This window comes from Microcaecilia unicolor, chromosome 7 (assembly GCF_901765095.1).
Source record: "Microcaecilia unicolor chromosome 7, aMicUni1.1, whole genome shotgun sequence".
NCBI lineage: Eukaryota > Metazoa > Chordata > Amphibia > Gymnophiona > Siphonopidae > Microcaecilia > Microcaecilia unicolor.
In genome coordinates this window covers 278,201,106-278,405,966 of record NC_044037.1, presented here as the reverse complement: position 1 = coordinate 278,405,966, position 204,861 = coordinate 278,201,106, and the positions used below count along the sequence as shown (strand labels likewise).

Sequence of the window (204,861 nt, the reverse complement as noted above, 5' to 3'; positions counted from 1 at the left end):
AGGTTTCGAAGCCTGCACCTGTTTATACTGCTGCTCATTGTTTTCTGATGTAAAAGTAAAGTCAGTAACGTGCCAACTCAGCTTAGGGGTTTTTTTTTTTTCGTTTCAATTTTTAAGGCTTAATAGGCCTTCAAAAAAAAAAAAAGATGACATGATTTACTTAATACTTTTATTATCCATTAATAATAATAAATAAAAACTCCAGGCTCCGCTCATTCTGCCTCGCCTCACCCTATGCTTGGAATAAACTTCCTGAGCCCTTACGCCAAGCCCCCTCCCTACCCATCTTCAAATCCTTGCTCAAAGCCCACCTCTTCAATGTTGCTTTCGGCACCTAACCTTTATACCTTTCAGGAAATCTAGACTGCCCCTATTTGACTGACTGTACATTTGTCCTTTAGATTGTAAGCTCCTTTGAGCAGGGACTGTCCTTCTATGTTAAATTGTACAGCGCTGCGTAACCCTAGTAGCGCTTTAGAAATGTCAAGTAGTAGTAGTAGTATTTAGAAGCCTGCTCTTGCAGATCAGCAACGCGGCCGCGCAGGCTTCTGTTTCTGCAAGTCTGACGTCCTGCACATACGTGCAGGACGTCAGACTCACAGAGACAGAAGCCTGCGCGGCCGCATTGGTGATCTGCAAGGGCAGGCTTCTACATGGAATGTTGCTAGTGGAGGAGTAGCCTAGTGGTTAGTGCAGCGGACTCTGATCCTGGGGAACTGAGTTCGATTCCCACTGCAGCTCCTTGTGACTCTGAGCAAGTCACTTAACCCTCCATTGTCCCTGGTACAAAATAAGTACCTGAATATATGTAAACCGCTTTGAATGTAGTTGCAAAAACCTCAGAAAGGCGGTATATCAAGTCCCATTTCCCTTTCCTTATTTGAGATTCTTACATGGAATGTTGCTACTATTGAGATTCCACATGGAATGTTGCTATTCCACTAGCCCCCTCCCTACCCATCTTCAAATCCTTGCTCAAAGCCCACCTCTTCAATGTTGCTTTCGGCACCTAACCTTTATACCTTTCAGGAAATCTAGACTGCCCCTATTTGACTGACTGTACATTTGTCCTTTAGATTGTAAGCTCCTTTGAGCAGGGACTGTCCTTCTATGTTAAATTGTACAGCGCTGCGTAACCCTAGTAGCGCTTTAGAAATGTCAAGTAGTAGTAGTAGTATTATAAATCCACAATTCACGTAGAAATTTAAAATACATAGATATAGATATAATCCCCCATTATATCGTGCAAGGTTCCGCGTTAGGAGTTACGGATCAAGAAAGGGATCTGGGTGTCGTCGTCGATGATACGCTGAAACCTTCTGCTCAGTGTGCTGCTGCGGCTAGGAAAGCGAATAGAATGTTGGGTGTTATGTTTAATTTGTTTATTGATTTTCAACTTTTCAAGTTTACAAACTTGTTTAGAAAAATTGGATATAATGAGGTTACAATATAAGAAAATGTATCATACATGAAAATTCCCTCAAACCAATACAAGTCCACTAGTGGGGAGTTCAAAATACAAACATCATTGAAGGTATATTAATAGGAAATAAACAATTTCAAAAAGAGTGGCAGAAGTGTACAGAGGACACTATATTCCAATTTCAAACAACATCATTAGTTGGAATTACTATTCCAACAGTCTTCCTAGATGTAATAAATGTCTCGAGTTGGGATGGATCATAGAACACAAACTTTTCAGAGTGGTATGTGACCAGACACTTGCACGGAAATTTTAAAAAGAAAGTCGCTCCCAGCTGAATCGTTTCCTGCTTTTTTTGAAGAAATCTTTTCCGGCGCACTTGTGTGTCCTTTGATATATCAGGATATACACTAATTTTTAACCCTTTGAAAATTTTTTCACGATTTTTGTAAAACAATTTTAATATCCATAGTTTGTCAGAAGACAAAACAACTGTAGCCAATAACGTGGCTGGTATTACTTGTTCAGAGTCTGAGGTTTCTAAGAAAGCTGTAACATCCAAAGGTTGATTTTGTAATATTTGTTGTTGTCTAGATGGAAGATAAAAAACTTGCGCTAGAGGAGGTATATTTTCTTCACTGATCTGTAAGATATCTTTAAAGTATATTTTCAACATCTCTCTAGGAGCCACATTTTCCAACAAAGGAAAATTTATAAATCGCAAGTTATTACTTTTTGAAAAATTTTCCATTGTCTCTGCCTTTCTTCTTAAATTAATTAAGTCTTTCACCATATTATTTTGAACTTCTTGCAGTCGTTGTACTTCTTTATCTTGTTTCTCAACTTTAACATTCAATTGCTTTACCTTCTCCTCTATACAGACAACTTCTTGTTTCACTTTTTGAATCTGAGGAATTAGTGCTTTGCCCAAATCTGCAATAAGTGTCCACAAACAGTCTAACGTAACTTCGGGAGGTTTAACTTGAAAAACTGCAAGTGAAAAGTCACCTACCCCCGTTTGTTGTAAGGAAATTCCTTCCATAGTCGAGGCATTTTGCTCCTCGATTGATGTTTCAGCCTGTGAGTTCAATTCAGCTCTTTGGTGATCTTCATGTGTCTCCCGTCGTCCGTCGTCTATCCCCCGTTCTAGGGTAAGACTCGGAGATGCCATATCCAGAGCTTCAATCTCACACGGCATTGGAGGGGGAGGGGGTGTTCGAGCGTCGGGGCTTAGAGAAACTTCCAGCTCTAAGGTCTCCTGCGCTCCTTCAACCAGCACAGGAGACAACAACGAGCCGCTCACCGGCGTTCTGGCGTCCAAAACTCGCTGCAAAAAAGAATCTATCGGACCGCTTCGAGTTGGGGTACTAAGCCGCTGGGAGGCTGTAGCAGCAGCTTTCCCCCTTCTCTTAGGCATTTTTAAGGTATGGCTAACACAAGAAGCCTTTAGAAAGGAAAAAAAAATCGCAGGAGCGTCTGTAACACGTCTGCTCTACTCGACGGCCATTTTGAACTTCCAGAATGTTGGGTGTTATTAGGAAGGGTATGGAGTCCAGGTGTGCGGATGTTATAATGCCGTTGTATCGCTCCATGGTGCGACCGCACCTGGAGTATTGTGTTCAGTACTGGTCTCCGTATCTCAAAAAAGATATAGTAGAATTGGAAAAGGTACAGCGAAGGGCGACGAAAATGATAGTGGGGATGGGACGACTTTCCTATGAAGAGAGGCTGAGAAGGCTAGGGCTTTTCAGCTTGGAGAAGAGACGGCTGAGGGGAGATATGATAGAAGTGTATAAAATAATGAGTGGAATGGATCGGGTGGATGTGAAGCGACTGTTCACGCTATCCAAAAATACTAGGACTAGAGGGCATGAGTTGAAGCTACAGTGTGGTAAATTTAAAACGAATCGGAGAAAATTTTTCTTCACCCAACGTGTAATTAGACTCTGGAATTCATTACCGGAGAACGTGGTACGGGCGGTTAGCTTGACGGAGTTTAAAAAGGGGTTAGATAGATTCCTAAAGGACAAGTCCATAGACCGCTATTAAATGGACTTGGAAAAATTCCGCATTTTTAGGTATAACTTGTCTGGAATGTTTTTACGTTTGGGGAGCGTGCCAGGTGCCCTTGACCTGGATTGGCCACTGTCGGTGACAGGATGCTGGGCTAGATGGACCTTTGGTCTTTCCCAGTATGGCACTACTTATGTACTTATGTACTTATGTACATTGATTGAAAAGGGAGAAGCCCAGCCCCAAGGGGAGTGTTTATGGGAAGTAGGTAGAGAAATGTTCCTGGGGGTTGAATTATTATTTGTTGCATTTGTATCCCACCTTCAGTGTTGCCAGGTGGGTGGTTTTACCGCCCAATTGGGCGGTTTTCCGCGACCCGCCGCAGGAAATTTTTGCCCGCGGCGGGTTGCGGTTTTTTGGGCTGCTTTTTGGACTTCAGGGCGGTTTTTTGGGCGGCTTTTTCGGCCGCGGGGGGTGGGGTTAGTGACGTTTTGGGCAGGGTTAGTGACGTTTTGGGCGGGGCCGATGACGGCGGGGGTGGGGTTGACGGCGGGGGTGGGCGTGTCAGGGGCGGGGTTTGAGTTTGGGCGGGTGTTGGGCGGTTTTTATGCTGGATTGGGTGGGAAAAAAATTTTCCACCTGGCAACACTGCCCACCTTATCCCACCTCTTTGCAGGCTCAAAGTGGCTTACAATACATCATGAGTAATGGAAGAATGTTAGTAGATAATGGTATTGCAGGATCTTGGTCAGCATGATGATAATAAAACAAACAAAATGACAATAGGGGAGGAGTTTGGAGTTCATAAATAATGTTCTTGGGGAGAGCACACATGGTGGTCTTTGTTTGCCTGTACTCCTGAAGAGGGGAGTGTTCTGGGTGTTCCAGACAATGAGGAGGTTTCTGCCAATACAGCATTAACAGTGAAGTGGAGGAGTGTAGAGGATGCCAGCCTGGGAGCAGAAACAGGAAAGAGCCTGTTCAGAGCCCAAGGGCACAGCCTTAGGTTGTTTCACCCAGAATGGATGAGTATATGGACAGGAGGAGCTGTAAATACAGTGGGGGAAATAAGTATTTGATCCCTTGCTGATTTTGTAAGTTTGCCCACTGACAAAGACATGAGCAGCCCATAATTGAAGGGTAGGTTATTGGTAACAGTGAGAGATAGCACATCACAAATTAAATCCGGAAAATCACATTGTGGAAAGTATATGAATTTATTTGCATTCTGCAGAGGGAAATAAGTATTTAATCCCTCTGGCAAACAAGACCTAATACTTGGTGGCAAAACCCTTGTTGGCAAGCACAGCGGTCAGACGTCTTCTGTAGTTGATGATGAGGTTTGCACACATGTCAGGAGGAATTTTGGTCCACTCCTCTTTGCAGATCATCTCTAAATCATTAAGAGTTCTGGGCTGTCGCTTGGCAACTCGCAGCTTCAGCTCCCTCCATAAGTTTTCAATGGGATTAAGGTCTGGTGACTGGCTAGGCCACTCCATGACCCTAATGTGCTTCTTCCTGAGCCACTCCTTTGTTGCCTTGGCTGTATGTTTTGGGTCATTGTCGTGCTGGAAGACCCAGCCACGACCCATTTTTAAGGCCCTGGCGGAGGGAAGGAGGTTGTCACTCAGAATTGTACGGTACATGGCCCCATCCATTCTCCCATTGATGCGGTGAAGTAGTCCTGTGCCCTTAGCAGAGAAACACCCCCAAAACATAACATTTCCACCTCCATGCTTGACAGTGGGGACGGTGTTCTTTGGGTCATAGGCAGCATTTCTCTTCCTCCAAACACGGCGAGTTGAGTTCATGCCAAAGAGCTCAATTTTTGTCTCATCTGACCACAGCACCTTCTCCCAATCACTCTCGGCATCATCCAGGTGTTCACTGGCAAACTTCAGACGGGCCGTCACATGTGCCTTCCGGAGCAGGGGGACCTTGCGGGCACTGCAGGATTGCAATCCGTTATGTCGTAATGTGTTACCAATGGTTTTCGTGGTGACAGTGGTCCCAGCTGCCTTGAGATCATTGACAAGTTCCCCCCTTGTAGTTGTAGGCTGATTTCTAACCTTCCTCATGATCAAGGATACCCCACGAGGTGAGATTTTGCGTGGAGCCCCAGATCTTTGTCGATTGACAGTCATTTTGTACTTCTTCCATTTTCTTACTATGGCACCAACAGTTGTCTCCTTCTCGCCCAGCGTCTTACTGATGGTTTTGTAGCCCATTCCAGCCTTGTGCAGGTGTATGATCTTGTCCCTGACATCCTTAGACAGCTCCTTGCTCTTGGCCATTTTGTAGAGGTTAGAGTCTGACTGATTCACTGAGTCTGTGGACAGGTGTCTTTCATACAGGTGACCATTGCCGACAGCTGTCTGTCATGCAGGTAACGAGTTGATTTGGAGCATCTACCTGGTCTGTAGGGGCCAGATCTCTTACTGGTTGGTGGGGGATCAAATACTTATTTCCCTCTGCAGAATGCAAATAAATTCATATACTTTCCACAATGTGATTTTCCGGATTTAATTTGTGATGTGCTATCTCTCACTGTTACCAATAACCTACCCTTCAATTATGGGCTGCTCATGTCTTTGTCAGTGGGCAAACTTACAAAATCAGCAAGGGATCAAATACTTATTTCCCCCACTGTATGTACATACTGTAGGATGTACAAATTTGGATTAGAGGATTTACATCAAATCACTAAGTTGACTTGTGACTGTACAAAGAAAGTTGAATTACAAATTAACTGGTTTGATTCCAAGAGGATTTGAACTGCCTGTTGCAGAAGTTCAGTAAAGTTCTTATTTGGTTCATAAAAACCTGGACTGGCATCCGTTCTTTGAATGAAGAGTGGAATTTACTCCCACACTGACAAAGAAAATAGAGAATAAAAGCCCCAGCTCATTTTCCTACAGCCTTCCAGATTTTTTTGTTCGGCCCCATCCTATGCCCAGCTCAGTGGGTTAAAAGAGACTAAGGGGGTCTTATACAAAGCTGCGCTAACATTTTTAGCTCGTGGTAAACGCTGAGATGCCCATTATATTCATATGGGCGTCTCAGCATTTACTGTGAGCTAAAAACGCTAGCCCAATTTTGCAAAAGGTCCCTTAAGAGAAACTTCCCCTGTGGTTTTTGGGGGGCCTTGATCTAGGGGTGCTGACCTGCAACGAGCTAGCTGGTGCCCTGACTGTTAGGGTTACATACGGTTAAAAATTTACAAGTTCCCCCCATTTAAATAAAAGATGTATTCTCAATATAAGATTTGGGTTGGACAACTGAAAGAGAGTATTACTTGGCAATGGTTAACAGAAAATATCCTGCTACTTCAATAATATTAGCTCAAATTTCAAGCTCCCCAGCAAAATTTCACAAAACAGTCCTAGAGCAAAGTTGGGTGTCATCATCCTATGATCTGGGAGCTGAATGATCCTCTCTAAAGGACTAGTCTAGGAATTAGGGAAACAGGAGCTCCCCTTCCCTCTTCTTGTGATTGATATAGCAGTAGCTTCTCCCCCCCACGTGGGCTGTTCTCATGTCCTCAAACAACCTCTCAGCCCAGCCCTTTATTTCATTTCACTTCCTCCCAAAGCCCGAGAAGGAGTTTGTGGGGCTAAGCAGAAGTTTCGATTTCCTCCCTACCCTGTCAGAGGGATCTCCACTTGCAGTCTCCTCACCCCCATGTTGGATGCAAAGCAGTGGTTAGTGAACATCAAGTGCAGCAGTCAGTAGCCCTGCTCAGGAGGGAGATTTAGGAACCTCGGGGTTGACTGTATGACTTCTGCTAAATCTTCTGTGACTATGGATTCACTCTGAGATGCTATTCAGCTCCTCAATACCTCCCTAATTTCTGTGGATATATTTGTGGGAGAGTTTTCTAAGCCCAAATAAACCATGGAAGGGCATTTCCAAGAGCAGTTTCTATGTGCTTCTAAGTTGGGGTCCCTGGAAGCAAAGGTAGAAAAATTCCAGGAAGTTATTGCTTCTTTCATAAAGCATCTAACTATATAAATGAGAGGTGATCAACTCACTCGCAAATGCGCAGTAGAGAGCAGCTGTCATCAACGTTCCGCGCATGCGTTGGACTCAAAGACCAGCTGTCAAGGTGCCGCGCATGCGCAGAACAGCACGACACGTCACAGGTCTCTCCCGACATCAGCTGATCATAACCGCAACACCTACTACTACTTATCATTTGTAAAGCGCTATACTAAACGTATGCAGCGCTGTACAGCGACCCTCCTCTCCTACCCCCCCTCAAGCCACCCATGTCCAGTCAAACCTCTTCTCCCCCTGACCCCCCTCCAGCCACCCATGTCCAGCAGCTCTCCTCTCTCCCCTGCCCCCCCTCTAGCCACCCATGTCCAGCGACTCTCCTCTCTCCCCTGCCCCCCTCCAGCCACACAGGTTGTCCAGCGAATTCTTCGGGGCAGGCAGGAAAGATCCCCAGTCTTGCCTGCCCACTGTCGGCGCTGACACTCCCCCGCTGCTGGATCGCTCTTCAAAATGGCCGCTGAGACTTCAGCTGGAAGTGAAGGCAAAATACTGAACTGGAAAGTTATCTCAAGAAGTCAGACTCGGCATGCAGCCATACTAGAGAAATTGAAATTTAAATGCAAAATATCATAGATGCACGTTTCCAAAAGCTGACATATTCCAATTAGTAAATTCTGAATAAAATACTTTTTTCTACCTTTGTTGTCTGATCATTTAGTTTTTCTATTCACTTTGGTCCCAGTGTCTTCTGTTTTATGCAGTGTCTTCTTTCCATTTGATATTTTTTCTCTCACCATGTCCACCATCCTCCTGTGTCCTTATGCGTCCTGTCTACCATCTGTAGCCCTGTCCCTATCCTTCCTCCAGTTTCAGTATCTGCCCTCAAAGTGTTCCGATCCAGCCCTTAAATTCAGCAGTTTCCCCTCCATATCCAGCATTTCTCGTCACTCCCCTCCCCTCCATCCATGTGCATCTACTTCCTGTCTTCCCTCCCCTCCATCCATGTCCAGCAATTCTCCTCTCTCCCCCAGTGGCGTAGCCAGACGGCCAATTTTGGATGGGCCTGAACCCAAAGTGGGTGGGCACAAAATTTTCTCTCTACCCCCCTCCCCCAGCAAAATTTAGTCACGCTAATCAGATGCATTTGTCACACAGGGTAAAGTGCTGCTTTTCAGTGCATCAGATTTCAGAAAATTTATTTAATAGCCTAACACCCTTTTCAGTGAGCTTTCAGAGGCCAAAACCTCCTGCCTCAGGTCAGTATAATGCTGTTACGGTATCCTTGCCTGACCTAAGGAAGGAAGTATTGGTCTCTGAAACTTCATTAACACAGGTACCATATTACTTTATCCTAAATTAAAAATAAAATTATTTTCTTTACCTTTCTTGTATGGCCATTTACTTTTTCTCATTGTGTCGCTCCCAGTCTCTAGATTCTGCTTTCCTTCGTATTCGCTTAACTCTTCTGCCAGGTTTTCCTGGCCATTTGTCATTTTTCTCTCCTTTTTCTTTGCTTTCTTCAATATTTTTCTGCCTCTCTCTCTCTCTGTCCTGATTTAATTCATTCTTACTATCCATTCTTTAATTTCCTTCATCTACTTATGGCTTTTCATCTTTTTCTCACCCTTGTTCTCCCCATGCCCCTTCCTCTTATTCTCCAGTCTTTCACTACTCCCCTTTTCCATCCAGCAGCTCTCCTCTTTCTCTCCCCATCCTTCCAGTCTCCCCTCTCTCTCCCCATCCTTCCAGTAGTCTCCCCTCTTTCTATCTGCATCCTTCCGTCCAGTGTCACCTCTTTCTCCCTACCCTTCCATCCAGCGTCTTCCCTCTTTCTCTCCCCATCCTTCCATCCATCTACCCTCTCTCCTGATCCTTCCATCTAATGTCTCTCTCTCCCTCTTTCTAACCAGTGTCTCTGTATCTCTGTACCCTTTTCTGTTCAGTGTCCCTTCTCTCTCCACATCCTTCTAGTCTCTCCCCTTTCTCTCTGTATCCTTTCATCCATATCCCCTCTTTCTCTCCCCATCCTTCCATCCAGAGTCTCTCTCCCCGTCAACCCGTTTTCCCTCTTTCTCTCCCCATCCTTCCATCTGTTTTCCCTCTTTCTCCCCATCCTTCCATGTTTTCCCTCATTCTCTGCCATCCTTCCATCTGTTTTCCCTCTTTTCTCCCCATCCTTCCATCTGTTTTCCCTCTTTCTCCCCATCCTTCCATCTGTTTTCCCTCTTTCTCCCTATCCTTCCATGTTTTCCCTCATTCTCTGCCATCCTTCCATCTGTTTTCCCTTTCTCTGCCATCCTTCCATCTGTTTTCCCTCTTTTCTCCCCATCCTTCCATGTTGTCCCTCTTTTCCTCGAGGCCCGCCCTGCATGCCAGCGCCAGCCCCAGCTCCCATTGCCAGCCACTGCTGCTTTTCCTGTTGAGCAGCAGGGCCGGCGCTACAAAAAGAAGAAGCGCTAACACTAAGGAGGAAAAATGTTTAAAAAAAAAAAAAAAAGCGCGGCACCGGCAGGCACTGTCTAGGCAGCCTTGAGGCATTGGCTGCTGGCTCGCAGGCTCCTCCCATCTCTTACGTTACTGCCCCTGCGTCGCTCCAGGAGGAGCCTGCGAGCCAGCAGCCAATGCCTCAAGGCTGCCTAGACAGTGCCTGCCGGTGCCGCGCTTTTTTTTTTTTTAAACATTTTTTGTCCTTAGCGTTAGCGCTTCTTCTTTTTGTAGCGCTAGCCCTGCTGCTCAACAGGAAAAGCAGCAGTGGCTGGCAATGGGAGCTGGGGCTGGGGCTGGGGCTGGGCGGGCCTAGGCTGAAATTGGGTGGGCCTGGGCTCAGCCAGGCCCACCCGTAGCTACGCCCCTGCTCTCCTCTGCCCTGCCCTGCACTCCCCTCCATCCATCCATGTCCAGCAACTCTCCATTCTCCCCTGCCCTCTCCTCCATCCATATCCAGCAAATTTCCTGTCTCCCCTTTCCCCTCCATCTATCCATGTCCAGCAATTCTCCTCTCTCCCCTGCCCTCCGCTCCATGTCCAGCAATTTCTATTCTCTCCCCTGCCCTCCCCTCTGTCCATCCATGTCCAGCAACTCTCCATTCTCCCCTGCCCTCTCCTCCATCTGCAGCAAATTTCCTGTTCCCTCCATCAATCCCTGTTGTCCAGCAATTCTCCTCTCTCCCCTGCCCATCCTGTTTCTTTCCACCCCTTCCCCCTTCTATCCAGCGTCTCCCCCTCTCTCTCCCCCTTCGCACCATCTCCCATCTCTCTTTCTCTCTCTCATTCCTTTCCATCGTGTTCTCTTCCCCCTTCCATTCATCATCTCCCCCTCTCTCTCTCCCCTTTGCAGGATCTTCCATCTCTCTCATTCCTTTCCATCCAACGTCTCCCCTTCATCCCTCCATCGAACATCTCTGCCTCACCCCTCCATCGATATCCTTGCCTCACCTGTAATCACTCCTTCTCTCTACCCCCCCCCCCCAACAAGGTTAGGGACATGGGCGCCATTGTGCCAAACTACTAGCTACTCCTCCCGGCTGCTGCTATGGCAGCCAGGAGGAACTGCGAACTTACATGCTCTTCCCTTTCCTTCCCTGTCTCTCTCTTGCTCACTCACTCACTCCCCCTCCGTGGCAAAGAATAATGCAAACATGCGTGGGGCCATGCTCCTGCTGCACATGCCGCTGCCGGCTTCCCTCCTTTCTCCGGAAACAGGAAGGAACTTATATTATGAAGCAAGTAAGGGAGAAGGAGGGAGGCCGGCAGCGGCGCGCACAGCAGGAGTATGGCCCCGTGCACGTTTGCATTATGCTTTGCCAGGAAGGGGGAGGGAGCGAGCGAGCGAGAGGCAGAGAAGGAAAGGGAAGAGCATGTAAGTTTGCGGTTCCTCCATGCTGCCAGGTAGGAGCAGCTTGGTAAACCCCGTTTATTAAGCCGGGCTAGCAGCTGGCAGTGCAGTAATGCCCACACAGCCCGTTCACTCTGAATGGGCTGTGTCGGCATTGCCGCATGGCAGCCGTTAGCACAGTTTAGTAAACGGGGTAAGTAAAAATAAACAAAACTGTTTACATATGGAGATTCATTCCACACAGATTTCAAGGGAGTATGGTGGGGGTGTGGTTTGGATAGGGCAAAAATGTACACATATATTCCTCATCTCACAAAAGGAATATACATCTACGTGAAAAAAAAACATCATCAAATTTTACAGCATCTCAGAGGCATGCAAAGATTTTATGTTATATTTGTTTATTAATATTTGCTTAACATTACAAGATTAACTTGCAAGTTGCAATACAGAGAAAATCGTACTATGCAAAATTATACATTATTAAATTATTATATGCTCTCATAGAACACAATAATGAGAGGAAAAAAGGGGGAGGGGTATATTAGATGTGGAGGTTGTAATTTAAAGAAAAAGAGAACAATAAAGAGTATGTGTAGCCTGAATTTTTCATCTTTTTCAATTACTTAATCAGTTAACATTCATACATAGAGTCTATTTGCAGTGCCGTAGCGAGGGCGGCTGACACCTGGGGCGGGTTGCCGCTGCGCACCCCCCCTCCCGGTGCAGCACGGCGCCCCCCCCTCAGCGTGCACCCTCCCCCCTCCGGAGCGCACCCCCCCCCCCGGAGCACATTCTTACTTCAATTAGGAAGCAAGGGGCAGGCGAGAGGGCCGATCCGCCCCCCGAGTGCACGTCGCTGAGAGCTGCGTCGGCTCCGCTGGTTCCTTGCTCTCTCTGCCCCGGAACAGGAAGTAACCTGTTCCGGGGCAGAGGGAGCAGGGAACCAGCGGAGCCGACACCCCCCCCCCCCCCAGCGGCGTGCACCCGGGGCGGACCGCCCCACCGCCCCCCCCCCCTTCCTACACCACTGTCTATTTGGTCACTTTTTTCATCTCCAAAAAAGTTTGAAAAATACATATTTATTACCCATGAATCTTATATGGCATTTACACGGATATCATGCAAAGATTTTAAAGATTGCTCATTTCTGCCAGGGTTTTACATGTGTGAAAATTAAGGGGGTCATTCTCCATAATCTCCAAATTAGAATTGCAGCCTGCCTGACTGTTCAGCGCCAGTGTTTGCACATGTAGGTTTGTAAAATGGAACAGTTACATGTGGAAGCTGCCAGGTTTGTGCCATTCATTTTCTCCACATGTATATTTTTAAAATGGGTGCCCTCACCGTTCATGCCAGCAAACACACATGTACTACTGCATGTATTTTAGAAAAGGATCTGCATCTCACAAACTAGATGTCTCAATTCCATTCTCTATGTTCTATGTAAAATGGGTCTTGGTGTGTGTATAATAATGTCCTGTGAGTTCCAACTGATTAAATAACAAAGATGAAGAAAGAAATCTGGATACAGGTGTTGGAACTAGGAGTGCATTTCCCGGTGATGATGCCTCCCTTAAACACTTTTCCAGTATTACAAACATTGCTCTAACGTCTCTACTTTCCACCCTAGGCAAAAAGCAGAAATGGAAGCATAGCGGCCTCAGAATGACGAGCAACAGAAAACAGTTTTCAAACCTGATCCACCTTGAAAGCAACACATCAAGATCAGCTGAGGCATATTTAATAATAATATTTTTATGACATCTGCAGACAAAACTGGCTTGAAGGGAGGCTATCAGTTGAAGGCCTCCAAGAACGATCCTGGGTCCACTTTCACATCAGACAAATCTTTCCTACTAGGCCCTAGATTTTTACAAGTGATACCGCAGGCTTATCATTTAGCAGATGATACTAAGATCTGCAACAAGAAGGGCACTTCAGATGGAGAATTGTAAGTGAGTGGTCTAAGAAGGCATAACTTTAATGCAAGAAAGTGCAGAGTTAAGCATTTGGGATGCAGAAATCCAAAAGATGAGATACAGATGAGCACCGAAAAAGAAGAAGGATCTCAGGGTGATCAGATCTGATCTCAGGTTTGCAAAACCTTTGTGCAAAGCAGTGGTGAGAGTCAGGTGAGACTTTACCTGAGTATTGTCAGCTTTGAAGGCTATTCGACACAATTACAACAATCTCTGGTACTTTTCTCTCCAAGTGCAAAAAATGTCCGCTTTTTAAAATATTTTAATTCTTTGTTTTCTTTTATTATTATTCCTTTTTGGAATACTCTACCTGCTTAAGTGCATCTTGAATCTTCGCAACTGTATTTAGGAAGACATTGAAAATGTTTTTTTTATTTGATGATTAAAGATGCCACTGTTATGATTGTTGTGTTTGTATATTGTATGATGTTTCTGAATTGACTTGTTGTAAACCGTAGTGAACTCTTATTGGGGATACAGCAGTATATAAGCAATAAATTGATATTGATATATGTTGCTTCTGATATCCCACACTTGAGACAATTGCTCTCTGTTGGGAACCCCATTTTCTTGGCTCGGGCAGGGTAAATATACATACACAACAGAAATTTATAGTGGAGTTCCTGATACTTGGTACAATCCACCAAAAGAGGGTATGGAGTAAGCCCCAAAATCCCCTGGAGAGGCATTGTGCCTACAACTATTTTAACTCCTTCATAATATTGGCAAGCCAGACCTTTCTGGACTGCTGGAAGAGGCCAATACCTTCTTTTTTTAATCTATTGCTGTTGCCGCTCCCCAGTACCTCTCCACTCTTGTCTTACCCTACGGCCCCCCCCCCCCAGGGCCGTGCCTAGGGTCTCTGGCGCCCCCCTGCAGACTATCAGTTGGCGCCCCCCCCCCCCGTGAAAATGATCACCCCCCCCCCCCCATGAAAATGATCGCTCACCACTTGCCACACTGAAAGGAATTGTCAGCAATATTCTTAGAAACAAATTGCTATACATTGCAAAATAAGATAGCAGATGTAAATTCTCAAAGTGGACATATTCCAAACGCTAAAATGAAAATAAAATAATTTTTTTCTACCTTTGTTGTCTGGTGACTTTCTTTTTTCAATCATGCTGGTCCAGTATCTGATTCTGCTGCTATCTGTCCTCTTAACTCCATTTCCAGGGCTTCCTTTCCATTTATTTCTTTACTTTTCTCCTTTCTTCTTCATTTCTTGCTCTATATCCATTTCCAGTAATTTCTCCTCTCTCCCTGGGTCCTGCCCTCCCATCCATGTCCATTCTTGTCCCTCTCTGCCCTTCCCTCCTCCATCCATAGCCAGCAATCCTCCTCTCTCCCCTCCCCTCCATTTCCAGCAATTTGTCCTCTCCCTGGGCCCCCATGTCCATCCTTGTCCCTCTCTGCCCTTCCCTGCTGCATCCATAGCCAGCAATCCTCTCTCCCCTCCCCTTCCAGCAATTTGTCCTCTCCCTGGGCCCTGCCCTCCCATCCATGCCTCTCTGCCCTCCCATCCATTCAGGGTCTGCCCTCCCTCTCACTCCCCATTCCATCCAGGATCTATCCCCCCTCTCTCACTGCCCCCTCTTTTCGGCTCCCAGTTCCCACCTGCAGCTGCCCCTAGTTCCAGATCCATTGATTCTCCCATCCACCCTTGCCCCAGGCATGACCCCATTCTCCCTCCTGCTCACTTTTCAGACCCCAGTTCCAGCTCCATGCCCCTTCTCCCATCTGTCTCCCACCCAGTCCCTTCTGCCCATCTGAGTCCCCCTCACCCCATCTGTCTCCCACCCAGTCCCTTCTGCTATCCAAGTGCCCCCCACCCTCACCCCATCTGTCTCCCACCCAGTCCCTTCTGCCCATCCGAGTCCCCCTCACCCCATCTGTCTCCCACCCAGTCCCTTCTGCTATCCAAGTGCCCCCCACACTCACCCCATCTGTCTCCCACCCAGTCCCTTCTGCCCATCCGAGTCCCCCTCACCCCATCTGTCTCCCACCCAGTCCCTTCTGCTATCCAAGTGCCCCCCCCCCTCACCCCATCTGTCTCCCACCCAGTCCCTTCTGCCCATCCGAGTCCCCCTCACCCCATCTGTCTCCCACCCAGTCCCTTCTGCCCATCTGAGTCCCCCTCACCCCATCTGTCTCCCACCCAGTCCCTTCTGCTATCCAAGTGCCCCCCACCCTCACCCCATCTGTCTCCCACCCAGTCCCTTCTGCCCATCCGAGTCCCCCTCACCCCATCTGTCTCCCACCCAGTCCCTTCTGCCCATCCGAGTCCCCCTCACCCCATCTGTCTCCCACCCAGTCCCTTCTGCTATCCAAGTGCCCCCCACCCTCACCCCATCTGTCTCCCACCCAGTCCCTTCTGCCCATCCGAGTCCCCCTCACCCCATATGTCTCCCACCCAGTCCCTTCTGCCCATCCGAGTCCCCCTCACCCCATCTGTCTCTCACCCAGTCCCTTCTGCTATCCAAGTGCCCCCCACCCTCACCCCATCTGTCTCCCACCCAGTCCCTTCTGCCCATCCGAGTCCCCCTCACCCCATCTGTCTCCCACCCAGTCCCTTCTGCTATCCAAGTGCCCCCCACCCTCACCCCATCTGTCTCCCACCCAGTCCCTTCTGCCCATCCGAGTCCCCCTCACCCCATCTGTCTCCCACCCAGTCCCTTCTGCTATCCGAGTCCTCCCCCACCTTCACGGTCACCCCATCTGTCCCCCACCCTCACCCTGCCTCGTCTTCTCCCTGCCACCCGTCTTTAAAAAGAAATTGCCGACGTGATAGAGAGCGCAGCACCTCGTGTGCAAGTAAAAGAAGCGAATCCGATCATCTCATTGGGCCTTCCTTCACTGTCCCGCCCTAGAGGAAATAGGAAGTTGCGTCAGAGGAGGGCGGGACAGTGAGGGAAGGCCCAATGAGATGATCGGATCCGCTTCTTTTACTTGCAAACGAGGTGCTGCGCTCGCTCGGCAAATAAATTTAAAGGGCTGGTGCGGGAGGGGGGGGTGCCAGGATGAAGAGCAGCGGGAGCGGCGGCACCCCCCTCTCTGGTGCCAAAAGATTTAAAGTCCTCGGCGGGGCGAGGGTAAGCACCGTGGCGGCGCCCTCCAGAGGTGGGCGCCCCCCTGCGGCGCTTACCTCGCTTACCGCATCGGCACGGCCCTGCCCCCCCCCTCGGATACTCTGCTCAGTAGACAAATCTCTCGTCTGTCCCCTTCTCCTCTACTGCTAATTCCAGACTCCGTTCCTTTTATCTCGCCGCACCTAACGCCTGGAATAGACTTCCCGAGCCTGTACGTCTAGCCCCGTCTTTGGCTGTTTTCAAGTCCAGGCTAAAAGCCCACCTCTTTGACACTGCTTTTGACTCCTAACCTCTAATCCCTTGCCCTGTATCCCACCTCTTTAATCCCCTACCTCTTAGTTGTTCTGTCTGTTTACCTGTCTTATTTAGATTGTAAGCTCTTTGAGCAGGGACTGTCTTTTTGTGTATGGTGTACAGCGCTGCGTATGCTTTGTAGCGCTATAGAAGTGATAAGTAGTAGTAGTAGTAGTACCTTCACTTGGAGTCCATTCCATTTATTCACAAACCTTTATCTGAAGAAAGGAATGTTACTCCTGAATCTCCCGCTTCCCCTCTTGACCTTCATTTTGTGATCTTTTGTTATATAGTTCCCTTTGAAAGAGGTTTTCTTCTTGTCCCTGATTTATACTTTTGAGGTTTTTGAAGGTTTCTATCATATTTCTCCTTGCCTTTTTCTTCTCTAGAGTATGCATATTTACCCTATCCATTCATATGTTATACCACATATGCCTAAATAAATGTGACATGGGTTTTTTTTTTTGTTCAGAGCTACTACTACTTATCATTTCTATAGCGCTACTAGACGTACGCAGCGCTGTACACTTGAACATGAAGAGACAGTCCCTGCTCGACAGAGCTTACAATCTAATTAGGACAGACAAATAGGACAAGTAAGGGATAAGGACAAAGAGTAGCAAGATTCCGGAATCCCAAAGTATGACAAGATTCCATGCAGAATCCCAAAGAGTAGCAAGATTCTGGAATCCCTGAGTAGCAAGATTCTAGAATCCCAAAGAATAGCAAGTTTCCGTGCAGAATCTCAAACTGTAGCAAAGATTCCGGAATCCTACAGACTACTACTACTAATCATTTCTATAGCGCTACTAGACGTACGCAGCGCTGTACACTTGAACATGAAGAGACGGTCCCTGCTCGACAGAGCTTACAATCTAATTAGGACAGACAAATAGGACAAGTAAGGGATAAGGACAAAGAGTAGCAAGATTCCGGAATCCCAAAGTATGACAAGATTCCATGCAGAATCCCAAAGAGTAGCAAGATTCTGGAATCCCTGAGTAGCAAGATTCTAGAATCCCAAAGAATAGCAAGTTTCCGTGCAGAATCTCAAACTGTAGCAAAGATTCCGGAATCCTACAGACTACTACTACTAATCATTTCTATAGCGCTACTAGACGTACGCAGCGCTGTACACTTGAACATGAAGAGACGGTCCCTGCTCGACAGAGCTTACAATCTAATTAATGAGCTGGCACCATTTCGAGGCAGTCTATACTCCTTTGGAGGTACAGCATCACAACTGAACACAAGATACTGGATGAGGTTTCACTAATGATCTCTACATCATTTATTCAAGCACAATATACACCCAATAGACAATCCCAATGCACCCTAGCATCTCTCTGGCTTTGGCCAGTGCCTTTTTACGGTTTAGCTGTCTTGAGGTCATCAGACACACTTATGCATATTTTCAAAGCACTTAGCCTTCCAAAGTTCCATAGAAACCTATGGAACTTTGGAAGGCTAAGTGCTTTGAAAATAAGCCTCACTGTCTCCCTGCAGGGTCGCCGAGAGGAGGGGACAGAGGGGACAAAATTCCCCGGGACTGGGCCTCCGGGGGGGGGGGCAGTGCTACCACCGCAGTCCGGCCCGCCCACCCTCCATCGCTCCCTGGCATTGAATTTAAGCGCCTCACCTTCGAAAGCGCAGCAAGCAGCGGCAGACCACTCCTTCCTTCCGTGTTCCATCCTCGCCTGATGTAACCTGCGAGGGCGGGACACGGAAGGAAGGAGTGGTCTGCCGAAGGTGAGGCGCTTAAGTCTGTACAGAGGGCCCGGGGGTGGAGAGAGGGCCCGGTGGTGGGTGGAGGGGGGGGGCCCGGCGACCTCGGGTGGGGGGGGGGGGCCAGGGGCGGCCTTGTCCCGGGCCTGGCCTAGTCTCTCGGCGGCCCTGTCTCCCTGACATCTCTCTCCAGGTTAGTGAACATCAATTTGTCCTCTCTCTCCCCCCCTTTTTTTCATGAACTATGTGTGCCCTTGGATTTCTGTACCCCAGATGCATAGCTCAGTACTTTTTTATTAAATAGGAGCTGACAGAACACGGTAAGTCAGGGAAATATGTCAGGAGAGCACCAGCATTTAGGGGGCGCCATGCTTGCCTGGCTTATCACAGTACCAGGCACATGCTTCAGCACTGCACATCCTGCCCCTTTCAACAGGAAGTTATCAAGGAGTGCGACATGGCAGGACTGGGGCGGGCCTGGAGAGAAAGGCTTTGCATTGGTAGTGTGTTGGCGGCGGCAGCAATGATAGTGAAACCAGGGGGTGCTGGCGCATAGATGCATGAAGGCACTGGAAACACTAGCTTCATCCCTGCTCAGGCTTTCTTGGATCACTTCTCATGCTGTTTACTGCCTCAGGAAGGCCCACTCTGTTACAGAGCTTAGAATCACTTGCAAAAAGGCAAGCTGTTCTTTCTATACCCTCTGCAATATTTTTATTTAATTTTTATTTATTTGTTACATTTGTATCCCACATTTTCCCACCTATTTGCAGGCTCAATGTGGCTTACATAGTACCGTAAAGGCGTTCTCACATTGGCTAATCCCTAACGCATTCCATTCATCACCTGGCCTTCCTATAAGTTAATCACTACTCTCTTTATCACTTACTCAACCAGTCTTATCCAGTTCACCAGCTTTGGGTCCAGCCCAGGCTGCTCAGTTTATTTATGAATTTCCTATGTAGGACAGTATCAAAAGCTTTGCTGAAATCTGAATAAACTGCATTTAGTACACATCCCTGATTTAATTCTCTATTCATCCAATCAAAGAAACCAGTTAGATCAGTTTGACACAGTTTTAACATAAGAACATAAGTATTGCCATACTGGGTCAGACTGAAGGTTCTTCAAACCCAGTATCCGGTTTCTAACAGTGTCCAAACCAGGTTGCAAGTACCCGGCAAGATCCCTAAAGAGTAAACATAGATTTTATGCTGCTTATCCCAGGGATAAGGAGTGAGAAATACCCCAGGAAGCTGAATCCGACTGTCCCTTGACAAAGTGATTAAGCGAAACAGGCCCTGTCAGGACTCTATAGGCTCCTGGATGCTCTATAATATATATACAGATAAGCGTTGAAGTTTTGGATCACAAAGTATATTTTTGAGATAAATAGAAATCTTCCACTAAATTCACGGGTGTTACCCAACTATTTACAAATTAAGTATTTTTATACCAGCAGAAAAAAATAGAGATAAAAATCGATTAGGATGGTAGGGGGTTGTCAATGATTAAAAGTCGTCACTGAAATTAGGCACAAAAAACATGCTCATATGAGCAGCCTAATGTGACTGTATGAAACTTCCCTGACATCCATAAAAATACATTTGGGTGCACTTTTCTCTACTTTAAGGATTTTTTGTTGTGTTTATTTAAACTTTGAAAGTAGAGAGCCTACTATTATTTTGACAGTATCCCAGGGATAAGCAGTGGATTTTCCTAAGTCCATCTTAATAATGGGATCTGTCCTTGGACCCCTTCTCTTCTCAATCTACACCTCTTCCCTGGGCTCCCTGATCTCATCTCATGGTTTCCAGTATCATCTCTATGCTGATGACACCCAGCTGTATCTCTCCACACCAGACATCACCGCGGAGACCCAGGCAAAGGTATCTGACATTGCTGCCTGGATGTCCAATCGCCACCTGAAACTGAACATGTCCAAGACCGAGCTCATCGTCTTTACACCAAAACCCACTTCTCCTCTTCCTCCACTTTCTAGCTCAGTTGATAACACCCTCATCCTCCCCGTCTCATCTGCCCGTAACCTCGGAGTCATCTTTGACTCCTCCTTCTCCTTCTCTGCGCATATCCAGCAGATAGCCAAGACCTGTCACTTCTTCCTCTTTAACATCAGCAAAATTCGCCCTTTCCTCTCTGAACACACCACCCGAACTCTTGTCCACGCTCTCATTACCTCTCGCCTTGACTACTGCAACTTACTCCTCACCGGCCTCCCACTTAGCCACCTATCCCCCCTTCAATCTGTTCAGAACTCTGCTGCACGTCTTATATTCCGCCAGAACCGATATACTCATATCACCCCTCTCCTCAGGTCACTTCACTGGCTTCCAATCAGATACCGCATTCAGTTCAAACTTCTCCTACTTACCTACAAATGCACTCAGTCTGCTGCCCCTCACTACCTCTCTACCCTCATCTCCCCTTACGTTCCCGCCCGAAACCTCCGTTCACAGGACAAATCCCTCCTCTCATTACCCTTCTCCACCACTGCCAACTCCAGGCTCCGCTCATTCTGCCTCGCTTCACCCTATGCTTGGAACAACCTTCCCGAGCCCTTACGCCAAGCCCCCTCCCTGCCCATCTTCAAGTCTTTGCTTAAAGCCCACCTCTTCAATGCTGCGTTCAGCACCTAACTCTGTCAGGAAATCCAGACTGCCCCAATTTGACCGCCCCTATCAGACTAACTGTTCACTTGTCCTTTAGATTGTAAGCTCTTTGAGCAGGGACTGTCCTTCTATGTTAAATTGTACAGCGCTGCGTAACCCTAGTAGCGCTTTAGAAATGTTAAGTAGTAGTAGTAGTAGCTATGGACTTTTCTGGTAGGAACTTATCCAAACCTTTTTTAAACTCTGATAAACTCTTTTTTTTTTAAAATTTATATTGAGCATCCAAATTTCACAAACAAAAGAGTCAGAAAGTTACATAGCAAAATAAAGTAGACAAGCATTGGGAATGTTATACAACTTAGAAGGTCTCAACGAACACGGCCCTCACCCCTACCCACTCTCCTGTTCTAAAGGGAAAGATTTTATGCAAATTTATAAGTAGAACCTACTGCCCCACCAGATAACAATAATTATTGTCACTCAGAGTCTAAGTAGATCCGTAGAGAACGCCAGCATTTCTCAAACTTTGCAACTGTATTGTACATTTTTCTATTAGAAGTACATATCGGAGTTTCCTGTGCCGCTTCTCCAACAGGTGGCTTCCAATCAGCGGCTATTGTACATCTCGTGCCTACCAAAGAATTTTCTGGTATATGGGGGTCTAACATTGTTAATCCAACACAAATTAAACAAAGTTCTGGTGTTAACAGTAGATTAAAACAAAAAAAAAATGTATTGAATGGCTGAACCAATCTGATCCCAAAAGCTCTTCACAATGGGGCATGACAACCACATGTGAAAATAGGATCCCCCTGGCTGACCTCCTCACTTTCTCCAAAAAGATGATGTTTTATTTGGAGCAAATTTATGTACCCAAACCAGTGTCATATACCAGCATAAGACACATGTAATTGCTACGTTTCTTAGCATATGGGCATGCAAAGGGGCACCTAAACGCAGGCACCTAGTTTTAGAATTGCCCTTTATATAAAACCATCTTATAATAAAAATAATATATACGTCATACATCAAAAACGCTTCATTTCTCCAGGAAGACACACACAGTATCTAAGGACTTCAAGATTAGTCATTGCCAAGTCCACCCTCAGGATCGTACACAGACTGGAAAGTATTCTCTTTCCTATAAAACGGTCCTTTCAGTTCAGGCAATCTGTTTTCCAGGCAAACAAGGTCAAGGCCTCTACGGGTAAATGATCTAAAGCAGCCATGTGGGAGTGCATACAGGTTTATTAAACTTTGTAAAATAGGTGCTTTGTTCAGTTAAGGAAGCCAATGCTTCCTTTCTCAGTCCTTTCCCCCCTGCTTACAAACTCTTAGTTCTATACAACTAAAAGTCTGTTAATAATTCACATTTTTTTAAACATAAGAATAACTTGTATGACTTGGATTTTCCAAAGCAGATGTCCTGTCCGTAGCTTTGAAATGACCACTGCAGGGTAAGGAAGGTGGTTGCCAAGATTCCTCTTAAGATGTATGAGATCTGCTCTATAGGTCAATAAGAGGGTCAGGAGCTCAGCTCCAACAGTCTCTTTACATCTAGGTCACCCCCACATAAGTGAGCTCATATTAGCCCTCTCCTCAAGTCACTTCACTGGCTTCCTATCCGTTTCCGCATACAGTTCAAACTCCTCTTATTGACCTATAAGTGCATTCACTCTGCAGCTCCTCAGTACTTCTCCACTCTCATCTCTCCCTACATTCTTCCCCGGGAACTCCGTTCACTGGGTAAATCTCTCTTTTCTGCACCCTTCTCCTCCACTGCTAACTCCAGACTCCGTTCCTTTTATCTTGCTGCACCATATGCCTGGAATAGACTTCCTGAGCCGGTACGTCAAGCTCCATCTCTGACCATCTTCGAATCTAAGCTAAAAGCCCACCTTTTTGATGCTGCTTTTAACTCCTAACCCTTATTCACTTTGTTCAGAACCCTTATTTTATCATCCTCACTTTAATATTCCCTTATCTCTTGTTTGTCCTGTTTATCTGTCCTAATTAGATTGTAAGCTCTGTCGAGCAGCAACTGTCTCTTCATGTTCAAGTGTACAGCGCTGCGTACGTCTAGTAGTGCTTTAGAAATGATAAGTAGTAGTAGTAGTAAATAAACAATTAACTTACCACAGAACCTTTCGTCTCTTTTTTTTCACGCCACTTTACCACTGTATTTACAAAGAAAATGCCCTCTACCAAGATGAATATGTATACAATCGTCCTTTCCCAATGCAGTTTCATAAAATGAAATGTATAGACCAGTCAATAGTATCACACACAAATGTCATGACTGATGCTCATTGGTGCTTGCTAAGTATTTATTCCAAATTTTGTATTAGCAATTCTTAACAGATGAATCTTGTAATGACAGAAACAAAACTAGTACTTTATTGAATGGGCATAGCGTTCCTTTAAGTTTATCCCAAACCTGAGTTCCTGCACCTACCCTTTCGAAGACAAGTCCTCCATGTGTTTTTGAAATTAAGAAAGCTGTAGCTTGTTGCATTGCGTGGTTTACTAGTTCTGACTTACTTCAGGTTATTTTTAAATATTGCAAATCCTTTAAATTGGATCTGAGCCCTGTAAGCTCTCTTTCAGTGAAACACTCCATCTTCATTACTGAAAAACCTTTTCGCAAAATACCTAACAAGTACAGCCAAGATTTTTAGAAGGCAAGCTTATCTTTGACTCATTCGTCCCATTTTAAAACACTGGCTGCTTCCTGTTCAATGTTCACATGGCTGCCGAATTACCCAGTTCCAGGAGGGAGATTTTAGGCTAGTCTGAGAAGAGTCAGGAACTACATAGTGAATTTGGGATGTAAGTTCAAACCAGGATTGGCCGAACAGTCGTCTTCATAGAACTGGGTAACTTAGCAGCTCTGTGTTCAAATGGGTAGTCAAGAGTCATTTATATCAGAATTGTGTTTTATTTTATTGCAGTTAGTGAAAAATGGAGTGGGCTGAAGTAAGTGGACAGCAAAACAAACAGAAACATCCAGTGCACAGCATAAAAGGGTGGAAGAAAGAGAAAGCAGACAAAAAGAAGTATTTGAAGGGAAAAAAACACGGTGAGAGCATTGGAGCCGACTCTGTGGGTGCTTGAGCACCCCCAATATTGAGAAAATTCCTTGTATGTGTTCAGGGAGGGGTTATTTCCATTGGGCTTAGCACCCCCAATAATTTTGAAAAGGTGGCTCCTATGGGTGAGAGGAAGACAACAAATGAGAGAAGTTTGAAAAGAGTGAAAGGAACGAGAAGCAGTGATAGAAATTAGATGGCGATAACCAAGAAAACAAGACAAGTCAGAGGATAAAACTGCATCACAGACACAAAGAAAGATTAGATATGCCTTATGTCATATTTGGTTATGTTACACTTTGTTTTGAATGCAGCTTACCAAAAAGGCAATGTATCTTTTGGCAGGGCTGACTCAAGTAGTTGGGATGCCCTGAGAACCTTTTGTAACCTCAGCCCCATCTTGGAGTCAGTCTTGCTGTGTAAATCATGCAGATATTAGAGCTCGTACCACAAGAATGGCCCCACACCAGAAGACACTTGTCTTATAATTGTATTCGTCCTGTTGGGTTGGTCCTGGTCTCTCTTTTACTGTTTCCTCTTGTTTGATTTTCTCCTTAGTCCTTATCCAGGAATCTTCCCTTTCGTCTGTCTGTGACATTTTATCTACCTATAGCTAGATTTGATTCCTCCTTGAACCCCCCCCCCCTTCAGTCTTCAGTCTCCCTCTTTTTACATTTCACATACTTACTAGCTTTCCATTTTCCATGATTTCCCTAATCTTCCTATTCCCCATCTCCGTCTCTCATCCCTTCCCTAGCTTCCTATCTCCCTCATCTTTCACCCATTTCTTGTTCCCCATTTCCATCCCCACCTCCAGCTCATTTTCCACTACTCAACCTCTCTCCACCTCCTTTCCCTTTCTTATGCCTTAATCCTCATCCAGGCTCCCATTCCCTCCCCCCTTTTCCTCCTTCAGTTTTGCTCTCTCACCTTATTCAAAGACCAGTTTAATTCCTTTGTCTATCCTTCTTTCCCTTGTAACTGTCTCACAACTCCTCCAGGTCCTTTAAATCATCTCTCCCCTGTCCATTTCTCTTTAGTCAATATCAAAGCCCTACTCACAGCCCTCACCTAATTACCTAGTCCCAATTTTTCTCCTAATTCTTGCTCAATTTCTTAGTCTCCACTATCCCTCCACCTAATCTCTAAATTCCGACTCTTCCATCCTATCCATTCCCTGAGTCTTCACTCACAATCCTGCCCAAGCCTAAGTCTCCACTTGCACTCCCAATACTTAGCTAATCTTAGAGACTGTCTTTTTATGGTCTTCTACCTAATCCTAGAGTCTCTATCTCAGTCTAGGTCCCTGCTTTCCTGCATCCCTATGTCCTCAGATCTTCTTTTATGACTCTTTCCCCTCTTTCCTAAGCATCCATTGCCAGTGTCTTTTCCCTCATACCTATTTATCTCTTTTCCTAGTATCTTCCTCTCCATATGCTCTTGCTTATCCTCCATGATAGAATCTACCCTCCTCAGCCTACACCCCCTTTTCCCTAACCCCAACTCCAGCATCACCTTCCTTCTCTTAAAGCCCAGCTTCCAATCCCAACATCCAGCTCCCTTCTTCCAATGCCCAGCCCCATCTTCAGCCTTCTGCTCCCTTCTCCCAATGCAAAGCCCCCACCCCCAGTTTCAGCCTCCAGCTCCCTTATTCTAATGTCCAGCCCCTAGCACCAGACCCATTCTCCCAATCCTCAGCACCAGGATCAGCCTCTAGTCCTGTTCCATCACTAGCATCAACCCTAACCCTTCACCCCTAGGTCTGGCTTCATCCTTGGTCTCTAGCCTCCAGCCCCCATCTCCAGTAGCAGCCTCCAACCTTCAGCTCAAGCTCCTACCTGCTCTAGCAATGCTGTTGTGGGCATAGCAGCAGAAGCATGTTCCTTGACCCCCACTGCTGTGCTTTTCCTCTTCCTTTGGCTGCCTCTTGAGAAACAGGAAGTGATTGTCTCATGTTTCAAACCTGTTAGGTGGAGCATGGCAACGTAACAAGAGAAGCAGCACAGTAGTAGGATGTAAATAATGTGCTCCCAGTGCTCTAGTAAGCCAACAAGGCAAGCTTTTGGCACCCTTCAGCTTCCGCATCCTGAGCCAGTATCTCATTGGCTTGCCTCTTAAGTTAACCTTGATCGTTGGTTAAAATTACAATTAGTGCTGGGCTGCCTGGTGTTTCCGTTCGTAAGTGCTATTGTAGTACCATGAGGAAGGTTCCTACTTAGATCCCAAAGTCAAGTCTTCTGTTCCCTAAATGAATTGGGCATACTTGAGAGGCAGCATTGCTAGCCCCCATTGGAGGGGATTGTGGCCCTTGAGGACCAGATCTTATACTTATGAAGACCAAAAGGCACCCAATTTAGGTCTATTTATAATGGCATCAAAGGAGCTTAAATGCCTATATAAAATAGCATAACGTGGTGTTTGTCGATAATTTTGTGACCGTGACCCCATGATAGCGGCCGAATAAAACTGCGTAACCCCTGGGAAATGCAAAATAATGATGCACCCAGGGAGAGCCCACCCAGGTTGTGTCCCCAAATGTGGGTTTTATGACCCCCGTTTGAGGTCCATTGTTCCCTCTAAGCTGAGGGGGAGTCCTCCAACTTCATGGCTGTCAGTAGGGGGTGGTGCTTCAATATTGTGTTTTTAACTGCTAGGGACAGACAAGTTCTCTAGAGTCCTGCAGAGCTTTCCTATCCCTCACTATTGAAAATGTGGTAGTAAAACAACACCCCCTACTAGTAAGATTCTAGGTGGAGGACTCCCGCTCAGCTTAGAGGGAACAGCGTTGGGGTCCCGACCCACTATTTTGGAAGCTCTGGTGTAACCAATGGTTAATTAAATTTTTTTCTTTTTATCTTTTCTTGCTCTCGAGGTTGTGAAAGCTCTTGGGGGAGGGCCCTGGGTGTAAGCCCCAAGGTATTGATACTCCTGGTGTTTAGCATGACTGAGGCCATTCTGGGCCACCCAGGAGTGAAGGAAGGCAGGCTGAGTGGTGACAGGAAAGGCCCTGGCTCAGGAGAGGCCTGGGGCCAGGCTGAAAATTTCATCATGCACATGAATGCTGATGTCACTAATGACATCATGCATGCATGTGGAGAAGACTGGAGGGCAGATTTTCAGCTCTGGAAGGTCCTGGAGTAAATAGGGAACCCCAGAGCCAGCAAAACCTATTTAAATAGCCAGAGCTACTTGCTGGACCTAGGAGGGCGGCTCCTAGTGGGCTGGAGGTGCTTTTCACAGAGTAACAGTGGTATGGACTGCGGTTCCCTGGGCCTTTTGCTTGATACAGAAAGCCTGAATTCTCATCCAGGCTGCGTCTATGGAGGTGTTTTATTTTTGTCTTCTTTGGCAGTACATTTGCAAATCTTTTTTTCTCTGCTCTCTTCCTCCTGGAGGCACTTCTGCGATATTTTGGGTATCGTTCGAGGCCCTGGACTATTGTTGCTACCTAAGGGGAAGAGTGTTTCTACATGGCAGAAAAGATGTTGAGAAGAATTGTGGAAGAGGTCTAAAAATGGCAGAGAAAAGTGCCCCTCCCTTGCCTACAGTGGGCTCCGGATGGACTTCTGAAATTGTTACAGAGGTCCGCCTGGCTGTGGAACAGGCCATGGACACACAGTTACAACAAATTATTGATAAACTGGACAACATGGAACAACAATTCACTACATTAACCAAAGATCTTCAGGAGGCTGCAATATGGATGGGAGTGAGAAGTTGGAACCACTCATCATTGGAAAGAGCAAACAGCCCCGTTGCTTCAGGAATGTTAAGTGACTTCCTGTGTCATACGAGGCTAACGCAAATTCATGGATGACTGGGGAAATTTGGAAGCAGTGGCTAAAGAAGTTAGACTCTAGAATGCAGGCACAAAAGCGTCAGATTTTGTTGCTTTGTGATAAATGTGCTGCACACAGTGATGATGTCAGGCTGTCTAACGTCAAGGTGGTCTTCCTGCCACCAAAAACACTACCTCTCTGATCCAACCTCTGGATCAGGGCATATTAGCCAATTTCAAACAACATTATCGGGCTCTTGTGCTACGTCATCAACAAAATTCAACAACCTCCTGTCACTTTTGCAAGAGCGCTGGAGAGTCTCAACACCGTGCGGACCTATCTGGAGGCCTCTGGATGTCAGTGCTATGACAGTTTTTACTGTCTGGCAGACGTAGTCTATGGAACTCACAGACACAAGAGTGTACAGAGGACTATGACTGATTACTTCAAGTAAGCCTAACATCAGTTAATGGAAACTGTATAGTGTACATATAATAAACAGTACTGTACATATGTTTATCAGATACCAAGATTCTTTTTTGGGTCACAATGGAGCTGCAGTGGGAACAAAAATAAGGGCCGCTTTTATCAAACCGTGCTAGCGGCTCCCGGTGTGCTAATGCCAAGGAAGCCCATTCGCTTTGTATGGGCTCTCTTGGCTTTGCAGTGTGGGAACCGCTAGTGTGGCTTGATAAAAGAGGCCCTAAATAAATTACCTGCCTTTAATTGCATGATTAATTGTGATTACAAATTTTAATCAAAATGCAGCCCTAAAAAAAATTAAAAAATAAAAAGTAATGAAAAGAAATAGAACTTAAACTGACAAATTAAGGGATCCTTTTACAAAGCTGCAGTAAAAGGTGGCCTGTGGAAGTGTGGGCATGTCTTTGCGGTGTGCACTGGGCCACAATTTACCAGGGCTGGCAAAAGGGCATTTTTTAGTGGGCCTGGAAGCAAACAAACTAGCGCATGCCTATTTATGGCCTGAGCCCTTACCGCTAGCCATTGGCAAAGCGGTAAGGGCTCACGCCCCACCCATGCAGTAATCATGCAGCACATGCCAGTGTGGCCGCACAGCTGATTACTGCCTACAATGCCCCCCCCCCACCCCCCGCGGTAGAAAATAGAAAAATATTTTCTACTGCGGGATTCGGCGCACGACAAGCTCAGAATTACTGCCGAGCATACATGCGTTAGCCCTCCTGCAGCTTTGTAAAGGGCCCCTTAAGGATCTAAAACAGTATACAGAATAGCTACAAACAGCCTTACAGTTTTCAGATCCTACTTAAGAAAAGCAATCCTTAACTTTTGAATTTTCTACAGAGGCTCTGCGTGAGTGACTGAGGGGCCCTTTTACAAAGGTGCGCCAAAATGTGGCCTGCGGTAGCAGGGGCGTAGCTGCTATGGGGTCATGGGGGCCTGGGCCCCTGTAGATTTGGCCTTGGACCCCCCGGCCAGTGACCCTCTCAACCCCCCCCTCCCGCCACCAACCCACCAGCCAAAGTCTTCTTCCTTCGTTTGGTTTCTGACTGAGTCTGACGTCCGACTCACAGAAACAGAATGAAGCCCTGCAGATCACAAGGCTTCGCTCTGTTTCTGTGAGACTGACGTCCTGCACGTTGTACGTGCAGGGCGTCAGACTCAGTCAGAAACCAAACGAAGAAGACTTCGGCTGGCAGTGAGTGGGGGATCGAGAGGGTCATCGGCGGGGGGGGGGGGGGGGGGGTCAAAGTTGTTGGAGGTGTCGGCAATGGCGGGTGGGCGGGGGTCGGTGTCGGCAATGAGGGGGGGGCTAAAATGTGCCCCCTCACCTCGGCTCTGGACCCCCTGCCGTTGAAGTCTGGCTACGCCCCTGTCGGTAGTGTGGGTGTGTGCTTTGAATGCGTGCTAGACCAGTTCTTCACCACATATGGAAAAAAGGGTTTTTTGGGGGGGGGGCCGGGAAATGGATGTGCAATCATTGACTTAGCGGTAAGGGCTCATGCATTGTCCACATGGTAACTATCCAGCACGCGCTAACTACCGATTACCTCCGGGAATGCCCTTCTGGTGGTGGAAAATAGAAAATTATTTTCTACCGTGGGTTTTTGGTGTGCGCCAAACTCAGACTTACTGTCAGGTGCACATGCTAGTCGGGCGGTCATGCCAATTTGATGCACACAACACGCATGTAGGATGTGGAGCTCATTGCCATGGCTCCTGCTCAGTTGCCATCTTGATTCTCACTATACAAAACAAAGCTTAATATTAAAAAGTGCAGTGTACAGTTTTGTGTTTTTAATTCATTTTTCTGGTAGGGACACTGTGAAGATCGCGATTGTGGGTTTAATGATCAAAATCCTCATAGATGGGCTTAGGGGCCTAAAAGGAGCGTATACAGCTGAATATTTAGCTAGGGCCCCTAACACTTTTTACACCAGCCTTGTAAGCTGGACACGAGTGTTTTTCATAGATTGGCCCCACAGTTGAAGTGAGGAGCAGTGGCTTTTCTACACCTTGGCAGGCTCTATCTACGTTAATATCCGATGGCACATAGATAGCCACAGTGGAAGACAGCAACAGAAAAATCTCTTTTTCACTCTTCTCAACTCCACGTAGATTGCAGTCAGCTGGAGCAGAGGCATAAGTGGTGCTCTTCTGACCTCCTGGCCACATTAGTGGGGGCAAGTTGGGGTTGCTGTGCCATGGCTGTCTGGGGAAAGGGTGAGCAAGGTGTGGCCTTCCCTCATCCCCCCCCCCCCTCAATAGGTATATAGTAGTGGCATAGCCAGACCCAGGGGCGTAGCCAGACAGCCAATTTTGGGTGGGCCTGAGTCCAAGGTGGGTGGGCACTGAATTCATGCTCCCCCATCCCTAGCCCCCCTCTGCTCTGATTTGCTCCGCTCTCTGCCCCTCCCTCCACCTGCAAGCCCCAAATATTAAATACCTGAGCAAGAAGGGATCTAAAAAACCCCGCCAGCTGAAGATTTCCTCCTGCTCAGGCAGTCAGCGCTTTTCCTAACAGCAGCCAGCAGCACTTTCCTTGAGCTGATGCCTCGGCCAGCAGGCTGTGCATGCATGAAAACTAAGCATGTACAGAAGGGCTGATGTTGGGTGTCAGCTCCAGGCAAGTTCTGCCAGTTGTGGTTTGAAAGAGCACGGGCTGCCTGAAGAGGAGGAAATCTTCAGCTGGTGGGGTTTGAGGATCTCTGCTAGCCATAGGAAGAGTGCCAAAATTTTGGGTGGGCCTGAGTCCAAGTAGGGTGGGCCCTGGCCCACCCATGGCTATGCCACTGGCCAGACCTTCAATTTTGGGAGGCCTAAGTGGGGGAGAGGCACGAAACTTTGTTCCACCCCCCACCCTACACCCCACCCTTCAACCCCCAACTCAACTATTAAATATTTGAGCTGGGGGGTGCTCTGCAAGTCCTGCCAGCAGAGGTCCTTCTTCATCAGCCAGAATTTTCTCAATGCTAGCAGTTGGCAGCTCTTTTCATGGGCTGCCATCACACCATCTGCTCCCCCACCCCACACATGCTCAATCTTTGCACAAGCATGAAAACGGAGCATGTGTGGGACAGGAGGCTGGTGTGGAGAAAGTGCTACCAACCACAAATGTTGGGGAGTTTTCCATCCACCAGAGGAGGACATCTTCTAGCAGGGCTTGGGAATCCACACCAGCCATAGCAATGCTGCTGCAAGTTGGGGTGTGTGTGTGTGTGTGGGGGGGGGGGGTCCAAGGGTTTCTCAGTTTAGGTTTTAACCAGTAAAATTCTCCAATGCAAAAAAAAAGAATAAAAGGGCATATCAATTAGTTGTAAGACAGTTACATCGCAGCACCTATTTAAAAAAATGATATTTTATTTACAAATATAGGGTCCCTTTTACTAAGATACCTGTAGGAATAATTGTAATCTTAACATTTAGTGTACGATAATTTTTAGTGCGCACTAAATCTGCTAGCGTGCCTTAGTAAAAGGGGCCCTTAGTTTCCCCAAAATTTTTAAAGAAAAATAATATATAAAATAGAAGTAAACTATGAACATGTGAGATTGAAAGATGGAGAACCAATGATCCATTTTGTAAGTATTTTGTTAGGTGCAGTAACCTGTGCCAATTCTGTCAAAGACTGTACAGTTATTGATGACTAGACCTCCAAGGAACAGCTGTTTCCTTTGTAGACTAAAGAAGGAATTAAGGTCACTAGTCTAAGATCAAAGGAATAAATTATTTTTTTTGGCCTAGCAGTTTTTACTGCACTACCACCACCATGCCCAGCCATAGCAGTGACAGTCCTTGACCAGATGTAATAGACTCTTTGCAAATCCCAGTATGCATGCATTCTGAATTTGGCCAGAAGATGTCACTGTTGTATAGCATCCCCAGTCAGTACATGAAGCAGAAGGCAGGCCCAGGAATCCAATTACTAAGCCACAGGCTGGCCCAGGGCACTTTACATTGTAAAAATATTTAAGCAATATTCCACAAACTAATGTTTAAAAAACATAGCTGGTGCCTGGAAAAGGCAACAACTTAGTGGTAGAGCAAATGCACATCTTACCACACCTGCTCTGCTTCAGTAAAACTAATTATTGCAGTCAATCTTTAAGATAACCAAATGAAAGGTGCAAGAATTACTTAACTTGGTTAAATATGAAAAAAAGCTTAAATTGAAGGAGGAAAAAGACCCGAGAGACCCAATAAATGCTACATTTAGCTTGCAATATACAAGATACTGTTTTATTAATTGAGTATCTTCTTCACAGGTCTTTAAAAAAAAACCTATTTATTAAAACGTATGGAGGATGTCTGTTGTTCTATTTAGCCAAAACAACCCTATGACCAGCTAAGTAGTTTCTTATCAGCCTAGTCATCTCTCCTCTGCATCGTAACAAGACAGATTTTGTTTTTATCTCTGGTAGCTCTAGATCCATATTGTTGGATAATGGGATGCAAATAAACATTTGAACTAAATATTTTCTAAGCCCATGTTGTCTATAACATAGGTCTCTTTGGTGAATCATTCACACAGAATTAGATATTTTAAGAGCTCAGTACTGCTATTCCACTGCATGTGCTGCAACAAATGCCTTTCATTACCTGGTCCTGTTCTGAGACATCCCTCAACTCTTTATCCAAGGAGGCAGGGCTGGTGGTTGGGAGGCGGGGATAGTGCTGGGCAGACTTATACGGTCTGTGCCGGGGCTGGTAGTTGGGAGGCGGGGATAGTGCTGGGCAGACTTATACGGTCTGTGCCGGGGCCGGTGGTTGGGAGGCGGGGATAGTGCTGGGCAGACTTATATGGTCTGTGCCCTGAAGAGCACAGGTACAAATCAAAGTAGGGTATACACAAAAAGCAGCAAATATGAGTTATCTTGTTGGGCAGACTGGATGGACCGTGCAGGTCTTTTTCTGCCATCATCTACTATGTTATATGTTATCTGTTATTTTTATTATTATATTTTTAAAACAGAGCGCTGCTGTTTTGCAAGGAATTTTTTTAAAGAGTGATATTCACTATGATGCCAGTTCATTTGCCAGCAAGTCCTTTCACATCATTCCAATTGCTGAACTGATTCAGGAAACGTTGCAGCTTGAAGTATGTGAACTGAAGGGTAAAAGGTTTAAAATTTTCACAGGATGTTTCCTAAGTTAATGAGGGTTTTTTTTTCATTTTTAGATTTAAAGAAATTGGTGATTTGTAGAAGACTGACTGAATACAGCACAAGTTCATGATGACATAAGCTAAGTGCTGTTTTACTGGGCGTTGTTTACATAGTAACATAGTAACATAGTAGATGACGGCAGAAAAAGACCTGCACGGTCCATCCAGTCTGCCCAAGATAAACTCATGTGTATACCTTACCTTGATTTGTACCTGTCTTTCTCAGGGCACAGACCGTATAAGTGTGCCCAGCAGTTTTTCCTGCCTCCCAACCACCTGTCCCGCCTTCCATCACCGGCTCTGGCACAGACCGTATAAGTCTGCCTTCCCCTATCCTCACCTCCCAACCACCAACCCCTCTTCCCCCACCTGCTCTGCCACCCAATTGTAGCTAAGCTTCTGAGGATCCATTCCTTCTGCACAGGATTCCTTTATGCACATCCCACGCATGTTTGAATTCCGTTACTGTTTTCATCGCCACCACCTCCCGCGGGAGGGCATTCCAAGCATCCACCACCCTCTCCGTGAAAAAATACTTCCTGACATCTTTCCTGAGTCTGCCCCCCTTCAATCTCATTTCATGTCCTCTCGTTCTACTGCCTTCCCATCTCCGGAAAAGATTCGTTTGCGGATTAATACCTTTCAAATATTTGAATGTCTGTATCATATCACCCCTGTTCCTCCTTTCCTCCAGGGTGTACATGTTCAGGTCAGCAAGTCTCTCTTCATACGTTTTGGAACGCAAATCCCATACCATCCTCGTAGCCTTTCTTTGCACTGCTTCCATTTTTTTGACATCCTTCGCAAGGTACGGCCTCCAAAACTGAATACAGTACTCCAGGTGGGGCCTCACCAACATCTTATACAGGGGCATTAAAACCTCCCTTCTTCTGCTGGTCACACCTCTCCCTATACAGCCTAGCAATCTTCTAGCTACGGCCACCGCCTTGTCACACTGTTTCGTCGCCTTCAGGTCCTCGGATACTATCACCCCAAGATCCCTCTCCCCGTCCGTACCAATCAGACTCTCCCCGCCTAACACATACGTCTCCCTTGGATTTCTACTCCCTAAGTGCATCACTTTGCATTTCTTCGCATTGAATTTTAATTGCCAAACGTTAGACCATTCTTCTAGCTTCTTCAGATCTTTTTTCATGTTTTCCACTCCTTCCGGGGTGTCCACTCTGTTGCAAATCTTGGTGTCATCCACAAAAAGGTAAACTTTACCTCGTAACCCTTCGGCAATGTCACTCACAAATATATTGAACAGAATCGGCCCCAGCACCGATCCCTGAGGCACTCCACTACTCACCTTTCCCTCCTCCGAGCAAACTCCATTCACCACCACCCTCTGGCGTCTGCCCGTCAACCAGTTCCTAATCCAGTTCATCACTTCGGGTCCTATCTTCAGCCCATCTAGTTTATTCAAGAGCCTCCTGTGCGGAACCGTGTCGAAAGCTTTGCTAAAATCTAAATAGATTACGTCCATAGCACGTCCTTGATTTAATTCTCCCGTCACCCAGTCAAAGAATTCAATGAGATTCGTTTGGCACGATTTCCCTTTGGTGAAACCATGTTGTCTCGGATCTTGCAACTTATTTGCTTCCAGGAAATTCACTATCCTTTCCTTCAGCATGGCTTCCATTACTTTTCCAATAACCGAAGTGAGGCTTACCGGCCTGTAGTTTCCAGCTTCTTCCCTATCACCACTTTTGTGAAGAGGGACAACCTCCGCCGTTCTCCGATCCCTCGGAACCTCTCCTGTCTCCAAGGATTTATTAAACAAGTCTTTAAGAGGACCCACCAGAACCCTCTCTGAGCTCCCTCAGTATTCTGGGGTGGATCCCGTCCGGCCCCATGGCTTTGTCCACCTTTAGCTTTCCAAGTTGTTGATACACACTCTCTTCCGTGAACGGCGCTCTATCCACCTCATTCTCAGGTGTACTTTTGCCAGTCCCTCTCGGTCCTTCTCCAAGGTTTTCTTCAGTGAAAACAGAACAAAAGTATCTATTTAGCAAATTGGCTTTTTCTTCATCATTTTCTACATAGCGTTTTGTTGTATCTTTTAGTCTCACAATTCCGTTTTTAGTCTTTCTCCTTTCACTAATATATCTGAAGAAGTTTTTGTCTCCCCTTCTTACATTTCTAGCGTACGCATAGTAGCGCTATAGAAATGATAAGTAGTAGTAGTACTATCACCATAAGATTGCCTTTTTGGAATAAGAAGGTTAAATGAAAAGTTGATGCACATTTAAGAATTGCACACGTTTAAATGAAAAAAAGGGGAGTTTTTTTTAGACCAATGAAAGAAATTGAGAACTAGCATAAAATAAGGCAAGTGGTTTCCTAGGGTTCTCCCTAAGGAACTCTGAGGTCTCATTTTCTCCCCCTAAAATGTATTTAAAAAATGTTTTTATTTATGCAATTAAATTTACAAAGACAAAATAATCTTTGAAAGAAATAACACCAAGATCTTAAGAAAAATAAACTCAAGGAAATAATTACAAAAACATAAAGAAAAACTTGGTTTAGTAGTCCACAATTAGGAGGGTCCGTGATGAAATTCCAAAGGAAGTTGGACTAAAAGAAAATCATGAAAAGAAAATTACAGGTAATCTTCCCTATTATATTTTGGTCAGCTAAACAATTGGATCTACACCCGTGCTACCCTGAGAATTAAAAAAACTGCGTAATTGGAGAGGTTCAAAGAACACATATTTCTTGTCTTTAAAAAGAAGAATATTTACAGGGAAAACGTAGTTGAAAGCGACAGTGGCGTTCCTAGGGGGGCTGGCACCCAGGGCGGATCGCCGATTCGCCCCACCCCCCAGGTGCAGTGCCCCCTCGATGCAGCGCGGCCCCCCCCCCCGGCAAAAGGACACCCCCGCGAAGGAACCCCCCCCACCCCGGGTGCACGCCACCGGGGGGGTGCCGCGCGCACCTGTCCTCCGTTGTTCCATGCTTCTTCTCTGCCCCGGAACAGGAAGTAACCTGTTCCGGGACAGAGAAGAAGCATGGAACAATGGAGGGCAGGCGTGCACAGCACCCCCCCCCCCCCCCGGCGGCGTGCATCCGGGGCGGACCACCCTCCCCACCCCACCCCTAGGAATGCCACTGGAAAGCGAGCATTTAATAACACCTCTTCTCTCATTCATATAAATTTCTTTCTCCTTTCCTGAGTCCATTTAGAAATATCGGGGAAAATCTGAATTTTTCCTCCTAGAAAGGTAGGTTGAGATTTTTGAAAATATAGTCTCAATAAAGCTCGTCTTGTAAGAACATGACGGAAACCAAGAGTTTAGCTTTAGTTTTAACTTCATCCACCTCCTGTTCTATCAATGTAGAAACATCCAAGTTATCCAGTGAGATTTCTTGTGGAGATTGTTCATCCTGTTTTTCTTGAACTTTCTCTAATTGCGATGGTATTATCTCTCTATATAAAAGGCACCACCAACGTTCTAAATGAAGCCTCCAGCCGGAAGTGTGAAGGGGGAGAGCTATCCGGTTTCCCCATGAGTGTCTGCCCCGCCCTCGCTCTCTCTGTAACACAAACAGTGAAGGAAAACACAGCAAAGCACGAAATCAAATCGCTCTCTCTGTAAAAAGTGAAGGACTCAGAGGGGGGAGGGGAGAGAGGGCAGAAGCCCTCACTATCTCTGTAACACAAACACAGCACAGCAGGAAACTTAACACTGAAGGACTCGACTCCGAGGGGGGAGGGGACAGAGAGCAGAGGGGACAGACAGCACAGGGGAAGGGAGAGAGGGCAGGGACACACACACTCCCACATGCACACAGAAGAAAACCTTGCTAGCCCCTGTTTCATTTGCATCAGAAACGGGGCTTTTTTTACTAGTCATATAATATAGTTTTTGAACAGGTGGGAGAGAATTCTCTGGATATTTAAAGCTCTCCTTTAAGAATTTTTGAAACATGTCTCTAGGTGAAACAAATCTCAAATATGGAACATTAAGTATTCATAAATTAAATTTCTCAATGAATTCTCCAGGTTTTCCACTTTGCGATGAAGTAAAAGTCTACTTCCTGCAAATTGAGCTTGATTTTCTTGAAACTTAGTCATCTCAGCATCCCAAAAAATGTCTTAAAAAAAATAAAAGTAGTTAAAGATTTAAACCTCATGACTACGGAGCATAAGTAATTGATTGGTGTTTGTGAATTTTCATAGTATAGATTTACTGAAGTTCAACACCATTTAATACTGCAGTTTCATTGAGTGTCCTGTATAGGTCACCCAGGGCAGATTTGCACACAAATTAGTAAACAAGGCATCAATCAATACTTGGTTAATTGGCATGCAAATCTCAGGATGCCCCCTGATCCACCCATGTACCTTCCATAGTTGCACGCTATGAAATGTAGGTGTAGATGTTATAGAATAGCAACTAGGGCAGATGCGTGTATAAATCCAAATTGTTGCCAATTAACCAAGTATTGATTGATGCCTTGTTTACTAATTTATGTGCAAATCTGCCCTGGGTGACTCAATGAAACTGCAGTATTAAATGGTTTTAGATGACCCTTTATATTTGGCTGAATTGTTGTACGAGTATGATCCTGATCGGACTTTGGGGCTTGTATTCGAAAGAGAAAAACATTTAAAAACTGACATAAGCACATAAATGTTGCCATACTAGAACAGACCAAAGGTACATCAAGCCCAGCATCCTGTTTCCAATGTTATGGTATAAGCCAATCATCAGAATTAAATGTGTAGCATGATATTTTGCTGGATTATATATACACCAATATATTTGTGCAGCTTTTATATATTTGACACTGCAGCAGAGAGAATAGTTTCATTTCAAGCCCCTCTCTCCCCATCCCTTTTTCTGGGAACTTCTGATAGCAGGGATAGTTAATTAAAAACACTTAACAAAGACAAAAGAGAGATATATAACTCTCTCTGCCCTCCCACCTAAAAAGACTGAACAAAAGCTTGACTAAGGTGGGTACCTGGACGCTCATCAGGACATCTCTGAAAACCTAAGACCCAAGAGACAGAAAGTCTGGAGAAGCCATTGAGGACAAAGAACTCAGAGAAAAGCATGAACAGGACATTTGCTTGTCAAAGGTATGCCTGCCCCTCCCATCAGCTTTCAGACATGTGCAGAAAGGAAGGACTTGTAATGTGTATCTGCTCCAGAGACTGAGCAGGAAGCCTTTTCACATCAAAAGACCATTTGTCAGCAAGATCCAGACAGCAAGTCTTGTGATGTCATAAGACATGAGACCAAGATACCACAATGCTTTGCAAATGCCCAAGGGTCATGTGGAAACCAGGAAACCAGGACAAAGATCCACATGGCATATCCTCCTGCAGCTTGCAAGATATAAAAGCAAAAGCTGTTTCCCAAGAGTCAGATTCTCTTCAACTGCAAGCAACTCAGATCCACTCACTGCAGAAGCTCTCCTGTCCTGCAAACATGTGCTTACCTAATGCTGTTCATACTGTGTAACAAGGACTTGTAAGTAATGTAACTTTTGATCTAGACCTGCTACTTTGCCTTACTTAAGCACAGATTATCTGTAAAAGATCTTTTAAAAACCTACCTCGTGTGCAATTGTATATTAAATCAACCTTTTTGAAGCTAAAAATACGGTCTCTTTGTGTTCTGAGTATATGGTATCTTTTATATATACTTAATTTATTTAATTTATTGCAATTATCACCTTTGGTGATTGGTGGAGAAATTAATATCCTAAACTTATAAATACAGCACCTGCTCTTAAATCATAAACAGTAGCGAGTGCTCTAGAGCTCTTTCCCCCAAGATAAATTACTACTACTACTACTACTATTTAGCATTTCTATAGCGCTACAAGGCATACGCAGCGCTGTACAAACATAGAAGAAAGACAGTCCCTGCTCAAAGAGCTTACAATCTAATAGACAAAAAATAAATAAAGTAAGCAAATCAAATCAATTAATGTGAACGGGAAGGAAGAGAGGAGGGTAGGTGGAGGCGAGTGGTTACAAGTGGTTACGAGTCAAAAGCAATGTTAAAGAGGTGGGTTTTCAGTCTAGATTTAAAGGTGGCCAAGGATGGGGCAAGACGTAGGGGCTCAGGAAGTTTATTCCAGGCGTAGGGTGCAGCGAGATAGAAGGCGCGAAGTCTGGAGTTGGCAGTAGTGGAGAAGGGAACAGATAAGAAGGATTTATCCATGGAGCGGAGTGCACGGGAAGGGGTGTAGGGAAGGACGAGTGTGGAGAGATACTGGGGAGCAGCAGAGTGAATACATTTATAGGTTAGTAGAAGAAGTTTGAACAGGATGCGAAAACGGATAGGGAGCCAGTGAAGGGTCTTGAGGAGAGGGGTAGTATGAGTAAAGCGACCCTGGCGGAAGATGAGACGGGCAGCAGAGTTTTGAACCGACTGGAGAGGGGAGAGGTGACTAAGTGGGAGGCCAGCAAGAAGCAGATTGCAGTAGTCTAAACGAGAGGTGACAAGGGTGTGGATGAGGGTTTTGGTAGAGTGCTCGGAAAGAAAGGGGCGGATTTTACGGATGTTGTAAAGAAAGAAACGACAGGTCTTGGCGGTCTGCTGGATATGAGCAGAGAAGGAGAGAGAAGAGTCAAAGATGACCCCAAGGTTTCGAGCTGAGGAGACAGGGAGAATGAGAGAGCCATCAACAGAAATAGAAAACGGGGGGAGCGGGGAGGTGGGTTTGGGGGGGAAAATGAGAAGCTCGGTTTTGGTCATATTTAATTTCAGGTGGCGTTGAGACATCCAGGCAGCAATGTCATTTCTTGTAACACCAACAGTGGCCAATCCAGGTTACAAGTACCTGGCAAAATCCCAAAACGTACAATACATTTTATGCTGCTTATCCTAGAAATAAGCAGTGGATTTTCCCCAAGTCCATCTTAATAATGGCTTATGGACTTTTCTATTAGGAAGTTATCCAAACCTTTCTTAAACCCCACTAAGCTAACTGCTTTTACCACATTCTCTGGCAACAAATTCCAGAGTTTAATTACACGTTGACTGAAGAAATACTTTCTCTGATTTGTTTTAAATTTACTACTTTGTAGCTTCATTATGTGCCCCCTAGTCCTAGTATTTTGGAAAGTGTAAACAAGCAATTCACATCTACCCATTCCACTCCGCTCATTATTTTATAGACCTCTGTCATATCTCCCCTCGGGCATCTTTTCTCCCAGTAGAAGAGTCCTAGCCGCTTTAGGCCTCTTAGGGAAGTCGTCCCATCCCCTTTATCATTTTCGTTGCATGAATCGCTATTTTTAAAACCTATTTTACAGACGTTTATCTATGTAGTTCATCTGTAATGCATTCTATTCACAAGGGGGCGGGATTAGGGCGTTCCTAACACTTGGACGTTTTTCTGCCCTAATGGAACAAAAGAAAAACAACCAGGACTAAAACTAAGACATTTTGAGCTAGACCTGCTTCAACAACGACTAAGCCACAAAAAAGTGCCCTAAATGACCAGATGACCACTGGAGGAATAGAGGAATGACACCCCCCCCTTTACTCCCCCAGTGGTCACTGATCCCCTCTCAGCTCCCCAAAGAAGTGAAAGAAACAGTATATACCTGCCTCTATGACAGCCTCAGATGTTATAGCAAATCCTATTGGAGCAGCAAGCGGATTCCCTGGAGTAGCCTAGTGGTCGGTGCAGTGTACTATGGACTCAGGCCCATAATCCACTCTGTTACACTTGTGGTGAAAAGTGTACACCTTCCAAAATCCACCACTGTAGCCACATGGAGGAGTGGCCTAGTGGTTAGGGTGGTGGACTTTGGTCCTGGGGAACTGAGTTCAATTCCCACTTCAGGCACAGGCAGCTCCTTGTGACTCTGGGCAAGTCACTTAACCCTCCATTGCCCCATGTAAGCCACATTGAGCCTGCCATGAGTGGGAAAGCGCAGGGTACAAATGTAACAAAAAATAAATATAGGTGACACCTGCAGCCATAAGGGCTATTGTAGTGGTGTACAGTAGGTTTTTGGAGGGCTCACCATTCAATAAAAGGGAGCAACGGTTGTACCTGGGAACTTTTAGGTGAAGTCCACTGCAGTGCCCCCCTGCTCTGCTGGAATGCCTGTGTGGCCAGTCTACTAAGAATGTTGTCCCCCCCCACCCCCCAATGCCTTGTTTTTCGCTTGAACTTTTTTTTTTTAACTGAACCAAAAAAACTAAAGGCACAGAGCACAAACACATCTAACAAGTGCCCCCCAGTCCTAGATTACCATTAATACTTTGGAGCGAGACCAATTATTTGCAGTTTTGCAAATTGGTTAAAGCTTTATATTTTGAGTGAGTATATGGGTAAATCAATGTGATTGCTTTGATTTCTACTACTATGTTATAATAGGGGAAAGGGGTAGTTGTGTGCTTTTATGGAATTATATTGTAAATTAGTAGGTTTTATTGTTAATTGCCTTAGGCTAGTTTAGTGTGTTGATCGTCAGCATAATATCAAGTTTGAATAAATACATAAACATAAGCATTGCCATGCCGGGACAGACCAAAGGTCCATCGAGCCCAGCACCCTGTGTCCGACAGCGGCCAAATGAACAATTTGTCCCACCCATCCCAGAAATAGTGGATTATTCCCACTAGTAAATAAAATCTGGTCTTTGCCATCTCGAAAATGAAAAAAGGTTATGGAAAAATCCCCCCACCACCACCAAACACACACATGATACAGCAGTGGCGTAGTCACAGGTGGGCCTAGGTGGGCCAGGGCCCACCTACTTAGGGTTCAGGCCCACCCAACAGTAGCACACATTTAGTGGTAGCTGGTGGGGATCTCAAGCTCTGCCACCTGAAGACTTCCCCCTGATGGTAACGAAAACGCTACTGTCCACGATACCGGCACCTGCACATACTCCGTTTTCAGCGAATGCCTGCTGCAGACTGCCAAGGTGGAAAGAAGTGTTTTCCCGCCAGCTGAGATTTTTTTTTTGGTGGTGGTGGTGGGAGGAGGGGGGGGGGGAGGAGAACACTTGGTGCCCACCCACTTCTTGCCTAGGCCCACCCAAAATCTGTTGTCTGGCTACACCCCTGTGATACAGTTTAATACAACACTGAAGCTTCCTTGAAGCCATGTGCTTGTTTGAAAAGCAGAAAAATAATTTCTACTAAATTTTCTGTACCTTAACACAGCTCATTTTTATGCGTAAAAATAATCTATTGTTAGAGAGGATTATTCATGCTTACTGCAAGGGAACTCCCAGTCATGAGACTTCTCCTCAACTGACAAACAATTTATTGGAATGAGGGGATGGAGGGCAGAGTTTATTTGGCAATTTGTATACTTTTTTCCAGTCACAAAGAATAAGAAAGTATGCACTAAAGGCCAAGTTCATGATTTTTCAAAGCAGGCCACACACTGAGCTCTTTAACAAAGCATACAGAGCTCAAGCTACAGCTGATTTGCCACTGAACGCAGAGTTACGTATATAGACTGAATGGATGTGTGCATATCCATATTCCATTCGTATGTGTCAAAAGTTATAGAAAGATCTTTTGAAACAGGTCCAAATTTTCAATAGTGGGGGTAACGCGTAACAACACTAATTAAACCCAGCACTATTCAAACTTGAATGTCAGAAGCAAGGTATAAATCTGCATCTCACAGACCTCAGCAGTGACTTGTTTCACCCAGGATCGCAGTCCTGTGCCTCACTTTACTCTTCACTGGTCCAACTAATCTTTAATAATCATCTACTTATTTCTATTAATGTTAATATTCAAACACACTTATCTTTAATAAAAGGACTTGCAACTGACATGTGCCATGTTTCGCTGTGGGCTGCTTCAGGAAAAGCTCCTCTCAATTGTCTATTCAACTGTACCGCTCTTTCACCACCCTACTTGATTAATGTTGCACCACAGGCAGAAAGAGCGGCCATGCTGCTAACACACTGACATCCACACATCACACCACCTGCTCTGCTCCAAAATGATGGCAGTCTAACCCCTCCCACCATATGTAGTCAGCTGCAGTCACACCATCGCTCTTCCTACCACACTCAAGGAAACCCCCAGATTCCTCCAGCTGCCCTACTTGCAGGCAGAGCACTGAGCCCTGCCTTTTGGTTTTGTAAAGTTAGCATCCTTAAGTCATAAGCAAGAGGGGTGGGGGGGGGGGGGGGGGGAAGGAGATGGGAAGACAGAGTAGTCCCATAGCCTGAGTCAAGGAACCTACCAGTCTCCTTCTTAAGTGCAGAGAACTTATCCCTGCAGAAACTTCTCCCCCCCCCCACCCCTTTGCCCAACCAGCGGCTAGACTATGGCCTGGAAGCACAGTGACCGAAGCTTCATCAATGGGTGTAGGATTCTCTTGACTAGGGGAAGGTGGCCCGTAGACTATGAACAACCTGCAGACTGTGGTTCCAAGAGCCCATCAATTTTCCTGCTACCCTCTCCAGATGTTACCATACTGGAGATACAGATTACATTTGTAAGTTCCTGGCCTACACCTCTTCTAGTATAGTATAGTCTCTTTCATTCAGGGTGATGCTGTTCTATTGATTTTCTTTAGATCTTTCAGTGGCCTTTGATCTCTTTAGTTATTCATGTCTCTTAACGAGACTCTCTTCATTCGGTATTTCAGAGACTGTTCTTTATTCGTTTTCTTCTTTCCTCACTAACCAATCATTTAAAGTCTTAACCTCCTCCACTAAATCTAATCTTCACCCACTTCCATGTGGTGTCTCCCAAGGTGTAGCATTATCGCCACTTATTTCAAACATTTTCCTCAGTCCTCTTGCTCTTTTGATTCAAGAGTCTACTATTAGATCCTATATTTATGTAGATGACATTCTTCTTGTTTCTATCCAAGATCCTTATAAGATGGATCTTTCCGCTCGTCAATCCTGTCTTAATTCAGTTGACCACTGGATTAGCTCCAACAGTTTAGTTCTCAATCCTTCAAAATCTGTAGCATTCTGGATTACGGGTCATCCCACCCCTCAGTTGTTTGCACTCAAGTTTCCCTTCTTACCCTCGTGGAATCTCTGAAACACCTGAGGGTGATTTTAGATTCAGAATTTTTTTTTTTTCAGTACATTTATACCCCACCTTTTGCCACAGTGATGCGGCCCCAAAGGTTGCCTCTGTGGTTAGATGTTTTTTCCTTTATGTACTATTCAGCCTTTTTTGGATGATAATGCCTGCGCTATACTTCTTTACTCACTCTTATCCAGATTGGACTACTGTAACATTGTCTATGTTGGCCTTTCTACTTTTCTCCTTAAAAAAAAAAAACTCCAGTCAGTTCAGAATACCTCAGTATGTTTGCTTTCTCATGATTATGTCACTCCTCTTCTGAAATACCATCATTGGTGTCCTATCCCTTATAGGGTCCAACACAAGATTCTGACTGACTTTTAAGGTGCATCATTTCATGGATTCCACCTTACCTATCATCTATTACTGTTCCCTACTGACCTTCACATACCCTGCACTCTTCTGCAAATCAGTTCTCTGTTCTATCAGTATCCTGTTCCAAACTGGTATCAGTACATCATTCTGCTTTCTTTTTTTTTTTTTTTTTTTCACTCCCCATCCTCTGGAACTCTCTCTCCCTTGAGCTTAGGGCAGAGAGCTCATGCCTCAAATTTAGGGTGTCATTAAAAGCCCACCTTTTTACTCTGGCATTTACAGTGTTACCTCAGTTGGTTGATGGTCACGTGGTACACAGCCCTCATCTTTTACCCTTTCCCCCTTCCCTCTCTCCTTTTTCCTCCCATTCCTTCCCCTTCTCTTTCCTAAATGCAAGCTGTAGTACTTTTCAACATTGATAGTTTGATTACATGTTGTAAATTGCTTTGATTCCTGTTTTGAAAGGTGGTATATCAAGCTTTTTATAAACAAACAGTGATGTCACATGAAAAATGGCATTCTCTGTCTCCATCTGCTGGCAGGGTGGCATAAATCCATGTGTCTGGACTGATTCAGCAGGACATGGCAAAATGCATTTGAACAAAGGTAGTGTGAGACAAGTAAACGATTATACATCGCTTATCAGTTGTTTTTCTTTACTCCAGTGCTAATGACAATGTGTTGTCAACTAGTAAACATGTAAAGAGCACGAAAATCTCACTCCTTTTTAAAAGGTCTCAGAGTGAGATACAAATAATCAAGGGGAAAAAACCCACACACACCATAATTATTTGTAAAGAGAAAAGAAAAAAAAGACACTCCCTTTCAAAGCTGGAATATCAAAAATGAATTTAAATTCTGTATAAATCAAGACAAAATAATATTAAAGAATAGTTTTATTCAGCATATTTGGCACAAGGCTTACAAGAACAATTTTGTTCTTATTTCAAGTTTAAATACAACTAACAAGAAAATAAAAGCCTACTAATGCATTTCATACATTGCATGTGATATATGGAAAACCCAGGCACTGAAAAGATCTATCAAACAGTCAAAGTGCATGAACAATATTTTATCCCAAGTGCCTCGCAGAATCAGATTAAGGCACCACGCGAGACAAAATGTTAACTGGGCAGGCCCAATGTTCAACTGTGGTTTTGGAATGTACTGTACAAGTCTTCATTCTACTTTCCGATGATCTTGCTAAATACAACACTAAGGAATTCACAAAACTGGAATTATTTTTCTGAGTACATGCTTGTATTGAATGGAGAAACCTTTCCATTTTCCCAAGTAGTATGAACTTTTCAAGGATGACATTTCTCACCATCAAGAAGCATTTAACCTCAGTGGCATTCAACTCCTGGTTGCCCTTAGGCAGCCTAACAGCAGGCCATTCCTTGTCTTCCAAAGTTAAATGTTTCGGGGGGGGGGGGGGGGGGAATAACCCTCAGAAATCACCATTCTTATTATCGCAACTGGCCTGGAGGAAGCTTCCATGGAATGATTTTCTGCTTGCTATCCTAAAATTACACCACAACTGCTAAGTGGACTTATGGTGGCAGGTCAGCTGGTCCTAAACAGTTGCCTAATCTGCTTATCAGGAAGCCTGCCCTGCCTAGCCTTATTCTGATCTCTGACCTTTTGCAACAAGTACAAAGGTCAGAACATACCATCAACAGTACCTTTTCTAATGGGCTTTCCCAATAGAGTGTGAGTATGTAAATAGAAGATATAACCTTATGTGTTTCAAACTATATTAACTGGCACAATGCTTTTACACACCTTTTCAGTCTTTGAGGATGGAGTTTTGGAAAAAAATATGATACTTGTAAACAGTTTAGTTCATGCTTTGGTATACTCCAACTGCAGCAAATTAGTTCTGGCAAAGCCCCCCCAAATTCCAGTTACAGCTAAAAAGTGTTAAAAGGCCAGTTGCTAAATGGTTTTCTTAGTTTCTTATATAATTAGAAACAGTATGCGACATGTAGGATTTCAGAGGGTTTTTGTGGAAAGAAAAAAATACACATTCTTAAAGCTTGACTCGTGAATACTATATGAAGATAAACCCTTACTGTATTAGCTCATCTGTTTGTAAAATTACAGTCAAAGACGGAACAACATTAATGAAGGCAAAGAACATGCATAAATATAAGTTGCAGGCTGAAATGGCTATTACACAAGCCAAAAAAAAAAATCATGGATACATATTAGTTAAGAATCTTCTGCACATCATCAGAATAGCTTTCTTCTAATGGTCCATGAGCAATTGAAATACCAGCATATTTAACAGGATCTATTACAATATTAGCCTGCAACAACATTTACGGTCCAAAAAATGTGAAGTAGCAAGACTTTTTTTGCTGGCAGAAAATCCAGTGGGCAACTGGTGACAATATCAAGCTGTGAAGATAACGATGGGCGTGAAGTTGGGAGATCAGATCATCAGGAAGTTTTCAAAGTGCTCCACGGAGGAAGTATACTGTGGTGGTGGATATATGAGGGTTGAAACATCTCAGGGGAAATTTTGTTAATTCCGATGCCATGCAAAAGTGTGTCAAAATAAACCACGAAAGACCGTCCCTACAAAAGTCAACAATCGCAGGTTTTTGCAGGATCTCGGGTCAATCTGTATTACTTCAAAGAAACAAAGTCTCTACAAAATTACAGCATCTTGGGATATCTGGGAATTATCTGTGACTGCACAATGTGCTGTATCATAAACCAAATTAATATTAAGTCATTGTTCTTACTCCAAGCTACAGTTTACCAAAGCTTTTGTCTTAATGGAAAGCTTATGGGCTTCATTAACATTTCCCTTTGGTGTCCTGTTAAACGAATACAATATATCAACTGCAGATGAGTTATTGGCTCATTCGTTAGGTTTATACCACGAAGCAATTTAATACCGATGTATCTGCACTTGTGCTTCGACTTTCTGGCACTTGGTTGAGAACTAGTCTCTGCGCATTCACATCTTGCTGAAGCATTCTTTAGCATTCGTCCAAACCTGAATTCCCTACCAAAGAAAAGAAAGATTAAAAAAACCTTTTTGAACATTTAAGGATTAGAATTTTAGATTTTAAAACTCCCCTTTTTATATCCAAGCTCGAGGCGAGTTATTCAGGTACAACAGGTTCAGGGGCCTTTCATCACAGCCTTGTATATTCTTTAAAAAATGCATGGATATAAGAGTTTCTTTCAATGATCTACAGAACATACTCTATACTTCTTTTACAGCAAAATTTGTAAACTAATTAAGAATAAGAATGCGAAAAACAATTACAGAAATATTCATAAAGTCTTGATTGCATACGTCTTCACATCCTTTGCAACAGAAAACCCAAATTAGCTCCATTTTCAAAAAATTACCAATATAAGGTCCACGAAATGTTAAACTAACTCTACATGTTTCAGTTACACTAGCTTTAGATTGTAAGCTCCTTTGAGCAGGGACTGTCCTTCTATGTTAAATTGTACAGCGCTGCGTAACCCTAGTAGCGCTTTAGAAATGTCAAGTAGTAGTAGTAGTAGTAGCTGAGCTGACTGCAGTATTACTAAATGAAAAATCAAGCTTTTTGTTATATGAAATGAATCTGAAGCAAAGGTTTAAACATGCCAAACACGGTGCTGCTAAAAAAAACACCAGAAGGCTATAAGAAAATTTCAATGAGTTTGACTATCTCTTGAGATACCATCAGTTCCATTGTTGTAAAATGGAAAAAGGTTGGCACCTCTTCCAAACAGGCCGTTCCTTCCAAGTCAGTAGAAATGGGATAAAGAAACTGTTGAGGAAGGTCACTGTGAGGCCTAAGAACTGTAGAACTGGGGGAATTGGTAACTGTTCAACAATTTCCATATTACTCCCCAGAATGGCCTGTACGAGGTGGTGGCAAGTAGGAAGGCACTGCTGAAAAAATCCATATGATGTACTGCACAGCTTGCAAAGAAATACTTAGAGGACACTGCACATATGCGGCAGAAGGGTTTGTGGTTTGATGAGACCAAAGTAGAACTTTTTTGGTCTTGGTGCTAAGCAATAGGTGTAACATAACACAAAACATGGCACATCACCCTACTACCACCAACCCTACAGTAACGTAGTGGCATCATTATATTGTGGGGGATACTTTGTTGTAATGGGTACAGGGAAGCTTGTGAAGATGAATGAAAAGATATGTGGTGCAAAGTGTAGGCAGCTCCTACAGGAAAACATGTCCATCCGCCATTTACTTGATCTTTTAGCAGGCCAGCAATTCCACACAGGTAGCAAATGCAAAAATGGAGTGGCCTTCACAAGAAGAAAGTGAATGTTCTCGAGTGGCCCACTCAGAGCCCAAAATCCAATAGAAAACCTAAGGTAAGACTTGAAGGTTACAGCTCACAGACAATCCCCAACCAAACTGAAAAAATGTCAGATTTATGTTAAGAAGCATGGGTAAAAACTGCACCATCCCTCTGTGCAACCTAGTGCATTGCACAATTATTTTCTGAATATTCCTTTAATTTTTCTTTCACATTGAAAGTGCAGAGTATGTTGTGTAGATCAATGAAACAAGTTCATTTTGAACTGAAACTTTTATACAGAACGTGAAAAATGTACACAGATGTTAAGACTTTGCAAGGTGCTCACTGTAGTTGCCTGCTCAAGGCAGCTTATCCTATATAATAAAACGCACCTCCAACATTCTGAAGCTGACTGCATGGCTGAGGCATTCCTGCTCTCTGTATCCATCTCCTGAATTGACATCACGTACTTCCGGGTTCGTCACAAGCAGAAGTGACCAACCACACAAGGTTTCTCGGCTTCAGAATGTTGGAGGTGCATTCTATTAAATAGGATTGGTCAGTTCCTTGAAGCACAGCCAGAGCTCAGCGTCCTGCACAGTAACGCTCAGACACCAGAGAGAGAGGGGGGGGGGCCTGACACCAGAGATAGAGAGGGAGGGGGGGCATCTCTGTCACACACACACACTCTCTCTCTCACACTGTCAATGTCTTTCTCTCACTCTCACACACTGTCTCTCACACTGTATCACATTCACTCTCTATGTGTCACACAGTCACTCACACACTCTCTTGGTTTCATACACTCAGTCTCACAGAGAGTCTGTGTATCACACACTCTCTCTCGCACACACTGTAGCTGTGTGAAATACACTCTCTCTCACACTGTCTCTCACATACGCACTTGAACACACTCTCATTCTCACACACACACACACACACACACACTCTCTCTCTCACAGACACACTCGCACCCAGACTCACTCTCTCTCACAGACACACTCGCACCCAGACTCACTCTCTCTCACACACACACTCGCACATTCACTCTCTCTCTCTCACACACAGTCACTCTCACATACACTCTCTCAAACATACACACTCCAAGGAAAACCTTGCTAGCGCCCGTTTCATTTGTGTCAGAAACGGGCCTTTTTTTACTAGTATATATATAAAATACACACATTACTTCCATTTTGAAAATTATCCCAAAAATATAATGTGCACACCCCCAACCTCTGCTCTTAGGAACACTGCTTCAGACAGTGGAGAAAACAAAATTATACATATGCAGGCTGCACAGTCGTCATGAAAAAGGCAAGCTAAGGGGGTCTTTAACTAAAGCTTAGCTCGCGCTATCTGCAGCAGGGTCCATAGGAATAAAATGGGCCCTGCTGCAGATAACTCGAGCTAAACTTTAGTAAAAGACCCCCTAAGTATTTTTTTTACACTAAATTAAATATCGGGGGGGATTTTCTAACAGGTTATTAAAGTGCAAAAGTACTGCTTAATTTCTAGATCACAAGGCGATAATGGAAAAGTAGAGCAAAACAACTCATGGTAGTTGCTTTAAAATCTGGACACAATTCAAAATTAGTAGATGATGGAATGTGAGAACAAATTATGTCATCCAGTTTCTTCCTCTCTGGTTCTCTAGCACTACAAATAAGTCTACTAATTCCTACATAAACCAATACCAGTCCTCCCTCCCCCGGTCCTACCACTGCTCTCTATATCCGTCCCAAACAGGTTCTGCTAGTAGGCTTTTCTTCCTTGGAACCAAAATGAATGCATAATTAAGCTCCAGAACTCATTGCCAGAGGATGTGGAAAAAGCAGTTAGTGAAGCTGGATTTCCAGGAGCAAAATTTCATAAATCTTTAGTATGGTAGACTGGGGAAAGCGGTATGTAACTTTGCTACTTTTTGGGATCCTGCCAGCTTTTTCTGAAGTTCTACCTACTTATGGAAAAGGAGAGGAAAGACTACAAAATACTGAAAACTTCAATAATTGGCTCAAAGCTGGTGTTGGATGGAATTGTGACACTGAAAGATGCTGTGGACGGCTATGTAGAAAGTGATGAAAAAAAAAGCGAACTTGCTAAACAAGTACTTTTCTTCTGTGTTCATGGAAGAAAATCCTGGAGAAGGACCACGATTGGATGGTAAAAGTGCATATAAGAATGGAGAGGATATCGCACTGTTCACAGAAGAAAGTATTTTTGAACAACTTGAAAAATTGAAGGTGGACAAAGTCATGGGACCAGATGGGATCCATCCCAGGATATTGAGGGAGCTTAGAGAGATTCTGGCGGATCCTCTTAAAGAGTTGTTTAATAAATCCTTGGAGACAGGAAAGGTTCCGCTGGATTGGATAAGAACGGATGTAGTTCTTCTTCACAAAAGTGGCGACAAAGAAGAAGTGGGAAACTACAGGTCGGAAAGCCTCACTTTGGTTATTGGAAAAGTAATAGAAGCATTGCTGAATGATAGGATAGTGAATTTCCTGGAATCCAATGAGTTACAAGATCCGATGCAACATGGTTTTACCAACGGTAAATCATGCCAAATGAACTTCATTGAATTTTTTAACTGGGCGACCAGAGAATTGGACTGAGGATGTGCACTAGATGTAATCTACCTGGATTTCAGCAAAGCCTTTAACATGGTCCCTCATAGAAGACTCTTGAATAAACTTGAAAGGCTGAAGTTAGGACTAAAAGTGGTGAATTGGATTAGAAACTCCCAATCAGGTTTCAGACCAAAACTCAGCACTGAGATGGTCATAACCACCCTGAAAATGAAACTCAGAAACCTAATCTGCGAAGGACAGATTATATTATTACTACAATTTGATTTGTCATGCACATTCGACCTAGTAGACCACTCAACACTAATGACCATACTCGACAACATGAGAATATGAGAACTGGCAGCATGGTTCAATGGATTCTTCAGGTCCCGATCCTACAATGTAAAGATATCAAACTAGTTAGCAGCCTCTTGGACCCTGGATTGTGAGGTACCAATATCACCAATACTGTTCAATGTAATGATGGCAAGACTTGGGGGAAAAAACTGGAAGCAATGGACTTCAACCCATTTATATACGCAGATGATGTCACCATATACATACCTTTTAACAACAGAATCACAGAAATATTGGACAAAGTCAAAAAAGGCCCGGATCTTATGGAAGACTGGGCAACAACTTTCAAACTCAAACTAAACAGTGACAAAACCAAATTCCTGGTCCTATCCTGTCCACACAACCTCTCAGATCACCAAAACTTCACAATCAACAGTCAAACATACCAAATCCAGTCACAATTGAAAATACTAGCAATAATTCTAGATAAACATCTATCACTGGATAATCAAATATCAGCAGTAACATCAAAATGCTTCAGAACACTATGGAAACTGAGAAGTATAAGAGACTACTTCCCCAGACAATCGTTTCGGATAATGGTACAAGCGACGATACTATCACAACTAGACTACTGCAAGGCGGCACACATAGGATGTAAGGAAAACACACTAAAATCACCACAAACCATCCAAAACACAGCAGAAAGACTTATATTCAAGAAGTTGAAACATGAAAGAGCTACCCCCCTACTCAGAACACACACTGGCTACCAATCAAAGCTAGACTACTCTTTAAAGATAGCACCTTCATGTTCAAGATACTATTTGGAATGGCACCTGAATGCATGCAAGACATGACTGAATTATCCCCAAGAAATGGAAGCCCAGAAACCAGAAGTAACCTGCTGCTCCACCTATCCAACTGCAGGAACATAACATACAAAACCATCTACACAGCAGGTTTCGGCTACCTGGGATCCAAATGGTAGAACTCAATACCAAGAGCCACAAGAAGCATCACTACCTATCTCTAGTTCAGGAAAGAATTGAAAACATACCTCTTCAAAAAACTCTATAGCTAATCACAAAGGCCACAAAGGACCCCGTCGAGCCACAACTGTAAAACACTACAGCAATTTCAATGTAAACTGTAAGCCACTTTGAACCGAAACTTGTTTTTGGATAACAGTGGGATACTAGAATGCATAAATAAATAAAATACATAAATAAGCATAGACAGGGAGAGGGACCTCGAGGTGATAGTGTCCAAGGAACTTAAAGCAAAAAAAACAGTGTGACAAAGCGGTTGCCGTAGCCAGAAGGATGCTAGGATGCATCAAGGAGGAGTAACCAGCAGAAGGAGATATTGATGCCCCTGTACAAGTTGCTGGTGAAGCCCCACCTGGAGTATTGTGTTCAGTTTTGAAGGCCATATCTTGCTAAGGATGTAAAAACACTAGAAGCGGTCCAGAGGAAGGCGATAAAAATGATATGGGGCTTGAGCTGTAAGACATATGAGAAGAGACTGGAAGACCTGAATATGTATAGCCTAGAAGAGGGGATGGGGCGATATGATATAGATGTTTAAATACATGAAAGGTATTAACAGAGAAACAAATTTCTTCCAGAGAAGGGGAAATGATAAAACTAGAGGGCATGAGCTGAGGTTGTGGGGTGGTAGACTTAGGAGTAATGTCAGGAAATTCTTTTTCACGAAGAGGGTATGGTGGTGGATGCCTGGAATGCCCTTCCGAGGGAGGTGGTAGAGACAAAAATTGTGATGGAATTCAAAAAGGCGTGGGACGAACACAGAGGAATTCTATTTAGAAAATAGATGGTAGAAAACAAAAATAAATAAATAAATAACCCTTAAATGGCTGCAGGGGGTGGATGTGTGAGTGACGCTTAGACGACTACTCCGGCTGTAAAGAACTAAGGCTGGTGCCAGGCAGACTTTGTAGGTCTGTGTCTGTATATGGCAATCTAGTTTAGGATAAGCTGGAAAGGGCTTCAATGGCAACTTCAATGGCTGGGCAATCTTTTATGGTCTGGGTCCCGCAAATGGCAAGACAGATTTGGATAGGCTGGAATGGGTTTTGACGGCAACTCCAGTAGGTAGAGCATAAGGATAGAACCGGGCGGACTTCTATGGTCTATGTCCTAGAAACGCCAAAGAGAGACGTGTGAAAAAGTATATATCACATCACATTCATTGTTGATTTAATCATGAATTGATAAGTGTGACTGTTGGGCAGAATGAATGGATCGTTCAGGTTTTTATCTGCCATCACTTACTATGTTACCACTGAGTTGGATTGGTCAATATTGGAAACAGGATACTAGGGCTTCATGGACCTTTGATCTAACCCAGTATGACAATTCTTATGTTCTTATGGTGTGGTAAGTTGCCAGACTGCTGTGATTATTGCCATCCTGGTCATGAAACAGATGTTCCATTTCAGAAGCTGCACTGTTTGGCAGGGCTAATTCACCTTGCACAGACGAATAGATTCTGCTCCATGTTATGTTATATCATATCTTATAGTCTCCCACTACCTATTCAGTTCAGGGTGGATTACAGCTAAAAGAGATCATATCCAATATGTCTGGGAATCATAACAGCCAGATAACCTAAGTAATCAATTAATATTCACAATATACAACACCTCAACTTAAAACCCCTCCTCCCCCCCCCCCCCCCCAAAAACGCTTGTTTTGAGAAAAAACCCATTTGGATAGGCTCAAGTGGGCTTTGACGGCAACTCCAGTAGTTGGAACATAAGGACAGAGCCGGGCAGACTTCTATGGTCTTTGTCCCAGAAACACCAAAGAAAGACCTTGATCAAGTAAATAATATCACTTTCATTGTTGATTTAAATCTTGAATTAATAATGAATGTGACTGTTGGGCAGACTGGATGGACAATTCAGGTCTTTATCTGCTGTCACTTACTATGTTAAACATCTTCCTAAAAGACAGATAGTGTTGACAGATTCACAGTAGTTGAGGTAAGGAGTTCCAAATGGTGGCCATTTGATAATGGAGTGATCAACAGAAATGTCTGACTGATTTGATTACAGTTGGAAACCTCAAAAGAAATGGATTCTGAGTACTAGCTCCATGTAACAGGGCAACTAGATCTGTCATATAAGGAGTGTTTCCAGATGAAATTTTAAATACCATTATGCTCACCTTGAAGTAGATACCGACCATAACTGGCAGCTAATGTAATTTTAAGTAATAGCTCCTGAGTCACATCCTGATAGGCCAAAAATCAGTCTAACAGCCATATTTTACACGACTTGTAGATGGTCGATTAAAGTATTAGAACAACTAGACTGGAATAGTTCACTCTAGATAATACAAGTGACTGCACAAGCAATCTATAAGTATCTACAGAAAAAAATATTTTTTTATAGCTCTAATTTCCCTAGGGAGAACAGATTCACATCAATCATTAAGTGCAACATATCTTGTTTCAGAACATGACCCTACCCAAAGAAACTTGGTTTTCTCTTTAAGTCGATGTGTGGAAATCCAAGAATCTACTAATTTCATGCACAACTGAATATGAGACAAGGTCTCTGCCCAAGACAAAGAACATGGTAGAAGTACAGTTATGTCATCTGCATAAGTGAAGTACATAATCTTTAAATGATCTAAAAGCATACCTAATGTTTCCATTAACAAATTAAATATCACAGGAGAAAGAGGGGAACCCTGTAGGATCCCACTTAATGCCCTCTACTTATCTGATAGTACTCCATCTTTCTTAACCATGTAACTGTGGTTCATTAAGAAACCCTGTAACCAACCCAATGGATATCACATTGATGGAATATATTAATCATGATCTGCCAGACAACCAGGTCAAAGGCAGTAGAAAGATTGAATTATAAAATAACAGCACACTGTCCATTTTGTAATAAAACAAAGGCATAACATACATGGTTATTTGTGTCTAAAGATCAAAGTTTCATGGTGGGGAATTCAAAGACTTTATATACTATTTACTGCGTAAAACAGGACGAATATGTTAAATCTAGGAGTCAAAAACATGAAAACCCCCCACAAAGCCTACATCTTACGTGTTCAAAAATCGTAAAGCAATAGAGAAGGAGAATCTCCACAGGACTCTAGATGAGAAGAACGAAGCAGAGATGACCAAGGAGAGTGATGATATGAGACTCAGTCATCCACAAACAAGACGTGCAGATGTTTGAGATACAACGAGCTTGAGCAAACTTGAGATGTTAATTACTCAGAATTTTGAAATTGAAATGTCACAATTTAAAGGACCTTCGACACTGGCATTTTCGCTGAAACACGGTCTGTGTACGATCTCTGTGTACGCCATATATTTCGATTTATTAGTGGACTGAGTCTTGTATCATCATTCCCCTTGGTTATTTCTGTTTCATGCTTCTCAGACTCAAAAATCTCCATTTTCTTAGCTAAGGTGTCTAAGAATACCAAGAATATTGATGATATAGAATAAGTATTTTCAACAGTCAAAAAATCATAGGATGTCTTATGTTCTTAGCAAGACCCACCTTTTTACACATACTAATCTGCATGACTGCGTAGCTTATAAGGGCCTCTTTCAAGTCACGGTTCTTTTGCTCTTTAAAATGGTCAATATCTGCCCAAGCACTCTTCACAAAGTCACTGAAACGAACACAGAGTCAGCAGTTATTTAAACCCATCCATTCTCACCAGTATTATACCATTCTACCTTGATCACCACCTCCGAAATACAAGATGCTTTGAATAAAAGCAATGTTTAATAAGAATTCTCATTATTATTATATTTGCTTGGCAGGTGCAACATTGGAAGCCTATGTTGAAGTGGGGAACTAGCTTTTTAGGTGTAGATCAGTAGTAGGTATTTATTAGATATTTTTGAATGGTACAGTTAATTTTGATACTATATTTTTTAAGTAGCTATTGCTGGTTTTATTCTTTGCTATGTTTGTACATTTCATTGTTTTTATTTGTTGAACAATGTTTTGAACTGGTCTTGCTGTGAAAAGGCAATCTACAATTAAATTCATGAGATGGAGGTGCTTGTAGTCAGTTCGAGCTGTAGCACTGAAGTATACTTCAAAGCATTAGGGCCTTTTTTCCAGCTGGCATGCACCGGTACGAAGCACTGGCACCTTTTCCCTTCCTTCCAAAAATGTCATACCCACACCATTACATCTCTCACTCAAAATCTCCCAGTTTGTTCTTTCTTTCCATTGGTGCACCAGCTAGCCTCGAACCTGTGACCTTTAGATTCAGAGGCAGGCCACGTTCCAGGTAGAGCTATTCTGGGTTATCTTTGGTTATCCCACCCCCTAAGGTTGGCTCTGCATGAGTACCAGCACCTTTATTCCTACTGGTTATAATCATATTGCCTCATAAATGGTGACATTAAATCAGGAAACATCAAAATGGTAACGAGTGTTTGAACCTTGCAGTTTGCACAGTGTCTCCCGCAAGGGGAGGGGGGGAAGAGGGAAGATAAGGGAAGGGGATAGGATAGTTAGGGGGGGGGGGGATTAGGGAAGGGTATGATCAGAAGATTTAAGGTTAGCCAGGGGGGAGAAGGGGCAAAAATTAAACGTTTGAAGATGATGTCATGTACAGTGGGGGAAATAAGTATTTGATCCCTTGCTGATTTTGTAAGTGTGCCCACTGACAAAGACATGAGCAGCCCATAATTGAAGGGTAGGTTATTGGTAACAGTGAGAGATAGCACATCACAAATTAAATCCGGAAAATCACATTGTGGAAAGTATATGAATTTATTTGCATTCTGCAGAGGGAAATAAGTATTTGATCCCCCACCAACCAGTAAGAGATCTGGCCCCTACAGACCAGGTAGATGCTCCAAATCAACTCGTTACCTGCATGACAGACAGCTGTCGGCAATGGTCACCTGTATGAAAGACACCTGTCCACAGACTCAGTGAATCAGTCAGACTCTAACCTCTACAAAATGGCCAAGAGCAAGGAGCTGTCTAAGGATGTCAGGGACAAGATCATACACCTGCACAAGGCTGGAATGGGCTACAAAACCATCAGTAAGACGCTGGGCGAGAAGGAGACAACTGTTGGTGCCATAGTAAGAAAATGGAAGAAGTACAAAATGACTGTCAATCGACAAAGATCTGGGGCTCCACGCAAAATCTCACCTCGTGGGGTATCCTTGATCATGAGGAAGGTTAGAAATCAGCCTACAACTACAAGGGGGGAACTTGTCAATGATCTCAAGGCAGCTGGGACCACTGTCACCACGAAAACCATTGGTAACACATTACGACATAACGGATTGCAATCCTGCAGTGCCCGCAAGGTCCCCCTGCTCCGGAAGGCACATGTGACGGCCCGTCTGAAGTTTGCCAGTGAACACCTGGATGATGCCGAGAGTGATTGGGAGAAGGTGCTGTGGTCAGATGAGACAAAAATTGAGCTCTTTGGCATGAACTCAACTCGCCGTGTTTGGAGGAAGAGAAATGCTGCCTATGACCCAAAGAACACCGTCCCCACTGTCAAGCATGGAGGTGGAAATGTTATGTTTTGGGGGTGTTTCTCTGCTAAGGGCACAGGACTACTTCACCGCATCAATGGGAGAATGGATGGGGCCATGTACCGTACAATTCTGAGTGACAACCTCCTTCCCTCCACCAGGGCCTTAAAAATGGGTCGTGGCTGGGTCTTCCAGCACGACAATGACCCAAAACATACAGCCAAGGCAACAAAGGAGTGGCTCAGGAAGAAGCACATTAGGGTCATGGAGTGGCCTAGCCAGTCACCAGACCTTAATCCCATTGAAAACTTATGGAGGGAGCTGAAGCTGCGAGTTGCCAAGCGACAGCCCAGAACTCTTAATGATTTAGAGATGATCTGCAAAGAGGAGTGGACCAAAATTCCTCCTGACATGTGTGCAAACCTCATCATCAACTACAGAAGACGTCTGACCGCTGTGCTTGCCAACAAGGGTTTTGCCACCAAGTATTAGGTCTTGTTTGCCAGAGGGATCAAATACTTATTTCCCTCTGCAGAATGCAAATAAATTCATATACTTTCCACAATGTGATTTTCCGGATTTAATTTGTGATGTGCTATCTCTCACTGTTACCAATAACCTACCCTTCAATTATGGGCTGCTCATGTCTTTGTCAGTGGGCACACTTACAAAATCAGCAAGGGATCAAATACTTATTTCCCCCACTGTATACTTCAGCGTTGAGGGGCTGACTGCTAGTTATGTGTTTTAGTTATATCAAGTGCTTCCTATGTACAGATTTCATGCTATTTTGTCTTCAATAAAATTGTTGAAACATAAATCAGGAAACATGCAAAATGAGGGTAAACCAAATCATTTAGGGAGAGGAGGTTTATCCTTCAAGAGACACATATTGTACATCTCTTCTCTGTGAAACACTTTGATCAGCACAGTTAGAAATAAAGGGTGCAAACACCAACAGAACAAGACCTTTGCAAACTGCAAAAGAAAATTATTGTGCTGTCATATTTAAAGATACCTAAATATTTCCACTGAGTACCTCAATATAATTTATTAATGTCTTTAACAGCAGGGCATTTTTTGTTCCGGTATTCACCGGTACAGCATACTGGCAACTTTTTACCGTCCGATTCCTCTCACCAGAGAAAGAGGGGGGGGCGGCCCAGTACTTCCTTCCCATATAGCGTACCTGACATCCCTCTCTCGCCTCAATACTCCCCAGGGTTCCACACCCCTCCTCTCCCACTAACACTCTGTCAGCACACTTACTTGCCTGAGACCTGATCCGCTGCACTGACGCCAGAATTTTTCTGTGCCATGGCCTGCCCTCCTTCTGATGTAACTTCCTTCTTACTCAAGGGCGTGCCGTGGCAAAGGGACGTTCCGGACGTCAGGCCAGAGGATCAGGCCTCAGGAGAGTAAAGGACTCGGTTTCCTCTTCTTATAGAATTGCAGCAGACAACAGTGTTAGTGGGAGAGAGAGGGGGGTGTCCCTCTCCCAGTCCTGGGGGGACTCCCACTCCGTCTTCTACAGAAAGATCTGAAAAGCATCTAGAGGGTCTTTAGTAGGTTTTGTTGGGCTGGTAAGAAGCCCAAGGTACATTTATCTCTTATGCTGGGAGGCTGGGCGCAGGGAGGTTTGGGGCTTCCCGATTTGTATCTGTATAATCAAGCCTGCTTACTGTGTCACCTGGGGGACTGGTTTTGCCAATCCCAGGTGTTCACTCCGACTGATTTAGAACAGGAATATTTCGCTCCTTACGATTTCTTCTCACTATTGCACCACCTCCCTAGCCAACTCCCATGCCACTTTAAGCATTGTATGTTGCTCCGCCCACTACGGGAGGTATGGGGGATGTTGGTGAAGAGGTTGGGGGGGGGAGCTCATTAGCGTCTGACCAATTGACCATTAGAGGCAACATTGCCTTTGAGCCGGGCATTGGTAACCCCACGTTCCTCTCTTGGGAGAGGCATGGCATTACAAGGGTGGAGCACTTGCTGGGAAGGGAGGGAGTTATACTAGAATACGGAGAGTTGCAGACCAAGATTGGGGGAATTGCTATGCGTATGCCCAAGTTAAACATTATATTGCTGCATTAGACCAATCCCTATTGGGAGCTCGCCTCGGGCATAGGGTGAGACAATTCTTTTAGGAAACGGAGATCATGGAGCTGTCGGTCTCGGGACTTCACAGGTCGTTAGTAAAAAGGGATCCCCCAAAAAATTATTCGGTAGTTAAAGACAGGTGAGAAAGAGAATCGGGTTCCGTTTTGGTGGGATGGGATGTTGGGGCTACGCTACGGGGTAGTCCAAGCCTCACGCTAGACGAGAGATTGCGAGAATGTGGTTACAGGGTAGTCATGCAAGCATATATGACTAGACAGCAGCTAGCCCATGTGGGACCCTCGGGGGATAGTGCGTACGTCAAGTGTGGCCACCAACCTCATTCATTTTTTCATGCATTCTGGGCTTGCCCCGGGGTACAGGCATTTTGGGAGCGTATTAGGAGATTTATGATCAAAATGCTGGGCAGAGATGTAACTGGGACCTGGGACCAATTCGTGCTGGATACGCCCTTGGCCTTCTGCTTTTTGTCTAGAGGGGCTCACCTCCTGTGTCGAAAATTGAACCTGGTGGTCCGGAAAAATATCCTACAGTATTGGACAGTGCCGGAGCCACCGGCTTTTTGACACTGGAGGAATCAGGTGCATATGCTGGCATTGTGGGAGGCAAGCGAGGCGAAGGGATCCCCGAAACGCATGGTACGATTCACGCAGATCTGGAGTCCCCGGGGGAGAAGTTTGCTCCTCAATACTATATAATACTGAGCTTTATAGGGATCTATTGAAGATTAAGCTGTTAAACCATTAAGGTTCCTAGGGGGGGGGATTCCCCTGGGCTATCAGAGCACAAGCCTAGGGGGACGTAGGGTGGGGGTAGGTAGGGGGGTAATAGGGAGGGAAGGGTAGGAGAGCATAGGGGGCTAGAGGTTGGCGGGCTACGGTTGGGGGGAGGTTTTTCTTCTATTATAAACATTAAAGTTCTTTTACCAAACTGTTTATATTGTTGGCCAAATTGTACTGAGGCTAAAGATTTTGCTTGTTATTTGTGATGTACAGCTAGTCATCAATAAAAATTGTTTAAAACTAAAACTTTGTGTCTGAAAGATTTGTCACCATGTACAGAATTGCATTACAAGTATGAGGTTAAACAACTTTAGCATCACTATATTCAAACTATGTGACGCTGCACAGCTAGTACTAACCTTCAATGAATTATAAAAGCAATATGAAACGTTTCAATATTTAATGAAACTAATCCTGCTGATACTGCAGCAGCAATTGTACCTGCTCTCCAGGTTTTTAGCCTTCAACTGTTTCTCTTCTTCTTCTATCTGTTCTTCTAATGCTTTTATCTTTGCTTCTCTTTGCTCTGGAGTTTCCTGTCCAAACAACTTGCTGGTCATCCCTTTCAAAGAGAAGGTCCGCACAGTCTAGAGGTAACCAGAGAAGAGTATAAATACATGATGTATACTTTATAACACACTTCTACGGTTGCTCAAGTGACATTACAAAAGCTACAATGGTTTTATTTGCTAAAATGTACCAATCGACTAAGGATTGTGTGGAGGAGTGGCCTAGTGGTTAGGGTGGTGGACTTTGGTCCTGGGGAACTGAGGAACTGAGTTCGATTCCCACTTCAGGCACAGGCAGCTCCTTGTGACTCTGGGCAAGTCACTTAACCCTCCATTGCCCCAGGTACAAATAAGTACCTGTATACAATATGTAAGCCGCATTGAGCCTGCAGTGAGTGGGAAAGCGCAAGGTACAAATGTAACAAAAATAAAAAAAAATAAAATAAAATCAGCACACAAAAGGCGAGGAAAAGTTCAACCACAAAGGTCAATGTAAGTAAGAAAAAGTGGAGGGATCCCAGGCTAACAGTGACCAAAAAATTTTTATTTTAAGGAAATGAACTAAAATTAAAAAAAAAAAAAAAAAGTAATCAGCCCACTGAAGAATTAAAGCCACACGAAGCTCACAAAAGTCCAGTCAAGTTTCAATTCAAGCCTAAGCTTGACATGTTTCAGCGCTCCTACCTATCTCGGGAGGCACATAATCTAATCAATCATAATCTGGACATGAAACAATGTCCTAGCAGCAGAAGCGACCATTACAAGAACCATAAAACAAAAGAGAAGGCCACAAAGCCTACAATTCCTGGACTAGTCTGGTGCTAATGCTAAGGGATGCCATGCTTGGGTCTGAGGTATGCCAGGCAGAATTTGGGGCATCAGTGACAAGCATCACCGTGGCATACCACTTGCATATCTTGAAGCTATTAGGAGTCTTCAGTTTCTGGGACTTCAGTCATAAAATAAACATCAAATGATTCAATGTTGAAAAATAATCTCTGTGAAGCTTCTTGTTGCTGGGGCAGACTGTAGTTGCACTAAAAATCAAGAGAACAACTACTCAACAGAAAATCCTAATCAGGATCTTCTAAAGAAGAAAAAAGGATATGAAAGATGGCAACTCAACAAAAAAAATGTAACAAAAGTTCCGAAAATAGCATATAGGGGGAGGGGGGAGGGAGTTACCTCACCTGCAGACTAAACAGAAACATGACCTTTCTTTGGGCCCCATGGAAAAAGAAAAACTGTGACAAAAAGCCTTGAATATCTGCCATTCTGGAAAGCTCTGGCAGCCTGGACATCTTTGCTTACTATGTCTCTGACCCCAGCTCCGTTGAATGATGCCATTCACTTGTGAGAACTATACAGTAGTGTGGAAAAAGTTTTTCCACCCCTCCTGATTTACCCTATTTTTATATATACGTTACAGTGAATGGTTTCTGATCTTTAAACAAAATGTAACATAGTAACATAGTAGATGACGGCAGAAAAAGACCTGCATGGTCCATCCAGTCTGCCCAACAAGATAAACTCATATGTGTATACCTTACCTTGATTTGTACCTGTCTTTTTCAGGGCACAGACTGTACAAGTCTGCCCAGCAGTAGTTCCGCCTCCCACCTCTGGCACAGACCGTATAAGTCTGCCCTCCACTATCCTCACCTCCCAACCACCAACCTCTCTTCCCCCACCTGTAATATTAGACAAAGGGAACATGAGTAAACACCGTTTTTAAATTATTACTTTATATGAAAAAGTAACTGCCCCTTATTCAATCAACCAATGGGACCTAATTTAATTGATTAGGTTCAGCTGATTGAACACAGCCAATCCTGCTGAATGTAAACCTCACTATATACTGGACCTTACTGTGACAGTGAAGTAGTTACCTCAAGGTTTTAACAAGAACACTATGCCACAATCAAAGGAAATTCCAGAAGAGATCAGAAAAGAAGTTGTTGAAATATATCAGTATGGAAAGGTTTACAAAGCCATTTCTAAACTCTGAGACTCCACCAAACCACAGTGAGAGCGACATTATCTCCAAATGGAGGAGTGGCCTAGTGGTTAGGGTGGTGGACTTTGGTCTTGGGGAACTGAGGAACTGAGTTCGATTCCCACTTCAGGCACAGGCAGCTCCTTGTGACTCTGGGCAAGTCACTTAACCCTCCATTGCCCCATGTAAGCCGCATTAAGCCTGCCATGAGTGGGAAAGCGCAGGGAACAAATGTAACAAAAATAAAATAAATAGAGACAACTTGGAATAGTGGTAAATCTTCTCAGGAGTGGCTGGCCTGCCAAAATTACTCCAAGAGTGCCGTGACAACTCATCCAGAAAAGTCACTAAACATCCCAAAACAACATCCAAAGAACTATAGGCCTCTCTCTAGACTCAGCTAAGCTTAATGCTCATGACTCCATAATAAGAAAATGACTGGGTAAAAATGGGATTCATATGAGAGCAGCAAGGTGGAAACCACTGCTATCCAAGAGTAACATCAATGCTCATCTCACTTTAACAAAAATACACCTGGATGATCCCTAAGCCTTCGGGGATAATGCCATTTACAGTTTATTTAGAATTGGATATATCACAGTTAGGTGTGGCTGACATAGTGGTTTACAGAGTATGCAATAAATAGGAAAAAATAAATACGGGGGGAAAAGAAAAGTTACAAGTGATCCATATAAGAGCACAAATTCTACAGCTTAACTGTTTGATCCAGGCTACAGCTCTATGGACAGATGAGTCAAAAGTGGAACTCTTTGGATAAGTGGCCTAGTGGTTAGGGTGGTGGACTTTGGTCCTGAGGAACTGAGTTTGATTCCCACTTCAGGCACGGCAGCTCCGTGTGACTCTGGGCAAGTCACTTAACCCTCCATTGCCCCATGTAAGCCGCATTGAGCCTGCCATGAGTGGGAAAGCGCGGGGTACAAATGTAACAAAAAAACAAAAACAAAAACATAGGTCCCATTATGTCTGCAGTAAAGCAAATACAGCATTCCGTAGTAAGATCATCATGGTGATAATGTAATGGTGTGGGGATGTTTTCAGTGGTGTTGCTAGGTGGGGCCACGGTGGACTGGGCCCCCCAAATTTGCTCTGGGCCCCTAGTTGGCTGGCAGGGGTCCCCAACCCCCACCAGTTGAAGACTTTGTCCAGCGCTGGTCTGCGGCAGCGCTGCCACATTGCTTGCCCTGCTCTCTCTTCCCCTCATGTCAGGCACGCTCCTTTTAGTGAAGTTGAGCGTGCTTAGTTTCACCAAAAGAAGCATGCCGAACGTGAGAAGAAAAAGAAGAGCAGACAATGCGGGGCGCTGGAGACCAGCAATGGATGAAGTCTTCAGCTGCTGAGGGTTGGGGACCCCCGCCAGCCAATGTATTTGCAGCGGTGGTGCTTCAGCTGGCGGGGGTTGGGGACCCCTGCCAGCCAAGATGTTACAGCGGCGGCAGTGGACAGCAGGAGGTGGGGAGGGCGGCGGCGACCAAAATGTGCCCCCCCCCCCACCACCTTGAGCTTTGGCTACGCCCCTGGATGTTTTGCTGCCTCAGAACCTAGAAAACTTGCCATTATTGAAGGAACCATGAATTCTGCACTGTACCAGAAAATTCTTAAGGAGACAAGTCCAGTTATTTGTCCATGACGTGAAGTGTAATTAGGTTATGCAGGAAGACAATGATCCAAAATACAAAAGCCAGTCTACATCTGAATGGCTGAGGAGAAACAAAATTTAAGTTTTGGATTGGCCTAGTCAATGTCCTGACTTGAACCCAAAAGATATGCTGCAGAAGATCTGAAACGAGAATGTGTCTGAATTAAAGCAGCTCTGCAAAGAAAAGTGGGCCAAGATTCCTCAAAAGTGATGTGAAAGACTGATATCAAATTATAGGAAGCATTTGGTTGCAATTATTGCTGATACAGGTAGTGCAACCAGTTAAGTACAGAGGGCAGTTACTTTTTTGCACAGGTGATATGGCTTTTGGATAACTTGTTCATTAAATAAATGAAGTAATAATTTAAAAACTGTAATGTGTTTACTCAGGTTCCCTTTGTCTAATATTACATTTTGTTTCATGATAAGAAACCATTCACTGTGACATATATACAATAACAGGGGAAATCAGGAGGGGAAAAAACTTGAGGGACAGCTCTCCTCATCACATTTATAGAATGCACATTCAACAACCACTCTCATAAGAACATAAGAGTAACCATACTGGGTCAGACCAATGGTCCACCTAGCCCAGTATCCTGTTGGAAAACCAAAGGTCCATCTAGCCCAGTATTCTGTTTGGAAAAAAGTGACCAAGCCAGGTCACAAGTACCTGGCTTGGCCAAGAGAGCAGTGATACATACCAACCAAATCACTCCAACAAAAATTTTGGTTGCTGATGGTGCAGTAAAGGTCCAAAGTTATTAATTTGAATTGTAGGCCCTACCTGCAGCCAATGAAGCACTTTCTCTCTTCAACAGCCCTGTCAACATCCTTGCTGCCATATTTTAAATAACTTGCAACCAAGACATTCTTGACTCAGCAAGAGCTGTCTCATTCAAATAAGGTTTTAACTGCTTTACAAGGTGACACTTGTAAAGCGAAGATAGTTACCTGAAGCAGGTATTCTCCAAGGACAGTAGGCCTTATATTCTCACAAGTGAGTAATGTGGTGCTTTGTTGCCCAGTCTGGAGCTTTTAAGAAGCTTAACAGAGCTTTGTGGAATGTACGACATGCTCCACCGCTCAAGTGCAAGTGCCTTCCCGCCCTCCGCGAGAGCACACACAGTTAAATACTACAGCATATTAAAAAAAGGAAACAATAGGAGACAAATCCAAGGGGAGGTGGGAGGGTTTGTGAGAATATAAGGTCTGCTGTCCTTGGAGAATACCTGCTACAAGTAAGTACCTTCTCTTTCTCCAAGGACAAGCAGGCTATTAATTCTCACAAGTGGGGTATCCCTAGCATCCAGGCTCACCGAAAACAACAAACATTGGTCGATTGGGCCTCGCAATGGTGAGGATGTAACTCAGATTAACCTGAAACTATATACAAACTGAGTGAGAGTGCAGCCTGGAACAGAATAAAATGGGCCTAGGGGTGGAATTGGATTCTAGACCACAGATTCTGCAACACTGTCTTCCCAAACCGACTGTCGCGTTGGGTATCCTGGTCAAGGCAGTAATGAGATGTGAATGTGTGGACTGAAGACCACGTCGCAACCTTGCAAATTTTTTCAATGGAGGCTGACCACAAGTGGGCTACCAATGCAGCCATGGCTCTGACATTGTGAGCTTTGACATGACCCTCTAGGGTCAATCCCAGCCTGGGCAACTTGCCAAAAGACCTCCTAGATGAGGAGGCAGATGCAGAAGGCGCCTGGTGGGACAGAGAATTGATGGTATCAGTGTACTTCTTGATTTGGTCAGTGACTTCCTCAACCTTCTCTCTAAAATGGTTATTCCCCCAGCATGGGGCATCCACCAACCTCTGCTGAACTGACTGTTCCAAGTCAGAAACATGCAGCCATGAGAGTCTGCGCATTGCTATGCTTTTCAGCAGAGATCCTGGGAGGAGACTCATAGTCCAGGACCTTGAGCATCTTAGTCCTAGCCTCATCCTCCACCTCCAAATGAAATGGAATAGCCTCAGCCATTTCCTTAACAAACGTTTCTCCTTTCAAGCGGAGGGGAAGGCTCAGAGGGGATGCCATAGGACTCTTCTTCAAAAAAGTACCTTGGATCCTCCTCTGACTTCCATGAGCATTCTTCATTGGTGTCAGACAAACACCGCAACTTAGAGAAGCCATGTCCTTGAGAGGGGCGTCAAGGAGTCAGCTCCTGCCTAGACTCTGGCGAAGCTTCCTCCACCGACATCGAGGGGATACAGGCTTAGGTGGCAGTCGACACCAGGGCCACACGTGGCTCCAACATCAGAGGCTGCACCACAGGCCATGGGACAAATGGGGTGGCATGGCAGGCACAAGTACCCCAGATACTGATGCACACCATTGCAAAAGGCCATCCAGCAGCTCAAGGAGCAAGGCCTGGATACGCTCATTGAGGGCAGGCACCAGGAAAGACTGAGGTGCTGGCTCCGAGACAGGATGCAGAACTGTGGGGACAAGATGGAAGTTGGGTCCTGGCTGCCTGGAGATAGATGGATCGGTACCTCCTGAATAGAGTGGGAGCGACCCTCCTTGCAGACGCTTCTTGGGTGCCGAATTCCTCAATGCTCCGGAGGTCCCAGCACCATGAATTGAGGACAACCGATGCCAATGCTTCTTGGCCTTCGTCCAGAGCTCGGCATTGGGACTCATCGGTGCCGACAAGGACGACGTCAAATCCTCACGTCACCTCGGGGTCTGGTCTGACACCAGCCGGTCCCGGGGTCCCTGCTCAGCAGTCGGCATCGAGACAGGTGGAGACCCACTTGATGCACTACTGCTCCCAGTGGTCATGTCTTTGCCAGAGATTGTCCGATTGCACCGGGTACAGCACATAAAGCCACTGGGTACTTTAGTGGACATGGACGGAAAAACCTCCACAGCCAAATCAAAAGACGAGATGGTACCTGAAAAAAGGGGCAAGGCACCAGAAAAAAGTCAAGGGAAAGACCTGACTGAAGATGAAGCCTAAACGCGACCTAAGTCACAAAAAATAAAGGAAACTTAAAATTGGGCAAAAACGAACTAAAAGTGTGCAGGGAGAGAACCAAAGACCTGAAACAGGCACAGCAAAAAATCACGAAAAAAGTCAAAAAGGCACCAAAACACGAGGCTCTTCCAGACTGGGAGTGAAGAGAAATTACAAATGCAACCTCTCCTCATGGTAGTAGAATAACAACTATGGTAACCATGCCCTTGTGGTGGGCGGAAATACACTTACGCATGCGCGGTGGAGCTTGTCTCACCCTCCATAAAGCTCTGTTAAGCTTGTTATAAGCCCCAGACCGGGCAACTTGTGAGAATTAATGGCCTGCTTGTCCTCAGAAAATAAGCTTTTATAAAATGTGGGGGTGGGGAAGACATCCTGTGCAAAATGGGGCTCAATATGACTGCAAAGTTTAATTCAAACTCATGATGGCTTCTTGTGCATTTGGGACACATAAACCAGCAGAATCCTGTGACTGATGTATGGATGACACCAAACTGAAAGGGAATCTGATGATTATTATATTTGGTCCAGTTTTAGAAGCCACATCCTCGAAAGACAGAACTGAGGCAATTCAAAGGGTGTCTCTCACAAAATATGCACGGTAACATGTAAGGACCTACTATGCATACCATGGAGGAGAAAAAGAAGAGTGGGAATAACAGAGATTCCAATAACTCAAACATGCACAAAAAGAAAGAAATATTTTAGTTAAAAGGTAGGTCTAGAACAAGGGTTCAAAATATGAGGCTGGAGGGAACAGCAATTTCACAGAAAGGCCAGTGAGTGCATTTTAGACCATACCTAGGTGGGTTTATAGATTTTAAGACCTAAGACAAAAACATCTGTCTTTTTTTTTCCTATACAGTCTTTGTACAATTTATGCCATCGTCATTACAGTCCCGTGCAATGCCTATTTTACTTCAAACAGCCTTTAGCAAAGATTGCAGTTCCGCATTTGCACTTGACTGATAAGTGCTTCATGAAGCCTGGCCTGTGCAAATACTATAAATCATCTTCTGTAAATGATTCAGAATCACTACACTGCGTTACCTCAGAACAGTGTCAGCAAGCTACACATTAAATGCCATTTATGTGTCACTTCTTAAGTAGTCTGGCTTCACTTCTTAAGTAGTCTGGCTCTCCAGAACCCGGGACCTGGATAAGGAAAAAGAAAAGAGACCTACCCCTGTCGCCAGCTCCTCACACTGCTGTTTTTTAGTGGCCAGATCCAGAGCTGCCATCTCCAAATCATACTGCATCAGCTCATGTTTCCTGCACACTGCCCTAAAATCACAAATATTGAAAGACTGGATATATAATACTTTATTTTGCTACTTTCTTCCTTTGACAGCTGATGCAAACTTTAACAAGCATCTCTTTCCTCTCAGTCTAAATGCAGTTTATTGTTGTAATCAGTCAGAAAATCAAAAGGCATCATCTAAGAAACTGTCACATTACAATTACTCCTTAATTCGTAATTTAAATGTAAAATCCAACACTGCATGTCAAATTTACGTTCAAAAGGCTATCAGCTAGTTTTGAGTGATGCCTTTTCATCTGCATGTAAAATATTCCATTTGGTACCTTCTCTTTGCCATTAGATGTGGCCAGCGGGAGGGGGGAGAAAAGGAGGGACCTGGCACCACCAGGTTTGCACTTGCTCAAAAGAGCCCTCAACCCCAGGTACTGAACAAAACCTAAAAATTAGGCTTGGAGGCCTAGCCAGAGCTGCTGCTGTGTGTGACCACCACCTGCTGAGATAGAGAACATACTGGGGAGTTTCCGGCAGCACATGACCACATATAGGGAGGCAAAAGTTTGCTCTCTATCTCCACCTGCTGGTAGATGGACACAACCCACCAGTCTATGGATTGATCAGCTTGATGATATGGAAAGATCCTTTCTCAGTGTGGTCACCAAAGTGAAGATTTTACAACATATTAATAAGATGCCCCAAAAAACCAAACATTTTATTGGGCTAACTGGGTTATCATGTCACTATTTTAAGGCTAGTAGAACCTTAAAAAAGAAGGCCACACAAAAAGAGGGGGGTCTTTTAATCTCATGGCAGTATGAAGTCTGAATGGCACTACTGGAGACTTCTCAAGCTATGTCTCCACAGCAAAGCTAGTCTTTATTAATAGTATCATGAAGGACACAAGGAAGTCTACTTGGAAGGAAGGAGAGTATCCCCAGTCATTGCAAAGTCCCCCCGGGAGCCAGACTCACAGTGTACACATACCATGTTCTGCAATTCCCAGCCAAAAAGCTGTCACTCTTAGAGGGGAAGGGGGTGCTGAAAAACATGGCTAAAAACTGGGGAAGTTGCAAAATGAAGAATCATGACAACCATGCCATAGGCACGGCTGGTTCTGATTAAGCTGGAAACCCTAAGGAGCAAGAGGAAACTGCTGTTCCCCTCCCCCCCCAAAAAGCGAGAGATCTCTACAAACCACTTTTTGACTCTGCCCATCAATTACAGGTCAACAGTGTTGACCTTGCTACATATGCGATCTATTAATATCATCTCCATCATTTCATAACTTGCAAGTTAACTTCCAGAGTCAAAGTACATTAAAGTATGATTTTGGCAAATACATTTCATTTAGATAGCAGTTTCTATTGTGGCTTCTAATATACAGCAGTTTTTTTTTTAACTAACTAGAAAGGGGAACATATTTGATGTTTCAAAACTATAGAACCATACTTAGTACAAAGTGGTCTGATGAAGGTTCTGCAAACTTTAAAAACTGGATTATAAAAGAGTATTTTTCTTTCAAATTTGAAAATGTATTTAGTGGATAGTTAGAGGGATAGGAATCAAATTATTGTGCGTTATTGAAGTCTGGAAGGGCTTCTTGGTCTATTAAAATTTTAACCTTGGCATCTCCTTGTTTTAAAGGAGTTAAATTAAAAAGATACTTTCAGGCTTATTTTCGAAAGAGAAGGGGGCCCATCTTTCAACACAAATCGCAAGATGGGCGTCCTTCTCACAGGGTCGCCCAAATCGGCATAATCGAAAGCCGATTTTGGGCGTCCTCAACTGCTTTCCGTCACGGCGACGACCAAAGTTCATGGGGGCGTGTTGGAGGCAGGACTTGGGCATGCCTAACACATGGGCGTCCTTGATCCATAATTGAAAAAAGAAGGGCGTCCCTGATGAGCACATAAACGACCTTACTTGGTCCTTTTTTTGTTACGACCAAGTCATGAAAAGGTGCCCGAACTGACCAGATGACCACCGGAGGGAATCGGGGATGACCTCCCCTTACTTCCCCAGTGGTCACTAACCCCCTCCCACCCTCAAAAAAATTCTTTAAAAATATTTTTTGCCAGCCTCAAATATCATACCCAGCTCCATGACAGCAGTATGCAGGTCCCTGGAGCAGTTTTAGTGGGTACTGAAGTGCACTTCAGGCAGGCAGACCCAAGCCCATCCCCCCCCCCCCCCCCCACCTGTTACACTTGTGGTGGTAAATGTGAGCCCTTCAAGTACCCCCCCTTCACCCATAAGGGCTATGGTAGTGGTGTACAATTGTAGGGAGTGGGTTTTGAGGGGGGGGTTGGGGGGCTGAGCACACAAGGTAAGGGGGCTATGCACCTGGGAGCAATTTAAGAAGTCTACAGCAGTGCCCTCTAGGGTGCCCGGTTGGTGTCCTGGCATGTCAGGGGGAAAAGTGCACTACGAATGCTGGCTCCTCCCACGACCAAAGGGCTTGGATTTGGTTGTTTCTGAGATGGGCATCCTCGGTTTCCATTATTGCCGAAAATCGGGGACGACCATCTCTAAGGTCGACCTAAATTTTGCGATTTGGGCATCCCCGACTGTATTATCGAAACGAAAGATGGACGCCCATCTTGTTTCAATAATACGGGTTTCCCCGCCCCTTCGCCAGGACGTCCTGCAAGGACGTCCTCAGGAAAACTTGGGCGCCTCTTTCGATTAGCCCCTCCACGTAGCCTCTAAGTTTTTGGGTGTTAAAATCAAGAACTGTTTACCTATCCAAATTAGAAGTTTCTGCTCTTATTTTTTATTTCATAAAAATTTAAAAACCTATTTTCCCAAAGGATGTACAACTCCTATCAATCAGCTGGCATGTACAATATTGCCTTTATTACAAATTTTTTAATAGACTGCTGAAGATGCTGACGACATTTTTCAGTGGTTTACAATACTACAAATTTGAGAGGGATAGAGGAGAGATAGGCCTAGGAGAAAGTAGGGTACCTACCAGAGAGAAAAGCAGCAACTGGAAATAAGGACAGGAAGTTCAGGTAAGGATCGGACGTTGGTTGGGGGGGGGGGGGGGGGGGGAGGGGATTAGGTGGCATACAGGTTGGGACAGTGACGGAAGAAAGGCGGGGTGCCCCACCAAAATAAGAGAGGTTAGTGTGCAGTGGTTCAAACACTTGATTGGATAGCCAGGTTTTGAGATCTTTTTTTGAATTTTACTTTTGATAGTTCAGTATGAAGTTAAAGAGGTAGGGTGTTACAGAGATGTGGACCTGCGTAAATGTGTAGTGATAAACATGGAGTGGAAAGAAAACCGCTGTGAATACCATTTTTACACTTACCGCAGAGCTTCAGCATAGAAAAGATATTCTTTCAGCTGATCTGCATAGTGTTCCTCTTCTTCTAAGATGTCATCAATAGATGCTGCATATCTGTTAAAGCACGGCAACCAGACACAGATTTAAAATCCTGGTATATAACATCAGAAAACAAAATAGGCTGGGAAAAGATGTGCTCAGACCTCAAGATTTACAGCAGTATAACCAACAAACAGATATGTTTGCATAGAAAGAATTAATTTTAAAATCCACACAATGATTTACAAGATATTACATGGAGAAGCTCCCACCTACATGAATGACCTCATCGACCTCCCAACCAGAAACAGTTCGATGTCTTCCTGTACTTACCTTAATCTACTCCTTCCCAACTGTAAAGGTATTAAGTACAAATCCTTCTTAGCATCCAATTCTTCCTTTTTGGGTAGCCAGTTTTGGAATGCGCTACCAAGATCCAGCCAAACAATCAACGGCCTTTTGACCTTCAGAAAAGCATTGAAGACCCATCTCTTCAAGAAAGCCTACCCTAATGATTCAACATAACTAAAGCCTGCCCACATGATTCTTACCGACCACTGTTTATACACTGACCATGTCTCCTATTATCCTACTACTAACCCTTATCTATTCCTTTCCATCTTCCTTACGCCTACCTCCTAATGCTTAATTCCTTAAGACTTTGTTATTCTTTATATTGTTATGATGTAAGCCGCATTGAGCCTGCCATGTGTGGGAAAGTGCGGTGTACAAATGTAATAGATAATAATAATAATAATACATTGAGTGATAATTAAGGAATCTGATGAAATATAAGTACATAAGTATTGCCATACTGGGAAAGACCAAAAGGTCCATCAAGCCCAGCATCCTGTTTCCAACAGTGGCCAATCCAGGTCACAAATACCTGGCAAGATCCCAAATATTAAGCAAGTAACCACAAATGAAAAACTGTACCCCTAAGGTCATTTGCATATTATACAATGTAAAATGAGGAGCTTAGCAACCAGTGCCTATTCTCTCTCAATTGGTGCTGAAAATCCAGGCACCTACCCAGTCACACATCATCTCACTTTTCTCTTGCCACTTTGATTTTGCTCTGCACAATGGGGGAGATTCTATATATGGCGCCTAAAAAAAAAAAGGCGCTAAAATCAGTGTCGACTAAGAATATTCTATAATCGGTGCCTAGATTTAGGTGCCTAAAACTACGCTCATCCATTTACACCAACAAAAACGTGGCGTAAATCCTAGCTCGTAGATTTAGAACTAGGCATGTAAATTTCAAAACGCCCACGAAATGCCCATAGCCACACCCCTTTTTACCTGTGCACATTAGTTTTGCGCACATTGTTACACAGTAAGCTTAGCAAGTTCTGTACCTAAATTCTAATCAGTGCCAATTAGCGCTCATTATTGCTTGTTAAGTGCTGTTATCAGCGCTCACTAGCTTATTAAGCTAATTAAGTTGCGTGCATGGTTATAGAATCGGTGAGGATCTCTAGGCGCACTATATAGAATCCGGGGGAATGCGTCTTTATAAATTGGCAAGTTGATAACTACTTTGTACTGTGCCAAGACATCTGTCCTACTGCAATTACATGTAAGCATTCTCTCTTCTTTGTCATTCCCCAACTCTGTTTATGCACTTATAACAGCATTTATTTGCAAAACACACTTAATAAAAGAAATTGGCACAATGGTGTGCTTCCTTTTCCTCAAGTGGCGTCATCATCATCATCCCCCACCCAGCTTTCGTCTGTCTGCAGATAAAAGTTTATTAAAGTCAAGCCGGCCCAGAATCTAATGTTAGTATCATAGCAGGGTGATAAGTTGTCTTGGGCCTTTGGTGCATGTTCATCTTCCATGTCCTGCAGCAGGACAGAACAATACTTTATTTATTTACGGTTCATTTGTACCCCACATTTTCCCCACAAATTCAGGCACAATGTGGCTTCCATAAATTACGAAAGTTGAAAGATACAACACATGAATTTAGCAGTAGAATAAGGATAAAACGTTAGCAGCAATTAGGATGGCTAAACAGCAGAATTACTAATGGAATACACTTGTTCAAAAAGGTATGTTTTCAGCAGCTTCATGAAAAGGTGGTGGTCAGCTTGCGATTTTAGGTATAGGGGAAGAGCGTTCCAAGTCTTCGGGCTGGAGTAGTGGAAAGTAGAGGCAAAAAGAAGCTTGTATTTAACACTCCTGCAAGATGGGTAATGTAGTTGTAAAAAGGTGCGTGCTGTTGTGCATTTCTAGGTGGGAGATCTATCAGAGGAATCATGTATTCCGAAGCTAAGCCGTAGATTCTTTTGTGTGTCAGAGTGCAGATCTTGAATGCGATTCGTTCTCTCACAGGTAGCCAGTGTAGATTGAAACTTAGGGGCTGCGCAGGAACCATGCACGGTTTGGCCAAGATGAGTCTTGCAGCAGTATTCTGGGCAGTCTGGAATTTCCTCAGTAGATGCTCCTGGCAGCCTGAACAAATCCCACTGCAGTAGTCCGGGTGAGATAGAACTAGCCAGTGAACAAGAGTGCGGAAGAGCTCTCTGGTGAGACAAAACCTAACACGCCGCAGCCTCCACATTGCCTAGAACATCCGCTTGGTGACCGCTCACACTTGCGGATCCAGGTGCAGGTGAGGGTCCAGCTCAACACCCAGAAGTCTAAGGCTCTGTGAAATAGGGAGGGTCTGGTCTTTAATGACAAGGGAGTTGGTGGAAATCTGGCATGGACGGACGAGAGCACAAGACACTGAGTTTTGTCTTTGTTGATCTTAAACCGGCATACCTCGGCCCAACGTTCCAAGATGGAAAAACTCGCTTCGATCAAATCTGTGATTTCATCTAATGACGTATGGAAGGGTATCACCGCTCTATACGCACCTACAGCTCGAGAGGCGCAATCGACATTATGTGCCTTAAACTGCTGTTGTCCCCTACCATCATCGTGCCTTGGCCACATTCAGGCAAACAGGACAGAGAGATGGACCCTAAATAACAAGCATCTGTTATTAAGCACTCCTAAAAATGAAAACTTAAGATAACATGTAAAAAGGGGGAAAATAAACCAGAAAAAAATTGAAAAAAAGAAGTAAAATGTTTAAAAAATATGAAAGATTTTCATTAAAAAAAAAAAAAAAGCCTTCCGAGGGCAATTTTCAAATTAGCTACAAAGTACATGTTTACTAACTTTCAAAGTAGAAGTATGTGCACATTTTTTAATTTAAAAACATCCTGAGGGAAAAAGTACCTGCATACTTATAACTGATGTGGAGATAGGACTGAATAGTGAATTGAGCAAATCTGCAGATGACATAAAATCCAAAATCCCAGGAATAACATGTATAGAATGTTTGTACGTTTGGGAAGCTTGCCAGGTGCCCTTGGCCTGGATTGGCCGCTGTCGTGGACAGGATGCTGGGCTCGATGGACCCTTGGTCTTTTCCCAGTATGGCATTACTTATGTAAAATTTTATTCAGGGTCATTAAGGGGGAAGTTATCAACGTGGGCTACTGTTAAAGACATTTTACTTTACAGTTAACCATAGTTATTAGTAACTAGGTCTTACTGTATAAAATGGGACCTGTACTAAAATAGCACAAGTAAAACAACACAACTTCACAGTATGCCCCTAAAATGACAAAGAATTGAATGGATCTACAGAAGGATCTTGCGAGACTAGGCATCTTATTAGCAATAATGCAAATACGTAAAAATAATCCAAACAAAAGTGCTGGTTAAGATTCAACAACCAAGAAAAAAAGATCTTGCAGTCACTGTAGACAATCCGTTGAATTTTAGCTCAGCGTGCAGCAGTTGCTATAAAAGCTAGAATATTAGAGAGTATTCAAAAAAGAATGGAGGACAAAACTGAGGATATTGTTATTCCTCAATATAAGCCCCTGGTACAACTGCACCTTGAGTATTATATATAATTCTGATTGCCTCACTTCAAAAAGGATATAGTGAAACTAGAAAAGGTTCAGAGAAGGGCAATAAAAATGGTAAAGGAACTCAGTGTCTCTGTTGTAAAGGAAGACTGAAAAGGCTAGGACTCTTCAGCTTGGAGCAAAGACAACTCCGAGGGGATATGATAGAAGATTATAAAATCCTGAGTAGAGTGAATGCTTAAACAGGGAACAGTGGTTTAACCTTTCAAACACCACAAATAAGAGCATAAGCCAAGAAACTAATGACTAGAAAGGTAGAAAGAATACGTACTTTAAACCTCAATGCCTATTTTGCAAAACACCAGCTACTGAATACCAAAACAAACAAAAATCAAAGAAGCGACTCCGTAATCCTGCAGTCACAGCTACTTTATGCAGCAGTTGTATTTGAGATGTTTCGGTACTATGACACTCGGCTTTTTTGAGGGGGTACTTGAGGGTACTGAGAACCGGCACCTTTTCCATTGTCTGCTAAAATTGACCCATGGTTTCCCAAGTTTTAATGAAAGAGCTCAGGCTCTACACACCAATTCTGTCTTGTCATAGATTCTGTGACTGGTTGCAGGGGGCCTGGCTATTGTGGGGTGGGTCCCTCAGTGATCACCTCACCCCTGAAGGGTGGCCTTGCATTTGAGTACCGGCACCTTTTTTGCTAGAAAAAATGCACTGATGACACTTGTCCCACACTTCTTATAGTTTGCTCCGGTTTTATTCTTATTTGCTGCAAATACACTGTGCTGTCAATTCAATGGTTCTCTTTCTTATGAAATATTTATTAAAAAGAGTTTAAAATGTCATTTCAAAAGTAAGTAAAAAATCCAGTATTATAACTGAATAGCTGTGAGGAAAGTTTGGAGCAGGACAACTGTGCCTTTAAGAGAACAAGAAGGGTCAAGTGTGTGGAAAAGAAAAGGAAAATCAGTAACTGCACATTGTCTGGATGTTAATTGATCTGCATTCTAGTGAAGCCATAAGGAAAGCAATGTTGGATGATCTGTTAAAGTTAAAATGCATTTACTAGATAAGTGGAGCTTGTGAAAGAAGCAGAAAATCGTGGAGGTTTAAACTGAATCCAGTGTCTGCCTGCATTCTTGATAGTGATTAATTTAAATACCCTCTCCTGCACAGAAGGGACCCCTTCTCATCTGGCTCACCAGTAAGCAAAGTAAAAAACCAGAATTAACAGCCATCTGCACTGTGTTTAAAGAAATCAGTGACTCTGCTAGCACTGCCTATGTTAATTGAAATGCATTTAAGTGAACTTGCAGCTAAAGAAAGCAACATTGGACTGTTTAAAGTTTAAAAGCATGTATCAGAAGAGCTTAGTTGTGAAGAAGCAGTGTCGGTCTGTCCCATCTATCAGTAAGGCTAAGTTGTGAAAAGGCAGAAGATTTGCAGTTTTCAAACCAAAGCAAAAGTAAGAGCAATTAAATGCTTTCCTTTCCTCTCTGGGGTCGATGCGGTAAAATGGCCTACTGTTTTTGCTTCGCTTTTTGTGGGCATCCTATGTAGAAATGTTTTTGCACATGAGCTGATTATGCCCAAAGCCTCAAGTAGATATTAGTACACAGCTCACTTCAATCCCATGGTAATGAAACCATTACCTATTCAGGAGATGTAGAGAAGTGTGCAGAAGATCAGGTCTTAGTGCAAGGTTTTGTTCTGTGCATTTTTTAAAAAATGCTTAACGCAAGGTGTGAGGAGGCGTAAAAGGCTAGCTTGTTCTTCTGTGGGTCAGTGCTAGAGAGGATGTTATGCCTATTACTTCTCTCTACCACAAAAGCATGTAGGACCCACAATTTTTTTCTGGCTTTGATGACGAGAAGGAGCTAAGGGGAGGTTTGCTGAACTAAAGAAATGTTGAATTTTTGTTTTCAAAAATTGTGTATCAGAAAGCAACAGTTAAAGATGTTCTTTAAATGCAGCTAAATTCAACTAGGCTTCTTGCTGGAGGCAGGTAGCACCATCCGCCACTGTCCACCCGGCTGTACAGAATGAGGGACACATAACATGGAGAATTTGTCAACAAAGTGCAAATTTAAGCTTACACTATTTGAGGAAATTTGGTCTCTGTTTCTTGAAGTTTATACTGCACTACCTAGATAAGTCTCAAAAAAGATGTAGCAGAATTAGAAAAGTTTCAAAAAGAGCGACCAAAATGATAAAGGGGATGGAACGCCTCTCGTATGAGGAAAGGCTGAAGAGGTTAGGGCTCTTCAGCTTGGAAAAGAGACGGATGAGGGGAGATATGATTGAGGTCTACAAAATCCTGAGTGTTGTAGAACGAGTAGAAGTAAATCAATTTTTTACTTGTTCCAAAAGTACAAAGACTAGGAGGCACTCGAGGAAGTTACATGGAAATACTTTTAAACAAATAGGAGGAAATATTTTTTCACTCAATGAATAGTTAAGCTCTGGAACTCTTTGCCAGAGGAGGTGGTAACAGTGGTTAGCGTATCTGGGGTTAAAATAGGTTTGGACAAATTCCTGGAAGAAAAGTCCATAGTCTGCTATTGAGACAGACATGGGAAGCATGTAGTATGGAGTATCTAGTATGGGATTTGTAGAATGGAGTGTTGCCACGATTTGGGTTTCTGCCAGGTACTTGTGACTTGGCTTGGCCACTGTATGAAAAACCGGATACTGGGCTAGATGGACCATTGGTCTGACCCAGTATGGCTAAGTCAACTGAGCTCCTTGAATGCACCTGACCTCTGGATAAGGCTGCAAAACTGCATTCAAAGCACAGACAGACTAAGCAGCTGAGAATAGTGCCTGAGATAGACCAAGTCCTTTTTACTTGCTTAACTCTTACTGTGAAGTTGGAGTGGGAGTCAAAGCAGTTTTTTTTTTTGAGGGGGGTATTGTTAAACTTACAAAGACAAGACCTTTCTAAGTTGTTGGGTTCAGGAATGTGCCTACTGTTTTGTTCTGAATGTTCCTGGAAATTGTTACTTTCACGGATGTACATGATTTAAAAACAAAAACATGTAACTCTGTTATCTACAATGAATAAAGCCTCATTAAAATATTATTTTTTTTAAAACTATAGATTAACTAGACTTTAAAGCCTAACACTTTGGGGATTTTACTTACAGGACCAGTATGTGATAAAGCTTTTTTTTTTTTTTGTCTCTTCACCAACTTAATGTCCTTTAATGGTGAAACACAAAGGAAGACCTCCTGAGAAGATCGAAGTAGTCTGCTTGGCATTTAAGCCTGCAATCAATCTCTAAGATACCGAGTGAACTCTGTTATAAAACATAGTCTTAAAAGCCAAAAATAAAATCTTAAATTGGACACTAAAAACAGAGCCTGTGAAGGATTTCCAAGCCTGGGGAAATACGATCCCTCACCCTTGGCCCAAGTAATAAGTTAAATGAACAGTCGCATTCTACATCAACTGCAATGTGACCACCTTTGTCTTTACAAGGCCAGCATACAGTGGATTAAAATAATTTGAACAGGTGGTAAAACAGAGCGTGAATTATGAATGCAAGGTCCTCATGTACCAAATATTGCCATGGACCCCCCCCCCCCCCCAAACTACATTTGAAATCTGAGCTTGCATATTCAGGGGCCAATGTAGAAAAGCATGCATTAGAACTGTGCATTGATGGTTGAGTGCACAACTTCTAAAGCAAGCACAAAGCTAGAGTTTTGCTCACTGATAAGAGTAAACTAATCAAATGCAACTTGTGTGCTAATCAGGGAGAGCACACTGGACCCTTGCGAACAAGGTTCTGCAATCTGCACTCAGTCACGGCAACAAGTTTTGTGTGCATGTAGGGTTAACCATATTTTGTCCCCCCAAAAATGAGGACACATGCACCGCCCCCTTTCACACCCTCGCTCTACCCTTGTCACATTTTCCCCTCCCCTTACTTTACTTGGTGCTGATTCAAAATGGGCACCGAGAGTTGAAGTCTCACGAGGTCACCAACTCTCGGCAGCCATTTTGAATCAGTGCCGAGATCAGCAACAGGAAGGATACATGCAGGGCAGTGCCCCGGGCAGGAAAGAGGGGGGCTCTCTCCTGCCCCGAAGGCAGAAGAGGTCACTAGACCACCAGGGCAGTAGTAAGTAAGGGGAAGCTAGCAATTTGCCCGTTTTTCCGGATTTCTGGACAAACGGGCAGGCTGGCGGGCGGGCCATCCTATAGGACGGCTCGCCCACCAGCCTTTCCGTTTGTCCAGAAATCTGGACAAACAGGCAGATTGGCAAAACCCATCCTGTTGCCCGGACACATCCAAATGCGGACATATGGTAACCCTATGTGCATGTCTGAGGAAAAAAAAAACCCCAAACCTCACAAAAAAACAGCACACATCTGTGCATGGCTGGATTATTATTCTGCACAGATACAATTTGTTTCTGCTCAGATCTGTAAGTACTATTGTTGCTTCCCCCATTGTCTTAAAAAATTGCAAGTAATGTTATGCTCACAGCAAAAAAGAAGAAACAGATACTAAATTCTCACAATTGCTACTGCAAAAGAACAAGCTAACTCTTCTACTACTCCTCAGATTTGATGTTCAAGTTCCTGCATGGTTGCTGCATTGTGCTCAACTTAAAAAGGCTTCTGCACACTTCTCTACACTGGGGAAGAACAGCTAATAGCCTCATTAGCACGGATATTAATATGGGAAAGGGAAATGGGACTTGACATACCGCCTTTCTGAGGTTTTTGCAACTACATTCAAAGCGCCGCCTTTCTGAGGTTTTTGCAACTACATTCAAAGCGGTTTACATATATTCAGGTACTTATTTTGTATCAGTTGTATGCAGTTGATATTGTCTAAAGCTAAGTTTTCTGCAGGTTAGCTTCTGCATAAAACCCTTTTCTGCATCATGCACCCAGAAAACTACACACAAACACTGTTAACCACGTGCTTTCATCATTACTAGCTTTCCGCTTCAGACTGAGTTCACTGTCCAATTTAACTGCCAAAATTCTGGCCCAGGGGAAAGAAGTGATGCTGGTGCTGAATGTGAAAGAAATGGGGAAGGGGGGGGTGGGGGGGGGGGGAAGATACTTTATGCTCATGTTAGAAAGCAAAGAAGGAAGATTAGAGTGTGTCCTTACAAGCAGACCCACTACTTGGCTGGCAGCAGGGATATACCCTTGCACTGTGAACAGGAATAACCGAGAAGGCTTAAAAAAAAAAATCAGATAGTCTTTTCTGCCATCTACTATGTAGTTATATTTTCATGACCCCTATAATTTCTACATTACAACTGCTCAAATTTTAACTAACTTTCACAACAGAGGCTACCATAGCACTGGAAATTAGATATTAAAGAATCATTTACTAACACAGTGGAAGGATTCACAGTTCCCTATACCATCTTGATTTCTGTGGCCTTGCTTCTTTCCCCTTTAGTCAAACGTTTTCAGCAATAGTAAAATACAATCCTTAATTACGAATCTTCCCATACAATTAATTTCTACCAACAATGAGAACTAGGTTTATTGTTTGTTTCAATGCTATAAAGTTTGGCAGGAATGGCACCTGGAGCTACAGAGACACACACACACACACTGCATTCCATGAAATACCAAAGAAATGTTAACTCTTCTTTCAATATGGTGAAATTATATCATACCTGTTAATTTCCCTTCCTTTAGTCAGGCTGTACTGTCCAGAACAAGCAGGTGTTATCCCCTCCTTCCAGCAGACGGAGGTGGAGAAAACTGATCTTTTCCAGTGAATTCACCAGTGTAACATGAGCTGATGCTCAGTGGAAAGTTCCAGTATTCATCTGCCAAAGTAGCAGAAGGTCCCTCTGGTAGAGCACACCCATGCCCCATCAACCACTGCAGCCTTACTTGGAATAGCTTCAACACCACATCTGCGACATTCATCTTTCTTTGTCCATGGTTTAAAAAAAAAAAATTCCTGGAGAGAAAGCAGAGCAGCCCAACAGCCTTAGGCCCAAGTCTTCTGAGCAGGTCACAGGATGGTAGTTTACATATTCGGATGAACGAACACAGACACAATATTGTTCACCAACGGGTAGGCGCCCCATTGATAGCACACAGTCTTGAGAAACAGGACTCTTGACGACTATGAACTATGGGTGATTGACAGCGTTTCAGCCCAGAGATGAGGAGGTGATCGTGACAGAAGTTTGTTACAACTCGAGCAGCGCCTGAACATCCAGCCTCCCACTCTTATTATCTTGCTGCATGGCACCTGGTCACCACTAACTAGCCAACACTGAACTTGGTTGGTGTCTGGGAAGTTGTAGCCTGCTGATACTAACCCAGTTAATCCACAGCCCTGCTGTGTCATTAGGCCGTGTTCTTATTACCCAATCTTTTGTTTTCTCCTTATCGCTCTGGCCTTACCAACCTGCTGTCATTAATCCATTTGGTTTCTGGGGAATTGTAGTCTGCTCATTCCAACTTGACTATCCCACATCCTGTAAGCTATACATGCATTCTTTATTTGCTCCTCATCTCCCCTTGCCTGTGCTCTCCATGGAGGGAAGGATGGGTTATTTGCAACAATGCAACCTCTCAGTTCTGTTCCTACCACAGTCCTCTATATGTTTGAATTCTGCCGCAGGTTATTCCATGTTATCTACTACCCTCTCAGTGAAGAATCATTTTCCTTTTCAACCTTCCTCTCCCTCTCACTTCATATTATGACTTTGTCTTTGAAATTCTCTTTATATGGAAAATGTTTCCTTTCTATGATTTTGTTGAAGCCTGTGATGTATTTCAAGGTTTATATGTCCCCTTTCACTTTTTTCTTTCAGCATCTCATATCTTTCATTACAGTGTTTGTGTCGCAAGCCCTGTATCATTTTTGTTGCCCTTCTTCAAAGTGCTTTCATCTTTGCAACGTCCTTACAAAAGTCCTGAGTACACAAGGAACTTACAGAGAGACAATATTACCTTTTCCCTTCTAATATCTTTCCTTATATATGTTAGCCTGCTGCTGGCATTCCATTGATTACTCCCAGTTTGGGGTGGGGTTTCCACCTTCCAAATCCTATAGAATGAAACACATCATTTCATAGCCTAGCTTAGAAATCAGGATTACAAAACCCAGAAGACCTCCCATTACTGAAGGGAATTTACATCTGTGATTCAGCCATGAAAAATAAATGACCAGGTATTACATTTCCATAGTGTAAAGCAAATACATTAAAGCATGAGAAAAAAAAAATTCACATCAACATTTCAGCTCCAAAACTGGAACCTTTTATCAGGATTAAAAACTACCAAACTATCATTATAAACATACCCATATTAGATTTCAAAGTGGTGTCCTCCTGAATCTGACTCCAACAAATGCCAACATGATGATGTCAGCAAATGAAATATCTGCCCCTACCCCCGTGATCCCCACTGCTATAATAACACCAGGCTGTGTCGTCTGAATGAGCTCACACAGAAACTCTGTTTGATACAGAAAGCCGTGTAGTAGAGCTGCCTGCAGATAGCAGAGTGAACGGCTTCTACCATGAGATGCAAATTCAAAGTGCGCAGAACTTACATATTAGCCAGGCAAAGTCTGCTGGACACATGAGCACAAAGGTTGTGCTGTAAGGGAGGCTTCACTGTACACATTAATTGATTTGATTTGCTTACTTTATTTTTTGTCTATTAGATTGTAAGCTCTTTGAGCAGGGACTGTCTTTCTTCTATGTTTGTGCAGCGCTGCGTACGCCTTGCAGCGCTATAGAAATGCTAAATAGTAGTAGTAGTAGTACACATGTCCGAAGGAAACAAAAGTGCTAGCACGTATCTGCACATGAACCGGAATGTTAAATAATAGCTGCACTAAAATTTCTTGCCCATAAAAATTTTTTGAGGCATTTGTGCAGAGAGCAATATTCCAGTTCAAACGTAAATGTGTACTGGTACGTACTTGATATGGTCACGGAAAACTAAAAATTTGCAGTAAATCTCAAAAACTGACATTAAATCCTCTCGAGCAACCTCATATGCTACCTCGGATCTCATGGTGAATTTCTTGCACTGTGCATGTCTTAAAATCCCGTTTACACTGGTGCATTGCGGAGGAATATCTAATAGTCTCGTTCCCATTCATTTTAATAATCAAACATATAAACGGCGAGTGACCGAACTCACTCGCAAATACGCAGTAGAGACTTCCCTCTCTGTCCCGCCCCCGCGTCAATACGTGATGACGGGGGTGGGACAGAGAGGGAAACTGCCCTTCCCCCCCCCCCAAGGTTGCCGCCGCCACCCCTCCACCCGGCCCGGGCCCTCTGATCGCAATTGATTCCACTTACATCGCCGCAGCACGCAGATCAGCTGAGCTCCGGTCGGCCTTCCTTCCCTGCCCGTGTCCCGCCCTCGCCGATGGTACGTCACACGAGGGCGGGACACAGGCAGAGAAGGAAGGCCAGGCCGACGGGAGCTCAGCTGATCTGCGTGCTGCGGCGATGCAAGTTGAATTAATAGCGAACAGAGGGCCCGGGCCGGGTGGAGGGGTGGCGGCAACTCCGGGGGGGGGGGGGGGGGTACCGGCAGCGGCAACCTCGGGGGGGGGGGGGCCTTGGACAACCCCCATTCCAATAGTAGCCCGTTTTAACTGGCTCAACGGCTAGTTTTAATATATATGTGCTCACGTGTACCATGCAAGTTAACGTCTGTGCTGAATTATGTGTGTGTACACCTCACAGTAACTAGGTGCTACAGCAGCAACCTCCAAGACTGTATACTTTCTTTGTTCGATTCATCACTAATAAATCTTACAACGTCAGAACAAAGAAAGAATATGTACTTGGATCCTCCCTAAACTTAGAGGGATAATATTTTCATAAAGGAGTGGTGAATGTTTTACATTAATTGGGATTATGAAAGCAAAGTATCTGGCAATTCTACTGCTCATGATTACTTAAGATAAATTGCAGGTCATCATTTTGCTGGCAGCACTAGGACTGAAAGTAAGATATAGCAGTATAACACATCACATCCTGGAGCATTTATCAAGATACCAGAACGTTAACTCTGCTTTTAGATACTCTGCTCCAGCTGATCAGTACAGCAGCACCGTCCTTAACGTTGTAGGACAAGCTGCCCTGTGAAAGAGGTCACGACAGGAGCTGCTAGCCAGGAATGGAAGATAAAAATCAGGGGACTCAAATGTTCACGTTCGGTTTAATGTTTGATATACCACCTATATGACAACAGCTAAGTGCTTAACAATAACATAACTAATACCAAGAAAAGTCAAAAAAGGAGATTACACTCTTCCAAAAGAGAAAGAGCGGAGACAGATGGATCAGTGTGCTGGTATCACAGGTCCCAGGCCTCTTTTACCCCTTAAGAGCAGTAGGTTTTTTTCATAGAAATACGTCTTCAGAAATGTCTTAAACGTCACAAAGGAAGATGATTCCAAAGGGAAGGACCAATGACACTAAATAAAAAACTTCTTATGTGTTTATAACATATTTGACGAAAGGATGGAAAAGTTAATGGATGCCGAGTTCTACCTGGTACGGAGTGAAGCAGTGGCCTGAGAACCAGGGGAACCAGGTTCAATTCCAACTGCAGCTCCTTGTAACTCCTGGCAAGTCACTTAACCCTCCATTGCCACAGGTACACGATAAGTGCATGTATATAATATGTAAACTACTTTGATTGTAACCACAGATAGGCAGTATATCAAATCCTATCCCCTTCATATAGTGAATCAGACATTGCAATAACAAATGGGAGATTAGAGGAACCAATCTGGTGTATCAATTTAAGAATTTTATAAGGAACTTGACTAGCCACTGGTAACCAATGTTCTTGTTGAGGCATTGGAGCTACATGGTTCCTTCTTTTAGCACCCGAAATGATTTTTACTGTCATATTTTGAATCAGTTGGAGATATTTCAAATCTTGTATATGTAGACCTTGAAAAATGAATTGTAATAATCCAGCCAGCTATTTTTGGTAGATGTGCTTAAACAAGAAATAATTTCACTTCTCCATGATCAAGTGCTGTTGTCGGGACTTGAGTTACTTTTACAGCTGCATATTTTTTTTTTTTGTTTGTTTGTTACATTTGTACCCCGCGCTTTCCCACTCATGGCAGGCTCAATGCAGCTTACATGGGGCAATGGAGGGTTAAGTGACTTGCCCAGAGTCACAAGGAGCTGCCTGTGCTTGAAGTGGGAATCGAACTCAGTTCCTCAGGACCAAAGTCCACCACTCTAACCACTAGGCCACTCCTCCACTGTGGCTACTATTTGAGATTCTACATGGAATGTTGCTATTCCAACATTCCATGTAGAAGTCGGCCCTTGCAGATCACCAATGTGGCCGCGCAGGCTTCTGCTTCTGTGAGTCTGACGTCCTGCACATACGTGCAGGACGTCAGACTCGCAGAAACAGAAGCCTGCGCAGCCTTCTACATGGAATGTTGCTAGTGGAATAGCAACATTCCATGTAGAATCTCCAATAGTAGCAACATTCCATGTAGAATCTCCAATAGTATCTATTTCATTTTTGTTACATTTGTACCCTGCGCTTTCCCACTCATGGCAGGCTCAATGCGGCTTACATGGGGCAATGGAGGGTTAAGTGACTTGCCCAGAGTCACAGGGAGCTGCCTGTGCCGGGAATCGAACTCAGTTCCTCAGTTCCCCAGGACCAAAGTCCACCACCCTAACCACTAGGTTACCTAAGTACACTTTTTCTGCTTGATTTGAAAAATGCATACATTTGGGGCAAATGATTAAATCATTTTAAGGCAGTTCCTTGATAAGATACCCCACATATATTTTTATAAACAAGCTGTTATATGAGGATTGAGTTTACATTATATTTACACCTTTACCATTATTATTTTGATTTACTTTGCATATTTGATGAGTGGTTATGTTAATTTTTGTTTTGCAAAAATAATAAACCATGCTGTAAAGTGCCACTTTTAATACAGGAATATTACACTACAGCCAAACATTGAACTATTTTGTCAAATGTTCCCTTTTACAATATTAAGCACCACATGTAAACAGAATTGGAAATATTTTTAAATTGTATATATGTAAATTTATTTATTTAAAAATTTCTAACCTGCCTACAACTAGGCAGGTAATAAACATCAACATACACAATTAAAATAAATGTAGTAAAACCTAAATGCATTAATTCATAACAAACGACCACAAAAATTCAGATTTGTAACACTGGAAGCATATCTCAAATGCTCTCATTTAAGTGCACTGTGGAAATTCTTCAGTAGTTTAAAAGAAAATCAATATAAATGGCGAGTGTCGTACTCACTCGCAAATGCGCAGTAGAGACCCTCTCTGCCCTGCCCCCTCGTCAATACGTGATGACGAGGGCGGAACAGAGAGGGTCTCTACTGCGCATTTGCGAGGGACACCGTTGTCGCTAACGCTCCCCCCACCCGTTGTCACCGCCGCCACCCACCTTCCGCTATTGAAATAGCGAGGGCACGCAGCACACAGCTCTACTGCTGAGCTGCCGTCGGCCTTCCTTCTTCTTCTCTGCCTGTGTCCTGCCCTCGACGACGTTACGTCACACGAGGGCGGGACACAGGCAGAGAAGAAGGAAGGCCACGGCAGCTCAGCAGTAGAGCTGTGTGCTGCGTGCCCTCGCTGTTTCAAATAGCGGAGCGACGGCCCGAACGGGTGGAAGGTGGGTGGCGGCGGCGGCTCCGGGGGGGGGGGGGGGGGGGGGGGGGAAGGAACTCGGAGGGGGAGCGGCAGCGGCGAACTCGGCGGCGGGGTGGGGGGCCTTTCAACCCCCCCCCCCCCCCCCCCCCATACTAGCCCATTTTTACGGGCTGAACGGCTAGTATATGTATATTCACAGCACACACACCCTTTCAATAATTTAAATGAATGTATCGTATCTCCTCTGTCTCTCCTTTCCTCCAGGGTTTACACAATCAAGTCTTCAAGTCTCTTCTTGCACTTCTTCTGGTGCAAACCCTATACCATTTTGGACGCTTTCCTCTGGCAATATATTCCAAAACTGAACAAAGGACTCCAAAGTTGGTCTCACCAACAACTTGTACAATTTTAACTGCACTTTTACAGCTTCTTTTCATATAGCACACATTTGACAATGGCAAACCTTCAGCCTTTACCTTTCAGGCTTCTAGCCTTCTTCCCCCTTCCCACCCCAAGAATTTAATGATTAAATTCAACAATAATGATTATACAATATCATCCCTCCTAATCATATTTTAAATATTAAGCAGTAAATAAAATCACAGGCTGATGGTTCTCTGAATTTGTGGCTCTTAGGATCTATTTTGCTTTGACTACAGCTATTCTTTGGTCGTCACCAATGCCTCCCCTGTCCCTCTCCCCCCCCAAGAAGGTGGTGACCAAGGTGATCATCTTGTTTGCCTAACTGTTAAGCCAGCCCTGGTGACAGCATATTAGGCAGACACAAACCGATGGACCAACTGACCCTTACCTGCCAACATGTGTACGTTTACATCAAATTATCTAAAACTGAAGCACACTATCATCACCCCTTTCCTAGGAATGTCAATATTAGAGCCAATATTCCTTCACATGGCCTATTCTTTGTTACCTCTCTACTCATCACAAAATGTCACTTTGAGCTAGGATATTTTTTAAGGGATATAACCCAGTGGCCTAGTGGTTAGGGTGGTGGACTCTGGTCCTGGGGAACTGAGGAACTGAGTTCGATTCCCACTTCAAGCACAGGCAGCTCCTTGTGACTCTGGGCAAGTCACTTAACCCTCCATTGCCCCATGTAAGCCGCATTGAGCCTGCCATGAGTGGGAAAGCGCAGGGTACAAATGTAACAAAAATAAAATAGATACTATTGGAGATTCTACGTGGAATGTTGCTACTATTGGAGATTCTACATGGAATGTTGCTATTCCACTAGCAACATTCCACGTAGAAGCCTGCGCGGCCACATTGGTGATCTGCAAGGGCCGACTTCTACATGGAATGTTGCTAGTGGAATAGCAACATTCCATGTAGAATCTCAAATAGTAGCAACAGTGGAGGAGTGGCCTAGTGGTTAGGGTGGTGGACTTTGGTCCTGGGGAACTGAGGAACTGAGTTCGATTCCCACTTCAGGCACAGGCAGCTCCTTGTGACTCTGGGCAAGTCACTTAACCCTCCATTGCCCCATGTAAGCCGCATTGAGCCTGCCATGAGTGGGAAAGTGAGGGGTACAAACGTAACAAAAAAATATATATATATCAAAGTAATTCTCTTATCATTCAACGTGTACTCTGGAGAACTGCACTGTGTATGATAACATGTTTTAAAAAGTTGCCAAGACTGGCAATGCACAGATTCTCTAATAATGGTTGAAAAAGAAGATAGTCCTTTTGACTGAGCGTGTTACTGTGGGTGTACAGCACCATAAATTCTCTGGTAATCATTTAAACTTTACCAACTTTTTCAGCTGCTGTAGCTAAAACACTTCTTTAATAAGAGTCTACAAAATCTAGGGATTCTTCCTGTTCTGGGTACTGCTGTCAAAAAAAACAACTGGATCGCATCAGGTCTGCAGTACATTACATTTTTATTCCTCTGCTTTCTGGAATAGCAGCTGAAAAGAAAACCCTGGCACACTTCCAAGAGCGTCTATAGTTTCAAAATAATAAGAAGAAGCTTCTAAAGCCCTAGAGACATTTGATATCCAGCTACTTGCTGCACGGTCTCTAAAAGTACATACATTATGAAATCACAGAAAGATTTTCTATGCATCAGTAATATTTTCCCATTTCACATTTGAATTCATGTATAAAAATACTTTCTGGTCCATCTGGATAACATCAAGATATTACATGCAGTAGGCCAATTTGATACTTACACATCCATATGATGGCCAGCGCTCTGTAAACCATCCCCCATCTCTTTTTCAATTGCACTCCATTCACTAGATGGCAGAGAGAAATTTGCAGGAAAATTAAGATTTATGTGCTGGCATATATAAATACAGTTTCCGCCAAATAAATATTTAAATGGAAGTCTCTTTTAATATATATTTGTAATAAGCAGCTGAACATCTTTAATACTTCCAAGGAACAAGGTCGGTTTTGCAAAAAAACAAACAAACAAAAAAACAATTCAAAAGCATTTCTTCACCTTCACTTGTGCAATATAAAATGGCAAGTGAGAGGTGTCCAGGTTTAACCGGCATTGGAGATAAGGAGGAAAGAAAAGAAGACAAGAAATTCAGGGAAAGTGAAAAGCAGAAGAAAAAAAAAACATATGGGAAGGGGGCATGAGAAGGAAAGAGGAAGACAGGAGAGGGAACCCTAGATAACGGGAGATGATGAAGAGAAAATGAAAACCTAGGATGCAAGGAGAAGAAGCTGAAAAGGAGAGGAGGGGGAGAGAAACAGGTATTAGAAAGGAGGAGAACAAGAAACGAATAAGGAATGGGGGGGAGAGACATTGAGGAGAGACAGGTGACCAAGGACAAGGGATGAAATAACTGGATAGGAAGTAGTAGAGGGAGAGAGGGACCGAAAATGGAAGATGAGAAATAAAGGGCTAGGTATTAGGTAGTAACATAGTAGATGACGGCAGAAAAAGACCTGCACGGTCCATCCAGTCTGCCCAACAAGACAACTCATATGTGCTACTTTTTGTGTATACCCTACTTTGATTTGTACCTGTGCTCTTCAGGGCACAGACCGTATAAGTCTGCCCAGCACTATCCTCGCCTCCCAAACACCAGCCCCGCCTCCCAACCACCGGCTCTGGCACAGACCGTATAAGTCTGCCCCGCACTATCCCCGCCTCCCAATCACCAGCCCCACCTCCCAACCACCGGCTCTGGCACAGGCACAGACCGTATAAGTCTGCCCAGCACTATCCCCGCCTCCCAACCACCAGCCCCACCTCCCAACCACCAGCTCTGGCACAGACCGTATAAGTCTGCCCAGCACTATCCCCGCCTTCCACCACCGGCTCTGGCACAGACCGTATAAGGTAGTAGCAGAACAAAGAGTGAGAAAGGACTGGAAGAGAGGACTTGCAATGGGATGTATGTGAGAGAGAAAGACAGGGGACTCTAAATTAGGAGGGGGGAAGGGGACAAGGAATTCTGGGATATAATAAAGGAAAAAGAGGAGAAATGGGAAAAGGAGAGCAGACAGAAAGAGGAGAAAGGACAGAATCAAGGGAACCAAACAAAGATTGAAGTATTAAAAATTCCATTCTGAAAGAAAAAGGAAATGAAGAGGTGTGGTAAGGGGCACAGAAAGGACAAAAAAATAACATGGAATAGACCAAGGAATAAGAAATGACATGCTGAGCCAGAAAGAACAAAAACAGACACACCAAATGTTGGACTTATTTCCTGATAGAGAATATTAATAACTCATCAGTGTAAAATACCCTTCAGTCAGTTCAAAGTCTCTGACCTAAAATCTACATGTTGAGACTAGTTGGATTTTTTGGCTGATTTTATTTTTTCTTGTGCACAATTAATTGTCTTGTATACTGGCAATGCCTGCCAGCCCGGAGACTTTTGGTTTGGGCCCAAAATGAATGTACTTTTAGATACATTTTGAGAACAGATTACCAAACTTTTCCATGAGTATAGTCCAGACTTTTCCCTTCCCTCAAAAATGAGCTGCTCGCTCACTACAGGGAACATAGGTCCTGGACTGACCCACCAGAACCCTAGTAACTTTATTCCCCCTCATTCATTCCCACTGGCAGGAGGAAAGCAGCATATCGGTCCCACACGTTCACTCATACTGAACTGTGCTCTGACAGTTTATCATGCCCCTGAGGGCACCGAGGTACAGCCTGACCCTCCGACTCCAGGGGAAGATCTCTCTCCCAGTGTTGAGGGCAGTGCCACATGGGTCAACGTCGACATTTGTCAAGGTACCGTTGACAAAGACCACTCCACAGACAAAGCTTGGGCCTCAGGAAATATCAGTATTTTTTTGATGCCACCCCCTTTAACATGAGCATGAATTGTGTCAACTAGTAGAGCTTTGTACTGCGCAGGTCGCATATTTTAGAACTTGCTGACCACTGATTTTCGCAGATTAACTTGGGCTTCAGGAAGATGGATAAATCCACTCTGAGGACGTTTTTATTTAGTCCCTATGAACTTATTTAAACAAATAATTGCAACTGGCAATAACATACTTCTCTTACAATTTGACATGTCCAGTGCCTTTGACATGGTCAACCACGGAATACTACTACACATCCTGACTTACTTTGAAGTTGGAGGTAACATTCTTAACTGGTTTAAAGGATTCCTGACAACAAGATCATACCAAGTAACGACTAACGCGGCGATATCAGCCCCATGGCTACCAGAATGCGGAGTTCCTCAAGGAACACCCCTCTCACTAACCCTCTTTAACCTAATGATGATACCACTAGCCAAGCTACTAGACAATCAAAATCTTAACCCATACATATATGCAGATGATGTCACGATCTACATCCCATTCAAACAGGACCTAAAAGAAATTACCAACGAAATCAACCAAAGCTTCCAAATCATGCACTCCTGGGCGGATGCATTTCAGATAAAACTCAACGCAGAAAAAACACAATGCCTTATACTCACCTCACAATACAACACAAATAAATTCACCACCAAAGCCACCCCAGATTTAGCCCTTCCCGTATCAAATAATCTGAAAATTCTGGGAGTCACCATCGACCGTCATCTCACACTTGAAAATCACGTGAAGAATACAACGAAGAAAATGTTCCACTCCATGTGGAAACTCAAAAGAGTAAAACCGTTCTTCCCAAGGGCCATCTTTCGCAACCTGGTACAGTCAATGGTATTAAGTCACCTAGACTATTGCAATGCACTTTTCGCCGGTTGTAAGGAACAGACCGTCAAGAAACTTCAAACAGCCCAGAACATCACAGCCAGACTTATATTTGGAAAAACAAAATATGAAAGTACAAAACCCCTAAGAAAAAAATTACACTGGCTCCCACTTAAAGAACGTACCACGTTTAAGATCTGCACGATTGTTCATAAAATCATCTATGGACCTCGTGTCCATAGATAGACCTCGTGGACTTGCCACCAAGAAATGCTAAACTATCGTCCCGCACCTTTTTGAACCTACACTTCCCCAGCTGCAAAGGATTAAAATACAAACTAACACACGCAACCAGCTTTTTCTACATGAGTACGCAGATGTGGAATGCATTACCAACTCACCTAAAAACGATAAACGAATTAATGAACTTCCAAAAAGCTCTGAAAACTTCTCTCTTTAACAAAGCCTACCACGAAAACCTATAATTAACTAAAACACAACTCCTAAACACCTTCTATTTAGACTATTTTACAACTCCTCGACCAGATCCCCTTGCTCTAACTTCTTTGTAACACCAATTGTATTGCTGACCCTGTTATGATGATGCCATAACAGATATTTGTAAGCCACATTGAGCCTGTAAATAGGTGGGAAAATGTGGAATACAAGTGCAATAAATAAATAAATATTTAATGAAGATGTCAAGATCAATAGTTCTTCTGCACTAGGGATGTCCATGTCATGAACTGTAACTTAAGTTTTGTATTGCACTGGTTTTTCTAGTAACTAATTTGTTTGTTAAGATGACATTTATGCTTAAATAGAACCTGCTGAGAACTTGGAATGGATTTTTCAATAAAGCGAAGTTACTCACTTATAGCAGGTGTTCTCCGAGAACAGCAGGCCCAAAATTCTAACATGTCATCTAACAGAGTCCAGTGTATTGTCTATTTGTAGAACTTGTGACTCCTTATGCAGGCGTAGTTGCCGAAACATTGCCAGGTCAAGTTGTCTGTTTTCTTGTGCCACGGACCTTCACTGATGAACACAGTGTTCATTAAACATATCAGTGATTGTATTGGACTTTGTTTTTTTCCTCACTTTCCCATTTTCCAGTCTTTTGCGTGAGGTCTGCATCCTTCTTCATTTTTTACCTTAGCAGTTTCCCACTGCCATGGTAACCACCTTCGTGTCCCACAAACAGAACAGCACTTGTTTTTATCCTGCAGAGCAGCCATAGTGAAAACACACCAGTGACCTTGCAAGGAGGCTAGTCTGACAAAGAAGATCAAAACCCTTTTTTTCAGGTAAACCACAGTGAGTAAATAAAGGCCAAAGAAGCACTGACACAAGCAACTGGTAGTCTAACTGTTCAGCAGCAATTATGTTTGGGCACTCAAAGTTTTCCTCCAAGGGAAAGGTCCAAGATACAAGAAAAACCTAACATCTTTAGAAAAGGGTCAGTTTGGGAGGGGGAGGAGAGACCTGCGACCCCTGGTGTTATATCCCTGAAATCTGTTTGGTTTTTTTAATGACTGACCAAAGAAATAGAAATAAAGTTTGTTTTGTTTTTGTTACATTTGTACCCCGCGCTTTCCCACTCATGGCAGGCTCAATGCGGCTTACATGGGGCAATGGAGGGTTAAGTGACTTGCCCAGAGTCACAAGGAGCTGCCTGTGCCTGAAGTGGGAATCAAACTCAGGTCCTCAGTTCCCCAGGACCAAAGTCCACCACCCTAACCACTAGGCCACTCCTCCACCAGACCCCCAGAGGTTGGACAGAAAACCTACCACCTGCTGAAGATTGAGAAATACTGACTGGCCAAGGGACTGCAGGGGGTTCTTAAGCGATGGCATCATAGCTCAGTAGATCTCAGTCTCCACCTACTGGCAGGACATTATAAACCCTAGTGTTTGGACTTGTCTGGTGGGATAAGGAAAAGGAAAATATATATCTCCTCTAAGGCTGGTGTTAAAAGTCTGTACAAAGTGATGAAGTAAAAAAGTGCATTAGGTAAAGTTTGATTTCCTGCATCAGAATTAATTCCATATGATATTTCCATGCATTTTATTTGGAAAGTGAAACAATCCAGTTTTTCTACAGTTACTTACCTGAATACTCTTCCATAATTCCCATGAACTTTGTACACACCATACAAACGATCAGCAACTCTCTAAAATAAGGATTTAAAAACAATAGTTTTCTTTTAAAGGTTTCTATATATTATAACGGCATCTATATTACGTAACAGAGATAAAATATGCTGTAAACATTTATTTTTCTGCTTTTACCACGGAAGAAAGATAGGGGTTGAAAAGGCAGAATATAAGGGTGATAATGACAAATAGGAAAAAAAAAAGGAACCAGCCAGTGGCGGTGAGTTGTGTTGTTTTTTTTTTTTAGATGCTCACTGCCGCTGGCCAAATTTGATCTATATATTCAATACCATGCTATGTCCGGGCACCAGCACTGCACACTCGGGTGAGTGGTGATACCCAGAAGCTATGTGGGCATTGCCAATATTCAGTACTGCACTTGCATGGCTAAACTGGGCAAAGTTAAGACTGCCATTTAAGCCATTCTACTTTATCAGATATCACTGCTTGGTGTCTACATTGATCATAAGGAGGGGGGGAGGGACGAATAGCTGTGCAATTAAATTGATGTTAATAGTGCTAAAATGATCATACAACAAGAATTGTTTGAAAAGGTGAAATCGGATGGGCACGTTGGAGACACATAGCATGCCTATATGCCAATAACAAAACACAATAATTAGAACATAAGGGGGGGAGGGGAAGGGGGGAGGAAAGTTTATTAAAAAAAACTGTTAGCTGTTGAACATTCAAGTATTTGGAATGTTGTAGCATGGTTTGTTGGCGAAGTTTGCCCTATGAAAGTATGTAACGCTATAACATGTGAAAACATTAATAAAAACCGTTTAAAATATAAGCCATTCTACTTGCCTATTAACTAAACAGGCACTAGCAATGAATATTGCCAGTGCCTGCATAACTTCTGGGACCATCTCAGCTATGCCTGGACAGTGCGCTAAGGCACTCAGGGAGGATATTAACTGGGTAATGCTGCTGAAATTCTCCTCCCAGCCCACTCAGTGTGGTTTTGGCAAGAGGTAGTTAAAACCCTTTGAATAATCAGACCTGAAGAGGGAAGACAGGAAAGAGTAAAATATAAAGGCTGATAGAAAGATGTGGGAAGAGGATAGAGGGTTCAAAGAAGGGAGAATACTCTTTTGTTTCCCCCCCCCCCCCCTTTCAACCTATGAGTAACATATTTCCAGCAAAGGGAGGGGAGAATATAATTCAGCGAGGCAACCAGAGTCTTGGGAATAAGAGAAAAGGTTAGACTGGGAGGATCAGGCTGAGGGTGTCTATAAGAAAGAAGGTGAAACTGGATAAGGGAGTTACATAAGAAGAGAAAGCAACATGCTAAGGAGCAACACACAATCACGTCCCCCACCCCACACAAATACACGTCCTTCCCCATATTGGGAGGAGGCACAGATATCCCAGACAGCCTTGAAGAGAAATATGCACTCAGATTCAGGAAGCAAGAGACAAACAAGCCAGGAAGGATAGAAAGGGACAGCAGGAGAGGGTAAGGAAAAGCAAGAAAGAAATCCATAAACTAAAATACAAACAATTCCCTTCTGGCTGCACAGATCTAAGGTATTTTCTGCAATAATTATTTTTGAAGGCCAGATCCTGTCATCCATTGTAAGATTTGACGATGAAAATTAAAGCTTAAGCTGCTTCTTCTAAACCGTAGACTAGACAGCCTTTATATACAGAGGGCTGCATAATGTCAGTACTATTCCTAGCAGGCCGTAACATTATGTAATGTCAGAACCAGAAATGCACAGTGCTCTATAGACCTGTGCGTAAGAAAGATTTGACTAAAAACAATGGAAACAAACTTGGCATGGCTATTCTGAAAAATATCTGCAAAATACAGTATTTAAAATCACCAACACTCTGATTAATGATGTTTTCTCTGTATACTTCCCATGGTCTCATGGGCTGCATAAAATTCAGTTGCGGGATGCAGGTTGCCCACCCCTTTCCTAGTTAACAGTCTGGTGGAGAGAAATACCTATTTCCATATGCACCCCAAAGAGAACTGTAAAACAAAAAAGTAAGTTTTTTTCCAGTAAGTAATTGTGAAAATTAAGAGATATTTCTTTACTGCTTTGGGGCTTTTCAATGTGCACTATACACTCACATCTTTAAAACAAACTGCATACACTGTTCTCATGAAAGCAACCTACAAGACGAAGCATCAGGCCAATAAAGGGATCAATTTACCTGACTTTTACCAATGCCTAAACAGCATTTTGAGGCCTGAGATTAAAAAGCAAGAAACTTGAGCAGCCAAGACACTGTAAAAAGAGAACTGGCTCTTTAAATAATTTCAAAATTCACGATGTCAAGTACTTTCATCAGGCTGTCACAATAAAAGCATGAGATCACACAGTAGCAAAATTGTCCAATCATAATTCAGCAGCATACTAGATCACGTACGATGATTACCTTAAACCACATTTACGGACATCTCTCTATATAAAAAGCAACACCAACGGTCTATGAAGCCTCCAGCCGGAAGTGTGAAGGGGGCGAGATATCCGGTTTCCCTATGAGTGTCTGCCCCACCCTCTCTGTAACACAGTCAGTGAAGGAAAACAGCAGAGCACGAAATCAAATCGCTGGCTCTGTAACAGTGAAGGACTCAGAGGGGGGAGGGGAGAGAGGCCAGAGGGCAGGGACACACACACTCCCACATGCACACAGAAGAAAACATTGCTAGCCCCCGTTTCATTTGCATCAGAAACGGGGCTTTTTTACTTCTCTCTATATAAAAGGCAACACCAATGTTCTATGAAGCCTCCAGCCGGAAGTGTGAAGGGGGCGAGATATCCGGTTTCCCTATGAGTGTCTGCCCCGCCCTCTCTGTAACACAGTCAGTGAAGGAAAACAGCAGAGCACGAAATCAAATCGCTGGCTCTGTAACAGTGAAGGACTCAGAGGGGGGAGGGGAGAGAGGCCAGAGGGCAGGGACACACACACTCCCACATGCACACAGAAGAAAACATTGCTAGCCCCCGTTTCATTTGCATCAGAAACGGGGCTTTTTTTACTTCTCTCTATATAAAAGGCAACACCAACGTTCTATGAAGCCTCCAGCCGGAAGTGTGAAGGGGGCGAGATATCCGGTTTCCCTATGAGTGTCTGCCCCGCCCTCTCTGTAACACAGTCAGTGAAGGAAAACAGCAGAGCACGACATCAAATCGCTGGCTCTGTAACAGTGAAGGACTCAGAGGGGAGAGAGGCCAGAGGGCACGGACACACACACTCCCACATGCACACAGAAGAAAACATTGCTAGCCCCCGTTTCATTTGCATCAGAAACGGGGCTTTTTTACTTCTCTCTATATAAAAGGCAACACCAACGTTCTATGAAGCCTCCAGCCGGAAGTGTGAAGGGGGCGAGATATCCGGTTTCCCTATGAGTGTCTGCCCCACCCTCTCTGTAACACAGTCAGTGAAGGAAAACAGCAGAGCACGAAATCAAATCGCTGGCTCTGTAACAGTGAAGGACTCAGAGGGGAGAGAGGCCAGAGGGCAGGGACACACACACTCCCACATGCACACAGAAGAAAACATTGCTAGCCCCCGTTTCATTTGCATCAGAAACGGGGCTTTTTTACTTCTCTCTATATAAAAGGCAACACCAACGTTCTATGAAGCCTCCAGCCGGAAGTGTGAAGGGGGCGAGATATCCGGTTTCCCTACGAGTGTCTGCCCCGCCCTCTCTGTAACACAGTCAGTGAAGGAAAACAGCAGAGCACGAAATCAAATCGCTGGCTCTGTAACAGTGAAGGACTCAGAGGGGGGAGGGGAGAGAGGCCAGAGGGCAGGGACACACACACTCCCACATGCACACAGAAGAAAACCTTGCTACCCCCCCCCCCCCCCCCGTTTCATTTGCATCAGAAACAGGGCTTTTTTTACTGAAGGACTCAGAGGGGGGAGGGGAGAGAGGGCAGAGGGCAGGGACACACACACTCCCATATGCACACAGAAGAAAACATTGCTAGCCCCCGTTTCATTTGCATCAGAAACGGGGCTTTTTTACTAGTAATTTCATAAAAGCCGCACTTAATGAGTTTCAGCTTGTTACTATGGCAATCACACAAAATTGTTTAAAAAATTTCTTGCAAGTCAACCAACCACATGGCAAGTTAGCTACTTGTTATAGAATTATTTATATACACAGAGCTGCAGAACACTGAAGTACATATTTGTAGAATTATAGTTTGGCATTTTTGGGACTCTTTATTTTAATGACTAGAAAATAGAAAACGGTGAAACAGGTTAGAATTTAGCAGGACATATTATATTCCAATAATGATAAACTGTTCCAAAATAAAATAAAAAAAATGAAATATGTGAATTTAACCTAAAGAAACAATATTGCTTGAAAGCAGTTATTCATGAATTTAGAAATACTACTTAAGAACTACAACGTCTGTCTTTTTTTTTTTAATCATTTATTTATAATTTGAGTTATACATCTTATCCAAGAAGCATAAAAAGAAACTAATTCAATTTTTAAACAAAACAGTCTATTACTTGAGACAAAAAATAAATGTCTCAGTAAAAGAAATAATCATTGTTACATCGACCTCAAAGTTGGAAATACTTAACTAGATCCTAGATAAGGTAACAAATTAAGGTAATTAAATATATATTTTTTTGAGCGTTACATATTCCGGGTACATTCTCAAACTATCTTTCAGTGCCCATATGAGATTCTAAACTTTAACATTAACATTCTCAGCCTCTTTAGCTAACAAAAAAATCTTCGAGTTGTTTTGGATCCATAAACTGGTAACTATTCTGAAGGTAAATAAAACGACAGATACAAGGAAATTTTAAAGTAAACATTGCCCCCAGATTTAAAGTTCTTTGACGTAATGCCAAAAATGCCTTACGTCTATATTGAGTATCTCTAGCGAGATCCGGAAATATCCTAACTTTGGAACAAAAAACATCGAATCTAAATGTTTAAAAAACAACTTCAATACCATCTCCCTGTCTATCTCAAGAGCAAATGTCACTAGTGCAGTTGTCCTCTGTGTAACCACTTCCAGGGAGGATTCAAGAAAAGATGTCAGGTTCATTCCTCAACAACTTGGTTGTCTCCAGATTTCGATGGTATTAAAGTCTGAAGATAAATTACCCTTGTTATGGGTGGTAAAGATTCCCCAGGCATCCCCAAGACTTCCCGTAGATATTTTTTAACCATGTCAATAGCCGAGATAACTGGAGATCTGGGGAAATTGACAAGCCTCAAATTAAGTCTTCTCTGCTGGTTTTCAAGATATTCCATCTTCTTTTTAATAAAGTTTACAACGTCTGTCTTAAAAACACATGGGAAATACTCACCGCTCTAACTCGCAGAAGGTGCGATATGGCAGTCTGCAGTTCATCGCTATAATGTTTTAGCTGGGTGAATCTCCTGGTAGCAGGAAACAGATAAGTACATCAGTAACCAGCATGAACACAAGCTTTCAGAATCTGAAAGATACAGGCAAAACAACAGCTGGCGAAAACCAATGTGACTAATAATCTACGTCAAAACAGAGTTGACCAAACATCCTGAACATTTGACAGAAGAGCAAAACCACAGATTAACCAATATTTTAGTCGCTTAAAAAAATGTGCACACTCTACCAACAAAGCACATGAAAGGGCAATCTGTAAGGCATGCCTAAAAATTAGGCGCCAGTTGCACGCCAAAGTTTATTGAATAGTGGCGCTTATGTGCAGAATTGGCACCATTAACTGGCTCAATAATTGCATAATTGCAGCGGTGGAGGAGTGGCCTAGTGGTTAGGGTAGTGGACTTTGGTCCTGGGGAACTGAGGAACTGAGTTCAATTCCCACTTCAGGCACAGGCAGCTCCTTGTGACTCTGGGCAAGTCACTTAACCCTCCATTGCCCCATGTAAGCCGCATTGAGCCTGCCATGAGTGGGAAAGCGCAGGGTACAAATATAACAAAAATAAAATAGATACTATTGGAGATTCTACATGGAATGTTGCTATTCCACTAGCAACATTCCATGTAGAAGGCTGCGCAGGCTTCTGTTTCTGTGAGTCTGACGTCCTGCACGTGCAGGACGTCAGACTCACAGAAGCAGAAGCCTGCGCGGCTACATTGGTGATCTGCAAGGGCTGACTTCTACATGGAATGTTGGAATAGCAACATTCCATGTAGAATCTTAAATAGTAGCAACAGTGGAGGAGTGGCCTAGTGGTTAGGGTGGTGGACTTTGGTCCTGAGGAACTGAGTTCGATTCCCGGCACAGGCAGCTCCTTGTGCAGGACGTCAGACTCACAGAAGCAGAAACCTGCGTGGCCACATTGGTGATCTGCCTCATTGAACCTGCCATGAGTGGGAAAGCGCGGGGTACAAATGTAACACACACAACTTACAGAATACTGTTAGCTGCGCATGCTGCACGACACACTTAGGTGCAGCAACCTGTGCCAGCCATTGACCTGGCATAAGAGATCACACCTGTATTTTGGTGTGCCAGAGCCACTTTGGAAGCAAACAAAAGAGCATATAAATGAAGTCATTGTTCACTTCCGGTTTTTTACTCTAGAAGATCTTTTTGATCAAATGATGTCCCGATTTTGAGCGCAATATTGCTTGGGAAGAAGCTGACCTGCTGTTTATATGTTTTTGCTTTGTTTGATATTACAGCAACTGAAAGCCCCTGACGCAGCCCTTGTGGGCGAAACACAGTCTGTGTCGGGCGATTATTTCTCCAGTAAAGTCTTATTAATACCACCGAGTGATCTGCTCTTTTGTTTGCTTCCACGTTGGATTTTGCGGATTATCTGCCTTCTTGTTTTCCAAAGCCATTTTGTGCTTGTTTTCTGTAATGGCTTAAGTGCACCTCAATGCCGTTACACAATTGGCACTAAGCTCGCCTCATTCTGGCACCTTAATTTAGGCACTTTTTTTTTTGTTTTTTTTTTAATTTTATTAAGCTTTTTTAACAAATATAAATCACAATTATGCATGATAATACACAAGTCAGAAATTATTGCAATAAAAGTAAATTTCTTAATTCAAGTTACAACTGAAATATCGACCACAAGTTGAGGAAATTAATCCAAGATGTAAGATTACATACTAATAATCTAAAGGAAATATTTAAACAATAAAGTTTTCATAATGATGCACCCGTCCCGGGTGTTTCCTCCTAGTTCGATAAACAGTGAGCATATGGGACTATACCTTTACCCTGTTCCTTACTTACTAAGAATTCCTCCAGTTGTTTGGGGTCAAAGAATTGAAACTGTTTAGACTGAAATACAATTCTACCTACACAAGGAAATTTCAACAGGAAGCTAGCTCCTATTGCCAAAGTTCTTGTATGCAAAGCCAAGAAAGCCTTGCGTCTCTTCTGGGTTTCTCTCGATAGGTCAGGATAAATTCTTATTTTAGACCCCAAAAAACTTGAATCCAAATGTCTCAGGGAAAGTCTCAATACTGCATCCCTATCTAATTCCAAAGCAAATGAGCCCAATAAAGTTGCCCTCTTCATCACAACCTCCAATTTAGGCACTGTTTTATAGAACTGCCCTTTTAATCTTGAAGGCAAGAAATTATTGCTGAGGGTCCACAATCCTGAATATAACAATGTAAAAGTGGGCTTTGATGCATCTATCTCAGTTTTTGCTATTGTGCTTTATGTGAGAAGACAGCATTGAAAGTATCACACATTTTATGTATAGGGACAGAATTAAAACAAAGATCCCACTGTGCTTTCTTTGCAGACTAGCCGTTGAGCCCGTAAAAACGGGCTGGTATTGAGGTTTTCCTCCCCCCGCGGTCAGCACCGCTCCCCTCCCCCCCGCGAAGTCGCCACCGCTCCCCCTCCTCTCGAAGTCGTCGCCGCCGCCCCCCCTCCACCTGGCCCGGGCCCTCTCTTCACTTCTGAACTTACAGATCCATTCGCCGAACGCAGCAACGCACATCAGCTGAGCTGCCCCTTCCTTCTCTGCCTGTGTGTGTCCCGCCCTCGTTGACGTTACGTCACAGGAGGGCGGGGCCACAGGCAAAGAAGGAAGGGCTCACTGCAGCTCAGCTGATGTGCGTTGCTGCGTTCGGCGAATGGATGTGTAAGTTCAGAAGGGAAGAGAGGGCCCGGGCCGGGTGGAGGGGTGGCGGCGGCGACTCCGAGTGGGGGGGGGGAGCGGTAGCAACCTCGGCGGCGCAGTTTCCCTCTCTGTCCCGCCCACCCCGTCATCACGTATTGACGTGGGGGCGGGACAGAGAGGGAAGTCTCTACTGCGCATTTGCGAGTGAGTACGGTCACTCGCCGTTTATATGTTTGATGGTTCTGGTTCAACAAAAAGATGAAACATTAATACTACAACGCCCAGTGAAAACTCTTTACTCCCTCGTACATTTTTCACAATCTGCTGCCTAGATGAGAAAATTCAGGTGCAGGAGTTTGCTTCATTAATCTATCCAACATACTTTACACTTTAAATATGAAAGAACAATTATAGGAAATTCTCAAAAAGTAACTAATAATAAGAAACCAACAAGTACGGATAGCATAAATTTTTAATATTCTTTGTTATACAGCAAATGCAAATTACTTCCAGTTGCAAAACCAACATAAAGCTAAAGTTGCTTCTGTTGAATGAAGCAAAATTGAGGCAAAGATCTAAACATGTCAAACATGGAACTGCTGAAAACACTCTTTAGATAAATTTATTCCGACAACTGTGATTGGATGAAGGATATGACAATCCACCAAAATCCCCAAACTGAGACCTTTATCCCAAAAGAAACTCAATCTAGGAAAACTCTCACAAATATCGAATTAACATCTGGATCTAGGGAGAAGGGATCCACCTTTCAGCTGGACAAAGACCCTAAGCACAAAGTAAAAAACGATGTGGCTCAGCAAGTGGAAAGTGAATAGCCTCAAGTGTCCTTGTGGAATCCAACAGAAGATCTACAGTAAGACTTGGAAGACTGCGGTTCACAGCCATTCCCCAACCAATCTGAAAGAATGTACTAAAAATGCGCCATCCTCCTGTGCAAAGTTGGTAGGCACTTACCCTAAATGACTACTAGCTGTTGTCACTGCAAAAGGGTCTTCTACCGAGAATCGAGTCAAAGGATGTGAAGAGTTATACAATCAATACTTTTTGGTTTCTTATTCTTAATTACTGAGACTAGATTCTATAAAAGTGATCCAAAAATCAGCGTGGAAAAAAAATAATCACTAATTCTATAAAGGAGTGGAGGAGTGGCCTAATGGGTAGTGTAACAGGTTGCTGACCTGACAGTCAGAAGGGTTGAGATCTCAGGGAACCAGGTTCAATTCCCTCTGCAACTCCATTTGACCCTGGGTAGATCATTTAGCATCGCGAGGTGTCATCAGGGAAGACTGGGGTATCGGTTCAGAGACAGACTGCTGAACTGCAGGGGTCAAGACCGGTACCTGGTCCTGGCTACTTGGAGATCCACGCATTGGCACCTCCTGTATGGAGGGGGAGCAGTCCTCCCAATGCCGATGCTTCTCGGGGACCGAATCCCTCTGTACGACGGAGCTCCTGGCACCATGCATTAAGGGGGGTATAGATGCTGAAGCATCTTGGCCTTCGCCCAATGCCGGTCATTGATGCTCCAGGGAGTTGATGGAGACAAAGTTGAATCACTTTGCCTCGGGGTCGGGTCCGATGCGGACTGGTCCTGGGGGCCCTGAACAGCAGCTGGCATCAAGGCAGGTAGAGACTCACTTGATGCACGTCCACTCCCAGTGTCTGAGATAGGTCTCTCAGCCATGTGGTCCAATGCACCTCCTGATGTCAATGCTGAGGTCTCTGAGCCTCTCTGGCCAGCTGGGTTCTTTTCTTCATACAAAGGCAAAGAATACAGCTGGAAGGTGTATGTTTAGGCCCTTAAACACTGAAGACACTAAGAACGAGTGTCTTTGCCAGCGACGGTCCTACTGCACCGGCTACAGCCCTTAAAGTCACTGGGAACCTTCAATGAGATTGAAGGGAAAACAGCCGTAGCTAAATCAAACAGCTCGATGGTGACTAAAAAAGGGGCAAGCACCAGAAAAAAAAAAATTTGATTTCCAGTTTCCAATATTGAATTTTTTTTTTCCTATTTCATTTTTATTCGTGAATAAAATAAGATTTTAAAAATTGCTGATTTAACCCTCCCCTGTCCTCCCCTTCTTCCCTCTGCACAGACAGGTAAGCAAATAATTTCTGCGACTTGCAGGGAATGGGCAATCAATGTTGTGTGCTTCTACAGATGACTGGATAGCAGCACTAGAGATGTGCACTTATTTAAAACAATTCTTTCCAACCCAATGGAACATTTGGGTGCAGGGGAAAAATAACTAGAAAAACTTGAAGGAAAGTGATAAAATTTGATGTGAGGAAGATACATTAAGTTCAAAAATGGCCCAGATCGGACTGGAGGGTTCCAGAGAAATGAGGTCCCCCCCAAACATGTCCCAATGTGTTTCTAAGGAATAGGCAATTTCAGCTTCTGCAGCATTGAAACTAATAAACTGAAGCGCAGCGGTTAGGGAAGTGTTTGTCTCTCCCCTGGTAATATACACACAGAGCTCAGACACACACACACGCAGAGGGGAATTGTTCCATAAGGCATGTTCCACATTAGGCAGCCACCCCACCCCCACCCTTCCAATCCTGCTGGGCTGGCTCAACTCAGATGTGTACTTCACTTTTTTGTTGTAAATTCTGTGAAACCTAATGATGTTATAGCTTTCTTAATAAAGCAGTGATTTCAAAATGAATGTACAACCTTAATTGCCACCACCTCTTCTGTTAGTGATAAAATTGAAGGTATCAAACTGAAAGAAATCCCATATAGTCACTGTCTCTGGGACTCTATATGGCGCTTTAATTTCCGTGCGGAAATCGAAGCGTATTCTATAACAACGTATGTAACTTTATTGGTAAACTAGCTAACCAGCGCTGTTAATTGGATGTTAACAAGCCATTATCAGCACTACTTGGCATTAAGATTTACGCGCACAACTCGCTAAGCATATTCTATAATGTGGTGCGCTTTAATTCTAAGTCGTATAGTTGAAAAGGGGGCATGGTCATTTCTAAGATCTATGTGCATTGTTATAGAATACACCCACTTTGCACGTAAATGGCCGCGGCTAAATTTAGTCACGTGGAAAGGCGAACGGTGTATTCTATATACCGTGTGGGAATTTAAGCCTATTCTATAAAATATAGGTGTACTTTAAAGAATACCCCTAGTCATATTATTTTCCTCGCGGAATTTTCAGGCACCATATCCAGAATCTAGCCCCGTACGCTTTTGTTAAAGTTTTAAAATCCTACTTGACAAATTCCAGTACATTAAAAAAAAAAATAGCTGCTACTTTTGTTTCAACTAGATTTTCTGTTTTATAACCAAACTAGTAAAAAAGGCCCGTTTCTCACAAATGAGACGGGCGCTAGCAAGGTTATCATGTAATGGCGATTATGTTTTTAAGGGAACTGTTAGGAGAAATGTTCTGTCACAATAAGCAATAATTGGGAAGGGTAAATAATGAGTAATATGCTCCAGGGGTATGAGATATGGATTGTTTTCTCTATGTTTTTTTTGTTTAAATCTTTCTTTTTTTGTGATTTTTATTTATAGTAATTAAAAAAAAATAGAGTACACAGACTCCATGTCCAGCATTTCTCCTCTCTTCCCTCCCCTCCATCCATGTGCATCTCCTTGCTGACTTCCCTCCCCTCCATCCATCCATGTCCAGCAACTCTCCATTCTCCCCTATCCTCTCCTCCATCCACCCATATCCAGCAAATTTCCTCTTTCCCCTTCCCCCATTCATCCATCCATGTCCAGCAATTCTTCTCTCTCCCATGCCCTCCCCTCCATCCATCCATGTCCAGCAACTCTCCATTCTTCCCTGCCCTCTCCTCCACCCATCCATGTCCAGCAACTCTCCATTCTCCCCTGCCCTCCCCTCCATCCATCCATGTCCAGCAAATTTCCTCTCTCCTCTCCCCCATTCATCCATCCATGTCCAACAATTCTTCTCTCTCCCATGCCCTCCCCTCCATCCATCCATGTCCAGCAATTCTCCTCTCTCTCTCCTGCCCTCCCCTCCATCCATCCATGTCCAGCAACTCTCCATTCTCCCCTGCCCTCCCCTCCATCCATCCATGTCCAGCAACTCTCCATTCTCCCCTGCCCTCTCCTCCATCCATGTTCAGCAACTCTCTTTTCTCCCCTGCCCTCTCCTCCATCCATGTCCAGCAACTCTCCATTCTCCCCTGCCCTCCCCTCCATCCATGTCCAGCAACTCTCCATTCTCCCCTGCCCTCTCCTCCATCCATGTCCAGCAACTCTCCTTTCTCTCCTGCCCTCTCCTCCATCCATGTCCAGCAACTCTCCATTCTCCCCTGCCCTCTCCTCCATCCATGTCCAGCAACTCTCCATTCTCCCCTGCCCTCTCCTCTATCCATGTCCAGCAACTCTCCATTCTCCCCTGCCCTCCCCTCCATCCATCCATGTCCAGCAACTCTCCATTCTCCCCTGCCCTCTTCTCCATCCATGTCCAGCAACTCTCCATTCTCCCCTGCCCTCAGCTCCCTGACAGCTCTCCTCACCATTCCTTCCTCCCCCCCCCCCCCCACGCGTTTAACCCTTTTACTTTCAGGCGCAGCAATGGCAGTGAAGAGGACAACAAAGCGGGCTCGCCTCCAGCTTCTCCCTTCCCTCACACAGTATCCCGCCCTCGTGGAAACAGGAAATGCATCATCGCAGAAGGTGGGACACTGTGTGAGGGAAGGGAGAAGCTGGAGGCGAGCCCGCTGTGTTGTCCTCTTCACTGCCGTCGCTGCACCTGAAAGTAAAGGGTTAAACATGCGCAAGGGGGAGAGGAACGGAGAGGAGGGCTGTCGATCGGGGAGCTGAGGGTGGGAAGGAGTGGAGGGACCGTCTGAGAGCTGCCTGGCTGCAGTGCTGCTGCGCCAGGCAGCCCTGCATTGGGGGGGGGGGGTGGGCAGCAGCCAGGGGAAGGTCACGGTTGGGCTGGGGAGGCTTAGCCTCCCCAAGCCTCTTATATGGAGCGCCTATGACTGTCCTCCCATCCAATCCATCAATTCTCCTCTGTCCTGCTCTCCCCTTCCTCCCCTCGATGTCCCGCGATTCTCTCCTCCTGACATCATCTCGCCTCCAGCGTTCCCTTCCCTCTCATTGTTCCGCTCTCTGACATCATTACGTTTTGACGTGAGGGCGGGGCAATGAGTGGGAATGGATGTTACGAACCCAGGCATGCAGACGTGGAACGTTGGAGGTGCAAATTATTATATAGGATAACAACTGTCCTTTTAAAAGGTAAAACAATCAGTTGTTGCTGAACTCTGGCATTTAACAAGTAAAAATTATATTATTCCTCAGAGACCTCCTTTTATAAACACACAGATATATTAAAGAGATACTGTAAACAACACTAAATTCATTATAAATACAGAAATACAATGTATATTTTAACAAGTCAGCAGACTGATGTCTACAACGTCTGTCTATTTGTAACTGGTGTAAAACCATTTAATTTCCCATTCACAAATCAAGGTCAACGTGAAGTAACTTTTCTGCACAAGGGCCAACTTTCCTTTCTGGCAACTCTTAGTGTTTCATAGAGAAAGGAGAAAAGCTCCACATGCATCAGTTCTTGGCATATAGTTCAAAGTGCTCTGCGAAAAGCAAAAATGCAAATTTGCTATTAAACATGAGAGTTATAAAGCCAGTGTGGACTGTCTGCTTCACAGCCCTTCAACATGGTATGATTTATTCCTATGGGGCCCTTTTACTAAGCCGATTACGCGCATCAATTTTGAACTACTGCCCAGCTACCGCGAGGCCCAGGCAGTAATTTCATTTTTTTTACACACATCCATTTGGTGCGCTGGAAAATTTCCAGCACGTGGCGCAAACTCATGTACCACCCCCATCTCCAAAGTATTATTTCCCCACCCTGGGGTCACATGCAAGAGAGAGCTTAAAGGATATTCTGCCCAATTTTCCCCAGTCCACTGTTTAATATTCTACTTCCATACGCAGCAGCAGACAATCCTACCACAAGTGCTCAAATGTGCCTCTTATCCCCCAGTTTCTCCAACAAAACCCTTTTTCGTCGCCTGCTTGTTTCCCCTGCTCTGGTGTCCAATATACTCTATGAATCAAGTTGTACTGTACTAGTTTATAATTAGTAATATAAGAAACTTGTATGAATATTCAAATCCACTCCTCTGGTTCTATCTGAACTTTTAACCAGTTATACCACTGATACATAAACCTTGGTGTTGATTATCCTTGTTAGTATCACGTAGTGTTTTATATAATTTTGGACGGTAATTTATCCCATTCTACTCAGCTTAAACAATACAATTTCTAATCGGGTAGAGTCCCTGTGTAAATTATGTTTTGCATTGTCCACTTTAACCTGCAATAAGTTTTGGAGGGTCCTCAAAGACTGAGAATGGGGATAGCACAACCTTTTCCACTCGTACCCAAAGGGAGGAGGAATCTTCTTAATACTTTGTTCACAGAGCTTTAACTATCGCTGGACTGTAATACCTTCTAAGATCTGGAAAACCTATCCTGCCCTGATCCTTCCCCTGAAGCAAAGCCTCCAACCAAATTTTCTGCCTCTTGCCTTTCCATACATCCTAAATATCCTGTCCCATTTCTTCAACTGTCCCTTGGGAATAAAGATAGGCAAATAAAAAAAAGAAATGTAGGTAACACCATCATATTCAAAGTGGCTACTCTCCCCCACCACAATAAGGTTAGGGTTTCCCAAACTTGAAAGTTGTTCCACAATGTAAGGGTCAATTTCCCATAGTTTACACAAAATAGATCTTCCACCCTATTAGTAATAATTATACCCAAATACTGCACTTCTTTTTGCACCACTTTAAATGGGTACTAAGAACCCAGCACTTGTGGGGTAATGTTAATAAACGTGTCTTGGTTTTGTCGATATTTGCTTTTGAAGCCAGATCTTTCTCCAAACCTTCTCAACATTTCCACTAAATGTCTGGAGGACCGGAGAGGATCTGTCATGAATACCAAAGTATCCTCAGCATAAAGAAGCACTTTATGTTTCTTCCCTTTCACTACCAAAAGAGCTATACCTTTTATTTAGATTTTGCTCACACTTTTTTCAGTAGTAGCTCAAGGTGAGTTACATTCAGGTACACTGGGTATTTCCTCAGTCCCTGGAAAGACTATTTATCTAATTTTGTACCCGAGGCAATGGAGGGTTAAGTGACTTGCCCAAAATCACAAGGAGCAGCAGTGGGATTTCAACTGGCCACCTCTGGATGTCAAGGCTAGTGCTCTAACCATTAGGCTACTCCTCCACTCCACTGTATTCTGGCTGCTAAGGACTCCATGGCCAATGCCAAAAGAAGTGGTGACCTCTGCTCAATCTGAACTCCTCTGATTGTTCCTCATTCATCACTATCTCTCCCCAAAGCTCACAATACCACATTTTCACCCAGCATCCAAAGTTTTCTCCAAGCTTCACCAAATCAAAGGGACTTTTCAGCATCTCAGGCTAAACACACTGCCTTTTCTTTCTTTTTTTCCACTGCACGGAGGGGAATTTTCAATATGCTATCTAAGGCTGACTTTGGACGTTTTGCTCAAAACGTCCAGAATCCGAATGGCGAATATAGCAATTTTTGAAACAGCAAAACATCTTATCTTTTTTTTTTTTAAAATGGTCACTTGCTAGATGTTTTTGTACTCTGTGCTTTTATCTTTTTGATCCATTTTCAAACAAAAAACAAGACCAAGTGAAAAACGCACAAAATCAAGCCACTGGGATATAGGAGGAGCCAGCATTCTTAGTAGACTGGCCACACAGACATCCCAGCAGAGTAGTGAGGCACCCTAGGGGGCACTGCAGTGGACTACACCTAAAACCTCCCAGGTACACATCTCACCGATGCTCCCTTATACTGTATAGTGAGCCCTCCAAAAACCCACCAAAAACCTACTGTACCCAACTGTAAATCACTACAATAGTCCTTACGTCTGCAGAGGCACCCTAGGGGGTACTGTAGGTATCCAGAGGTACTTAGCTGTCAGAACACTACTAAATAGCAATTATTCTGGACTCGTGTTACAAAATGGTTTACATATTATATATAGGCACTTTCTCTGTCCCTAGTGGGCTCACAATCTAAGTTTCCGGTACCTGGGGCAATGGAGGGTTAAGTGACTTGCCCTGGGTCACAATGAGCTGCAGTGGGAATTGAGTCCAATTCCTCTGGTTCTCAGCCCACTATACTAATCACTGGGTTACTCCATCACTGAGACTCAGGGAGGTTCACCTATTGCAAGTACTGCGGTATTTCAGCTTCTGAGCACCTTAACTCTGAGGAATATAAATGTTCATAAAAGGCTTTAAATTCACATGCAATAGCCTTTGTGGTTGTAAGCATCCTCCCTCCCTCTCCTGTGATTCTACTGACCCACTTAATATTTTTCTGTCATTTAAGTTGCCATGTTAAAAGCTTCCCTGCCCAAAAACAAAAATCTTGCTTGGTCTTCTGTAACAGATATTCCATTTGATGGGTCTCCAACAGGGGAAAAGAGCTTCCACAGTAATCAAACAAAACAAAAAAAAAAAGGGGGAGGGGGTAGGAGTGGAAGTCGCCAACCAAAGTGATTCCAAAATGACAACCAAAGTAAAGTCCAGAAGTCCAATGCTTCTTAAACCAAGAAACTTTATTCCCCAATGTTCATAAGATGCTAAGACAACCTTGAACCAACATGGGCCATGTTTAGTCTACAAAACCTTCTTCAGGGGTCTTTCATCAATGCAATGAGTTGAGTGGGGAATAATAATTAAGAATTAAAAGTAAAACTCAGTCACAGGTTATACAAAAAAGCTGCAAAGCACACAGCACAGTTACAAACTTCAAGGTAGTGTGTTGGGTCAAGATTGACTTCTGGACTTTTCTTTGGTTGTCACTTTGGAACCCCTTTTCTCTGACAGATTTAACCTATGCTTAAGATCAACTAATTGAGCCCAGTTGGGTTCACTCCATGTTACCTCTGAATTTGTGCAATTTACTCCAAAAGATGCTGCCTCTCACTGCATCCAGGATTAGCATTCCACACAGGTCTGCTTTGCCATGATCCAGGGCCGCTGAGAGACTGGGCCGGGACCGGGGCAAGCCCGCCATCCCACCACCCCGAGGTCGTCGCCGCCGCTGCTCCCCCTCCACCCCCACCGAGGTCACCACCGCCACTCCCCCCCTCCACCCCCCCCCCCCGAGGTCGCTGCCGCTCCCCCCCTCCATCCGCCACCGGGCCGGGCCCCCTGCATTGAAATCGCAGTCTCACCTCCATGAAAGCAGCGCTACAGGCAGCAGAACGCCTCCCTTCGTCCCTCCTTCCCTCCTTGTGTCCCGCCCTCGCGGAAGTTACGTCAGATGAGGGCGGGACACGGAGGGAAGGAGGGCCAAAGGGAGGCGTTCTGCTGCCTTCAGCACTGCTTTCACGGAGGTGAGACTGCAATTTCAATGCAAGGGGCAGACGGTCGAGAACGGAGGGCAGGTGGGCCTGCAGCGCCGGGCCCCCCTTGGAGCCCCGGGCCCGGGGAATTTTGTCCCCCCTGCCCCCCCTCTCAGCGGCTATGCCATGATCCCAAAAGACCTGCAGGACTACTACTTCCATCTCATTTAGTTCCATATACTCCTGCCATTTAGCCACAGTTCTCTGCTGTACATCTTCCCAAGATAATAGCTAGATATTTGCCCTCCACTGAGTTTTCTGCCCCCTGCTCTGTTCCACTGTTAACACCCCAGTTTCCATGGTATGATCCGATATCATAATTGGGTGGAGCTGAAGCTCCCCCCATGTGTAAAGAGTTTTTTTTCCTGTAAAAATATAGTCTACGTATAATATTTCCCAGAATTGAAAATGTATTCCCCACTACCAGGATTGTGAACACCCGTCATGTTTTCCAATTGAAATCTTTCTAAACAATTTCTTTCCTTCCTGATTCAACTCAATCCTCGCCTTCCTAGATCTATCCCACTTTATTAATACACAATTCATATCTCCACAGATTATAATCTCTTGTTGTAGTCCCAGAGTCCCCTTAGCACACTTTAAAAAACTTTACTCTGATTTGGGGCATATAAATTCACCAACATCACCTCCCAGTCATCTATTCTGCCCATTAGCCAAGTCCCTCTCCCCAGGGTATCCCCTTTTGAATTCTGTATCACAAAAGGAATGTGCCTTCTTACTAATATTACCGCTTCCCTTTTTTTGACCCAAAGGATGAGAGCTGTACTACCCCCTAATCACTCCGTTGTAATTTCACCATCTCCTCTGAAGTGAATTGCACTTCATGAAGAAATGCAATGTCCTCCTAGGCAACTCTGAGATGTTTAAGCATTCACTTTCTTTTGATAGGGTGGTTAAGGTCCCTCCGCATTTCACATCACAAATTTAAAATTCTAAATCCCCATAACCCTACTGTAGAGAGCTTTTTCTAATGGGCCGCTCCTTACCCTGCTGCTCTCGACCCCCCATTCCTCCTTGCCAACCCTACGGGCTTCCTTCTGGCTTTATCAAATGACCAGACCTAAAGTCTTACAGCTGTCCTATACTCCCCCCCTCCCTCCCCTCTGCCTCCATCCCCTCTATCACCCATCATTTTTTCCATGGAAACCTGCTCTCCCTCAGTTTCTCCCTCCCCAATTACAGCTTATTTACTTTTTCCTCAGTATTTCACTTATACCTTCTCAAACCCATTGTCTCCCAAAACACACAAAACAACCCCAGCAACTTCCGTCCCCCATACAGTCTTGGCATGTCCCCCTCCAATCCTATTAAAATTTCCCCAAAGCTATCACTGCATCTCTCCAACAGGATATGTGATACTAAAATTGTCACAATTCTTAAGGTCACATCTGCTCCTGGCCTTCTTCTGCCACCACCTACTCCACCTCCATATCGTCGTTCGCTAATTCAGATGAGATCAATGCCCCCTCTTTACTGTGCAAATAGAATCTCTCAGTTTGCTTCTGTGAAAGAGAAGGTTGATCCATAGTCTGGGTAAACTCCACTGAGACAGCTGTTGTCTGCTGCCTACCTTTCTCTGATTTATCTGTAAGTTCTCCAATTAATCTGCTGACTTTTGAGGGGAATTTACTCCAAGCGGGCTCCAACCTCTGCTTCCTGTGTCATCCTAAGTTTTCAAAATGCCTCCACCTCCTTCACCAATTGTAGAAAATTTCACTTACCACCCACAATGACCAGTAATTTGACTGGATGCCATAATTCAATTGGTAAACATCTCTTGTAATGCACTCTTATGCTTTCCCAATTTGCTTTGCTTCATCCTTATTTCTGTACTTAAATCAGGGAATATAAAAACTATCTGATCAGGCCCCTGCCAAGGGTCTGTGCCGCCCCCCCCGCAGACGAACAGTTGGCGCCCCCCCCCCCCCCCCCCCCGTGAAGATGATCGCGGCGCACCCTGGGAGCCTTTAAATCTTTTACTTGCAGTCGCAGCAGCGTCTGTGAAAGCGGAGCGCTGCCGACGTCTCCCTTCCCTTCGCGCTGTTGGTTCCCTCAGTGCCCCGCCTTCTTCTGACGTCAGAAGGCGGGACACTGAGGGAACCAACAGCGCGAAGGGAAGGGAGACGTCGGCAGCGCTCCGCTTTCACAGACGCTGCTGCGACTGCAAGTAAAAGATTTAAAGGCCTCGGCGGCGTGGGGCGAGGGTAAGCACCGCGGCGGCGCCCTCCAGAGGTGGGCGCCCTCCTGTGGTGCTTACCCCGCTTACCACATCGGCACGGCCCTGTATCTGATTTCCATACTTGCAGCTTTTCTGCTTTCTTGCCAGTTTAAATACACGATCCACTTCTTGATATCACAATTTAACAATAAATGAATGTGATGGCAGCCCTGGTTCTGGTTTAAGCCACAACTCTCTTTGTGCCCTTCCCTATGCTGTGCTTTAGAAATCAGGAAACAATTCTCTAAAAGCTTTTGTTTATACAAAATTGTACCACCTCTCTACTCCTTCTGGCAAGCTAAAGATTCACAAATCTCAGCTAAGTCCATCCTTTTTTATACGCCTCCTGCACTGTTTCAATCTCATACAACCATTTCTCCATCTGTTCTCTAAACAAGTCCAATTTTTCTTCAAGTTTGCTTAGCACAGCATTGGTAATCTCTGTTTTCTCTACGCTTAATTCCTCCAGTACCACTGCAAAAATTGTATCCTTGCCATTCTCTCCCTCCACCTAGAAAATGACACAGGGACAAAGTTCACTCCTATCCCCGCCCCGTGGGTTTCAGCATTTCTGCTGTCTGGCCGGGCTCCGCCTGAAGCCTTTAAGGCACATTCCACAAGAGCGATTTCCTCTTCCTGGGTGGAAACTTGAGCACTATCTCTTCATGAGATTTGCAGTGCTGCAACATGGGCTTCTAAGCTCTCTTTCGCCCGACATTACAGGCTGGATGTGGCTGCCAGGAGGGATGCACGTTTTGGAGCACAGGTGCTAGCGCGTGGTGTGGCTTGTTCCCACCCTATTTAGGGATTGCTTTGTTACATCCCATACGTAATGGCTTCATCTGCTTGATGACAAGGAAGGGAAAATTAGGTTCTTACCATGATAATTTTCTTTCCTTTAGTCACAGCAGATGAAGCCATGAGCCCTCCCTGTGTGACTGTCTGTATTACAGTGATTCTGATTTTAGGTGCTGTTCTTGTTTCCTGAAGTTATATTCCTTCCTTGGGGAGTCGGAAAACAGTCTTCAGGATTCTTGTTACAGTTATAGGAGGATGAGTTCATTCCCTCCAGTTCATGTTTTGGGAGGATGAGTTTATTCCCTCCAGGAGGATGCAAGTATTCCTTCCGTTTATACAAAGTGGAGGATGAGTTTATTCCCTCCAGGAGGATGAGTTCATTCCCTCCTTTTTTGAGTTCATGCCCTTGTTAAGGGGCCATCGTTCGCTGTGAGGAAAGTTCATGTTATTCCCATTGCGGTTTGCCATACTGCTTTGGAAGTTTCAAATACTGAAGAGGCAGTGGAGCTAGCTGGCCATGAGGCACTGTGAAAAGTTGAGTGCTCTCTATCTCCCCCTGCTGGTTGATGGACACAACCCATACGTAATGGCTTCATCTGCTTGATGACAAGGAAAGGAACAATATGCTGTGCAACTGTTTATAAATCACAAATAGAAAACAATAATAACAATGAGCAACTGTAATAACCCCCTCCCACCACCACCTTCTACCCTTCCAAACCCAACAGCAGCTGACTTCTACTACCCCAAGGAATCCTAATCCACCCTGTAAAAATGTCCAGTGATACAAAATACAACCCGCTCTGTATGCCCTAACTGGGGAGAAATATGCCTTATGACGCACTGTTATGATTTTTTAATCTGTGGATGAGTAAGTCATCAACTATCTCAGGATTCATTCTAGCTCTCCTGTCTTCCTCAGTCCTTCCTGCAATAGATGATGTCTTTTTGGAAGATGTGCTGGTTGCAGGATTGTACAGCATCCCCCATGCAAATTTTGCTAGTTGTGGCTAGCACATTTGCTTGTTTTTCCAAAAAAAAAAAAAAAGAAAACAAAATATCGTCTGCATCACTCAAACATAAATAACACTCCAGTTCATTAACAGGCTTCAAAGAAGAAAATGACACGGGTACAAAGTCTGTCCCCGTCCGCACTCTGTCCCCGTCTCCATCTCCACGTCATTCTCTATCTCCACCCTTTCAGTGCTTATTACCAACTTCGGTAAGTGTCTGGGCCCTTGGTGCTCATTGCCAGCTGCCAGTTTTTCAGCTTTAGCAACGTACAACTCCTTAAGGGAGGGGTTGGCTTTGCCTCTCCTCTGTAAGAAACGCTCTGCCTCCCACCACTTTGCTAATATATTACCTCCACTGTGGGCTGGAAATACAGATTATTTATTTATTTATTTGTAGAATTTGTATCCCACATTTTCCCACCTATTTGCAGGCTCAATGTGGCTTACATTTTCCACAATGGTGATCACCAATTCCGGAAGAGAAATACATATTTAAGGTGAAGGAGACAGAGAGGATTATCTGTGGGGAAAATCTGTAGAGAGAGTGCAGAGTGAAATTAGTTCCATCTGATTTGCATGGCCACCCAACCGGAAGTCCATGATTTGGAATAGTTTTAGGTCAATAAATTTGATCATCTCATTCACTGTTTCCATTTCCAGGTCATTTATAAATATGCTAAGAACACCAATCCCACTACAGATCCCTGTGGCACTCTACAATTCACCTTCCTCCATTGAAAGAGCTGGCCATTTAACCCTATTCTCTGTTTTCTATGATTTAACCAGCTCCCAATCCACAATATAACACTCCCATGGCCTTTACCAAACTGTCTGTATGAGCAAATGCTGCAGCTTCAGAAATAGTTTAGACAATACAGCATTTTTCTGCTTCCTACTGAACTGCCCGAGTTAACAGATGCTGCTTCAGTAGGATTTATACGCTCATGGATATAAACACAAATAGGAGTTTCAAAACACCTACATCTCATATAAACTGTGATAATGCTCAGTTGCACACAGTTAGCCAGCAGGCCAGCTTTTTTCCACTTTTTTTTTTTTCTTTGGCCTAGCAGGTTTTTTTCTATTGACCTTTATCTTCCACCTCAAACAGAACTGGTCTCTTTTGGGGTCCAGCAATATAAACCCTCATTCACAAATACCCAGGAACATACATGCTAGATAGATGATGCAGTTAATTGATTCTCCAGCCATATTTAATGATGACCAGGATGTAAATATACATTTCAACTGGCAATCTCAGATTGTTTTAAATTGCTCATTGTAACTTTTTTTTAATGAAAAAATGCTGATAAAGCTCAATGTTTGGAGTACTAAGAAAGACATTGCAACATAAAACGTTAGTATCGTAAAAAAAAAAGAACCTCAGTAAGACGTAAACAAACTTACTTGTCGGGATTTTTCACTCTAAATGTTGCATTTAGAGCTTTTAACCTGGAATCTACCTAAAAAAAAAAAAATTATAGCAATTTAGGAAACAAAACATTGTTTAGAAAGTCTAAAACTGAAAAACATACCACATTGGATTTCCACTGAGGAAAATTTGTAGCATTGTCCAAGCATGGAAATTTTTTTTTTTTAATATAGCTCATCCCCTTTTCAAAAGTGGCTCAAGGTGAGTTTACATTCCCCTATCCATGGATGGCTTACAACTTTGTATCTGAGGCAAGGTAAAAGGGAATATCAGTAGAATTCAAATTCCAACATTCCTGGTTCACAGCCTGCTGCTCTAACCACTTGGTAACAGAAAGCAAGAACAGGACAAACAGATTATTGTACTGAATGATTTGCTGATCTAGAACATGAGGATACAGAACATTTTTTTTTATTTTTGTTTCATTTGTACCCCGCACTTTCCCACTCATGGCAGGCTCAATGCGGCTTACATGGGGCAATGGAGGGTTAAGTGACTTGCCCAGAGTCCCAAGGAGCTGCCTGTGCCTGAAGTGGGAATCGAACTCAGTTCCTCAGTTCCCCAGGACCAAAGTCCACCACCCTAACCACTAGGCCACGCCTCCACTCATGAACCCTTGGTCACTGACTCAAACCAACATGTGAAAACTCAAAAATCAGACTACTAGCAACTGTCAAGGTTTTATTAGACATCGCTTCACTAGATAATAATCAATGCAGAGAAGCAAAGCCAACATATGGGGGCCAGGAATAATTTTTCAGAGGAAATATTCCTTTAAACTATTTACATTCAGAGTACCAAGTAATCAGGCTGACCCTTGATTGCCATTGGCAGTTAAGTTCCACCACTTAGCACTTTGGTATCTAAAGTTTGCAGAGTGAACTGACTTATAGCGCACTCTCTTGAAATCTGGAAGATGAATTCTAAGGTAGTCCCTAGAACCAGAGGTTATATTGTGTAGGGGAATAGTCATTAAGGGCTGCATGTAATCTGGTGTCATGACACATAATATCTAAAAGACAAAACCCCAACTTAAAAATAATACTGGCTTTAATGGGCAGCCAGCGCAGCTTGCATAGAGTCGCTCTATCAAATGCGATACTTTGAGGACAAGCCTAGCTGCTGTATTTGAGTCGTTTGCAGCTGTTTTAGGACACCCTCCTTACATCCAGAATAGATGGAATTGCAGTAATCGAACTGAGTTATAACCAAGGCTTAAACTATCAGTCTAAAGATATCAGGCAAGAAATATAATCTTATTCTCCTCGGCTTCCAAAGAGACCTGAAGGATTTTTTCACTACTGAGGAAACCTGAGGATTGAACATGAGTTGACTGTCAATTAATACACCCAGTACCCTAAGAGCAGTGTCTAGGGGGTAGGACGTGTTGTCAATGGTAAAATTATTATATACGGTACGGTCGAAGGGGTTAGTTCCTACAAGAAATGTATTCTCATCTCTATTTAACTTTAAATTTGGAAGCCCAGGATTCCAATAAATCAAAACCAAGCCTAATCTTAGGGACAATTTCTGGAAGACCAGTCTTGAAAGTGATATAGATTGCGACATCATCCACATAAATGAAAGTAGAAAACCCTGCTGTCTCCAATCTTTCACCTAACAGAGGCATCATAACATTGAACAGGACTGGAGATGGTGGCAAACCTTATGGCACCTCGCAGTCAGGAGACCAGGATGGTGAGAGAGAACCTGACAACTTCACCTGATACAATCTAGATTTTAGAAAGCCGTGGACCTTGAAAATCAAAAACAGAGTTTTAAAACTGGCCCTGTACGATATTGATAACAACTCTGTTGTGATGAAACTTAGTGTAAGGTGGATCAGCTACTAGGGCCAGAAGCTCACTGCCTCTGCAAGCTGAAGTGACCGCTGCCAAACACATAACTTTTCAGGTCAAATACTTCAGATAATAGGAATCAAGGGGCTTGAAAGTGGCTGGGTTAAGACAACGTTGAGATCCCATGACAGTTGGAAGTTTGATGGGGGCTTTGTCAATATCTATTACACAAAGACTCCAGTATTTTTTCATATCACAAAAACGTTTTATTGTATTGCAATGCCCACTAACCTCACCAGCACTGCTACCTAATGTTAAAACCTCACACATTCATTCCTCCACTCACCTTGCACCACCTGTATTTGAATACAAAACAACTGTTTTTACATTTTAAACTGCATACTTAAGCTGTTTCTTATTTTACATATGTTTTACCATACTTATACATTATATCATGCACAAATGATCCAGAACTCAGGCCTGCCAGCTAGATAGTCCTTTTCCTGCAGACGCCACGCCTTCCGCTTGGACGCTGTAAACGTGTTTCCACATAAACGCTAGATAACTGGTCTTCAATGGAAAAACAGCGTGTGTCTATTGACCCTCCGTTGGCTGGTTAAATACGCCACCTCCAATCATCTGTATGCATCACAATACAAGTGCTGTGTGCTCGATGACTAACTCAACAGTCCACCATATCTGTTTCATATTGTGCCGGTTCAATAGCAAACCTCTCATGAAGTGAACAACTTATTGGCTTACCTCCCACACAGTGATAAGAACTGCACTTAGATCAACCCTCACAGAGTTGGTTCTCAAACCAGGATCATAGAGGTGTACGACATAGTCAAGCAATTTGTGTGGGACAAGTGAAGGGATCTAAGGTCTTGTCTTCACACCAGACGGCAAACCTCCACTTAAATGAGTAATACCTCTTTGTGTTTTTCCTGGAAACCAACAAGATGCAAGAGACACAATTCAGCAAATCTAAGGATTCAAATTCTACGCCCTCAACATCCAAGCTATGAGGGCCAAGGATTGGAAGTTGATATTTGAAGAAAAGACCCCTCATTCTGTGTGATGAGGGTTGGAAAATATTCCAATTTCCATGGATCTTCAGAGACAACTCCGGAAGAGGAGGAAACCAGATTTACCTCGGCCAGCAAGGGGCAATTAGGATCATAGCTCCCAAAGTCTTGCTCGAGTTTCATCAAAGTCTTCTGTACAAGAGGTATGGGAGGATATGCATATAGAAGACCCTTCCTTCAAAGTAGATAAAAGGCATCTGACACTAGACTGCCATGTGATCTGAGCCTGAAACACAACTGGAGGACATTATTGTTGAGGTGAGTAGCAAAAAGATCCATCAATGGGGTGCCCTACTCTTGGAAGATCTTGTGGGCCCATGTTGACAGGTCACTTGTGCAGTTGTAAAATCCTGTTACATTGGCTAACCTCCAATATTCAGGTACTATGGTCGATTTTATTGACAAGCTACAGACTGCTAATAGCAGATCCGCAATTTCAAGTTTGAATTCTTTCAGTACCCTTGGATTCATGCTAGGTTCTGTAGTTCCACTGTGTGAGACTTATCTAGGGATCATTTTGGACCAGGTCCTTTCTTTTGAATCACAGGTTGCTTGAGTAGTCAGTCAACGTTTCTGGTCTTTGTGCAAATTTCATTTGGTGTGCTGTCTCCTGGACTCCAAGTCCCAAAAGAAAGTTATATGCGACTGTTACTAATTCTCTCTATGCAGGAATCTTAAATTCTCTTCTAAAACAATCAGTACAGAATACATCTGTACGACTTATGTCAATCCTCAAAATACGACCACGTGACACCTGTACTAATACAATCAATATTGTGGATTAAAAACTGGTTAAAAGATAGAAAACAGAGAGTAGGGTTAAATGGTCAGTATTCTCAATGGAGAAGGGTAGTTAGTGGGGTTCCCCAGGGGTCTGTGCCTGGACTGCTGCTTTTTAACATATTTATAAATGACCTAGAGATGGGAGTAACTAGTGATGTAAATAAATTTGCTGATGACACAAAGTTATTCAAAGTCGTTAAATCGCGGGAGGATTGTGAAAAATTACAAGAGGATTGGGAGACTGGGCGTTTAAATGGTAAATGACGTTTAATGTACGCAAGTGCAAAGTGATGCATGTGGGAAAGAGGAACCCGAATTATAGCTACGTCATGCAAGGTTCCACGTTAGGAGTCATAGACCAAGAAAGGGATCTAGGTGTCGTCGTTGATGATACTTTGAAAACTTCTGCTCAGTGTGCTGCTGCTAAGAAAGCAAATAGAATGTTAGGTATTAGTAGGAAAGGAATGGAAAACAAAAATGAGGATATTCTAATGTCTTTGTATCGCTCCCTGGTGCAACCGCACCTCGAATATTGTGTTCAATTCTGGTCGCTGCATCTCTAAAAAGATATAGTGGAATTAGGAAAGGTACAGAGAAGGGTGACAAAAATGATAAAGGAGATAGGAAGACTTCCCTATGAGGAAAGGCTAAAGCGGCTAGGGCTCTTCAGCTTGGAGAAAAGGCAGCTGAGGGGAGATATGATAGAGGTCTATAAAATAATGAGTGGAGTTGAACGGGTAGATGTGAAGCGTCTGTTTATGCTTTCCAAAAATACTAGGACTGGGGGGCATGCGATGAAGCTACAATGTAGTAAAGTTAAAATGAATCGGAGACATTTCTTCACTCAATGTGTAATTAAACTCGGGAATTCTACTACTACTTAACATTTCTAGAGCACTAATAGGGTTACGCAGCGCTGTACAGTTTAACAAAGGACAGTCCCTGCTCAAAAGAGCTTACAATCTAAAAAGCGAAATGCCAAGTGTCAAGTGGGGGCAGTCTAGATTTCTGAATAGAGGTATGGTGGTTAGGTGCCGAAGGCGACATTGAAGAGGTGGGCTTTGAGCAGGGCTTTGAAGATGGGCAGGGAGGGGGCCTGACGTATGGGCTCTGGAATTCGTTGCCAGAGAATGTGGTAAAGGCGGTTAGCTTAGCAGAGTATAAAAAAGGATTGGATGGCTTCCTAAAGGAAAAGTCCACAGACCAATTGTTTTCAGGAATTCACGATTCATCTGCTGAGAAAGTCTTAAGTGTAAATAGAACAAATAATACCGAAGACACCCCTGCAGATTTATAAGCAGCCTAACATCTACCAGTGATACCTCTAGTGTACCACTGTTGTTCTCCTCTATGGATGGCAACTGATTAGATTCAGATTCTATTCAGCAAGGTCATGACAGGGTACAGTTGTCATCCACAGTGGACATAAGAGTTGATTTTTTTTAAATAGTAACTTGGATCTTTTCAGGCTTGCCTCTTGTGTTGAGATGACTCAGTTTTTATGTTGTTAAATCAACATTTCAGTTTGATCATGTGCCTTATTCTTATCTATCTTGCTTCTTTTATGGAAAGGTACCAGACAAGTCATAATTACCCCAGTTTTGAAGAAGGGGAAGATTGAGGGTGGTCAATCTTCAACCTTTTGCTGCTATCTAAGGTTCTTGAAAAGGCTGTGTTAGTTCAAATGTCAGAAGTTTTGGAAATCAATAAGGTGATGCACTGTAATCAATCAGGCTATAGAAAACTTCATAGTGCAGAATCAGTATTGTTAACTATTGTAGACAACATCAAAGTTAAAGCAGATTAGGGTTATGAAGCCCTATGGGTTCAATTAGATCTAACAGCTGTGTTTGACAGTTTCTCATTCAACAGTATTAGACTGGTTGAGAAAGACTGGAATTGATTCCAAGGTGCTTGAGCGGTTTAAATCTTTTTTTTTACTTGACGGTTTCAGTATATATTGTGCAAGTTCCTGCACCACCACTAGGCAGTCCAAACAACCTGATTCCTCAGTCACTCCCCTGATAAGTACATTGTGGCGGCGAGAGTAGTTTTCAATATCTTCAACCTGTTCATAGGGTTCCATGTGTCTGTGCCCTCTATTTTGTATGGTGAGCGGAGAACCTCCATTAGTTCCTCACATTACTCCACCTAGCCTTCTACTTCATCTTGCTCTCCCACATCTTTCTTGAGCTCCTCCATCACTACCTTTAAGTCCTGTCGGATCAATTTAATCTCCAATTTCAGATCTGATACCCATTTGCGAAGTTTGCTCCTACTGAGAGCTTAGCTGGTGCTACCCATTTCAGTTACCATGCTACCTTCATCTTCAGACTCAGGTGGCGCCATGATCTGCATGTCTCGTGCAGCACTCGGAGTTTTGCCTGCTGTCTTCTCCTTATGGAAGGCTGAGATTTTACTCACTCCAGGTTTTTTTTCTGGAAGCTATCAGATCGGACATATGCATGAGGCAATTTCAAGATCAGAAATGAAGAATGGTGGAAGTTTGCATGTTTTATAAGCGAAGCCTGAGCAGGGCTCCAGCTCTAAGCAGCCATCTTCTGGTGCTGATGTCATTTCCTCTACCCGAGTGGTTCAAATTTTATCTTCTTCTAAATACAGAATGTCTTGAGGAACAACTTTCTTTCCTCTCCAAGGGCTTTAAAGAGAGGAGTTCCACAAAGGTCTCTTACCTCCAACTTTTTAAAATTCCTATTTCTCCACAAACAAAAGCAGCATACATTTAAAATGCATTTGATATGGAAGATATTAAAGAAATTTAATACCAATTTATTTTGAGTTGATTTAAAGGCTGTGGTAAACCTACTGCAGGTGTGCCATATTTTGCACTTGAAATGTATGCTGTTTGTGGAGAGACTTAACATTTTAAAAATTTTTGATAATTTGATTATTTTACTTTAAGTAGGTTTGCTTCTCCTAGTTTATTCTGGAGAAACAGATTTCTTTTCCCCTTACACGAGTAGGGAGAGACAGAAATTCCAATGGACAATTTTAAAAGCCATTTCTATCTCTCAGACTTATCAATAGAAATCAAACAAAATAAAACACGGAAAAGAAAATAAGATGATACCTTTTTTATTGGACATAACTTAATACATTTCTTGATTAGCTTTAGAAGGTTGCCCTTCTTCCTCAGATCGGAAATAAGCAAATGTGCTAGCTGACAGTGTATATAAGTGAAAAACATTCAAGCATTGCTATGACAGTCTGACAGGGTGTCAGCTAGCACATTTGCTTATTTCCGATCTGAGGAAGAAGGGCAACCTTCTAAAGCTAATCAAGAAATGTATTAAGTTATGTCCAATAAAAAAGGTATCATCTTATTTTCTTTTCCATGTTTTATTTTGTTTGATTTCTATTGATAACCTTAAGAGTGGACTAACACGGCTACCACACTCCTCTATCTCTCAGACTAAATTCCTTAAGGCACTCATTACCTTTAGTTGAAACCCAGTCTCATAAACGGCTTCCTTCCATCCACTTTCCTAAAAATACAAAAATAATAGAATGTAACTGATTAGGAATATGACTGTACAATAAGATTACAAACACACTTTCCCATCCACCAAATTTTATGTTGTTATCTTATCATTCAATATACCTGGCAAACAGCACACGACACTGACTTGTAATCACAAGTGACTTCCTTTATGTTCAATTACTGACCAAGTCAACTGCAGACGCATTGCTTAACTATTTATATATGCCACAGCAGCACTCAAAGCATGGTACAAAAAATATATAAAATATAATCATATAATAAAAACAATAATTATGATAAGAAAATACCACAGAATATTCATAACACAATTAAATCCCAGATATAATTAATCAGTGTGAATACATAAAGCTCACAGAGAAAATCTGTGCAATTTCACAGCACACAATTTGAGAAAAATTGGGTTACATGATACTGAGAGGAGGCCACAAGGGCTCAGAAAGAAAAGATTACTTTAGACGATTTGCACAGAAGAGATATCAGCATCACTGAAGTAAGAGATGAGCACGCACAGGCCAACATTTAGAAGGTAATGTGATGGGGCTGAACCTGTCAGGAAAGAAAGCTGCAGTGTGGAAAGGAAGGAGAGCGTGCAAGAAGCTCTGTAGACTCAAAACTGGAAAAGGATAAGAGTTGGGAAGGAGACAACAAATGAGAATGAAGCCCAGGGCCAGAGAACAAGTGCAATGATGTGGAGGAATAGGAGCAACGGGCCAGTACTTGGGTGGAGAACAGTGGAGATGTTGAGGTGAGCTGGACCACACCATAAGAAGTACCAACTGAAAATCATCTCTCCAAATGCAGGCCAGTTAACTCCAGGCTCCCTGGAGGCCACTGTATCTACTGAAGCAGGACATGCCCAGCACACTTCTGCTTCTCAGTGCTTAACCTCCCCAAGCAGAAGATGCCAAGACCTGCTTTTGAACTAATAAACTGCCTTCTCATAGAATGTTGGTCTTCTTAAACCGTACCATACCCGTGAGTCCCTCTTGAACATGCTAGATAACTGCTCCAACAACCTCCCCTTCAGATTAAGGGTAGAGTTTCCGCTGCCTTTGTTCCCCTTCACAACAGACTATGGGGGGGACTCACTCCATCAGGTCCTTCTCTCCTAGGACCTTATGGGAAGCCACCATCCAAAGGGAAAGACATTACAGATGCCAACTCACTGAAGAGAATGGACCATGGAAGATCACCAGATTTTGAAGAAGAAACTCCTTTTCTCTAGGGGAAGCTCCCTAATGGTGGAAGCCATCTTATTGGCCCACAGGGAGGCATTGAGAGAAGGAAACAGCTCAAGGGAAGTCTGCAGCATGGAGGATCCTAAGTGTTTTAGAGACCCCTAATATGTCTCTTTTTTTTTTTTTTTTTAAGTGCTTTCGCACTCCATAGTAAACATAGTAGATGACGGCAGAAAAAGACCTGCACAGTCCATCCAGTCTGCCCAAGAAGATAAATTCATATGTGCTACTTTTTTATTTGTACTGTCCTCTTCAGTGCACAGACCGTATAAGTCTGGTCAGCCCTATCCCTGCCGCCCAACCACCAGCCCCGGCACAGACCGTATAAGTCTGCCCAGCACTAGTCCCGCCTCCCAACCACCAGCCCCAGCACAGACCGTATAAGTCTGCCCAGCACTAGCCCCGCCTCCTAACCACCAGCTCTGCCACCCATTCTAGGCTAAGCTCCTGAGGATCCCTTCCTTCTGCACAGGATTCCTTTATGTTTATCCCACGCATGTTTGAATTTCGTTACCGTTTTCATCTCCAGAGTGAGAGGGGAGAGAAAATCAGCTAAGTTAGAGTGTAAGCAGCTCTACTCATCATCATTAGTCTTCTTACGTGAGCATTAGATCCAAGATCCACCAAGTGGTACACAAAGGGAGGTGCGAGGGCCCCCCACAGCCGAGGTACTAGTCCCCCGGAATCATACATCCTGGGATGCCCAGTCCAAACCTCTGTGACACAGAATGACAGAGTGACTCCAATCTGCTGTCAGAGGGTTACCACTGCAAGACCTACTACCAGGATAGCCAAGAGATTGCTGAAGTCGTAACCTAGCAGTCTCCTAGCTCTCCCCAGACTACTGGCTTATAAGGGATTGAAGCCAATAAGGTAGGTCCTGCAGACCCTCACCTCTGGCTCCACATGACCTGTCAGAATTGCAACTTTCCTCCCCTGCATAAAAGGCCACATGGGTAGAGGCACAAAGGGCCCAAACGGCAGCTGCTCCCACTAGCAGGAAACCATTCTGTCATGGAGCTTCACGTGCCCTAGCAGCTCTATTCTCTGCTCTGCTCTGGAGCCACTCCTGCAGGTGCAACCAGAAACAACTGCCAAGCAAAAATAAAGAAGTTCCTACTACCTGCTATCCGCTGTTTCTGGAAAATCTGCAGGCTGCTCCTTACTCTCCCTGTAGCTTAAAAACTTACTCCTCCACCATCAGGATCCCTTTACATCCCTGCTACCCAGAGGGTCCCCTGGGTGCACTCCCTGAAGCACAAGCTGCTGGATACAAAGGCCTGCCTCCTCTCTTTCTGAGGGAAGGTAGGATAGGAAAGAGGAAAGGGGTGGTGACAGGAAGACCCCTATGGGCTTCTTCTTCCATCAGGAGCCCTATAGGATGATAAGACCTCTGCAGATTGCAGAGTCCTTAACTGGAGTTCCTCCTGGTTCAATTAGGGTAAGGTACATAGACCAATCCCTAAGAGCTACATCAGGGCACTGCAGCTTGATCCTGAGGTTACCAACCAGGGAGCCAAGCCACAAGAGACATCCTGCTGCACGGGTCCAAACTATAACCATCTACTGGAGGCAGAGAATACTGGTAGGTTCCAGGGCTGCACCGCTCCTTATAGTGTTGATTATGTCGCTGCCTCTATCTGCTGGCTGAGGAGCAACCCACTCCTCTGAACTGGTTTAGCACAATATGGAAAATTTTTAATGCCAATCATATTCCACCACATAATACACCCCATCTCCTATGGTTTCAATCCACTGTACTGATGTGCAAGTTTGGGGGGGGGGGGAGAGGGCATCATGTCTGCCAAGGTGGTCTAGGTTTGAATGTGGCTCAGAGCTGATATACTTTGGCTGTGGAGGGAAGCAACACTATCAGGCTTGAAAGATTTTTCGCTTTTCAGTCTTCAGTTAGAAAGAGAGACTGTGTGTTAGTTATTTTTATAAACAAACATTAAGGCCTTGCCTGTAACCTACATTTCCTTATGTGGTCTCCTGAATCTTTTCTCCCTAGGTTTATTTTCAATTTGTAAAATATTTTGATTTTATGATCTGCAGTATAGCAAATAAAGAAAAAATATAAAATGTGAAATGTCTGCTCATGTGCTTGTATTTTATTTTTATTGGCCCCTTTAAAAACATAAAATCCAACTCCATTAAAATCAGTGTATAAGATGGAAAGAATTCTATACCATACCTGTGTTAAAAAAGAATAAAAGATTTTGTCGTGGCAGAGGGTAGGATGAGAAGCCACACGTAATAGGAAGCTTTCCAAACCAATCCGCCGTCTTTCCACAAAGTCTGGATCCATATTATCTGCTGACAGCTTATGCCAGACAAACTCTGCCTGAGGAAAAGAATTGTAGAACACGCAAATGAAATGTTCTCTTTGGTTGGAATATAATGAAACATGTGCCTGGATGTCAATTTTCTTACCCTTTTTTCTGGTAAAGGTGGAACAACAACATATGGGTAGGAAACTAACAAGTAGTTTCGCAGTAATTCAAATTCACTGTATCGCCGCCACAGCGAATCTGGAGGAGTGTTTTGACCATCAAGCTGGCTCTCAACAGATCTAAAATCACAAATAAAACAGTACGCATAGGGTAAGCCTGGGGATACACTGGTTCAATTATTTTAAAGTGATTAATGAAACAAAGATTCAGGGGTATGTTTACTAAGGTGCGTTAGCGTTTCTAACGCACCTTTAAATTAAAGGCGCATTAAATGCTAAAGCGCCTATACATTTATATGGGTGTGTTAGCGTTTTTAATGTGCGTAAACCATTTACACGCGTTAAAAACACTAACGTGCCCATAGAGCAGCTTAGTAAACAAAGGCGTCAGTCTAGAAATTCCAATTCAACTTTGATACTTCGTACTCTTTCCCAGTATTTTACGCTAACAAAATTTAAATCTACAATATACTGTTTTCAGCTTTACTTAATTAAAAAAAAAACAACAAACTAATCTGCTGACTCAATAGGAAACCTCTGCTTTATTTATTTATTTATTTTTACAGACACTGTCCGCTGCTAGTAGACAGGAACACTTCAGTCTAATTTTAAAAAAAAACCCACCTCAGGATCTGAACGTATTACCTGGCTCCAACCAGGGAATTCCACATCAAGGAGCTTCTCAGTGGTAGTGCCCACGCTATGGAATCAGAAAGTTACCAATTCAAATACTAACTGGGATCTCTGTGGTCTTCAAAGCTCTCGTACATTGTTCAAATCTGTATTATTCTTTTCTACTCCGGCCTTGGATAAAGATGGTTTATACATAAATATTCTAATTCTACTCTACAGGGGCTGTTTACTAAACTGCATTAAGCAGTTAGCACCTACATTAGTAAAGTGGTTTCCAAACTGTGCGCCGCGACAAACTCTCAGGGGTGCCGCGGCAGATTTTTCCCACCTCCCTCCCGCTGTCACCCAAGCTGTTGCTTCACTAGATGAGCAGAAGCAGTGGCAAAACAAGCTACAGCCACTACAAGGCTGGACTCTCCATATACACAGCTGACAGTCTTGTCCCCTCGGAAGTCACTTCCTGTTCCGGGGCACAGTTGGCAGTGGCATGAATGAAGAGTCCTGCCTTGCTGTGCCTGTAAGCTTGGTTTGCCGCTGCTGCTGGGGAGGACAGAGATGAGGCAGATGCTGAGTTGGTGAGGGGAGAAACAAAGAGGGAACTTAGGCTGGATGGAAGGGGGGGAGAGGACAGAAACTGAGTGGAAGGAGTAGAGGGGGCAGAGGCTGCATGAAAGTGGGGAGAAAGGGAGGGCAGATGGGAAAATGCATCTTGTACAACATTCTAATTTTTTTTTTCAACATTTCTTAGACCTAAAGGTGTCCGCTGCTGGAAATTATTTCAGACACTTTTTATGCAGTGGAGCAGTGGCCTAGTGGTTAGAGCAGCAGTCTCGACATCCACAGGGTGGCTGGTTCAAATCCCACTGCTGCTCCTTGTGATCTTGGGCACGTCACTTAACCCTCCATTGCCACAGGTACAAACTTAAGATTGTGAGCCCTCCAGGGACAGGGAAATACCCAGTGTACCTGAATGTAACTCACCTTGAGCTACTCCTGAAAAAGGTGTGAACAAAATCCAAATAAAAAAATCCAAATGTATCAAGCAGCATCTTTTTGGTCACACCTTCGAAATGAGATTAAAGCTTTGTCCAGTTTTGTTAGCCTTAAGAAGATACTTAAAACTTATCTTTTTAGGAAACGTGTTTTGAATACAGCGAATTAGTTATAATTTTGTTGATAATTCAATGTATGTTCCTAGATGTTTGGTTTAGTTCCTCTTATTGTTATCTGACATTTGGTAATAGCAACTATAAGCTCTGTAACTGCATGAAAGTGGGGAGAGAGAGAAGGCAGAGGCTAGATGGAAAGGGGGAAGAGAAGGAAGGCATTGGGAATACAGGCGTCAGTGGCTAAAGCAAGCCACCAATTTGCTCACTACACAAGTAGCATGGCGCTTGGGCATCAGGAAATGGACCTCTTCGGCTGCCAGGGTTCGGGCATCCTCGCCAGCAAAGGTAGGACTCAATATTGTTTGAGGGAAGGGCGGATACTTGAGAGGAATGTGTAGCCTAGGGGTGATGACCCGAGCCTAGCCATGGAAACAGTCACTGCACTGGCATAACACTTATGTTCACTAATTCATATGCTAGGGGGACAATTCTAGAAGCGGGAGCTTCCTTTTAAGCGTGCAGATGCAGCACAGGAAGTATCTATTCCAGTGATGCCTAAACCTGGCCCAGGAGGCACATCAGCAAGTCAGATTTTCAAGATATCCACAATGAACATTCATAAGAGAGATTTGCATGCAGTGGAAGAAGTGCATGGATATTCATTGTGGATATTCTGAAAACCTGACTTGCTGGGGAGACTCCAGGCCCAGGTTTGGGAATCACTGGTCTATTCTATAAAGGCATCTGGATGCCCAGATTACATTAAAGAATGCTAGTTTAAGTCAGAATCAGCACATCTAAAATTTACGCACCAGAGGTTACACCAGGCATAGACCTGGCATAACATAGTAACTTAGTAGATGACGGCAGAAAAAGACCTGCATGGTCCATCCAGTCTGCCCAACAAGATAAACTCATATGTGCTACTTTTTGTGCATAACTTACCTTGATTTGTACTTGTCCTCTTCAGGGCACAGACCGTGTAAGTCTGCCCAGTACTATCCCCGCCTCCCAACCACCAGCCCCGTCTCCCACCACCGGTTCTGGCACAGACCGTATAAGTCTGCCCAGCACTATCCCCGCCTCCCAACCACCAGTCCCACCTCTGGCACAGACCATATAAGTCTGCCCAGCACTATCCCCACCTCCCGCAACCAGCTCTGCTACCCAATCTTGGCTAAGCTATGGGCACGTAAATATAAGTTGCATGTGTGAGACATATGTCCATGTCCTTCCATGTGTATGCTCCTCCCCTTGCACTTACATCCTATAAGTGTTATTTTTCCTCAATATACATGCACAAGAGGTGCATAAATGCAGGCACGTATTTAAAGAATTGCCCATCACATGAATAATGTAGAACGGGGTGAGAAATTGGTGGATTATGGGCGGAGAATGGACAATGACTGCACCTTTGTAGTTAGCACACGGTAAGTTACCAGATAGCAAAAATCATGTAAACCTACCTTAATAAGAGGTGGTAAGTGCATCTGTCCTTAATGCACAGAAAATGTTTTTCCTCTGTAGTAACTACATGCGTAGATCTTCTACTAACCTATAAATGTACTCACTCTGCTGCTCCCAGTATCTCTCCACACTCGTCCTTCCCTACACCCCTTCCCGTGCACTCCGCTCCATGGATAAATCCTTATCTGTTCCCTTCTCCACTACTGCCAACTCCAGACTTCGTGCCTTCTGTCTCGCTGCACCCTACGCCTGGAATAAACTTCCTGAGCCCCTACGTCTTGCCCCATCCTTGGCCACCTTTAAATCTAGACTGAAAGCCCACCTCTTTAACATTGCTTTTGACTCGTAACCACTTGTAACCACTCGCCTCCACCTACCCTCCTCTCTTCCTTCCCGTTCACATTAATTGATTTGATTTGCTTACTTTATTTATTTTTTGTCTATTAGATTGTAAGCTCTTTGAGCAGGGACTGTCTTTCTTCTATGTTTGTGCAGCGCTGCGTACGCCTTGTAGCGCTATAGAAATGGTAAATAGTAGTAGTAGATGCTGGAAACACCTCCAACAGTTACCGCACAGGCTTTGCGGTTACCATGCAATAATCTGGGCATTTATTACACAGAAACTACAAAGGTTTAGCACAATTTAGCGAAAGAGCCTTTTTGGATAACACAGTTACTTAACATGTCTCCGAGGACAGAAGGATACCAATCCTCGTACATGAGTGTCATCATCTGACAAAGACCCAGCACTGAATAGCGTTTTTAAGATTGTTCAGTTGTGCATGAGCGCTTCTTCCTGCCTGCTGCTGTTGCACTCTCATCAGTCCATTACAAACATTAACAGAATACCACTCCTTGGGGATGTGGGAGGGTTTGTGAGGAGTGGTATCCTGTCTTCAGGGAACACCTGCTACAGGCAAGTAACTGTTTTCTGTGAGGACAAGCAGGATACAGCAATCATCACACATGAAACACCCTAGCTGAAAGGGGATAATAGAACTAATGGCACTGCAATAAGGCAGACACCAAACTATTTTTGGTGGGAACAAGCCTCATGTTTTTAGTTTTATCTTTTTTTTTTTTTTTAAATATACCAGCCTGGAACTAGATTCTGATCCCCAAATAGATTCCAGAGGACTGTTGGGCTAAGCTTACTGTCCTGATCTAGACAGTAATGTGAGGTGAACACGTGGACAGAAGTCCATCTTGCAGCGTGACAAAGTTCCTCTATGAAGGCCAGTCTCAAGTGGGCTTACTGACATTGCCATAGGTCTGACATTATGAGCCATGACATGAACCTTAGTATCAGACCTTCTTGGGCACACATTGCCTTTAAATCTGTTTGTATAATATTTCAGGTTTTGTATGGTAATACCTCCGAAGGTAAAATTATGTATAATCATACCTGATAATTTTCTTTCCATTAATCATAGCTGATCAATCCATAGACTGGTGGGTTGTGTCCATCTACCAGCAGGTGGAGATAGAGAGCAAACTTTTGCCTCCCTATATGTGGTCATGTGCTGCCGGAAACTCCTCAGTATGTCGATATCAAAGCTCCATCCGCAGGACTCAGCACTTAGAGAATTACACCCACGAAGGGACACTCTGCCCAGCTCACCACCGCCGAAACGGGGGAGGGGAATTAACCCAGCTCATCCCCACACAAGTGGGGGAGGGGAATCCGTCCAGCTCATCCCCGCGGAGCGGGGGAGGGACACCACACCCGCCGATGCGGGGGGATCTGGCTTATCCTGCAACCGCAACCGCGGGAGGAGCTGACTGACCCTAACACCGCCGAAGCGGGAAGGGTACAAAGCTGCCCTACAGCCGCACGAAGCGGGAGGGAGTGCCGGCAGAATTTTAAGTCTCAATCCAGCCCCGTAAAACGGAGGGGAGAGGAATGCAGCAGCTCACTGTAACACAAACTCGTCTTAACTCTTGAAGAATCCAAGTGAAAAAACTTGAACACGAAGTCTTTCTGAAGTAACTGAAGACTAAACTTGAACCTGAAATGCAACCAGAATAAAAACAGTACAGATATCTGGGAGGGGCTATGGATTGATCAGCTATGATTAATGGAAAGAAAATTATCAGGTATGATTATACATAATTTTACCTTCCATATCATCAAGCTGATCAATCCATAGACTGGTGGGATGTACCGAAGCAGTACTCACCCAGGGCGGGACATTGAAATCCCTGACCTCAACACTGAAGCTCCAAACCGGGCCTCCGCCCGTGCAGCCACAGTCAAACGGTAATGCTTGGAGAATGTATGAGCCGAAGCCCAAGTTGCCGCCTTGCATATCTCTTCCAAGGAGACGGATCCGGCCTCTGCCATCGAGGCCGCCTGAGCTCTTGTGGAGTGAGCCTTCAGCTGGATAGGCGGCACCTTCCCCGCGGCCACATAAGCCGCTGCAATGGCTTCCTTGACCCATCTTGCCACTGTAGGCTTAGCAGCCTGCAGACCCTTACGAGGACCTGCACACAGGACAAACAAATGATCTGACTTCCGGAAATCATTGGTCACTTCCAAGTATCTGATGATGACTCGTCTCACATCCAGATATTTAAGAGCAGAGTACTCCTCTGGGTAGTCCTCCCTACGAAAGGAAGGGAGACAGAGCTGCTGATTCACATGGAATCGAGAAACAATCTTGGGCAGGAAGGAAGGCACTGTGCGAATAGTCACTCCTGCCTCAGTGAACTGCAGAAAAGGCTCTCGACAAGAGAGCGCCTGGAGCTCGGAAACTCTTCTGGCTGAAGTGATAGCCACCAAAAAGACTGCTTTCAACGTCAGGTCTTTCAGAGATGCCCTCGACAAGGGTTCAAAAGGCGGCTTCTGCAAGGCTCTTAGCACCAGGTTGAGATTCCACGCAGGCACCACTGAGTGCAGAGGAGGGCGCAGGTGATTAACTCCCTTGAGAAAGCGCACCACATCTGGCTGCGAAGCCAGGGAAACACCCTTCAGGCAGCCCCTGAAGCAAGCCAGAGCCGCTACCTGGACTTTAAGGGAACTGAGCGACAGGCCTTTCTCTAGACCTTCTTGCAGGAACGCCAACACTGAAGAAATTGGAGCAGTGAAGGGAGAAAGGGAGCCTGCTTCACACCACGCTGCAAAGATACGCCAAACCCTGGCGTAAGCAGTAGAAGTAGAGCGCTTCCTCGCTCTCAGCATAGTGGCGATGACCTTGTCTGAGAAGCCCTTCTTCCTCAGACGCTGCCGCTCAATAGCCAGGCCGTAAGACCAAAGGGGGAGGGATCCTCCATCACCACGGGACCCTGATGCAACAGGCCCTGCTCCACTGGCAGTCGCAGAGGATCGTCGACTGAGAGCCTGATCAAGTCCGCATACCAGGGACGTCTGGGCCAATCCGAACCCACCAGGATTACCCTGCCGGGATGCTTTGCCACCCGGTCTAGCACCCTGCCCAACATGGGCCAGGGCGGGAACACATAGAGAAGCTCTTGTGTCGGCCACTGTTGGAGAAGAGCATCTACTCCCAGGGATCGAGGGTCCCGTCCTCTGCTGAAGAAGCGCGGCACTTGGCAATTGGCCGATGACGCCATCAGATCTAGGCTCGGCTGGCCCCAGCGCTTCGTGATGTCCAAGAACGCCTGAGCAGATAGCTGCCACTCTCCGGGCTCCAAGGTATGGCGACTGAGAAAGTCCGCCTTGACATTCATGACTCCGGCAATGTGGGCCGCTGAAAGCTGCTCCAGGTTCGCTTCCGCCCACTGGCATAGATTCATAGCCTCCTTGGCTAGAGGGGCGCTCTTGGTACCTCCCTGGCGGTTGACATAGGCCACAGCCGTGGCATTGTCCGACAGAACCCGTACCGGTTTCAACGCCAGTACCGGGATGAACTCCAAAAGCGCCAACCGAATGGCTCTGAGTTCCAGGAGGTTGATAGACCACTTTGCCTCTGCAGGAGACCAGAGTCCCTGCGCTGTCCTTCCCAAGCAGTGGGCTCCCCAGCCCGACAAGGAAGCGTCCGTCGTGACGACAATCCACTCTGGGGTCACCAGAGGCATTCCTGCAGACAACTTGTCCATCTGCGTCCACCAGCTCAGCGCCTTGCGCACTGCTGGGCCCAAGGGAAGGCGCACAGCATAATCCTCCGACACCGGAGTCCAGCGCTGCAGCAGAGAGAGTTGAAGTGGTCTCATATGAGCCCTGGCCCAGGGCACTACTTCCATCGTGGCCGTCATAGAGCCCAACAGCTGCACATAGTCCCAAGCCCGAAGAGGAGAGGCTACTAGGAACTGGTTCACCTGAGCCTGAAGCTTGACAATCCGATTGTCTGGCAGGAACACTCTGCCCACTTGGGTGTCGAATCGAACTCCCAGATACTCCAGGGACTGAGTGGGGCGCAGCTGGCTTTTCTCCCAGTTGATGATCCATCCCAGGGAGCTCAAAAGAGCAACCACCCGGTTCACAGCTTTGCCGCACTCTGCATAAGAGGGGGCTCGGATCAACCAGTCGTCCAGATAAGGATGGACTTGTACTCCTTCCTTCCTCAGGAAGGCCGCGATGACCACCATTACTTTGGAGAAGGTCCGCGGAGCAGTAGCCAACCCGAACGGGAGGGCTCTGAACTGGAAGTGTCGGCCCAGTACTGCAAAACGCAGGTAGCGTTGATGAGGAGGCCAGATGGGAATATGCAAGTACGCTTCCTTGATGTCCAAGGATGCCAGGTACTCCCCTGCCTTCACTGCCGCTATAACAGAGCGGAGAGTCTCCATGCGAAAGTGCCGAACTTTCAAGGCCCGATTGACCCCCTTGAGGTCGAGGATAGGCCGGACAGAACCTCCTTTCTTTGGTACCACAAAGTAAATGGAGTAACGTCCCTTGCCAAGCTGATTTTCTGGCACCGGAACGACCGCCCCCAGGCGGATGAGATTGTCCAAGGTCTGCTGCACTGCCACAGCTTTGACCGGAGACTTGCAGGGAGAGAGTACAAACCCGTCTCTTAAGGGTCGGCAGAACTCTAGCTTGTAGCCGTCTCTGATGACTTCCAGCACCCAAGCGTCTGAAGTTATTGTGGTCCACTCGCCCAGAAACGAGGACAGCCGTCCTCCAATCTGCACTGGGGCGTGGACCAAGACCCCGTCATTGGGTACGAGACCCTGGGGGAGGACCGGAGGGAGCACCTCCGGGACGGCGGTCTCTGCGAAAGGAACGCTGCTTGGGGGAGAAGGTCCTCTTAAAGGAAGAGGGGGCAGAAGAGCCCGACCTGCCCGGGCGGTACCGACGGGCTTCCTGAAACCGTCCTCTGGAGGTACCGGGGCGAGCACTAGCTCGAGCCCTGACCTCTGGTAACTTCTTGCCCTTAGACGTGCCGAGATCGGTCACGATTTTGTCCAGCTCGACCCCAAAGAGCAGCTTGCCTTTAAAAGGCAATCTAGCCAGGCGGGATTTAGAGGCGTGGTCAGCAGACCAATGCTTCAGCCAAAGCCACCGCCGCGCAGAGATTGTCTGAGCCATGCCTTTAGCTGAGGCTCTCAAGGCATCATACAGCAAGTCTGCCAAATAGGCCAAGCCCGATTCCAGGGCCGGCCAATCATCCCTCAAGGAAGAATCCGAGGGGGAAGCCCGCCACACCATAGCCAGGCACGCCCTGGCCACCTAGGAACCGCAAACTGAGGCCTGCAAATTTAAAGCAGTAGCCTCGTAGGACGACCTTAAGGCCGCCTCCAATCTTCTGTCTTGGGCGTCCTTTAGGGCCGTGCCACCTTCCACCGGCAACGCCGTTTTCTTAGTCACCGCAGTGATTAAAGAATCCACGGTAGGCCACAGATAGGCCTCACGTTCACTCACAGCCAAAGGATAGAGGCGGGACATAGCCCTAGCCACTTTAAGGCTCGCTTCTGGGACATCCCATTGAGCCGAAATTAAGGTGTGCATAGCATCATGCACGTGGAAGGTTCTAGGCGGGCGCTTCGTCCCCAGCATAATGGCAGAGCCAACAGGGGCTGAGGGAGAGACGTCCTCCGGAGAGGAAATCTTCAAAGTGTCCATGGCCTGTAGCAACAGGTTGGGCAAATCCTCTGGGCTAAAAAGCCGCGCTGCAGAGGGGTCATCCGCTCCAACCGAGCGGGGATCCGTCTCCTCCAAGGAATCCGCAAAGGACCGTTGGGAGACCTCAGACACGCTGCCCTCATCTACCTCGGAGGAGACAAATTCCTCCAAGACCTGGGAATCAACCCGAGGGCGTTTACCTCTGGGAACCTCAACCTCTTTACCAGACGAGGGAGCAGGGGCAGCGTTGTGCATGAGGAAGGCCTGATGCAGCAGCAAAACAAACTCGGGGGAGAAACCCCCCAGACTGTGCACTTCCGCAGCCTGGGCAACAGCCCTAGACGCACCCTCAACCGGCGCTCGCAAGAGCGGGGGAGAGACATGCTGCGCATCCAAGATGGCGTCCGGCGCGACACTCCGCGAAGGAGCCGCGCGGGAAGAACGGCTCTTAACTTTAGCCGCTTTTGTGCCGTCGCCCAAATTAAGGGCGTTCATGGCATTAATGTCTCCAACCTCAAGGGCGGCCCAAGAAGAAGCCGTCCGAGCCGCGTGGCCGGCCAAGATGGCGGAGGCGAGGAGCGGGGGATGGGCGTTTATGGCGGGGAAAAAACCGCCACGCCGGAGGAAGGACCGGGACATACATCGGTCACGAAACTGTCACCCAACAAGGGCGAATCAGGCTTGAAGACCCCCGCATCCCCTCTAGAAGCGCTCCAGCGATCCGGGGAGCGACCCTTTGCGCCCTCGCCCTCCGACGCCATATGCCACGAGGAGAAGAATCGGGGAACCCCCTGCCCGCTATAAAAAGGTAAAATTACCTGCTGTCCGCTCCGAGCTGTAACGACCTGGTGTCCCAGTGAGTAGCTGCAATAGACGCTTAAATAAACGTCGAAATAAACGCCTTTAAGGACGTTCAAAAATTTTTTTTTTTTTTTTTTTTTAACGGAGCCAGCGGGAGGGGGGAGAAAAGGAGGGACCTGGCACCACCAGGTTTGCACTTGCTCAAAAGAGCCCTCAACCCCAGGCACTCAACAAAACCTAAAAATTAGGCTTGGAGGCCTAGCCAGAGCTGCTGCTGTGTGTGACCACCACCTGCTGAGATAGAGAACATACTGAGGAGTTTCCGGCAGCACATGACCACATATAGGGAGGCAAAAGTTTGCTCTCTATCTCCACCTGCTGGTAGATGGACACAACCCACCAGTCTATGGATTGATCAGCTTGATGATATGGAAATGCTTATTCAAATGTTTTCAGATCTTTATTTTTTTCTTCATCTAGAGTGTGTGATAGCTTTTTATTGAAGTTTCCTTGGTTCAATTGCCTTCGATTAAAACTAAGGCCTTGTTTTCATTCCGGGCACTCACTTTCTGGAATGCTTTTCCTATATCTATCATATCTGAGTTTATGGTTCCTGAACAAAGCAGGAGACAAAGTAAAAGAAAACTTAAAAACAACCGGCAAATTGTAATTAGGGACACTACTGGGAAGAGAACTGCACAACAGCAACATGACACACAAAGAAGAGAGATATCTTTAACACAAAAAAAAGTACTGAGGCAACCATCAAAAGGACATCTGATTGGCTCCACAGAAACTGAAAGACTAATGAGGTCCCGTGAGACAGTGACAGATGGGAAAAGGCACACATGTATGGTTGAAATCTCAAAAACTATATTCAGTGCTGAAGAAAGTTCCCACTCAGGGTTCCTTAGGATGACATCATGCTTGTGCGAGGACAGCAATATCCTGCTGCCTCAGACCATAGCTCCTTGGTCTGCTAGGCTCCGTAGATCAGGCTGACGTCAGAGCCGGAGGAGGAGGGGCAAGAGGGGCAGGGCACAGGGGCAAAGGCGGAGCTTCAACGAGAAACAGAAAGGGGCCCGTAACTGGAAGGGAGGGAAGGAGGAAGGGAGGGACGAAGATCCTGGAACTGCGAGGGAGGGAGGGACGAGAGAAAGTGCGAGCGAGACGGAGGGACCGAGCGAGGCCGGTACCGGGAGCGCACACAGAAGACAAGTGCCCAGATGGCGGAGGCCGCGGTGGACATCTACCCAGATTTAGAGCCGCAGAGTCAGCCCCGCTCCTGTACTTAGCCTCTGTAGCAGCCGGAGGCAGAGGGGTGCGGGATGGACGGGCAGGAGCCGGCAGCGGAGGAGACAGGAGGATCCCGGACGGAGGCTGAGGGCAGAGCCCAGGCCCCCGCACACAAGCTGGCCCTAGCCATGGGGGGCACAGAGAAGTCCTGGCACCGCTGCACTGAGGAGAAAAAAAAAAGAGCACCACACACGTCCACGGAGACAGAGGCAACAGACGAATAGTGCAGCCGACAGCAACTCCAGAAGCCCAACACGCGGTGAGTGGCCGAGGTACCTGAGCCCAACTACCCTGAAACTCGAGGGACAGACGGATGGACCCTGAACCTCGGAGGGAGGGAGAGAGGGGGGCCCCTGGCACACACTCTCATTCTCACACACAGTCTCTCTCTCGCAGACACACTCGCACCCAGTCTCACTCTCTCTCTCTCTCTCACACACACACACTCGCGCACACAGTCTCACTCTCTCTCTCTCTCTCACACACACACACTCGCGCACACACTCTCTCTCTCTCTCACACAAACACACACTCTCTCAAACATACACACTCCGAGGAAAACCTTGCTAGCGCCCGTTTTATTTGGGCCTTTTTTACTAGTATGTATATACACACACACATATATATATACACATATATACACACACACACACCTTAATTTGATTTGTCCATGCTATTTTCAGGGCAAAGACCGTAAAAGTCTGCCTGGCACTGTCCTTGTTCAAAAACTTGTCATCAAAAGATTTTGAACAAGGATAGTGCCAGGCACACTTCTATGGTCTTTGCCCTGAAAATAGAATAGACAAATCAAGTTCAGGTATATATATGTTGTATGACCTGATACCTTATATGAGTTTATCTCTTCAGGCAGACTGGATGGACTGTATAGGTCTTTATCTGCTGTCATCTACTATGTTACTATGGCTCCCCCAGGGTAGACTTAGGGGCTCATTTTCCAAGCACTTAGCCTTCTATGGAACTTTGGAAGGCTAAGTGCTTTGAAAATATGCCTCTTAATGGTCCTATTTCCAGTGGAGGAGTAGCTTTAGTGCAGCAGCCTGAGAACCTGGAAGGTTCACCTAGAGCATCAGATACCTTTGGGCTGGAGCTGGGAATCCTCAGTCTTTTAAAGCAGGAAACAAAGGTACAACTGTGGCCACCTTTCTGGGTTTGTCCGCCATCATTTACTATGTTGCTATGCCTGAAGTTCAAGGTGCACTTTTTCCAGAACTGCCACTAGGTAACAAAGCAAGCTCCTAAGCCCTACCTTCTGTTCTCACTGGTGCAAAAAAAAAAACCCAAAAACTGTCATATCCTTGTCAGCAGATTGAGCGGATAAAATATGAAAATCACAGAGCAACCATATATTAGAAATCTGCAGGTCTCTTTGAAAATGTGGGGAGATGCATGACAGAGCTGTGCAAATGCAATGAAACTGCTCCAGGTCATTGAAAAAAGAAAAAAGCTTTGAAAATCCCTATATATTTCTTTTCATAAATATAAGCAAAGCTAAAAATCTTTTTTAAAGGGTGTGGGGGGGGGGGGGGGGGGGGGGGGGGGGGGAGGATTCAATCTGCACAACAAAATGAGACCATAATACCACCTGTAGTATGAGAGAGATGGATGCAGATGTGTTTGCCTTTATAGAATTTACTGGGGGAAGCAAAGTCTGCTTGGACAGTTAAAATACTATACCACGAATTTGCTCCCAGCTCCGAAGCCTAGCGGTGCTGAGCACTACTTCTGACAGAGGAAGCCAAACGCTAAGTAGGTTAAAATCATAGTGCAAGTTGCTATATTTCTATAGTCCCCTATGAACAGCCATCCAGATAGAAATAGAACATAAGATCAAAGAACACCTCAATATTTCTAAATGGCGCAATGTGAAATTCAAACAACAACCCTACTTGAAAAACAGAAGTCACTGATTTCACACAATTTTTATTTCTCAGAGCTGAAAAATAAAACACTCCATCCACTGAAAGATGTTACAGCTCTAAATGAGTGTAAACTCATATTTTGTGGGCTGCTTAATCTCTTCTGTGTCTAAACCCCAAATAACATACTAATCAAATGGAGGAGTGGCCTAGTGGTTAGGGTGGTGGACTTTGGTCCTGGGGAACTGAGTTCGATTCCCACTTCAGGCACAGGCAGCTCCTTGTGACTCTGGGCAAGTCACTTAACCCTCCACTGCCCCATGTAAGCCGCATTGAGCCTGCCATGAGTGGGAAAGCGCAGGGTACAAATGTAACAAAAATAAAATAGATACTATTGGAGATTCTACATGGAATGTTGCTACTATTGGAGATTCTACATGGAATGTTGCTATTCCACTAGCAACATTCCATGTAGAAGGCTGCGCAGGCTTCTGTTTCTGTGAGTCTGACGTCCTGCACGTACGTGCAGGACGTCAGACTCACAGAAGCAGAAGCCTGCGCGGCCACATTGGTGATCTGCAAGGGTCGACTTCTACATGGAATGTTGGAATAGCAACATTCCATGTAGAATCTCAAATAGTAGCAACAGTGGAGGAGTGGCCTAGTGGTTAGGGTGGTGGACTTTGGTCCTGGGGAACTGAGTTCGATTCCCGGCACAGGCAGCTCCTTGTGACTCTGGGCAAGCCACTTAACCCTCCATTGCCTGCCGCATTGAGCCTGCCATGAGTGGGAAAGTGCGGGGTACAAATGTAACTAAATTAAAAAATAAAATAAATAACTGTTCTATTATCATTTACTTCTATAATTTAACAATTGATATCCATATGGGCACAGTATGTTTCTAGTCGGCCAGCCTCAAGCATCCTTTTGATCGAGCAATTCTGCCTTGGCTAATTAAAATCACAGAGACACGCATCCAAAAAGTGTTTTTACATTTTTCTTTCCACACAAAATACTATAAACAATGTGAACTCATTTATAATTCCAACATATACTGGTGATGATTAAAAACAAACCAGATGAATTCAGCTTCAGAAAAAAAAAAAACTACCAGCAAATTGTTAACAGGTCCTGTATTTAATAACATGTAAATCACAACACACAGTCAAACCTCAGAAGCAAACCATGCAGCTATAGCCCCAGGGTTCTTATTGAGGTTTACAGTCAAGGTCATGTCTGTATTTATATAAGGACATTGGTGCCATTAACAGTGGGTTTTTGAAAGCACCATGCTGGTTCCCATCCACTCACCTACCAGTCTGTGGGAATCCTGACTGCAAGCTTTCAGCTACTATTTATGGGATACTAGTAAAAAAAAGCCCCGTTTCTGATGCAAATGAAACGGGGGCTAGCAAGGTTTTCTTCTGTGTGCATGTGGGAGTGTGTGTGTCCCTGCCCTCTGCCCCTTCCCCTGTGCGGTCTGTCCTCTCTGTCCCCTCGGAGTCAAGTCCTTCAGTGTTAAGTTTCCTGCTGTGCTGTGTTTGTGTTACAAAGACAGTGAGGGCTTCTGCCCTCTCTCCCCTCCCCCCTCTGAGTTATTCACTGTTACAGAGAGCGCGATTTGATTTCGTGCTTTGCTGTGTTTTCCTTCACTGTTTGTGTTACAGAGAGAGCGAGGGCGGGGCAGACATTCATGGGGAAACCGGATATCTCTCCCCCTTCACACTTCCGGCTGGAGGCTTCATTTAGAACGTTGGTGGTGCCTTTTATATATAGACTCAGGTCCAGGCCAACAGGAAAGGGCATTGCTGCTGGCAGGGAGAAGGGGAGAAAGAGGCTGGAGGTAAGGGTGAGGTTAACTATAGAAAAAAAAAAAAGCCAAAGTCAAGGCGTAATCATGAACAGTCTAGAGGAATGGGTGACTGGAGAGCGAGAGAGGAAGAAATTAAGTAGGAAATTGCTTGTTCTATAGACTTCAAAGAGGACAATGAAATGAAGGCTAAGGAATAATTCTGTTTCTGAAGACAAACCAAATACCATGCACATCCCTACTAAATACAATAGAAAGCAGCACGACAAATACAGTTCATAAGTTTACACTTCACAATATTGTGTTCCTAAAACAGAAGGACAATGTAATAATTTCAATTCTTTTCCTACTGAAAGGGGGGGGGGGGACAAAACCAAAAAATTCCAGGTTGCTTATAGCACAAAATTTATTTTACTAATTTACTTACCACATTTTTGAAGAAATCTGCCTAAGGCAGTGTACAGCAAGAACAATCTGGACATTAGCAACAGACAATTTCAGCAGAAAGACATATTCAAATAACACTACATATCGTGGCAAATGTTAACAAAATACACAATAAAATATCTTAACAGACGGCATAGGGTGTAAGTGAAAGCGGAACATATAGGCCACCATTCCGAAACGTGTCCTTGGGGGCACGCCTATTCCCATCGGGTATTCAGAATATCCACAACGGAGGAGTGGCCTAGTGGTTAGGGTGGTGGACTTTGGTCCTGGGGAACTGAGGAACTGAGTTTGATTCCCACTTCAGGCACAGGCAGCTCCTTGTGACTCTGGGCAAGTCACTTAACCCTCCATTGCCCAAGGTACAAATAAGTACCTGTATACAATATGTAAGCCGCATTGAGCCTGCTATCAGTGGGAAAGCGCAGGGTACAAATGTAAATAAAATAAAAACATTTTAAAAATTAGGACAGACAGACAGAACAAACAAGAGATAAGGGAATATTAAAGCGAGGATGATAAAATAAGGGTTCTGAACAAAGTACAGATACTTAAACTATGTCGATGACAGTCCGTTCTACTTTTTTGACTACATTAGAGGTGTAACTACGTACTGCTGGCATGTTCCAGATTCCAAGCTTCTTTTGGTTTGTAAGGGTGTAGACTGTATATTAAGGGGGGGGGCTGGGCCTGAGGGTTCAGTTGGGTGAATATATATCAACCTTAGGTTGCAGTCACACAATAGTAATGGCATATAATGCGGTAGATTTGTGCATCTGTTTGCCTAAGTTGTATTTTTTGTGATTTCAATAAAATATATTTAAAAGTTAAACAACTTTCCGACCATTTAAATTAATTTTTTTGCTCAAATTAAAGCATCCATTTTTGCTTTCAAAACTGTTTAATACCCACAATAACTCTTTCCCTCTTATAAGTTCCTCAACACAAACTCAAACTGATAAATCCTCTCACTTGTACCAAAAACAGCATCTCTCTCGTATCTTTAAACTCAGCCATTTTCTATACCACAATATATTTTTATTTTTCCCCAAATTCTATGCTTTTTCATCCAGCAAACCTGTCACAGCTCCTTACAGCTTGCTGTCTCTCCCCCAACTGCTCTGAATTGGAGCTCTGCTGCTCAACATTCCATGTGCTGCCCTGTGGCAGGCACGAGCCCTCTGCAGTACCAAATGTCAGCTACAGCATATTTCCATAAACTCTGCACATCTTTAAAATAGGTTTTTCCTCTGAATGGCCCTTCTCGCATAGAATCAATGCATTCCTGCATACACACTCGCACAACAACAGGAGTCAAAGTGGTTTCCCAATGCACAAAATCACAGCAAAGTACTGTCAGTCCCATATCCCATAAAATACCTCTCTATTCCAGCCCAAGCATCATGCCCAGATACCTAGTTTCACAACCGCTCTTTCAGTAGCTTGCCATTACTCTGCTAAAGCCCCGGTACACACTGCACCTCTTAATATCCCAATGGAAATCCTCTATAGTATGTATGGACCCCAGAGCATACCTCAATCATACTAGACCCAGAGCCTGCCAATTTACGCAGCAACTCTGAGTCCTTGCACACATCCCAATACCTTACCAGGGTTCTGGTTAACCTTGGGCACAATGGCTGTGCACTCAGCCGCCACCCGCATCTCTTGTGCACATGTGCACTGTCTGCACATGTACAGCATTCAACCCATCCCGGCTCACAGCACAAACAAGTGTTGCAGCTTCTTTCAGTGTCTTCACTCTGCTGCCTGTTGCCATCTTCAGCCCCACTGGACCCAAAGTGCTGCTACAGCACGGAACTGTGAGCGCTTCCAGGACATGGGTGCCACAGCTCTTCCGCTCTGTTCAGCACTGGCAGTACCCGTCTTGCAGCCCTGACTTCATGCAAACCCCACATGAAGTGCTTACCCGGGGCTTTTGGGATCACGGTTTGGGGCTTGCTGCCGGGTGGTAGAGGTGTCTGATGGCTTCAAGCCACCAGACACCACTACAACTTAGTAGCAAGCCCCAACCCGTGACCCCAAAAACCCCGTGTAAGCATTTTTTAAACCACTTTTTACATCACTGATACTATTAGCTCAAATACCTGGGCTACTCTAACGTGATACTGGAAACCACTATCGCTTTTAGTCACCTCTCCCCTCTCCAATCGGTTCAAAACTCTGCTGCCCGTCTCGTCTTCCACCAGGGTCGCTTTACTCATACTACCCCTCTCCTCAAGTCGCTTCACTGGCTCCCTATCCGTTTTCGCATCCTGTTCAAACTTCTTCTACTAACCTATAAACGTACTCACTCTGCTACTCCCCAGTATCTCTCCACACTCGTCCTTCCCTACACCCCTTCCCGTGCACTCCGCTCCATGGATAAATCCTTCTTATCTGTTCCCTTCTCCACTACTGCCAACTCCAGACTTCACGCCTTCTGTCTCGCTGCACCCTACGCCTGGAATAAACTTCCTGAGCCCCTACGTCTTGCCCCATCCTTGGCCACCTTTAAATCTAGACTGAAAGCCCACCTCTTTAACATTGCTTTTGACTCGTAACCACTCGCCTCCACCTACCCTCCTCTCCTCCTTCCTGTACACATTAATTGATTTGATTACTTTATTTTTTGTCTATTAGATTGTAAGCTCTTTGAGCAGGGACTGTCTTTCTTCTATGTTTGTGCAGCGCTGCATATGCCTTGTAGTGCTATAGAAGTGATAAATAGTAGTAGTAGTAGTAGTCTCTTGTAACCAGAGCTAATATTGTGATGTCATAATGCCTCAGGCCACCAATAAGAGCCAACCTCATCAGTGATGTCACAATGGCTTGATTGTCCTATACTTGGCTTACTTTTATTACATAGCTCTTTGAGCAGGGACTGTCTTTCTTCTATGTTTGTGCAGCGCTGCGTACGCCTTGTAGCGCTATAGAAATGCTAAATGGTAATAGTAGTAGTCGCTTAGCATTTCTACAGATTTATTACACAAACGTAAAACTGTACAAATATACATAGAAGCGATTCCCTGTTCCCACATGATAAACCCACACCATTAAAAAGTAAGAACTGCTATTTTATCCTCAGTTAAGCTTAGGATCAATTACTTATGTGCAGTCAAACTTTCAAGTGTTTATTTTGCTCTTAGACATATCATATGATGCTTGTCCAACTTTCAGATAGCAAAACCACAGGCTTCCCTTTAAACACAGGTCTTACAATACAGTTTATTCATGGCCTAGGCACGCTTGCCTCGAAAAAAAAGTTGGCCACCAGAAATAAAACGTCAGCTTCTTCCTTCATAACCAATATTAACATTATGTATTAGAAGCCTATATTGCAACTAAAAGTCATATGCAATTATCTTCATTCAATATGTCAATATAAAACATTTAAAAAAAGCAAGCTTGCCAACTTAATTCCTAATATGCCAATTAAACTAATGACTGGAAATGAGTCATTAAACAGTTTTTAAGGTAAAGAGAAAGAGCTGCTGGAATCTTAAATCCTAAGGAAGGAAATATTATTAGGCTTTTTCCGTGTAAAAATAAACACTAGACCAAAATACTCTGAGCAGGTTATTCTCCTGTTTTCAATGCAAGAATTAGCTGGTGTGCCTAGTCTCTTTAAATGCTTGAATCTTTAAGCCTAGCACTCTTTTAGCTCTGTTGTAGTGAAGATCTGAGAAACGTTCTTAGGCATCAAGCTGGCTCATTTGAGTTACTGTATAAAAGGTCACGAATAAGAAGTTGAAATATATATTCAGCAAGACCATGGGGCTCAGTTTAGAAACAGAAAAACGTCCAAAAAAAGTGTCATAAAGCACTATTTGGACGGATTTCTTCGCAAAATATTACTACTACTTATTTCTATAGCGCTACTAGACGTACGCAGCGCTGTGCACTTGAACATGAAGAGACAGTCCCTGCTCGACAGAGCTTACAATCTAATTAGGACAAATAAGGATTAAGGACAAGGAGTAGCAAGATTCTGGAATTCCAAACAATAGCAAGATTCCGTGCAGAATCCCAAAGAGTAGCAAGATTCTGGAATTCCAAACAATAGCAAGATTCCATGCAGAATCCCAAAGAGTAGCAAGATTCTGGAATCCCAAAGAGTACTACTACTACTAATTTCTATAGCGCTACTAGACGTATGCAGCGCTATACAAGACCCTGCTCGACAGAGCTTACAATCTAATTAGGACTGACAAACAGGACAAATAAGAGATAAGGAAATATTAAAGTGAGGGTGATAAAATAAGGGTTCTGAACAAGTGAAAAAGAGTTAGGAGTTAAAAGTAGCATCAAAATACCAATGTTCAAATTGGTATTTTCGAAACCTGTTTTGCAGATGTCTATACAGTGAAACCTCGGTTTTCGTTGACTTTGGTTATCGTCAGTTTCGGTTTTCGTTGATTTTTTCAGTGAAAAATTTGTCTCGGTTTTCATTGGTTGCCTCGGTTTTCACTGCTAATTTTGCGAAAACAAAGGGTGACCCACGCGTTCTCCTGCTCATTGTGGCATTGTTTCTCATTGCGTGAGCATCACCCCGCGCGTCTAACGCAACACACGCAAGATAAAATCACATGTGCTCAAATCTCATTTTCCCTGTTTCCCTTGCTAATAAGTTAATCCTTTCCCTTTAGCTCCATCATGGGACTATATTTATTCTCTATAAAATGTGTTTTTGGTATGTATTTTGGAGTGTCTAGAATGAATTAATTGGATTTATAATTGCCTTGGTTTTCGTCTGTTTCAGTTTTCATTGATTGTTTTCGGACGGATTATCAATGAAAACCGAGGTATCATTGTATATGCATTTCGTCTGCAGTGCATCCAAATCACAAGGGGGCATGCCGGGCATATTTTAATGGTAGGATTAGGGCGTGCCTAACCCTTGGACATTTTACAGCGATAAGGGATCAAAACCAAAAATGTCTAGGGTGAAATCTTCAATGTTTTGGTCTAGATCTATTTTTTCTAATGAAAAAGAGACAAAAAGGTGCCCTAAATGACCAGATGACCACTGGAAGATGACCCCCCTTACTCCCACTGTCCCACACTAGATCTTAGCTCTGCTTTTGACCTGGTAGATCACTGTCTTCTTACTGCCCGCCCCAATAACATTATCCCTCAAGCCAAAGGTCTTGAATTGTTTTTTTTTTTCCATTTCTTATAGCTAAGCCCATGTCTGTGTGTATGAACACATATCTTTCTGACCTTGTCCCCCTCATCTTTTAGTATGCTCCATGGCTGCATGCTATCGATACAATATTCAATTTATGGCAAAATTTATACTCATTAGACTAGATCAAAATTCAAATATTTTCTTTTCTTCCTAATATCTAGTCAGTAATTTTCAAAATTGATTTAAACTGATAGCATGTGTTTTCTATTTCTTAAAAAAAACTCTTCAAGAAGTTTAAGGCTCTCTCCAAACCATTCATTTAATCTTTCAAAAGTGACCTCAGTGATATTCACCGACCACCACCTTTATAGGCTTTATGTGTAATACCCCCGGGTCCGACGTGGAGGAGTGGCCTAGTGGTTAGGGTGGTGGACTTTGGTCCTGGGGAACTGAGGAACTGAGTTCAATTCCCACTTCAGGCACAGGCAGCTCCTTGTGACTCTGGGCAAGTCACTTAACCCTCCATTGCCCCATGTAAGCCGCACTGAGCCTGCCATGAGTGGGAAAGCGTGGGGTACAAATGTAACAAAAATAAAAAAATAAAAAATAAAACGAAAAAGATAAGTTTCTTAAGCACTTAAAATGTAGTCATTGTACATTTGATGAGTTTGGAATGAAAAAAGTGAACCTGTGAAGAGGTTGATGTTCTGAAGATCGCCACGTAAAGCCTATAAGGGTGGTGGGCGGTGAATATCACTGAGGTCACTTTTGAAAGAATATATGAATGGTTTGGAGAGAGCCTTAAACTTCTTGAAGAGTTTTTTGAAGAAATAGAAAACAAATGCTATCAGTTTAAATCAATTTTGAAAATTACTGACTAGATATTAGGAAGAAAAAAAAATGCATGCTATCGATAACATGTCGTAGACCAGCGTGCAAATTTTCATACAAAGTAAAAAGGTGATGTCCTAGTGGTAAAACAGCTTATCCTGTATTAAGAACCACAAATAAGTCCATACAGCTGCCAGGTTCCAAAATCTGTCTGCTTTATTCTGTCTTCCTTTTCGTTAAAATCACCTTTGTAATGTAAATGACTTGGAGCAGGGTTCATCATACTTCTGTGGCTGTGATCTCATTATCACAGCAAAACCGTGCTGCTGCACCTGACCTTCCTACAGCATCGCAGCCAACGCTGACATCTTCCCGCACCTTCTATGGAGTCTGCACAGGCCTAATCATAGTGTGGGCTTGACAGGAAGCACAGGCCAATTTTGTTTTCAAGCCCGCCCAGGTCACAATCCAAAACATAAGTTTTATGACCCCATTTTGGGTCGCAACTCACAGTTTAGAAAGTCCTGAAATAGCCAAATAATCGAATATCGTACTCAAACTTAGATTTTGATTTTACTACTCACAATTTTTTCAAAATGTAAGTTTTTGGTGAGTTACATTCAGGTACACAAATTATTTCTCTGTCCCACTGCTTATGCTTATGTTTATTTGAATTTACTATACCACCTATTCTGACAGGCAGGTCGAGGTGGTTTACAATTGCTATTAGGTTATAAGCCTTTTCAGGTCAGACTTCCTGTATTCTCTTTTGATTCCCTTAGCCTCTCCAAGGCAACTGTGCTCTGGTCAAGATAAGAATGACATTCCTCCGGAGGGGCTTAGGTTTACAGGAGAACGTAAAGGGGGGATAGACAAGTCTGCCATAATTCCTCTGTGGACGGGGATACATGTATATAGGAAGAGGCTTAAGGAAGGGGTTGCCTATTGAAGTTTTCAACAATGTACATGGCTGGGAATCTATAAGTAATGGAGGGAGGGAGATAATATTACAGTTTGGTGAGGAGATAGTAGGTTCTGCACAATGCAGCAAGTATCCTCATACCTGAGTTTTGATATCAGTAGCAAGTGTAACGTCTTTCTGGTATAATTGCATTAATAAATTTGTGGAAGTTCAAAGGTCAATTTTAAGGTAGGGGATAAAAGTTAAAAGTTTAATGATGGTTTGTCCGACTTGTTCAGTTTGGAAAGCAATGTCCAACATTTGAATGTTATGGAAGTATAAAGTGTATATGTAAATTTTGTGTCATCATTAATAAAAATTGTTAAACCTTAAGAATGACATTCCTCCTCCCACCAGATCAAGATGGATGTTGACAAGAAAATCTGCTTTTTATATTTTGGTACCATTGGTTTGGAACTCATTACCTAGATTCATCTGTTTTGAACAATCTTCAGCAAAATTTAAGGCTGCTCTTAAAACTTACTCAAAAACTTGACAGAAAAAAGTATGTCTGATGGCCAGTCCTGGTGTCAGATGAAGGTCATGACACCTGTCTTTATTTTCCCTGTTACTTTTCTTGATGTTTTCAGCAGTTGCTGTTTGTAAAACATTTTCATATTATATTCACTTGAGGTACATAAAGTCTAGAAATAATACAAATGCTTCCCCACCTAAGGTACAACTCACTGGACCCTTTATATCCCTTGGTTATACCATAGAAAGGTTTTCTATTCCTACACAGTTCTAATCCTGAAAAACTTCTGGTTTCCTACAGAGTGAAATGTTCTACAGCTGTACTTTATGGTATTTTAGGGAGTTAAAAGAAGCAACCACTCATTCTGCCAAGATTCAGAAGTGTCTACCCACAGCTCACCATGGCTCTTTATACAATCAATCAACACTCTACTGCAGGAAGGAAAAATGATGTCTCACTTATTTTCTTTCCTTTAGTTCTACTAGACCACTCCAGACAAATGGGTTATGTCTGTCAACCAGAGGATAGAGACAAAGCAATTCCTGTGAATTGCCCCTTAAGGGTATCATGCAGCCTGGAATTTTCAGCATTTCAACTAGCCAAGCAGTAGTGCTCCTGACCATATTACCGGTCACTGTGGAACTTCGAGACAGTCTCATTCAGCCAATAATACCATCAACAAAGGACATTTATACTCTACTGACCTACAGGTATTTCCCCAAGACAGAAGTGGTATGAAACTGGAGGATAGGAAAAATAAAATTTATCTGAAAATAGGACCAAAATGTGAGAAATAAAAGAAAAGAATACCAAAAGTCGACCCAAAGTTCCAAGAACAAGTGAGCACAGGTTTCTGGACTGGTCTGGCAGGACTAAAGGAAAAAGGAAGAAGCTGGAGGCTGCCAAGAGAACAACTGAATGGTGTCAGTATGTTTTTTGATGAAGTCTGTCCCCCAAAATTATCTCCCCTGAAATGCTGGGTCCCAGGTCAGAGACACGCAACCATGAGAGTCTGCGTGTCCCCACACCCTTAGTGAAGCATATAGATGGAATATCAAAGGTGTCATAAGCGCCCCTGGCCAGATATTTTCTGCAATCCAGTTGTTTGTTCACCAACTGGTGAAGCTTCACAGCCTGCTCCTGAAGGAGATAGTCCTCAAGACTGAGCGTACTGTGCACATGTATACGTTCATGTAGAGCTGGTAGGACTGGATGCGGTTAATGAGCATCAAAGCCCAATAAACCTTTCTCCCAAATGAATCCAGAGTCCGAGTCTCTCTGCCTGGGGGAGCCAAAGCATGAGTCCCGGAACTTCTGGTTCACTTGAGAGTAGATTCGACCACCATGGAGTGGCGAGACAATTACACCCTTTTGAATCCTGAAGCCTGCCGGACATGCAACCATATATCTCCCTTTCGATGTTGCATTCCCAATTCTTTGTCAGTGCATCCTTAAAAACAGGTTGTAATGGAACTGTATCTCTTTCCTTAGAAGGAGATTCATGGTCTAAGACAGATAATACCTCTGTCCTAGACTGTTCCTCCATCTTCAACTTAAATGGGATGGCCAAAGCCAAAGCCATCTCCTTCACAAAACCTGCTAATGAGAGACTCTCAGGTGGAGATTTACACCTCTTGAGGAGGGATCAGAATGGACTTCATATGACTCTTCTCTGAGAAGGAATGTGGATCTTCATCTGACTCCCATGAGTGGTCCAAGTCTGACTCCTCACAATACTCCAGATGGGTAGGGCAAGTCTGTGCATGCTCCGGCTCAGTGGAACCAGGTCAACTACCTGAGGGCATAGAGGAACAGCCCTACTTTCAGACTCCAGGGAAGCTTCCTCTCCCAACGTAAGGAGTGGTACTGCATGGGTCAATGTTGAAACCCATTGAGACATCGATGTCAAAGACCGCTCCACAGGGGCAGACTTGAGGCCTCAGGAAGGAGCCGAAGCTGGCACAAGCACCCTTGATTCCTGGCCAGTATGCAACTAAACCATCTGCACCAGCTCCTCCCTGAACATGGCCTGGTACCGCTCATAAAGGGCAGGCATCAGCAAAGGCTGAGGAGCTGGTTCAGAGACAGCCTGAGAAAGAGCTATGTCAAACCAGAAGTGGGAACTTGGCTTCCCGAAGATTGGCGCACCTGCACCAAAGAGGGAGGAGCTATCCTCTTGGGTCCGGCACTTCTCGGGTACCGGTGATGCAGATGCCCCAGCGCTCCTGGCGCTGTGCTTTGAAGGGGACCGATGCCTGTGCTTCTTTGGCTTCTCTCAACGCTCAGCATCATGGTTCCTCAGTGCCAATGAGAACACTCAATCCATACGCGCCCTCAGTGTTGGGTCCAATGCTGACCAGTCCCGGGGCCAACTATCAGTGCCCGATGTCAAGAAAGGTGGAGACCTCCTCGATGCTAGTGCACTCCCAGTGATAGATGGTCTGAGCAGCCATCGAGGTCAGCACTTTCAGTACCAATGTCAATAGACCGGCCTTCAGAAAACAGGAAGTAGCATCAGAAGAGGTGGGATGGTTCCGAGAAAATGTCTGGTGCAGTGTTGCTGCCACTGCCCGGGTGAGAAGGCACCTGGGCATGCGTGGTGGGATGCTGCAAAATTTTCTACTTGCTATATATGCTAGGCAGCGTCCGCACCAGGATCCGTCGGATCACATCACTGAAATGTGAGAATGTATTTATTTGTAACTTGATATACCACCTTTAACTGACAAATAGAGAGCAAGGCGGTTAACAATAAAAATAACAGCATAGTATTCGCCTGCTTGTCCTTGGAGAAAGTTCTTAACACTTAATAACATAACAGCTTTTACAAAGCTTTACTAGTGATAAATTTGCAATGAAGTCATAACAGCTAAAATACTCATCTTTGAAAATGTTTCAGCAGAAGCTAAAAGAACAATAAACTATCCAATGCTCATCAGTGGTCAAAAGATTTTTAAAAAGATAATCAATAGAAATCAAACAAAATAAAACAAGATGATACCTTTTTTATTGGACATAACTTAATACATTTCTTGATTAGCTTTCGAAGGTTGCCCTTCTTCGTCAGATCGGAAATAAGCAAATGTGCTAGCTGACAGTGTATATAAGTGAAAACATTCAAGCATTACTATGACCCCTCACCTATCCACACCCCTCACCTACCCCACCCCTCACCTATCCACACCCATCCTGTTAGAATATCAATGATAAGCTTTGATGTCCCCATGCATACCTCCGACCCACCCCCATCCTCCCACCCTGTCAGACTGTCATAGTAATGCTTGAATGTTTTCACTTATATACACTGTCAGCTAGCACATTTGCTTATTTCCGATCTGAGGAAGAAGGGCAACCTTCGAAAGCTAATCAAGAAATGTATTAAGTTATGTCCAATAAAAAAAGGTATCATCTTATTTTCTTTGCCATGTTTTATTTTGTTTGATTTCTATTGATAACCTTAAGAGTGGACTAACACAGCTACCACACTCCTCTGCTTAAAAAGATAATGACAGCCCATTTGCCAATACCTTAAAATATCTTGGCATTCCATCTGGTAACGAATGGTTTCTCTGTTTACTAACCTCAAAACAGATATTATAGATTTTATGACAAGAATAACAAAACACTGCAGAGGCAGCCAAATACTTGAAAGTTCATTATCTGAAATAGGGACTGCTGCTTAGTAAGGCTTCCCCAATCATATTTTTCTGATTAATAGAGACAAACTCAACATTCACCCTGTAAGAGTCAGTTATAGACTGAAAAAGTTAAACTATAAAAATTAAGATAATTGAACTGAGTTGTTAATTAACGATCACAATCAGCAGGCTCTGATCATGATCTATGACGTATATTGCTGATCATGATCATAAATTCAAAATTCCAGTTTTAGATCAAAATGGGTCACCTGGTGGCCTGCATAAAATAAGTTTGTAACCTCAATTCAGTACTCAATGGAGAATCATTAAAACCACTGTCATAATTTGGAGTGATAAAGAACAACTTACTGGTAACCCTAGCAGAGAAGCAAAAGGCTGAACAGACATGGTGAATGAATTATTCTCTCACACTCAGAAATGGCCTCCTTCAGAAAAGGGCTGAGGTACCCTAGCAGATAGGCAGTATATCAAGCTTAAATAAACTTGAAATAAAACTGAGCAAATCAGTACATAAGTACATAAGTAGTGCCATACTGGGAAAGACCAAAGGTCCATCTAGCCCAGCATCCTGTCACCGACAGTGGCCAATCCAGGTCAAGGGCACCTGGCACGCTCCCCAAACGTAAAAACATTCCAGACAAGTTATACCTAAAAATGCGGAATTTTTCCAAGTCCATTTAATAGCGGTCTATGGACTTGTCCTTTAGGAATCTATCTAACCCCAATGTGGCCGCGCAGGCTTCTGCTTCTGTGAGTCTGACGTCCTGCACGTACGTGCAGGACGTCAGACTCACAGAAACAGAAGCCTACGCAGCCTTCTACATGGAATGTTGCTAGTGGAATAGCAACATTCCATGTAGAATCTCCAATAGTAGCAACATTAGTACATAAGTACATAAGTAGTGCCATACTGGGAAAGACCAAAGGTCCATCTAGCCCAGCATCCTGTCACCGACAGTGGCCAATCCAGGTCAAGGGCACCTGGCACGCTCCCCAAACGTAAAAACATTCCAGACAAGTTATACCTAAAAATGCGGAATTTTTCCAAGTCCATTTAATAGCGGTCTATGGACTTGTCCTTTAGGAATCTATCTAACCCCAATGTGGCCGCGCAGGCTTCTGCTTCTGTGAGTCTGACGTCCTGCACGTACGTGCAGGACGTCAGACTCACAGAAACAGAAGCCTACGCAGCCTTCTACATGGAATGTTGCTAGTGGAATAGCAACATTCCATGTAGAATCTCCAATAGTAGCAACATTAGTACATAAGTACATAAGTAGTGCCATACTGGGAAAGACCAAAGGTCCATCTAGCCCAGCATCCTGTCACCGACAGTGGCCAATCCAGGTCAAGGGCACCTGGCACGCTCCCCAAACGTAAAAACATTCCAGACAAGTTATACCTAAAAATGCGGAATTTTTCCCAGTCCATTTAATAGCGGTCTATGGACTTGTCCTTTAGGAATCTATCTAACCCCAATGTGGCCGCGCAGGCTTCTGCTTCTGTGAGTCTGACGTCCTGCACGTACGTGCAGGACGTCAGACTCACAGAAACAGAAGCCTACGCAGCCTTCTACATGGAATGTTGCTAGTGGAATAGCAACATTCCATGTAGAATCTCCAATAGTAGCAACATTAGTACATAAGTACATAAGTAGTGCCATACTGGGAAAGACCAAAGGTCCATCTAGCCCAGCATCCTGTCACCGACAGTGGCCAATCCAGGTCAAGGGCACCTGGCACGCTCCCCAAACGTAAAAAACATTCCAGACAAGTTATACCTAAAAATGCGGAATTTTTCCAAGTCCATTTAATAGCGGTCTATGGACTTGTCCTTTAGGAATCTATCTAACCCCAATGTGGCCGCGCAGGCTTCTGCTTCTGTGAGTCTGACGTCCTGCACGTACGTGCAGGACGTCAGACTCACAGAAACAGAAGCCTACGCAGCCTTCTACATGGAATGTTGCTAGTGGAATAGCAACATTCCATGTAGAATCTCCAATAGTAGCAACATTAGTACATAAGTACATAAGTAGTGCCATACTGGGAAAGACCAAAGGTCCATCTAGCCCAGCATCCTGTCACCGACAGTGGCCAATCCAGGTCAAGGGCACCTGGCACGCTCCCCAAACGTAAAAAACATTCCAGACAAGTTATACCTAAAAATGCGGAATTTTTCCAAGTCCATTTAATAGCGGTCTATGGACTTGTCCTTTAGGAATCTATCTAACCCCAATGTGGCCGCGCAGGCTTCTGCTTCTGTGAGTCTGACGTCCTGCACGTACGTGCAGGACGTCAGACTCACAGAAACAGAAGCCTACGCAGCCTTCTACATGGAATGTTGCTAGTGGAATAGCAACATTCCATGTAGAATCTCCAATAGTAGCAACATTAGTACATAAGTACATAAGTAGTGCCATACTGGGAAAGACCAAAGGTCCATCTAGCCCAGCATCCTGTCACCGACAGTGGCCAATCCAGGTCAAGGGCACCTGGCACGCTCCCCAAACGTAAAAACATTCCAGACAAGTTATACCTAAAAATGCGGAATTTTTCCAAGTCCATTTAATAGCGGTCTATGGACTTGTCCTTTAGGAATCTATCTAACCCCAATGTGGCCGCGCAGGCTTCTGCTTCTGTGAGTCTGACGTCCTGCACGTACGTGCAGGACGTCAGACTCACAGAAACAGAAGCCTACGCAGCCTTCTATATGGAATGTTGCTAGTGGAATAGCAACATTCCATGTAGAATCTCCAATAGTAGCAACATTAGTACATAAGTACATAAGTAGTGCCATACTGGGAAAGACCAAAGGTCCATCTAGCCCAGCATCCTGTCACCGACAGTGGCCAATCCAGGTCAAGGGCACCTGGCACGCTCCCCAAACGTAAAAACATTCCAGACAAGTTATACCTAAAAATGCGGAATTTTTCCAAGTCCATTTAATAGCGGTCTATGGACTTGTCCTTTAGGAATCTATCTAACCCCAATGTGGCCGCGCAGGCTTCTGCTTCTGTGAGTCTGACGTCCTGCACGTACGTGCAGGACGTCAGACTCACAGAAACAGAAGCCTACGCAGCCTTCTACATGGAATGTTGCTAGTGGAATAGCAACATTCCATGTAGAATCTCCAATAGTAGCAACATTAGTACATAAGTACATAAGTAGTGCCATACTGGGAAAGACCAAAGGTCCATCTAGCCCAGCATCCTGTCACCGACAGTGGCCAATCCAGGTCAAGGGCACCTGGCACGCTCCCCAAACGTAAAAACATTCCAGACAAGTTATACCTAAAAATGCGGAATTTTTCCAAGTCCATTTAATAGCGGTCTATGGACTTGTCCTTTAGGAATCTATCTAACCCCAATGTGGCCGCGCAGGCTTCTGCTTCTGTGAGTCTGACGTCCTGCACGTACGTGCAGGACGTCAGACTCACAGAAACAGAAGCCTACGCAGCCTTCTACATGGAATGTTGCTAGTGGAATAGCAACATTCCATGTAGAATCTCCAATAGTAGCAACATTAGTACATAAGTACATAAGTAGTGCCATACTGGGAAAGACCAAAGGTCCATCTAGCCCAGCATCCTGTCACCGACAGTGGCCAATCCAGGTCAAGGGCACCTGGCACGCTCCCCAAACGTAAAAACATTCCAGACAAGTTATACCTAAAAATGCGGAATTTTTCCAAGTCCATTTAATAGCGGTCTATGGACTTGTCCTTTAGGAATCTATCTAACCCCAATGTGGCCGCGCAGGCTTCTGCTTCTGTGAGTCTGACGTCCTGCACGTACGTGCAGGACGTCAGACTCACAGAAACAGAAGCCTACGCAGCCTTCTACATGGAATGTTGCTAGTGGAATAGCAACATTCCATGTAGAATCTCCAATAGTAGCAACATTAGTACATAAGTACATAAGTAGTGCCATACTGGGAAAGACCAAAGGTCCATCTAGCCCAGCATCCTGTCACCGACAGTGGCCAATCCAGGTCAAGGGCACCTGGCACGCTCCCCAAACGTAAAAACATTCCAGACAAGTTATACCTAAAAATGCGGAATTTTTCCAAGTCCATTTAATAGCGGTCTATGGACTTGTCCTTTAGGAATCTATCTAACCCCAATGTGGCCGCGCAGGCTTCTGCTTCTGTGAGTCTGACGTCCTGCACGTACGTGCAGGACGTCAGACTCACAGAAACAGAAGCCTACGCAGCCTTCTACATGGAATGTTGCTAGTGGAATAGCAACATTCCATGTAGAATCTCCAATAGTAGCAACATTAGTACATAAGTACATAAGTAGTGCCATACTGGGAAAGACCAAAGGTCCATCTAGCCCAGCATCCTGTCACCGACAGTGGCCAATCCAGGTCAAGGGCACCTGGCACGCTCCCCAAACGTAAAAACATTCCAGACAAGTTATACCTAAAAATGCGGAATTTTTCCAAGTCCATTTAATAGCGGTCTATGGACTTGTCCTTTAGGAATCTATCTAACCCCAATGTGGCCGCGCAGGCTTCTGCTTCTGTGAGTCTGACGTCCTGCACGTACGTGCAGGACGTCAGACTCACAGAAACAGAAGCCTACGCAGCCTTCTACATGGAATGTTGCTAGTGGAATAGCAACATTCCATGTAGAATCTCCAATAGTAGCAACATTAGTACATAAGTACATAAGTAGTGCCATACTGGGAAAGACCAAAGGTCCATCTAGCCCAGCATCCTGTCACCGACAGTGGCCAATCCAGGTCAAGGGCACCTGGCACGCTCCCCAAACGTAAAAACATTCCAGACAAGTTATACCTAAAAATGCGGAATTTTTCCAAGTCCATTTAATAGCGGTCTATGGACTTGTCCTTTAGGAATCTATCTAACCCCAATGTGGCCGCGCAGGCTTCTGCTTCTGTGAGTCTGACGTCCTGCACGTACGTGCAGGACGTCAGACTCACAGAAACAGAAGCCTACGCAGCCTTCTACATGGAATGTTGCTAGTGGAATAGCAACATTCCATGTAGAATCTCCAATAGTAGCAACATTAGTACATAAGTACATAAGTAGTGCCATACTGGGAAAGACCAAAGGTCCATCTAGCCCAGCATCCTGTCACCGACAGTGGCCAATCCAGGTCAAGGGCACCTGGCACGCTCCCCAAACGTAAAAACATTCCAGACAAGTTATACCTAAAAATGCGGAATTTTTCCAAGTCCATTTAATAGCGGTCTATGGACTTGTCCTTTAGGAATCTATCTAACCCCAATGTGGCCGCGCAGGCTTCTGCTTCTGTGAGTCTGACGTCCTGCACGTACGTGCAGGACGTCAGACTCACAGAAACAGAAGCCTACGCAGCCTTCTACATGGAATGTTGCTAGTGGAATAGCAACATTCCATGTAGAATCTCCAATAGTAGCAACATTAGTACATAAGTACATAAGTAGTGCCAAACTGGGAAAGACCAAAGGTCCATCTAGCCCAGCATCCTGTCACCGACAGTGGCCAATCCAGGTCAAGGGCACCTGGCACGCTCCCCAAACGTAAAAACATTCCAGACAAGTTATACCTAAAAATGCGGAATTTTTCCAAGTCCATTTAATAGCGGTCTATGGACTTGTCCTTTAGGAATCTATCTAACCCCAATGTGGCCGCGCAGGCTTCTGCTTCTGTGAGTCTGACGTCCTGCACGTACGTGCAGGACGTCAGACTCACAGAAACAGAAGCCTACGCAGCCTTCTACATGGAATGTTGCTAGTGGAATAGCAACATTCCATGTAGAATCTCCAATAGTAGCAACATTAGTACATAAGTACATAAGTAGTGCCATACTGGGAAAGACCAAAGGTCCATCTAGCCCAGCATCCTGTCACCGACAGTGGCCAATCCAGGTCAAGGGCACCTGGCACGCTCCCCAAACGTAAAAACATTCCAGACAAGTTATACCTAAAAATGCGGAATTTTTCCAAGTCCATTTAATAGCGGTCTATGGACTTGTCCTTTAGGAATCTATCTAACCCCAATGTGGCCGCGCAGGCTTCTGCTTCTGTGAGTCTGACGTCCTGCACGTACGTGCAGGACGTCAGACTCACAGAAACAGAAGCCTACGCAGCCTTCTACATGGAATGTTGCTAGTGGAATAGCAACATTCCATGTAGAATCTCCAATAGTAGCAACATTAGTACATAAGTACATAAGTAGTGCCATACTGGGAAAGACCAAAGGTCCATCTAGCCCAGCATCCTGTCACCGACAGTGGCCAATCCAGGTCAAGGGCACCTGGCACGCTCCCCAAACGTAAAAACATTCCAGACAAGTTATACCTAAAAATGCGGAATTTTTCCAAGTCCATTTAATAGCGGTCTATGGACTTGTCCTTTAGGAATCTATCTAACCCCAATGTGGCCGCGCAGGCTTCTGCTTCTGTGAGTCTGACGTCCTGCACGTACGTGCAGGACGTCAGACTCACAGAAACAGAAGCCTACGCAGCCTTCTACATGGAATGTTGCTAGTGGAATAGCAACATTCCATGTAGAATCTCCAATAGTAGCAACATTAGTACATAAGTACATAAGTAGTGCCATACTGGGAAAGACCAAAGGTCCATCTAGCCCAGCATCCTGTCACCGACAGTGGCCAATCCAGGTCAAGGGCACCTGGCACGCTCCCCAAACGTAAAAACATTCCAGACAAGTTATACCTAAAATGCGGAATTTTTCCAAGTCCATTTAATAGCGGTCTATGGACTTGTCCTTTAGGAATCTATCTAACCCCAATGTGGCCGCGCAGGCTTCTGCTTCTGTGAGTCTGACGTCCTGCACGTACGTGCAGGACGTCAGACTCACAGAAACAGAAGCCTACGCAGCCTTCTACATGGAATGTTGCTAGTGGAATAGCAACATTCCATGTAGAATCTCCAATAGTAGCAACATTAGTACATAAGTACATAAGTAGTGCCATACTGGGAAAGACCAAAGGTCCATCTAGCCCAGCATCCTGTCACCGACAGTGGCCAATCCAGGTCAAGGGCACCTGGCACGCTCCCCAAACGTAAAAACATTCCAGACAAGTTATACCTAAAAATGCGGAATTTTTCCAAGTCCATTTAATAGCGGTCTATGGACTTGTCCTTTAGGAATCTATCTAACCCCAATGTGGCCGCGCAGGCTTCTGCTTCTGTGAGTCTGACGTCCTGCACGTACGTGCAGGACGTCAGACTCACAGAAACAGAAGCCTACGCAGCCTTCTACATGGAATGTTGCTAGTGGAATAGCAACATTCCATGTAGAATCTCCAATAGTAGCAACATTAGTACATAAGTATATAAGTAGTGCCATACTGGGAAAGACCAAAGGTCCATCTAGCCCAGCATCCTGTCACCGACAGTGGCCAATCCAGGTCAAGGGCACCTGGCACGCTCCCCAAACGTAAAAACATTCCAGACAAGTTATACCTAAAAATGCGGAATTTTTCCAAGTCCATTTAATAGCGGTCTATGGACTTGTCCTTTAGGAATCTATCTAACCCCAATGTGGCCGCGCAGGCTTCTGCTTCTGTGAGTCTGACGTCCTGCACGTACGTGCAGGACGTCAGACTCACAGAAACAGAAGCCTACGCAGCCTTCTACATGGAATGTTGCTAGTGGAATAGCAACATTCCATGTAGAATCTCCAATAGTAGCAACATTAGTACATAAGTACATAAGTAGTGCCATACTGGGAAAGACCAAAGGTCCATCTAGCTCAGCATCCTGTCACCGACAGTGGCCAATCCAGGTCAAGGGCACCTGGCACGCTCCCCAAACGTAAAAACATTCCAGACAAGTTATACCTAAAAATGCGGAATTTTTCCAAGTCCATTTAATAGCGGTCTATGGACTTGTCCTTTAGGAATCTATCTAACCCCAATGTGGCCGCGCAGGCTTCTGCTTCTGTGAGTCTGACGTCCTGCACGTACGTGCAGGACGTCAGACTCACAGAAACAGAAGCCTACGCAGCCTTCTACATGGAATGTTGCTAGTGGAATAGCAACATTCCATGTAGAATCTCCAATAGTAGCAACATTAGTACATAAGTACATAAGTAGTGCCATACTGGGAAAGACCAAAGGTCCATCTAGCTCAGCATCCTGTCACCGACAGTGGCCAATCCAGGTCAAGGGCACCTGGCACGCTCCCCAAACGTAAAAACATTCCAGACAAGTTATACCTAAAAATGCGGAATTTTTCCAAGTCCATTTAATAGCGGTCTATGGACTTGTCCTTTAGGAATCTATCTAACCCCAATGTGGCCGCGCAGGCTTCTGCTTCTGTGAGTCTGACGTCCTGCACGTACGTGCAGGACGTCAGACTCACAGAAACAGAAGCCTACGCAGCCTTCTACATGGAATGTTGCTAGTGGAATAGCAACATTCCATGTAGAATCTCCAATAGTAGCAACATTAGTACATAAGTATATAAGTAGTGCCATACTGGGAAAGACCAAAGGTCCATCTAGCCCAGCATCCTGTCACCGACAGTGGCCAATCCAGGTCAAGGGCACCTGGCACGCTCCCCAAACGTAAAAACATTCCAGACAAGTTATACCTAAAAATGCGGAATTTTTCCAAGTCCATTTAATAGCGGTCTATGGACTTGTCCTTTAGGAATCTATCTAACCCCAATGTGGCCGCGCAGGCTTCTGCTTCTGTGAGTCTGACGTCCTGCACGTACGTGCAGGACGTCAGACTCACAGAAACAGAAGCCTACGCAGCCTTCTACATGGAATGTTGCTAGTGGAATAGCAACATTCCATGTAGAATCTCCAATAGTAGCAACATTAGTACATAAGTACATAAGTAGTGCCATACTGGGAAAGACCAAAGGTCCATCTAGCTCAGCATCCTGTCACCGACAGTGGCCAATCCAGGTCAAGGGCACCTGGCACGCTCCCCAAACGTAAAAACATTCCAGACAAGTTATACCTAAAAATGCGGAATTTTTCCAAGTCCATTTAATAGCGGTCTATGGACTTGTCCTTTAGGAATCTATCTAACCCCAATGTGGCCGCGCAGGCTTCTGCTTCTGTGAGTCTGACGTCCTGCACGTACGTGCAGGACGTCAGACTCACAGAAACAGAAGCCTACGCAGCCTTCTACATGGAATGTTGCTAGTGGAATAGCAACATTCCATGTAGAATCTCCAATAGTAGCAACATTAGTACATAAGTACATAAGTAGTGCCATACTGGGAAAGACCAAAGGTCCATCTAGCCCAGCATCCTGTCACCGACAGTGGCCAATCCAGGTCAAGGGCACCTGGCACGCTCCCCAAACGTAAAAACATTCCAGACAAGTTATACCTAAAAATGCGGAATTTTCCAAGTCCATTTAATAGCGGTCTATGGACTTGTCCTTTAGGAATCTATCTAACCCCAATGTGGCCGCGCAGGCTTCTGCTTCTGTGAGTCTGACGTCCTGCACGTACGTGCAGGACGTCAGACTCACAGAAACAGAAGCCTACGCAGCCTTCTACATGGAATGTTGCTAGTGGAATAGCAACATTCCATGTAGAATCTCCAATAGTAGCAACATTAGTACATAAGTACATAAGTAGTGCCATACTGGGAAAGACCAAAGGTCCATCTAGCCCAGCATCCTGTCACCGACAGTGGCCAATCCAGGTCAAGGGCACCTGGCACGCTCCCCAAACGTAAAAACATTCCAGACAAGTTATACCTAAAAATGCGGAATTTTTCCAAGTCCATTTAATAGCGGTCTATGGACTTGTCCTTTAGGAATCTATCTAACCCCAATGTGGCTGCGCAGGCTTCTGCTTCTGTGAGTCTGACGTCCTGCACGTACGTGCAGGACGTCAGACTCACAGAAACAGAAGCCTACGCAGCCTTCTACATGGAATGTTGCTAGTGGAATAGCAACATTCCATGTAGAATCTCCAATAGTAGCAACATTAGTACATAAGTACATAAGTAGTGCCATACTGGGAAAGACCAAAGGTCCATCTAGCCCAGCATCCTGTCACCGACAGTGGCCAATCCAGGTCAAGGGCACCTGGCACGCTCCCCAAACGTAAAAACATTCCAGACAAGTTATACCTAAAAATGCGGAATTTTTCCAAGTCCATTTAATAGCGGTCTATGGACTTGTCCTTTAGGAATCTATCTAACCCCAATGTGGCTGCGCAGGCTTCTGCTTCTGTGAGTCTGACGTCCTGCACGTACGTGCAGGACGTCAGACTCACAGAAACAGAAGCCTACGCAGCCTTCTACATGGAATGTTGCTAGTGGAATAGCAACATTCCATGTAGAATCTCCAATAGTAGCAACATTAGTACATAAGTATATAAGTAGTGCCATACTGGGAAAGACCAAAGGTCCATCTAGCCCAGCATCCTGTCACCGACAGTGGCCAATCCAGGTCAAGGGCACCTGGCACGCTCCCCAAACGTAAAAACATTCCAGACAAGTTATACCTAAAATGCGGAATTTTTCCAAGTCCATTTAATAGCGGTCTATGGACTTGTCCTTTAGGAATCTATCTAACCCCAATGTGGCCGTGCAGGCTTCTGCTTCTGTGAGTCTGACGTCCTGCACGTACGTGCAGGACGTCAGACTCACAGAAACAGAAGCCTACGCAGCCTTCTACATGGAATGTTGCTAGTGGAATAGCAACATTCCATGTAGAATCTCCAATAGTAGCAACATTAGTACATAAGTACATAAGTAGTGCCATACTGGGAAAGACCAAAGGTCCATCTAGCCCAGCATCCTGTCACCGACAGTGGCCAATCCAGGTCAAGGGCACCTGGCACGCTCCCCAAACGTAAAAACATTCCAGACAAGTTATACCTAAAAATGCGGCATTTTTCCAAGTCCATTTAATAGCGGTCTATGGACTTGTCCTTTAGGAATCTATCTAACCCCAATGTGGCTGCGCAGGCTTCTGCTTCTGTGAGTCTGACGTCCTGCACGTACGTGCAGGACGTCAGACTCACAGAAACAGAAGCCTACGCAGCCTTCTACATGGAATGTTGCTAGTGGAATAGCAACATTCCATGTAGAATCTCCAATAGTAGCAACATTAGTACATAAGTATATAAGTAGTGCCATACTGGGAAAGACCAAAGGTCCATCTAGCCCAGCATCCTGTCACCGACAGTGGCCAATCCAGGTCAAGGGCACCTGGCACGCTCCCCAAACGTAAAAACATTCCAGACAAGTTATACCTAAAAATGCGGAATTTTTCCAAGTCCATTTAATAGCGGTCTATGGACTTGTCCTTTAGGAATCTATCTAACCCCAATGTGGCCGTGCAGGCTTCTGCTTCTGTGAGTCTGACGTCCTGCACGTACGTGCAGGACGTCAGACTCACAGAAACAGAAGCCTACGCAGCCTTCTACATGGAATGTTGCTAGTGGAATAGCAACATTCCATGTAGAATCTCCAATAGTAGCAACATTAGTACATAAGTACATAAGTAGTGCCATACTGGGAAAGACCAAAGGTCCATCTAGCCCAGCATCCTGTCACCGACAGTGGCCAATCCAGGTCAAGGGCACCTGGCACGCTCCCCAAACGTAAAAACATTCCAGACAAGTTATACCTAAAAATGCGGAATTTTTCCAAGTCCATTTAATAGCGGTCTATGGACTTGTCCTTTAGGAATCTATCTAACCCCAATGTGGCTGCGCAGGCTTCTGCTTCTGTGAGTCTGACGTCCTGCACGTACGTGCAGGACGTCAGACTCACAGAAACAGAAGCCTACGCAGCCTTCTACATGGAATGTTGCTAGTGGAATAGCAACATTCCATGTAGAATCTCCAATAGTAGCAACATTAGTACATAAGTATATAAGTAGTGCCATACTGGGAAAGACCAAAGGTCCATCTAGCCCAGCATCCTGTCACCGACAGTGGCCAATCCAGGTCAAGGGCACCTGGCACGCTCCCCAAACGTAAAAACATTCCAGACAAGTTATACCTAAAAATGCGGAATTTTTCCAAGTCCATTTAATAGCGGTCTATGGACTTGTCCTTTAGGAATCTATCTAACCCCAATGTGGCCGCGCAGGCTTCTGCTTCTGTGAGTCTGACGTCCTGCACGTACGTGCAGGACGTCAGACTCACAGAAACAGAAGCCTACGCAGCCTTCTACATGGAATGTTGCTAGTGGAATAGCAACATTCCATGTAGAATCTCCAATAGTAGCAACATTAGTACATAAGTACATAAGTAGTGCCATACTGGGAAAGACCAAAGGTCCATCTAGCCCAGCATCCTGTCACCGACAGTGGCCAATCCAGGTCAAGGGCACCTGGCACGCTCCCCAAACGTAAAAACATTCCAGACAAGTTATACCTAAAAATGCTAGGAAGTTAAAAAAAAAAACCACAGAACTATTCCCTCCACTCTCAAGAGCTTCATATCATGTTTTTTGTTTTAGTTTCAATAACTTTTTATTGGTGATATGCTCGTACAATCTGTTAATAATCATACAGACAATATTACCATGGAAATAAATGCAGAAACCAATGGAGTAGAACAGTGTACAATACAAATTGCCACCACTAACAGTTTCATAAATTACAACCCCTTCCACCCTACCCTAACATCTTCCCATCCTCTGTTCCCCGCCCAAATGCATGGCGAGGAGATAAATCCAACAATGGTTAACAAGGACAACGGTCTGTTATAGAACCTCTAACCCCACCCCACCCCCGGCCAAAGCAAACCCCAACCCGCTCTCCCCCTCAGACTGACAAAAAAAAAAACCCTTCAGGTAGTTAGTCTGTATAATACACTAAGATACATTTATATATTAGATTGTAAGCTCTTTGAGCAGGAACTGTCTTTCTTCTATGTTTGTGCAGCGCTGCGTACGCCTTGTAGCGCTATAGAAATGCTAAATAGTAGGAGTAATACATCTAGATAAGGGGGGAGCTGCCTAGACTCTTATAGCTCTCCCGCCAAGAGAACCCACAATATCAAACCATAAATGAAAATTCACCTCATCCAGAGAAAAACTAAAAAAAAATTGATTCCCTGGGAGACCTCCTAGGCCGAGAATCAGACCCATAAACATTCTACAGACAATTTAATATAAAACTACGTGCCCTGGGAGACAAAAACTCTTTTTTGTGCCTAGGGAACGTACCTATCAATCTACGTTCCCATATCATATGTTGATGTAGCAAATTGCGCCAACCCCAATAGGATGAAGGAGCGGAGGTGGTCCATACCTTAAGAATTGCCTTCCTGCCCAGGAGTGCATCCTGTTTTTGTTTAAGATTAACAGATTGTACAAGAAAATTTTTACCCAGTAAACCGATTGAGCATGATTTGTGCTATGCCACCTATGAAGTGTGTCATGAGCTAGCAAGTTACTTCTATGCATCATTAGCAGCAGCACTAGGGAACTATTTTTTCAGAGGGACTGCTACACAGAGATACTGCTAACAAATCTTTCAACTCTACACTAGCACCTACCTTGTTTCTATGAGGTAAGCAGTATACGTTTCCTGCATATTCATTGAAGTCTTCCCATTCCGTTTTTCTGCTTCTGAAACTCCAATCTCAATTTTCTTCAGTAAATAATTCTCCTCCATTGTCTTTGCAAAAAACCCCCAGAAATGATATTAATTAGTTAAATTTTGGTAAGACATTAAGAAAGCAATTCAAATATGTTTCAAATGCCAAGTGCTTAGACTATTATTCCACCATTTGCTCATGTTCTTCCAAAGGGATTCTTCAGGAAGGGAGGCACCCGCAGCCACATGGAAAATATATCCAGGCATAACTGCTTCCAGTGCCCCAATGGGAAGGATAAGATGACTATCATCAGACTATTCTGGACACACCCTGGAAACCTCATTGCATGTTCTTTATTTCAGGTTCATACTTAAAAAGCGTAAGACCAAACATTTTTATAGCTACTGTCTGAAATTCACACAGACTGACAAACTCCATAAAAAGAAAGATCTGACGCAAGAAAAAAAATTTTTAGCAAAAGAAAAAAAAAACCTGAGTCAATAAATAAATAAATTAATTAATTAAAAAAAAAAAAAAAAAAAGAGGTAGGGGGTAGACCAAATGTCTGTCCAAACAGTACATAAAAAAAAAACCCAATTCCAAAAGTACGAATTGTACAATTCAGTTCCAAAGACTCTACGCAATCCTGCGTTTCCGCACTAACGCGCCTTCCTCAGGAGTGAAATGAAAAATCTCAGCCACTGATGATAAAAACACATAAACTGGCTACAGAATCCAAAGTACAGCGTCAAACTGAAACGCAATGAGAACTAGTCAAACCGGCACACAGCCAAGTGTGTGTCAACAACAGACAAGCATGAGACTGAGTAGACTCTTTGGAACTGAATTGTACAATTCGTACTTTTGGAATTGGTTTTTTTTATGTACTGTTTGGATGGACATTTGGTCTATTAATCCGCAAACAAATCTTTTCCGGAGATGGGAAGGCGGTAGAACGAGAGGACATGAAATGAGGTTGAAAGGGGGCAGCCTCAGGAAAGATGTCAGGAAGTATTTTTTCACGGAGAGGGTGGTGGATGCTTGGAATGCCCTCCCGCGGGAGGTGGTGGAGATGAAAACGGTAACGGAATTCAAACATGCGTGGGATATGCATAAAGGAATCCTGTGCAGAAGGAATGGATCCTCAGAACCTTAGCTAAAATTGGGTGGCAGAGCAGGTGGGGGGAAGAGGGGTTGGTGGTTGGGAGGCGAGGATAGTGGACGGCAGACTTGTACGGTCTGTGCCAAAGCCGGTGATGGGAGGTGGGACTGGTGGTTGGGAGGCGGGAAGTACTGCTGGGCAGACTTGTACGGTCTGTGCCCTGAATAAGGCAGGTACAAATCAAGGTAAGGTTTACACATATGTTGTCTTGTTGGGCAGACTGGATGGACCATGCAGGTCTTTTTCTGCTGTCATCTGCTATGTTACTATATACTTTTGGAATTGGTTTTTTTTTTTTATTAAACCCTATTGTTTGGATGGATATTTGGTCTACCCCCTTGTGTCTTTTTTTTGTACATTGGTCAGGGGCACACTTCTGTTTGTTTTAGTACTAAAAAGAAAAAGATATGCTTATATTTTATTACATCTGGCAAAGGGTTAAAGTGTTCTTGGTAAAGATTCAGACAATAAACCAGATGAGACACTGCATCTAGCAAATATATAAATCCCTTGTAGCCTGGGATGGATATAAAGCAGGGGGATCATGGCACACTCAGCCAACTTCCTTTGGAGCTCCATCCCCTACTACCCACATTGGCATCCCTTTCCTCGTGGTTTAGTATAGCCCCCTCTCCGCCCCCCACCTACGGTCCTGCAAACCTGCCAGCAGAAGCAGCAACATAAAAAGAGGTAGCCTCCAACCAGCCCCTCCTCTTCTGATGTAATTTCCTGTGGGCAGGACGCTGGCTGGGATAATACCCAGGGGCTGGCTGGGAGTTACCTCTTTTCATGTTGCTGTTGGCCGCAGGATTGCAGGACCGCAGGCAGGTGAGGGAGAAGGGGCGAGGAGCAGTGCTTTTATTGTGCCGGTACCTTTTTTTACCTCCCTTTCGCTCTCGCTGTCTGCTTGAGAGTCCGAGCCCACAATCACTCAGTACAAGCAAGGTCCAGCACCGGCCAACTCAGCCTTAGTTCCAACCTATCCACTCATGGCAGGCCCTGTTTGTACCGTCCCTCTGACGCATGTGTGTCAGAGAGGGTGGAACTAACAGGGCCTAACCGAGCGCATGGCACTGGGCGTGAAGGTTCATCAGCACTGGTGTCGGGCCTTGTATTGGCTGATTACTGCTGGCCCAGACTCTCAAGCAGGCAGGCAGTGGGAGAAGGAAGAGGGGCAGGGGAGAGAGGAGAATCGCTGGAAATGGAGGGGAGGGCAGGGGAGAGAGGAAAATCGCTGGACGTGGATGGGAGGGGAGAATCGCTGGACGTGGAGGGGAGGAGAGAGGGGAGAATCGCTGGACATGGATGGAGAGGAGAGCAGGGGAGAGAGGAAAATTGCTGGACATGGATGGAGGGGAGGGTAGAGAAAAGAAGAAGATGCACATGGATAGAGATGAGGGAAAGGGAACAGAGGAGAAAAACTGCACATGGATGGCGAAAATAGGCAAAAGCTGAATCGATTGTATACCTCCTCCAATCAACTCCACAAAGGACCCAGCTTTTACTTATGGATGAAGAAGAAAGGAGGAAAGTAAAGAAATAAATGAGCAGGAAGCCCTGGAAACGGAGAGTCCCAAGAAACAGCAACTTGTAAACAATAGGTTTCTAGTCATCACCACAATGAAACATGAACTTATCACTGGAAACCCCAAATCTTGATTTAGCTCATAAGCATTAGATTAAGCATTGACCAAGCAAGGCTACATTTAGACTTCAGGGGTTAAAATCCAAGATAATTAGGTAATCACTATTATGGTGCTCTTGAAATTTCACAAACACACACACACATATATTTAAAAATGCCATAATATTTTGATTAAAATAATATTTTTTGACTAGAGCCACCAGCATTTTATATCTGTATTCTTTCTAACCCAATGGAAGCTGAAAGAAATTTACAAAAGGGGTTGAGAATGACTGTCTGGGGTTAAAATAACTCTGATATATTTATGGAATGGGATAAAACTTGCCAAGGGGAAAAAAAACAGTAAAAAGACATATCAAGTTTAAAAATGGGCCAAATCAGACCAGCGGGTTCCAGAGAATAAGCTTCTTCTCCCACCCCTAAATATATATATATATATGACAATGCATTTCTATGTGAGGAGTATCAGCTTCTGCAGCATAGACTTATAAATAGTGAAATAGCAGATAGGGAATCCTCTTTCACACTGCCTCTCCCTGCTCACTTCTCTCCCCAACCCCCCCTCCCCCAACTGCCCCACCTCAAAAAACTTAACTACACAAACTGCCCCACCCCTAAAAATACTCCCCCCTGCAGCTGCCTTACCAATCCCCAAGAATACACCCTACAACTACCCCACCATCTTGCATGGGGTTCTGTTTGAGGGCGGACTAGTTTGCAACTTCCCCAACTACCCACCCCCAAAACTAATCTTCTACAATTGAACATAAGAACATATCCCTACTGGGTCAGACCAATGGTCCATCTAGCCCAATATCCTGCTTCAAACAGCGGCCAATCCAGGTCATAGTACCTGGCAGAAACTCAAATAGTAGCAACTATCCCATCCTGCAAAATCTAGCTCCCCCCCCCCCTCCCCCCCCCCCCCCCCCCCCCCCCCCCCCCCCGGAAAAGGTTAGGACTTTCAACCGTCTGGCTTTCTTTTTTTGCATTCAGGACTGGAAGCTAGAAGGATAGTTAACATGTCTGGATATTTTAGGAGTTTAAAACCTAACCTGCAGATCGCCAATCCTCCCTCCTATATGAGTGAACCTTTCTTGCCCGCTTCCAGGGTAACTAGCAGCAGAAGACTGTGGAGGCGGAGAAATGGCAGGCAGCACTGGTCACAGAAAGGAGGCGGCAAACCCTTGAAGAAATGAAATTTTTGCACATTGCAGGAGATGAAAGATATGAAACCATACTTCCAAATAGGAAAAGTGGTTTCAACAGCTTCAGCATACAAACACTGATTCACAGTAGCAAAACAATTACAGCAGTGCTGCTCAAACCTTTTCCAGCCATAACCTCATGATTGTGGCCAGGGTAACATCCACAACCCTGTTGAGGCACATCATAATGTTGTGGATTAGGAACTGGCTATTGGACAGAAAACAGAGGGTAGGGTTAAAAGGTCATATCACTCAATGGAGGAGGGAGGAGTGCCGGAGGGATCAGCACTGGGACCGGTGCTATTTAACATTTATAAATGATCTGGGAATTGGAACAGTGAGCGAGGTGATTAAATTTGCAGATGGCATAAAACTATTCAAGGTTGTTAAAACATGCAGACTGTGAAAAATTGTAGAAACATCTTAGGAAGCGAAGACTGACTGGGTATCCAAATGGCAGATGAAATTTAATGTGAACAAATGCATAGTGATGTGCATTGGGAAGAATAATGGGTCCACCTTTGGGGGGTCAGCATCTAAGAAAAAGACCTAGGTGTCATTGTAGACAATACGCTAAAATCTTTTCCCCAGTGTAAGGGGGCAGCCAAGAAAGCAAACAGGATGCTAGGAATTATTAGAAAAGGGATGGTAAATAAGACCGAGAATATTATAATGCCTCTGTATCGCTCTAAGGTGTGACCTCACCATGAGTACTCTGTTCAGTTCTGGTCGTCATATCTCAAAAAAGATATAGTGGAATTGGAAAAGGTTCAAAAATGAGTGACCAAAATGATCTCCTCTCATATGAGGAAAGGCTAAAGAGGTTAGGGCTCTTCAGCTTGGAAAAAAGAGACGGATGAGGGAAGGTATGATTGAGGTCTACAAAATCATGAGTGGTGTAGAACGAGTATAAGTGAATCAATATTTAAACTCTTTAAAAAAGAACAAAGACTAGGGAACACTCAATGAAACTACATGGAAATACTTTTAAAACAACAGGAGGAAATATTCTTTTACTCAATGAATAGTTAAGCTCTGGAACTCTTTGCTGGAAGATGTAGTAACAGCAGTTAGCGTACCTGGGTTTAAAAAAAGGTTTGGACAAGTTCCTGGAGGAAAAGTCCATAGTCTGCTATTGACAGACATAGGGAAGCCACTGCTTGCCCTGGGACTGGTAGCATGGAATGTTGCTACTATTTGGGTTTCTGTCAGGTACCAATAAGCTAGATGAACCACTGGTCTGATCCAGTGTGGCTATTCTTATGCTCTTATGCCCTCCTTGGCCGTGACCTCAAACGCAGCACGTGTGACTGTTTGGGGAGCACAAAACTACAGAACTGCACCTTTAGAACAGTTCCCCCTCTCATCTCCTATCCTGATCACAGCTACACAGAGAACCAATGCAGATATAATTATTTTGATTTACAAACTGCTTTATGTTTAAACTGCATCTGATGTTTCTTACAAGTCAGTCCTGTATCAAACACATTTATGATGCCATGAAAAGCATGTGAAAGGTAAACAGAAATTTAAAAAAATATAATAGCTATAGCTGGATAAACTGAGCCAGCAGGTGATACAATAACTCATCAGTATTTTACATGCACACTCAGAGGAAGCATAGCTATCCCTAGTACCTGAAGATTGAAGGGCTGCCATCAGTGCCAAGCAAAATAGTGGGAACTATTATAAAGAATAAAATTTACAGAATGCATAGACAAAACATGGTTAAAGGGCCACAGTCAGCATGGAATCAGCCAAAGGAAGTCTTGCCTCATCGATTTCCTTCATTTCTTTAAAGGAATGAATAAACATGTCGACCAAGGTGTGCTGGTTGATGTAGCATATCTACATTTTCAGAAAGCTTTTGATAAAGTTCTTCATGAGAGACTCCTGAGAAAATTAGAGTCATGGGATAGGAGGCAATGTTCTCTTGTGGATTAGGAATTGGTTATTGGACAGAAAACAGAGGGTAGGCTTAAATGGCCATATTTCTAAATGGAGGAGGGTAAACAGTGGAGTGCCATAGGGATGTGTACAGGGACTGGAGCTATTTAACATATTTATAAATGATCTAGAAATTGGAATGACGTGATTAAATTTGCAGATGACAAAACTAGTCAAAGTTGTTAAAACACATGCGGACTGTGAAAAATTGCAGGAAAACCTTAGGAAACTGGAAGACTGGGCATTCAAACAGCAGATGACATTTAATATGAACAAATGCAAAGTGATGCACACTGGGAAGAATAATCCAAATCATAATTACCTGATGTTAGGGGTCACCATGGGAATCAGCACCCAAGAAAAAGATCTGCTCAGTGTGCAGCGAAGGCAGCCAAAATAGCAAAAGGATGCTAAGAATTATTAGGAAAGGGATGGTAAATAAGATTAAGAATATTATAATGCTTCTGTATCACTCCATGGTGCAACCTCACCTTGAGCAACGCACTCAGTTCTGGTCTCCATATCTCAAAAAAGATACAGCCGAATCAGAAAAGGTTAAAAACGAGCAACCAAAATGATAAGGGGGATAGAACTCCTCTTGTATGAGGAAAAGCTAAAGAGGTTAGGGTTCTTCAGCTTGGAAATGAGACGGATGAGGGGAGATATGACTGAGGTCTAGAAATGATAAGTAGTAGTAGTCTACAAAATCCTGAATGGTGTAGAACAAGTAGAAGTAAATCGATTTTTTACTCGTTCCAAAAGTACAAAAACTAGGGGACACTTGAGGAAGTTACATGGAAATACTTTTAAAACAAATAGGAGGAAATATATTTTCACTCAACGAATAGTTAAGCTCTGGAACTCTTTGTCGGAGGATGTAGTAACAGCAGTTAGTGTATCTGGGTTTAAAAAAGGTTTTTACAAGTTCCTGGAGTTAAAGTCCATAGTCTGCTATTGAGACAGATACGGGGAAGGGATTGGTAGCATGAAGTGCTGCCATGATCTGGGTTTCTGCCAGGTATTTGTGTCCTGGATTGGCCACTGTTGGTAACAGGATACTGGGCTAGATGGGCCACTGGTCTGACCCAGTATGGCTAATCCTTACATTCTTGTATAACCTACATTTTATAGGATGCTTAAGTAATAGTCATATTGTTGAGTTTGTTAAGTGTTGGGGAGGGGCTGCCATGAAGAGCCTGAAAGTTAACTGATGGGGAGGAGGGGTGGGGTGCAGAAAGGCTGAAGGTTTGCCTAGAGAAGGGGCTCTTAACCTTTTGGCTTCTGCATCCATTTAATTAATCAGTGAAATCCTCGCAACCCCCTTGGTCAACCACATGTCCACCACTAGTGACCGACAGCTATGTATGTTCCTGTGGGCCACTAAAATACACAATTATATTGCCGATAAGGATCTAAGGAACTACCTACTCTGTCTAAAAAGTTCCAATAAGTTCCCAGATTTCAAGAACCCCGTTTGACCTCTTCATGCACCGCCAGTTAAGAATCCCCGGCCTAGGCAAAGCTACCAAGTCACACGCATTCGGCTACACTAACACGCCGAGCACCCATCCCCACAAGCACTCGGGGGGCGGTCTCCTCACATGCATCCTCCCCCTCCGCATGATCTGCCATCGCTCCCTTGTCGGCGATGCGGCACCTCCCTCAAGTACCGCACCCCACCCCCACAAATCAAACTCATACCTCAGATCGCCCACTAACAATCCCACAGCTTTCTTTCTCCGGTGCCCCGTCCCCCATGATACACTACATACGTCATCACTCTACATCCCGCCTTGCCGGAAACAGGAAGTCAAGTTGCGTCAAAAAACGCCTGGAGAGAGCGTACTAGGCAGCATGTGTGTCCCGAACTCCGAAAGGGGGAGGAGTCAATGAAGGAGGTTAGCTGAGCGCCTTGGAGTCGTTTGACGACGAGGCAGCATGTGTTGATGATGTAATTAGTGCTGTCTAAAAATATGCAAGGATACCCGGGGTGGGGGAGCTCTGTGAAGATGCGGTTTTGTACTAGCCGTAGTCCGAAGACGATGAGCTGTGTCATGAGAAATCTGCATTTTCATAGTAGTAAAAATATATATATATATACAAGCCGCTTTCCAGTGCGACAAAGTACGTTTTGTGACTGGTTGAGGCAGATGCCGCTCACGTAGAGAAAGAAAGAACTGTGATGGGCGGGCTGGGCATGTTGTGCGAGTTAAAGAAATGCTAAGTGCTCGCGCACAATCTAAGGTATGCAAGAGACGTCGGTTAGCAGCATCAGTATGAGCAGGTCAGGTGGACAGAATACTGGAAGTATTATGGATTGATTTAAATAAAATGTAGACACCTTAGAAAGTTTGGGTGTGGTCTGAGTATCTTATGCAGACTGCCAAGGGGTCCCAATTTTTGACAGGGAGATTTTAGTACACGCCTCCAGCCCCGCCTCACTCTGCATTGGCTCCACCCATTATACATGACTCCGCCCCCCCATGACACACCTCAGTCCCACAGTCATTTCGGAAAATATTTTATTTAACTAGCCGTTAAGCCCGTTAAAACGGGCAAGTATTGGTATGCTCCCGCCCTTCCTCCTTCCCTCCCTCCCAGCTCCAAGGCCCGATTCCCTCCCAGCTCCAAGGGCCCCCCCTCCGTCCCTCCCAGCCAGCTGCAAGGCCCCCCTCTGTACATCCCTCCCAGCTCCAAGGCCCCCCTACTTCTGACCTCCCATGTCCAGCATCCTCCCTCCTTCCCTGCCAGCTTCAAGGCCCCCAGTCTCTCCCTCCCTCCTAGCTCCAAGGCCCCATTCCCTCCCCTCCCAGCTCCAAGGCCCCCCGTCCAAGCCAGCTCCAAGGCCCCCCTCCGTCCCTCCCCTCCCTTGCAGCTCCAAGGCCCCCTCTCCTCCTGAGCATTTCTCCTGCCTTCCCCTCCCCCCCCGAGGTCAATGCTATCGCCCCTCCCCCCCGAGGTCGCCACCGGCCCCCTCCACCCGGGCCCTCCCTCCCAGCTCCAAGGGCCCCCCTCCGTCCCTCCCAGCCAGCTGCAAGGCCCCCCTCTGTACATCCCTCCCAGCTCCAAGGCCCCCCTACTTCTGACCTCCCATGTCCAGCATCCTCCCTCCTTCCCTGCCAGCTTCAAGGCCCCCTGTCTCTCCCTCCCTCCTAGCTCCAAGGCCCCATTCCCTCCCCTCCCAGCTCCAAGGCCCCCCGTCCAAGCCAGCTCCAAGGCCCCCCTCCGTCCCTCCCCCCCCTTGCAGCTCCAAGGCCCCCCTCTCCTCCTGAGCATTTCTCCTGCCTTCCCCTCCCCCCCCCAAGGTCAATGCTATCGCCCCTCCCCCCCCCGAGGTCGCCACCGGCCCCCTCCACCCGGGCCCTCCCTCCCAGCTCCAAGGCCCGATTCCCTCCCAGCTCCAAGGGCCCCCCTCCGTCCCTCCCAGCCAGCTGCAAGGCCCCCCTCTGTACATCCCTCCCAGCTCCAAGGCCCCCCTACTTCTGACCTCCCATGTCCAGCATCCTCCCTCCTTCCCTGCCAGCTTCAAGGCCCCCTGTCTCTCCCTCCCTCCTAGCTCCAAGGCCCCATTCCCTCCCCTCCCAGCTCCATGGCCTCCCCTCCCAGCTCCAAGGCCCCCCTCCGTCCCTCCCCTCCCTTGCAGCTCCAAGGCCCCTCTCCTCCTTCTGAGCATTTCTCCTGCCTTCCCCTCCCCCCCCGAGGTTGCTGCTGTCGCCGCTACCGCTCCCCCCCCCCCCCCCCCGAGGTCGCCACCGGCCCCCTCCACCCGGGCTCTCCCTCCCAGCTCCAAGGCCCGATTCCCTCCCAGCTCCAAGGGCCCCCCCTCCGTTCCTCCCAGCCAGCTGCAAGGCCCCCTCTGTACATCCCTCCCAGCTCCAAGGCCCCCCTACTTCTGACCTCCCATGTCCAGCATCCTCCCTCCTTCCCTGCCAGCTTCAAGGCCCCCTCTCTCCCTCCCTCCTAGCTCCAAGGCCCCATTCCCTCCCCTCCCAGCTCCAAGCCCCCCCACCCCGTCCAAGCCAGCTCCAAAGCCCCCCTCCGTCCCTCCCCTCCCTCGCAGCTCCAAGGCCCCCCTCCTCCTTCTGAGCATTTCTCCTGCCTTCCCCTCCCCCCGAGGTCGCTGCTATCGCCCCTCCCCCCCAAGGTCGCCGCTACCGCTCCCCCCCCCCCCCCCGGGCCCTCTGTTCTACATTTAACTTACAGCACCGAAACCGCAGGCAGATCAGCTCCGTCGGCCTTCCTTCTCTGCCTGTGTCCCGCCCTCGTGTGACGTAACGTCAGCGAGGGCGGGGGACACAGGCTGGGAAGGAAGGCCGACGGGAGCTGATCTGCCTGCGGTTTCGGCGCTGTAAGTTAAATGTAGAAGAGAGGGCCTGGCCTGGTGGAGGGGGTTGGCTGCGACCTTGGGGGGGGGGCGGCAGCGGCGACCTGCAGGGGGGGAGCGGCAGCCTCCGGGGGGGGGGAGCAGTAGCATTAGCGGCAGCGTCGACGTCCGTGTGGCAGTGACTGCACTCCTCCTCAGCGCAGAGTTTCCCTCTCTGTTCCGTCATCACGTCTTGACGTGGGGGCGGGACAGAGAGGGAAGTCTCTACTGCGCATTTGCAGGTGAGTCGGTCACTTGCCATTTATATGTATGATAGCCTAAAACCCTTTTCAATTAGTTTTCAGAGGCCAGAATCTCCTGCCTCAGGTCAGGACAGTAGAATGCTGTTATGGTATCCTCTCCTGACCTGAGGAAGGAAGTGCTGGTCTCTGAAGGCTAATCAAAAATGTTTTAAAATCAATGAAGGTATCATCTTATTTTCTATTTTGTGTTTTATTTGCATTTATTAACCTTAACTAACACAACTACCACATTACTTTATCCTAAATTAAAAATAAAATTATTTTCTGTACCTTTGCTGTCTGGCCATTTATTTTTTTCTAATTGTGTTGGTCCCAGTCTCTTGATTCTGCTTTCCTTCATCTTCTCTTAACTGTCTTGCCAGGGTTTCCTGTCCATTTGTTATTTTTCGCTCCTTTTTCTATGTTTTCTTCAATTTATTTTTCTGCCTTTCTCTCTCTGTCAAGATTTAATTCATTTGTTCTATCCATTCTTTAATGTCCCTCTTTTTACTTTATGGCTTTTCATCTTTTCTTCACTTTTGTTCTCCCCATGCCCCTTACAGTTATTCTCCAGTCTTCCACTAACTCTATCCTCTCCCCCTTTCCATCCAGCATCTCTCCTCTTTCTGTTCCCATCCTTCCAGTGTCTCCCCACCTTTTTCTCTCTGCATCCTTCCATCCAGCGTCTCCTTTTTCTCTCCCTATCCTTCCATCCAGCACCTTCCCTCATTCTCTCCTACTCTTCCATCCAGTGTCTTCCCTCTTTCTGTCCCCTACTTCTAGCATTTTTTTATCTTTCCCTCCTTTCATCCAGCATTTCTCCTCTTTCTCCATCTGACCAGCCAGGGTCTCCCCCTTGCTCCCCTTCCTTGTCTCTCCCCTGCCCTTTTCCATGTCCCCTCTTTCTCCCACCATCTTTCCATTCATCTCTTTCTATACTCCTCTTCTATCCAGCATCCCCACTCTTCTTTCTTTCCATCCAGCTTCTCCCCTCTCACCTCCATCCAGCATGTCCCCTTTCTCTTTCTCCCATCCAACATCTCCCCTCGCTCTCCACCTTCTGTCCAGTGTCTCCCTCCTTTCATCCATCTCTCTCTCTTCCTCCTTTCATCCAGTGTCTCCCCTTTTTCAGTCCCCATCCAATATCTTTGATCTCTCTTCCCCCCTCCATGCAACATACACAGAGACACACTCTTTCTTCCTCCTTCCCTTCTAATCCTGTGCCGAAGGAATGGATCCTCAGGAGCTTAGTCAAGATCGGGAGGCGGGGCTGGAGGTTGGGAGGCGGGGATAGGGCTGGGCAGACTTATACGGTCTGTGCCAGAGCCGGTGGTGGGAAGCGGGACTGGTGGTTGGGAGGCGGGGATAGTGCTGGACAGACTTGTACGGTCTGTGCCAGAGCCGGGGTTGGGAGGCAGGGCTGGGGAGGTGAGGATAGTGCTGGGCAGACTTATACGGTCTGTGCCAGAGCCGGTGGTTGGGAGGTGGGGCTGGTGGTTGGGAGGTGGGGATAGTGCAGGGCAGACTTATACGGTCTGTGCCCTGAAGAGCATAGGTACAAATCAAAGTAGGGTATACACAAAAAGCAGCAAATATGAGTTATCTTGTTGGGCAGACTGGATGGACCGTGCAGGTCTTTTTCTGCCATCATCTACTATGTTACTAAACAAAATCTTTTTTTCTATTCTCCTCCACCCCAGCACTTTTTGTTTCCCCGTACCTTAGTTCCCCAGGCACCCAAGCGGCTGCTATCTCCTGAGATCAGCCAGGGAGCTCAGCTACATCCCTTCTACATGCTGCCACTGTGAAGAGCGGGAACGCAGCAGCCTTCAGGTATGTGCTGTCGGTCTGCCAGACCTCTGCTCCCGGAACAGGAAATTGACATCAGTGGGGGCAAAGGACGGCAGAGCCAACAGCGCATGCCTGAAGGCTGCTGTAGCCCCGAGCTTCATTTTCTTCTTTTGCTGAGGCTGCTCACAGAGATGCAGCGGAGGATCATCTCAGCCATAGGAGCCAACTTTTCAAAATGATTGGGGGTGCTGACATTTTTTTTTTTTACAAGTGGTGCAGTCCCCCTCCCTCTCACCCCATCCCTCTCACCCCCTCCCTCGTCCCCATCCCCCCTCCCTCGTCCCCCTCCACCGTCCCCCTCCCTCTCCCTTCGAGTTCCAGGCCCCCCTCCCTCCCCTCTCTCCTTTCCCTCCCCCTCCGAGTTCCAAGGTCCCCCCTCCCTCCCTCTGAGTTCCAGGGTCCCTCCGCCCTCCCTCCCAGTTCCAGGGTCCCCTCCCTCCTAGTTCCAGGGTCCCCTCCCTCCCTCCGAGTTCCACAGGGACCCCCCCATTCCACAGGGGGTCCCCTCTCCCTCCCAGTTCCAGGGTCCTCCCTCCCTTCGAGTTCCAGGGTCGCCGTCCCTCCCTCCCTTCGAGTTTCAGGCCCCCTCCCTCTGAATTTTAAAAGCCATCTTGACTTACCTCGTGGGGGTTACGGCGGCTGGCAGCAGTGGTAAAAAGCGTGCAGGCTCGGCCCTTAGTTCGGTTTTCCCTTCTCTCTCTCAGCTCTGGTCCCGTCCTTGCGGAAACAGGAAATGAGGGCGGGACCAAAGCTGAGAGAGAGAAAGGAAAACCGAACTAAGGGCCGAGCCTGCATGCTTTTTACTGCTGCTGCCGGCCACTGTAACCCCGACGAGGTAAGTCAAGGTGACTTAAAATTCAGAGGGAGGGGCCTGGAACTCGGACGAAGGGAATGACGACGACCCTGGAACTCAGAGGGGGGGACGACGACCCTGGAACTCGGAGGCGCCTATGATCTCAGCGGGAGATTTTCTCTCTTTGGAGGGAGTGCGGAAGATGACCCGCCAAAGCGGTAGTGTCCCGCTGAATACGGGAGACTTGGCAGGTCTGTATTATGCATTATTTGAGTATATGGCACAGTAGTGTACCAGCGCATGAAACTCACTAATATGGAGTACTGATGTGATTGTAATTAAAAAGAGCTTTTTTTGCATGTGATATATGTAGCACAGCCAGCTGCACTTGCTTTCTGCCAGGGCTGATGCAGCAAGGCTTATACCAAGGAGATTTCTGATGTCTAAGGGGCAAGGGCACACTGACACATCCACATGTCACTGCCAGCAACATCAGAAGTCACCTGATCTACTGGTGCATGCATGTGGCGATCTCCACGTGGGTTGCCACACCCATGCGCTGGTTGTTGGTCCTTCCTCCTCCAGCTGTCACTTCAGTATACCTCTGTCTCCAGCAGGTGGTAGATGGTGTCTCTGCAGCTCCTGGATTCATCTCTTGGGCCTGCTCCTGGGCTTTTTGGCTAGTTGAGCTTAGGGGGTGTTTGGGGCTCTGTGCCAACCTTAGGGGCTTGGGCCCCTTTCCTCCCAGTGTTTGGACTGTAGCCTTCTTAACTTAAAAAAACAAACAAACTCTAGTCCACAACAAACCAGTGTTTGCTGCTGTTATCAGCTGTTAAAAAGAAAGAAGAAAAAAGCGATTGAGCCACAGGCTCTGCAGCTGCAACAGGGCAACAGGTTGCTAAGAGGAACTTTGGGGGCAGTGTCTCTGGAGTCAATGTGTGTGTGTGTGTGTGTGTAGCCTGCTGAAGTGGTTTGGGGGCAGACTTGCCTGGGAGGTATCGCTGTCCGCGGAAAGTCTGGCTGCGCGTCTCCGGTGAGTGCAATATTTTTCTGCCATTGGGGGATGAGCTGGCGGAGGCCAACGTAGGAGGCTCATGTTGTGAGCAAGCGTTGGCGGCAGCAGGGACGTGTGTTGCCAGGTGCACGGAGGCACAGGCAGACACCAGGGACTTCCTTTCTCCCGAGCGGGATTCCCGCTCTGAGGCGTCGAGCGCGTGCACCATTTTCTTTTGGCGCCACCAGTTGCGGCTCCCACTTTCTGGCTTTTGGCTGTGTTGGTGGCTTTGCCTTTTACTATTGGGACTCCTTCAGGCTTTGTACCGACCTCTCCTGATTCAGGGGAATTTTTTTGTGCCCAGATTTTGTCCTTTCTCCACCTCCACTAATTAAAATGACTTTTGCGCCTTCATCATTTGGCTGTATCCCGCCTTTTTTTGAGGGTTTCTTCGGGTACAGTAGTGGCTTTGCTATCCTCTGCGGTATATCCGGTGTTCTAGGAGAGGCGGCTGGTTGCTGCATTGGAGGTGGGGTCGTTGGGACCCCTCTCTGGTTCCTCCTCAATAGCTTCGGTCTCGGGGGAGGTTCTAGATGGCAAGGTTTTCCAGAAGGAATCTGATTATCCTTCTGTAGTGCGCCTTGTTTTTTAGGAAGCACGTCAGCCAATCTGGGGGCTTCTCTGGGACTGGGGTCTTCTGACGTTTCACCCAAGTTCATTCTGCTGCTCCATATGCCTATATGTTGCAGAAGCCTGATAGGGGAACTGACAGTTCCTTTTTAGTTCAGCCTTTGGAGATTTCTGGTTTGTTCCCTGTCTCTGTCTCCACTGATGGACCCTGCCCAGAAGAGGGGATATTTACTCTCCAGCTCAGCAGTAGGGTTCATTGCTCCCCTGTCTTCCTCTAATCGGAGAGAGTCTTTTCAGGGCAGGCCCTTTCTGCGCAGAGGCAGCAGGAATCACCTGATCTGGAAAGCCATGTTTGCCTAAGTGGGTGCATCAATGGCAGCAGTCTCCAATAGGCCTCTCTGTCTGTGGTGAGTTAAGATTTTCTTTTAGTTCCTAGTTGGTTAAAGGCTGTTCCTGATGTGGGAAACAGTGAACAGCATCAGAGCACGGCTCCTTGTGCGTTGGGCTTCTGAAAGGGCCTGTTTTTATTTACAGACTTTTCAGTCCCCTCAGTTTTTTCTCTGAGGGCAGTTGCTTAAACACCCTTAAAGTTTCCCTCACTTCCTTTGTGGAATCTCTTCCAAACTGCAAAAACATTAAATACAAAACAACCTATGCGCCCAGCTTCTCCAATACAAGCACACAACTATGGAACACACTGCCTAAAGCTGTGAAGACAACCTACGACCACCTAAATTTTAGGAAATCGTTAAAGACTTATCTGTTCAAAAAGGCATGCCCCGCCGACCCAACATAAATGCCTGCACTCTGCAACACATCATAACCAAAGCTTGTACCGGACACTAAACAATCTTCCTCTCCTTGATTCCCATTGTTACTGAAACTTATGTTCCTTACTCAACCATAATAACACCTGTATTTGTTTCTTTACCGGACTGGCGAATGCCTCTGCGGTACTATGTAAGCCACATTGAGCCTGCAAATAGGTGGGAAAATGTGGGATACAAATAAACTCTTTATAGTGGCAGTATAGGTATTGCCTATAGGCATACCACCCTGCCTGAGTGTGCCTGATCTCCTCTGATCTCCAAAGCTCAGCAGTATATCAAGTCCCATTCCCTTTCCCCTTTCTCACAATGGGGGGAAACCTGAGAGGTATAAGTATTACAACCTAAAAGCCATTGCAACACCACCACCTACATTTGTGCTTGGTTAGTTTAGCGAATACACCACCATAATCAGAAGACTGCAATAAGGATCCAGGAACAGAAGGAGGCCTCTAAGCAAAGGAGATCAAAGGGTTCTCTGATTGTGGTTGAGAATGAGAAGAGCACTCAATGCCAGCGTCAAATTGACTCCGTTCTTATCACCGGTCTGAAAACTCCACTTGCGTGTAAGTAAGAGCTCTAAATGAGGGTTATATTTATCCCATTAGAGAATAATATGTTCAACACGTGATATTAGGCAATTGCTTGAATGATAATGTTACTTAGCTTTAACAATTTCGCCCAACGGGGCTCACCATTTCACTATTACGATTAGCTTCCTCAGGGGGCCAAGTAACTGTCGGCAAGTCACGCTGCTTGGAAATCACAATAATATCCTGTCATTTACTGTCACATCTGTGGCCGTGACCACCCTAATTCTTACCCTCTTTCTGGGAGTCAGTGGCTGTGCTGGCTTCTGCTTGTCTCTGTGTCTGTCTCTGTCTTAGTCTCTCTCTGGCTCTGTGTGCTGATTGCCTTGCTGGACCTCACCTGTGTGGGCTATGCCTCTTCCAAGATGGCTGCCGACTCCTCTATGCCAGTATCCAAGATGGCTCCCGCTGTTCCTTCCTGTGGGCTGACTTCTCTGTGTGTCAAGCCTCTGTTTGGAGGCAAGGAGATTGCTGCAGCTGTGCCTCTGGTGTTGAAAGGCTTTATTAATCACTTAGAGCCTGCAGTCCTTGCCTTTGCATTTCGTCTAAGGGCCCTGGTATGTAGAGTGCTCTGTTCACTGCTACATTGTTTGCTCTGTGTGAGTTTCTATGTTTGACTTGTTAGCTTGGGCACAGCTTTGTTTGTTAGCTTGTGTACAGCTTTACTAGTTCTCCTGAGTCTGCTCTGTGCAAGCTTCTGGTGTATGACTTGTTAGCTTGGGCACAGCTTTGTTTGTTAGCTTGTGTACAGCTTTACTAGTTCTCCTGAGTCTGCTCTGTGTATGTTTCTGGTGTATGACTGGTTAGCTTGGACTTTGCTTGATCCTGACTACTGTTTTGCTAGCCGCCTGCCCAGAGACTTTGCTTTGACCCCGACTTCTGCTTTGCCAGCCGCCCGCCCTGTGACTTGCTTTGAACCTGCCTTCTGCTGGAACCCGGACATTCCCTGCCTGTCTGCCTTGCTTTCGCCTAGGTGCCGGGGGGCACTGCTGTATCCTGATTCCTGCTGTTCCTGCTTGCAAGTTCCAGTTCCGGTTTTCCCTGTAAGCCCTGCCGGCTGCCCGAACCTGAGGGCTTAACCCTCGGGGAAAGGTGGCTAAGCGTAGGTGAAGCCTAGGTCCTGTGTGTTCCAGTCCAGCGGGTTCCGGTCCTGTGGTTCCAGTCCAGTGGGTCCACTCCGGTGTGTTCCAGACCAGCGGGCTCCACTCCAGTGCGCACCCGTCCGGTGCGTTCCAGTCCTGGGTATTCCTGTGTAGTACTCCAGTCCGGGGTTCCGGTCCAGTCTTGTCTCATCTCTACCTTGAAGGTGATCTTGCCTGCCACTGCCGCTCCACGGTAGGGGCCCAAGGACTCACGAACCCAGTGCTCCCGGGGAAGAAGCCTGACAGTATGCCAAGGTCCCCGAGAACGCGACATTTACTTAGACTTGATAGTATAAGCAAAAATGTAATTTGTAAATAAATTAAAGATTCCACTGGTACTAACCTTATACATTGACGTCCATGGCTTCCATGATACCGGAAATGAAAGCACCAACCGGAAAAACTACACCGGTATTTAAAGCGCAGAGATGATAAGCCACGCCCCCATTGAGTGCTATTATCACACTGCTGCCAAGCTTTGACTACTGAGGTTGTTGTCTCCACTTTAAATAAGAAAAAAGAGTAGTTTATTTCCTGATATCGTATAGACTGCGATAGTTAAGTATTTCTCAGCTCATTATTAGTACTTTACTTTTTGACTTGCTGAAAATTGGGTCTAGCATTATCTGAGAATGAGAAGAGTCAGAAGATGACCCTAGGAGCTGGATCCAGGAAGGCCAGGGTTCTATAGGAAGCAGTGCCTGCTACTGGAATCTCAGATATACCAAGTCACATGTATTAAGTATGTGACACATGCATTCATGCCCCTTCACCAGCTGACGTGCTTAAGGGACCCGATCTCATGTATTGGCTCCCAGCTGCTCCCACAGTCCAGCAACTCTCCCTCTTCCTCCCCTCCAACTCTAGTGGCATCTCCTCCTCCCCTGGTCCTCAAAACCAGCGAGTCGCAGGCAGCACTAAAGACAGAGCTGCTGCTTCTGGCTGCCCTGGTCCTTCTCTTTGTATGGTCCCGCCTTTTTTGATGCAACTTCCTGTGCACGAGACCAAGCATAGAGGAGGACCAGGGTAGCTAGAAGCATAAGTGCTGTCTTTAGTTCTGCCCATGACTCGCTGGTTTTCAAGGATGGCTTAGCCAGGAGGCCAGTGCAGCTTGGAATAAAATGCCTTCACAAAATCGTATAGTCAAACATTTGTATTCTGAACCAATTGTAATTGGTAAAGAAGAGATTTAGTAAAACCGGCCAAAAAAATATTGCAATAATCTAATCTCAATAAAATCAAGAATATTTTGGATTGTACGTCAACTTTAAATTAATCAGACTCTACCTCCAGATTAGGAGGAGTGGCCTAGTGGTTAGGGTGGTGGACTTTGGTCCTGGGGAACTGAGGAACTGAGTTCGATTCCCACTTCAGGCACAGGCAGCTCCTTGTGACTCTGGGCAAGTCACTTAACCCTCCATTGCCCCATGTAAGCCGCATTGAGCCTGTCATGAGTGGGAAAGTGCGGGGTACAAATGTAACAAAAATAAAATAGATACTATTGGAGATTCTAGATGGAATGTTGCTACTAGTGGAAATTCTACATGGAATGTTGCTATTCCACTAGCAACATTCCATGTAGAAGGCTGCGCAGGCTTCTGTTTCTGTGAGTCTGACGTCCTGCATGTACGTGCAGGACGTCAGACTCACAGAAGCAGAAGCCTGCGCGGCCACATTGGTGATCTGTAAGGGCCGACTTCTACATGGAATGTTGGAATAGCAACATTCCATGTAGAATCTCAAATAGCAGCAACAGTGGAGGAGTGGCCTAGTGGTTAGGGTGGTGGACTTCAGTCCTGAGGAACTGAGTTCGATTCCTACTTCAGGCACAGGCAGCTCCTTGTGACTCTGGGCAAGTCACTTAACCCTCCATTGCCCCATGTAAGCCGCATTGAGCCTGCCATGAGTGGGAAAGCACAGCAGGGTACAAATGTAACAAAAAATAAAATAAAATAAAATTAGAAGGTCCTATTCATAAGAACTTTGTTTTTTTCTCTGTTTTAGATGGTAGGCTGTGACCCAGTCCTCTATTGATCTAATACAAGTTTGAATAAGGGACATGGTGCCCAGCCAAAACTCAAGTACAAACATAAAACATAGTAATGTCGTCAGCATAAGTGAAAAGATTTACCTGAAGCTGGTCTAAGACTAAACCTAATGGCTGCATAAGAATATTAAAAAGTATAGGAGAAAGGGGAGGAGCCCTAATGGACATCACAGACAGGTTTCCATTTGACTGAGCTCTCTCCTTTTTTACTGAGTAATAGCAGTTAGAAAGAAAACCATGAAACCAACTTAACACCTTCCCCTGTATGCCCAATTGATCTAACATTCATAGCATTACAGCACGATCAACTAGGTCAAAAGCATAAGACAGGTTTTTTTCTATGAGTCACCAGAGTACCCATCACTGTCTTCGTACTACGATTTTTCCTGAAACCTGATTGAGAAACGTGAAGAATGTTGTGTTGCATCAAATAGTTCTCGAACTGCTCTGTAACAGACCCCTCCATTCTTTTCGGAAATACTGTGATAGAAGCCACAGGACGATAATTACTGACTTCTGCCAGACTAACTTTAGAATTTTCAGAAATGGGAGTAAGGGTGATGTCCCCTCCTAATGTTGGAAAAATTCCAGATTCAAAATGTAAGTTTAGCCAGTTGATTAGCAGATGTAGGAAAAGCGGAGATGGCAGCTTAATCAAATAAGGCGGACATAAATCTAAACTACAAAAAGATGTAACATACTTTAACAATAACCTCTTCGTATCATTAACATTATTTTTATTGAATTGGGATCAATGCCTATCCACTGGAGAGTGGGTATGAAGAAGACTAAGAGGGGCATAATCGAACGCGAGCGCCTATCTCCATGGGCATTTATCTCCGAGAACGGGTCCGTGAAGGGGCAGAACGAACTGTATTTTCGAAAAAGATGGACGTCTATCTTTAGGTTCGAAAATATGGTTTATGCCAGGCAAATGCATTGGATGTGAGCATTTTTTGAGCTGGGCGTTTTCGTTTTTCAGCGATAATCGAAACCAAAGCGGCCCAGCTCAAAAACGAACAAATCCAAGGCTTTGGGTCGTGGGAGGGGCCAGGATTCATAGTGCACTGGTCCCCCTCACATGCCAGGACACCAACCGGGCACCCTAGGGGGCACTTTTCAAAAATAGAAAAAAAAACATTTAATTACCTCCCAGATGCATACCTCCCTTCCCTTGGGTGCTGAGCCCCCCCAAATCCCACTCCCCACAACTCAACACCATTACCATAGCACTTAATGGTGAAGGGGGGCACCTACATGTGGGTACAGTGGGTTTTGGGGGGTTTAGAGGGCTCCCATTTACCACCACAAGTGTAAAAGGTAGGAGGGGGGATGGGCCTGGGTCCACCTGGCTGAAGTCCACTGCACCCACTAACGACTGCTCCAGGGACCTTCATACTGCTGTGATGGAGCTGGGTATGACATTTGAGGCTGGCATACAGGCTGGTAAAAAATGTTTTCCAACTTCTTTTTTTTTTTTTTGGTGGGAGGGGGTTAGTGACCACTGGGGGAGTCAGAGGAGGTCATCCCCGATTCCCTCCGGTGGTCATCTGGTCATTTAGGGCACTTTTTGGGGACCTGTTCGTGAGAAAAAAGGGTCCACAAAAAGTGACCTAAATTCTCGCTAAAAACGCCTTTCTTTTTTCCATTATCGGCCCAGTGCACCCATCTCTGTTCGTCTGATAACCACGCCCCAGTCCCGCCTTCACCACGCCTTCGACATGCCCCCGTCAACTTTATTTGTTCCCATGACGGAGTGCAGTTGAAGACGCCCAAAATCGGCTTTCGATTATACCGATTTGGGCACCTATGCGAGAAAGACGCCCATCTCCCGATTTAGGTCGAAATATGGGCGTCTTTCACTTTCGATTATGAGGTGGTAAGTGACTGTTTGTGGCTTTACATGGTTTAGCACCTAACATCCCTGAAGAAGGAGCTTCTAAAACAGGGAACTCTGTTGGACATTTAGATACAGCCGTAAAACCAAGGTAAGTGGTTGCTGTTTATCTTTTACTTTGGAGGTGCTTGATCTTGACTGCATATATAATTGAACTATCTTCCTTCTATAAAAGAATTTGTGTTTCCTTCTATAAATGAATTTGTGTCTACAAAGTCTTCTCATTCAGCTTATCAGAGACTCTTGGACTATGAGAAGTGTCATATTGGTGTATGGATAGAGGGATTTATAAATACAAAAAAATGTTGTTTTTTAAATATGTTTAAAAGTATTGGAGTTAATGCAGGAGACTCGTGATGTATAGAGCAGTCATGTGAGCCAATTGGTGGCTTGTTTCATTGAGACTAAATGCTCTCCTAAAAAACGTTTCCCTCTTAGACTCTTCTCTAAGATCAGGGCCCTGGTGATATGTTGAGTATTCACTACAAGAGACGATGTTATTATGTGATAGCTTTCTGGTGATAATTGTTCTCTAAACTTTAGAACCTTACTTCGGAAATATAGAGCCAAATCATCAGCTGTCAGTGAAATACTATGACTGGCAGTAACAGATTCTACATCCAACGTGTAATCCACCAGTTTTGAATAATATTCAATTTTTAAGTAATTAATTGCTGCTTATACTCATGAATGGCAGCACACCAATTTTTTTTCAATTTGAATGGGCTTCATTGGCATTGCCGCGGTTTTTACTAGATTCCCAAAAGATTTCGAAAATCTCTGAAGACATTCCTCTTCAACAAGGCCTACAATGAGAACCTACAGCCTCACGAAAGTCACCTCACCAACCCACTCAATTATGAACGCTTACCTTCTACAACTACCCTAATCACTCTCTTCCTTCGTCTTTTTTCCCTTCCTAATCGCTACATATTACTAACTGTATCTGATCTGATATCCTGAAATGACAATGTTAACAAATCTATATAAGCCACATTGAGCCTGCAAATAGGTGGGGGAATGTGGGATACAAATGCAATAAATAATAATAATTTGGGGAAAAACATGTGGATGGACTAGTACTACTACTACTTAACATTTCTAGAGCGCTACTAGGGTTACGCAGCGCTGTACAAATTAACAAATAAGGACAGTCCCTGCTCAGAAGAGCTTACAATCTAAAGGACGAAATGTCAAGTTGGGGTAGTTTAGATTTCCTGAGAGCTATCTGCTGCTCAATAGGCCCTTTTCTTGGGAGTCTTGGGTTTGCTTTCTCTTTCCAAATTGATTTTTAAGCTCTTCAACATTCTTATTTCTAATGCTGTAAAAAGTGTACGGACTTATTGGAAAGCTAATACATTGTGAGATTTTATCCTATGGTGGAACATGGTTTGCCACACCCACAAATTAGAGAAGGCAGCAGAAAATTTGTTTTTAGAGAAAGAACCGCAATTATCTGCGACCCCTGAAACGCTGAAGAAATCCAGGACTGGCCTAAAATCTCCCTCCTGGAATTGGGCGGCTTGGCAGCTCTGGAGAATACTTGGACATAATGGCTCTTATCTTCCAAATTTCGAAATTAAGTTGAAGTCCTAATTCTGTGAATTTTTGTACATTGCAGACTCGGATTGCTTGTATTCATGAGTGCAATTCCTAGAGAATCATGAAAATCTCATATTTCCAAGGCAGCTCTCTCTCATTATGGTTTGGGAAACTTGCATATATAGTTTTCAGGTTTGTGATCTGTGGGTAAAACTTCCATTTTAACTACCACTTGCCATGCATGCATCGATTGCAGAAAGTGAAATCCCTTCCCCATGATTATATAGGCTCCTAAATGTTCCTGTGAACGAACATACCGCATCTGGTTCTCATTTTGTTGCCTTCAGCGCTTTATTTTTTATCTTTTCCCTTACACACTTTGAGCTTCTACCCTCAACCCCCTTTTCCTAGTCAGTTTGATGGGGGACTCTGAAAAAAAAGTCCTGGCATGAATGACTTTTTACAAGGTTGTGATCTCCTGATAGGACTAGTCACAAGCTCAGTTTATAAACCCAACCTCCAGTTTTGTACATTTAGGCATTGCTGCCACTTTTGGCACAAAACATGGTTTCCATTAAGATGTGGCTTTCTGTATGTTTATTCAAGGCAGGCGTCTGAATACATATCTTATATTAAAACTGATTCTGAAGTATGTGCACTCTGGACTTTGATTTATAACTGCAGCGTAGGAAGAGATGGAAATATGTATGTGCCATAATAAGATTGAACTATGGGGGAGGGTGCAATAGAAATAGCATGGAGAGGTATGTATTGTCAATTTGCTTATAATAAAGTAAGTTATGTTATATTATAGTCATACACCACCTTCCTCGAACCAAAGTTCAACCTAAAGTGTATGGAAGACAGAAAATTAAGCCATAAGTCCCTTGTGTTTCCTTGTGGGCAGTGTGTTGGCTACTCTAAGTTAATCATGCAGACTCTCATGACTATTTACGGTAGATCATTTCCTCAAACTTTCATGTGTAAATCCTGTTTCACACGCAGAAAAGGGCTTTATTAAAATCGTGCAGCCACATATGCACATAGGAACACAAGGTGTGGTTTTCATGGTTGCAGAACTTATGTCAGCTAAAAAAGCTGCAGGTTGTACGATCTAAAATTGTATCTAAATAGAAAAAATTATGGGGGCCTCTTACCCAATTCCCGGTATGCTCCTGACTTGTGTTTTCTGTGTTAGTTTTTGCTTGTAGGGAAGTTGAGATGGCTTGGTGAGGGGGAGGAATTTGGGGAGAAAAGGGTGTGGATAGAGGGGGGTATAATGTGAAAATAATGTGACAAAAGCCTGGGCTCCATGCTCCTCAAGCACTCCGGGCTGCTGCAAATACTCCATCATAGCAATTCCCTTAAGTTCAAGTCAAGGCCACAAACTGATCTAGTCCAGGTTTTCTTCCTTTATTCATGTTCATCACCAGATACAGCCAACAAAATGCAAATACCACAGTGGCTCCTGTAAATAAAAGTCCATAACTAGGGTCCTTTCACCTTGACTAGTGAGGCACTGGCAGCTCACCTCCCGTTGCACAGCCTTATCCCTCTCTGAGAAGCCTCCCACAGGTACCTTTCCAATACCTTGGGGTTATCCCATTCTATCTCGTCTTCTCTAGCAGGGCTGGGTGCTCCAGCTTCCACACAGTCTATGGCCTCAGACTCTGGGAGGAACTCCTCCTCCTCCCCCTTGGTCTTCTCTCAGGGTCTCTTCTCTCTAGTTGCTGAGCTGGGCCTGTTCTCAGCTGGACAGGGGATGGCTCCACCCCACCTGTTTCATCCCTGAGGAGGTATCACCTATTACTTCCTTAACCAGGGAACTTGGACTTCGTCCTTTGGACTTCCGCTGGTTGCCAAATGCTATGTTATGTTATCTTATGAGGTATTTATTACCTGCCAATCTAAAGGGTGATATCAATTACCCTGATATTGACTGGGTAAATATAACATCAGGGCATGCTAGGGAGGTAAAATTCCTTGATGAACTCAAGGACTGCTTTATGGAGCAGCTAGTACAGGAGCCAACAAGAGGAGGAAAAATTCTAGACTTAGACCTTAGTGCAGCGCATGATCTGGTGCAGGAGGTAATGATGATGGGCCGCTTGATGGCAGTGATCATAAGTACATAAGTATTGCCATACTGGGAAAGACCAAAGGTCCATCGAGCCCAGCATCCTGTTTCCAACAGTGGCCAATCCAGGTCACAGATACCCGGCAAGATCCCAAAAATGTACAAAACATTTTATACAGCTTATCCCAGAAATAGTGGATTTTCCCCAAGTCCATTTAGTAACGGTCTATGGACTTTTCCTTTAGGAAGCCGTCCAAACCTTTTTTAGCTCTGCTAAGCTAACCACCTTTACCACATTCTCTGGCTATGAATTCCAGAGTTTAATTACACGTTGAGTGAAGAAAATCTTTCTCCGATTCGTTTTAAATTTACTACATTGTAGCTTCATCGCATAATATGATCAGATTTGATATCGACTTTGGAGTAAATACACACAGGAAATCCAATTCATTAGTATTTAACTTTCAAAATGGAGACTATAATAAAATGAGAAGAATGGTGAAAAAAAACTTATAGGAGCAGCTGCGAAGGTCAAAAATTTACATCAGGCTTGGATGCTGTTCAAAAATACCATCCTGGAAGCCCAGGCCAAATATATTCCCTGTGTTAAAAAAGAAGGAAGGAAGACCAAACAACAGCCAGCATGGTTAAAACGTGAGGTGAAGGAAGCTATTAGAGCTAAAAGAAAATTCTTCAGAAAATGGAAGAAGGAACTGACTGAAAATAATAAGAAACAGCATAAGGAATGGCAAGTCAAATGCAAAGTGCTGATAAGGAAGGCAAAGAGGGACTTTGAAAAAAAGATTGTGTTGGAGGCAAAAACAAATAGTAAAACTTTTGTTAGGTATATTAAAAGCAAGAAGCTGGCAAAAGAATCGTTTGGACCACTAGATGACCGAGGGGTAAAAATGGAAGACAAAGCAGTAGCAGAGAGATTAAATGAATTCTTTGCTTTGGTCTTCACCGAGAAAGATGTGGGAGAGATACCAGTGCCAGAAAAGATATTCAAAGCTAACGAGTCAGAGGAACTGAATGAAATCTCTATAAGCCTGGATAATGTAATGGCATAATTTGACAAATTGAAGAGTAGTAAATCACCTGGACTGGATGGTATTCATCCCAGAGTACTGATAGAATTGAAAAATGAACTTGCAGAACTATTGTTAGTAATATGTCATTTATCTTTAAAATTAAGCATGGTACCGGAAGATTGGAGGGTGTAACACCCTCCAATGTAACACCGATTTTTAAAAGGGGTTCGAGAGGTGATACAGGAAATTATAGACAGGTGAGCCTGATATCAGTGCCAGGCAAAATGGTAGAGACTATTATAAAGAACAAAATTACAGAGCATATTCACAAGCATGGATTAATGAGACAAAGCCAAAATGGATTTAGTGAAGGGAAATTTTGCCTCACCAATCTATTACATTTCTTTGAAGGGGTGAACAAACATGTGGATAAAGGTGATCCAGTCAGTACTGTGTACCTGGATTTTCAAAATGCATTTGACAAAGTATCTCATGAAAGACTCAAGAGGACGAGTCATGGGATAGGAGGTAGTGTACTTTTGTGGATTAAAAACTGGTTAAAAGATAGAAAACAGAGAGTGGGGTTAAATGGTCAGTATTATCAATGGAGATGGGTAGATAATGGAGTTCCCCAGGGGTCTGTGCTGGGACCGTTGGTTTTTTAACATATTTATAAATGATGGGAGTAACTAGTGAGGTAATTAAATTTGCTGACGACACAAAGTTATTCAAAGTTGTTAAATTGCAAGAGGAGTGTAAAAAATTACAAGAGGATCTTACAAGACTGGGCATCAAAATGGTAGATAACGTTTTATGAGAGCAAGTGCAAAGTGATGGATGTGGGAAAGAGGAACCCGAACTATAGGTATGTAATGCAAGGTTCCACATTAGTAGTTACCAACCAGGAAAGAGATCTAGGTGTCATCGTTGATGATACGTTGAAACCCTCTGTTCAGTGTGTGGTGGTGGTGGTGGTGGGTAAGAAAGCAAATAGAATGTTAGGTATTATTAGGAATGGAGTGAAAAACAAAAATGAGGATGTTATAATGCCTTTGTCTCTCTCCATGGTGCAACCGCACCTTGAATATTGTGTTCAATTCTGGGCACCGCATCTAAAAAAAAAGATATAGTGGAATTAGAAAAGGTAGGGCGACAAAAATGATAAAAGGGATGGGATGACTTCCCTATGAGGAAAGGCTAAAGCAGCTAGGGCTCTTCAGCTTGGAGAAGAGAATGGCTGAGGGGAAATATGATAGAGGTCTATAAAATAATGAGTGGAATGGAACAGGTAGACATGAATTGCTTGTTTACTCTTTCCAAAAATACTAGGATTAGGGGGAACGTAATGAAGTTACAAAGTAGTACATTTAAAACGAATTGGATAAAATATTTCTTCACTCAACATGTAATTAAACTCTGGATTTTGTTGCCAGAGAATGTGGTAAAAGCAGTTAGCTTAGCGGGGTTTGAAAAAGGTTTGGATAGCTTCCTAAAAGAAAATTCCTTAAGGCATTATTAAAATGATTTGGGGAAAATCCACTGCTTATTTCTAAGATAAGCAGCATAAAATGTATTGTACTGTTTTGGGATCTTGCCAGGTACTTGTGACCTGGATTGGCCACTGTTGGAAACAGGATGCTGGGCTTGATGGACCTTCAGTCTTTCCCAGTATGACAATACTTAAGTACGTATGTAGGTAACAAATTTAGGGAAAAAGGGCCCTTCGCTAGAGGCAGGGGATATTTTTCCCGCGCACCAGGGCTCTTTTTACCGCAACAGATAAAAAGCCCCCAGACACACATGGTCATGTGGTGAGGATCCCTTACTGCCACCCATTGAGGTAGCGATAAAGGCTCCTGCGCTAACCTGGCGGTAATCAGGCAGTGTGTGGCGATTCCCGATTATGATCAGGTTACTGCCGCGCAAGCCATTTCCAGGGGTTTTCTTTTTTTTGCCCCAGAAATGGCGTGCACTTGGGGTGGGACTACCGCCAGCGACCGCATTGGGCCGGTGGTAGTCCCAGAAGAGCTTGCAGTAAGCCCGCGTTGGCCTTACCGCTGCTCTGTAAAAGGGCTCATTAACACATTAACAAGACAACTGAACATTAATCAGGAATTACAAAAGGCAAAAGGCAAATATCAGAAGGAAAACAAAGACTGCAAAAGCAGTACTAGCAATGATGGTGAGAAAAATAAATGCATCTTTAGCCTCTTCTGAAAAATTAAATAATCCTCAAATGACAAATCTGGACAGGAAGACTATTCCAGAGACGAACAACTAAAAAACAGAAAGAATGCATAAGAACTGATTTGAATCTAACAAACTCAACAGATGGAAATGCTAAAGTTAAACATTGATATGACTAAGAAGTAAAACAATTATTTAAGGTCTTATGTTTTTGCGACAAATCCTTAGGACAGGCACCAAATGAAAATTTTTAAAAAAACGAGCAGAACGCTTTAAAACAAATCCTTGCCTGAAAGGGCAACCAATTCATTCTATTAAGCAAAGGGGAAACACGGTCACAGATCTGCAAAAGATCAAGCTCGCTGCGGAGCTCTGAGCTAATTGAAGCTTAGCAACGTACTTTGCTTACCCAAGTATAAAGATTTACTGTAATCAAGTATCGATAAAATAGCCCGTTGAACGATAACCCTGAAATGTTCTTGCAAAAAGTAAGAGCACAGCAGACAAAGTTGTTTGAGTTTAAAGTAAGCCTTCCATTTATTTATTTATTTATTGCATTTGTATCCCACATTATCCCACCTCTTTGCAGGCTCAATGTGGCTTACAATTCTTTTTCATGGATGATGGAGGTAGAAGAGAACATACAATTGGTTTTACAGAGGGTTTTGGGTTACATGGTGGTGAATGTCATGACTCTTGGAGCTTGGTAATTAGAAGCCCCAATATCATGGAGCATAACCCTGGCCCAGCAATCACCTGAAGTCTCTATTATTTTATGAAGTCTCTTTTATTGAATAAATCACAGATAATTTACTCACAGATAGATGTTCAGGATACAGAGACTTCTTAATCTGGAGGCTGTGGGAGGTGGAGATCTGAAGAGAGGTAGTTGTATTGCAGGGGGAGGAGAAGATAGTTGAACAGGTAGAAATAGTCCAAGGCTGGGTGATTGCAATGTGCAATATCTCATTTGGAAGAAGATATTTACAGGGTAAAAAAATCCAGGTTCATTACAGGGAGTTTGATCAGGACAGAGCTGTCTGGAGCGAGATGGTGTTGGCTCCATGTCCCTGGCTGTAATGGAGGAAGAAGCCCCTCGTGGCTGAAAGGACAAAGAAGTGGTGGGGCTTCTCACAGGGAGGAGCAGATAGAGACCAATGGGGACAGAGCCTGCTATCGGATAGCAAGGGGTAGTCCTAGAGATAGGAGGGAAAGGTCATACCTGGCTGACCTCTGTGGACAGAATAGTAAGACTGAGCAGGAAGACAAAAGAGCCAAGCTTGGCAGAGAGAGAGGGAGAGAGAGAAGGTCTGAGCAGCCTCACAACCAGTGATAGCAGTTCTTACACAGCCAAACAAGTGTGGTTGCACTGCCTGTGAACTACATTACCCACAGTGCATTGCTCATGTATTTTTCCAGTGGGGAAACTGCAGCAATGATAGTCCTTGGGACTGAGAATAACAGTAAAGGCATTACACACATTTTAGGATCACGTTATAAACTAGTGCGAGGCTGTCGGAGGACAGAACAGTGAAATACATGATAGTTTTAAAGCAAAAGACATTAAAGAACATTTCTGGATATATTAGAGATAGTGCAGTTATACGTGTTGATCTTTATGATACATTTTGTCAAAGAGATAAGTTTTCAGTAGTTTAAGGAAGTTGGTCAATTCATAGACCGTTTTCAGGTTGCGTGGCAGCGCGTTCCAGAGCTGTGTGCTTGTATATGAAAAGGTTGATGCATGCATTGATTTGTATTTCAAGCCTTTGCACTTGGGAGGATGAAGGTTAAGGAATGTGCGAGAAGATGTTTTTGCGTTTCTGGGTGGTAGTTCTATTAGGTCTGACATATATTTATATGAGTTTCTATAGACGGAGAAGAATCAAGGGTCACTCCCAGGACCCTGGACTCTTTTTCTAATTTCATTGTGTTTTCTTCTTCCATGGCAATAGAATGAAGAATATATTAGAAGGATGCATACTGAATCATAAAACCTTTGTTTTTTCTGCATTCAATCTGAGACACACAGAGGTCAACCAATATACTATTTTCTTTATGCATGTGTAAACAGCAGAAGACAGAGAATCTGTATTCTGCCTGACTGGAATTAAAAGAAAAATACCATCGGCATATGACATTAATTGTTCCCAAGGTTCCAAAGAAATCTGTCTCAGGATACTCATATAAATATTGTACAGTGAAGGGGAAAGAGGGGAACCCTGGGGCACACCACATGGTAGAGTCCAAGGGTTTGAAAAATTACCATCCTTCAAAACAACATACTGTCTTTTGGTTAGAAATGATTTAAACCAGAAAAACAGAGTCCACCAATCCACAGCCTGACTATTTCATGATTAACTGTGTCAAAGGCTGCAGAAATGTCAAACTGTAACAGCACCATTTCATCACCTCGGACACAGAACCTGGTTAACTGTAGAGGTCAGAGATAACAGCAAAGTTTCAGTGCTGGGGAACAGTCATGTTGAGATTCATGAAGTAGATTAGATCTTTCAATATAATCAGATACTGGGAACCCACAACAAATTCCACAAGTGTAGTTAGAAACAGGATATTTGCGATAGGCCTAAGTTACAAGCTTCAGATGAGTGGCCTTCTATTTGTTTAGGGATTGGGGTTAATACAAACTACTCCTGTTTTAACTCAGGATCCAACCCCTAGTAGGCCATGGAGTCCTACATCTTCTGCAAGGGAAGCAGAAAAGATACAAAAGGACAAAATCCCCATACTGAGGGCTTTTATACCTAAACATGATAGCGTCTAATCTCTTTATCTTCTGCCATGGTATTCCAAATAGGGGAAGCCATCAGAATATACACTGTCACATAAAGCTTCTAGTGATCAGTGGTATCCCTACAGCTCTTAATACCATTGCCATCAGATATCGAATGACTCACTGAGGCAAAACACACTAAAATTAAGAACTAGCAAGGGACGCCGACTGTCTCTTATAAACCCAGGTGCAATGGTGTAATTTTATGAAGGCATGTAGATAATCTGTCATCTTTACAAAATGACAGTCTCTTGAATCAATCGAAAATCATTTAAAATCGGGGGGAGATATCACAAATACCAAAATGCATTGATCACAGCACATTACACTTTACATCTACAAAATACTTTACAGCTTTAAACTCAACAACACTATACTTATAAATATTTTGGACAATTCAGTGGTGGCAGTATTCAAATGAGCCTTCTATTTAGAAGGAGTATCTTGCACACCATATTTCTTCATTAGTCCTTTTTATAAGTTTTTATAATTTGAACTTTCAGAACTTTCTTGATTGCATTCATTTAAAGATGTAAAGTATTATAAACATAAAGTGTAATGCGGCAAGATCAATATACTTTATAAAATGGACATACCGTATAGGCCTATGATGCTCATTTTTGAAGCAGATGGACATCTCAAAATGGCCAAAAAAAAGTCCATCTGCCGAAAATGAACAAACCACGATTTTCAAAAGGCAGTGTTTTACAGTGCAGTTCATCCAAACAACAAGGGGAGGTGTTAGAAAGGCATGTTTTGGGAGGGACTTGGGTGAGCCCAAAATTAGGATGTCTTTCAAAGCTAATGGAACGGGAAGAAACATCCAAGGCAAAAAATAATGGGTGTTTTTATCTAGACCTGTTTCAATCACATCCAGGGTAAAAAAAGGTGCTGTGATTGAGCAGCTAACCCAGGGGCGTAGCCAGACCTCGCCGGGAGGGGGGTCCGAGCCCAAGGTGGGGGGGCACTGTTTAGCTGCCTCCCTAGAGCCGCCGCCACATTGGATCCCCCTGCCGGCCTGCCGATGATCCCCTTGAACCCCCCCTCCCACCACCAAACCTCCCCCGCCGTCGCCGCCTGCCCCGCCTCCGCATCAGATACCTTGTTTGCTGGTGACGTCCTGCACCGTAAGGCATCAGAAACAGCTGATCACACCAGGAACTTAGTTGAACGAAGGTGCTACTCTGGCGCTGAAGAAGACTCTCTTCAGCTGGTGGAGTTCGGGGACCCCCGCCAGCAAACAAGGTATCTGATGCAGACGCGGGGCAGCCGGCGACAGCGGGGGAGGGTTGGTGGCGGGAGGGGGGCTCAAGGGGATCGTCAGCAGGGGGGCCAGGGCCTAATCTACTGGGGCCCAGGCCCCCTCAGGCCCCACGTAGCTACGCCACTGAGCTAACCACAGGAAGGATGAAGGCATGTTGCATGTTCCCTCCTTAATCTCCCAGTGGTTACTGACCATTCTCCCCCTACCTCCCTAAGAATTGAAAGTGACAGTGGATACCAGGCTGTGTGACAGCTTTAGGTATTATGGCCATTCCTAATAGAGCAACAAGCAAGTGTAAGGAGTAACCTAATGGTCAGTGCGGTGGATTTTGAACAACCGGACCCAGGTGTAGCTCCCACGTTTACTCTTTTATTTCTGTACAAATATGTGAGCCGTCCTGGAACATAGACACCTACAAGCATGATGTCTATTGTAGTGGTGTACGTTTAGGTACAGTAGGCTTTTATCTGGTCCTGGAGGGCTCACAATAACATGTAATGGATTTAAAGTGGTATTTGTGCCTGGGTCCCATTTTTTTTTTAATCTACTGCTGCTCCTCTGCTCTGCAGGGATATCTGTGTGGCCATTTTTGTACAAATGATGCCAGACAGATGTTCTTGTGTCTGCTTTTTTTGTCATTCATATTTTGGATGTTTCATTTTTGACTTGTTCAGCACAAGAACATCTTTCTCACATATTTTCGAACAGGAAAGTCTGACGTTTTTCCTGTTTGAAAATGACTGTGAGACAGTGGCGTTCTTAGGGGGGGGCGGTGGGTGCGGTCCGCCCCGGGTGCACGCCGCTGGGGGGGTGCCGCGCGTGCCTGTCCTCTGTTGTTCCATGCTTCTTCTCTGCCCCGGAACAGGTTACTTCCTGTTCCAGGGCATAGAAGAAGCATGGAACAACGGAGGACAGGTGCGCGCGGCACCCCCCCCGGCGGCGTGCACCCGGCGGGGGGTTCCTTCGCAGGGGTGTCCTTTCGCTGGGGGGGTCCGCGCTGCATCGGGGGGGGGGCGCTGCACCCGGGGGCGGGGCGCATCGGCGATCCGCCCCGGGTGCCAGCCCCCCCAGGAACGCCACTGCTGTGAGATGGATGGTGTTTTGGAAGTTATGAGCAGGATATCCTAATTCTGACTTGGGCATTCTTTCAAAAATGCCCCTCCACGTGTCTTGATAGCCCTAGGTGTCCTGATATAAATTACCCTCCACAAGAGTAGGCAGGAAAGTTGTAAAATAGGTGAAGAATCGAGTTCAGCAACAGGCTCTCTCCACACAATTCACAGAGTAAGCATTTGGGACTGACACCTCTATGATTAATGGCGTTCCGATGATTTTCTCTTTTATCACTCTGTCCACTTTTCTTGCATCCAGCTTTTTATTTGTTGGGATAAGGATGTCCCAACTGATTATATCCTCTTCATTATCCGCAATTCTCTTAGGGTCACGATCCTAATGCTTTCTGGTACAGTGATGTAATGTTTGCAGAGTTTCTAATGAATGAGGCGTGTAGCCTTGTTGTGTCTTTCTGTATAAAACATTTTCTGCCATCAGTATTTTGCAGGCCAGCCACGAGATGAGTTGCTATTTCCAGCACTTTTTTTTACAGAATCTACAAATGCTCGCTGTGAACCATCTCATCCATAATCTGCTGTCCTGAGCTGGTTTCTCTCGGGGGCAATCTCTCCAAATGAGTTAGTTCTGTTGGGAGCAATTTCTCCAAATGGGTTAGTTTTGCGCATACCATGACGGGAATGAACCTCACTCCTCAGTCAGGGCACGTGGAGTATGATCTCGGTCTCTCAAATTTACTGCTGCTAACACCCACCATAGTACTTGCATTGTGCCAAAGAGAGCTTTCTGGAGTTCATAAAATGTTAACTTCTATAACAACTAAAGATAAACTCAGATATTTGCTGCAATCTGCCAGTAGATTAATTTGTACTAATGCGTCGGAGGCTGCTGTGAAGCAAGCGTAGGCAGTGTGAGAGATTTCAGTTTACAAATGTGTTCACCTGCATCTACTTGTCCTTGCAAATTTGCACAGTTAATTAAATGAACCCAACCATAGCACAGTACAGAAATTGTGATGCTTTCAATGACTTGCTAGTACATTTATATTCCTTATTCAACAAACGTCGTTAAATTCCATTTTTCTGTCCACGCTAGTTTTTATTCAAATGTTTAAACCCACAGCATCTCCTCGTGAACTGAAGTGTTGATTGAATTAGCCAACAATGAATCTGGATCCTTTGGCATTCTTTCTGCATTGTCTAATGGGCCGATGCTCAGAGCTCGGCACTATCTGGAACACTGCCCAATCAATACCGTGGGGGCAGCGCTGAAAAATAACTCCCCAATGCTCAACTGTAAAAAGATGCAAATGATATGTGCATTATTTGACTGAAAGCAAGGGGGAGGAACATGCCTGGTGCATTTATTTATTGGGATTTATTAACTGCCTTTATGAAGAGATTCACCCAAGGCGGTGTACAGCAGGTACAGTTTAACATAAAACTTACAATTTTGTTAACAGCAAAAGAATAGTAAAATAACCAAGAAGAAACATAAATACAATAAGTGAGGTAAACTTGAAAACAGCCAGCCAGCCCTTTACACTTGGACACTGAACAGCAGAATTCATTCCTACAACACACCATTACAAAAAAAAAACAAC

General features: G+C 44.6%; 1 protein-coding gene across 1 annotated transcript; it reads right to left on the bottom strand.

Moving 5' to 3' along the window:
- Positions 1-45,751: 45,751 nt before the first annotated feature.
- Positions 45,752-177,725, bottom strand: SNX4 (sorting nexin 4). Its single transcript, XM_030209506.1, has 14 exons — positions 177,618-177,725; positions 169,913-170,034; positions 129,910-130,048; positions 129,671-129,820; positions 126,174-126,221; positions 119,021-119,076; positions 101,367-101,439; positions 96,012-96,073; positions 90,950-91,015; positions 73,184-73,273; positions 69,793-69,892; positions 61,891-62,036; positions 56,583-56,697; positions 45,752-47,892 (listed from the first exon to the last, which is right to left on the bottom strand). The coding sequence occupies exons 1-14, from the start codon at positions 177,672-177,674 to the stop codon at positions 47,845-47,847; spliced, it is 1,272 nt and encodes a 423-aa protein (XP_030065366.1). The 5' UTR covers positions 177,675-177,725; the 3' UTR covers positions 45,752-47,844.
- Between the last annotated feature and the right edge of the window lie 27,136 nt (positions 177,726-204,861).

What these genes read in the sequence shown, in the direction of transcription:
- SNX4 (XM_030209506.1), bottom strand. Translation starts at nt 177,674, where the DNA reads ATGGGGGACGGGGCACCGGAGAAAGAAAGCTGTGGGATTGTTAGTGGG. An exon ending in GCTAAAAACCTGGAGAGCAG is followed by an intron (nt 56,698 to 61,890) that starts GTACAATTGCTG and finishes TGTTCGTTTCAG; the next exon opens with TGACTTTGTGAAGAGTGCTT. An exon ending in AGATTAGTATGTGTAAAAAG is followed by an intron (nt 47,893 to 56,582) that starts GTGGGTCTTGCT and finishes TTTCTTTGGTAG; the next exon opens with GGAATTCAGGTTTGGACGAA.